The 252,945-nt window shown below is 35.7% G+C and overlaps 14 protein-coding genes and 2 long non-coding RNA genes across 22 annotated transcripts; 8 read left to right on the plus strand and 8 right to left on the minus strand.

The window, feature by feature from the left end:
- Positions 1-12,934: 12,934 nt before the first annotated feature.
- On the minus strand, positions 12,935-17,964 carry LOC110794642 (pathogen-related protein). The gene is made up of 4 exons (XM_021999612.2): positions 17,710-17,964; positions 17,453-17,585; positions 13,671-13,969; positions 12,935-13,332 (listed from the first exon to the last, which is right to left on the minus strand). The coding sequence occupies exons 1-4, from the start codon at positions 17,860-17,862 to the stop codon at positions 13,216-13,218; spliced, it is 702 nt and encodes a 233-aa protein (XP_021855304.1). The 5' UTR covers positions 17,863-17,964; the 3' UTR covers positions 12,935-13,215.
- Positions 17,965-18,711: 747 nt separating this feature from the next.
- LOC110794643 (uncharacterized) lies at positions 18,712-28,834 on the minus strand. Of its 3 annotated transcripts, none has more exons than XM_021999614.2 (8): positions 28,567-28,834; positions 26,436-26,572; positions 22,407-22,600; positions 22,193-22,298; positions 21,952-22,099; positions 21,687-21,811; positions 19,406-19,572; positions 18,712-19,334 (listed from the first exon to the last, which is right to left on the minus strand). In XM_021999614.2, exons 2-8 carry the CDS (start codon positions 26,518-26,520, stop codon positions 19,041-19,043), a joined length of 1,119 nt encoding a protein of 372 aa, XP_021855306.1. In that variant the 5' UTR covers positions 26,521-26,572; positions 28,567-28,834; the 3' UTR covers positions 18,712-19,040. The 3 variants fall into 3 exon arrangements, with proteins under 3 accessions (XP_021855306.1, XP_021855305.1, XP_056684003.1); XM_021999613.2 differs by having other exon boundaries at positions 26,436-26,552; positions 28,567-28,832; XM_056828025.1 differs by lacking the exon at positions 28,567-28,834 and adding an exon at positions 23,309-23,395 and having other exon boundaries at positions 26,436-26,558.
- A 4,862-nt stretch (positions 28,835-33,696) lies between these two features.
- Positions 33,697-50,330, minus strand: LOC110794644 (uncharacterized). Its single transcript, XM_021999615.2, has 4 exons — positions 49,302-50,330; positions 42,200-42,388; positions 42,017-42,094; positions 33,697-34,188 (listed from the first exon to the last, which is right to left on the minus strand). The coding sequence occupies exons 1-3, from the start codon at positions 50,238-50,240 to the stop codon at positions 42,065-42,067; spliced, it is 1,158 nt and encodes a 385-aa protein (XP_021855307.1). The 5' UTR covers positions 50,241-50,330; the 3' UTR covers positions 33,697-34,188; positions 42,017-42,064.
- A 1,916-nt stretch (positions 50,331-52,246) lies between these two features.
- LOC110794645 (F-box/FBD/LRR-repeat protein At1g13570) lies at positions 52,247-59,338 on the plus strand. Its single transcript, XM_021999616.2, has 6 exons — positions 52,247-52,418; positions 53,674-53,771; positions 53,843-53,967; positions 57,589-58,424; positions 58,556-58,714; positions 58,802-59,338. The coding sequence occupies exons 4-6, from the start codon at positions 57,600-57,602 to the stop codon at positions 59,105-59,107; spliced, it is 1,290 nt and encodes a 429-aa protein (XP_021855308.1). The 5' UTR covers positions 52,247-52,418; positions 53,674-53,771; positions 53,843-53,967; positions 57,589-57,599; the 3' UTR covers positions 59,108-59,338.
- Positions 59,339-61,065: 1,727 nt separating this feature from the next.
- Positions 61,066-61,395, plus strand: LOC110794660 (uncharacterized). The gene has a single exon (XM_021999627.1). It carries the CDS (start codon positions 61,066-61,068, stop codon positions 61,393-61,395), a length of 330 nt encoding a protein of 109 aa, XP_021855319.1.
- Positions 61,396-61,805: 410 nt separating this feature from the next.
- On the plus strand, positions 61,806-67,618 carry LOC130461189 (uncharacterized). Its single transcript, XR_008921585.1, has 10 exons — positions 61,806-62,042; positions 62,129-62,168; positions 62,766-62,925; positions 63,013-63,054; positions 63,420-63,647; positions 65,535-65,739; positions 65,845-65,909; positions 66,039-66,520; positions 66,628-67,084; positions 67,186-67,618. It is a non-coding gene; the product is annotated as an uncharacterized lncRNA (long non-coding RNA).
- Positions 67,619-71,561: 3,943 nt separating this feature from the next.
- LOC110794649 (phosphatase IMPL1, chloroplastic) lies at positions 71,562-80,266 on the plus strand. The gene is made up of 10 exons (XM_021999619.2): positions 71,562-72,096; positions 73,309-73,376; positions 74,958-75,091; positions 76,993-77,081; positions 77,620-77,677; positions 77,756-77,808; positions 78,139-78,237; positions 78,323-78,436; positions 79,788-79,889; positions 80,000-80,266. The coding sequence occupies exons 1-10, from the start codon at positions 71,770-71,772 to the stop codon at positions 80,096-80,098; spliced, it is 1,143 nt and encodes a 380-aa protein (XP_021855311.1). The 5' UTR covers positions 71,562-71,769; the 3' UTR covers positions 80,099-80,266.
- A 279-nt stretch (positions 80,267-80,545) lies between these two features.
- LOC110794646 (probable acyl-activating enzyme 17, peroxisomal) lies at positions 80,546-93,645 on the minus strand. Its single transcript, XM_021999617.2, has 14 exons — positions 93,250-93,645; positions 91,839-91,968; positions 91,473-91,723; positions 89,998-90,202; positions 87,752-87,792; positions 87,549-87,668; positions 85,895-85,968; positions 84,738-84,958; positions 83,565-83,659; positions 83,072-83,288; positions 82,553-82,678; positions 82,241-82,339; positions 80,948-81,160; positions 80,546-80,858 (listed from the first exon to the last, which is right to left on the minus strand). Exons 1-14 carry the CDS (start codon positions 93,501-93,503, stop codon positions 80,748-80,750), a joined length of 2,157 nt encoding a protein of 718 aa, XP_021855309.1. The 5' UTR covers positions 93,504-93,645; the 3' UTR covers positions 80,546-80,747.
- A 1,941-nt stretch (positions 93,646-95,586) lies between these two features.
- Positions 95,587-99,575, minus strand: LOC110794648 (calcium sensing receptor, chloroplastic). Its single transcript, XM_021999618.2, has 6 exons — positions 99,247-99,575; positions 98,510-98,755; positions 97,235-97,427; positions 96,721-96,862; positions 96,056-96,187; positions 95,587-95,955 (listed from the first exon to the last, which is right to left on the minus strand). Exons 1-6 carry the CDS (start codon positions 99,493-99,495, stop codon positions 95,706-95,708), a joined length of 1,212 nt encoding a protein of 403 aa, XP_021855310.1. The 5' UTR covers positions 99,496-99,575; the 3' UTR covers positions 95,587-95,705.
- Positions 99,576-101,595: 2,020 nt separating this feature from the next.
- On the plus strand, positions 101,596-104,765 carry LOC110794650 (uncharacterized). The gene is made up of 2 exons (XR_002535084.2): positions 101,596-103,390; positions 103,514-104,765. It is a non-coding gene; the product is annotated as an uncharacterized lncRNA (long non-coding RNA).
- A 7,770-nt stretch (positions 104,766-112,535) lies between these two features.
- Positions 112,536-113,223, plus strand: LOC110777077 (uncharacterized). The gene has a single exon (XM_021981688.2). The coding sequence runs from the start codon at positions 112,635-112,637 to the stop codon at positions 113,082-113,084; it is 450 nt and encodes a 149-aa protein (XP_021837380.1). The 5' UTR covers positions 112,536-112,634; the 3' UTR covers positions 113,085-113,223.
- A 3,416-nt stretch (positions 113,224-116,639) lies between these two features.
- Positions 116,640-117,508, plus strand: LOC110777076 (probable calcium-binding protein CML15). The gene has a single exon (XM_021981687.2). The coding sequence runs from the start codon at positions 116,969-116,971 to the stop codon at positions 117,437-117,439; it is 471 nt and encodes a 156-aa protein (XP_021837379.1). The 5' UTR covers positions 116,640-116,968; the 3' UTR covers positions 117,440-117,508.
- Positions 117,509-129,084: 11,576 nt separating this feature from the next.
- On the minus strand, positions 129,085-137,256 carry LOC110777080 (putative phospholipid-transporting ATPase 9). 4 transcript variants are annotated; one of them, XM_021981691.2, is made up of 14 exons: positions 136,677-137,256; positions 136,450-136,541; positions 136,191-136,364; positions 135,339-135,987; positions 133,349-134,703; positions 132,895-133,005; positions 132,055-132,331; positions 131,827-131,915; positions 131,637-131,745; positions 131,263-131,472; positions 130,913-131,035; positions 130,698-130,796; positions 130,374-130,565; positions 129,085-130,274 (listed from the first exon to the last, which is right to left on the minus strand). In XM_021981691.2, the coding sequence occupies exons 4-14, from the start codon at positions 135,735-135,737 to the stop codon at positions 129,771-129,773; spliced, it is 3,468 nt and encodes a 1,155-aa protein (XP_021837383.1). In that variant the 5' UTR covers positions 135,738-135,987; positions 136,191-136,364; positions 136,450-136,541; positions 136,677-137,256; the 3' UTR covers positions 129,085-129,770. The 4 variants fall into 4 exon arrangements, with proteins under 4 accessions (XP_021837383.1, XP_021837382.1, XP_056684012.1 ...); XM_021981690.2 differs by having other exon boundaries at positions 135,339-136,002; XM_056828034.1 differs by lacking the exon at positions 136,677-137,256 and having other exon boundaries at positions 135,339-136,002; positions 136,450-136,614.
- A 155-nt stretch (positions 137,257-137,411) lies between these two features.
- Positions 137,412-160,331, minus strand: LOC110777081 (G patch domain-containing protein TGH). Its single transcript, XM_021981692.2, has 16 exons — positions 160,070-160,331; positions 159,153-159,243; positions 158,979-159,073; positions 157,829-157,932; positions 153,091-153,152; positions 152,935-153,009; positions 148,068-148,222; positions 146,809-146,884; positions 146,620-146,706; positions 146,445-146,522; positions 143,860-144,007; positions 141,985-142,477; positions 141,428-141,712; positions 141,207-141,329; positions 140,300-140,515; positions 137,412-138,259 (listed from the first exon to the last, which is right to left on the minus strand). Exons 1-16 carry the CDS (start codon positions 160,202-160,204, stop codon positions 137,663-137,665), a joined length of 2,820 nt encoding a protein of 939 aa, XP_021837384.1. The 5' UTR covers positions 160,205-160,331; the 3' UTR covers positions 137,412-137,662.
- A 22,123-nt stretch (positions 160,332-182,454) lies between these two features.
- LOC110777078 (tRNA threonylcarbamoyladenosine dehydratase) lies at positions 182,455-196,835 on the minus strand. Of its 2 annotated transcripts, none has more exons than XM_021981689.2 (11): positions 196,557-196,835; positions 195,738-195,784; positions 194,237-194,348; positions 193,108-193,255; positions 191,282-191,494; positions 190,017-190,151; positions 189,157-189,291; positions 186,724-186,939; positions 185,142-185,266; positions 183,763-183,820; positions 182,455-183,162 (listed from the first exon to the last, which is right to left on the minus strand). In XM_021981689.2, exons 1-11 carry the CDS (start codon positions 196,646-196,648, stop codon positions 183,052-183,054), a joined length of 1,392 nt encoding a protein of 463 aa, XP_021837381.1. In that variant the 5' UTR covers positions 196,649-196,835; the 3' UTR covers positions 182,455-183,051. The 2 variants fall into 2 exon arrangements, with proteins under 2 accessions (XP_021837381.1, XP_056684796.1); XM_056828818.1 differs by having other exon boundaries at positions 195,738-195,776; positions 196,557-196,834.
- Positions 196,836-242,849: 46,014 nt separating this feature from the next.
- LOC110789472 (protein MIZU-KUSSEI 1) lies at positions 242,850-244,312 on the plus strand. Its single transcript, XM_056828230.1, has 2 exons — positions 242,850-243,300; positions 243,400-244,312. The coding sequence occupies exons 1-2, from the start codon at positions 243,038-243,040 to the stop codon at positions 243,902-243,904; spliced, it is 768 nt and encodes a 255-aa protein (XP_056684208.1). The 5' UTR covers positions 242,850-243,037; the 3' UTR covers positions 243,905-244,312.
- The last annotated feature ends 8,633 nt before the right edge of the window (positions 244,313-252,945 follow it).

Here is a 252,945-nt window from a genome sequence, read left to right on the forward strand (position 1 = left end):
GCGAGGGTGGTCGTTGGTCGGGCGACAAGGCTGGTGGTTGGGCGGCACACCGCGGTGCGTCGGCGAGGGCTGGGCAAGGTGGTCGCGACGACGGTGCTGTTCGAAACAAGGCCACGATTAAAAGGAGGGCAAACAACCAAAGAAAGGAACGAAAAAGAAAAGGGAAGAGGAAAGAGGAGACTACCGTGCAAGGTGGCGAGGACGCCGGATGACGGTTACAGCAAGGTTGTTCGCGGCGGCTGCTAGAAACAGGCCACGATTAAGGAGGGAGGACTCTGTGCGAATTGAAAGAGGAAGAGAGGAAGGGAGGGCGCCGGCTGGTTAGCGGCGACGGTGCAGCCAGGGTCGTGGCTGGTTGACGGTGGTGGCTGAAACAGTAGCGGCAATGGAGAGGGTTAAGGTGTTTTTACGTGAAACTGAAGGAGGGTTTGGTTGCTTTTGTTTCACGTGAATTAGAGTAAGGGGAGGGTTTGAGCTTTGGGTTTTAATGTTGGGCTTTCCCAAGTGGGCTAGAATTAGGATTTAGCTTTTATGATTCGAATCCAAAACTGAATAGGATCGTTTTCTAAATTCAATCAATTTTCGTAATTCAAATTCTTTTCAACTTAAAATTCTAAAATTACTTTTAATTTCATAAATCGTTAAAATATTTAAAACGTAAATAAAATAAATATATGTTAATTATATATTTATTACTAAAATTCATAAATTCTATTTAAATATAAATAATATACAATAAAATATATTTAATAAAATTTATAAATTTACGGGGGATTACAAGTGCTCATTTTGAAAGTTATCCCAAGGTTCAACTGGACCTTTTGCCTAAATTTCGAGAGGAATCTTGAATCACGGTCTGAGATAATATCGGTTGGGACCCCATGCAACCTCACTACATTCTTAATGTAAGTCTTTGCAAGCTGTTTCTTTTTCCATGTCTCCTTAATCGGGATAAACACGGCTGATTTTGTTAGACGGTCCACAATTACCCAAATGGTATCATTTCCGTTCTTTGATCTAGGCAAGGCAGTAACAAAATCCATAGAAATAGAATCCCACTTCCATCCAGGCACTTCTAAAGGTTGAACCTTCCCCATGGGTCTTTTGTGGTCTATTTTGACTTTCTGACAGGTTAGGCATCTAGCCACAGTATGAATGTCTTGGTTGTGCAAGAAGGCATCAAATTTAATGACCTTGTAGAAAGGTACAATATATGTCTGAACAGTTTTCTATATCTAGCTATATCTATACTAATAATTTATGACCTTGTTGTAACACCCCCGATTTACTAACTAGAAATAAATAAGAATAATATATACTTTATAAAAATTTGCGGAAGCTTACACCTAAATCGGAGGTATCACCGCCACACTTGATCACATTGTCAAGTGCTAAGGCTTAGAAAACTCAAACTATTACAACTCGATTACTAGGTGGTCTATTTAAACTAAAAGTATTAAACGGTCATACAAGACTAAACGATAATATTGAGCTCCTTCAACTTGTAATTGCATCTTTCACGATCGATTTGCTCTAGTCAATCTTGACTGCTCACCATAGTGGACAAATTCCAAAAGGATCGTCGCAGGGCCACCATAAGAAAAAGACATGGCCGCAAACACACATAACAAATAAACACACACGTCAGCAAAAGCTGAGTAATCATCGCTTATTGAATAACCAGACATATAATAATAATAATAATAATAATAATAATAATAATAGTAATAATAATAATAATAAAAATAATAATAATCATAATAATAATTTAACAAACACATAAGTACAAATTGATAAACAATTCTTATAAAACTAGTACATATAACCATAAGTAACAAGGGTTTATTTTTAATTTTTTTTATAAGTTCACCATTTGAGTAATGTGGATCGAGTCCACCACCCAATAGTATATATTGAACTATTGGATGTAACCACCTGAGAGACGTGGATCGCGTCCACCACCCATTAGTATACATTAAACTATTGGATGTAACCACCAGAAAAATGTGAATCTAGTCCACCACCCAATAGTATTGGACTATTGGATGTAACCACCAAACAGGTCTTAGTCTTTAAGTGTGCACACCCCCCAGTGAGTGTTTTTAACTCAAAGGAGTAGAATAAGCCTAGGTCGTGCTAGTTAGCTCCGACAAAATATTAAGACACGTTGTGTCGTACCACCAATGTGTTCATCACCTTAGGGGATCCTGCCTAAGATGTCTTACCAACCAAGTGTATTACATTTTAGTGACTCTATTTTATTAGAGCGTTGACTTGAGCACACAATACTTACTAAATCACTATCCATATCATATAGCAGTTGTATAACCGTACATAATGACATTATTGTTGTCTCACTTATCTTAAATTGTCGGCTAGTGCTACATGAGACTCGCCATGAATTATACGAAAATCAAGAAAATTAGGACCTACTAAACATTATATTACTGCCAAACAAATCCACATGCACCGTGAGTAATTTCGTGAGATGGAAATTCTCTACTGCATGCATCTACTCAATAAAACTCAAAAAGTGTAAGTCAATGCCCATAATTACAGATTATAACAATAGTATGGGTCATCATGAACACTAGTGTTCCACCAATTTATTCAGGGACTATTTCGAGATTTATAGCTATTGTCATATTACTGAAAATATACTATACTTATTCATTTAGCTAACATCACATAGAACATTTGTTACATGTATACACATATTACACATTGTCACATCCAAATCATATTTTATAGGGTTTAGCAAAAAGGTGAACATAGTAACTTACCTCATTAAGCTAATCTCACAACTGCACACACGAGCACTAGAAGGTCTCCCGATCTACGTACTCTATAAACAACGTAAAATAGTCGATGCAATATACGTACTAGGTAGGTCAAAGGCTATATTAATAATTAATTATAGTTAGTGTATGCGAAAGAATCGTATAGGTTACGATCGAAGGGGTCATAGGAACAATGCAAGAAAACTCATATCACCACTTACGTACCATGGGTGGATATAATCACAATATCACTTCTTAGATCTTAGGTGGAGTAAATATGAGAAGTTTAATTAATGAATTTGGTATCTTCTTCAAGTGGGTTTTCAAAGTAGTGGAATAATCTTTAAAAAAATAGGGTGAAAGCTATTAAAAAGGGCATCAATCTGCTACACCAGAATAGAAGGAAAACGGAAGAACAAGGTCAACATCAAGAGGGCATATTACCTCTGTTTATGGACGGTTTTCAGAGTTGTCAAACCGAATAAAAAGAGGGTACTGCGGACTATGAGACGGTGTTGTTCGCGATGGTTTCGAGAGTGGTTTGATGGTGTTTCGGTGAAGCCGAATGTGGCTAGAAATCAATTTCGGCGATCGAGGTTTTTTTTTTCCTTGCGGAGCTTTCTGGTGGTATTTTGAGAGTATAATTAGGGTTTTTGTTTTGCAAAACTAGTGTATTAGGGTTTCTGACTATTATTTATAGGGAGAGGTTCAAGAGATAGAAATTACGATTTAGCGGTAGATAAGCATTATCTGATCTAGCTTATCAGTTTGTTACGGAGTCAAATAAGGTTTGATGTAATTCAAATCTCCAATTTGGATAGGAATGCACGCAGTTAGCTTCAAAATAGGAATTAGTTTTAAAGATATGCTTAGGGAGTTCTAGTGTAGATAGAGGTCTAAGAATCTACGATAAAACAATGACGGCTAATCACTACTGTATTAGAAATAATTAGGGTTTAAATCGTAATTATAGTGGTTCGTAAATAAGGGTCTTATTAAATATTAAAATAGGTTTTATAACTTAATAACAAATAGAAATACATCATTTAGTTTAGAAAACTCACGTAATAAATAATTATAACCTTATTCTAGCTATAAACATATTTTATAAAATCATAAAATATAAGGGTATTACAATCTACCCTCTTTAAAAGAAGTTTCGTCCCGAAACTTAAAGTTATAAAAATATTATACCAAACTTTACTACATAATCGGGATATTACATTCTATCCCCCTTAAAAAGGAGTTCGTCCCCGAACTCAAAACTAGTCACACAATTACATCACAAGTAACACATAACTAACACATAGAAAGAGATACTATGCTCTCTTAAATTAAACGGCATGTCCTATAATTTTAAGCTTAACTCTTGATTAGTCATTTCAATCCTAAAACTCAAACCAGACACTGGGATATGAAGATCCCTGTGTAAATTCAAGACCGAATAGGCTCTGATACCATTTTGTAACACCCCCGATTTACTAACTAGAAATAAATAAGAATAATATATACTTTATAAAAATTTGCGGAAGCTTACACCTAAATCGGAGGTATCACCGCCACACTTGATCACATTGTCAAGTGCTAAGGCTTAGAAAACTCAAACTATTACAACTCGATTACTAGGTGGTCTATTTAAACTAAAAGTATTAAACGGTCATACAAGACTAAACGATAATATTGAGCTCCTTCAACTTGTAATTGCATCTTTCACGATCGATTTGCTCTAGTCAATCTTGACTGCTCACCATAGTGGACAAATTCCAAAAGGATCGTCGCAGGGCCACCATAAGAAAAAGACATGGCCGCAAACACACATAACAAATAAACACACACGTCAGCAAAAGCTGAGTAATCATCGCTTATTGAATAACCAGACATATAATAATAATAATAATAATAATAATAATAATAGTAATAATAATAATAATAAAAATAATAATAATCATAATAATAATTTAACAAACACATAAGTACAAATTGATAAACAATTCTTATAAAACTAGTACATATAACCATAAGTAACAAGGGTTTATTTTTAATTTTTTTTTATAAGTTCACCATTTGAGTAATGTGGATCGAGTCCACCACCCAATAGTATATATTGAACTATTGGATGTAACCACCTGAGAGACGTGGATCGCGTCCACCACCCATTAGTATACATTAAACTATTGGATGTAACCACCAGAAAAATGTGAATCTAGTCCACCACCCAATAGTATTGGACTATTGGATGTAACCACCAAACAGGTCTTAGTCTTTAAGTGTGCACACCCCCCAGTGAGTGTTTTTAACTCAAAGGAGTAGAATAAGCCTAGGTCGTGCTAGTTAGCTCCGACAAAATATTAAGACACGTTGTGTCGTACCACCAATGTGTTCATCACCTTAGGGGATCCTGCCTAAGATGTCTTACCAACCAAGTGTATTACATTTTAGTGACTCTATTTTATTAGAGCGTTGACTTGAGCACACAATACTTACTAAATCACTATCCATATCATATAGCAGTTGTATAACCGTACATAATGACATTATTGTTGTCTCACTTATCTTAAATTGTCGGCTAGTGCTACATGAGACTCGCCATGAATTATACGAAAATCAAGAAAATTAGGACCTACTAAACATTATATTACTGCCAAACAAATCCACATGCACCGTGAGTAATTTCGTGAGATGGAAATTCTCTACTGCATGCATCTACTCAATAAAACTCAAAAAGTGTAAGTCAATGCCCATAATTACAGATTATAACAATAGTATGGGTCATCATGAACACTAGTGTTCCACCAATTTATTCAGGGACTATTTCGAGATTTATAGCTATTGTCATATTACTGAAAATATACTATACTTATTCATTTAGCTAACATCACATAGAACATTTGTTACATGTATACACATATTACACATTGTCACATCCAAATCATATTTTATAGGGTTTAGCAAAAAGGTGAACATAGTAACTTACCTCATTAAGCTAATCTCACAACTGCACACACGAGCACTAGAAGGTCTCCCGATCTACGTACTCTATAAACAACGTAAAATAGTCGATGCAATATACGTACTAGGTAGGTCAAAGGCTATATTAATAATTAATTATAGTTAGTGTATGCGAAAGAATCGTATAGGTTACGATCGAAGGGGTCATAGGAACAATGCAAGAAAACTCATATCACCACTTACGTACCATGGGTGGATATAATCACAATATCACTTCTTAGATCTTAGGTGGAGTAAATATGAGAAGTTTAATTAATGAATTTGGTATCTTCTTCAAGTGGGTTTTCAAAGTAGTGGAATAATCTTTAAAAAAATAGGGTGAAAGCTATTAAAAAGGGCATCAATCTGCTACACCAGAATAGAAGGAAAACGGAAGAACAAGGTCAACATCAAGAGGGCATATTACCTCTGTTTATGGACGGTTTTCAGAGTTGTCAAACCGAATAAAAAGAGGGTACTGCGGACTATGAGACGGTGTTGTTCGCGATGGTTTCGAGAGTGGTTTGATGGTGTTTCGGTGAAGCCGAATGTGGCTAGAAATCAATTTCGGCGATCGAGGTTTTTTTTTCCTTGCGGAGCTTTCTGGTGGTATTTTGAGAGTATAATTAGGGTTTTTGTTTTGCAAAACTAGTGTATTAGGGTTTCTGACTATTATTTATAGGGAGAGGTTCAAGAGATAGAAATTACGATTTAGCGGTAGATAAGCATTATCTGATCTAGCTTATCAGTTTGTTACGGAGTCAAATAAGGTTTGATGTAATTCAAATCTCCAATTTGGATAGGAATGCACGCAGTTAGCTTCAAAATAGGAATTAGTTTTAAAGATATGCTTAGGGAGTTCTAGTGTAGATAGAGGTCTAAGAATCTACGATAAAACAATGACGGCTAATCACTACTGTATTAGAAATAATTAGGGTTTAAATCGTAATTATAGTGGTTCGTAAATAAGGGTCTTATTAAATATTAAAATAGGTTTTATAACTTAATAACAAATAGAAATACATCATTTAGTTTAGAAAACTCACGTAATAAATAATTATAACCTTATTCTAGCTATAAACATATTTTATAAAATCATAAAATATAAGGGTATTACAATCTACCCTCTTTAAAAGAAGTTTCGTCCCGAAACTTAAAGTTATAAAAATATTATACCAAACTTTACTACATAATCGGGATATTACACTTGTAGAAAGGTACAATATATGTCTGAACAGTTTTCTATATCTAGCTATATCTATACTAATAATTTAGGTACAATATATTGTTATGGTGAGCAGTCATAACAGGGTGTCAAGTTGTACCGTTTAGTGATTTCTGTAATGCAAGTGAGGGAATTTATGAATAGGGAGTGTGAACGATTTCTCTGTAGTGTGTTAGAGGTAAGTGAAGAAGTTGGAGTGAAAATCAAGTATGTTGCCATTGTGAGTGGATTCATTGTTGGGTTTCCAAGTGAAATTGCAAGTATGTTACCTGTTAGAGCCCTTGAGTTCACTATAGAGTTAAATCCTGAAACGACACCTATAACTAAAGCACCATATAGAATGACACCTCCTGAAATGAATCAATTAATAATTTTAAATCTATTAAATCTATTACGTGTTCTATACTAATAATTTTAAATCTATTAAATCTATTACCTGTTAAATCTATTACGTGTTCTATACTAATAATTTAATAACCTTTAAATTATTTTAAATGCTTTAAATTATTTTAATTTAATAGAATAATTTAAAGGTCATTAAAATAATTTAAAAGTCAAAATAATTTAAATGTTGAAGAACGAATTCGAGAACGAAAATCTGCAAAAAAAAACAAAAAAAAACAAAAATCTAGTTCTGTATTCTCTTTTAATTGCTGCGCTACCCTCTATGCTCTCTACTCTATCAATTTTTGTTCTCCGTCCTTCGAATCCAACCCCCAAATTCGCAAAAAAAATCAGCCCAGAAAATAGGGGCAACATGAAATCTGAATTCAGCATCTTCAATTTCAATAGAAATATGAATTCATGTCCTGCTGTCTTCATCATCACCTTACCCTAACTGAATTCATGTTCATGGGCACGTGCCTAACCCACATATCCACAATTTCATCTTCAATTTCATCTTTGTTCATAATATTCATCATCACCATACCTAACAGAAACCTCCCCTTCTTCATCAAACTTCAATTCACGATTTCAATTCACTAGAAAATTTGGGTTCGATTATTTGGGGATTTGAGTTAGCAATTGATGTTTGATTGATGTTTGATGAAGATGGTTTGAACAAGAAAAAATTGTGGTTGGGTTCACGATTTTGATACCCAGGAAAAAGAGATGTGAGATTGAGAGGAGAGAGGAGGGTGAGGGGAGAGAGGGGATTTAGAGTTAATTAGGGTTCATTAGGTGTTAATTAGGATTGACATTAATTCACCTCAAATTACCCAGAAATACAAGCTCGGTAGTTCGGCGAATCCACCATTTCCGTCATTTCCGCCGACGAAGGTTGAAGGTTGGCGGCGAGAGGAGAGGACTAAGCGCGGTAGCAGCGAAGGAAGGAGAAGACGGTGGCGAGAGAAGAGAAACGATGAAGAAGAAGAAGAGGGGCGAGTATTTAAGAAGAACAGAGGAGATGAGATGAGAGAGAAGACATTAGATTTTTTTTTAAAAGTTAAAATGTAGAATATTGGGTGAATAAGGGCATAAACGTAAATTAACGCTAACGGAGTACTAACGGCCGTTAAATCCAAGGATATTTGGTGCACTTTAAGTTTAAATAGGGGTATTCTATGAATTTTGAAACGCGCAGGGGTATTTGGTGCATTATTGCAAACCTCAGGGGCATTTCATGAAAAAACCGTTCTATATATTTATGAGATTATAAGTTTACAAGTATATAACTATGTATGACAGTAATTATATAACTATGTGAATATATAAATAACTTTATGAGACTATAGACCCGTTTACATCTATTTAATTGTACAAGACTATAACTATACAGTTAGGGGTGCTAACGAGCCAGTACGGCTCGCAAACTATTCGGATTTGGCTTGGTCAAAGCTTGGCTCGGAGGGGGTTGATTCGGTTTGTAATCCAACTTGGGCCTTAAATAATACTCCACTATACACTAAAGTCGATCCCACATTGGTTAAGAAAACAAGCACCAATCTTATTTTCTTTATAAATAGCTACTACTCCTCCCCTCAGCTTAGAGTTTGATTTTGTACCACATTCGTTGGAAAAAAAACCTTGTACTCTATTTTCTTCACAAAAGGAATGAAGTATATTTTAAAATATTTGATTATTCTTGAATTAAACTAATTAATTATTTATTATTTAAATGCACTTAGAGTCTTGTTGTTATAATAATATTTCCTTGTAACTTCAGTGAAGTTAAGAGTGAAACCAAGTTATATAAGAATATGTAGGGTGAATTTTTCTCTTAAACAAACATGGAGTCCCACATCGAAATTTTAGTCAATGCTAAGAGGGAAACCAAGTTATAAAAACATACGAAGTATGTAGGATGACTTAAACAAAACATGGAGTCCCACATTGAAAACATAGCAATGCTAAGAGAGAAACCAAATTATAAAAGCATATGGTGGGTAGCTTTAGTTTTTGACTTGAGCCTAAGCCCAACTTTTTCAAACTAATTTTCGAGCCGGGACTCAAGCCGAGTCCAAATATTGGAGGCTTGTCGTGCTTGACATCCACTAGTTTCGAGCCGAGCCGTGCCTTAGCATGTTCGGTGTTGGTTTGGCTTGTTAACATCCCTACCATACAGTAATATATCCTATTGGAAATATATGTTCAGTTACTCGTTTGATTAACAACCGTTCAAACAAAATCTAATAATTTTATTATAACACGTGAAAGAAACAAAATCTAATAATTTTATTATAACACGTAAAAGAAATTTGTAAACTGTAATCTTTTAATTCCAATCATCATAATTTTATTTTATTCTTGATTTTTAATTTAGTTGTTTTTATTAATATAATTATCTCGCATTAGGAATTAAGACATAAATATTCATTCCAAGTGCAGCAACACAATAAAGAGCTTGCAAGTTGGTGACAAAACTCGTAATTAGGACTTCATAATACAGAGTAATTGGCTGATGAATTCGTTTAATTCATTTGATATCTTAGCATTTCGGCTCTGTTTGGTATGGCGGAAAACATTTCAAGTTAAAACTTATTTTCGAGGCAGGTTATAAACGGTTTGAATAAACGGGTAGTAAACGGGTTACGGGTTGTAAACGGTTCGGGTTGAAACAGTTCAGGTTGTAAACGGTTCGGGTTGAAATAGTTCGGGTTGTAAACGGTTCGGGTTGATACAGTTCGAGTTGTGAACGGGTTTTTCCCGGGTCGAAACGGTTCGGGTTGAAACAAAACGGGTCATTAACGGTTTTTGGGTCCATTCGGTTCGGGTAGGAACGGTTCGGGTTGACGCGTGGCGGTTTGTTATCGGGTATCGGGTCTTAATCGGGTTAATTTTTTCGAGACGGTTCGGGTTGAATATTATCGGTTCGGTTTAGTTTCGGGTTCCAATTAACGGGTTATTAACGGTTCGGGTTCTTAACGATACGGATTAACCCAGCGGGTTCAACGGTTCGGGTTGAGAATTGACAGCCCTAATTGTAATCTTTTGTTTAGTATAGGAAGTGGGCCCGAGTGGCGATTACGGTGCGGGACTGTACGAGTCTACCAGAGCCCGTCATTCCGTTGATCAATCAAGTTAGGCTTTGCTGGTTGGAAATGATTTCAAGTTTAGTTTCCATACCCACACTAAATAAAAAACACTATCTTAACCATCCCCACGTTCACTTTCTTTTGTACTTTTCATTAAACAATCATTTACTTTCTCTCATTCCTTATAAAAATATATAACAATGATTTTTTTTCTTACACGCATACACAATTTCTTAATACTGTTCTTTTCATATAACAAAAAACATTTTGTTGAACAGAGAGAATAAAAATTTGACGTCTCAAAGGACAATTAGAGCCGAGAGATGTTGGATGTGGCTTCTCCTTAGAAACTATAATGGTAGGTTGTTCCCCTTATAGCTTATCCTGAATTGCCAAAAGGAAAGTGGGAGAATAACCAAAAGAATTTATTGAAAATACAAAAGACATGACTAATGGTTCCATTGTTTTGTCAAGAGAAAGTTAATGCACCCGGCTATCGAGTGGTTTTTAACTCATTGCGGATAAAACTCAACATTAGAACCTATAACGACTGGTGTTCCAGTTATAGCTTACCCTAATTATTAGACCAACCAACCAACAAATGTTATGCTTCTTGTAAATGTGTTCAAGGTGGGAGTAAGGATGAGTAAGAAAAATGATGGTGAGCTAATTCAGAAAGAGGAGATTGAAAGATGCACGTATTATGGAGGTGACCACGTGACCAGTGGCTTTAGCTATGAAGGAACGCACTATTTGTGGGAAGAGGTAGCTAAGAAACCTACATTAAGTGGTGCTCTTCTAATATGAATTATTGGCAGTTACAAACCAGTCAAAAACCTTTTCTCTTCTCTAAGGAAAAAACCCTTCAAACACTTCAAACCCTAGCGGCGACCACCTGCTTACTGGTGGCCGAAAGCTTAACGGCAGCCAGATATCTTGCGTGCCACCGCCGTAGTTATAGTTAATTAGTTGTTTCACCGGCGACGAAGAAGAAGAGGTGAACAAGTTCTCGTCTTCGGAAATTTCAACTCCTCTTAGTATGGTTCTCTCTCGCCGGTAGTTGTAAGAGTAGTTGGTGGTTCATCGGGTCCATATCTACCATACTCAATTTCGCCATCATCGTTTTGGGAGTTACTTTGGCCAGATTTTCAACTCTAGGCGCCTATCTGACCACTTCCCCAAACGTCGCCACCAAAATCGAGTGGTAAAGGTAAAATTTTAGGGGTTCAGGTTTCGTTTGGGTTAGGAATCGTCTTCTTTGAGTTGTGATCGGGTTAGTGTTTGGCCTATTTAATCCCAAAGCTCTTTAGAACGCCGATGCCGCCTCGTATTGTCGAACCACCTCGATCTTGACGTTAAAGGTAAAGGTAAAGTTCTAATTGAGGGTCTCAATTTTGGGTTTTTTAATTAGGCCATTTGTCTGTTGTGATTTTAGTTTTTGAATCCCGTAGTTTTTCTCTTGGTGTTGGTTTTGAGTTTTGGCTTGATTTTGTGATTATGTTGTGTTTTTATAGGCTAATGTGGGTAGTAAGTTTCTGGTTTCTCTTCAAGTTTGTTGGTAAGTTTCCTTTTGTGATTATTGGTTGTGGTTGTCAAATGTGGTTCATAATTGTTGTTCGAAGGTGGTTTAAAGGTGATGAATATTTGGATTTTGGTTACATGTTTGCTAAGGTAAAGCTCGATGGTGTCATCTCCTCTTCCGAGGTTGGGAGTTTAACTGTTGGAGGTTATGTTGTGATGTATGGTTTGGAGGGCTTCGTCTTATGTACCTGTAGTGTTGGAGGTTTTTGAGTTAGTTTGGATGAGGAAAGCAGAAGTTGGTATTAGGATGGGTCATTGTGCTATGGTCTTGGGTTTTAATTGGTTATGGAGGTTAACCGTTGTTAGTCTTCTTTTTAGGTTAGCGTTAAGATTTAGTCTAGACGCTTTCAAAATCCAAAATTTGAACGCTGCTCCTTATTTTTTGGGGCCTCATAGCATGCTACTCAAGTCATATTTTGTGACTCTAGACGTCTGTGTGCAATTCACAAGGTCTATTAATCAAGTCCATAGCTTTGTCTCGCTTTATTTGCTTTTTTTTATCTCCCAATTTCTGCAGATTTGTAAGAGAGCATCTTAGTGGTAAGCAACCCAATGTTACCACCATCTTCTATAAGGGAATCTCAACCACAAAGGGTCTTGGCACGATAACGCCACAATGGTGGTGTAAACAAGGTAGTTGCAACAATCATGGGCCGACAAAGGAAGAGCCAACTACTTACCTGCCTATAAGGATTATAACCGTAGTAGTTTGTTTTGTAATGTGTGAAATGGTCTATAAAGACCTAGTACTTTAGTTTGTAGTTTGTAAACTTTTATTTGGTGGCTTTTGTGACATAATTTTTAACCCGTCACTATTGGGTTGTCGTTCATAATACAAATTTTTATAGTATCACATTAGTGCATGAATTCTCTAGAAATTAATGTACTTTCAAGGAATAATTGATTGATACTTTTAAAGACAAATACATACATTGCTAACAAACTAAACAAATAAAACACACTATTGTGCTACAGTTTAGATTTATCTTCGATGACTATGTGTATAACATTTTCTTGTAGTACTTGACTACACTTAAATCCATCAAAAGCATATTTGGAATTTGATAAAAGTAAACCAAAATATGATGATTATTATGTGGCACAACTTGCTATTATTTAGAAACAATTTCTTATTTATAGGGAATTCAAACAATAACAAGTTCAATTAATGTCCCAAAGGACAACCAGAACCAAGAGATGCTTCTCCTTTCAAAAGCCCTCCAAATAATTCAGCTGGATCATAATAGATCTCCACATCCTCTACACGTAGAGATTCATCTACCTACGTACACATCATAAATACATAATCATATATCAATAATGACCAAAATTAATACGAGTAATTGAATATATAAAAAAAAATTAAGATTGATTTCAGTGTAATTCATACAACGAAATTATACATGCCACTAGTGTTTGATCATGGACGTACAAATGCATGGAAATTGTTTTTTTTAAGTATCACTTATAAAATTTGTGTATATATAATTGTATAATTACATAGTATATTGCTTAATTTTTTCTACCGGCCCCCCTCGTGAAAGTGTTCAAGATCCGCCCATGATTAAGAGTACTCTATAAAGATTGAAAGAACGATAGACCGGAGAGTAATATTGATACCTTAAGAATGGCAAGACCATAAAACTGGAGCATATGACCGGTAGGAGCATGAGCTTTGAAAGGGCCTTCAAAGAAACCCCAATGCCTGAACTTGAAAGCAATACTTGGTGGTCCTGAATAAACACATATAACCTCCCATGCAAAACCACGGGGAAATGCCGACCGGAATACTTGATGAGATGATTCAAAGCTTTCTTCATCAGCTTTGTAGTATTGGAAGTTGTTAGGTAATGAAGTCTTTAGCAATGCATTATAGCTTCCTATCTTAAGGGCTTCCTCTCCAGATAAACCTTCCCTACCTACGTAACGTAACGTAACGTAGTATATTCACAAGTTTATTTATAGCTTTAGCTTTACAATATCATTCCTTCAATTATAAATAAATGATAAATAACCTTAAATTAGACAAATAGAGTCAAAAAATAAGCAATAATAATTAATGTCGAATTAATTAGTAGCTCTGGCCTATTTGTAAAATAAGACAACCAATAAATGTTATCAATTGACAAAACAAAACAAAAAATATATTTACTAGTTTTTGGTCGCAAACAAATAGAGGGAAAGTGTGCATATATATAATCCTTACATGATTAGTTGTTGTTTTTTTTGGTTCTACTATATTACGGGGAGTTCCCGGTTTCCACCGTATTCGGCGAGTGCACTAATTTTTTGCGGGAGTTTTCATGGATATTTCGATGGGCAGTATTTCAGTTGAGATTTTTTCCATACCCAAGGCTCGAAATCGAGACCTTGGTTAAGGAGCAAGAGGCCCTTAACTTGGTTATGATTAGTTGTTTGATTGTAATGAAATGGGGTGGTTAATGAATTTCACACTTAGGAATTGAAGTTCCTCTTGAACATGAGAAGTGACTTAACTTACAATTAACCCTCTCTTATAATAGTAAGTCACAATTTTCATATCAAGTCTCGTAAAATACCAACGTTTGAGTGTCAACCAAACACTATCAAACTACTACCTCCGTTTCAAAATGATATTTACAATTTCCGTTTTAGTATGTTTCATAATGTTTTTTACACTTTGCCTTATTCTATTTTGGACATGAAAATTTACTATCATACCCTTCCCATCCCACAAGATTTACAATTTCTCACCCACTTTCTCTCACTTCATTCATTTTTTTTTACACGCACTCACATTTTTGCACATTTCTCTTACTTTATCCATATTCTATTATATTCAACCAGCTTTTTCACTTTTGCCTTAGTCCCTCTGTATTTTATTAGGAGACACACTTACCATTTCCAGCTGTATTTTATTAGAGGCCACACTTCCATTTTTAGTACTCCCTCCGTCACAGATTAGTTGTTACACTTACCTTTGCACAAAGTTTAAGGTGATAAGTGTTGTTTGGTTATCAATTGTTATTTTATTGAAAAAGTAGATGTGATAGGAGTTAATGGGTATTTTTTTAATTGAATGAGAGATGGTGTGGGGACAAAAATAAATTTAGTGGGAAGAGAGAGACAATATAATAATTGTTGGGTCATTCCTTATTTAGAAGTGTAACAACTAATTTGGGACGGACAAAAAAGGAAAGTGTAACAACTAATCTGGGACAGAGGGAGTATTTTTTTCTACCCCGCCATCTAATTAAATAATATATCTAATTTACCTTATGATACACCACCCCATTAAACAATTAATTTCAAAACCGCCCATCCCTCTAAAATTTAATAGTCCCCGCTTGTTTTACTTGATTAAAATATTCACCTCTACCCCACTTGCTTTATTATTTTATTTCATTCAACTATTCTTCCTTAATATCCGTGCCCGGCCATATATGACTCCTATTTAAATACAGATGGAGTAATACGTGTGCACGTAATAATCGTAAAGATCTTTTTGAAACAGAGGTAGTATTTTCTTTAAAAGGTAATTATTTTTACATAAAATATAACTTTCAATTGCAAGTTAATATCCATTTGCACCAATCAAGCATGCACTTAAATTATTTAATTTTCTACATCTTATTATAGACATTTGATCGCCTCGTCTCACCCTAAAAACCAACTATTCTGTTTCAAAATGATTTTTACGGTTACTATTTGCACAAATATTAAGATAAAATAAACTATTTAGTTCAGCTATATTCAGTTATAAAGAATGGGATCATCATTTTTTCATATATATTTCTATTCTTGATATTGAAATTATTATCATTATCTAAACTATATATTAAAAGGAGTCTATATTCGTTCCAACATGGTTCGAGTAAGGTTTGAACCTATGGCCTTGAGTTTAAACAATAAAGTTTTTACCACTAAACTATTACGTGTTTTATGTAACGGAGAAAAAGTAATACTTCAACCGTTCCTGAAATATAGCACCATTTATTTTTTACAATCTTTACACTATGACTTTGGCCATTTTTCGTGATTCTTATATAAGGAAATTTTAGTCATATGGGGTCATGTTAGATCATATCGACATATATTTTCTAAATATTAATTTTTTATAATTTTTACTTGCATACGATTTGAGATATTAAGAGTCAAAGTAATTGTTAGAGGAGTAAAAGTCAATCATGGTGCGATATTTTCGGAACGGATGAAGTATAAGTAAATGTGAATGTTGTTAATGTAGTAATTCGGGGCATCACCCAGGCCCAAAAAGCTAGTTATTACTTATAAGGGGTATATTACTACTATTTCTTTCTTTCTTTCTTTATTTATTTATTATTATTCTGTTAAGTACAACCAATTAAAATTCAGAATAACATCGCCTTACTGAGTAAGGATATGTAATGACATAGACAATATTAGTGGACAACCTACAAGGCTACAATCCACATGACAACCTAGCTAACATGATGCAACATTTTATGGGATTCATTTTAAGGTTGTTGGAGATGACATTTTAATTAATACTAATAGTTTAATACAGTACGGTACTATGATTATTTCCACAGTTTTTTTTTTAAGGAATCATGTGCTTAAGATATTAAGCTGTCGGTAACTCCGTAAGACTTTAATTTGATATTGCTGTTTCAATTTAATTAGTGATCTATGCATATTTATTTGACAGATTCACGTACGACTCGCTTGCTAGCCGATTATAAATGGTATTAATAAAAATGAATTTATATGATGTATGCAAAATTTAAGAGAAAGTGGGTGAAAAATTATGTGCAAAAAAGGTGAGTAAGTGCAAAATAAATAAATAAATTAAGAGAAAGTGGGTGAAAAATTATAAATATTATGGGGTAAGAAAAGTAAGTGGTAAATTTTCATGTCAAAAAATAAATAAAGCAATTATAATATTATTTTTTTTGGTATTAATTAGCACCTGATTCACCCTTAGGGCTAATTCGGATTCGGGGCAAGGTCTGGGTGGATAGGTTCCAGTCCCCTCCCAATTGTTATTACGGGATATCAAACACAGGTTCTCCCTACCAAGTTCAGCCTCAATCACCACTAAACCAACATGCAATTATAAAGTATTATAAAACGGAATAAAAAAAAAATGTAAAAGTCATTTTAAAACGGAAATAGGCCTAAATATAATTTTACATCCAGTAATTATTAGACGGTCCGCTAAAAAAGCTAGTTGATACATATATAGTTCGTACTACGTATTATATTTCATAACAAAAATGATAAAAAAAAAAAAAAAAAAGTAGGAAAAGAGTCAAAAAGGGCCATCTTATAGTGAAATTACTTATATTTTACAATTAAAAAAAAAAATTCCTTATGTCACAACGAAAATGAAAGGATCACTTGAGTCAAATGCAATAATGATAATATAAAATAATAATAATTACCATTAACAAAGAGCTTGAACTTTTGAGGATTTATGGTGTGAAAATCTTGCAAACGAGGTTTGTGAGAAAGCTCCATCTCCCATGACTTGATTGCATTTTGAACCGTCTCTTCTAATGACCCTTTTGCCCATTCCTGTCTCACATACAAATATACAATTAATCTCTTTGATTAATTAACAAAACCATATAATTAACAAATTATTAAATATATATACAACCTCTACTAGTTAATTTGTAGGGTAATAAAAAGGGCTAACCTTTGTCCTGCCTTGTTCAAAGAGTTTGTTGACATCATCATACGTTGGTGGAGCACCATGCCTCCAAACTATATTATCGTTCTTTGCATCTTCATGCAAGAAAGACCTATACTTATCTATCTTCACCGTTTGATTCATATCTTTTGATTCCATGCTTTTTAGCTTTTCTGATATTTTGTGTGCTTTCTGTAAGTTGTGAATTGTGATTGATGGTTTTAATTTATAGACGGCAATAACGTCACTGGTTTGGGATAAACATTAGACATTATAATCATATGGCTGGTCTAAATATCACGCAAGATATTATTATACTCCCTCCGTCCCGGAATATTTGAATCGATTTAAAGTGACGTATAGTGTAATGCAACGTATTCGTATTATTTAATCAGATGGTAGTTGATAGTGTGATTTTTTAATGTAGATAGTGAGAAATATGTCAACTCTTTAAAGGGGTAGTGTAAAATAACTCACTTTTTAATGTGTTTTTTTAGGTAGTAGGGATATAGGTGTGTCCATGGATAAATATAATATTAATAAAAGTTTATCATTTATAGAAACGATGTGTGTAATCTGGGAAGAATTTATATGGAAAACAGTGCGAGTATTCCGTGACACATTTTCCCGTCAAAAAATGTTGGTGCATTTAAAGAATGTCAATTGGCAAGCTTTGTTAGTAACATTATGAGGATGGTACTCCTGATTCAATATCCTTATCTAATTTACATTATTTACCCTTTGTGACTCTCTTTACACATTAAAAAACATATACTTCATCCGTTCCGAAAATAAAGCACCATTTGTTTTTACATTACGACTTTGATCATTTTTTATGATTTGTACGTAAGAAAATTTTACTCACATAAAGTCATGTTAGATTCGTATTGGTATATTTTCTAAATATTAATTTTTTATAATTTTTACTTGCACATGATTTGAGGTATTAAGAGTCAAAGTATCGCTTGGAGGAGTAAAAGTCAACCATGGTGCAATATTTCCGAAACGGATATAAATATATGGCTTCTCATATATAACCAGACTGTCAAACTGATACACAAAAAACAGTAATGAACACGATTAAGTTGTCATACTTCATAAGCCCATTCGTTATTTACGAAACCTTATACTAAGTTCGAATCAAACTAGATCAAATTAAACCAGACTTTCCCCTTAAAAAAAAAAAATTAAGGCAGACTAGAGATTTTCGGCTAGACTAAACTGGAAGAGGGTCGAACAAATTGGGAGAAGAGGCAGTCTACAAGATCATGCGCATAGAATCTACCCGTGAAGGCGTGAATGTTGGTTACAAGATCAACCAAAGTTTTAAGATATTTTCAATCACGTTTTCCTCTGGCAACACCAAGAACGTACCGGTTCAGTTGCTGACCAAAAACCTTGGTAGAAAACGATTCTACGACATGCTGACGGGCTTCCACACCCATACTTTCTGCTAATTTAGGATCTTGAATGAGTTTACTCATAGCCAAGGAGAACTCCTCTGGAGTAGGCTCACAAAGAAATCCTGTGACTTGGTGCTTAATAGTCTCTGTTGGTCCTCCGCTGTTACACGCAATGACTGGTTTGTAGGCTGCCATCGCCTCCAAAGGTACAATGCCAAAGTGCTCATCCTAAATTTATTTATTTACACATTAGGCTGAAATTGAGCAAATCTCCAATTCATTTGGTAAAGCAAACATACCTGTGGAGTATAAAGGACACAGTGACATTGGGAAAGAAGTGTGTTTCTTTCGCTAGTGGAGCAAGATGTCACAAAATCAACTCGATCTGCCACTCCTTCCCTTTGCGCTAAGAATTTGAGTTCCTCCAAGTATTCCACATTTTCCCTCAGCCTTTTATCGTAACCCCCTGAAACAAAACAAATGTATAAACCTCACTGTCACATGCAATCATAAAACAAATAATCCAAGTACAACCAGTGGTCTTCTGATGCAGAGAAATTAAATAAATTGTATTTGTATAACAAATTAACAAAAGTGTAATTTAACGGGAGCAGGAGCGCGATGAAAGGCTGACAAGATTGGTATAAAAATAGGCACAAACCAAAATAACTGAACATGTATAAATGATACATCCACAAAAAGAAACTACCTCGAGTAGCCAATAACATGTGCCATAAGAAATCCGGAACCATAAAATCCTAAATCAAATCCATCAAGACCGAAAACAGAGAAGTAGATAACTTGTAAAGCAGTACTATTAATCATACGAAAGTTAGTCCTAAATGAATCTTCCTCCATTAGAACTCCCCAGCCAGTCCAAAGTCCCTAATCAAATTGATAAGGAAACACGAAAAATAGCTGCTCCAAAAGACTGCATTGGCAAAACCTCCCCCTATATTGCTTTCCCCCAACCCAGAAAGAAGACATATTGCCCTCCTCCCAGAAGAATCGGTTCTAAAGAAATAGGGAGTTCAGCAGAGAATGTAACATTGTAACGGCATCGGGAAACTAAGGCTCAGCTAGGAATCCCACTCCATAAAGATTGAACATCTTAAAATGTTTGTTAATCATCGCAAAAATTTCCACTAATCTGCTTGTGAATTCTTCTGATTTCAGAACTTTTGATGGCTTGTGCCATATTATTGAGTCAAGTTGTCCTCAAGAGTCGAAGTTTTGGTCTCAATAATAAATTAAACTTATTCAAGACTCCTCGGTCCACGTTGAACTACAAGGTCCTGCCTTTAGCCTGTGCAAAGCTGAAGATCAACAGTATACCCAACTTCACTTGTGAGCTGTGACATAAGGTTTCTGCCCAAACAATACCTCATTGCCAACTGTCAAGCACTACTAGATACTGGAAAGCAACCGAGCATATCAGAGCCTCACAAATCATAATATTGAAATTTAGGTCAGGACTTGGCCACAAAAGTACAAAACCATAAATTCACTCAGAAGCAACAAAATATCACAATAAATAATGCAATAATCTCTTCTCCTTGTGTGCTCAGGGCCAACATACTTGCTCTTTAAGAGTTCCAACCCTTAAAATGGGGTAAACCGTAAACAGCAAATACACTTCTTACCCCCAAACAATCTCCTTCAGTTAGGCAAAAACATCATATGCCTATTGTGAGGAACTAATGTCAGACATGGGTGCGTGTCCAAGATTCCAAGTTTCAGAGTCAGCTTATTTTATGTAAAAACTTCATATTTTTGGTCAAATATGAAGTGTCCATAGTCCAAAACCAAACTAAGGTGAAGAGCCTGAGTAACATAGGTCCAGGTAATTTTAAGCTTCAAGGGAGCCATGTACTTCTAAACAATGAACCAGGAAAGAGAAGGATATTGATGGGGGGGGGGGGGGGGTCAGGTTTAGAAATATTTTATGCCAAATTGTTGAAGCTAATCTGCATCTCCAAATTTATTGAAAGAATGTACAGAGAAATCAAAAGTAAACATGAGTGCAACTTCCACGAAAATGACTCAGCAACATAAAAGGCTCAAAGATAGAAACTTACCAAAGAAACAACCCCCCCACCCCCCCCCCCCCCCCCCCCCCCCCCACCCGCTGTTTCGTTTCAGGTATTCTCCCAAAAATACACAACTTATCTCGACTCCTATGATCAAAGACAAGAAAAGAACTAATCCATGGGAACAATTTCCATAGGGCAAGCATGAAAAGCAATGCTCCAATATCATCACAAAGAACCCACCTCCGATTTGCTTATTCCATTTAAGTAGACTTCAATTCATCATAAGAAGAGCCAAGCAAATAGAATTAATCACTGACAAGTGTTGACAAAAGGCAAAAAGGTATAAAAGGAAACCTAACAATTTAGGGTAAATTTGAAAAAAACAACAAAACACATTCTGATTCGTAATACATCTACAAGGTACATCAAGAACCAACTCCAAAAACACCTACCAATCCACAGTAATCCTAGCCAATTAACTACTGCACAGAGTTAATAAAAATGTGAGCAAGGGGGGAAAGATAAAATTAAGGTTCAATGACAATACCTGCAATAGTCAGGGTTACATCATTTGCATTATTGCCGTCAAGGGCGAGAAGCCTGGCAAATGCTGAAATTGCCAAACCAATATTCTTCTTTCGCTCGAAGCGGTTGATTGACAGAAAGTTCATTCTACACAGCAGTAAAATGACAAGTCAGATATAAACCTAGGTCCAGAACTGAGATATAAAGCCAAGAAAAATCCTAGACAAAGCTATTTAAGATATGCCTAGAACTAGAAAATACCAAGTGTGTGCAAGCATGTTCGTTACTTAGATGCATGTGGTTGACCAAACTGGTCGAGATTAACTGCTGGGTACAGAACTGAAGGTTGAACTCCACCAGCTTCTAGATGCTTAAAAGTCCTCGCAAAAGTTGATGCAGTAAACTTACTGTTTACCAAGACAAGATCCGCCATCCCTGTAAATATAAAGAAGAGAGATATTAGCGAGAAGTTGAGAACAGTTAAAAAACCGTGAGAATAATGAAATAAAGAAAAATGCAAAGACTTACCAGTTGTCCTTTCTTCAATAAAATCTATAGGCATTCGGTATATTTTCCTAAGTAAAGTAGTATGTTTAGCCAGAAGAAGATCCGGAAAATGACAATAAAAGACAACCTGCATAAACAGCAAGAAAATTGAAATGTTAAAAGAGTATAATCCGCAAAACATCGAAACAGAACAAGAACACACTATCTTTATCATAAAGGAGGTGCGAGCATTTACCTTTATTGATTTTTTAAGCTTCAATACTGGAATCACAATGGAGACTTGGTCGGCCAATATAACATCAAATGATGGCCACATGAGCAGAACACAAAGTGCAACAAAAAGACATCGGAGATAAGCGCAGACAGCATGGAGCCGATAAAAAATATGCCGTGGTAAGAAATCTCCATACACAGTGACGGGAAAGACACCTGGATAGATTATGGAATAGAAAGACATCAAAAATCATTCACTGAGTGAGTATATCATGGAGTGAAAAAACCATCAATATTCAGCAACAAACTCTACTTCATGAATGTCACTATTTTCCATGCCATTTGAAAACATTTTTTGTTATTTTTTTGTTGTTCCGTTGCAATTGTTGAAGTTCATCTCATCAACGATCAACCAGAACTAGCAAAAGATGCATGTGTAAACCCACGAGAAAATGACAATAAACAGCAGATAGTGTTAAAGTCCTCTTTGTTTGAGAATACTCAAGTAATTATGACTACTTCAAAGCTTGAAATCTCACAGTGGTGATATCGATTCGACTGCAAAACGGTTTCCAGCTTAACGCGGGACAGTTGTTTAAGAGACATAACGGGCGAGTACTTTGTGCTAAACAGCAGATAGTATTAAAGTCCTCTTTGTTTGAGAATACTCAAGTAATTATGACTACTTCAAAGCTTGAAATCTCACGGTGGTGATATAGATTTGACTGCAAAACGGTTTCCAACTTAACGCGGGGCAGTTGTTTAAGAGACATAACGGACGAGTACTTTGTGCTACTTTAAAATGTTTATGTTTATGCACCACCAGTCATTTAGATAAGGGATTCTTATCCAAACATAAAAACTAAACAATAACCGCACAAGCTAATCTATAAATGCATTAAAACAGAAGATGAGTGCACCCACAGTAATACATCGTCCCCACAAGTCCAATGAGAATTTGTGACCTCCTTAGTCCCAATAGAGGAATATAACTCCTTGTCTCCTTTCATTCTGAAAACTCGAAACACACAAATTTCAGAAGATGTAGCGAAGCACTTATGCAAAGGACTTAATCTTCTCAAGGACATTAGGTTTCTCAAAGTAACTGCAAATAAAGAAAAAAGTGACGTGCTAATTTTGCAAGTGATGAAATACCCCCTACTAGAGAAAATATCAGTTGGAGTCCCTTCCCACAAACACAAGTACCGATTGCCCGAATATGAATTAATCTCCAAATATTTAATAAACTCATAAGCATATCAAAATCCTGCCTAAGGCATTCTCCTAAAACGGAATTCCAAGACAATGCAGCACCTTCATCCATCTTTATAAAGAACTCCAACATGGAAGCACTATTATGTAAAGCAAAAAAGTGGAAGTTGGTGAAGGGAAAGGAATAAACCAAGCTGCTAAAAACAATGATCTTATTTTCGATTGGAAATTTGTATCTGACTAAGAAAAGATGTAAGAAAGGGAGGGACATATATTTGCAAAGATAAGAGTAGGAGGCTTGTACATCACAAACTCCCTCATTGTAAGGCCTATTAACCATGCCCCACACAACAAAGAGAGACTTCCTAATTCCCATCTTTTCCGTACCTTGTAAGCCTATCATAGTGTCGAACCACGCCGTGAAGAAAAGGAAATGAAGAAAAATGCTATACACAGACTAGATATTTAGCTTAATACTACCTCAAAAAAGTAGCTCTCTTCCACTAAATTGAATCTCCATGAAACCTTCTCAAGAAAAGGATATCAAGAAGAGAGTTTTTAAGTTATACTACCAACAAAATATTAGGATACGTCACAGGAAAGCTCTTAATCACATACTTAGCGGATGAAGCATCAGGATTGAGACACACGATAGGTCCTTAAACATTATATTAAAGTAGTTATATGTTCCTAACACACCTCGATAATCTGGAGTATACTGAATACACTAGCAAAAAACATACTATTATCAATAAAATGAAACTAACTCATCCTGCATCACCTACTAGCCTACCTAAGAACATTTTTTTTTAAAATCCAAACCTTAGCGAGTACGTCACAAGACCGCCATACGCATAAGACAGCTGATGTCATCATTAAAAATAAATATAACTATGTAATGACAAAGTGTACTATTTGATTAGAATGTATAACTATTTGATTGATAAGTATTGAACATAACTATTTGATCACAATAACTAATATCTAAAAAGAAAAATATCTAAAACTATAAAGAACCCGAAGAAGGCTTCCGGCCAAAGAAAATCTAGTCAAAATTTTCCAACACAACACCTATTTGTAGGCATAAAAGCACCCTACTACAACTTTTTGTGCCTTTTTCACCTTCTAAACATCAAATATCATCCTTGTAATGACCTAACATTGTATACGGGGAAGCCCAATGAATCCTTTATCAAATAAATAATCCCGAGGAATCAACCAAACAAACAAAGAAACAAATACAAGGATGCTCTAGAAGTTAGTAAGCTCCCCCAACTCCTGCTGATGAGGGTTCCTCCTATTATGGAACTTCCAAGTACCCCACAATGACGAAATAGGAGTATGATAAACAGCGAACAAACTTATAAAGAGAGGGGAAAAAGATATTATAAGTCTACTCCCCTGCCCAAGAGATTCTCCAATAAAGAACAGTGATGAAACATTTGAAAATGAACAAAGCCTGGTAAAGATTTAAACTGTCAACAACTCAACATCTCATGAGGCAAAATTTACAAGTCTTGTAATCTGGTCTTACAACAAATGCAAAAGAGAAAACTCATAGACCAAAATTTTCTAGCATTCAGAGACTGCTGCTTAGAAGTAACAGGTAAAAAAAAAAAAAAAAATAGTTCAAACATTTAAAAACAACTCCATGTTCAAACCTCGTGAAACATTATAAAGAAAATCTTTCTCCACCATATCCCACCACTACAAATAAAAGATAGAATCATAGAAATAAGCCCATCAGGGACTTACCATCCTCCCTGCTAAAAGGATAATTACGGATCTACTCTTCCTCAAAGAGCCTCGCTAACAGAGCACTATCTTGCCTAAAATGTGACCCCTCAATACCATCCAAAAATTAGTCCCTCCTCAATGTTCTCACTAGAGATATCTTCATTGACCTCTACAATAATGGCATACTGGTTGCCATTTTGCCTCCTGTAAATCACGCTACTGAAAAGCGTAGACTACCCATCCTTGGCCAATTTCACCCTCACCTTTAATGTCACACTCTTCACTTTCAAACGGTTCTCTAAAGAATTCTCATACAGTCATATGTAAACATTTCTTCTCGATCTTCTATATCTAATCTAAAGAAACTTTGTAGTCTGTACACCATACCCAAAAGACCAAGATCTGTAATCTCCCCGAAGTCTCCGCTCTCTTCGCCCCCCCCCCCCCCCCGAATGTTCTGTCTTGCACCAACTCTTGATCAAGTTACCTTTTTCTTAGAATTTTGGTGATTGTAACAATGTTAAGAGGAACTTGGGTTTGTCTGCATAGTAGGAAACTATTTAAGTACATATCTACCGGTCTTCTGTGGAAGAAGCACGGAAATAATATGATGTATAATACTCTCTACTATGCATAGCTATAGCTAGAATTTCTTAAAGGAAGCTTTTACTATATAATTATTTTTTATTGAGTAATTTATCAACCGTCGCTCCCAGTATTCACAGTCAATATATTTGCAAGCCATTCTTGTTATAAATTACTTTCTTCTGGGAAGGGGGGTCATTAAGGGTGAATTCTGGCACATGGCTATCAGATTTTGACTCTTGATTCACCTGCCATAATCTGACAATTCACATGAGCATGTGTCCTAGAACAGGATCTTGCAAATATAATATTTGTATAAAACCTGAAAAAGGAACTAACACCCATCTCATATACTGTATAAGTCCTACTACCATAGATATGTGTTTATTGATACATGATTAATCCTAAACATTCTCTAGAAACCAGTACTAAGCAAATAAACCTTGGAATCATATTTTTTATTGCACATTGGAGAAATGCTTTAAATATGACCAAAAAAAATAGTGGATGTCCTCACCGCTAACAGTCTCTTCAAAACATCGGTTCTTGTCATGATGTGATGTGAAAATATGCACACTGTGCCCGATGGATGCTAGTTCCATTGCAGCATCAACAATCAATCTCTCCGCACCCCCTGCAAAATACAAGAAGTTTCTGCTATCTACCGTAAGTAAAGCATGTTTACAAAAGCAGCTACTTTCATAATGCAGCATAAATAAAGTGTGTCATGGAAACAATGCCAAGAAAGGGAACCAACAAAAGGATGACAAAAAATTAATTCAAGTGATTTTGAGATAAGGTAAAGTTATCATGTTATGGAGAAATTCTCTGCTACTCTCACCATCATATGTGTTTCAACTCCATTCCATAGCTTGAATACATATATTGGGAGGTGGGTGCAACCGTGCAACTCAGTCAATATTGATCACTCTTACAACGCTATCAATCTAGAAAGTAGTGGTACCCCAACAAAACAAGTGAAGATACAGATAAACATATAAAGCTTCTTGCTTAAAAATAAAACCTTCATTTCCCAACTAAAGCTGCAATTTGAGTTTTCTATTCCTTTGCAATAATACCTCATATAGGGATGACGACGAGCAAAGTTAAACAAAACAGGCCCGTTTCACTTCACAGGTTATATATCTATTTACATAATTAACACCAAATTTTAGACAAGTTTAGTCCCTAACAGGCTTGGATACAAAGGCAACTGGAATGGCACGAGAAAGCATAGCAACTACCATCCTCAAAGAAACAGTAAACGATAAGTTTCAGGAAACCTTGCAACCACTAGCAATTAAAACAACAAAATAGAACTTAATCTGGCATTACTGCCACTGTCCCACAACTTTATTATCCTGAAAAGCTTCAAACATTCCTACGTCATCTTTAATAAAACCCAAAGTATAAAAAAGATCAAGGCCCCCTAAGGAGGTCTTGCTGCGCCTGCACTTATGCATGACTTGGGTACGCCTCGGTTTAAGTGAGGCGTACTTCAAAAAAAAATTAATTAATTGGTGTAAAAAACAATTGTCTGCCTTGGATTCCCCTTAGCGCATCATTTCGATATCGCCCAGCCTAGTCCAATAAAAGCCCTTGGCCCTTGGAGCCTGTAAGCACCGTTATACACAATGATAAAACCTTGATTTGAGCATTGCCAGCTGTAGTACGATGTTAGTTTAAGGAAATACAAAATGCTCCAAGGCATAAAACATTGCTGCTGCCAAGGCATGAGGTGGAAAGCAAAGGCGCACACATCATGGAAATGAGGCGCATCATTTTGCAAAAGGCCTTTGTGTTGTTTCTAAGAAGCCGAGAATTTTGAAGTGGGAGCAAGGGAATTAGGAAAGAACTAGACACCAGAGGAGGGGGTAGGAGGTGCCTTAAGTGCATCTCACTGCCCTTGCTACCCCAAGCTATGCTTGAGGCGATGAGGCTAGTGCCTTGCACATACACACACACCCAAGGAACAATTTTTAAACTCTAAACATACTATATTAGGGGTCACTTAGTGGAAGCCCAAAGTCGACAACATTAGACGAGTACCTTAAATTGAATTCTACATCAAAATTTCTCTCTACGGATTATTAGTACGTAATTGATAAACAACATGTTATTTAGGATACATCTAACAGTATTTTTATGTCTTCCATAAAATCATTATTAAACTCAGTGTGCGAACACATAAGATTTCTTGTATGCTTTATGCTCCTGTCTGGTGAGTATAAAATCACACACAAAACCACTTGCCAAAAGCCTTGGAAAGATCACTTAATTCAACTACAAAACACTACGGAGTAGCTTGCATTCTCCCTCCAAAAAAAAAAATTATAATTCGAAAGGTCTAACTCAGATGAAATACAGGATCTGGATTAAGTGGCTTCAATTTTACCATCTAATTCAAAAAGATACTCGCTTTAATCAAAATACACAAAATTCAGGTAAAAATTTATACTTTTTCCCATAAATTAAAACTATACAAAAAAAACAGACTTTATTTCACCATAATTTCATTGAAATTCAATGAATTATAAAATCATTCCAAAAAAACTCATTAAATTGACATATCATCCATGGTTTAAAAAAAAATACAACCAAAACTAATATTGGAAAAGAAAAATTAAGAAAAACAATTGGTAAATTACCTATTCCGAGATCTGGATGTATGATTGCTATCTTCAACTTAGAGCTTTCCTTCTTCGCCATTGTCGTCGTCGATCACAGAACTCAGGAGCCGAAAAAGGGTAGAGAAAGTGAGCGATTTTTTTCAATTAGGGATAAGATTAGTCCATAAAGTATTTCTTATTATAAATCGACAAGGGGTATTTTCGTCATTTTTGGCGCAACATAAACAACACGAAGTGTGTCTTCTTTTTTCTTAAACCCAACAATTCAGAAACCTCCTCCATAACAGACAGATTTGATTTGAAGAAGAGAAGAGAAGAGAGAGAAAATGACTGGAGAGGAGATATGCGGACCGCCGGGGAACAAGGTCTTCCGTCTTCTATCTTTCGCCGGTGCCGGAGGTATTTATCTATTTTTCCTTTGAGCCTTATATAACGGTTAGCATCGCCGGATTTGTGGAAAACGAAATCACACAATTTTTTTAGATTTTCCGATCGCATTCTTAAATAAATTTGATGGTGTTTATAATGGTAATTTGCTGTGGACAGTGATATGCACATTTGCAATCAACAAGTGGAGGGAAATTGAAGGCAGAAGAGTTGAAGAAAATGAGAAACAACAGAATCAACTCACTAATGATTCCCAGTCAAATGCAGTTCTGAAAGTTGTCAAATAATGTTATTTGTCCTACAGGATTTTACGATTCGTTTTTGGAGTTTGAGATTGTAGTTTATCTGTAAAATGGATTTCTCAATTGACAACTGTTTGAAATTTGTTTGAGAATTGTTGGAATTTTTGAAGATTTGTGACTACAATTTAATTCGGTTTATGCATTGTCGGATCGGGTTTGGTTTCGGATAAGATCAATTCGGTCAAACTACTCCTGATCGGGTATGGATTTGGGTCAGGTCCATTAGAGTATTGGGTATAATTCGATTTATGTTGATCGGATAGTGTTTGGTTCGGGTCAATTTCAATTTTGGTCATATCGTGCCAATTCACATCGGATCGTTTTTTGTCGAGTTAGAAAGCGATTTATAAATGGCATACATTTAATAATACTTCCTCCGTTCCGAAAATATCGCACCATTTGTCTTTTACACTATTCATCCTACGACTTTGGCCATTTTTTTGTGACTAGTTGTTGGACCGCGCGCATGAAATAAATTGCCAAAACGAAATTAGCAAATAAGTAGAGTGCTAAGGGGAAAAAATCCCGAAAAAAGGAGCTTAGCAAAAAAAAAAAAAAAAAAGAAGCTTAAAAAAGAATGGCAGTCTGAAACATCTTTTCTATAATGCAATCCTACTACACCCACTGCTTATTACAGAGTATTCATAAACAATAAAACTCAATGGAACTCATCAAAGAGAATACCCAACAACAACAGCACAAAAGACCGCAATAGTGACAACATATACAATCATACAATATATAACATGTGAGCAAACACTTAACTCTATCTAGTTAACTTCACTTGTTTCTGCAACAGGCAGGATGACTCTATGTGGTTAACTTCACTTGTTTCTGCAGCAGGCATGATGCACTCACTTAACTCTATGCAGTTAACTTCATTTGTTTCGTCACCTATGGATGTAGCATAATTTTCCAATCCATTAGGAAATCCAATTCGAACATTTGGTGACTCTTGTTAATATCGATTTAGACCTGACACCATAAAGAAAATTTAGCAATTAACACATACAGTTCAGCATAAAATAAGAATATAGTCATAGTGCACCAAGTTTAGGGTAATGGAACGTATGTAAAATTATAATTATAGCTATCACAAAGTCACCTATTTTCGCTCATGCGTAGGTTGATTACAATTTTACGACATAGTAACTAGACTATGTTCTTTTCACCTTATTTTTATTTCGATTTTATTATACTCGAAAAATCAAACCATATTAGACCAAACCTGACCAGAAGTTCACGTGGTTGCACTCGTGCTCCCTTGTGATCTTAATTTGCTGCCTGTTAGCTTCAAGGGCCACGATTGCTTGTGAATTGAAGAAGATGGAATCCAGTGGCCACGATTTGAAGATGAACTGTGATGTTGGAGGGGTTGAGACTTTTTGGGGATTTTCGAACTTTATGCTTTGCTTTTATTTTATTTATTAGTTGTCTTTCTCCCCCTTTAAACCCTTTTTACTTCTTTTATTTTTTCTTCCCTTTTATTTGTCTCCTTTATTACATAATTAGAATAATTTTAGGGTTAGTCTCTATAGTTCTAGAGGGGGCAAGTGAGAAAAATTAAAGAAAAACATAGGATTTTGGATAAATATTAAAGGGTAAAAACTTGATTGAAGGTTTCAACCATTAATTTATGAACAATTTCTTAGTCTATCTTTTCTTTTTATTTCGTTAATTTACTTGTTTTGTTAGATTATGTTTTGTGCTTAATTTATCTTCATGCTTTAATTAGTTAGTTTAATATTTAGACTAGTTATCGTTTATGTTTAGTATCATATTTTAGTCAATCGCTAATTTCATTACATTTCTTGGGTTTATTAGGTTAGGGTTTGGGTGAAGGCCGACTTTGATTGATCGTTGTGCAAAATTTATCTCCACATTGAATCCGATCTTCCTTTATAGAACCATCACATTGTTAACATATGTATCTAATTAATATTCTCAACACCAGCAGTTCTGTAGAGCATCATCTGTGGGTTCTGATTTACTTGTAAATGTATGCTTTAATTTTAAACTAACCAGAGTATTAGAGGTTAAACATGTCCAATCCAAGGAATCGATAAAGACATATTTATTCTCCTCCAGCTTCATAAACCTACACACAAACGTAATTAAAATACCTAACTAACTAACTAAGCCTTGTCTAAGCAAAACATAGTATATTTTCTTGGAATTAATGTTTCCTTGAGAATCTTCAAATTAATTCGAAGACTCCTGCCTTAGTTGAATCTGGTTCCACAAGTTATTGCATCCTCGATTGAAGTGATATCGTTAAAGCTTTTGGTGTTAGGGATGCCCAAACAACGCATACCATGTTGATGATGCCCTTGACAAAAGTGCTTCTCGAAATCCCTTCGACAATAATAGGTGTAATTCCCACGTACATTTGAATTCTTGTTCAAGGGCGTGCAGCTTGTATAACCAATAAGGTATGGGTTTTCCGTCCAGACATTTTCACGAAGGCTCTAGGCAAGAGTCAGTTTGATTTTTGTTGTCCAAGTTGGGCATTTTCGATCCTCGGCATGCTCCAACTTGAAGGGGTGTTACGAATATAATTGTTAAGAGTTAGAGATTAAGTGCGATTAATATGTTAGAATTTAAGTCATTGTATTTGATTGTGTTTTGGAATATACGTGTCCTATCTCTATTCTCTAATTGGGTTAGTAGAGTAGCTCATTTTAGTCTCGTATATGCTGCACATTGTAATATATATATTTAGGTTTTCAGTCTCATAATATATTTTACGATCTTGTGTTTGTGTGAATTATGAATAATCAGTGCCCGATGAAGAACAATCTTGTGTCAGCAAGAGTTAGAAACAACTCCTCACACCTTTGTATGTAGTTTCTCCAGAGAGATAAGAATTGGCCAAAATGGGAGGCAGGTGGCATTCAATGAAGAGATCAGATGGGCTTCGAAGAAGTCTGACAAGGTCTTCAATATAGCTTTCACTGAGACAGTCTATAATATTTGGCTTCAGAGAAATCAGAAATAGGGTTGATACTTGTAATACCATAGTTAGCAAGATTTTGTTTAATTTTACTTGTACATAGAACTATAGAAGTGGTGATCAAATGAGATCTCATAGTATAGTCGGGCTTGTTTTCTTCCTAGCTTTGTTTGTTAGGGAGTTTTCTTCAAGCTTTAGGGGTTTTATTGCCTTTGGTTTCTGTAACAATCCTATTTTGGTAATAATAATTCCTCCGATTTTTAATACTTGCAACGTTGGTAACTTTTACACATGCCTATACAAAACTTTGATCATTAATATATTTGATTCTCTTTAAGCAAGAATTAGAAAAAGTTAATATTTTAAAAATACAAATTGAGACGAATCCAACAAGATCCTACATGATCATGTTTTATCTTACGCATAAATCACCAACAAAAGTCAAAATAGAATATGTGAATAGTGTAAAATACACAAAAGTTGCGAGTATTAAAAATCGGAGGAAGTATATTTTATTTGCCCCCCCCAAAAAAAAAAAGCAAAGATACTACATTACTGGAAAGATACAGTAAAAGTTAGGATAGTCTTCTCTCAAGACTATATCCTAACTTATCTAACGATATAAAATAAGAACATTTACTATCTATGTATGGATCAATTTCTAGATGCGTCTGTATGCGATGACCTAAGACGGCAACATAATCAGCTGCACGATTAGCTTCCCTGTAAACGTGGCGGGAATAAATATTGTCGAAATGATTCAGTAGTTGTTTGACATCATTCATTAATACCTGTATCTTCCACGGGCATTGCGTTTGTCCCTGCAAAATATTTATGATTAATAAATTATCCCCCTCAATGAAAATATGTCAAGAGCTATTGCTTCATCAAGAAGTGGAGAGGAGGTTCCAAGATTGTAGGTTCGACTAACAACATTATTTCCTATGTGGTCTCTAATTACTACACCAGTTGTTCCAGAGTTGTTACGAACTGACCCATCAAAGTTAATTTTCATAATACCAGGGACCGGAGGTGTCCAAGCAACTCGCGTGATACAAGGAGATTTCGAAAGTGAATTATTATTCATGTTAACATCCAATGAATCAAGATGTGTACGCATATTCCATTCTGTAAAGATCCTAAAATCTCGACTGTATTCCTGCCGGTGAGACAGGAGATTGTCTGAAAATGTGAGCATTACGTGTTTTCCAAATACTCCAAATAGAAGTAATAACCTTTTTAGCTGGTAAAGTTACATTGTTACGGAGTTCACGGATATACAAGCTGAGTGCCAAGCCATCGAACTGAGGTGTTTGCATCCCAATAATTTCTAACAACCTGACAATGTAAAAATAAATGGTCTTGCGTTTCTGTAGAATTAACACAGAACGGGAAACTATTATGAATATTTATATGACAATAGGATAAATTATCCTGGGTAGGGAGGGCGTTATGTAATAATTGCCAAACAAACATTTTTAATTTTGGAGCAACATCTAGCTTCCATATCCAAGAAAATTCCCAATTTGTGGGAGAATAAAAATTATGTGCTAGCCATGTGGCAGATTTAATTGTAAAATCACCATTACTACTTGATTCGATAAGTTACTGCATATTTGCTGGAAGGATCACATACATATCTCAATGGTTTTTCATCACATTGCTAGCAGATGGAAGCTTAATTAACTGGGTGGGGGTGGGGGTGGGGGTGGGTGCAGCACAGACGGGGCGAAAGACGTACTGCGTAAAAGAAGAAAGCTAATTTCGCCCTATTGGATCAGGGTGCTCTGACTCAGTTTCGCTAGAACACCTACAAATTATATACAATGGAGCCCAGATAATGTACCAGAGAATTATCTAAGCCTATTAGAGTGGGAATCCCTACATCAAACACAAACTCATCAGATTTTCTTATCTTTTGTTTATATTCTTCTCTTCTCTTCCGACTTATGAGGCTTGCTCAAATACAAGTGATCATTATCCCAATACTTACGAGGCCTGCAAATAGAAACAAAGACCATATTAGATATGAGAGTAAAAATTAAGCGTATACATGCAGACATTCTAACCAACGCCAACTACCAGATCAAACACGCAATCATCTATCGCCCCATAGCATGCCATAAACCCACATTAACACAGACATCCTATCAAGAGTACCATCACACATGGGAAGGGGTACAACAGGTAGATCCAATTGGAGGGAACATGAAATTTTCTCTGTTATTTCCACAATAAAAAATGAAACGGCCATGAGGCCTCAGGGCAACAAAATAAAGAAACTATTAGATTTTACCGATGGCAAACCGTCAAGTTTGAAAGCCAGATTGCCAAACGGGTCACACTTAAATATAACCCACCACCCCACTCATTGTCATATATTTCAAGGTTTCAAGTGATCCGGCACAAAAGTCAGTTCTACTTATCTGAAAATTCCCGATCTCCTTAAATGCTATGCTGATGCCGCTTATGTTAATAGTTGCTAAACAAATATACCACTGAGAAATCCTAACACTTATAAAGCCTTGAACATTGATTATTATTCACCAAATAGTTAGAATAATGAAATACCCCTAAAATCCTTCATGTTTTTTTTTTGTCTTTTCCTTAACAATAGAGTATTTACGTTTCAACCCTCTCCCTCTTTCTCCCTTCGGAAGTTTTATTTGCCATTTCATTCTCCTTTCATCAGCGTGGAAACCTCCACGAACCTCTGCCGCTCCTCTCCCATGGCGTTACTCCTACATTACTTCTCCGTTTTCAACCTTCTGATTTATTTCAATCGTCTTCAACCCTCTGATTTTGTTCATCGTCAATGTCGCCTGTAACTGAATCTCACACTTGGTACTCTATTCTTCTTTCTCCATTTTTTTTTTGCTAAGCTCAATATTTCAGATGGATTTTCTTTTCTTTATTGGGAAAGTAAAGGTATAAACCAGTTGAAGAACTCAAAATTGCGATTGAAGGTTCATCCGATATTACTAAAGATGATCGTTGCAACTCTTGCAAGGTTAATACTCACATTTTTCTTTTGAATTTCATAATTTGATATATTTTTTAATTATAGGGTTTGTAGTTTCAGTTTCTAATTGGGGATAAATTGTGTATACTCGGCGAATTGGATAGCGGTTCATCTGTTAATAATGGCAATTAACGATGTTAATGGGATGCTCGCTTCTTTAGATTCTGAGTATTATGACATTCTCATGAAGTATGTTACCTTCATTTTGATATCCAATTTCAAACTGCATTATTTTCTTTCCCGTTTGTTGATATTTTTTATCATTTATTTGATTTGGTGAATGTATGCATTGTGAGTTTGAAATTGTTGGTCAATTATGCAATTTTTTTGGCTTAATACCATAATGTAGTTTTCGAAGCAGAGAAATGGGTTGCAGTATTGTTTCCAGGAATCTGTGCTTTTATATTGCTCCCATAATACAATAGTCGATGCACTTTACACCATAATACTGCACAACAAATAAAAGTGAAATATTTATTCTCTGAAGAAGGGATGTTGCATACTTGAATTTCATTGATGTTATTATTAGTGTTTTAGATGTAATTAGATTGAAATTTGGACATTCGGTGAGTCCTTGATCTATTTTGGATATAGTGATTGGAGGAAATTCGAGTTGGAGGACATGATGTGAACTCATGTTAGTTTGAGTAGTTCTTATGGTTTTTGATTGAGAAGGTATTATGGAGTTTTGGTGGGGAAGTAAGACGTAAGTCAAAGAGATGAACTTTGATTACAATCTGATTGGTATGAGCTTTAATTACCCTAGAGATTTACAAAGTACACGGAAATCAAAGAGATGCATACCAATCCTTCCGACGATTATCAAAGTCTCTCTTTCTATCTCCTCTTTTTTCTCTTCGTGAATTGTAATTTTCTTCTCAATTACAGAAGTTTCTTGATATTTTAGGGTTGATGTTGTGTTATGTAATCTGTTTGTGGATCTTTTGAGCTTGAATTTGATCTCAGTTGCGTTTTTTAGGGTTTCTACTGCCTTATTCTCCTTGGTTTTTCTCTACTCGATCAAGCTCAAAGAGGCGGCCATTGCCATGCCTTACTCGAGTCTCTCACTGGTGTTGTCAAGTCTTTTTTTCCTCAATTTCTTGACCCTGATTCGATTTTTCGTCATCTGTTGTTGTTGCTTCTGATAAACTTCATCCTCATGGCGCTGCGAATTCGCTCAAGGTCTTTACTTTTTATGGTTCTAGATGTGCTGATTTTGATTGAGACATTGAGTTAGCTGTTTTTTGTGATCTGGTATGTCTGTTTTTCGCTAATCTGCTCCAAAATATTCGCTAAGAATTTTTGGTAAAGCTACCAGTATTCTACCAGATTTTTATTCCGTAAGAAAACTGGTTCTACCATTATTTAATTTGGATTCTAACGAATGAGAATATTCAAACAACCTCAACGAATTTAGTCTGCTCGAGGTCTTTAATTTTTATGGTTCTAGACTTGTTGATTACTTGATTTTGATTGAGTTAGCTGTTTTTTTGTAATCTGTTTGTCGGTTTTCCTATTTTATTAGCGGGTATTGATTTTTTGGATATGGGTTTGTTTTTATTGATTTAGATTTAGATTTTTTGTAGATAAAATTTACTCTAATCAATAATATTTTCATTTTTGGGTTTTGGTTATTTGATAATTATGCCCTGGAATTTTATTTTTGAACAAACTATTTGGTCGGTTTTGCTGTAGGAGTGTAGGAGTTGTACGTAGATCCAGAACCTTTTTTCCAGCCATGTTACCAATGCAAAATTGGATTAAAGTGTGAAGAAGTTGGATTAAGGGTTGAGGGATCTCACCAATTGTTTTGATGCTTCTAATGAAGAATTTAGGGCAGATCAAACTTGTATTTATGATAACTTTTACTGTAGACTTTAAAAATTCAGGAACCTAGCAATTAAGCCACTAGAAGTGATTCCTATGAAGCTCAGGGGCCTAAAGGAAATTTTGTTAGTAAATTTTGTTAGAAAATGCCATTTAAGAAGAGTGGTTCAAGCTCCAATCTTTATTATTCTTTTGAAGCTGCAGGGGTGCATGTTCTCATGCTTGGTTCATATACAGATTGTGATGAATACTCTGACCAATATGGTTGGCTAAAGGTTAGCCTTTTTTCTCATTCTTAATCTTTTTGTTAGACGTTTGTGATTGGTTTGCTTGAAGTTGATATCTTCGTTAGTTAGTGCTGACTTCTGCACCCGTCTTAACTGGTTGGAGATAAGGCTTCACTGCACTCATCTTGACCCTTTTATCACTAACAAGATGCTTACTGAATCATTGTTTGTCATGGCTTTGTGCCAAATTTTTCTTGAAAATTACTCAATTAAAGTCACAAGGTTTGACACGTAAAGTCATCCCAGTAGAAACTGGAGATTTAATTTAATTGACAATTTTTATTTGCATTTCTATTTTTTATGTCGAGATGTATTTAGAAACTGGACATTGTTACTGTCATGGCTTTGTGCCAAATGTATGTATGTCATGTTCGGATGAGATACGAAAGATAGTAATCCAGGGTCTGCCATGACATTTGCAATGTTATATTTGAACAACTATTTCTTCATTGGTGGAAGTTCCTTTGAAGAAGGAGGATGGAAGTACTCATCATTTATTTTTAATTTTTTGTTCTTTTGGGTTCACATCAATTCTCCACTACAGTGAGAAAGAGATTATGTTATTATTTTAATTTATAACTCTCGTGTTTTTGTATTATCTTCATTTGATAGTTTTTATTTTTCACCAAGTAGGAAGTTTCGTTGACTGATTATATATGCATTTCTGTATGCAGGTCAGGAGGTCATAGGTTGGTCTATGTGGTTCTCAGAGTATCTTTTTTTTTCCTAGAGAGAAGCTGGGCCAAGGATGAAAGCACATTAAAGGTATTCCGTGCGAGTTTGTCAGATGCATATGCATGTATACCTTGAACTCAGCAAGAACACTTTTCTCACTTGAATCTTGTGGGTTGTTTGCAGCTAGGTATTCAACAGCTAAAGGACTACCCTCTGCCTTTCTGGTTGGCTCTGTTTGTCGAGGGCACTCGATTACACAAGCTAAACTTCTAGCTGCTCAAGAATATGCAGCTTGTACAGGACTCCCAGTTCCTAGAAATGTCTTGTTCCCACGTACAAAGGTTTAAGTTCGTTGCTAGATCTATTATTGTTAATTCCAGTTTTGTTCTTTCTTGGACTAAGATTTTCAGGGATCCAATTTTATAGACCGCTCTCCCTCTCCCCGACCTGATAAAGGTTAATGACTTAATGGTGCATACATAGTGCTGGCACACATGATTTGTGGACAAATATGGAGGGGCAAGGAAACTGGATGTTTATAATTTTGGTTGGGGAAGGGTAAAAGGAACCAATTTTTGCCTATAATATTGTGTCATATTTTATTTGTAGTGATATTGATTGGCCTCTTTGTGCTTCAATGTGTGTGGCCTCTTTAGGTGAATTACTTTTATTATTAGATCCATGTAGTGTTTCTGTATGATTCCAATGATATGGTAGTGATATGATTACGTAGTTTAGTTCAAAATTATTTCCTTTATCTATATGGGAAAGTGCCCCCCGCCACTGCGTTAACCTTATTCCTAAGGTTCTGGTCATGGGACAAGGATTGAAGGATCCAATAAATTTTTAAGGAAAGGCATATAAAGTTATTTGCCTTGTCTTGTAATTGTTAATGTGGTTGTGCGTCTCACTTTCTTCTGTCGTAGCAACTATGCTTCGTGTGTAGAGCCAACCTTGCTGATCTTATTTTAACGCTATACATGCAGGGGTTTGTTACAGTAGTACGCCATATGCGTCCGATTGTCCCGACAGCATCCCAAAAAATTCACGTCCACCTACAATGCTGAGGCTATTCAAAGGACAATCCTCTGTGGTAAGCAAAAATATATTCATTGTGATGTCATGTATCTGCTTATTTGATTATGTGATGCCATATCCTCGCGTCCTTCTGTCCATTATTATCCAAATTCAATTGTATGTCGAGCTTAAGGTTTTCCAGCCTGGAGACACAATGTTGCAGGTGTTTTGTATGCACGTGAAGAGGTTGAGAGCCCTAGAACCTATTGTTATCCCTGGTCATTTATGAGGCAGCCACCATGTGAACTTGGAAACTCTATTTTGCAGTTATATCAATTGATTTGGATAGTTTGTGTTTAGCATTGCGATTATGGCTTATATTTGTACCTTAGTTTTAAAAAGCGCGAAGCGCAAAAGGGCCGTGGAGCTTAAGCGCACCCGGAAAGAAATAATAAAATTTCAGAAAAGATGAAAATATGGAAAGAAAAGATGAAAAAAAAAAAAAAAAAATCAAAACGATGAAAGAAAAATTCAGAATCCGACGGGAGAAATCCGGCGAGAAGGCCAGAGGAATCCGGCTACGGGAGAAAATTGCACTAAGGTTTTAAAAAATTCCCCAAATATTCGTCTTTTTAGAAAAAGAAATCACGTGATACTTTAGAAAAGAAGATTAGAGTCATGTAGCTTTATTTTTTATAAAAAAAGAAGGGTCTAATGTGCCCAGACTACAGGAAGCGCAAAAGCGCTAGGAAGCGCAGAAGCACCGAAGCGCTAGGAAGCACGCGCTTCCTGTATGTCGCTAGGCTTCGGCTGACAGAAGCGTTCTGTTGTGAGCTTCCGAGCTTCCAGGGCTTTGAGCGCAAAAAAGCGCGCTTTTTAAAACTAAGATTTGTACCAAGTCTTCTCACACACGCAGCGACCATTGATAATATGATTCGTGTGGTGAATTATTACTAACACAAATTAGGAAACAACCTACAATATAATGGGGACCCAGAGGGGGGAGACATAATGGTGAAGATGGGAGATAGAGAGACAAAGATATGGGGATGCTCGGCATAGAGAAGGGTGAGAGAGAGAGAGAGAGAGAGAGAGAGAGAGAGAGAGAGAGAGAGAGAGAGAGGGAGAGAGGGAGAGGGGGGGGTGAGGGAGGGGGGAAGAAAAGAGTGAAGATGAGAGATAGAGAGAGGAAATGCGGGGGAAAGAGGGGGGGGGGGGGACGAAGAAACGAACAACACATTAGGAAACCATTTGCGAAATGTAAATTTTGGTTCTCGTTTTCTGCTGAATTTGCTAATTACATTTTGGTTTTAAGCTAAATTATTTAGTTTTGTTTACTTCTAATTTTGGTTGTAACCTGTTTTTGGCTTTTGTTTTATTTTGTTAATTAGACATTTGATAAATTGTGCAATGGTGTCGTTTTGGTTGGTCCAGATTATAATTTGTTGGAGGATGTGAAAAGGGTAGTTGATTCTTCCTAGAGAATGCGTGTAAAACTATGTGGGTATCATCCTCAATTTAGGCTCCCTTTCCATCTGCGGCGAGGAAAGAAACTAAGCTTTTGTTACTTCTTGCTGGGATGGCTAAGAGGGATAATAATCAAACTAGATAAAATCAAAGGTAATTTATTCATTCTGTGAAACACTGCCTGAAGATTTGGTATTCAGTTTTGGAGAAATTGATAGTCCATTGATTTGAAATAGATTCGAAATTCAAGTTGTTGGAAGGGTAAGGCTGAATGACTTGGTTTCCCGCTATTGGCTTTGCTTTTACCTGCATTTTGTCGAGGGAGGAGGGGGTAGAGACATGGTGTATGTAGATTTTGAGTTATTTCAGAAATTGGTTAATTTCAAGCATGATATGAAGGCACTCAGACAGAACAACAAGTACACTTTCGCTACGGTTTTAGGAGAATTATCTTAAAAACATCAATCCTAACACCTTAAAGCCACACACTTCATTCACTATTCTCGCATTAGCGGAGACCTCTTTAGCAAAATATTGTCTTGATACTTCTGTCCTACACTTCAAGTCTATCTGATCCATTGGCATCATATTTCATTCAATTTTGGTAAATTTCGTCATGAAAAAGGGGAAAATTTAAACATGCTCGAGATGTCTTGTTGGAAACTAATCAGACACTTACGGAGATATAACTTTATCTTTAACTTAGACAGTTAGCCACCAGAGAGTACCAAACTTCTCACGTAAATTGTTTGAACAACATTCTTGGCGGAAAACTATTTTTTCTGATGTTAGCTTAAAACAAGACTTGGAAACTAAGCCAATTTCATGTCTGACTTACCTCTTGATCTTCTTTGACTTAACAGAAAAAAATGGGCGTGTTGTGTACATGGCCAGATGTGCACTCTTAATGAGATGCGTTCTTCTCAGAGGACATGATATGGAAGGTGATGTTTGGCTGAGATCCAACCCCATCACATTTCACCAAAGATGTAAGAGTTGTGAACTTGTGATAGGGTGCTTCCTGGAACAACACCATGTTTTTGCTCATTTTTTGTGCTGTTGAATGAGTTAGTTCGGAAGGAATATGAAAAGAAGACTCTTATATTGAATTTATATCATTATATGTATTATATTGTGTATTTCATTATTAAGAAAACCAAAAGTTTTCCTTTCTTTACTCTAACCTTTGGTTTGTGTATCAGTGAAGTATTATTGGTTTCACCCTATCGATTTTACTCTATGCATTGCTTGCCTTGTATTGTTCTGTAGTAAGGTACCTTTGTCTCTCTATTTCTCTCAAATCCTCCTATGCACTGAAAATGAGCTAATTATTTTTGCTATTCATAATTTCTATATGAGCATTTACATAAATTTTGCAAGTGTTCGTGTTTAACTTTACATTTTTACAACATAATTTTGTATATTTTGGGGAATAAAAAGATAACACTTTGAGTTGGCCTTTTCTTCCTCCCAGAATAGACAAACATAAAGTGGAATAAGATAACACTTACTTGACAAGTGAGCAACTTACCCTGTTGTTAGCTATACACTTTCGAATCAGAAACTCTCCTTCCAATCCTTACTTGATAGTATCTCCCGTTAATGATAACTTCAATTCAAGAAATGAGCAGGAAAGGAACAATTAGATGCTATCTAAGCTTCTAACTCAAATACAGCACAAAAGCCAAGTTGTCATTTTATGAACAAAACTCACCTCATAATCAACTGATTCGCCGCCAACACCAGAGCCTTCTGCTCTTAGTTCATTAGCAACCTCTTGCGCAGAATCAGACGTATTATTTTGCTCCAACTGAACATGCTCAGAATTACAACAAATTCCTTCCCTTTTCAAACTTCCATGACCATCTGCCTCACATGCATCGGCAGTGACCTTACTCTCACTCTATCATATACATAGAAACAAATTAATTTGATCGTAAAATAACAAGAGTACATGAATTGAAAATAGCACCACCTACAGGTAGCAATGGAATAGGACTATAAGGGACCAATGATCACTAATCAATCAACTCAAAGTAAAACACAAACAAAGCAGAATGTACAGAGGTTAAAATCAAACAGAAGACTGACTCTCAAAAGAAAATGCACACACAGTGAGGGAATCGTCCTGCATTAATTCACCCAACACCCTCCCCCCCCCCCCCCCCCCCCCCACACACACACACACACAAACACAATTTTTTTTTAAATTGAACTCATAAGAAATTCATAATGCATGACAATAATAAACCAAAAACAATGCTTCCAGAACATAGAACAATGCTGTCGGAAATAAGAGGCATTCAAGGACCGTACAATATGTTTCATGTGCTTCGTTGAATAAATTTCTTACCATTTATCCAAAAAGGGTAAAAAAAAAACTTTGAAAATAAGAAATATCTTAATTCGCAATGTCAATATTAAAACATAAAGGTGTTGAACAAAATATTCTTAAAGGAAACAAAATAGAGGAGATAAGCCCTTGCGCAGATGCGTCATAGTACATCATAAATCAAAAAGATCTTAGGCGTAGACTTCTACGATGTGGATATATTCGAGTGAGTGTGAGTCAGTGACAGGTTAAGCAGAAGGAAAGTAGATTAACATAAAGTGATATAACCACCTGCTTTATATGTAATAGATCAACTTATCCAAACAACAAAATAACGCTACAAATTCACAAAACCGTGAACCTCTCTGACTGGGCCAACACAAGAACCATCTACAACCCACCCTTAGCATAAAAGATAATAGCCAAAATGATAATAGTACATATAAGCATTGTAAGATACATTATACGATACATGCTACAAGCTTATCTGGAAATCAACAGAGATCTGAGATAAATTTATTTCACTTTTGTAATTAACCACACTTTGAATCAGTTCACTGGAAAAACATCCTGCATCAGTAGTGCTATCATTCTCCATCTCAATAGTATTAGGTTTATCTATTGGGTCTGCTTCACTATTATTGGCGTTTGCAAAGTCTCCTTTCCTACCAACAACAGTGGGACTGTCCTTCCAACCACCAGCATGTTTGTTGGCCTCACCCTACAGTGTATTTTCAACTAAATTTATCACACTACAATACTTATTAATAACCTCTCACATTTTTAACCCCAACTAATCAGCGCTCACAGGCTGGTTGCAACCTGTTTAAAAAAGTGAGTGCGCTTCCAACTGGTTTAGTCTGTTCATATAGATTCAAAGTCTTTTCTCGTGATATACGTATTGAAATAAAAGACTAGAAAAGTAAATATGCAGCTAGCTATGAGGTCTTGAGTTCACATTGGAAAACATATTCAGTGCATTCCACAACTCCGTTTGAATTAACAATGAATATATAATATTGCCTTCAAGATTCTAAACATTAAAGGAGAGTGAACACACGGCACACTGCTATTATTAACCTCTTACGTCTTGAACTTAGGGGAAACCTAAAACTATTCAATAGATTGTCAGAAACTATGTTACTCAGACTCGGGTACGAGTGTCGGATACGGGTACGTGTCCAAGTGTCCGAGTCCGACACGACTAAATTGTGGAAATTTTCCTTAATTTTAGACCAAAATGAAATGTCGGAGTGTCATACCCATGTCCAAGTGTCGAGGATCCGACACGGGTACTTGAGGTAAAACGAAGAGTCCGAGTAACATAGGTCAGAAATAGTACCACATTTTCATCTTGATTCAGAACTTCGATCAAAGACAAAACTCTAGCCTTATTTAGTTTTTGCATCCCTTCTCCGATCAATTACTGTCACTTGTCACTTTTGACTCAATATCTAGAATTTCAATACACCAAGTTCAAAGAGTTTCCCAATTTTTTGGGTTGTTCCATGTGATGCATTGACAAATCTTCGTTATTTGGGATTGTCATGGACTTCTCTGTTTTTCAATTCATCTCTCGGTTAAAAGACCAAGATAATCTAAATCTAGCAATACATAAAGAAGTTTAGCATGTACTCTTTTGCACCTTACAATGAATACTTCGAATATGTCTTATGTGAGTCGCTAAAGGTAGATCACAAGCTCAGTTGACCAATAAAAAAATCAGGGGGCGTTTGTTTCGGGGATTTCAAGAAAAAGAAAGATAACCAACTACCATTATTCCTTTTTATGGTGTTTGTTAGACCATTTTAACCATTCCCTTTACCCCAACAATTCCCCCACTTTCCTCTACCATGAGCCCCCCCCCCCCCCCCCAAGGGAATTTGGTGACCATTTTAACCTCTACCATTTCTACCATTCCCTTTACTCCAAACTCCTCTCACCCAAAAGGTGACCAACTTCATAACACCCAACCACCAACACCACCCAGCTACCTACACTATCCACCCTGAAACCATTTAGTAAGCCACCCGAAACCACCTACCCAGCCACCCGAAACCACCTCCAGCCAGTGACCACCGGAACCACCTTGTCAGCCACCGAAGTCACCCTCCCAGCCACACGAGTCACCCTCCCAGCCACATGAAACCTATCAAAGCCACCCGAAGTCACCCTCCCAGCCACATGAAACCTATCACAGATTCACAGCCACCCGAAACAACACCACCAACCCGAAATCACCCCTCCCAGCCACCTAAAACGACCTTCCACCCTGAAAGTAGTCCCACCACCTTTAAAACCCACCCCCACACACTTAAAAAATGCCAATAACCACCCAAAACCCCATAACCCTAAAAATTCAAGTAAAAATTAACAAAATACATTATTTTTATCATCAATTATGGTTAGATGGTCAAATGCGATTATCAAAACTCTAAATTTGAAGCTTTCATGTTCGAATCTGACCTAAACCTCAAATCTAACCTTTTAAGGTGATGGTGAAACAAAAAAAGAAGGGAGAGGCGGCAGCAACAAGGGGGGAGGCGCAGAAACAACATCAACATAGAGGGAGGTAGTGCCGGAAACGAGAGGAAGTGAAATCACAATGAGAGTGAGAGAGAATGTGGTGGAGCAATGGTGACTCCGGGTGGCTGTGATAGTTTTCATATGCCAAAATAAACCAATTGGTGTGGCAAAATCAAAATAAAAAATGATAGGTTTCATGTGCCAAACTAACCAAGATGCATGTGCCAAAATAAACCAATTGGTCTGGCAAAATCACTTCCCCTTTATATCCACTTATTGACCTTAAGACACCAAACAACATCTTACATCAAAGGATATTAGTTTCCTTTCCCTCTCTGTCTCTTCCTTAATTTCATTCCCTTTACCCGAGCAAACCAAACACCCCCTTGAGGTTTATGATTCTAGTTTAAGGGATACTGACAGGATTGTCTCCATGTCAGTATGTCACCTTATCCTACTCCACAGTTTTAAAACTTAAACAAGATTTTACAATAATACTGTTGTGATAAGTGTATCCCTCCTAACATTTCTTCCTCGGAATGTCATGAAATCCACACGAAAATCGTACTCCCACCGGATTATTTTTTATGTACTCAACTATTGTAGACTCGTGTTTCTACGAGAGGAGAGTGAGTGTAAAAAAAAAAGGTGAAAGAGAGTAAGAGCGAGGCAGCAAAAGGGTGGGTCGGGTAAGAAAATTGTAGGCGAAGTAGAAGAGAGAGTTAAAAGGTGTAAATATTGTGCCGAAAATAAGTAAGATGGTAAAAGATGTTTGCCAAAAATAGATTAAAGTAGAAGTGGGTAGAACCAAAAAATATCATTTGTGGAAAGTGGGTACACAAAAAGTAAAAATAAAACAAAGGATATTCCTTATTGTTTTAGGAAATAGATTTCAATGTAACATCTCAAAAGTATGTACAAGTACTAAGACTATGTTTATTACTATCTATTACTATATACTATTTCCTGGTGAAAAATTTTCCCGCCAAAAACTCTTTCCTAAAAAGACATATTTATTTTATTCTTTTTTTATTTTCTCTCCTTTTGTATAAATGTTTATATATGGAAAAAAATATAGGATTATGGAATATGTCATTATTAAAATTTTGGTAAAATTTTAGTCAAACTGTCATGTCAATAATATAAAATATTCTTACTCGATATTTGGTCAAATTAGCATATTAAATATATCAAATATTTTAGTCATATCATCATATTAAACATATAAAATATATAATACGTAGTAAGTTAAAATATGATAAAATGAGTACATTCGAGTTTATTTATTACGCAATAGATTTAAGGGATAAATAATTCAATTAAAAATTTTATAAAAAAGATGGTCAAATAATAATTTTTAAATATCCGTAATATCCATGCGTGCACGGGACCTAATCTAGTTTTTTGTTAAATTGGAACTTATTATTTGCAAAACTGAAGTTGTTTTTTTGAACTAAACTTATTTTCATTTCAAAGATATTTTTTCAAGTAGCAAGACATACAACAATTACTCAAATATCATGTCAGACTCTCACACCCAAGGTTAAACTCACTTAAGAGCATGAGCACCGGCAAGCAACAACCTTTGTTGCTTTGCTTTGGCACATCAATTCGTCAAACCAAAGTATAACCTATCACAATGGTAAGCCACAACATTTTGGCTTTGGTGGATCCCATATGTCAATTCTTACTCTCACAATGAAATTGTTTGGGACCACTTGGAATTTACAAAGCATGTAGCTCTAGGGAGCCAATTGGCTCTATAAACTACAAATTATATTTTGCCACAATGGTGAAGCAACTAGCTCCAACTTTTATTTAACTGCAAGTTAGTCCTTTTATATCACCACTGCTCATGCTCTAAAGATACGTGGTTACTCACAGTCTCACACACAGTATTTTCTAAGACACGATAACATACCAGATTTTAGAGCAAGTAGCCACTCTTGAATTCCTTTAACTCAGACCATTGTAATTTCTCTATAATACAAAAGGAAGATTGTTTATACATAGGTAAAGTCCAAAGAAAACAAAGAAGCAATCATTAGAAAATTACGAGTCCGGCGATAGACAATATCTAAAAGTAAGCTTTGCCTTTAACAACTAATATGCCTGCTACTACTAATTGCTCCAACATGCATCCATCAAGTACATTTATCCCCCAAAAATGTTCTTTTTCCTCTCTATTTTTGTACTTCTAGCTTATAAAAAAAAGTCCCTCTTTAAAGCATAATTAATTAGGCGGTCAAGGACCCGTACTATCTTGTTCTTCAACATAAGACTTGATCACCCTTGTTTGAACTTTTAAAACAAAACAGTTTCAGCAAGCAAACTGCTCCCCTTCTTGAGCTGGTTGGTTGCTTGTCTCCTGCAGGTTTGCAACTGTAATCCAACTATTTCTAAGACTACCTTCTTGATCATAACCGGTGGATTTAGGGGTAGGCCTACTCGAGCATTGGCTCGCCCCAAAACTACAAAAGCTATATATTGAATTACAGACATGAAATGATGTGTATAATAAACCCTTTGTTGAGAGCTTAGTTTTAAAAAGCGCGAAGCGCACTGAAGAGCAAAAGGGCCCTGGAGCTTAAGCGCAAAGCACAAAGCAAAAGCGCACGCTCAGGGCCGGCTTAAGGGCGGTCCAATCGGACCTACAGCACCGGGCCACATAATTTTTGGGGCCCAAACGAATTTGCGCTGGTTAAACTCCCAAACGCTTTTGAGATATAAATAATTGCTGCTCTATTGAACAATGTATGATACTTGTCCCAGTTGGCAAGGGGTAGTAAGTGTGGGAGAGACAACCAGGGTTCGATTCCCGACTCTTGCTGTTTTGTTTTGTTTTTTTCATGGCTGTCAAACCTTTATCACTCATTTCTAAAATTAACCCACATAAAACGTTAAACCATATTTATTATTTTGACTCTATAGTTTGTATAAATAAAATAATATTAATATAATAATTATGTGTTTCACATTAAATAATTGTCCGTAAAAATTTATAGGGGCCAATATCTGTATTTAGCACAAGGCCTCAAAATTGTCGGAGACGGCCCTGCGCACGCTTTTCGTAGGCGAAGCGCACCCGGAAAGAAATGATAAATTTTCAAAAGTTCAGAAAAGATGGAGATACAGTCATAGATAACTATTTGCTGTTTGAATTGGCTAAAGAGTTTGACTGAGATATTAATCACCCTAAGGCCCCTAACGGCAAGATACTTGCAGCTGGGCTTTTGACTTTCTACACAGGAGCAGCAATTTAGAAGACAAATACTGCATGACATGGTTAAAGTGATAGTTTCTAATGTTGCATGTCTTGATCCAGTATGTTTTTGGTCCTTTGTCAGAGTTTATATTTCTTCCGCAAAAGACTTATCTTGGGGTATTAAAGTGACCGGCTATAAGAGAACCTCACGGATAGGAACATCATCAGATTAACCCAACTATTCGTAATAGCCAAATTCTTATAAGACAGTAAACACATCCATAGCACTAAAAGCAGCCTAAGAAAAAAACAATAATTCAACAAGAACAAGGGAATAAAGACGGGATAAGTAATGTGATTGTTATACTTAGGTAAGGCACTAAACACCCATGATCAATAGAATTGAAGTGCAGATGTCACGGGAAACCCGTTTCTTTGCAGCACTCACACCAAGCTTAAGCACTTCCTTTGTACAGTCTACAGTATATAATTGGGTATGCATCACATCTCAGAATTTAAAAGACACATAGGTGTTGGTCTTTGGAACATATGGTACAGGTTTAAGTTGAATACATCATTACTTTATGCTACTCTATATCTAATTGTCTATCCATTTCAGCTCCTCCAAGATCCCTCAACACCCAATCCACGGCTATATATACTTGAGTATAAGGACAACATTTTTCATCATGCTACATTACTCTAAAAGTGTAAATAACAAAACTTGAAAGTGCTCCATTAGGAAAAGCTTACCGGGAATACACAGGTTTTATCCAAGGACTGACCACTAGCATCCCCAACTGCAGACGGCAACGCCGGAAGCCGATGAACATCCCATCCGAGAACCTTACAAATGGCATGCCCATAAGCTCTGTGAGCATTCTTTTTCTTGGTTTTGGAAATAGTAACCGAGTGCTGAACAAGAGCAACACAATTCTTATATTTCCTCCCAAGTTTATTAGCTAAAACCCCACAAACCAAACAATAAAACTCCCCATTCTCACAATTCTTCTTATAATAACCCCTCAATTCCTCCCCCTCTTCAAACACCTTCATAAAAAACTCATACTCCTCTGCATCATCACCATCATCATCATCATCATCACCACCATCATCACTATCTCCCTCTTTATTGAACAACCCAGAGCAAAAATCCAAACCCTTCAACTGAATCTTCAACCCCAACACCCTCTCCTTCTCCTCACCCGTCGCGGGGCGAGTAACCGGGGCCGAATCCGGCTTAAACCTTGGCCAAATCGACCCAGATGGAGATGGCGAAGATGGGCATTTGGGTATTGATTCAACGGGCCATTCCTTATCAGAAATGAGATGGGGTTGAATGGTTTTAGGGATTTTTTGGGTATTTTTGAAGATTGTTGGAATTGAGGGTTTAAGAAAGTGGGGTGTTCGAGAATAAGGGTTTAAGGGAGAAGAAGGAGGGCCTCTATGCCATAAAGAATGAAGGTAAATAACTTCATCTCTTAAGATTCTTTCATATTCTGGGGAAAAGGGGTAACTTGGAGGAGGAAGATGGTTAATAGGGAGGTTTGTTGGTGGATTTTGAGGGATCTGAGGAGGTAATTGATGAATTTGATGTGTTTGGTAGGGATTTTGAGGGATTTGACGGGGTAATTGATGAATTTGGTGGCTTTGGTAGGGATTTATACGGGGATTATAGTTGCCCCTCTGCATTTTGAGTGGAAGAGAAGAGTGAGATTTTTCTTCGATGGTGTTTGAGCAAATGTGCAGTTCAGTTTCTGCTTCAAGAAAGTGAAGCAGGAAGTTATTGCACCGGAGTCACATGACGTGTTCTTTTTTATTTTTTATTCAGACGAGGATTACAACGAAAGGTCTTGCGTGCATAAGGTGTACAATAAATTTGTTGTACACCAAGATAATTTTTATGCAGTTTTTCATAACTTTAACCTATTTTTCTGTAACTTTTATATTATAAAATAAAAAAGTTGATAGATAAACAATTTTAAAGGGTTAAATGATTAATTTATACATTATTAGTGATTTTGAAGAAATAATATTTATTCAAATGAAAAAATTTATCATTAAAAAATACTTCCTCCATTTTTTTATTATTGCACCATTTGGGTTGGACACAAGATTTAAGAATGGGGGTTAAAAGGTGATAAATGACAAATATACCCATGTGATCTAAGTACAAATGTGATTTAACAAATGATGATAAGGATACAAATGTCATTTTATGTGGATAAACTTACCAAAAAAGGAAATGGTGCAATTAATATGCAACTTCCGAAAAAGGAAAACGGTGCAATTATAAAAAAATGGAGGAAGTAGATAACTTTTACATATATAAATGTAACTTTTAAGCATTTTGAGTCAACTTTTACTCGGGTGTCCAATATTTATTGTACACCCATTATAAACAAGAATTTGTGGGATCACAATCTACAAAAAGAAAATAAGAGAAATAAAAAAACACAAACAACTATTATTAGTAAGGCTTTATTTGGTTGGGAGGAATTGGAAAGAAAAGAAAAGAAAGGAAAGGTAAAATAATGTTTCTTGTATTTGGTACAAATAATTATATGGGAAGTGGAAGGAAAGGAAGGGAATTGGAAGGAAAGTTCCTTTATAAAATTTTCACTTTCCTTTTCTCCCAAAATTGGAGGAATTCGGAAGGAAAGAGAAAATTAAAAAGCTGTCATTTATATTTCTTTTCTCTTCCCTTCATTTCTTTCCCTTAAACCAAACACGGAAAAATAAAATCTCTTTCCCTTCCCTTCTTTTCCTTTCTTTTCCCTTCATTTCTTTTCTCTTCCTTTCCTTTACTAATAATGAACCAAATGGGGCCTAAGGGAAAGGAAGAGAAAAGAAAGGAAGGGAAAAGAAAGGAAAGAGATTTTATTTTCCTGTGTTTGGTTTAAGGGAAAGAAACGAAAGGAAAAGAAAGAAAATATAAATGACAGCTTTTTAATTTTCTATTTCCTTCCGAATTCCTCCAATTTTGGGAGGAAAGGAAAGTGAAAATTTTATAAAGGAGATTTCCTTCCAATTCCTTTCATTTCCTTCCACTTCCCATATAATTATTTGTACCAAATACAGGAAACATTATTTTACCTTTCCTTTCTTTTCTTTTCCTTCCAATTCCTCCCAACCAAATAAAGCCAAAATTGTTCACCCCTGTAGTTTTCCTCTTCCTTTTCCTTGTTGTTGATGTCTTCCTCTTCCCGTTAGTGGGCGTCATTAAAATACAACAGAGTAAGATAAAGCAGAGCCAAAACGGAATAAAAACAGTGAAAAAATGTAGAAATTTTAACCAACAATGGAAAAAGATCATCAATTTAAGTAGTTGAAGAAAGTGACGTTTGACATTGATGACTTATAACATTCAATGGATATTCATTTATATTTGAGCTTCATTGATGGCGAGAACTTCAAAGGTCTTCTCATGATGTTTTTTTTAGGTTTTAAGCGACTGCCTTTTATACGGGAGTGAAAAAGGTATACATAAGGAAAAACGCCTGGGAAGTCAAGGTCGGAAAACTTTTATCAACCCCTAGAAACCCAAATAGATTGTGCCTCGCAAACTTTTGCGAAAAAAAAATTAAAAGATTATTTCTCACAAAAAAGCTGGTTTTAAAAAATTATTTTCGGCAAATTTACCAATGTCAAAATAAAATAAAATAAAATAAAATACATTGCTTATTTGCTTGCCGTAGCCCGTAGCTCATAATCTAATAGAGTAAATTACTATCTCCAAATTTCGGCAGTAAATTACTCGTTCAAAATGTAGCCAAAGGAAGAATATTGAACGAAATGTGTAATGCTACTCGAATCAAATACTGGTTTCCATGGTTTCACTGTTCCCTCACCAAGCCGACCTATTCTCCGGTAACATTTCTGTTATTTTCCCTTTATTGCTATATTGTTCAGATTGATGAGAGAAATTAGCAATGTTTGTGTCAATTTTGTTGATAATGATTGGAATTAGCTATTAATATTAGTGATTATATCTTAAATTTAAGTTTTGTCAAATTATGTAATTAGTTTTTTTTTTTTTGAGGGAAAATTATGTAATTAGTTTTGATTGACATGGTTTTTTTTTGGTTTGTTTCTTTGAATTTCTATATATGATGGGTCTTGATGCTAAATTTGGTGATGGGGTTCTAGCTGTTCTGATTCCTGACAAAATGTTAGTTTCTCGAAAATTTTGAAGTCTGTACTAGTAATTGTCTAATTGCTAGTATAAGTTTTCTCTTGATGGATTGGTTTTATTTGAAGATTTCGATCAATGAATGTTGCTTACTTCAACATAAAATTTGATACAAAACAAGAAGTTTTATTTCACTCTACTCATTATGAATAAGGTATCATATAGCACTAGCAATCCTCAAATCTAGAGTTATTGGTTAGATATGTTCGATAGGAAGTCAGTATAACCCGGCCAATAATGTCGGGGTTAACAATTTTCTATAGCTTCATTTTCAGTTGTGTTTTGGTTTCCCAAAGATCATAGGTGAGGTGAGTCAAATTACAAATAATTCTCCAGTATTCTTATGTATAAGTAAAGACTTAGCAGTTGTCGTCATTTGATGGTGTTCATATCTGTATTTGATAGTGAAACCGAGACGATTGATTGAACTTAATTAGCCAAGAAGCTAGACTTTAATCAGTTGTGAGACGAGAACATATTTGAGTGTTGAAGATTGTGACTTTTAGGATATTATGTTCTTAATTGGGAATATATGTCAGCATTTTCTTATGATATATACTGAGTAGTAATGTATATGACCTTCCAAGAGGGGAGCCCTAGATTGCGATTTGGTGGGGGGTTCTAAGTTCTAACGCAGTAACGTCACGTTATGTACTGTTGTCAGAATACGTGTATGATATGTACTGCAGTCGACAGGTTTTTTCAGAATATTTGTATATGCTACATAATGCATTTCTGTTTGAATCAATATAGGCTTACTCTAGTTCTTCGCAAAACAAGGACCTGAAGCTGTACTAGTCTCGTTTTAAATTTCTTTAATTTATACTTTTTTCTCTTTAATTTTCTTTCAAGAAAAACTCCCAACTACATAGTCCACAGGATCCATGTGCGCTATTGCCAATTAATATTACCGCTGATTGGTGAACTTTACAGCTTGAAGAATAAGTTTCGAGGAAAGCTTGGTTAACTCGGAAGGCACCATGGATTTCTTCTGTATTTTTTCAGTCATCCCAAGTTCTGAAGCATTTTTGGTGAGTTTTCTCAGTACACATGTTTATGTTAATATTGGCTTAAGTCTAACCATTGATATCCAATGCCCTAGGTGTGCAATTTATGTAAAAACGGATGTTTCCAAGAGATTCTGGATGGAGAGTTGTCAGGATGCTGGTTTTTTACTTGTCTGGGAGTTAAAATGACGACACTTGCATTTTTTCAATCATTGAAATGGTAACATATCTTACGCTGTTGTTTCTAATTTTTGTTACAATCATTTATGATACCTCTGTACCTATCCAACTGTCTAATATAGTTATAGCAGAGAATTGGGGGCTAGGGTTCAGGCAACCTAATGTGAAACCTATGATAGATTTACGCCATTGGGGTAGTCACCATCTTACATTCTTAGTTTCTTACCTGCTGAAAATAGAAAAAACGTTTTATTAAACATGCCATATTGTCTGATATAGTTTTTCTATCAGGGAACTTGAAAAGGGGTTCAAATCCTTTATTTTTAATCCTTCTCTTGGAATATCCTGTATAGTTTGTAGCAAGACTTATCCTAGTCCATTTTGGTATTGTGTCATCATCTCTGCATGACATATTTTATGGTTCAAAGTTACAATTACTTTTCCTTTCATGTTAAAAAGAACAACCAAAACCAAACAAATAGAAATTTCAAGAGAATTTCGTTTTGCGAAGTGTCAAATTATAACACTAGGAGCGAACATTAGACCTTAGGCGGAAAAACTTAGTAATGCTTCAATGACAACTATTTGAGATTTTAGCCAACTAGGTGGAGAGTTTTAAAGTTAATTAGCCAAATGGTCTGTGCTTTCTTGGAAAATCTTCTGTAAAAGGAAACCAGATTCTTTTCCTTGTAGCTATTCACTCATAATTGAATTTTTTTTCCAAATCTGTGTTAAATGTATTATTATTTATTCAGGTCACAATCTCCTTTAAACCTCTCCTATTTTATGTTGTTGAGAAATTTCAACTTTTATCTCTCTGGAATACTTCTTGCTGCAGTTTTTGGTGGTGATACTGACAAAGATTATCAATGGTATATCTTTTCTTTTGCTGAAATGATTTTTCATACCGAATTTAAATTGTGGATTTTAGCATGATTTATACTTATAGTCAGTTATAGATGTGGTGGTGCTTTTTTATTTATCATAGGTCATGGGCATGTTAAGAATCATAATAACCTAACAGATCTAGAAATGATGCTCCTGATGTCAATGGTTGAGATAACTGTCACTCTTTTGTCTATAAGTTCCCTTTAACCAGTTAAAATGTTTGTCTGTTTCACAGTTCTTGAACTTTATTTGGATTTAACAGTTGGTTGCATGAACTCAAAGAAGTAATATTGTCCGCTTTGGCTCTTTCTTGAATACAGATTATTTAATTTGCTAAATATATTATTTATTTCTCTTGTGATGAACGTGAGAGAGAAACCTTTGTTATTATTGTGGCTTCAGATCTTAAAACAAAGGAAGATTCTTTCTACTTCCATCAACTGTGTTATGCTGTTTATTTACAAATCTATAGGCACTCTTAAGATATATCACGAATATGCGTGTTCCAGTTCCATAATGGTATATATTTTTCACATTTATCTATAATCTTTTGAAACATAGAATTAGAGTTGAGTGTTGTTTCAATGTTTGTCACTTAAGTGTAACCAGTCACAGTTAAATCTTCATGCTTCACAATTTAATTTGCCAAACTGAGCTCTTCAAATAGGGTTAACTATGATATTAGCTTTAATGAAGTTTCATAGACATAAGATCTAGACGATGTTGAGTTGAATTTCTGTGTCCTATAGCATCGTTAAGGTGCCTAGTCAGTAACATAGCCCTACTATGAATCTATGATACTCCAAAATTGATATCCTCATGTATATCACGGCTTCTTTGAATAATGTAGCTGAGGTACGTTTGAGACGTATTTACAGACTGGAAAATTCTGTGACATAATCCTGACTTTGATGTCAACCATTTTCTTTCAGTCCTCAACATTCTCAACTACCATTCAAAATCTTGACCTGTTTAACTTGAAGTTCATCAATTTAAAGTGCGATTTCTAGAGGTTAACTTAGAGTTGACAGTCTTGACACTCTCTGTATTCTGTACTTTTGTCCATCATGACTCCATGGGAATATAATTCCCTGTATTATCTCCTTTCTCATCTATAACCAAAGAGATATGAGTTCCAAAAGTTCTGTCTTTCCTGCTGGTTGTGAACTATGGAGCTGGAGCTTGTGGGTCAAGATGTAGGAAGGTTCAAAGGGATGCTCATGACCAAAGTAATAATAATTGTAACTTGCACACCTGGGTTTCATCCGTAAAGTAATAATTACATAGCAGTTGTTTCCTAATTGAAGTCTGGTAGAGATAGGCTTTATTAGGATGTTATTTCTGATTTTAATTTGTGTGAGACAAAAAATAATAGGACATTGATTAGCGCTCTTGTGTTTAGAGGATTGGTGATCGTTATAATGATCTGTAATTGCCAAAGTCCTAGTGCGTCATTGTTGTGGATTTCTCCCATTTCTCAGGTTTCCATGTATATATGTGTTCCTTTTATGTTATTTTTAGTGTTTTGTGTAGTGTTGTTATTAGGTTATTTACAATCAATGCAGCACCTATCCCCACATAACCCGGTTTCGTCGACAGGTCTCACTTGAATTAAATGTTTTTAATAACTCAATTAAGACTGTTCTTATAGGACTTCTGTTCAAACTTCAAATAACTAGTTTAGAATCCTTGCAAGTTGCAACCTACCTTCTATAGATTGACATAAACCATTAGAGGATTTTCTCATTCTTAGAGATCTGCATCATTATTAAACATCAATAACTCTTGGCATTAAACAAATTGGTTCTTAAAATTATCCCTTTTCCATTTGTTATCTCCTTGGAAACCATTTTAATAACATCATAATCCAGATAATTAATATTTTGTGCAAGAGTCTCATACTCTCATGAGCCTCCATTTCTCTGAGCATTAGAATTACACTACGGTAGGTTCCTAGGGAGTTTCTTTCCCTCTTTAGGTGATCATCTGGTTTAATATATCATCTCTCACTCTTCATTTTTGTAATGGATGATCTGGTGGGTTCCATGGCCTTTTACCTTACCTTTTCTGCAAGTCTAGAAACTGAATTTAGTTTCCCTATGATGCCCCACATTTTCCGTAAGGTAATCGATGTTTCCATTCTCATTAAAGATCTTATAGGAACAATAATCTATATTTATCCATCTTCTATGCACCTCAAATTATAGTCCCTTGTTCTCCTTTCTCTCCCTCTGCCAGCTTACACTCATATTTTTTTCCTTTGTTTTTCTGCCTAGTACTCATGTTTCTGTAGCTTAAGATTGTTTTCAGAGCATAAACTAACTTGTAGGCTGCTTATGAAACATCTCCATGCCGGAAAATCTTCTGTCATTTGGAGCCAACTTTTCAGAAGCAAGCATAAGCATGTCTGTTCTACGTTTCCACCTGTCCCTATTTGTGATTATTCATTAATCAACCATTTGAACTTTTTAACGGCATGATATTTCTGTGAATGTGTAAAGAAATGCTATTATTAAGAGGCATGTCTTTGTTACACCTATAATATGTTCTTTTATTTGTTTCACACTGTGAAAAGAATATGTCATTTACGATCTGACTATTTCCTTTTCTTTGTTTCACCTTCTCGTGTGGAACTTTAAGAAACTTCTGATTTGTAGCATTGAATCACCTATTCACTTTGCAAATTTTTGCTCCTGTAATTATTGAAACAGAACCTTGAGTATCTATTGCTGACTAATGTAGTAGACTTGACCAATTTATGTTGTATTCCCAGTGAGCAAGAACATGGCAAACATGATTTGCCTTTCGAGTTTGGGAGAACAGGATCCATCAGAGTTGACCGTGGATAGGATAAGTGGTCTTCCGTGGATAATCCTAGACATTATTCTCGGGAAGTTGTCAATAAATGATGCTGCCAGGACGAGTATTTTGGCGAAGGATTGGCGATATAAATGGCTATCCATTTCCAAGTTTGTTCTAAATACTGAGGGTCTTAATTGGGATACTGTTTCTAGTATAATTAACAGATTTCTGCTTCAGCATACCTGCTCAATCAAGATATTTTCTCTACGTACTGTTTCTGGCGCATTTCATTATCCTGATTTGTATCATTGGATAAAGTATCTATCAAGACAACATGTTGAGGAAATATCACTTACAGAGGTTGGCATTCGACGCTTTGCTATCCCCTCATCTATGTTCTCTTTCGTGAAGCTAAAGTCATTGATCCTCAAAGGTTGTGCCGTACGCGTTCCAGCTTCTTTCAAAAGGTTCAACTTTCTGTGTGAAATCACTCTAGACAGTGTTTCAATTGATGAAAATAGTTTTGATCGTCTCATCCTTGGGTGCCCTCGCCTGCGGTTGTTACACTTGGAGAGGGTGGTTGGGATACAGCATTTGAGAATCCGTTCACCAAGTCTGCGTGTGTTAAATGTAGATTCTGGATTTTATCAGTACATAGTTATTGAAGATTCTCCATGTTTGGCTACAATTGCTATTGAAGCTAGTTTTCTGCATCAAGAAGGAGCTATTCTTAACTGGAGCATTATTCGTTCCTTGTCTGCTCTGAACTCCCTTCGAAATTTGTGTTTATCAGGACAGTTTGTCAAGGTAATTTCATTTTCCACCTCTCATTTAAATAACTTTTGAGATTAGAAAAAAGGTTTCCACATTTTACTTGTATTTACTGCTGACTTGAATTATGTCTTTTTTTGTTTCAACGTTACCGGGAACATTTTTAGCTCTTGGCTGCTTATAATGTAGTTGAATATATTCCTTTGAGGAATAATACTATGAGGCATCTTTTCCTTTATTCGGTGAGATTTGAGGATATCAAAGTATTCAGGGTTTGCCTTTCACTACTAAGCTCCTCCCCAAACATCAATCATTTCAGATTTGCGGTATGTCACTTTCCTTTTACACTTCCATCTTATGACTAGTTTCTTTGGATGTAATGGTTTCTGCCTTTCTGGTCTTCTATGCTGTAGATTGAATCAGCCAAAGGTCCAAGACTGATCACAGCATTTTTAAAAGAAAACCGAGGACGGTTCTCCTTTCCGAAGCTTGAATCAATGAAAGTGGGATGTCCTGTTGTCAATGGCATGGGATGTACCGTGAACTTCATCGAATTCCTCTGCGCTCATTCCCCAAACCTCAAGTTCTTAAGCATTGAAAAGATAGGAGGACGGACGATGAATGTTACCCGTGTTTCCAAGATGCTCTCTCGGTTCAGGAAATCTTGTCCTCGTGCTACGGTTGTGTATTCGTTTAATGGGCGACAATCATCTCTGTGATCGTCAACAACTGGTGTTTTTGCACCATTATCTCTTTGCAAGCTATCTAGTAGTAAGAAAGACTTTTGTTTTTTGAACTTCAGGACAATTGTTTGATTGCTTTACTAATTTTAAGAATAAAGTTGTGTAATTTGATGTTCTGTTTTTTTGGTGGAAGACATTGTAATGGTGACTATGAATTTTATAGCAGGCTAAGAGTTCTGCATCCAGTAGAGCAGTAATTGTTGTTTCCTCCAGGTTTTTACATGTCCACCAGTCTTTAAATGTAATCCTACATCCTAGTACTAGTACGTACTGCAGGTTGATAGCTCTTGGTTAAAACACTCAAATCAAGCTTGGATTTTGGTTACATGTACTCTCTCCATTCTCTTTTATTTGCTCCATTTGTCTTTTTGTTCTGTCCCAAAATATTGCTCATTTAAAAATGGTAAATTTGCCAAATACAACCTATTAAAGTTCACTATTTGCCAATTACAACCTCAAATTTCTAATTTTGTCAATTACAACCTTAAACTTGTACATCTATTTTAAATTACAACCCGAAATTAGTTTCCGGCAAAAATCACCGGAAGATGATGTCATAACGTTATTAAAAAAAACTTACGAAGTACATAATATCTATAAAAAAAACAATTATTTTAATTTTTTTTGTTTTAATTCTTATTTATCATTTTAATTTTTTTTATAGAAATTATGTATTTTTTTTTAATAACATTATGACATCATTTTTCGGTGATTTTTGCCGGAAAATAAATTCCGGTTGTAATCTAAAATGGATGTATAAGTTTAAGGTTGTAATTGGCAAAAGTAAAAACTTAAGGTTGTAATTGACAAATAGAGAACTTTATGAGGTTGTATTTGGCAAATTTTCCTTTAAAAATACTCTTGGGACAACAACTTTGGCTCTTACATAAGTTACATTAGTCTGTGCCCGTACATTAACACGTGTTTTTTATAAAATAAATAGAGCATTAATTTTAGTTTCCTTCTTTATTCATATTATTATTTAAATTGACTTTTGTTTGTTTATTTCCCTCTTGTTGATATTTAAAATTTCATGCTTTGGTAGTTTCCTATTTGGTTTATCTTTAATTTAAGGGAATTAAGGGTGATGACGTGGAGTAGTTGTGATTTGACAATTGGGGTTTTGGAGCCCTCACGTTAACCACCACTCCGCTTTAATAATATAGATTTGGTTCCACAATTTTTGTCTCTTCTCAAGTCCACCCACTCAACTTTCAACAAAGCATATTCGAACTTCGAAGCATGCGGCAAAAAATTAAGGGCGGAGGAAGTACCGAAGTACCAGCCTACCATGTACGCCCACCTATCTAATAAATATGGTGTCGGAGTGCCATGTTTGGTTTCAAAAAGATTGTGCGACTCATCCATTCACTATGGTTCAAACTCACCCTTTAGCCAAATGAAACCGTTTCAAACTAAAATCGATTAACCCGACCCCAAAACCGAACCGTCAACACGAATTGACACCTGTAGGCTGTAGTACTGCATTGCGTTTGTTACACTTGGATTACTATTTAAAAATGGCAAAATTGTTAAAAAGTACCTTGTTTTTGTCTCAATTAGGAAAATAGTACCTTAACTTTCTTATTTTGTCAAATAGTACCTTGAATTAAAATACTTTATTAAAAATGGGACCTTACTCCAACATTCCGGGCAAAATCAACCTTTTCCGGCCAATTTTTCAATTTTCCCTCCAAACTATTGTGCGTGTGCAACAAACAAGCCAAAAAATCACGCGCCTTTGCTTACCTCTTATAAGAACAACAACAACAACAACAACACCTAGACAAGACTTAAAGATCTACAACCGTTTATTTTGGAGGGAAGCAACAAGTTTATTGGGGGAAACCAACTGAATTCAAGATCCAAAGGTATTATTTTCTTCTTGTTGCAATAAACTGAAATTGATTGCTTGTAATTGATTCCCATTACAGATGTCTTCCCATTCTCATTCATCTCTTCGAAGATTTCGCACTACATGTGACTGTGGAATTCCTTATGATGGGCCATTAAAGGCGTGGACAATGGAAAACCCAGGAAGAGAGTTCATAACCTGCAAGTTCTATGACTATGCAACTGGAAGAAGGGGATGCAAGTTTTTTGAGTGGGTGGACGAAGGTATCCTTTACTGGCAGAAGGATATTACCAACCAATTGCTACTTGAAAAGAAAATTTTCCAATCCCAAATTGATTTACTCAAGAGGGAAATCAGTAGGCATGAGGAAGATGGTGTGGTTGAGGTTTTAATGTTGACTGCAATGTGAAGCAGAAATGCAGAGGAGTAAATGAGAAGAAGTGAAGAGGAAAGGACGTTTGAATGTGGTTTGTTGTTTAGAGCGTGTCCTCACGCGTTTATTTCCCTCCCAAGTTGTGCCAATGAACGGAATGAATGGCCGGTAAATTGAAAAATTGGCCGGAATATGGCAGTAAGGTCCCATTTTTAATAAAGTATTTTAATTCAAGGTACTATTTGACAAAATAAGAAAGTTAAGGTACTATTTTACTAATCCTAACCCTTTTAAAAGCAAGAGATGGCTCCCAATTTTCCTTAAGAATAGTGTAATTACGAGCCTGCCCTTGAATTCCTTCCTGAATTACCACCTCACCCTGATCACTCTGTCTGGAAAAAGATACTCTGTAAATGCTTACTTCTTTCTTCGTGCTTCTGCTTTCCTCTCTCCCCTCACATGCCTTTGGTACCTCCACCCTCTTCTCTCCCATGCCGTTGGTAATTATCTTTCTCTTATCTTTCTCTGGGTTTGATTTCATTTTTATTTGCACAAATCGATTTCCCAAATACTCTAATTTGCTGATTCAAATGGCTTTGAGAGAGCTTGAGGCGAAAGATTAGGGTTTCAAAATGAGATGGATCGGGGCTCGCATTCATTTGACTTGGACGATGTTGAGGAAGGTCCGTGTTTCTCATTCAAGATTTGGTTTGTTTTTCTTTTTCAACCGTTTGTATCTTCTCATTGATTTTGTTTCTTCATTTTTTAGGGTTTATCAGTTTGAGCATCAATGGAACCTACTGCTAAAGGTATTTCTTCCATTTTTCACTTGAATGTATTAATTTAATTTGAAGTTTTGGTAATTGCAGTAATTGTATCTCTCAATTTCAAAAGCTTAGCCCAAAACCATCTTTGGCACTGCAAAAGCTCTGGAACTCAACTTTTAGACTCTTTGTAAATCTTGCGCAATGTAAATAATATGCAAAAAGAAGTGAGAAAATAGGTGGTGATTGCCGTTAAGCTGTAATATAACAAGGCTGCTGGAATTTTTCTTCAAAAAAAAAAAAAAAAGAAGGTTGTTGCAACTAATCTGTAAGACATAGCATCCAGCAATTTAAAACTGTTGGAACTAAATCAACTATCTGAATTTTGGCAAACAAATTTGGACCATTATGGAAGGAATCCGAAGAGTATAAAACAGCTATTTTCTCATAAAACCTTAATATGGGACTATTTAGTTTTATTTACTGCTCCAATACTCTAAACTTCAAACAATATGGCTTTTTATCTACCCAACAAAAATCTAATACTCAGATTCTCAGCCAAAAATAAAAACTCTAAACTTCAAACAATATGGCTTGTATTGTACAGTGATTAACTTGTTTGAGCTTCTCGGTTCATTTTAGCAAGGAGGCAGTCAGGCAGGACATGTCGAGGAGTGAAAATTGAGAGTGGTCTCTCTGTCCCCACCCCAACCACTGTCACCAGTTCCTGAAGGCGGTTCTCCTAGGGGCTTTGTTTCCGACAATGGGCATTTTAGTGCTTCGACTTTCTGAGTCTGCCGTTGTATGCACTTTCTCGTCTTATCTCTACTTGTTTATTTAATTATTATTATTATTGCTTCTGATCATGGGGCTTCACTTCTAATTGCAGGGGTCAAGATTATTTCCTGAATCTAATGAAAAATCTACAGAGGTGATTCATTTTAGCCATTTTCATCGACCTGACATTATGTTCCATGTGTATGATGTACTATACTGAGGATAATATCAGTACAAATTTCTCTAGGAAGTGTTTGATAGGTTCTTGTAGAAGAGTTAGGGATAACCATGTATTACTGTGCTAGCATTATGGGTAATTTTCCATGTGATTCATTTTACTCGTGCTCCCTGATGAGAGGAGGTACATCGAAACTGAGATACTTCCTCTGCTTTACTTTAGTTAGTATAAATTTCCATGTTTGTTTGAAACACAATGTAATCCTTAGTAACATAGCTTTTGTCGGATACAAAGGAACTCCATTTGTAAATTAGCTTATCCAAACTGTAAACTGTGTGCAGATTTCTTGGAGCTGGCACTGCAGTATGGAAAAATTGGGCTGTGGAATCCTGTTGGTATTACTCAGATGGTGAAGTGTGTCATACAAATCAAGACCGAGTTAGTTGTCAACTAACTCGTTTTGCATCTGAAATTGAAGGGCTTGGTGCAAGGTTATTTCTCTAGATCTTTCCGAGCTGCAAAATTTATCTATTTCCGAGCTGCCCTTCCCAGAAAATCACATTATGGAGGTATCAGTTTTGTTTTATCTATTTCTAATCCAATAAATACTGCGTATACTATTCAGATTTGCATTGAGTCAAGACTGATACTTTTTTTCCCTGTAACATATTTTGGGTTGTCCATCTAAAATTCTGTACCATTCACCAGATAGTATGTTGTACTAAAGAAAGATAGAGCGAGTTAAGAGATTAGCCTTCTATATATGCATAAATCATAATCATGCAACTGATCCCAAACTGAAACAAAACATTGAATTAGCCTTTTTCATTTGTATCTTGTCCTGCACCCACCATCTCTTCCTTGACTTCTTTATCTCCTCCTTCCTTCTCATTCCTTTTCCCTGAAACTTGATGCCATGTTGCTATCGAAATTAGACCTTGAAAATGTCGCTAAGCAGCCTACTATGCTCGAGGTACTTGCATTCGTTATATGATGTATCTATGGTTTTCGGCTGGTGTATCTATGGGATTTAGTTGATGTATTTATGGTTCTTAGTTGATGTATCTTCCATACTTGATGTAACCATGATTTATGAGGATCGGGAAGAGAAATATGAAGCATCAACCATTTTAGACTTAAAATTTGAACACTTGATAAAATTCCGATCAAAATTTACCTACAAATAGGATTAAATTAATTGTGCATATTCAGAGCCTTATTTTGGTTCATTCTCTTATCTTCCCTCAAACCCTGAACTTTTTCAAACTTTATAGGTCTTTTTATTTAAATTTCAATTTTTTTGGGGTTTGAGGCTTCAAATTGGGGTTTATATTTTCGATCATGTAATATCGATATTTTTGAGGGTTTTTATGCTTCAGATTAGGGTTTATGTTTCCTATCATGTAAATATTTCAATTTGTGAATTGGAGAGAAGGATCACTAACTATCGTGATTTTTGTATCAGAATTGATTTAGTATATTTTCCCTGTTTTAGATGATTATCAGCTTCACAGCTTGTCATGTTTAGCTCCCTTGTATTAACTTCTGTAGCCTCTAAAATTTTTCCGAATCAGCCTGTGACTAGGGCTTGTGCTCTCTTTGGTTTCTGGTTTGTTTTCTTTCCGTTGCAGATCATTTGCAAAGGAATATTTTAAGTCATTGGCTGACCAAAACCGCATATGTGGTATTTAGGGAAAAAACATGACTGGAAGCTGCAGAATGAAACATGTGCTTTGGTGAAATTCATGAACGGAAATATGTGTGAAGGTTTGTGGTTATTCTGTGAGAATTATGAGAAATAACCTGGCACCCGTGTAGATCAAGGCCAAGGGATAAAGTCCCAATGTTGGCTATAGTATGGGGTTCATGGGATTTTCCCAAAGTGAATTTCCATAGACATGGGGTCCTGCTCCCTTTACGTTGGTGCATTAACTGCTTGAAATCACCGCCTTTGTCATTGAGACAATACATTCCCGTTACTCAAAGATTCCTGTGAATTGTGTACTCCCCTACTCAAAACTTGAACCCATCTCCGAAGAAGTTACTAAGTGCAGACTGCAGAGTGAGTAAACAAAGTACATCTTTATATTAATCCTTGAAATGTTGTTCTGTCATCGGTTGAGGTGAGAATCCCATGAGGGAGTGTATTGTCTCTTCATGAAAAAGGCGGTGATTTCAGTTGTCTAAAATGACTGTCTCTCGAACGTTCTATCTTAAGGCTTGAGTTGTAGTTGCCAACAGAATCTCCCGTTTGGCAGATATCCACGTTTACTTTAAACTTTACATGTTCTTGTAAATAGATAGTTTACAGAAGAAACTCTGAGTGACGGTATTTTCATCAGAATACTATATATATGCTGGTGTATGGTTGCAAGACTGTTTTATTCGACGTCCTGCAAAGGAGAGGAAATGTACTTATTTCATAGAATTCTCTTAATTGCAATGTTTATTTGCAGGCTATTGTTGAGTTGCTTGAGGAAGAAAATGTCCACATTCCTTCATGGATCTGCTTTAGCTCTGTCGATGGCAAGCACGCCTCATTGGGAGAATTCGAAGAATCTCTTAATATTATCAATAAGAGTACAAAGGTTACGATTAATTGTAGGAATAAACTGTGCACCACCACTCTATGTTGATGGTCTAATTCCCAAATTTAAGAAGGTAAACACTGCACCCAATGTAATTAAAATCTATTGAAAAGCCTGCTTGAGTTACAAGTTTTCCATGGGATTTTAATTGGCTTCCTTTTCCTATTACGGTTGACAGACAAGTTGATAGCAGTTTATCCGAACAATGGCGAGATATGGGATGGCAAAGCAAAGAGATGGTTGGTGAGACACTTGCTTGAGCTTCCTCTAATTTTATACATGTTTTTTTGTTTAATGATGACATTAACTGACATTTGTATCTCAAAGACGATCATAATGATTTCCATTGTGCTGTTTGTTTCAACATTGCAGCCACCCCAACGTAACCTACCCTGTTGACCTATAATATAAAGATCTTCTGATGCTGGTTGCTTTGGAACGTTGGATAGGAAAAGAAGGACTTGTAACATACTAATCAAAAGGGAATTTCGGTATGGGGTTGGATCATCAGTCCATGTGATGACTCCCCTTACTAGTAAAGGGATGCTATGGGTACTGCTCTCGTTATCATCGGCGGATATGTCTCTTTTCTTTGTGTGGCTCTTTCTCTACTGTTATAGAATTGGCTCTTTTCTTAATTAATGAATTCTTAATGGGAGAGAACACCAGGCTAGGGATGTCTCATATGTCAGTAGCAGTGAACATGACAGCAAGGCCAGGTGGGCGAACATTCTTCTTGCCTGGTCTTTTTTATTTATAGGTATGTTAATGTTCCGAAGGACGGTGATTTTGGATTATTAGCTTTAAGATGGTCAAGAGATTGGCTATTCGTCACTCCACTCCTTTTCTTCCATGTTAGTAAGTTTATGTTTGAGTTTATTCGTAATGTTCAAAAATGGTTGTATCTGGCTCAAGAAGTAATACCCTAATGTACTAATGTGTTTTTGTGGTGTTGGTGAAGGCTATGAAAAACCCAAGAAGTAGCTGCTGATGCTGCTGATTTATTCGTTGCGTATCGTGGCTGCTACTGATTTATCTGTCGATGTTGCTGATTTATTCATTGCGTATTCCGATCAGCTGATGCAACCTGATTTCTCAGTTTGTTTTAACAATAATATAGGTCTCCCCTTTCTTTAATCTTATTTCTCAACCTTAGTTTTTAATTTTTCTATTTGTGTTTTTCTTTTCAAAATAGGTGTCAAATAGCTTGTATTCATTCACATGTGATCAGGTTGTAAATAGAGAAAGGAAAATGTTGTAAATGGGAGACCTACATTGTTGTTAAAAATGATTTGACTACTTTTAATACCCTATACATGGGTTTCAGAGGGAAGAAAGGAGAGTCCCGAAGGTCCATGACAATGCAGATACTATAAGGAAGGCTTTAAATCTCGGAGTTAGTGTGAAAATTATTACTGGTATGTCCACCTCAACGGTAAGAACAATATTTATGGATTGTATACACTATAAGGTAATGAAAATGAATTTCCTTTGCTACAATGGTTGAAATTTTTATCAGGTGGTCAACTAGCAGTAGGAAAAGAAACTGGTCGTCGCTTGGGCATGGGTACCAACATGTGACATTTTAATATAATCCAGAGCATAAATATGAAATTGTCAAGTGATTGCAAGCTCAGAAATATATTTGTGGAATGACTGGTGATGAAGTGGATGATGCCCCAACTCTTAAGAAGGCTGTCATTGGGGTAGTTGTTGCTGATGCAGCAGATGTTGCCGTAGTGCTTCAGATATTGTGGTCTCTGCCTTTTCATTAGTGTTGTATTCACAAGTAGAGCAATCTTACAGAGAAAGAAAAATCACACTATATGTTTTATCTTAGAAACATAACCCAATTTAATTTCTTTCTTCAAATCTTATAGTCCTCTTTGTACGAAGTATATATTTTGCAAGATACTCCATTTCACAACCAATCAAAGGTTTACATGACAGACATAGGCAACATTTATTTAAATAACACTTTAAGCTTCTATGACTTTACCTTATAAGGTTTTTGCTATTTTTCTGCCTGGCCTGCAGATTTATGTTGTTTCTATCACTATTCATATTGTATAAATTACTTTCTGTCTTTTGAGATGTTGATTTTATCAGTCGTGAAGTCCTTGTGTGCTGGTATTATTTATTTCGTAGTTGTTTCCTTACACTTTTCCTTTCTAAATGACAGCTTGGCTCTCATATGGAAATTTGATTTCTCACCCTTCATTGGTTCTAATCATTGCCATTCTCAATGATGGTATAAAATAATAGTTTGTAGGCATCTTCGGCTCTAATGAACATTATTGGAGAGATTGGTCGCGTTTTGCGAATTCGAGGTACTTTAGAACACTTTTTTGTGAATTTACGCATGTCCATTGATTAAAAACGATTATGCGGAGTACATTTTTTTTTTTTAGTTTTATCCGTATTTTTTTCTCTGTTTTCATGTAATACTTTTTGACGACAAAGTAATACTCGAAGATCCAATTGAGAGGTACATATCACACATTTTCTGGTAGAATCCAGTAATATTCTGAAAAATGAGACTATATTATTAAGTTGTTTGATTTTAGGTTAGTTTTCTATGCGTTTTTTGCTTTTGATTGAATTTCTTTTTCCTTTTGAGGGTAAAGAATAGAAAAGGGGGAATATTGACGGTGGCGGATATTTTTTTGTTAGTTGTAGTTACTCTGTTTAAGGTTTAGGGTTGCTACACTCATAGGGTTTCGGGTTTATGCTTATGAATTGGGAAAGTTAGATTTTCCCTATACACCCGACTCTTCTTTCTCTCCCTCCTTTTGTTTGTTTTCTCTATGTGGGTTGTATGCGAAAAAGGTTCAGCCTTTTGGTTCTGTACAATTTTAGTAAAAGTTGTCTACTTGACTATCCAGGAAAAGGATTTTGCCTATGCAAATCTTCAGTAGAACTTTGGCACTTTATTTAGGATATAGTTGTAACTGTTGTGTATACCATGTTCAAACCCGATGTTAGTCACAATATATATGATCTTGTGCAGAAGAAAAATCATGAAGTGAAATTGTGTCAGTTTTCATCTCTATTGATCTTGAAAGAGACATCATTGAACAAGTCTTTGAGTATGTATAAGGTACTGACTAGAGTCTTCTGCCTTTTTCTAAACCAATGCCCTTTTTAGTGTGAAGGAAAGATAAATGATGTGAAAAAAGGCTTCTTCTGAGCCAACTATTCCATTCTAAGGGTGTTCTTTAGTTTATTGATAAATGATGCATGTGGATACTTGAGGCATGAAATTTCTACAGCTTTTCTTGGTGATGCCCTTCTTTTATGTGTTGGTCGCATTATCTTCTCATAATTCTTAGTATGGTATTGCTTATTAAAATATACACGCAAGATAGTCTCAAATCTCACTTTCTTTGCTTCAGCTAAATGCAGAGTTCCACCCAAATTAAATTGATTGGATTAACTGGTGTTCCAGAAGAGATACGAAAAATTACTCGTGCATACAGAGTGTATAACAAGAAGACAACAGAGGAAGGATCAGTTTATCTTGTTGGCCACTCTATAGTCATGTATGTGCAAATTCAGTACCTTATTGCTTCTCTAGGCTCACTTTTACTTTTTGATTGATTCATCATTGGACTGTCGAGCTAGGCGTTTCCCATTTTCATTTTCCTGTTGTTATATACTCTGTATTTGAAAAGAAGATTATTGGTTATGACCCCTGAATCCCTGATTAGTGTCCTTGCTATTTTCTGTTTGAAGTCAATGTAAGACATGATGATGTTCCTCTTATCACTTGATCCTATTTCTGTTGTCTCCAAGAGAAGATGACCATGTTATAAATGAGCTTTGCTACAAGTATGCAAGTGTCGGGCATGAGCTCTGTGAATTCTGTTGTGTGTTTATGACCTAAATTAAAAGTAACTTTAGAGACCATATCCATGTCAGTGTCAGTTATTCGACATGGATACATAAGGTGAACTGGAAGTCCCTGGTAGCAGTAGCGTAACTAATATATGGAGTACTTGATTGAAGAGGATAAGATTTTCTTTCTGTCTGCCTAAGTTTCTTGTGAATTGATGCCTATTCCAAGGATGTTATGCTAGGTTTGGATTTTTAGTGTATTTTGAAGAGTACAATTGGTTTTGATGGTGAATGTTGGGTGGTTATGATGAAGGCTCATAGGGATAAAGTAGTCTTTGAAATTGGTCATGAGTACTCTATAATGATATTTTGAGTCGTGCGTATTCATCGTTGTTAGATTATACGGAGTATGTAGAACAAGTAATGCCACTAATATTCTTAAATAGTTTAGTAGTACAGATTATGTAGAACAAGTAATGTCCTGCACTAAAAAAGGGCCGAAGATATTCTTATAATTTAGTAGTATAGATTATTTTTGTGTTGGACTCTGAAATTAGTTTGAATAATAAAAATCTTTATGAAACAATGTGTTTCAGTGATCATATGGTGAGCACTACTGGTAGCTTTAACACCAAGTCAATCTTAGTGGTGTGCCATTGTGCGTCTTTTTCTACTTAATGTGCTTGCGTCTCTTCGAAAACCCAATTCAAGTATGTTTTTAAAGCGAACCGGCCTTAATATGGGGGATATGTCATGTATGTCGGCCAATTATCCGTTTTCATATTTGTTCCTCTTCCTCTCTCCCATTATCATTCCTAATCCTCTCCCTCTCTCCCATTATCCCCCCCCCCCATGTAAGGAAGAGTCATGTGAGCTAATTGAGTCTACAAAACACGTATGGAGGGAGTTAATATTCACAAGGTAGCTTCTTGCTTGATGAGTTAAGAAGAACAAGGAGATGACCTTTGCATCCACTGCGAATCCCTCAGTTCCTGTAAAAGTTTACAAAATACATACATGAAACAACGAATAACGTCCAACAACCTTCAAATTGAATTTTTTCCTATCTTGTACTCCTGACTCCCCAATTATGAGTTTTATCATTGACGATAACAGGGCCTAAGTATCATTTGTATGTGTATTTATTCCTAAATCCAAATCAAATCTTCACAATACGTTTGCATTATCCATAAGTATTTTGCACAGATCTTTTACGTAAACCTATTTACATCATAGATTTTTATATCTTGGGGGACCGTGCGCGCTAGCGCACGGGTCAACAACTAGTTGAAGAAAAAAAAAAGGTATTTTTTTTGACAAATTTGCCTTTAAAAATAGCACTAGTTTAAACCCCATTACAAACCGAGGAAGTCTTGGCCTCAAGTGACTTGTGTCCATATGGACACAAGTGGCTTGTAATTGGTACCCGGCTACCCGCTAATTTGGTATTGGCACTAAGACTAGTATGATATTGGTATACCAATACATTGCTAAGAAGTACCAATACAAATTATTTGTGTTATTAGTACTGACATATGCTGTGTTGGTACTAAAAATAATTGTGTTTGAGTCACTTGTGTCCATATGGACACAAGCCACTCCAATGGCGAGGAAGTCTTTGTCACAAGTGACTTGTGTCCATATTGGACACAAGTGAGTACCAATACAGAATTTGGAGTACCAATACAGAATATGTTAGTACCAATACAAATTATGTGAATACCAATAATAACACATATGACTTATATTGGTGGTATTTCTAAGCAATTTTGCATTTTGGTACTGACATATTATGTGTTGGTACTCAAGATGATTGTATTTGGATCACTTGTGTCCATGTGGACACAAGTCACTTGAGGTTTAGAAACCCTCCTCCAATGGCTAAGACCTTATTTGGTTGGGAGGAATTGAAAGGAAAAGAAAAGAAAGGAAAGGTCAAATAAAGTTTCCTGTATTTGGTACAAATAATTATACGGGAAGTGGAAGGAAAGGAAGGAAATTGAAAGGAAAGCTTTTTTATAAAATTTCCCTTCGCTTCTTTCCCTTAAACCAAACACAGAAAAATAAAATCTATTTCCCTTCCTTTCCTTTCTTTTCCTTTCTTTTCCCTTTCTTTCTTTTCTCTTCCTTTCCTTTATTAATAATGAACCGGCCTAAGATTACAACTTCCAAATGAATGGCCAACATGAAGGTAACGGAAACTGTGTTTCATCATCGATAATCAAAACAGTGCAGATAATCTTGTGTCACTGATCATCCAAAAAAGATGGGGAGATGCTTAATCTCATCTTCTGTAACCCCCTCAAAATTCCGTCAACTACCCACTTCAATTCGAACATTCAATCACCAAACCCATCAACTATCGGCATTCTCTTGTTGTTATCTGGGAAATTCAAAACCCCTAAAACATGGAAATTTCAGCAGGCAAATTTCAACGAAAACAATACATATATCTTCATCAAGATATAATTTTTGCACAAAAGCTGTTTTATCTGGGACCCAATACCCTAAAGTGGGTGCTCAATCAATTGGTCCAATTCCCGGCAATCAACTTCTTGGGGTTGTTGAAAAAGCTGCCAAAACTGGTGCTGAGGTCCTCACTCTTGAACCCTAAACTTTCTGAATTGCTTATGATTTTATGATTGTTTATGTTGCTTAATGAGTTCATTTATGTTTTTAGTAAATTTTGAACATTTTGTGGTTTACCTCCCATTTGCGTTTACAAGGTATCCAATGTGGAATAGATGGATGTCACTGTTTTTTTGGAGTTTCAATGGGAAGTTTGTTTATCCGTTAGTTAGCACCTCCGTCCCTGAATAATATGTCACATTTGATTTGGCCATTCGGATTGAATTTAATGAGTTGAATTTAGTAACCGAAACTATGCTCCGCTAGCTAATAGTTCACATTTGATTTGGGACTGAATTTAAGCATATCTTGTCTAGATGGAACTAGCTCAATTTTTTTCCACACCTCTTCTCTATGAGTCCCGAGAAGTGTTCTTGGGGTCCAGAGTGTTGTACCTTAACTGATCAGCACTATACTTAAAGTTTGTGGTTAAAGTTATTGTAATTCTTAGTTGTTCGAGGCTTATGGAAATTGTGATAGCCGAAACTCATGTGTTCTGCAATGCGACGAGCCTTTGGTGTTGGTGATGGTGTTCTTTGTATACTTCTTATATCACAAATTCACAACAATAACAAAATTCAAATTGGATGTTTTAGAATGTTGTGAAATTAGCAAATGCTGCTTACATAAAATCGCGTACTCTTCAAGCTGAGTATAAATTCCTAATTCAATTGATAGTGGTATTTAAGCTAGAATTTCTTTTCTGACACAAAATATTATAGGTTTAGTTAGGTTCATGAACTCTCATGATCCTGAACCGATCTTACATGTGATCGCAAATCCCAAGTTTGTCTATGAATAGCGAATCGAATTGTAAAAATGCACATGTAGTAAGCTAATGACTGATTCTCTGCCTAAGATTAGGGAAATTACCTTCTTACTTGTCATCAACCCTTGCCTTTCCCTCAAAAGGGAAAAAAAATAAAAAACAACCCTTGCCTTTCCCTTGAGCTAATTTACTCCATACAGGACAGGGTTACATATGGAAACCCAATAAAAACTGAGTATTCCATATCTAGTTTTTTCTTTGGAGCCATGCCGCATCTTTGTTTCTTTACATGCTTGTGTTTACAGCTTTTCTGCATACATAATGTATATAGATTCGTTTTAGCTTTTCTTTGGTGTATCATGCTTACAAGCTGCTAACTTAATCTTGGTTATTTTTTTTCTCTTTCAGGTAGTCATGGAAGCTGTTAACAAGCCTCGGAAAATTTCCTATAAAGGACTTACTGACCTGGTGACTGAGTAATGGGTCCCTAATTATCAATTACTTCTTTATGATGATATGTACTTGCTAACAGAATTCGTCAATTTGTCATCCATTCTTTTTCATGTGTAAATATGTAAAAATAATTCTACTAATGGAAACCTTACAGATTTATCATGTGGTAACTTATCGCCGCTGACACATGCTATGTAGATAGTATAGGCTAAACAGAAATATATTGAAAGTTTTTGGAACCAACAGAAGATTAGCTATTTTCCCTCATATATTTATCTTCCTGTTCTACAGGGGGTAATCGTGCCCCCTTCTAAGTTTTAACACCTACCGTTTAACACTACCCATGAAATAGAGCACTGGGCGGGAGGTTTAGATTTTAGAATCACCTCACAGGGTTCACCCTCGGCTAATTACACAACCATGTCATGTTTCTTGTCCTACCCACCCATGGGCCATGATCAATTATGATGAATTTCTTGAATATGTAGGCATCGGATCTATCTTGACTTGGCCACAAGAGGAAAAAATAAACAATTGATATTGACTAACCATTCCTTTATCTCCTCTGGACCTTTATTAAGGGTGTCTTATTTTTAAACTAAAGGACTTACTAACCTGGTGACTTAGTGTTGGATCTATCAATAACTTCTATATGAATTCGTCATTTCGGCAGCTTTCTTTTCATGTGTTAATATGTAAACACCTTTCTACTAGTGGAGACCTTATAGATTTCTCTTGTGGTAACTTGTTGCCGATAACAGATGTTATATAGACAGGGGAGTACAGATTATACAGGAAAATATAGGCATTGACTGATATTCAAATTTTTGGACACAGAAGATAGGCTATATTTTCTATTTCTATATTTTCTTCTTCTGTTTGTTAGGGGGTAATCTCCTCCTTCTCACCCTTACTTTTAAACAATTAATATCACCCATGAAACAAACACCGGGGATGGGGGGGGGGGGGGGTTGTTGTTCCCCGTCCTTAGCTAACTACACAACCGTGTCATGTTTCTTGTCCCACCCATGATCATCTTTGACCATTAATGAACCTGGGTTGTTGTTCCCCTTCCTCAGCTAATTACACAACCATGCCATGTTTCTTGTCCCACCCATGATCATCTTTGTACATTAATTTCCTGAGTATATGGAATCTAATCTATCTCATTGACCTTCATGTACACCTGTCTTGTTTATAATTTTTTTTTCTTCTTAGTTATGATTAATTCAGTTTCATGAGCTAGGTTCAGTTTAGGAAAATTTAGTATAGTTCATTACATAATTCAGAATACTTAAAAATCAATTTAGTTGAGCAATATTCAATTTTGTTCAGTTCAATTCAGAAAATTTTGATTGGAAAGAGGACACCATTATAGAGATGATCTCCAAAGTTTAAACAGCACCATAAATAACTTTGCTAAACCATTGATCCTTCATCTTGTGCCTTAAGTCTTTAATGTATTACTTCCTGTTCTTGAGAACCTTGACTATATGTTCATAAGTTCATTTAAATTCTGAAACTTCTTGGCACTCTATTTACTTTTACCTCCTTTCGATAATTTGAAGGACTAGAAATTTATTATCATATGATTTTCTGTACAGAACAGACAAAATGAGTGAGGCTGCTATTCTGGAAGTTGTGAAGGCAAACTTCAAGGACCACCTTATTCTTGGTGAAGAGGGAGGAATTATTGGAGATGCTTCTTCTGATTACCTTTGGTGCATTGATCCTCTAGGTCCTTTTTGTCTTTTTTGTTATTACACTTGATGTTCATGTCCTGTGGCTGTCTTTTCTGTTTTCCCCTGCACACTTGGTCTTGGGCTTCTCTCTCAGTTGCATAGATGATTGTGTTATTTTATTGCGACTTGGTTATTCAGACAACTGCTACCGGTCAAAGAAGCAGTTTTTCTTTGCTTCCTACTCCGTGGTGCTAAAAGAATGTCCATAAACTTGTCCCTGTCCCTTTAATTTTCCATGTTTTTTCATCTCTACATTAAGCACTACTGTACAGTGTACACTTCAATGTTGGTCTGCAAGGAGGTTTTTCTTTGTTCTCTATTTGATTATGCAAGTTGTCAAGCACCTTTTCTGCCACTTCCAGGCCTCATACATAACATGTGGTATTTTCCTCTAGTCCAGTGCTCTAATCCCTGTAACTTTCGGATCCCATTTATACTATACTTGGAACGAATGAAAAAAGTAGGGGCAAAAAGTATATTTGCCAACATGGAGGTCAGATGTAGTGTAAAATAATTCGGGAGGATATTAATGTAAAAAAATCCCTCTTGTATAGGGAAAATAGATTTACCAACCTCCTCGTACAGTATATTTTTACTCCATAAAAAGCGGTTATATGTTCCTCCATCAGTCTTGACAATCATCAACCACCTCTCCCATCCACCACTCCCAATACTAATAGTAATTGATTCCTATTACCCTCCTATCCCTTTCATTTAATTTCAAGCAAGGCATTATAGTTTGTTTGGATAGCAAGACAGAAGGGAAAGGATTCTAAAGGAAGGGAGAAGGTGGAGCTTCCCCCTTCCCCTTTCCCTTCCCCTTCCCCTTCCTCCCCTCAACCCTTTTCTTTCCTTCCCTTCCCTCCCTTTGCTTCATTTCCTCTTATCCGAACAAAGTGTTCGTGTTATCACTATGTATAAAGGAGAGACTGAGAGTCATTTAGGTAGTTAATGCATTCTAATTAGGTAGTTAATGGCAATTGTTTAAGTTTTAGGCTAGGGAAATGTGCAGCAAAAAAAATGTAGTTGGGCTATTGGGCTAGGGTGTCATGTTTGCATCGATGATTGTAGATGGCCTAAAATTTGTGTTATTTGAGGCAATTACCCGTTACCGAGTATTTTGGTTGCAGAAGATGTATTGGATGAGGTTCAAATAAGTTGGTTTTTACCACCATTGGATAGCTATTAGTAAACGGGATTTCAGGATGTTGATCAATTCACGGAGTCCAATGTTTGAGCCTTGTTTAGCTTCTCTTTGTTTATCCTTTTAGTTCTTTTTTTTTTGGTTCCTTTTTTTGTTCTTTTTTTTTCGTTTGAGTTGTGTTTAGAACTTTGGATTTCAGGATGCTGGTTTGTGGTATATTAAGTTAGTTGAAAGTTTGAAACTGTATGGAACGTACTATAATGTGGCTGTTCTAACTAGCCCCACCAGTATTGGTTCGATGTACGGCATGTACCATCAGTACCACATTCCAGATAATAGTTCAGGACTTCAGGGTAGAGGGATGGGGATGACTAAATCTGGTGACTGTTTTAGAGAAATTTCGTGCCTATTATTTGTTACGTCATGTCTTAAGACCATTACAGTTCCTTGTCAAAAAAAGAAGAAGAAAGCAATTGCAGTTTCTTTAATCGTTAGTTGGATGAGGTAGCATTATTTGCATTTCTTCTGATTTTTATGGGAATTAAAGTTTTGGTATCAATGGTACATTAGATAATTATTTGGTCCTGAAATGCAATTAATGATCCACTCAAAGCTTGCCTCTTATATGTGTATCTGTCTTGTTTGATTGTATAAAGCTTATTCGACTGTATGTCTGCCTCCAAGTCTTGATTAAACAATGTCCACAGCCGCCCCTATCATTTGTTACTCATATAAATTCAACCTTATCTGCAGACGGAACCACAAATTTTGCTCATGGTTATCCTAGCTTTGCAGTTTCTGTGGGTGTTCTGTTCCGAGGGAAACCAGTAGCTGCTGCTGTGGTAAATTCATCCTTTTTTCACAATAAAAAATCCCATTTTTTGACTAGTTTAAGCTTGATTGTCTTGTGCATATAATTGTGAACAGCTAAAGATTAATCTTTAGAGAAATTGATAGTAGTAGTAGTAGTAGCAGCAGTAGTAGTAGTAAAATTAAAATTATCCTCTTGAGTTTTAGGGGGAAAGGGGTTTCCAATCTGAGCCATAGATGCATATGCTTCATTCCACACTTTTGTTTATCTGAGGTGGGGAGTGTCTGATGACTCTTAAGGCACTCCTTTTGTTGTTTAAAAAAATAAGAATAAGATGAGAAAAATATTCATGATTTCTATTGGACTAGGTTTTTTACTGATGTCCAGTTCTTTGTTGTAATAAAAACAAACTTATTTTTATTTTTATCAAGAGTTCATAAAGAAAAAAATAATTTTTTTTTGATCAACCTATATTGTATGAGGAGTTATTGTTAGGTAGAAGAATTTGATGTTTTATTTGGCATTTTACCCGTGTGATTAATTGTCTAATCATTAGTTTTGCTTTTTAGGTTGAATTTGTTGGTGGAGCTTTTTGTTGGAATACTCGTACATTTACAGCAGTTGCTGGTCAGAAGTTTTACTGAATGGATTTCCTACAGCTCCTTTCTATTTGCATGATTACCACATCTGTAATTTATCTGCTAGGTGGGGGAGCATTTTGCAATGGCCAACGAATTCAAGTTAGTGCAACTGATCTGGTAAGTATTGATGCATTGTTGGATTTCTGTTATGAAAATTGTATTTTGTTAGCGGGAGTGTAAAATTTGCAACGCCATTTCAATACATACTGAAATCAATAAAGCTGAATTAATGGGACTAGGGATTACATGGAAAAACTTGTCAATTTATTGTGCATTTATGTGTTATTTGGCTGAGATAGTTTTAGACACGAGTGTCGGGGCTGTATACCGAACTGAACAGTTCACAACTTTGTTTCCTCTTCTTGGATAGGACCATATCTTTTGTATCTGAAATTAAGAATTTCATCATTCCCTTTTGAGCTCACCTTGGTGCTTGCAACTGTTTAGGTGGAGCGATCTCTTCTTGTGACGGGCTTTGGCTATGAGCATGATGATGCATGGATTACGAATATCAATTTATTCAAGGAATTTACAGACATTAGTCGGGTATGATAACTTTTTTGTTTTTGTGATGATAAACTTGTATTCTTTGAAATGAACTATGACTGAGAGGTTTCACTTTAATGGTTAGGGTGTGAGGAGGCTTGGTGCTGCAGCAGTGGACATGTGCCATGTAGCTATAGGAGTTGCTGATTCATATTGGGAGTACCGTTTAAAGCCATGGGATATGGCTGCTGGTGTTTTGGTAAGATAGCTCTACTTTTTTATCCTCTTTTTATTTCTCTCAAAAGCTACTGTATACCGTAAAAAATAAACATTTTTCCTTTTGATCCTTGTATAAAGCTGCAAGTCTTGGCGGGGCAGTAAAAATCAAATCTTTTTTATTGTTATTATTATTTTTACTTTGGTATGAACTATGATGCCTGAATTTCTAGTAGATCCATATTTTTTGAATCGCTGATGATGCTTAAATCTTAAAGTGCCTGGTAGTCCCAAGATAGGCGTAAAGAAACTCATGCATCCATAAGTTCCAAGAAATGTAAGAGACTTAGGATGCGGGTTATGCAAGAAGCATTCCCAGTAGGAAAATTTTAGTGAATCAATATTCATATGTTTTCAGATTGGTCACACATATTTTATCATGACCTTGTTCAGTGGAAATAGCTTAAGAAAGGTCTTTGCACAAAAACCATGGTTCTGGCGCAGTTGTTGTGCTTGCCTATAATATGACCATTTTATTCTATGCTGTTCTGCTTGAATTGCAAATAGGTCAGTGGCTCAGAATTTCAGTTCTAGTTCCGTGTGATTGTGATGGAGAGCATAGAGAAATGTAATGAATCAAGAACTGGTTTGCCTTATGCTGCTCATATGACTTTGAAGAATTATGTAATTGCTTCATCACTCTTGTTGTCCTGTTAGATGATAGAAGACATGGGGTTTGATATGTCTACTATTATGTCAAATCCAAGTTGCAAAGGTCATTATAATGGGCTTTCTTTGCAGATCCCGAGATTAGAGTTTTCAAAATCCCTCCTGTCCAAAACAGGTTTCTCAGAACTCTGGGAAGACTCTTAAACAGTTCTATTCTTCTTTGCTGATAATGAGCTTACCAGGAGCTAACTTCAATATAAATTGTCGTTAACGCTTGCGCTATTGAGTAACCAGCTTATATCTGAACGTTTTTCGAATTTAAATTAGGATTATGACGATGTAAACGGATGGCCTTTGTTCAGGAGTAGGAGTGAAGGGTCTTCAGTAGAAAATGGTAAATAGTAAACATTTTAAAAGGCGACCTAGTTACGATTTCAAGAAAATTATGTCTGTTCTAATTTCAAACCTTGCATGTGTGTGTATGCCATTTGTGCGTATGTGTATAATTTAAATTAAATCATAGAGATTACTGAGTTAATTTGCAACAAAGAAATGGCACTATTGGATTATCTTACTTGCCTCTGGTTACGTATCCTTTGAATCGCCTCAATTTTGATCCATCTTAAATCTGATCTACTGGTTTAGAAAGTCAGTATACTGATACATGAGGTTGTGGTCTTCAAGAATCTGGAATTATATATCATCCTAGACTTTTCTGTCTACAGATTGTTGAAGAAGCTGGTGGGGCTGTAACGTGCATGGATGGGGGGAAATTTTGTGTATTTGATAGATCTGTTATCGTTTCCAATGGCTTGCTACATTCAAAGGTTGGTTATCTATTGTAGTACAACAAAGTTGTGCCCTGAATGATTTGATCTTTTCCTGAGGCACGTTATCGTCATACATATTGATTACTTGCATGTTTTTGTAAATGCAGCTTTTGGAGAGGATTGGTCCAGCAACCGAGACACTAAAAGAGAAAGGCATAGACTTCTCCTGGTGGTATAAGCCTGAAAACTACAACACAGATCTTTGAAGTTCGGCGTACTTGTAATATGGTTTCCTTCTCATTTTGAATAGCTTACACATTTTGATGTTCCTTTTGTGCTGTAATTGTTCTTCTGTTTCAACACATTTGAGCTAATTGGACATATACTATAATACTAATGCATGTTATTAAGTTGAGTTTTCTGTTTTCCCGGTATTTTCTGTGTAAAATTGAGCTAAGCTTAAATTCATGTTCTCAGCTGTTCTGTTTTCCCGGTATTATGATATTTTGCCTACAATTCGGGCAGCTATCAACTTCTGCAGGGTTCTCAACTTATTACATCAGAAGGTACAGTAAAATATATTGACAGGAAAAAAGTTGGTGATTATTGGATCTACAAACACCAATTTTAGTTTAACCCGTTTGATATCGTTTTTTGTTTCCAGTTCTCTGTTTTTTACAAAACTGAAAACCAAAATATAAAAACCACAAAAGTAGTTTCCAAATTGCTCTCTGCTTCATTCAGTGCAAAGAACTAACCTAATACAGTACTAGCTGATGTAGACTCCTTGTTATTTTGAAATGGTAACATTTTACAGTACAAACTATACTTGTATGATTTTGTGTATGAATTCAAATTAATTTTCAGGTCATAAGTCATAAGTCATAAGTCATAAGTCACAAGTTGATTCACAAATCACAACTTGGAAGGTGTGGCAGACTGTGTGAACTCCTGCCGGAGTACCCTCCGCATAACCTTGTTAGTAGCTGTCCTAGGAAGAGAGGGTAGAGAAACCACCTGAGAGGCCTGTAAATTGTCGAAAATAAGTCATGTAAAATAGAAATGTGGCCAGATGAGTGAAAAAAAACACTGAAGAGGACAGGAAGATAGTTCACCCTAAACAAAGGATTCAGCTGTTTCTGGAGTGCGGAATTGAAAGAGATCTTCAAATGGCTTAAATCGGACATGGATTTACTTGAATCTTTGAAAACAACCGCAATTACAAGCTGTTCAGGTCCTCCTTCCGAAGGTGGGACACCAATCGCAGCTGTCTCAAGGATGCTGCTATCAACCCCATTACAAATACGCTCGATTTCTATGGAACTTACCTGATGATTTTAGGAATTAATTAAAAGAAAATCCCGCGTGTTCAAAACAACTTAAAAGCAACCATGCAGATTGGAACTCTCTTCTCAAGGCCATGATATAATTGATAATTCATTAGTTCTGCATCTGATGTTCTATCCACAGATTTCTGTGAATGCTGACCAAAATTGTGGCACGTAATTAGTAGGTGCTTGCACCATCTTTGTAACATGCATCAATGTTCAATCCACAGATTTTCTGTGACAAGTATGATGACATACGAATATTGTTCCCACTCACAGTCCCACTTCCCAGCAAAATGAAAATGGCACATACATAACAATATCCTCTTGAACCTGCTAACAATATCTTCCAACTACGGCTTTGTTATCCTCACCTTATTTTCACTTGTTTAAGGTCTAACAAGTTCATATAATATAATTTCAGGGCTTATAAGTTCAGAATCTTCAAATAACATAAGTTCACGACTAATAGGGCTAATAAGTTCAGAAAAGATCAGTCAGGGTATAAGATCATGCGTAGTACTCCGTCCCTTAATACTCGATCTGTTTTGACCGGATACGTTTGCCAATGCATAATTTTGACCATCAATTTCTTTAACTACATATTATAAAAACTTATAAAAATATTAGTATTTGAAAATATATATTAAGATGAAGCCAACAATATATTATATACTAACATTTGTTTTCATATACTAGGAATAAAATAGGGTCAAAGTGAATTATGTGAATAGTGCAAAAAGTCAAAACAGGTCGAGTATTAAGGGACGGAGGGAATATAATATAAATTCATGAGAAATAAGTTCAGAGAGCTCTATTTCTCCTCACCTTATTATCACTTATTTCAGGGCTAATAAGTTCAGGGCCAAGATAAGTTTAGGTCTAATACGTTCAGATAAGATAAGTTCAGCACTAATAAGTTCAAGGTTAATAGGTTCAGTTACGATAAGTTAATTGAAACTCAGGTGACCAAAACACTACCTAAGAATGCATTTTCACAAGATTCATCCAATTTACCAGTAAGACAAATTCGGGAATAAAGGGAATTTCAGAAATTTTAGAGGGACAAAGTATCCAGACCTTGATACCACCTAGATTCATGGTATCATCAGCACGGCCATGAGCTCGGTAATACCCAGTAGAAGTACGCTCAAATACATCTCCGTGCCTCCGCAAAGCCTGAGTGGAAAAAACAAATTACAATTTCAATAATATGTAACGGAAGATTATCCACTCTGTAAATTTTGCGAGTCCAAATCTTGACCGAGGAAATATGGACGTTTTCCTTTCATATCGACAGTTTCGATTTTGATTTTACTTTGAATAAGAATGAAATCTGTGGGTGTAATAGAGTGACAGCAGAGTATGAAGTTATCAAAAAAATTATATGACCTTTCCTTTGCATGTTGGCATTCCTTCAAAGTAGACTTTGTAATGGTCACCATTAAGGAGTGTATGTGAAGCTCCAAACATCAAAGGACCAAGAGCCAACTCTCCAAAGCCTGGCATGTTTTGTGGCTGCAGATAAAAAAGAAAGAAAGCAAGAGCTCTTCATAATAAAATCAACTGCTTAGACAAAAATTTCCTATGCTTTTTCATGAACTCAGTAAAACAGCAAATTGAGTAAATAGCAATATTTCATTTGGATCTTTATGAAGTCAGGGAGAAAGTAAAATAGCAGTATGGGAAACTGACTAAAGAAAACTAATATGGAGTATACTATGTCAGAACAGATAAGATATATAAATATAACCCAATTCATCTACTGTTTGCATTTCAAAATATTGTTCATCTACTGTTTGCATTTCTAATACACAGAATAATGAGCATTCATAACTATTGTAAAGCGTGAACTGCATTTCAAAGAAAAAAGAAAAATTGCAGTAGAGATGCAAAGTCAACTGTGCTTACAATGGGAATTCCATTATTGTCAAGTAAAAAGAGGCTGCATCCCATAGCTGGTGTACTAAAAGCAGCTAATACTTGAGGCTGCAATAACGATCCAGTTATAAACCCACCCCCAATTTCTGTACCGCCACAATACTCAATCACAGGCTTGTAACATGCTCTTCCCATAAGCCACAAATATTCATCTACACTTGACGCTTCCCCCGTAGAGCCAAAGCAGCTAGAAGGAACAAAAATGTCAAAAAGTTTAAAAAGTACCTTCAACCTTCAGATAATCTACTCGTCTGCTAACCCAACATTCATTCCCCCCTCTAAAAAATAAAAAATAAAGACCTTGAGATGATTACACATTATATTACTTTTGATAAAACACGGCCTAAGCATCCAGTGGCAGAAACATAAACATATGGAACTGTGGCACACAAGGATGTGTAAGAGCACAGAAATCAAACTGCAAAGTTCAATGACATTTCACATCATACGTTTGGTCACTTACCGGATGGCTGACCAATCATACCCAGCAGTGCAATTTGTACTTCTCCAAGCCCGCACAATGCTCGGAACTACTCCAAGCATTGTTACATTAGCATCCTGTGGGAAAACATGGAAAGTAAAAACTATATTTTATGTCTACTAGCAAGAACACACTTCAATGAAAATATTAAAGCTTCAAGATTTTGGAAGCGAAAATTTAACAAAATAACAGTCCTTGGGTTATGGAAACTCCTCTGCAGTGACTTCCTCTCATTCCTTAAGCTTTCCCCCTTTAAAACTTTCCCCACTGGATACAAATGCCTCGACTTTGGGGCAATCATAGATCTCAGCAAATCAGAGCCAAGCAAACTTCATAAGCTTTTACAAACATTAGGTACTATGTAATAGCAGAAATTGCTGGCACTTAAATGCTGTAGTATAAAAGAGCTTAGCCAAGAAAGAAATTCACTGAGCACTGAGTTTTCTTTAAGCATACGTAAAAATTCTTGCACCTTTTTGATGAGTGATAATATGTCCCAGCGCTAAGTACGTGACGTGAGTAAGCAAAATTGTAATGTAATTTTTTTAAAATAATAATAAATAATAAAAAAGAAAGTGGATCGAAAAAAAATAGTTAGAAAACGTGTTGGAATGGAGAGAGAAAAAAATTAATGTGATATAGAGACTAAAACTTAAATTAAAGAAAATGGGAAGATTATTTAGGACACCCTAAGATTGATACAACGAAGATAACTATGGAAAAGGAGTATATAAAAATATCAACAGGTATGGATCTTGAATCAGAGAATCAATGAATCATGACATCATCCTGAAACCATCCACACCTCACTACAAACTTATATCACCAGTAATTCAGTAAACATGGACCAACGAAACATAAACGGAGCTCACATAAACGAATTCTACGCAATATGATAGCCTTCCAAATTTGCAGTAGTGACAGAAACAAACACATATATAAAAAGAAAGAACAGGATTGTCAAATATTTTAGTTTTGGATCCGCAAATCATTATTGCCAGTGGTTAAGTACTACCTGTCTCCCTATCATTTAGTTTTAGCCAGTATAGAAAAAGAGATGAAGAAATGATACAAAAGAGAAACCAATATCCTACTATCCTAGGCATATAGAACAAGCATATTTAAATACTAACCTTACTAACACAAAACTCTCACCTGCACAAACTTTGAAAATCCGGAACTGAGAGGAGATCCGTTATACAAAGCAATGGAAGCATTATTAAGCAGTGACGCATAAACTAGCCAAGGACCCATCATCCAACCAAGATTAGTAGGCCATGCAACAACGTCACCTTTACGAATATCCATATGACACCATGCATCCGCAGCAGCCTTGAGAGGAGTTGCGTGGGTCCATGGGATAGCCTTTGGTTCCCCTGCACAAGAAAAGAACCTAGTGAACTCCATCTTGTGTCTTGGAAAACTTTAAGCAAAAAATACTTCAGCAGTTACAATACATGGTTAGATGTCGTTGAATTATTTGAGTTTGCTCCATAATCATAATTTCACACATCCTCTCTCCCCTTGGGTTCTTTCTAAAAAGGTTCTTTGGTACTACCTGGCATGCAAAGTGAAAAGGCTGGATGGGTGGAGGGCTTTCACATTGATAATGATTAACGAAAATCTACTCATCGAAGACCATTGGGAAAAGTGAAGGGGGCAAAACTATGTCATTCTGTTTTTAAACTAGTGCCCACTCTTGCCCTTCTTATTATTTAACCATGTCAAACATGCTTTTTGAGGATAATGAAGAAGCATTACAGTAAGGAAGTTAACAGAAAACAATATTTGAGAGACATCACAAGCAAGTAAGTCCAGCACTGTCGAAAGCTTCACAAGGAAAGGTTTTCTTTCTTTTCAGCTTTCACCAATACCACTTCATAATTAAGTGAAACTAGCAGACCAATATATTCTATCCTCCATTACATTGAAGTCTTAATTGAGCTTAGAAAGCCTTGACAAAAGTTGGCTTTATATAGTTCAGGTTTCTTTCTTTTCATAACAGGAGATACATCCTCGCCTTCGAAGTAAAGAATATTAAAATTCAATCAGATTCCACACAAGCCTTTGAGGCTAAGAACTACAATTCTGAGGACTTGTTGCTAACAAATGTGTCCTTGTATCTCAGTGTACGTTCTTGTAGGAAAACTTCAAGAGTTTACAGTAAGTACACGAGTTCAGGATGATTAGTCGAACATCCAGACAGAAATCTACAATCTTGTGACATCAAACTCAAACAGAAGCATAAACGCAGATTGCAGAAACAAGTCTGCGTACCAATAGAAACAGAAGTCATATCTTATTGTGAGTACCTGTCGTTCCAGATGAGAAAAGAATGTTTGTGAATGCTTGGACTGGTTGGTCCACAGCTTTATATTCCTCAACCCTGCAAATTCGATGTCTCAGTTCTATGCAGCTCAGATATATGGCAATTAAAAATGAAGCCTTTGATTTTGAAATTACTATCAGTATGATAACATCAATATACAGAAACCTGTAAATTTATGATAGGCTTATCCCATTTTCAGTTTACAAAAAGAGCAGCTAATAAAGTGAGTATAGCTGGAGCGAGTACAAGAAAATACAGGCGTAAGATTTGCATCATCTCCATCATGCAATTCTATTCTATCAAGAGAAAGTTTGATGTCAATTGATGCATGACAGCAAGAGCTAATGATACAGGTCCAGACATCTGAGTCTGACTACGAAAAAAGCTACTATTCGAAGTTAGAGAGAGTTACAAGAAAATAACCCTAGTAGTAAGACTTACAAAGAAAGCTATACTAAAAGGAAATATAAGCCAACTATCAAGAATAGAAAAATTCAAAATCTATTATTCGATGCAAAAGACAAAATATGCAATGGTCAAGTAAGAGAGATATACAAGCATATGGACATATGAGGATTCCCAACAAGTAATAACTTGTCCGCCAAATGACTAATATGAATTATATCAAGCTTGAAAAGCTTGGGGTTTATGGTTACTCATCTCCGCTAACAAATACTAGCTCTGTACCTTAGTGTTGGTTAAACTTAGTGTAGACAAGAAGAATAGGAGAGAGTGTAAAAAGTGGAGTGTGTGTAAGAAAAAGTAGGAAGAGAGTGTAGCTGAGTAGTAAGTGGGGTTTTGTAAGGAAAAAAATAAGAAAGATAACGTGACAAGTGGGGTTTGTGTCTGAAAATGTTTGCCAAAATAGGAATAAAGCAAAAGTTTAACCAACAAAAAGGAACGGACAAAACAGAAAGCGTAACCATCAAAAAGGAATTGAGGTTGTACTTTTTTATCATATTTTCTTCACGACACGGACCAAACCTTTTAAATAATAATAGGTGATTAAAACCAAAGAAGAAAAGAACATGCTTGATTGAGCTATGCATCTACATCATAAATACAACATTCCATGTATCGACTATGACATTACAATGTGAAAAAGGATCAAATTTCATTATAAATTAAACCTGGTCAACAACCCGGGGGTTTGAGGGAAGTGTGTCTCAGATAAGGGGTCCAAGGAGGGGGAGTACAATATATACAAGTAGCTTAGGTTTACTTTTAGATTTATTTATCCTATTCAGTTGTTTCTGGAAGTAGTACATAATCCCCCTTTCCACGAACACCTAAGTCATTCTGTAAGTGATCAGAAAACCTGCTAAATAATAAAATTCTTTCCTCTACCCTGTGGTAGTTAACACATTGTTAGTGAACCACGTAAACACCTTAAGTCAACTTCTTTGTCAATGACAATATCATTCTCAAGACTACCATAACAGATTAATCCATGGATGTCTAAGACATAACTCGGTAACATAGAAATAAACATAGACCCAGAATCTAGGATTACGACAATGATGAGCTTAAGCTCCCACCCCCAAACTCCAACTTGCAGTCGCTACGGTAGAAAAGAGGGAAGGAAAGAAGTTTGGAGAGAACACATTATTAAAATGAGGAAAGCCTTAGGAACATACTTCTTTGCACCTTCTCGGAAATCATGCCAGGACATGTCACCACTGCGTAAGTTCATGCTAAAACGGGATCCTCTTGTAGGAATAATTATTGCCATCGGAGATTTTGCTTCAATAACTCTCCTGCAGAAGTAAATGTACACGATGACAAAAGAAATAAAAAGGAGCAAGAGAAACGAGTTTCCAAAATCTATTGGAAACCACACCTGTACAGGGGTATACTTTTACCACCACGGACAATAATATCCTGAAAAATTGTTGAGAAGAAAACTTAGTGGTAGCCATAATCCAGATTAAAGGTCAAGTATATCTAGTTTTTAGGATGAGATCTGAAATTGAGTTAAGAAATAAATAACAGGTCACATCAAATCTATGTACTGAAGTCAGTTAGTAAACTGAAAGAAGGAACAAGAACGTCTATCAAGATGGGTACATATTAAGTACCAAACAAACAGGGATAGATGCATGCTTAGCTAAACAGTTTGGTGCACTACACTGTAATATTACATAAAGTAGAGTGCGGCTAAATTGCATCCATGAGTAATCATTAACACTAATAACAATGAAAATATCAAGACGCTCGTTCAGATAAAATTTTATTACGTTACTCCTTACATATTTTCCTTTCTCAATAATCAATTTGAAGCTCATCCCTAAGAGCTTCAGCTGGTTCATTTTTGGCAGTAATTGTACAGAGTCGGACTGGTTTAGTAATTAATAAAAGGCTCTAACTTAGGGGAAGGGGGGGGGGGGAGTGGAAAGATTATGGTGGTTCTTCAGTTAACGTTTGAGAGAAATATAGCCAGATCGTCTCATTTGGGTTTTCAGGGGGGAAAAAAAGGTGCTATTGAGATAATGGACCCCTTTGCTATCTCATACGAAGTACTAATTTGAAAATTGGCTAAGAGGAAAAGTTACCTTCATAGTGGATTTTTTATGTGTTTTAATCTGATTAATTAATTGAAATTTAAAACATTTTCCCAAGGGTTTAATTGAATAACAATCAAACTTCTGCAACCAGTTCTCACCCTTTTAAATATACCAGTGCTTCTAACTTCTCCTCAGCATTTATGGATCATTGGACCTTAACACCTTTAGAATGGCACCCTCTACAGAGCACATTACATTCAGTACCATACTTAGTAAGCCTTCTCCTGATCTTAGAGGCGTTCAAGGCGTTTAGAACTCTCAAATACGCCATCCTTACCCCCGATCCCCTCCTCCAAGTTACTTGAGCAGAAGACTCTACACCTCTCACAAGTCACACCTAATGTGACAGACAGACAATAAAAGGAAGAGCCGTAGAGGTGTCCTCAATGATCGATGAGATACTGGCCTCCAAAGGTTTCTCCTAAGCCCATAAAAGAACTTGCAAAACAACTGAAGGACCTTAAGAGAGTTAAAGCTAATGAAGTGCTGGAAAGTGAAAACCATCACCACCACCCCCACGCAAACTCAAAATGAGAGACGGAGATCCTACTCACACCCACCCTTGATAGAGAACCTTAACAACTTACCCCCCCCCCCCCCCCCCCCAAACCAGCAGACACACACACGCAAAGATGCTTCAAACAAGACCAACCTGCTTCAATCTCTAGCCCTAAACCATTTCCTAGGATTCCCATTAACTAAGACAAAGAAAATCGATAACATATCATCACTAATCCACATCCACTTGCCCACTTGGTCCCAGAACATTTACACTCCATCACGTAACCCAGAAAGATCCTAGTAGACATGGAAATTTTGACCTGGACCTGATAACCCAACCCAAACTCTACTCGAAGTCACTAGACCCAATTTTGAACCAAGTGGAACTTGACCAACCAGCAATCAATGTGTCTGAAAGTACTTTTTTTCAACCCAACTCGGTCCTAAAACGAACCTGAACTTGATCCGAACAACCCAATTGACATCTTTACCTTCTAATCTCTCCATTGCAAGCTTTCTTAGAAACATGATTAACAAATTATGATCTTCTACCTATTCCTCCCAGTATCATCAACAATTTTTACATGGTATGGGTGCCCGGATGCAAAGAAATTCACTGACAATCTCTTCACTTTGTCTTATTTCTTCCACGAATATCCCTTTTCTTTTCTGCTTTTCCTTGTTCACCTTGTTTTTCTTTCAGATTTGGTATAAAAGTAATAGCTTTCTGGTGCTCATTTTAGAAGTATGATTCCAAAAAATTCATAATGTTTTTTGAATTTTCATTAGCGAAAGCGACTTTTGGATGAACTAATAGTATCTTCTACATCAATTTAACCTTAGGACCTGATATACATGCATAAACTTCAACAAACCAATATACATAAGTTTAATATTCTATATTTTTTTTAAAAAGAGTCTACTACTCTACAACCACCTATGGGGGGAAATGAGAAGCATCATCCATACTAGGTTGGAATTGGAAATTCTCACGGGCTACATAACAAGGGGACAGAAATACCTGTGTAAATATGGCTTTTGCATTTGCTATTCTTAGCCTTGTTGCTATTTCACTTGGTGCAAAACTATCAGCAATGGAGACAACTACGTTGCCTGTTAGAACAATAGCAAGATAGATAATCACAGAATCAACATTCATTGGCATATCTATAGCTATTGCTGATCCTTGTGGAAGACCCAGTGCATCAAGTGCATGTGCAACGAACCTGCGGAATTCAGGAATAAACAACATTCAGATAATGAAGTAATGAGAAAAGGATTAGATTATTACAAGAAAATGTTAATGTCCTTGTCTATATGGATGAGGTTCATAAAGTTAATGTCCTTGTCTATATGGCTGAGGTTCATAAAGTTAATGTCCTTGTCTATATGGCTGAGGTTCATAAAGTTAATGTCCTTGTCTATAGGCTGAGGTTCATAAAAGAGGAAGAAAAACCCAGCAGTAAATTTGAGAACCCATTTCTGAAAGTTTTCAGTAATTGAGAAGGCCAATCAGCTGAGAACGACATAATGTCCATCTGTATTCACAATCGTCCCATTACCCATTTAAAGGCACGAGCATAAGTAGATCAATAAACTACTTCATTACATGATTGTTTACTGTATATGTTCATGGATCTCTAGGTTAGAAGACTATCTAATATAAGTTTTCATGGATGTCTATTTCCTCCAGAAAGAAGTGAAGTTATCAAAAGTGTTAAGGAACCATAGCTTCAACATGCATTTGCAAGAGGGCTTTTAGAGGTCATGAGTGTACTGATACTGTAGAAGTCATCACATTCACAATCGCACGTGCATCATGGAATATACCAGACTACCTTCTCTAGATATCAGAATAAGGTACAAATATAGTAAAAATCATGGTCAATGTTGTGATGGCAGTAATGACTCGCAGAAGACAGTAGCAGAGATGGTATCAAACTGATCTCACACCAACACTTCCCCCTCCAAATCTCCAATACAAGAGTACCACAAGTAAAATTTGATGATTAGTTTATTACAAAATTTAACTTCGGGATAAGCAGCAATGCATAATTTAATAGTTAGATAAAGAATAAAGTAGTTTTATTATCATTCTGATGGCAACGATAAACCAACAGGAGATCAGTATTACACAAAAACCTTTTTTACAAACTTTAAACGATTAACATCAGTATAATGTCAAATGAACATCTATTGGCATAACTAATATTTCCAATACGGAGTATAATATTTTCTTTGTAGTGCATTTTTTATTGTACTAGTTTTTTCTCTTTCTTTCTATCAAAAAAAAAAGTTTTTTCTCTTTCTTGCATGGCAGCAAAGACAGGTCCATGAATAAAACAGATATTTCTAATATATTCTTTCTTACAGTACCCCAAGCCTCTTGGATATTCTTTTCCAAATCTTCATAAACTATCAAATGAAATTAAACAAAATTATTTTCAAGTTTGTGAGAATAGCAAGTTTAATAACACATAAAACAAGGCGACATACCACACCTCTCTGCGCAACTCCTGAAGTGTCATTTTCTGTACAGGCCCATTGTCCTCTCCTTCATCACGCCACGCAACAGCAATATCATCTAAATTCCTCTTAGCATTCACCCTCAAACAAATTTCTGCTGGATTTAGAGAACATCCTGGAAGCCATTGGCCACCTGGGTAAGATGAGTTCTCATACAAAATACAGTGAGGAGGTTTGGTAAACGATATACCCATCTCTTCCAATATACAACTCCAGTAAACCTGAGAAATAAATGGTTGTGATACAATTACAAAAAAGATGTTGGCACTGATTGACATAAAAATTTGGAACTCTTTATAATCCACTAGAACAATAATGATAGAAAATATGGCATACCTCAGGGTTTAAGACAGAGAACTCCTGAAAGTCAGAGAAGCTAGACATAGGATCCTCATATTTCGGACCTAAAAATTCTTTTCCTCTTCTTTCCAGAAGCTGGCCAATATTAGTTAGCCTTACACTTTCCCTGTAAAGATGCAAAAGGGCTTGAGTAGTTGAATGTTCAACCTCTTCAAGAAAAATGGGTCTTGCATATGTAAAAAAGAGCTACTAGGTGGTCTAGGTCTGTCAAAATATCTATAAAATCAACATAACAAATACTGCTAGAGTTGAAACCTGAAACAAAATTCGCAAATGTTTATTGCCTCACATAAGTAATGACTACTCTTTGCAGCGGCATGCTGAAGGTCTATATTTTCAGATTTCAACATCAGATTAATAATTTAACATCAACTACATAAGCACATACTAGTTACTACTTGTTACAGTCGGCTTCTAATAATATGCCTAAAGTCCTAAACCATTCCGAGTAAAGTACAATTGTGAACTGATCAAGCAGGCATCACATAACTATTCAACCCCTGCATATTGAAAAGATAGTTTTGCCAGCTTACTTTCCATTAATTGAAAATAAGCACTACAAGGATATCACTCTACATTGGCGAGTCATTTGATAGGGGACAATGGTAATAAGTACAGATATAATATTGTAAGTGAAGTCTCACATCAATTTCAATGCCAATGTCAATGGTAATGCAACTCCGTACCTACAGATGTTCTTCTTCATGAATATCCATTACCACTTGCCAGGTGGTACCGAATGGTAATGAAAATTATTGAAGAAAAGATATACTTGGGGATGGACAAGCATTCCATGGACATTGACATGAAACCTTCTTACAAAATTTTGTTTAAACCATTTGGAAATCTTCCAATTTGCTTAATTGCTCATTACTTAGCTCTAGGTACACCCAAGACTACCTTTTATTCATTGGAAGCTCCTTAAATATGCTTAATTGCTCATTTGGAACTCTTCCTATTTGCTTAATTGCTCATTTGGAACTCTTTCAATTTTGCTCATTTGAAACTCTTCCAATTTGCTTAATTGCTCATTACTTAAGCTCTAGGCACACCCAAGACTACTTTTTGCTCATGGGAAACTCCTCCAATTTGCTTGATTGCTCATTTGGGACTCTTCCTATTTGCTTTATTGCTCATTTGGAACTCTTACCCAAGACTATTTTTTGCTCATTTGGAACTTTTCCAATTTGCTTTAATTTCTCATTTTGAGCTCTCCAAATGAGAAAAAAATAGCCTTAGGCGAACCTGCTAGCCGTAAGTAGAAATTGCACGAAAATTTTCAACAAAATAATCTAAATATTCAGTAAACAAAATTAGCAAAACCCAGTAAAAAAATTCGAATTAATAAAATGGGGAGAGAGGGAGAAAGAAGGGTTAGGTGGCTCACATATGGGGCAACCAAGCAGGAGGGTCAGAACCGTAATTTTTGTAGCAGCCATAATACATGATCTGATGAAATGAGAAGGGAAATTGAGGATTAAGAAGTTGATTTGTGATTTTCTGCCATGTTTGTGGGGATGAAGCTCCATAATCTCGGATGATTTGGGTGAGTTTTTGGTGAATTTGTGCTGCAATTTCAGAAGGTATGCCATGAGATTCAATATCAGAGATTGTGATAGAATCAAGGGTTTTGTATGACATCTTCTCTTTGATTATGAATAAAGATTACCAAGTGTATTAGAGTGGGAAGGTGATGATATTTGAAATGATGATCAAGATGAGTACGCAGTTGTTTTATTACTTGATGACGATTGACGAGGGAGTGACTGTGACGAGGATAAACAGGAAAATCGAAAATCAATAAGTGTAATTTGCAATTAAATCGGTAAGACAAAATAAAAAGGACGGATATAAAAGGGAAATATAATAAAATTTGGGATTAAATGAATAAAACCTGAGCTTATAAATGAATAAAAGTTGAGTTTAAATAAATATGTTGAAATTTTATTTATTTACAATTATGATATGTGATTTGTAAGAGGGATGGTAGCTCATTTGGTTAGAGCTTTTATCCCGATTCTACCTGATCCTGGGATCAATTCTTATATTCATATTCTAAATATAAAACGTGCGTTAATAAACGTGAAAAATAGAAACAAGAACATCATTAGTATGGAACGGAAATGACTAACCTAGTTGACCTCCACAACTCTTTAGAATATCATTTATAAATACAATTAGTTTTGGTAAAACTAGTCATTAAATATTTTTATAAAGTTTTAACAAGTTCATGATTAATTGTCAATGTTTTCGGAAGTTTAAATACAAGGTAGCAAGTAAATGGGGTATACACCTTCAACTAATTCCATGATCTACTTAAAGTTTGGGAAAATTCCCACTAGTACACGTGTATTATTACGATGAACTTTTCCATTAGATAAGTAAATTGCGGTTAACTATTGGTTAAAAATAATAAAATATTAAAGAAAAAAAACATAACACTTTGATTTGAACGCAAAACTCTAAAAAGATTGTCTTCGTGTTTTCTTCCTTTCTTCTTCCTCTGTCATCTAAAAATATAAACAAAACTATACACAATCTACGCATTACTCGGAAATTCTTAACATTAACCGCAAAATTGTTGGGAATATATTCAACTTGACCTCAATTATTGGGCAATTTTGCCGCCACTTTGGTCGAGTATAAGTGAAGCGATCAATAACAGGTAGGATGAGGTACCTACGTAATGTTCTCAGGACGTTCAAGACCGGTTTCAGATAAGGTACTCAAGCAGCTCCAAGGAAGCACGCCACATATGCCTCTTAATTATGGAGTCACTGAAATTTTGTTGGGCTGACATTTTTATCTTCAGAGTGTTGTAGTTTTCCGTTAGAGTGTGGGATAGTCAATTTTTGATAATTTGTTGGAGAACTGCATAATTTGTATTAGGAATGAAACGTTCACAGTTCTGGGAAGTTCGGTTGTTTAGCTAAATGGCATGATACCACAAACTAAAGTATTAGCCTCATGTCTTTTGTTCAAGATATATTTTTGGATTGAGTCCCGTTTACGTATTGATGTCCAAGGATAGTTTTGTGTGATAGTTTTGACCTTTTTATTTTTAACCTAGCTAACCACAGTTAAATATTTAATGGAATAACCGAATAAGTCATGGTACTAAGGAAGTCAATACCTTAAGTGTACAATTGCCAATATAATTAAAAATAAGTGTATCATTGACAGAAGCCAATAGTACAAGTATATTAATGGGAATTTCCCTAAAGCTTGTGATAAATACAGTTTAATTATGATAACAGGTTGGAAACCACCCAAATTTTTGTGTACTCCCTTTGATCAGATTACAAAAATGCTTGATTGACAGACTGGTACACCAACATAGAGTTGACTCAAGTGGTAAGCAGCTTGATGCCGTTTAAGGGAGGTCTCGGATTCGAGCCTCGCCGTATGCAGAAATTCTTGTTGGGAGACTCACCCACCATAAGCAAGGTGTGCGACCCGGGTCAGATCCAGATGTAATCGGAGCTAAGCTCCGGTGAACTGGGTGTGCTATGCGTAAAAAAAAAAAGACAGACTGGTACATCAAGAGAGTTGGAACTTTTAGAAGTGAGTATAGTATAGACGTATAGTATAACCCTGACTCAGGACCTCGGCTCCAGTAGAACGTGACGCGAATTCTACAAACATCAAATGTCCCATACATATTGTGATCACTGATCAGTGGCACAAACATCACAATCAATACGAAAAAAATGAAGTTAACATATAACAAAATCGGCTATGCATTTTTCAATAATTTTAACTTTTTACAAAGGGCTCAAAATCGAAGTACACAAACTACAACCATCTGCATTACATTACATTACATATACTACACAGATAGAGTTAATTTGAGCCTGGAAGCATTTTTCTACCAATTTGAACAGTAGAGCTTGTTGTACCAAAACGCCCTGTACCACCGGAAATAATACGTGATGGCGAAAATATCTCACCAAAAGATAGATTGTATGACTCAGTACCCAAACGGCTTTGCAACCAACCCTTGCCTCCAGAGAAACCATCTGTCAGGATCCAACTGTTTTTGAATCCCAAACCTGTCAAACTCTTTGCAACTGTTTTTGCTGAGTCTGAGTACCTGTTTTCCATAATAACAGAAAACCCATCAGTTCAAAAATGCCATTAATGAAACGCGACAAAGGCTGCTGCAGTTATACTAATGAGCTGTGAAGGCTTACGAGTCCATGATCACGATGTTGGTGCTCTTTGATAGTTTCTTGAGATAAGATACCTTTAATGCAACTATTTCTGCTTCTACTTTCTTTGAGTTCCTAACAAGGTTTCTTACCTTGCTCGGTAATTCTTCTAGCCTACAAGTCAAATGGATACGTCAGAATTACACAACTTCCTAACACAATAGAATTTTAACTAAGCCAAACATCACTACTCAACTTCAGCAAACAAAAAAGTCAGCAATGAAAATAAAACTGTCCAGTGTTACTGGATTTTGCTTCAACATTCAGTCAGAAGCGTGAACACAACCCAGACAAGAGAAATCATTTGCCCTACAAAACTGTGTACATAAATTTCTATGCATTTACCCAATTGCTACCATTGCTGTAAAAAGAAACCATTGCTGTAAAAAGAAACCATTACTAGCAGCGTTGGTCATCCTTAATTGGCTCTGGGAGTTATTATCTAATTAGTAATACATACGGGATTTCTAAAACATAGGAGGAATATCCCATTATTTATATAGTCATACACTCTTGTGCTGGAAGCATTTTTGAGAGATATATCAAACACCAAACTATAATTAAACTGGCCCCGATCCATGCAAACAAACTGACCAATATCTCTCGCTCTCTTTTTCTTTTTTGATGACAACGATAATGATACTTACGGAATTGCAATCATCCGACTTTTGGCACTTGAGGGGAGCTGGGGAATACCAGCCTTGTTCTTGTCCTTCTCTGATCTCATGTCAATCAAGTAATAGTTCTGAGTGCACAACATTTCCAAGGTTTGAGCAGGAGTAAGTCCACCTGAAGGGTGAGTTTGTGACAATGTATAAATAAGCAGTGAGAAACCGATTCTGGATACCAGATAGTTGGAAAAGAAAATTTAAGTTTTTAGCCTAGCTCCAGTTCTAATGTTATTTAGTACTTGCTGTTTTGACTGTTTCTTTTTTCTTCTTTGGGGTGTCAATCAATTATCGCCCCATGAACATTGAAATGACTCACTAGTTACAATGTAAAAATGTCAAATTTGATAAGATATGTCGCCTTCACCACACAAAAAAAGGAATACAGGAGTTAGAACATAAATATCAACTAGTAGTCTAGTACTCTACCAAAGTAGTACTTTTCTGCTTTGTAAAAGTATACTAAGAGATCTTGCTTAGAAACATCATTTACCTTTGTATCCGCGAAGGTTAAAGGAGACAATTGACCAGACTCGAGGAAAGAGGAGGTATGCAAGAAACAACGCAGCAGCACCTTCTGCTAATAGAGCGGGGTCTGAGTTTGAGATGGTTTCGAATGTCGACGATGCTAAGGGCTTAGCATCTTCAAACGCTTTTGTTGTCTGTTCTGCAGCACTTGTTACAGTCTGTCAAAGCAAATGCCAACTTCTCATTTTAGATCAGATCCAACTCAAACAGCCAAAGGATCAAAGCATATTTTATGGAGTACTATACTATATCATAGAATTTGTCTAGATGATATTGATAGAATTGATGATTAAACCCCAAAAAATGTCCTGTTATAGGCAGTATTACCAATATTTAGTAGACCAAAGGTTACAAATGATGAGAAATATTTGTAAGTTGTAACTTGTGACTCTCCACATCTAAAGGATTTGTCTTTAGCCATTAACTCTACCTTAGGGTTTAGGGATTGCCTAACCGTTCACAATAAGCACCAAACCGTTCACAAGTTCGAGATTACCTGAATAACTCTACCTTAGTAAAAGGTGCAAGATCAACAGACAATAAGCAGTTTCTGATGTCAATTTCAGACTCAAATTTACAGACTACTTTATCTATTGAACTGGCATCAAGATCAATAACAAAGAAATGCAGCTGTCTTCACTGGCATGCTCTCAGAAATCTAAGTATCTAACTATAGGGCGTGTTTGGTTGAGGAGTTTCATGGAAGGGAAAAGGAAAGGATACATCTGATTCCCTTAACCGCACATCGTCTAGCCAAATCTAATTCTCTCTCGATACGTTGTTTTGTCGCTCCTTTCTAACTTGATTCCCTAACTCCCCCTTGGGACTTGGCGATTCTCCCATTGCCCCTACTATACGTAAAAAGCACACTCCTCGTTTACCAACACTTTCCACGACTAAATAGAAAAATGCTAGAATGCACTTAAACCCCATGATGCAGTCATCTAGTTCATCAAAAAGTTCACCGTACTAGTCCATCTTCATTCGAAGCATTTCATCATAATTTATTACATAACCCCCCCCCCCCCCCCCCCCTCCTCCTCCCCCTATACTTTCATCCAAAACCTTGTTTTGATGTTTGCAAGTGTCTGTTATTTATCTCTCGAGGCATTATAGACTATTTCACTAAGACTATTCCAATTGGGTTAAGTACAAGAAAAAATGTGTAAAAGAATCAAAGTTTGGAGCTGAAAGTATCATCCATTAGATACACCTAACGCAGCAGAAGAAGGTATGAAACCTGAGTGGCAGTGGTCATTGATTCAGAACTAATCCCAGAGTTTTGCATTGCTTCCTGAGCTTTCTTGGAAGCCTCAGAAATCAATGGAGAAGCGGCTTTAAATGCCTCTTGTCCAGCCTGCTGCACAATCGGCGTGGCAGCATCAATGCCAGGCTTCAAAGCCTCGGCCACAACCTGGAAAACCTTTTGTGCAGAATCGAAAACACTCGAACCCACTTCCTGAACTTGATCAATTGTTTGCTCCACCTGAAAAATACACCAAATTCCACACAATTTTTTTAAAGATGGTACCCATCAATTTTCAAAATTAGCAAGTGGGTATCACTCAATTTCAAAAATCACCAATTGAGTCAATCAAGGTTACACATTTTATCAAGTGGGTATGGATGAAATTCAAAATTTTCATGAGATAGGCACCTATCAAAATCCAAAATTAGTAAGTAGATATCACTCAATTTCCACAATGAACTAGTGGGCATCAATCAAATCCACAAATCGGCAAATGGGTCAATCAAATTTCCAACATACATGAAGTCAATATTAATCAAATTCCACAAATTATCTGCAAAGTTTCTAACTGTGGTGTAACAATTTCCTATCAAAATAAAAAAAATAGCAAGTGGGTATCAATCAAATTCAAAAATCAACAAAGGGTCAATCAAATAATTCAAATTCCACAATTAATTCCACTAAAAATAAAAAGATTGGGAAGGTTAAGATAATGTGAAGTTGCTTACTTGAGTGAGAGAAGTGACTAATTGCTCTTTGGGGAGGGAAACAGCTTTAGCGTCAAAGGGAGTGGTGAACAAAGTCAAAAGAGAGAGAGAAGTTGAGGTGGGAAAGAAGAGATTTTGAGCTTGTTTTAGCTGAAGTTTTGAACTTTGTTTTAAAAGCTGGGATTTTTGAGAGGAAGAAGATGAAGAAGAAGGAGAAATGGTAGGTTTAGCTGAGGCAGAAACTCTGAGAGCCATCATCTCCATTGCCATCTCTCTCAATTCTTACAACAAAGAAGAGAGAGAGAGTGGGAATTGAGAAGTGTACAATGTTGTTGATTTGAGAATAGTGAAGCATATTTTACCGATTAAATTTGAATGGTTCCAATTTAAAAAGCAAATTCAGGCACTGGTTGATATAGTGCCATGTGGCATATAGGATTTCATTGTGGGCCACTATTCACAACTTGGTTTTTGTTTCGTGTATGTTTTGACAGTTTGAGGGGAAAAAGAAATTAGGGCTGGGCCAAAGAGTCGAAAAATCGAAATCATAACCCAGAGTTAACAAAATCGGATCGAAAATATGGTTAACCGAATCGAAATAATAGGCTTGGGTCTGATGTTTTTAAAAAGAAATTGAAAACCCGAATAAATAATGTGGATAATCAAATCGGCCGAATAATCGAATATCACAACTAGATAGAATTATAAATGAGTCAATTTTTCCCTGTGTAATTGTTAAGCGAATGTCCAAATTAAATAACTATTGCCCGACATGACCGAACCATAAAAAACAAAAAAATAAAAAAACAGGTCTGAATATGCGGGTACAAAAATTTACGGATACGGTTTAGAGTTGAACAAAGTGCGACACGAAATAAAGCCTTTACGGGTACAGAAACTGTATTTGCTCACCCCTAAAGTCAATAGTGTCGTTAAATTATCAAGCATGACTTGGCTCATTCGGTAATTGTTTGACCTCATATCTTATTTAGGATTCAATTCTATAAAGTGAGGAGGGCGGAGAGGCCCATCTCAGAGATGTATTTAGCAAATACATCTCACCCTATAAAACGACGAAATAGGGAAAAGACAAGCATTAAAACAAATGCTATTTTTCAAAAACATATGTCATTTTTCAAAAAATTTGATTTTGTCCTTTAATGTTTGTCTTTATCCTATTTTGTCTTTTGTTGGCTGATATGTTTTTGTAAAAACATATCTGACATGGAATATACTTCGTCATAAAATGAGGGTGTTTGAAAATAGGTTTTCTCTTTTGTTCTAATTTGGAGTAGAAAATTTCACCTCCCACCTACTTGGCTACTCTCAAACGTTGACCTGCATAAATAAGATGACGGTTGTAAGAGTCTATTTCTTTACCATTCAGATAGAAAAAAAATATAGTGTCAATCAATCATAGCTTGCTTGGTAATCATACGAAAAACATCATCTATCAATTTGAAAAATTAGAGTTTCAATTCTTAACACATTCCTTTTTCTTTTCTTTTTATATCATTGTTTTGGTTTGTTGTTAAGTACAGTAGAATAAATTATTTTTTTTAAAGATACGTTAGATTTTCTAAAAAGTTAAAAGAAAAAAAATTCCCTTACCCCCTAAGCGCGCGTATATATTGTACACTCCGCGACGCAAAATTACTAGCAATAATACAAACAATCAACTAAGCAATACTCCCCTTTCCTTTCTACATGGTTTACAAAAATAAGGACTTCTTTAAAGAAATTTGGCTAGCCAATATCAACTACTCCCTCCTTCCCTTAATACTCGACCTGTTTTGACCGGACACGCTTGTCAATGCACAACTTTGACCACCAATTTCTTTAACTACATATTATAAAAACTTATAAAAATATTAATATCTTGAAAATATATATTAAGATGAAGCCAACAATATATTATATACTAACATTTGTTTTCATATACTATAAATAAAATAGGGTCAAAGTGAATTATGTGAATAGTGCAAAAAGTCAAAACAGGTCGAGTATTAAGAGACAGAGGGAGTAATTAATGTGTCAAAATTATTTCGCGTATATTATACACAAACTCAATAGGAGTACAACTCAAAATTTACACAAAACAAAAGACCTCCCGTCCAAATAAGAGGGCAACAACGGTAAGTTGGTAACGTGGAAGTTACCTTGAAATGGTATGTACCTGCCCTAATGATCCACCTCAGTTCCTGCCCCTCCTCCCTTGTCAAAGGGCATCTTTTTGTTTTGAAAGATGAGAAAAAAAAAAAAAAAAAAAACGTCAAAAAACGAAAAAGAAAACGCCCTTCCCACCTTGAAGATTCATTCTTTTGTTTATTCCAAACTCCCCTCCTATAAATATTCATATGCAAGATAAGACCCTTTCTCCCACTCATTAAATTTATCATTTTTGTCATTGTAATTATTATTGACATTATTTTTTATGTTTACCTTGATCTATTAATTTTATTTAGCTTAATTCTCTTCAATAATCTTTTGCATTTTCTTCATTAATTCTTCCTCTTTCTCATTAATTTTGGATTATGAGATCTGGGTTTATTTTGATGATATTTGTTGATTGATTATTTCTTTTTGTATTGGGTTTTAATTTATGTTGTTTTTGGTTAATTTATGAAACTTATGATAAAATTGGGTTGAGAGCACTGGAGGCAGCGGTTCATCGATCTGTTCCTGAATTGGGTATTCGTTAAATTCATTGCAGTAATCGATCGATAAACCTCTGCATCCAGCGCTTTATAACTATTTTAATTTATTCTAAGATGCATTCTCTTTGTGGGTTTTGATTAATTAGGAATTTGATTATGTTCTCTAGACTAAACATATATACTTTATTTTGGTGTGTAATCTTGATTTTAATTGTTGTGGTTTCAATCAATGATGCTTATATTAGCTTTGATCAGCTGAAAATTACTCCGTAACATACTATTCACCTGCTCAGGGTGAATTTTCATGTGTTTTTTTTATTGTCATTTGTCAAGAACTAATGGTAAAATCTTGATGTTGGAGTAGCCTAGACTAGAAAACAACCACCTAGCATGGTTACCTTGAACCAGTTGATGCTAAAGTGATATTTGAAAGATCCATAGGGGGTGGCCAAATGGGGGAATGAAGGCTGATAGGTTCTTGAGATCGAATTAGGAATCATGTTTAGGGATTCTGATCGTTTTTTTTGCTGGTTAGTTGCTGTCTAGGGAGTGTATGCTAAACCTAGTTTGATTTTGATCTGTTTTTGTGTACACAGTTGAGCAAGGTCCTATTTTTTGGTTCCGAATGGGCCACAAGGACAATACAAATTACAGCTGAGAGAGGGGGGATTCGAACCTGTGGCCTCGTACATAGGCCCTCAGTGTTAACCACTAGACTAAGACATCATGGGTCCTTTATGATATTCGACAATTTTCATTTAGCCTACTCTATGAACTTTATGCCATTAACACATGTAGTTGATGATCAATGAGCATAATATAGGAATTATGTTTTATGCAGCTATAATAAGCTTATCTCTTCTTCATTAAAACCATATGGATTCGATTTTGGTGGAATGGCTAGGCTTTCTGAACCATATGCTTTCAGATTTTCTCTTGAAATTTGATCAATGGAGAATGTAAAAGTGGAGAATAGATGAACAGAATGAACCAACTACATCGGTTGCATGACTCATGTTCTTTTTAAATCAAGCTGAATGAAATTGTTATATTGTTGTATTTCGAGTTGTGTTACTGTGTTAGTTACTCACTGGAAAATCTAATAACAGCCGAATACCCGATGATAAGAGAAATGGTTGAACTCTAGATGCTGCAGCCTGCAGTCATATTGTTACGTATTTTCTTGTTTACGACTTTGTATAGGATTTAGTGTTTTTTGGCTGCTCAGGTTCTTGAATATAGTTGAGCTGTGCAAGTTTGCAGTAACAGTTAAGTTCAGGCATTTGTAAAACAGCGAGCAAGGGAGATTGCATAGTATTACTTCATAGCATTCAATATATACTGGTAGAGTGGTAGATGGTGTTCTCAGGTGTGCCAAGAAAGTTGATCCCTGCTTGGCAGTTGGCACGTGCACGACATGTACACGTGGAGGGGCGTGTGTGGCTCATGGCGCATGAGAGACACTAACACACACCGCTCCATGTGCCTGCCGGGAATCACAATTATAGGTACTCCTGAGTGCATAAAATAAAACGCGGTAGTTTGTAGACCTTTACAAAAAGATAACCAAACAAGCTGTCATTTATCGGGGTTTCATACATTGCAAATTTGCATCTTAATGTCCTTCTCAGGTTGTTCAGGTGCCAAAACTAGCTTCAGGAGGAAGTCCGGGAAACTTTCAGGTGAAATTGCTCCCATGAGAGTCAAGTGAAAACTACAGTTTGTCAACAGAGAATCTTTGTTGCTATCATAGTGTAGACTTTGAGACCATCATTTATAGTTATAGCAGTATCTATTAATGGCAGTCTTATAATTTGAGATTCTGTCTTCTTTCTTGGATAAAGTTTCTCACTAGGAATTGGGAAATTCTGATTCTACGGCTGGTGCTGGTTGGAGTTATTTGCGGTTGTCCTTATTTGAGTATTTCCTCCGTCCCTTTTTATTTGCCAAATTTTCTGTTTTTGGTCCGTTCCTGAAAAGCTAAAAGATTTCCCCATGAAACCGTAACTTTATTCTAACATAAAATACATTTGTTCCTACCGCTTTTGTTTCTTCTTAATTTCCGAAGTAAAAAATGGCTTGGGGGTAATTAGGGAAGGAGGAAATGTATTTGAATCATTCAACAGTTGCCAAGTGGAAGAATCAGCAAGGTTGACATTCTTACAAAGTCTCAAGGAGTTGCTTATTTCTGAGGAAAAATTAACATCCAACTATGGGCGACCTTCTTTAAAAGGTCTAACCTTTTGAATAACTAAAGACACTTCTATTTCTAAACGTAATCTTTTATCTTTTTTACTCCGTAAAAGTTGGATACTTGGATAGCTTGAGTTAATTCTACGGGTTTGTTAGTTTCAAGAATGATGTTTATCCGTTTTCGAAAATAGTTAAATCTATTTTGATTCGTTAACTTTCAAACCCGATTCGATCTGACATGTTAGTCAAATGAATCTGTTCTAACCTAATTTGTTTTTACCTCGATGAACCGAAAAAATCTGATCTGTTGATGACACCCCTAATTCAACATCATCAGAGTACACATTCTAATCGGAGGGTGTTGGTGTACACACTCATGATCTCACTGCTGGTATGATCAACTCAACCTTACAGCAATGCAGCAAGCAACATTCGTGCACAAGCTCACCTCAAGCAACAACAGCTAACTGCGTCTGCATCACAACCTTCTAGAATATTCAGTGTAACTGAATTCTGTTAGAGTAGTTGTTAGCTTTTATTTCTGTAATAAAGAGTGTTAGTTAGAGCTTGCTGATGTGTCAGTTTGGAGCACGTTGATTGGCTCCAACACGTCACCTAATCATTGTATATAAGGCCAATCATGCTGTAATCATTATTCATTCATTCAATAAGAAAATTATCTCTCTCTCCCTCTTTCTTTCTCTCTTTCTGCATTTTCTGTTAAGAACTTTCAGTTTGTGATCAACCAAGAAGGTGATCACTAACATGGTATCAGAGTAGTGATTAAATCAGATCCTGCTAGAATTCGCATCTTCTTTGTATAATCAATCAGCAAAAACACTCAAAAAGATCAATAAAAAATGCCTGATCAGACAGATCAATCTCAAAATCCTAGTTCTGCTTACTACCTGAGCAACAGTGATCTAAATGCTACAAAATTGGTGAATATTGAATTTGAGGGACAATTTTTCAATGATTGGAAACGATCTATTATGATAGCTTTATCTGCAAGAAACAAATTGTGTTTTGTTGATGGAACACTAAATCAGCCAGCAATCAATTCTGCAAATTACAGATTGTGGTGCAGATGCAATGATTTGGTGATTTCTTGGATGTTAGCTTCACTTGAACCTAAAATAGCAAGAAGTGTCTTGTATCTCAAGACAGCAAGAGCAATTTGGCTTGAATTAGCTGACAGATTTTGTAGAGAATCTGGTCCTCAATTGTTTTCTGTACAACATCAGTTGAGTGAATTAATACAAGAAGAGGATGAAGGAATTGCTAGTTTTTTCACTAAAATCAAGCTATTTTGGGACCAACTAGATGGCTTAGAACCTCTACCTACGTGTGTTTGCACTAGTTGTAGTTGTAATCTCACACAACAACTTCTGAAAACTCAGCAGAATCAGAGATTGATACAATTCTTGATGAAATTAAACCAGAAATATGAGCATCCTAAAAGTGCAATTCTCATGATGAATCCCCTACCTACAATATCTAAAGCTTATGGACTCTTACTCCAAGAAGAGCAGCAGAAAGAGTTGCATACTGTCAGAAATCAACTGCAAACAACAGAATCTGCTGCATTCAGTGTCAAAAGGTTTGACAACAAGTTCTACAAGCCTCAATATAGCTCTAATTCTGGCTCTCAGACTACATCCAACACAAATCAGTTCAGAACCTCAACCAGGAATAATCTCTTTTGTGATCATTGCAAAATGAGAAATCACACTGTTGACAAGTGCTGGAAGCTACATGGCTATCCAAAAGATTTCAAAAACAAAGGAAAGAGAATTGCAGCAGCAGCACAGCTTGATGAAAGCTTCAACAAAGAGAATCAGAATGAAACAGATTCAGGAATGGTTCATGCTACCTTCACTGAAGAACAATACAGTCACTTGATGCAATACCTCAACAATAATCAGGTTGCTAATCAAGTTGAGAATTCCAGCTCTCACTCACTTGGATTAGCAACAACTTCTCAGCACAAAGGTACTTTCTGTTTATTTTCCAATCTCAAGAAAAAATGGATTTTAGACAGTGGTGCTAGTGATCATATGTGTTCAGATCTGTCATTATTCAGTTCTTTTGAATCTGTGAATGATGCTCAGCATACTATTACTATTCCTGATGGTTCAGAATTGACAGTTAAGCACAAAGGTGTTATTTATTTAGGTGGAAATATTACACTTAAAGATGTGCTGCATATTCCTGAGTTTCAGTTCAATTTGATATCAGTATCCAAGCTTTGTTGTGATGATGGTTATTCTGTTTCATTCACAACTAATGAATGTTTACTTCAGGACCTTTCCAAGAACAAGCTTATTCTGCTTGGTAGATTGGAGAAGGGATTGTACAGTTTAAGTGAAGATTTACTGGTATCTAGCAAGAATAAGTATGCTCTCTCTACTGTTGGATCAGCTGATGTCCAAGAAGCCAAACTCTGGCATCTTAGGTTAGGACATATGTCATTTGGCAAAATAAAGGGATTACAAGGTGTTGATGTACCAGGATGCTTAGCTGAATCTTTCTGTCAGATATGCCCTTTAGCTAAGCAGACCAGGTTTCCTTTCTCTAATAGTAGCATCAAAACAACTAGGCCTTTTGAATTAATACACATTGATGTATGGGGCCCTTACTCTATTCCTGATTCTTCTCATTGTAATCAGTTTCTTACAATTGTAGATGATTACACAAGGATGACTTGGACTCATCTTATGAGAAATAAAACAGATTCTTTGAAAATCATGACTCAATTTCTTATTTATGTTGAAAATCAGTTTAGCTTAAAGGTTAAACATGTTAGATCAGATAATGCACCTGATTTGACAGAAGGTAGCATGAAAGAGTTGTTTCAATCAAAGGGTATTCTAAACCAGAAAAGTTGCAGCTATACACCTCACCAAAATGGGGTTGTTGAGAGAAAACACAAACACTTACTTGAAACAGCTAGAGCCCTCTCATTTCAATCAAATCTCCCTGATAAATACTGGAGTGAATGTATTCTTGTTGCTACCTATCTCATCAACAGAATGCCCTTGAAAAGTATCAGTTTCTGCACTCCTTATGAAAAGCTATTTGGTACAAAACCAGACTTGTCTCATTTAAGGGTGTTTGGATGTCTTTGCTACATCACTACTGCAAAGACACAGAGATCAAAATTTGATCCCAGGGCTGATCCATGTGTATTCATAGGATATCCTTGTGACCAGAAAGCCTATAAGGTCCTTAACCTTGCTACTCATAAGCTTGTTACATCCAGGGATGTTGTTTTTCATGAAAAACACTTTCCATATCATTTTTCATCTTCCCCCTATTCCACTTACAAAACCAAATTCTTTCTTCCAATTGTTACTGATATTTCAGATTCCTCTTCTCTTTCTATTGCTCAAAATGAAGAATCTCATATCTCTTCTCATATCTACTCCTTTAACTTCTTCACCTCCTGCTCATACTTCTCCTTCTTCCATACCATCTCATTCTCCCCCAGAAACTATTCACACTTCTTCAGATCTCACTCAATCTTGTGCTCCCCCTCCAAGAAGGTCCACTAGAGTACCAAAACAACCCTCTCACTATCAAGACTTTGTTTGTTCAAAACCAGTTAGGCACTGGTGCAACCTTGTTGCTTTTGACCAGTTACCTGACAAACAAAAAGTCCTAATTGCAGCAAATATGGACTTGATTGAGCCCACCTCTTATTCTGAAGCTGCTGGTGATCATAACTGGGTTACAGCCATGGAAAAGGAGATTACAGCTCTCAACAATAATCACACATGGGATTTTGTGGTTCTTCCTAAAGGCAAGAAAGCAATTGGCTGCAAATGGGTTTACAGAATTAAGAAAAATGCTGATGGTTATATTGAAAGGTACAAAGCCAGATTAGTGGCTAAGGGTTTTACTCAAAAATATGGTATTGATTACCATGATACATTCTCCCCAGTTGTGAAAATGTCCACAGTCAGGTGTCTGATTTCTATTGCTGCAAGCAGAAACTGGAAATTGTTCCAACTGGATATTAACAATGCCTTTTTACATGGCAATCTTGATGAGGAAGTTTACATGAAAGTTCCTGAAGGTGTCAATGCTCCTGTTGGACATGTGTGCAAGCTTACTAAGTCACTTTATGGTCTCAAACAAGCATCTAGGCAGTGGTTTGCCAGACTTTTAGCTGAGTTGAAATCTCAAGGGTTTACACAGTCAAAAAATGACTATTCTCTTTTCATCAAACATGATCTTGCTGACATTACAGTGGTGGCTGTTTATGTTGATGATATTATCATCACAGGATCAAATGAATCTATTATTACTGCACTAAAGACTCATTTACATCAGACATTTAGCATCAAAGACTTGGGTTTGCTTAACTTCTTCCTAGGGATTGAAATCTGTCACACAACAGAAGGTTACATCCTCACTCAGAAGAAGTATACTAAGGAAATGCTCCATGATTGTGAACTGGATATTTCTAAACCAGCAGTCACTCCTTTCCCTTTGAATCTAAAGCTTTCTCCTGAGGGTGATCTTTATGCAAATCCTGACTTGTATAGATGCTATGTAGGCAAGCTAAATTTCCTCACCAACACAAGACCTGACTTGGCTTTTGCTGTTCAATCACTTAGCCAATTCATGCATTCACCCAGGATTGATCACATTGCCGCTCTCACTCATACCTTGAGGTATGTTAATCACACTGCTGGTCAAGGGATTTTGCTTAGAGCTACTGATAAACTCACACTCCAAGCCTTTTCTGATTCTGATTGGGCTGCTTGCCCTTCAACTAGAAGATCGGTAACTGGATACATTCTCTTGCTAGGCAATTCTCCTATTAGCTGGAAATCCAAGAAGCAAACAACTATCTCTAAAAACTCTTCAGAAGCTGAGTATAGAGCTATGTCACAAGCAGCTAGTGAAGTCTCTTGGATTGTGAGACTTCTAGAGGAATTGGGGGTCACTGGTTTACAACCTGTTCAACTTAATTGTGACAATCAATCTGCTCTTCACATTGCTACTAACCCTATTTTCCATGAAAGAACCAAACATATTGAAGTTGATTGCCACTTTACACGAGACAAAGTTCTTGAAGGTTTGTTACAACTCAGCTATCTCCCTACTCAGCACCAGTTAGCTGACATATTCACTAAGATTCTCCCTAGTCATCAGCACATAACTCTTTCTTCCAAATTTGGTATGACTCATGTTTCACCCATCCCAAGTTTGAGGGGGGGGGGGGGTGTTGGTGTACACACTCATGATCTCACTGCTGGTATGATCAACTCAACCTTACAGCAATGCAGCAAGCAACATTCGTGCACAAGCTCACCTCAAGCAACAACAGCTAACTGCGTCTGCATCACAACCTTCTAGAATATTCAGTGTAACTGAATTCTGTTAGAGTAGTTGTTAGCTTTTATTTCTGTAATAAAGAGTGTTAGTTAGAGCTTGCTGATGTGTCAGTTTGGAGCACATTGATTGGCTCCAACACGTCACCTAATCATTGTATATAAGGCCAATCATGCTGTAATCATTATTCATTCATTCAATAAGAAAATTATCTCTCTCTCTCTTTCTTTCTCTCTTTCTGCATTTTCTGTTAGGGTGACGATAAAGGTCGCAAGTTGCGACAACATTTAGTTGTCGCAATCTTACGTGTCATAGTTTAATTGGTACATATAGGCGCCACGTAGGATATGCGTCAGCGGAATATTTTTACTATCAATGCAATATTTTTACTATGGAAATTTGTAAATAAGGTAATCGATATAAAGAAAGAAACAAATTAAAATATTAAGATTTTTTCTACCTTTTTATTAACATATATAATAGATTATATAAGTAAAATATTTTAGTTTCCAATTTAAATCAAGACACATAAGCATGCCATGTCATCATTGTGACACGGCTTAAAGGTCGCATGTTGCGACCTTTATCATTTTCGTTTCTGTTAAGTTGTTTAACAACTTTCAGTTTGTGATCAACCAAGAAGGTGATCACTAACAGAGGGCATACAAGTTTTGAAAATGTGAGCAAATAACCTTTGTAAAATTTGATGGAAAATGAGATAACGGGATTTCAGCATACCAAAAAGTTGATTTTCACACACCACTGCGAGCCACAGTTTTCCATGCTCTATTCAGTGTGCCGCAACCTAGTAACGGGGATCACTCAAAATCTCCAATAATGAATGATAGTAATGCAATAAAAACATCAGCAACTCCATGCAACGTTTATTTGGTTTATACAAAAAGGGTGATTATAAATTTTGAGACTACAATTATTCTTTTTCTGAAATACTCCCTTCTTTTCGAAATAATAGGGACACTTTGATTTTTGACACTATTCACAAATTTTAATTTTGACTATCATTTATGATTTTATGGGTAATGAAAAATATAGTGGTGGGAGATCTTGTTTGATTCGTCTCGGTATGTAATCAATATTTTATAATTTTTACGAATACAAAATAGAGATATTAATATTCAAATATTTACATTGACAAAAATAAAAAGGTAAATTGTTTCCATTATTTCGAAACGGAGGAGGTACGGAAGTGATTGTATACTTTAACTTCTTGCTTGACGTGATCATAAACTCTCGTGTTAGAGAACATCCATTTCACATTCAGATGCATATATATATATATATACTTCCTCCGTTTTATTTACTTGTGCTATTTCCCTTTTACAGAAATTGCATATTAGTTGCACAATTTCCTTATATAAAATGTTTTCACGTGATTTTTGGTTTGTTCATACAATCAATATCCACTTTACACTAATTCTCATTTGCCATTATTACCTAATATTTTCCCTCTCTTTTGTTTGCTATTACTCCCTCCGTATTTTTGTAAGAGATACACTTGTCTTTTCCGGCCGTATTTTTTTAAGAGATACACTTGCCATTTTTGGTAACTTATCAACCCCACCATCTAATTAAATAATATATCTACTACACTTTATGACCCACCATCCAATTAAAAAATAATTTTACAACTACACCCACCCCACCCCCACCTCCAATTGTTCAAAAGGACATGGTCCCCAATGTACTTATTTATTAAAATATCTACCCCAACCCCACTTCTTTTATTCTTCTTAAGACCCGTGCCCAACCAAATGTATCTCTTAGAAAAATACGGAGGGAGTATATGAGCAATTTCCGTATTTTCAATTTTTCTTAATCCTTATTCCCAACCCATGTAATGCAAGTAAAAAGAAAAAAAAAATTGTTTGATAGCTGATTGATTGAATGAATTGTTTGGTACACTTTAAATGATCGTGGGAATAACTTTCACGGTATAACATCAATTGGTAGAAGGTACACTCGATTATATGTAGAACTACATGTAACCATTTCATTTAATATTAACCCCTTGAAAAGCAATTTTTTTTTAGTTTAAAAGCACATATTTACAAATTAAAAACACTTTTTACAGCTTTAAAGCACATTTTTACAGTTGAAAAGCAAAGTGTTCCAAGTAAAAGAAACGGAAGATATATAAGTAAGTGCTTTTAAATCGGTAATGTGATTTTAAATTGTTAAAATGTTCTTTTATATAGGTAAAATGTACTTTTAAGCCGTAAAAAATGTGATTTTCATTACCGGTTACATGTAAAACTACTACAACCGGGTGCGCCTTCTAATTTGTTGTATGACAGAGACTAACCATTAAAATAATTAAAAAATAAATTAAAACTTAGAAAGGATATTATCATGTAGTTAAATCGTGATGGCTAAGTAAAGGCAGCATGTTCTTGATTTTCTCTAGCTTTACACGTCCTAGACATTTCTTTTCATTAAGAAAATGCCAAATACTTAATTTTAAGTTGCTACTCACATGATAAAACTACACAAGAAGAGTGTTAAAAAGGTTGACATGCATGGCAATAAAAAGAGGTGAAGAAAGTATTAAGTCTATATATCTATTTATTTGTTTATTCTATCAGCATCTGAACTACGAATCTGCTGGTTAATTGTTTCATAATTCACTATTTCCTTATTCCAAGCTAAAAAAGTTTATATAAGATACATTTAGAGATAAAAAATAAATCAGGGGAATGAGGCGGGTCTAACAAGGTCTGGGCCGAGTCCTAGACACATGCGGCCATGCCCATCCCTACCGAACAACTAAATAATAATGTACGCGACTATTAATTTGAGACGGAAGGAGTATATAAAAGATTGAACATACTTGGTGAGAGTTGATCACATGGTCCGGTTGATTTCCACCTCACTAAACAAAATTGGAATATTCTCTTCATTTTTCTTGTCTTTCCAAGTTAAAAGCAGAGGAATTCCATGAGACTAATTGGCTACCAAAAGCAAAAAGAAATGTGGATAAAGATAGTTTGATACTTAGCCATATAACTCCATGACTCAATAATGCATGTGGTGTTCCATTCCTCTCATAAAGAAAAAAGATTCACAAATAATAAATAAAGTCTGTTTTTGCCACTTTTTATTACAATAAAATTCACCTTTTCTTGAACTTTTTCATATAAATAGACAAATAAAATTCTCAATATACTGTAAAATGCAACAATATTGAGCTACACAAAAATGGCATCAACAACAACATCCTTATTACCCAACCAACAACAACAACAACAACCACAACAACAACAACAACAGCCCCAAGAGGAAGTGCCATACACACAAGTTGTACCAAACAACAACAACAACAACAATGCATGGCATAACAACATTAACAACAACAACAACAACAACAACAACAACAACAACAACAACAACAAAGGATCAATTGGTCCATTTTTTGCTGTAATATCAGTGTTGGCTGTTCTTGCAATAATTTCATGTCTTGTGGGTAGGTTTTGGCTTGGGAAGGAAGAGACTCCTCTTGAGAGTATCAAGTACAGGGGTTCGTGTTTCGGGTGGTTGAGACGACGGTGGTGGCGCCGACCTTTTGCTAGGGGTGTTGATGTTGGTGGAGTTAGAGGTGGGAAAGTGGCTGCTGTTGCTCCTCCTCTTGCTGATGAGAATGGTAATTAGGTGGGAACTGGGAAACTAACTACATATTTTTTTAGTTTTGTTTTAGAACTTAGTTTTTGTTACATATTTTCTTTCTTTGATAATGTATTGTTATGTGCTAAAGGATGATTCAACATATATGGGAACTTTTTATTTCTAAGATGTTGCAATTGATCGTTCTTGGTTTAGAGTTATTGAGTTTTTCTTTTTCTTTTGAATGTTAAGATGAAGGATAAAAATTGATCCAACGGAGGGCCTGTGTATTTTCCGTCTCCATTTGTAATTTGCATTGCCCTTATGACTTATTCGCACAAAAAAAGAGGAAAGAGATCCTACCCTTCATTAAGAGAATGATCAAGGTTTCGAACCTGTACTTCAAAGTCATAACTCTGGAAGTTAAGAAAGAAGTCCACGAGACCAAGTATATTAAGCATGTTGTATACCCTGTACTTGCTTGATCTAGCGCTGCGTTTGTGCAAGTTTCTGCATTTTAATGTTATCCAATTAAGATTGTGACAATTTTTGCTGTTATTGTTGTTGTTGTAAGAGATGGCCAGTGGGTCGGTTTGACCCAGCCTACCCTGATACAGCTCATAATGGATTACATGGGTCGGCACACTTATGATCCATGACACACCTAACCCAACTCGGATATTTTTTTGATGTGTTGTATGTCGGATTTTTTCAACACAACCCATTTCGACCCACCCAATCGGACCCTACACAACCCGCCACGGCACACCCGAGCCACCCAACCCAACACACGAACCCAACCCGCCAAACTCTTCATAATTTAAACAATTTTGTATGTTTAAAATGCTAATACATTATAATTTTACTGTGTAAATATACATTAACCACATTTATGTGAGTAAGTGAATAACATAAAAATTAATTAATTTAAGTTCATACAAATTTTATAACTTTTTGTTGCTAAAACTCATGTAAACCCACCAAACCCACCTGACCCACCGGAATCACATCTGGCGTAACCCACCAAACCCATCAGAGGCACCCGACCCGCATAACCCACCTTGACCCACGACCCATCATGTACTTTGTCCATTTTTTCTGACTCAACCCACCCTATTTTAACTGAGACGGGTTGTGTGTCAATTATCCCTAGCCTACGACCCACCAAACCCACCCAACCCGCCACGTTTGACTTTTGTGTTGTTGACAAAGGGGATTATAATGAATTTGAATATAGATGCGGGTTTGTTTGAATATACGGAGTAAATGGGTGTATAATCAATGCTGTTACTAGGTGGAGTTCATTACAGATTGTATTATTTCAATCTCACTTTCTTCAGAATTACAGATCAATCATGTTAACAAGAAGCACCTGACGTATGTCCAAATTTTGATTAGGTACATGTTGGAGCATTATTGTTTGCACCACTCATTTATTTATAATTTTATACTCCGTATGTATTTAAAAGTTAAATTTATACTTTAAAATGTTAAATATAATTTACCAATTGTTTTTTTGAGGTAAGATGATAGGTCATACTGAATCTAAATATTTTTCGGTTTAGCTTGAACTGTGACCCTGTCGGATCAGACGCTTTCTCGGATAAGTCCGGTCCACAACAAACCCATTGAGAAAATGATCCCCTTAACCCCTCCCCCTAAAGTACTTCTAATTAATGGTCGGGATTGAACTTCCAACCACAAGGTTGAAAGGTAAAGTCTACTCCAATAGACCATGTGCATCATTGACCTTCGGTCAAATGGAAAATAATTTATCTCTCATCTTTCTCCTTCTTCCACCTCATATTCCACTAACTTGACATACCACTTACTTAAATCTCTCCTTTTACTTCTACAATCTTGACTCAAGGTCATTAATTTCTCTTACCTATTTTTTTACTTTTACATATACTTCACTTTAAAGTCACCTTCAAACACAATTATTAATATTAACAAACGAATAGATATGAAATTAAATTAACATTACATATAAATAAAAAAAATGTAACGTATAATCTTAAAAATACATATATAGCACAATGAAGTAAAATTGATACGTAACTGACTATAAATTTTTTTGGGGGCAGGTTAAAAAATAATTTTTAAAAAAATTAATTGCTGTCAGTTTCACATGACCCCAACATTGTTGCATGCATACAAATGAAGGTACATTTGCATTTTATATTTCCATGCAAACACCCAAAAAAATACTGCAAGTGGAGCAATGCGGTATATTGCAAGTGGAGCAATGCGGTATTGCGGTCCCACGCCAATTTTTTTGCATTAGACATTGGGTCACATATGTGACCCGGGTCAAGGAAATTTTTTTTTGACCCTTGTACACTGTCAACATTGTGGTCATTTTGTCCTGTCAATTATCACTTGACCCAAGCTACATGTCAAGATTGTATGTGCTCTTGGCCAAGCTTCACTTGGTTTTCTAACGAAGGTTTAGGGTTCATGAACGTTGATTAATTTGGATTAACAAAATCGACACAGTATACTTTCATGTGTTATTGTTAGTTTGTTACTCCATAGCATTACTTTATTTTAAAAAAAACACAATACTTGATTAATTATTATAGATTTCTTTCAATTTGTGGACGAAGCCGCCATTAAAATTTAGCAAGTGGCTATTGAGTATTGACACTTGTTAGACAAACCGATAGTTATACGTACCATCAAAATGTTGCCGTAAAGAAAACAGATAAGAGTAGTTGCTAAAATTGAAGGGAGTATCGTCCTTACTTCCTACAAGTTCCTTTCGGCTAAAGATACATGTTCATAATTCATATCAATAATTCAATATCATGCACACTTCCTAGTCCTACTAAACCCAACCTACCACAAATATTTAACATTATGACTTCTTCCAAGGAACTTGCCCAATTTGTCCAATTGCCCATCTACTTGTGCACATAACTACAAAGTGATCATTACTCTCAACAACTCAACACCCAAAAGTTTAAATTAGGATCCGTTCGGTACAATTGTCAGTTTTTAATTTTTGTTTTTGCAATTTTCAAAGTCATACTCAGTACGATATAAAATTAAATTATTAAATAAATATTTTGTATCTTTGTAATACTCATGTTTATTTTGTAAACTGACAATAAAAAACAAGAAACAACTTTGTGTGGAATTCATATTTTTATTTTTAGTTTTTCAAAAAAATAAAAAACTAAAAACAAAAAACGATACATACTTCCTCAGTCCCTTAATACTCGCACCGATTTGAATTGACTTATTAATTTAGTAGGTGTTACTCCAGTTGATAGTGGAGTATTTTTTTTTAATATAGTTGGTGGAAAATGTGTAAGGGGTAGGGAGTGGTGGGTGAAAATTTTAAATGATTTTTTGTATGGAGTAGAGGTGTAGGTGGGTTAGTAGGTAAGTGTGATAAATAATATAATATTGATAAAGGTTTCCATTTATAGAAGCGGTGCAAGTATTAAGAAACGAACCGAAAAAAAAAGCGGTGCGAGTATTAAAGAACAGATGAGTAACTGACAATAAAAATAAAAAAAAAGAACAACCCATAAAAACCACCGACGCGCTTTTATGCTATACTTTATCCAAACAACTATTATTACATTATTTACACTCAGTCAAACACACCCTTCCGACAAAAAAAAAAAAAAACACACCCTTACATCCACCATAACAACAGATAAAACCACCTCCTTGGCTCCTTATATCTCATTTGCTCCTCTCTTTTTGGGCCAATTCTCTATCTCTTCTTTTCCTCTTCCACCCATCCTCCCCACCACTACCGCCACCACGGCACGACACCACCCTCGCCATTCTCGATATCATCACACATCAACCACCGTACAATCCGATACATATTCATCATATATACTAGGTGGTGGTTGTTGCTGTTGTTGTTGTTGTACATCATCGAACAACATATATACACAATCAACAACATCATGGTTGATCAAATAAAACAACTAAGAGAAATATTTACGCGATTCGACATGGACTCAGACGGCAGCATAACAATCCTAGAGCTAGCAGCATTGCTAAGGTCCCTAGGCCTTAAACCATCAGGAGACCAGCTAGAAGTAATGCTAGCCTCCATGGACTCTAACGGTAACGGTTCCATCGAGTTTGACGAGTTATTAAGCGCAATCTTGCCTGATATGAAAGAAGAGATATTTATAAATCAAGGGCAGTTGTTAGAAGTGTTCAGTATATTCGACCGCGACGGTAATGGTGTCATTACAGCTGCAGAGCTAGCAGGAGCTATGGCTAAGATGGGTCAGCCTTTGACATACAGAGAGTTGACAGAGATGATCAACGAGGCCGATGCTAATGGAGATGGTGTTATTAGTTTTCATGAGTTTGCTTCTATTATGGCTAAATCTGCTGCTACTTTTCTTGGCCTTCCTATCTCATAATTTAGAGATTTATCAGTCAGATTTATGTAAACTAATTGGTTTGTTGATTAACTGATACGTTTTTTTTAATCTTTGCATTTACATTTTTCATAATAACAACAATAATATATCAGCTGGATTTCAGGTAAAAAAAATATTATTGACATTTATATTTTGTCATTTTCATATGTTTATGTTCTTAGATTTGGCAGATCTAAAAACTTAGAAATCAGGGGAATTTGACTTTTTTTAAAAAATAAAAATAAATTAAATTGTTTGAAAAATTCTGTGTACATTTGTACAAGTTCTTTAAATTATTTTTGACTCTTGAGAATTTTAAAAAAAGGAAAAGAATAGATAGGTTCAATGCACGTAATATCATGTTCATAATTATGATGATGAATTTTCTACCTAAATTAAAAAATCAAGGAAAAAGAGGGTAGGACATGTTCATGCACATGCTATTCAATAATTACAATTGTAGGGGTAAGGTTGCGTACATCCGATCCCCTCTTACCCCTTCTTGCGGGAGCCTCTTTGAAGCAATGGGGAAATGATAATGATGATGATTTAATTACTGTACGAAAATGATAAAGGTCGCAACATGCGACCTTTAAGCCGTGTCACAATGATGACATGGCATGCTTATGTGTCATGATTTAAATTGGAAACTAAAATATTTAACTTATATAATATATTATACATGTTTCAAAAAAGGTAGAAAAATCTTAATATTCTAATTTGTTTCCTTATTTATATCGTCTACCTTATTTATATATTTTCATAGTAAAAATATTGAATTGATAGTAAAAATATTCTGATGACACATAGCCTACGTGGCGCATGTATGTACCAATTAAACTGCGACACGTAAGATTGTGACAACTAAATGTTATCGCAACTTGCGACCTTTATCATCACCCATTACTGTAATCACCTTAGCAATAATAACTAATATCTTATGTTAACATTAATCACTTCTGCTGTGATCATGTTCCTAACTAAATGGTGCACTAAAATATACTCACCTTTGTTCACCACCAAAACATGATAAGCCATTCATTACCAAAAAGGACACCAACCAAATACGCCAATGTCAAATTACCAAAGCAAACAGCCATGGAGGCAGAACATAGGCATCTTCCTAATCTAAACCATAAGCTCTAACTCAATGTCTATGACAAGTAGTTTACAGTAATACAATATGTTACAGTTATTACCTTTTGTATTCTTCAAGATAAATCATACTCCCTCTGTATTTATTTAAGGGATACACTTATCTTTTCCGGCCGTATTTATTTAAGAGATACACTTGCCATTTTTAGTAACTTATCAACCCCACCATCTAATTAAATAATTTATCTACACCCGACCACCACTCCCCACCCCCTAAAACGACACAGTCCCCACTTGTTTTACTTATTAAAATATCTACCAAACCCCACTTGTTTTATTACTTTATTTCATTCAATTATTCTTCTTAATACTCGTGTCCGACCAAGTGTATCTCTTAAATAAATACGGATACTATTTCTTATTTCTTTGTCAATATTTTCATTTTCAACTAAATCACGTATTGTTATCAGTATCTGGTTAGAGTGTTAGACATATTATTGGCTAGCTGTGTGTCTAATTAAAAGTAACATATCCTTCGTATAACAACAACATTATTGGGAGCTAGGTTTCGCTTAATCATCTATGACCAAAGTATTTCCCCTGTTCTTTTTTAAATGACACGATTATTTAGACACGTTTGCTAATGCACGATTTCAAACACTAATATCTTTAATTATAGATCGGAAAAATTTATAAAAAAATGATATTTAAAAAATATTTATTGAGACAAATCTAATAAGACCCCACACGACTATATTTTTTCTTAAGTATAGATCATAAAATTAAGTCAAAAGAATTTGCATGAATAGTGTCATAACCAAATTGTGTCAGGTAAATAAGAACAGAGGAAGTATTAGACTAGAAAAATAAATGAGTTTCGAGTGTTAGGAGTTAGGACTAGTTTCATACAGATTATCTCTATCACCACATTTATGTTAAAAGGCAATACATTCTAATACTAATACTCCCTCCGTATTTTAAAAAGCGATACACTTTCCATAAACAGCCGTATTTTAAAAAGAGATACACTTTCTGTTTTTGACATATTTTGGTCCCAACTTCTAATTACATTAATAATTCTCTCTTTCTTTGGTTCCACACTCACATCCTCTTTTTACTATAATAAATAATTCACCTACTACCCCACTTTCATTTTATTTTAATAAATTCAACTCACTCTCCTAAAACTACGTGCAGATCAAAATGTATTTCTTTTTAAAAATACGGAGGGAGTAATATGTAAAACTAAGCCGAAGCTGACAATAGAAGACAGTGATCAAACCTCATGGTTTTCCTCTAAGATGGGCTTGATTATTCCAAATAAGGTGAAATAAAACTCTCCACATAACCTGCTGCACCCCGAACGTTTACTTCACAGTGATAATCAGCATCCCCTTGGCTTTCTTCTTCAGTATCCCGACTTGGGTTAACTAACTCGAACTTTTCTTTCATGTATTGCCATACCAAAAACTTTCCAGTGGGAGTGATGTTATAAACAATTGTGGATGGAAGATGAACAGATATCAATTTCTCCCAAGAACTCCAATCACCATACTGTTTCAACGCCCAGACATCAACAACAGAATCGAGTGGGCGTTGGCATTGTAAAGACAAGTAACCATTCATGACCAAAAAAATTGCACTGGTGTATGAACTTAGCCAATCCATCAATGGAAATTCTTTAAATTGTGCAGTAACAAAATCAAATCCAAGAATGTGCTTGGGCTTAACCAAATTACGTTCAAGATTCCGAAGAGACAAATACAAAGTATCATTAATCACCTTCGTCTCGTGGCTTAATGTCTCACAACCACTAAAACGCTCATCAATAATATCAGATAGTATCATTTTGCATTCACCAGTTCTTAATGAAAACACATTGAAATTTACGGAACCCACAATTGATACTGATAGAGTAACAATCTTGTAGTCATTACAGGAAAAGGCTAGGGATACACTTGGTGTGCAAAGGTATCTTGCACACCACCAATTACACAATGCCATCTCACAAATCCCACTAAAAAAAGAGAGGGAAAAGCTTTCTGAAATATATTTTTTGGGCGGCAAATATTTTCAGCCATTTGCGCCATTCTGTTCTTTGAGCGGGATTTAATTGCCCCAAAATACCCATTTTTCATATTTGCGCCAAACACCTCTTCACCTCAAATTTTCATCTTTCCCACTAATAATAAGAGAACTGCAAAGAGCCATTTTTCTGGTTTATATTGCTAAAGCAATTGCAAAGTATGTGATTCATTTTTCCCACCCTCTGAATTTCTATTTCTCATTCTATTTTCTGCCATTTTCGAATGCATTAACTATCTAAATGAGTTATAATTTTTTTCGAGGCATATAAAAGTCTGCCATTAAAAGAACTTCCATGGATTTAGTGAGGTGCATATAACCTGTTTGATGAAATTACTAAGAGATTTTCAATCATATTTATTATAGTGTTTCAGTTGAGATGTACTGGAAATGATGAATTGAAAGTGACAAAAGCTGGACCTATTGCAATGGCTGGAAAAAATAGTTAATATTGCAATGGATGTAACTATTATTCGTCTTCTACGAATCTGGAGATGATGAATTGGAAGTGACAATGTTGAACCTTTTGTATAGCAATAAACCTGTTTGATTAAGTTATGATTTTGATTCTAGAAATTGTATAGACGATACTCCTAAATATGTTTTGGTTGTAGAATTTGTATAAAAAATACTCATTAAAATAAATAAAAAATGAATAGGGAAAAAATATATTATTTTTCAACAACCACATAGGTTCAAACACGGGTTTAGCTAGTGTAAGGGTAATCAAGTAACCAATTTAACGGGGGGTATCAGCACATCATAGTGGGCTACCTAAAATTTTATACAAGATACGATAGCTAATGAAGTTCATAAACAGTATGTATTCCGATTTCAGTATACATGTAACGATCCCACAAATTAAAACACGATCTCTAACATTTATTAACAAGATATTTCACAATTAAAACACTCCGTCAAAAAATAAACTCGTGTTTGTTGAACTTATTCATCAAAAAATAAAAATAAAAATAAAACAAATTTATCTGAATTACCCTTTGTGCATCAGGAATAAACTTGGGTTCATAATTCGACGTGGTGAAGACTCTCGTGATGAAATTAATTCATTTGTCAAGTGAAAGCTTTCACGACTTAATTCATTCGTGATGAAGTTATTTTCTTATTTTATTGTATTATACGAAGAGGTGATTTGTTAATTGATACCATCAGAATTTAAAAAATATATATATGATTAAAAGAACTAAAATCATACTCCCTCCATATAGATAAAAATGTTTTGTATTGCAAATGTTAACGTGCTGATACCCCTTTGTCATCATGGACTTATGGTCATTGCTTTACCGCTTGAACTTCAATATATTTGCGATCAACATGCCTTCCAATCCTGGCTCTAGCAAAAACAATGTTTTTAAAAGATGACATCTTTTTATGGGATCATTGATTTTTATAAGTCGTATAAATTGGTATTGCAATTGTAGACGTGCTGATACCCCTTGTCATAGTGGTGGTAACTTCAACGCTTTTGCCTAACATTCACCCGTGTTCGAATCTTAACAATAGGTTAGGATTTTATTTTTTAAAAATCCCACGTTTCTTTCAATTGATAAACCAAAATCATTATGAATTTTATTTGTTGTGTTCAAAAGTAATTATAGTTGATCCTTTAAAAACAAAACATATTCTATGTACTATAAACCCTTCTCTGAAACTAAATCATGTTATATGTAAAAAGTTGATTGTTTTGATCATTTACACAAAAGAGATTATATGTAAAACAAACCCCTCCTAAAATTAACACCATGTTAATTGTATTTGTTGTGTTCAAAACTAAATATTTTGTGATCCTATTAAAAAAAATAGATTTACGTAAAATATACCACTCCCAAAAATTCGGAAAACTTTGATCAAAATAAATAATTGTTTAGAAATCATCTCAATCTAAATCCTATATAAAAAAATAAAAAATAATAAAAATTATGTTACAAATGTTAACAAATCATTTATGGGATCATTTTAATAAACTATAAATCATAGTTATAGAATTAAGAATATATTTTGGGTAACTCGTTACTTTTATGGAAATGATTAGATTTAGTGTAAAAATCGTCAATGTATAATTATAAGTATCATTGAACTATATATAGTATCATTATGAATAATATGAGTTATTTTTAACCGCCTATACTTCGTGATATGTGTAGCCGTAAAGTTTGTTTATGGGGACTAACACAAAATTTATTATCCCCATTGTTTATCAACATTGGTTGTAACAATTAATTAATATGAATATTACATTTAAAAAAAATATAAGTCATGATCTTAAGAAAACCCAAAATGATAGTAAAGAATAATATTGAATAATACGCGAAAAATATCCATACGACAATAATTTGTGTCAAGTTATATATATATTTTATTTATGATAACCTAATTTTATAATGGTACACAAACAAATAAATAATTATTTAGAAATCATCTCAATTTTTTTAAAGTTATATACTCCGTATATTTTATTTACATTAACCTAATTGTATAACGTTACACAAATATTATAATTTGAATGAAAAATAAATAATTGTTTAGAAATAATTTCAATCTAAGTCCTATATATAAAAAAATAAAAAAAATAAAAATTATGTTGCAAATATTAACAAATCAATTATGGGATCATTTTAATAAAAAAATCATATTTATAGAATTGGAATGTTATTTGGGTAACTCATTACTTTTATGGAAATTATTAAATTTAGTGTAAAAATCGTCAACATATAATTATAAGTATCATTTAACTATATATAGTATGAGTTATTTTTTCACGCCTATATTTCATGTTATGTGCAGCCGTAAAGTTTTTTTATGGGGACTAACACAACATTTATTATCCATATTGTTTATCAACATTGGTTATAACAAATAATTAATATAAATATTAAATTTAAAAAAAATATATATAAGTCATGATCTTAAGAAAACCCAAATTGATAGTAAAAAATACGGATTTTTCATGAAATGCCCATGAGGTTTGACTTAATGCACCAAATACCCCTAAACTTTCCAGAATGCACCAAATACCCCCGAGGTTTGAAAAAATAACACAAAATACCCTTAATGAGCATTTCCCGTCCATTCCGTTATGTCTCCGTTAACATTAAATTTTAACCATTAATTAAAGCAATTAACCCCCCCAAAAAAAAATCAATTAACCCCAAAATAAATCAATTATCCCCAAAAAAATAAAATCAATTAACCCTTCTTCTTCCCTTCTATTCGCCACCTTCACAATTCCAACACCCGCAATTCGCCAAGAAACTCAACTTCTACTCCCCTCCAAAAATGAATGATTAGTGGAGAAGTATATAATTAATCCAACACCCAAAACCTACATAAGTTCATATGGAAAATTGGACCCATTAATGGAGGTGTACCTTTCTATTTTGTTGTTCAAACACCTGCCGACTTCCCAGATATTAAGCGTTAATTTCTCGAATTTGGAAGTTTTCGTCGCTAATTGACGGAAATGTATACGATCTGTTTGTTTCTTTGACAAAATTCGTGCTTGCTTTATCGATTTTGTGTGATTGTTGATAATTTTGTGTGTTTTTTGGATTTTTGGGTCTTAATCTGGGTGAATTTTTTCTGGGTTTTGGGAGAAAGAGGAGAGACAAGGAAGGGCAATGGCGTTGTTTTGGTAGCTGGGCGGCGATTTCCATGGCAGAGGGAAGAAGGAACATGGACGGTGGTAGCTGGGTGCTCTTTTCTCTCTCCTCCCAGGCTCCCAGCCAAGCTCCACCGCCACTACCCTCTCTCCTCTCAGCCATGTTTTTCGTCGTACGTATGCAGTCCACCCATAGCCACCACCGCCCAACAATCCCGGTGGCTATGGGTGGATTGTGTCCCGGTGGTGCACCAAGGAAGGAGATCGAGAGGTGGGCTTCGTTCCAGGCAGAAAGGGGGGAGCAATGTTGGCTTCCAAATCATCATCTTAGCCTACAACGAAGCAATTAATGGTGGCGGAAGAGAAGAAAAAGAAGATGATAATGATGATGAATTGATGATTGATGGCGTGAAAGAAGAGAGTAGTATAACTGAAAGAAAGCCCAAAGTTTTGATTTTTTAAAAAAATAATAGTTAATTAAATTTTTTTAGTTTTAATTGATATAATTAAGTGTTAATATTAGGATTAGTAGAGAAAATGGTTGAGAAAGGGCAAAAAAGTAAATTCACGCTAACGGAGACTTAACGGAATGGACGGAAAATGCTCATTAAGGGTATTTTGTGTTATTTTTTAAAACCTCGGGGGTATTTGGTGCATTCTGGAAAGTTTAGGGGTATTTGGTGCATTAAGGCAAACCTCGGGGGCATTTCATGAAAAATCCGTAAAAAATAATATTTAATAATACGCGAAAATGTTCGTATGACAATAATTTGTATCAAGTTATATATATTTTATTTATGTTAACCTAATTTTATAACGGTACACACATATTTAAATAATTGTTTAGAAATCACCTCGATTTGTTTTAAGCTATATATATATATATTTTATTTATGCTAACCTAATTGTATAACGGTACACAAATGTTATAATTGAATGAAAAATCAATAATTGTTGTGAAATCATCTGAATCTAAATAGATAAAAATTAAAATGTCATCAGATTATAATAGGGTTTAGGGATCATTTTAGTGAGTGATAAAGACTTGTTGCTTGCGACCATGATTATTTACAAGGAAATAACATATTATTTGAATTTGTCACAGATCATTTACGAGATCATTTTAGTGATAAAGAAATCAGAGAACTGAGCTAATTTTGTTCTACTCCGTACAATTTTTTGGTAACTTGTTACTTTTATCGGGAGTACGCGAATATTTAATGTCCCTATTATCAAAGAGGTATATTGGAAATATAACATTGGATTTATATTTACTCTAGAAAATTATTTTAAAAACTTTACTCTTAGGATCGGAAGTTCAATAAATAGTTCCTTGTACATAATTTTTGTTTATCATACTCGGCGTGTAGTCCAATGAATAGTTCTTTGATTTTCTCTAAGATAAAATGATCCCGTATAACTATCTATTCAGATTAAATAAAATGTTGTGTTATGCATTTACAAGGATTCGAACACAGGGCCTCTATAAGATAATGTATTGCGGTGACCAATATGGCAAGGGGGTATCAGCACATCTACAACAATATCATAAATATATTTATTGTATTTATTTTAATAAGTTATTTCAGTTTCGCTTTTGATTTTCTCTAAGATAAAATGATCCTGTATAATTATCTATTCAGATTAAAAAAAATATTGTGTTACGCAGTTGCAAGGATTCGAACACGGGTGCAGGGTACATAATCAAGGTGCGTCTTGGTGACCATCTTGGCAAGGGGTATCAGCACCTGAATATTTACAATACAAAGCATACAACAAGAATGATTATAGATTTTATGATAAGATTTCAATTACATCCTACTGTGTTAGATGGCAATAAAATGATCCTCTAAATACATTATATATTTTATTGAGCATGAACAAAGGAAATCTGATTCTGCGTTTCCATGATTAATCTGAACTTCAATTGCAATTATGGATTTTATGTTGCAGTATAAATTGTTAATTTATTAAATCTGATTTTATTTAATCAGGGATTTGTTGCAAATTCATAAATTTGGGACATTCCAATTGCAAATTCGTTAATTTGGGATTTATCAATTGCAAGTAACCACCATGAATCCGCCCAAAAAATAGCACCACCACAATTTTCTATTGTCTGTGGAGGAGGAAAATGAAGGTGGCGATCATCGAAGAGAGAAATTTGTTTATGGGCATCGGCGCGATGAAATTCTGGGGATGGAATTTAGTTAATGAACCCTAAAGCCGCCGCTAAAAGTCACGGTTCACCCGCCGCCAAAAAACTCAAGTAAAATAGATGTGTAACTCCTAACATTTTCATAAACATCTACCCAGTAAGTTGTTTACTTCTTGTTATAATACAAAATTATGACCCACCACCAAGATTAGAAAAGATAGATAGAACAAATGAATGTGTTATAATATTATCTACGATTATAAATGATCATTTCACCTTTACATAAATCATATGTAGAATTCTCAAACTCGGTAAAATTAGATGTCTTATAATATTATCTACGATTATAAAATGTGTTATAATATTATCTACGATTATAAAGGATCATTTCACCTTTACATAAATCATATGTAGAATTCTCAAACTCGGTAAAATTAGATTAAAAGATTTACGTTTGCAATGACTTACGTGCTGATACCCCTTGCTACAATGGTCACTACTAAGTTGTTACAACATCTACTCTATCTGCGCAAACCCGTGTTCGATTCTTCTCAAGAGGATAAATAACCAATTTTTTTTAATTGCGGATCAAAACTATTTTACGGGATCATTTTAGTCATGAAAAGATCAAAATATTAGATGATTTTTTGGTTACTCGTTTCCTTTATGGGGAATGCACTCATTGCATTTATGGGGAATTAAAGATAATTAATTGCTGATTGTTGAGAACTTAAAACAAATTTGAAATTCAAAATTAAAATTTCAAAACACATTTCAAATTTCAGTTTGAAATCTCAAAATGGAGGAATCTTTTAAAATTGAGGTGGCATATTATAAGTGATGGTGTGCAAGAGACACCTTGTGTACTTCTATCATCATCCGTCATTACAAGATGGTACACAACCAAACCAATTTTTGGGGATTATAAATTTTGAATTACCAAGTTTAATTTTACGGCATTGACGAATAGCAGGATTGCAAACATAGAAGGAAGTGGAACGATGAGCATAATAGCAAACCAGGCCATTACTAGAACTCACAAATTGTATTTGTCGAAGACATGAATCAACAGGGACAGCCAATTCAACAGGTATTTTGAGACTATTGAACACGTCATTGAACGGCAATAGCATGAACTTGAATGGACGACCAGTGAAAAAGATAAATTGATGTAGGGATAATTTCAGGTGGGTTTTTGCGAATTCCGACGAAGAAATTATAGAAATCCAGAATTTGGCAACACATTTGAAACGAATTAGGGATTTTACCGGTAATCTTCGGAGAATGTGCTCCACAATCAAGTGATCCGGAAGAGTTAGGGTTTCTGGGAAATTGATGTCGTTGTTGTTCTTCCTGCACTTTTTAATAGCATTGTTCTTCAAATTCGCCATGTTGTTAGGGGTAGAGGAGACGGTGTCGATGCAGAGAAATTCGGTGGTGGGTGGAAGGGCCGACGTTGCTGCGGTGGTGGATGGAAATGGTATGGAAAATGAATATGGTATCTAATCTAGATAACTACCGGGAAAACTGTTCTACAAAATAAACTAACCACGACTGCTGCCACTCGCCCACTCCTGATTTTGTACCAAGACAACCAACAATTCTATGTTTCTACATAAACAACTTATATTTAATGTTACCAATGATGTCTTGGCCTAGTGGTTAAGAATGAGGGCCTGTGTATAATAGGTCTCAGGTTCGAATCTCCCCGTCCCCATTTGTAATTTATATTGCCCTTGTGGCTCATTCGCACCAAAAAAAAAAAAAAAATATATTTGATGTTACTACTCCCTCCATCCCTTAATATTCTGACACTTACCTATTACCCCACTTACACCCCTACTCCCTATAAAAAATCATTTAAAAATCCAAATCCCTCACTCACCACTCCCCACCCCTTACACATTTTCCACTAATTATATAAAATTTAGAACATGAGTTTGAAATTTAGAACATTTTTGAATAATTTTAGAGCATGGTTAACAAAATTTAGAACATGCTTGAATAAATCTAGAACATTGAGAGTGTGTAAGTGTTCTTACCGTGAGAAATGTTCTTACCTATTTGCTGAAATATTAAAGCGCCACCTAGGATTACTATTGGTTTCGGCCATTGAAAAATAAGATTTCTAATTTATTTTTGAATTAAAAAAATCAAGTGCCACGCAGATAATTAATTAGGTGCCACGTTAATATTTTAATTAATTAATTACTTATAATAATTAAAAAATAAATCTAAAATAAAATTCATCCAAAATCAAACACTAATCTAAAATAAAATTTATCCAAAATCAAACACAAATCTAAAATAAAATTCAATTTAAAATCAAACACTAATCCAATATTAGAGCGCAACATAGGAAATCTAATGGTTTCGGCCAATGAAAAATATTTTTTTTTATTTTTGAATTAAAAAAGTCGAGTGCCACGTAGATAAATAATTAGGCACCACGTAGATATTTTTATTAATTAATTATTAATATTTTTTTTAGACAGAAACAAAACCACGGTCGTACCAACCCTCGAACCCATGACCTTAGGGTTATAATTTGTAAGCATTCCCACTAGGCCATGGAGAGTTGGTAATTAATTATTAATATTACGCATATAGAATTTTAATCCAAAATCAAACACTCTAATAATTAAAAAAATAAATCTAAAATTAAATTCAATCCAAAATAAAAAAATAATCTAATCTAATATATAAATACTTTATTTTAACTTAACAATTTAATAAAATTCGTGCATCACACAGGCTAAAATCTAATATAAGTATATGACACATTAATATTGCTCATTGAGTCATTGACTCCATTGGTCATTGCATTGATTATTATTCCGTAAATATCAAAATCAAAAGCATTCCAAAACTGACCGGCAATTGGAACTTGTAAGTAGTGGTATACGGAGTAGGAACTAGGAAGTGCAGGAACGGTTAATGATAAACAGAGTACCCAATTGTGGTATTAAAAAAAATAAAAAAAAAATAAATGGCACTAGCCAACCATCTAAGTAAAAATTGTACATCATTTTGGCTCCAGAAAGAATGCCCTTTACCAAACAGGATAACGGGAAAAAGTAGCTGTTATCACAGGTGCAAGAATGTAGGGTTCACCAAAGTCGAGTTTGGAGCTCTAAACTTCATAACAGCAGTTTGAACTTTACTCTGACCTTCGTCTTTCAACTGTTACGAGTTCTGGGCTCCTTTACGTCCATTTAATGCAACGAAATCTTGATTATCAGAATCAGACAAAAAAAAACAATGATACTGAACTGTGACTTATTCTTGCACAGAAACATTATAACTTCAGAAATGCTGCCCTTTGTTTCTTCTAAATGCACTGTACAGCCTACTATTCTTAACAATGTTGATTTGCTTTAAATTCTCAGTTTAGCCAGTAACATCTGGTGATAATGTGGGAGAAATTCCTTACTCAGAGCAGCATATATGAAGTACGGAAGCAATGCAAACACGGAAGCAAGAAGTGTGACAGCCCAAAAAGAGGGAGACGGTGCACATGCTTCAGCAAAGACTTTATAGGCAGTCGTAGATATATAAGGATCAATGGCTCCGTATACCAACAGAAATATGTACCAAAGTAGAATGCTGCCCCATATGATTAAGTGTTGGATGAATGTGAAATAGTTCATGGAAAGAGCCATTTGTGCATTCACCACCCATACCACACAAGTGTAGATTGTAGCTCCGAGAATTTCATATCCTGCCACTTCACCCTCTCTACGGAAGGCCTGATTTTCCAATGCAAAAATACAAAGATAGAAGATTGTGGTTGCACTAACTATCCCATTCAGTAACCAACCAAGTATTCTTTTCCAGCTAAATAGGATGTTTTGTACCCCTTCTTGGTACAATTCAGGGTGCTGAAAAGTAATTAACAAGATCAGTTGCAGAGGGTAGGAGAGTCATATTACACTCACTTGTCATAAGAAGAGAGTTTAGACTAATTAGTAATTATATACCTTGAGACATGACTCTGCAGGAATATCCTGGTCAAGAACTCCTAGGGCAATTACAGGGAGAGATGTAAAGAGCATATTGTAGCCGATCAGACACCAGTCGTTGTATGCAGGCTCACCAGAGAATGACGTGTGTGCGTCGTAGAAGAAGAGTGTGAAGCCATACAATATGTTCTTGTAGAAAAAATAACATATCTAAAAAAACAGGAAAAAATGATAAAATGTCAACTGCAAAAATCTGCAAGAAAAAGCAGTTCAAGTGCTTAACTTGGATTAATACCATTGACGAAGGGGCTAAAAGGAAGAAGGAAACAGGTGAAATAATACCATTGATGAGATTCTTCTGTAAGACCAATGCCCATGAACAAGCACCAAGCGCTCCAAAAAGCGGAACTGAGCTATTGCGATATCACTTGCCATGACCGCCTATTATTCAAACAACCCAAATCTCAGAGGTTACAGAAAACAAAGGAGTTGATTATTTTGTGGATTTTATTTATTTTCATAATTTAACGCGGTGAGCATGAAGGAGCTGCATGTACCTGCATTCCCTCGAAGCCACTAATACCAATCCCAATATCGGCTTCTTGGAGCATGCCAACATCATTTCCACCATCACCAATCGCTAATGTTGTTCCTCTTCTAGTTTTGACTAGTCTAGTGACCTGCAGGATATTAACAAGTCTATCACTTATTAGAAGTTCCTGATTTTCTATTTATTCACATTCTGTGCTTTCTATTTATGTTCTTATTCTATTTTCTTCCTTTGCCTTAGATAGGAAAACAAAGAAGGAAAATTTATCCTCGTAATATGTAGCCAAATGTTCTGAAAGGATACAAGAATACAAGATGATAGATTGAAGAATGAAAAATGCAAATTTCCATAACCTACTAGTGCTTTCTGTTTAGGAGATGAACGGCAGCAGATGACTGATGCACAACCAAGAGCAAGTTCTAGAAATATGTGTTTGACATCATCCTCCAATGCATAATTGAGTGACTTTCCATCAATAATAAGAGCCAGTGACTCTGAGCCTCCTCTTGATAAAGATAGGAGTTCCTTTGCCTCTGTTATATCTTGGAGAACCCTTGTTTTTAAGACCTAAACAATTTGAATTTTAGCAACAGTGTTGTACATGAATATACTCATCCCCAAAAAATAAAAGAACAGTATTTATAAAATAGGATAATTGGAAAAACAAACACTACAAATACACAGCACAACAATATGACACACTACCACTTGGAAGAGGCCTATGAGCTTACTTTGTGTATGGAAGACTTATTTAACACCTTCTCTGATGCGTTTGCTATATTTGATTCGGAGTTGATTACTATCTTCCTCATCCCTTCTCTCAGCAAACTGCAGGCATAACTGTAATATGAACAAAAAGTCAGCACAGAAAAAGGCGCACAATTTTATAAGGAAATCAGTACATTCAGGCATTAAGCATACCTAACATTAATGGCTGTTTCCATTTTATCCCCAGTCAATACCCATAACTTAATTCCAGCTTGTGCTAATTTTTCAATGCATTCAGGAACCTGTTAAGTGTTAAAGAATAAGAGGACGAATTGCAAACTTGTGAAAAAACCTTTCTTGTACATAATTAGTTAATTACAATGGCTTGTGCACAATATGAATGACGAAGTCCACACATATTATTCTTAGAAGACAACTTACCCCGTCTTGGAGTTTATCTTCTACGGCTGTAGCTCCAAGAAGAATCAAATTCTTCTCAAAGTCTTCTGCTACTTCTTCAACTAATTTGTCACGTTCCGCACTGACTGAGGTTTTGGCAATTGTCAATGCCTCATTGAATGTCACATATTCATCCTCGTTGACTTCTCGATATGCAAGTATAAGAGTTCTTAAACCAGCTTCAGCATACCTCATAACATGTTCTCTAGTCTGCGTTTCAAACTCCCTTCCATTGTATGCAAGCCTTTCAAACATGACACTGTTCCAGGATATATAGTCAAAGGAACATGTATCACTGATCTCATTTAAGCAGAAACATAGAAAACACAGAGTACTTAAACCAAATGACAGCTGAAAGTAGAGATTCAATTCATGTGTATGGAAAGGCATGGACCCACAATTCATGTGTATCAGAAAATTGATCCAGGAGAACAAGATGGTAGATATTCGACCAAATTCAGAAGAATTTAGATTAAAGAGACCTTGTTCATTTTTCTATCTGGAAAATTTAGATTAAAGAGAGAAATGGCAGGATACAACTTCCTAAAAAATGTCACTTGAAGTTCTTATATATGCTTGGAAGAAGTTAAACTTTCATCTCTTTTCACTCCGAATTGTTTGTTCTCTCTATCCTCCTAATTCCTCCCATCCTCTAATGGTTATACCCAACAGAATTCAAAAGGATCAAATCATGTTACATAACCTGAGAAATGGACAAGCAAAGAGGAAAGTAAACTTAGGGATTAACCACAAAACTAATCTAACAACATACTATGTCAATATATCATGATACTAGAGCTCTTAGGTGTTTTTCTTACGAACCTGTCAGCACCTTTACAAAGCAGTAGAAGTTTTCCTTCCTCGTTTTTTATAATAACTGACATTCTCTTTCTTGCGCTGCTGAACTCTATGATATTCAGAAGTTCAAGAGTCCTGCACAAAACATCAAAGCTTAAAATTGCCTCATAGCACACACAAGCAAGGTAATATCTAAAGTCAAGTATCTCTGCAGCAGCCTGCTGGTACATTCTAGTAGCTAAAAAGGGCTAACTAAAAATTAAGGATTATCTACTTCTTAATTCAATTCTCTTTGCGCAAGCTAAGCTTTTCAGGAAAGCATAATAGTTTTTTTTCCTTACCTATACACCAACCGGAATATCTAGTCCTTGCTTTCCATTTATTTTATCCAGTACCCTCCTCTCCAAAACCCAACCAAGAACTGAATAAAGAGCTAAATGACAGAAAATCTAATTTATTTTTTGAGTAAGATTGTTACCTTTCAACCTTTGCCCCAGACAAAGGATCAAACTCTCTCAGAGAGATGTTCGCTTGAGTCCTCTCATAAAACTCAAACCCAATTTCCCTTGCTGCAATGACAAGTGCTGCTTCATCTGGAGATTCTGCTTCATATGATATACTACCTGTTTCTTCATCCAACATAGGTATAACAGTTTGGCAGATTGCCATAACTTGAAAGAACTTCTGTATGATATCTGACCTTTCTTCATTTACCCAGTTCCCGTTTGTGATTCTATCATCTACAAAATTGTAGCCTCTAACATCCGACTGATCTACAGTATCATCATCCTCTCTCTCTCCACTTTTCACCTTGCTAGTCAAAGGTACCCTCTTTCTCTTAGCTATAGCCTGTTCAACCGTTGTGATCACTTGGCCATATGCAGTTCCAGCAATAGAACACTTAACAAACTCCATCAAATTGCATGTTAAAGTTCCTGTTTTATCCGAAAGTATCACATCAACTTGACCAAGTTCCTCGTTCAAATTTGAGGTACGGGTCTGTGCCGGCTTGTTACCTTCTTCATAATACATATGTATATCTTTGTTAATAAACTCAGTCTGCAGAACTTTAACCATCTCTATTGATACATACAATGAGATGGGAATGAGGTAACCATACAGCATGACAGCTCTCAAAAAATGCAGTAGAGAGGCAAGTGAAGTATTTCTAGGATCATTGTAGATTGTGGTGTCATCAGGTCTTAAATACCATCTGGTCATTGTGGTACCATCATCTAGAAGATCCTTATTTATGACTATCCCAAAGCAAATTGATCCGATTGTACCAAGAAAAAATAACAAGAAAAACAAGAAGAAAACTATTATATCTGTTCTCCTCTCAATTTTGCTTCTCTTTGAAGGGGGTTCAACTGAATTTTGGATGACTTTAGTATCATGACCAGTGAAGATTGAAACACCATAAATATGATCAGTATTCCTCAATTTGGATTCTCTTAGAAGAAGCTGTGGAGACGAAAGAGGGTGTTGGTGACCTCTAAGATCCAAACTACCAATGAAAGAATATAAATTAGCATTTGGGTCTTCACATCTAATGATGCCTCTGAAATTATGAAACATCGAGTCCTCATTTAAGCCCGCAGTTAATTCCAGTGCTTGCTTTAGTTTCAGATTAGTTTCCCCGTCAAGGTTAGTTGTTTCAACATAGCATATAGCCTCATCATAGCTTGAGGAAATAAGGATAAGATCAGCAGGGAAAAATTCATCCTTTTCCACCTTCACTATATCTCCAATTTTTATGTCCATCCATTTTGTGTCTTCAAAATTGCCATTGCCGCGATGAACCTTAGTCTTTCTATTATTCACCTCGATATCCTGACATTATCAACTTTGGGAATTATTGTCCAAACTCCAAATCAATACATCAACACATTGTTAAGGAGAATTCTATGTAATATGATCACAACCGAGAAGAAACAGGAGTTTATCAGATGAAGCACTGATACAGCTACAATTCATTATCCTCTATAAAATACAGGACTCCACTTAACATACTATAGGTCTATGAGCTCAAATCTTCCAAGAAAAAACCAGCACTTCTAGTATGTGATATCATTCTTTCCCCTGTCGTACATTTTAGACTTCTATCTTTCAAGGATGTTGATCAACATTTATTTCTTTAATCACCAATAACTACAAAATTTTCTTTTATTTCGCAACTTTTAGTTTCGAATAGTTAGATCAAGAATGCAAACTTAGGCAGAACCTACCCCCTATAATGACACATAAATCATAGTAGGAGATACAATATGCAATGCCAGCACTATTTGATAAGCTTTTTAACTAGTCTAGACCATGTAGTCAGAATAAGTATATGAATGAAATAACACAGACTAACTAGGAACAGTAACATTGAGTAATTTATTCAAGCTAACACTCAATAAAAAAAGAACAAGTAAAACACTAAACTAGTCGAATAGCACAAGACTGCAAAGTAAAACTTTCATTACCTGCTTCCTGCGTTTCCAATCTTCAACCAATTCCTTCACCATTGTCACAGACACCACTGCCACAAGAGGGAGAACGCTACTGACAGGTGGATTTGGAGAAATAGGAGTGAACGACAAGAATGCACACAAGAGGAAATAAAAATTGGCAATCCTCCTAAACTGCTCAAACAATGATTTGGGGAGGAATGAAACAAGAGTATACTTTGTAGTTGTAACATAATTGTCACAATATCTAAGTTGTTCAGCCTCAGGACATTCAGGATCGTTGCAATAGACTATCCTCGAGAATCCAGGTCTCCCAATCAAAGACTTGTCACTTGGACTCTTAGACAACAGTTTCTCTAATGACAAGGGATCAATTTTACCATAATGCCGCTGCTTTTTCTTAACTCGAGCCATTTTGAACAAGCAGCAATACTATTCTGTTTCCCCTGCCTTGAAGACAATACTATACCATACTATTCAAGGAACCTCAGTTTGCAGAAAAAACTGTTATGCATTGCCTCAATACTTTAAACTTCCAACTTCAACTCTCCAAATATCCCAGAAACTAAGTAAAAGTCGAACGTCCAATCAAAACCGACAAACATAGATCAACTTCTTTTACCATCAGACAGTATATCCAAATTCTTCAATAACAAAAGGGTACCTGTCGAAAAGTTAGCTGCAAATAAGAAGATTACAGAAAGATTACACAGTTTGACTATATTCAACACAAAAGGAAATACTTCATAAGAAAAATATGATCAATATTCAAATGTTATTTCCTGTATAAATCTTCATTATGTACAGGAAAGAAGGTACAAAATTAGCAAACAAACATAACACAAACTAAGGTGAAAAGGTGATTACCTCCTATTTTGACTTGGTAGTTGAGAACTGAGAATTAGTGCACAAGTTTCACATGCCAACTCTTATAATTGCAACTGCCAGCCAACTGGGGGACAGAACCACTAACTCTTCATGAAACCTTGAATTTATTTGAACTACAGAACTCTGTGGCCAACTTTGGTTTTTGGTATTTCTCTACTTGCAAAAGTCGAATTTCAAGATTAAATAACTGAATTAAAATCTAATCGCCGTAAATCAGAAGAAAGTTAGAAGGTCAAACCAAGAATCTGGAGCTCCTTTATTCCAAAAAAAAAAAGAATCTGCAACTCCTCGGATCAAATCTCGTCTACATCATTGTTCTTCTAACACTACCTGTTCAACCATAAAAAAAATGACTAGCCTGTTATGAAAGTAAAAAATAAAAAATTCTGGATGATTGAACGAGTAAATAAATGAAGAGAAACATGCATAAAGACGAAGTAAATGATAAGGAGAAGGTTTCCCTACCATTGTGTGGATGAAGGCCCGCCAGAGATTGTGATATCTCCATAGATGCGATAAGTAACCCATTCAACTTTATTCATCCAGGCATATACACGTGAAATTGCTATAATAATTTCCATCTTATTTGTGTTGAAGATGAATTGTCAAGTGCAAATTTTGCGGACTTATAATTATTTTAAATGATTTTTGACTTTGGAATACGAACTAGACTTGATTTGATGGGGTATGTTTGAAAGAGAACAGAAAGAACGGAGAGGAATATCCTTAATTCCTTCTAAGCATTCTTTTGATTAGTTTATACGAGGTAAGTGTTACGGACTTACGGGTTAATGATTACTTAAGTCATGAGGATTACCCAAAAAAAATAGGTGGGAGTTGTAGGGGTGCAAACTCAAATGAAAACTTACACAAAAAATTCTAGGATGTTTACTGAAAATTTACATGCAAATCCTGCCCAAGGAACCTCAAGCCTTGATGAAACGCTTTGAACGAGGAGGGAAAACACCAGTCATCAGTAAGCTACAGTTCAGGAGAGCAACCCCGGACGCCTGCATTTGATTCTCTTTTCTTTTTCTCATATTATTAGAACTGTTTTCTGGAGAGGAGGTAGGCCGCAGGTGAGGCAGAGTGTTGGGAGAAACTCCAAATTTATCACTACGCTGTATTTCACATCCAAAAATATCCTATCCAAGACCCAGAAAATTTAAGTTACAAATTACGAGGGCGAGGCGACGAAGATCACAGGTAAAGCATGATAAATATCAATGTTACAAAATAATATACAACTATATCTCCAAATCCCAAGGAATAACTGAAACTTGAAGAGGCACATGAAATAAACTTTCTTTATGCTGCAATGGTAGTCTCAAATTGTTTCTGGCCCGATTTGCTGGCCTCAATCATCTACTATAATAGATTTCAGATCTCCCCTGTACTTAGTTTCTTTTTCTATGGAGGTGTGCACTATCTACCAAGGAAAGATCCTACACTCACTTATGCCTCGAGTGCTTTCTCTTTCGATGCTTCTTCCGAGAAGACCGCTTTTTGTCATCTCTCGACCTAGAACTATACCGACCTCTAGAATCATCAGAAGAATCATCATCTGAACTGCTGTGTCTACGACGATGCTTCCTTGAGCGTTTTCTACTCCTTTCATCTTCTGAGGACGAACTCCTCAACTCATGTTTCTTCTTTTTGTCCCCTCGACCTACCCTCTCCAGTTTTGTATTATTGTCTACATTCTGCGAACTAGGAGTCATAAGTAATACTTCTTGCGCTCTGTCCCTGTCATCAACCACCCGATTCAAGTTTTTGCTGTCACAGACTGCAGAACCACCCAATCCAGCAGATGACGGAAAATCCTGAGTAACATCTTCATGAGGTAACAAGGTCCCAGCTTTAGAAGTTGCAGGAGGGAGATCTGGCGGAACCTCTAGACCAAGCTCTTTACCCAAAGACTCCAAAAAGTCCCCAGCTACTATGCGACTGAACGCAGCACTAGCAGCTTCTGTCTTCTTATGTGGATCTTCCATTTGATGTAAAACAGAATTGTCCTCTTCACCATCAGAGTCATCGGAGAATATAGCCTGCACATAAAACAGATGGAAGGAAAGGTGAAAACTAAAGCCAGGCCTTTGTCTAAATCAGAGACAGCATCAAATCTTATTGTAAAAGCCCGCCCATAAAATTTAGCTATTCTGCCCGTGTAATAAAATAATATTTTAAAAAGAAATTCCGCTATCTTTTACTCTAGATGTCGAAACCTTTGCTTGCACTTTAGAGTTGAGGTGTCAAAATAGAACCAATCACTGGTAGACATTAAATTTTGTAAATGCAAAATACTAAACAAAGTACAGAAATAACAAGTGAAACTTGCCAGGCATAACAAATTTGCAATTGATCACTTACTACAAAAATACAGAGTACCATTCTGCATACATGTCACAATGACACAGATACACAAAAAACAATTAATGAAAGTTTAGTTACAACCAAAAATACATATGCACACATCTGGAGAATATATACCCATGCCAGGTCTTATATAAACCATATAATTAACATTGATCTGTCACAATTGACGAAACTATGGTCCGACACTTACACTCTGAGGAAATAAAAAATCGTGGATAAAGATGGAGATGAAGTGTAAAAAGGTGGCAGAATGGTGCTAGTAAAAGTTTAAAATAGTTAGCAACACCACACTATGAGATAATTGAATCGATTCCAGGAAACTAAGTTCCCCTAACTTTTTACGAATAAGGCTGCTTGAGCAAATGACGGTCACAACAAAGAACCTAACAGAAGAACCAAAGATAAGAGAATCATGAGGGTGGATTGGGGGGCAGGGGGGGGGGGGGGGGGGGGGGAGGGGTTAAGAAAAGTTCCTGTGACAAAAGTAACTTCTTCTGAGTCCTTAAAATCCTCCCTTTCCCTATCAAACTTTATATTCTGGTTAAAATGAGATGATAATTTAAATACTTCGTATGAGCATCCAAAGCAATCCTCACTACCAAAGTATCACCCTGAACATCTAAGTACCAAACTTTCTAACCATTCCACTGAAGGCTATTCTTCTGACAAATCTTAACAGTGAAGGGTCAAGGTCCAAGAGAAACCACCATGACAGTCTCTCACCAGGCTATGTCCTTCAACACCATGACAGTCTCCCATGGGGGTATGTCTCCCACCGGGGTATGTCCTCCAAGAGAAACCAACATTCTAATCGTGGAAGATCCTGTGCTCTATTTAGAAACACTATGATACTAAGAATCTTAATTTCAAATCAAATACTCAATGGTTTGACATGGATATGGATTCTTGACACTTTATTTTAGACCAAATACATGCAATGCATAAGTATCTTGACATCAACACACAAGTAGCCATATATGAGGAGTGTAGCAGATAAGAGCAGAATTCAGAAATATGTATTCGGTTGAACTCAGATTCCCGGGAATTAACTCCCAATTGGGTTAGCGACCAATTGGGCTCCTCTTACACATGTGGAGACCTCTAAATATTTTTATTTCCTACTGATTGTGAATCCGAAGGATAAAGACAATTTATAAAATTCTACGTAGTACAACGCGAAAAATGGATCAAGAGATTTTTAAATCATAACCAAGGGTAAGCTAATCGATTTTTTTGCAAATCCTGCTTCCATATGCATGCCTGTCAGAAACTTTTCGCAGACTGTATCCAGCTCATTGGCCAACGGTGAACAAAAAGCACAAAAAGAGAAAAACATATACTTAACGACGAGAGAATTAAATCAAGATTATAAATCCAGCACAGCAAGCGAGAAAACAGAATCAACACCATGCCTTGTCATGCAAAAAAAAGGTGCAAAAGTTCCAGATAATTGTACGACTTACACTTACTATGCCCAAAATGAATCTGAATCAGTATTAGCTAATGAAACCAACTTTACTAACATTTTAACCATCAGGTGGGAAGGATAGGAATAAAACAGTATTATACGTGACCAGGGAAAGACCATTAAAGTGAATACTATGAGTGACAATGCTTCAAGTAGCGAAATGAATCAGTCACTAAGACGGGACACTTCAGCAGATAAAACTAGCAATCAAGCTGCCCTAAGAGAAAAGGTGTAGCAGAAAAACCTTGTAAAGATCCACCGGTCGCTCAACATTTTCAACTTCCACAGCAACTTCAGCTTCTTTGATACTCATGTCCATGGACAGCTCACCATTACTTTTCCAAAGAGTTGGAGATTGGTCACTAGACATATTCACATCCTCTGTCCTCGTAATTTTTGCAGTATCTGGGGCAAAAATAAGAGAATCCAGCTTGCCTCTCATCCTTGGAGCAGGGGGCGGCTGGCAAAGTAATAAATAATTAAACAAGTTAGAGAAACTACTTAAACAAATACAGGGAAATGAAATAACTACAATCATAGAGTAAAAATTACTAAATAATTTTCAATTCATAAACACAGACGATCATAAAGAAATATAGATGACAATAAATGAAAAAATATTCAGGGGGACTACAGAACAAAAAAAGTACTAAATATTTTTTCATTTGTACATGCAAAGAATCATAAAAAAAATATAGATGACAAAATAGTGAGTAATATTGAGATATAACACAGATCTATAGGTGAAATGTTAGCAGGCACATGCAAAGCCAAAAGATGATACACTCCCTACTCCATTGGGGCATGAGGCAGACAAGGGGAGTTAAAATAGATACAAACGGATTTACCAGCTGCAACAAAATCAATGGCATTAAAAATCACAAAAAATGAACTCAAATCCACCTTGATCAAGCACAAGAAGCGTTATCCTTAAAGATATCCAGTGAGAGACCAATAATTAAGATCAGCCATTCGGACACGTTAGTGGGTTAAGATCAGTCAATCGGACACGACATAGCCCTGTAGGCTTCTCAATGAATGACTGATCTTAACCCACTAACCTATATGGACTAATTTGCATGTACAAATACGGTGTAGCTAATGTGTTGTAGATGTAAAATACAAGCAAAAGGAAATAAAAAAAATCTCACTTTTCCCATAAAAGGATCAACAATGTCAAACCGCTTGCACAATAAAGGGGCAGGTCGCCATTGGAACTCTTCACGCTTCGGAAACATATTCTTTGATATCAATTCTTCAGTTGAGTTCCCAAGCTGTGGAAAGGATGGAGTATTAACCACCGGTTTTTGCACTAAGTTATAAATGCTCTTGGAACTAACCAGAACTCCGCCAGAAGTAACCTGAAACTAACCTGAACTCCACCAGAAGTAAACTGCATTCCAGTTGCCATAGTGAAATCACTTAACTGCTCACCAGAGAGCTTGCTTTGGTTGGCAGATTTGGTTTTCTGTATTGCCTCGGCAGCCGCCTCAAAATCCAATCTCTCACGAGCTCTAGCAGCTTCTGACATATAAGTTGCTTTACCTGAATCTGTTGCACGAAGTCCTCCCTGATATTTGTCTTTCAGGAACTGCTCAAATCTTGCTTGCTTTGCTGGATCATCTTTGTAAGGCTTTGCAGTTTCAAGGAGTTCTTTCTGATGAAGATCACGAGTAAGTATATATATAAATATATATAAATATATGAACATCCCGATATTATTGACCCTTGTCCCCGTCATGCTATATAATTGTTAAAGACCAAGCAAGCACATCATGACAATGTCCACAATATTAATTTTAGTTTATTTTATTTGTATGTTATAATTTCTGTTGGTGTTGCTGGAAAATGTTTGTTGGGTGTTACCAAGCACTTAATGGTTTTATCATGCACAAGTTGAAAACAGTAGCTATAATAAACAGTACTTACAAACACTTCAGGTTTGGTAAATGTATCCGACAGATTGGACTGAACATGAATATCATCATCAGCTGCTGCAGCAGCAGAACATGAATCCTTTAATGTCCTCTCAAGTGGCCTTTCCCCTAAGATATTCCCACGACTCTCAGCAGTCATTTTCTGCACAGTGGACTGTAACTTTTCATCTGGCCGCATTCTAATTTGATTAGTACACTTCTGTTGTGCTTCCCATAACTTCCTTGCATAATAATCATGGCCACTTCCGCCATTAAGGAAATTGAACAGTGGATTCGATTGATTCTTCTCTCTAGAGATATCCTCAAATAATTTACCACAACGAGCAACCAGAGCTGCAACTCCCTCAATCAAGACTTTATGGATATTATCAACAGGAGGAGGAACCTCTGGTGGAGGTAGATCACTTGTCCGGTTGTTAGTTTCAAGAGGAGCAGGAAACTTGTGTTGTGGTGCAAAATCCTTCGGAACAATAGGAGGATCAAATCTGGACACAGAATAACAGAAATTTTTTTGAATAAGTACAAGCTAGTATTTCATGAATGTGAACATTGTGAAGATAATCAATCATCTTTATCAATTATGACTTTACAGTGGCCAGACTAGGAAATGAGTCTAAAGACTAATAAATTGAGATTTATATTGATTGGAGTATTCAGAAGTGACATAGATGTTCTTGGAAAGGTCTTGCCAGTTGTGTTGTGGGCCTTGGCACAAAATCCTTCAAAACAACTGGGGTGCAGCTCTTTTCTATAATCTTTAGCCAGTTGTCTATCTCAGTATCTTCTCCCATCTTGCTTTTAGAACATTCTTTTGTAGAGTTAATTTATCAAGCCTAGTTTTATTTGTGCCCTGCCTTTTTGGATGGCCTTCCAGATGTGCCTTCTACTAAAGCATAGAGACAATGGCAATGTTAGGTCAAGTCCTAGTGTGAATAGTTAGACACTAAAGGGAAAGAATGGTCTTCGTCGGTGATGTACTGATGTGGTATCGGAACTTGGGGACCCTGCCAATCAAGTCCTCAAGAGTTGGTGGAGGTTCTCATAAAGCACCATATTGATATAGCATATATTCAAGAGACCAAATGAATAGGGGTTAAGGCTATGGAAACCAATAGCTACAAGCTTTGGCATTTGGAAATTAGAGAAAGACATGGTGCCGGACTGCCGGAATCTTGGTTGATAAGGAGCGCTTGTAACACACTGTGGAGGTGAAAAGAATAAAGCGATGTGACCATGCTATTCAGAATACTATGAGAGGAAACATTTGATATCAAGTGTATTCATGCTCAGCAAGTCGAGCTGGAAGAGCAGGTAAGAAATGACTTTCCAAAGATTAAGATAAGCTACTGTTCATGACACCTCAAAAAGAGAATTTGTTACAGGAAGAGAGTTCATTGGGCACATAGAGGTGAAAGCAGAAAGTTATGACAGTGCGCGTGGAGGCTCTGGTTTTAAGCAAGAGAAATAAGGGTCCGTCCTGGATTTTATTACCACATTTGATTTTGTCATAAAAGAACTATCGATTAAACACAAGAGCAGACCACCTTGTTAAATTGAAGATTGAGTGGCCAAGAATCAAATTGATTATTTCCTCTTAAGACGAGGAAACAAAGTCCTTTCTAGAAAGTCTCTTTCCATGAACAAAAGCAGCTGGTTATGGATGTCATAGTTAAGAGTTGGAGGCAATAGATTAATTTGATAAATCAAAACCACGCAAAAAATTCAGCAAATTTTGAAAAAAGAGTATAAGCAAGCAAAACAGGTTGGAGGGAGAACGAACCAATGTGGAAGCAAGCATTGATTACAAAAAAGATGATATGTAACAGGCAACATCCATATAATGCACACTGCTACCGCTGGAAAGTACCTTTGCAGTTGATACTCAGACTTAGATGCAATTCTGAATCTAGGAACAGCACCTTGGTCCACACGAGCTGCTTGTTGCCCATCATCTATTGCCAGTCTTGAGAGCTCATCATCATCATTTGGAAGATAAGTCTCAACATAATCATGTCCTATACAGTAGACACCAAGGATAGTGAGCAAAATCAGCATGGAAACTATAAGGTCGACAAACAACCTCAAGCAAAGATGTGATCAGCAATAGAAAAACAGCTACAAACACTGACTGGATTGCAGCGTGTCTCAAGTAGAACACCACGAACATTAACAGAACAACACATTGAGCATCCGCAAGACAAGCAATAATAAAATTCCAATATAAGAGATTCTATTCTTGGGTTTCCGCGCTAAAATCTATTTTTGCAGCCACCCAGAGAAAACTAAGCATAACGAACACCTTAAAGGAATACAGGAAGCTTTCGGTTTTTGTTTAAAAAGAGCTAAAAAAGAGTACTCTATAAGCAATAAGTGATAAGATTGAAAGATATCAAAAGTTAACAAAACAACGAAGACGGAGAATAACAATTGGGACACTTTAGACAAAAAAAGAAAATTCACAAATTTGCGGAAAAAAATTCCAATTCAAGGAGGAGCAGGTACCCAACAAAGTCAAAGACAATAAAAAGCCAAAACAATTATCATACTTATCCAGTAAGTAAGATAAAGAGCTAAAAAATCCTAAGGCGTGACATTGACACTGGTTACACACTTACACTTTAAATACAAAACAAAAAAACGGAAATGTGAAATTAATGCTTTCTCTACCAAATTAAATACTCAAACGCACAATACTGATGCATTATTCCAACTTCCAAATCAATTTTTAACAATTTCCCTGGACAGCTAAAACACATTGTAAACTCTTTATGGACAAAGGGAGCAACAGAAACTTACAAAAACCCGTTTTGATTGCCTAATTTTCATAAAATCTCAGATTTGTTTTGAAAGTCATTAACTCGTTATAATTTACATTTCAAAGGTTTTAATTTAATCGGTTATAATTTTTCCTCTCGGACCCCGAAAAGAAAAAAAAGTTCTTTGTTACATCTTATTTGAGATAAAATATACGGAGTATATGTTTACAGTGAATAGAGAGATTACAAATCACAATCTTCAATTTTACTTACATCACATGACCCAGACTAATCATTATAAAAATGACTTAATTCAGCTATAGGCTATAGCATATATCAAATATAAAACTAAGAGAAGCATAATATATTTTTATTTTTTTGGGGGGGTTGACAAGGTGAATGCCCCCAAGCTGGACCTGAGCCCCAGGTCCTCAACCCAACCTTAGTGGGCCATGCACTTGGAAAGAGGGGGGAAGAATAAGGGAATCACCACTCCCTAAGCACCTGCAGGCTGCAGCAGGCAAAGTCGACCCTGTGACCTTGAGGTTACATGGTGGAAGCCTTGTCAGCTACCCCAAGCAAGTTTGAAAAGATGTAGCATAGAATAAATTTTAAATTCTTTATTAAAATAAACTGACGTACAAAATGTCTGTACATTTGATAGACAGAGAGCTTAGATGATTGACGAGTTTAATAGCGTAAACATACAGCCTATTTAGAATCAAAAATTGATATTAGAAAAGTGGTAGGCCCTTTCAAATTTTAGAGAAAACAATAAACAACTACGCTCTTTCATGAAGGAAAGGTGAGGGGACCCAAGTACCATTAATAGGCAACAGCAGACAATTAAGAAATAAATCCAATAGGCAGTTTGATTTCTTGATATCGAGAAGAGGCAAGGTGTGCAATTTAAGAAACCCTTCCCAAGAATAGGAAAAAACTTACTAGAGAGATGGCGTTGCTCGTAAAAAAATAAAAACTAATCAACAAAAGTGAAACTGTCCACTAGCTGTACTTCACAAATTAGAAGGTGCACCCACATTTTTACGGGTTAAAAGCACACTTTTACGGTACACATTTTTACAGTTTATAAGCACATATTAGAGTTTTAAAGCACATATATTATTTGTTCTTTTAAAGCAGATACACTTTTTGTGTAAAAATGTGCTTTTAACGGTAAATATGTGCTTTCAAACAATAAAAATGTGTTTTTTTAAAGGAGTAAAAATAAAAAACCGACTCGGTTGCATGTAGCTCTACATGCAACCGTGTGTACTTTCTACCGATTGAGCTATACTTGGTGTTAATTACTTCACTCCAAATCAGATCCAGAAGAAAGAAATTATCCTCCTTTTCCAGCATCAAATATCCCTTAATGCATACCTTAATTGCAAGAACATTACACTACATCGCTACATTTGTCAGCAAAAACAACAAAATACAGTAAAAGAAGCAAACATATACTTCACCAAAATACTTCAAGCACAAAGAGCAAATGATCCAGCTGTTACTATGAGTTGTTTCCACGGTTCCACCGCTCTAGAATTTGTAATTTTGTAAATGTAATGTTACCTACTGTTGAAGTATTCTTACATAGCCGACACCATCACACAAGGCCATAAAACAGATATTTTGAGCAACACATAGATCTTAAGCACAAATCCCAAGTATTGATCATCTTTAACATAAGACTAACCAGATGAGTAGATATCCTCGTCCTCGACACCATATTCCTCCAAGGCACCAATACCAAAACCAGAAGCAAGTTTTCCTGCTGTAAGTAAGGAACAGAAGTTAGCAACTCTACTTTCTTGATGTTTAACAAGATTTAGAGCCAAAAGAAAAAGTCTTCCATTGAAAATAAATATTACACTTGGCAGTTGCAAGTTCTTGTCTTGATGAGAAAGGTTTTCTAAAGTCAATCTCTTTATTCCCTGATAAGCGTGATCGCTTCATTTCTGAAAATAAATCCAAATACTTCAGATATCTCATACCAAGGCGAAAAACAAAAATCAAGACTTGGGTAAAAGTCAAAGACCAAGAGAAATCACGTCAAATACCTCGAAATTCTGGAGCATGCTTGTATGGATCATAACCTAAACCATACAAGTCCTGCTTTGGCTGTCGTACATATACCTGAAACGAGCAGACATTACTTCCCTTGACTGAAACAAAGCCAGAATAGATTCTACAGTACTTTAACTACTGAATCCATTAGGTCCTTTGATTTGTGTAGAAAATGAAACAGAACACAAGATAGCATCTATGGTTATGAATTATGATTTCAAAAACAAATACTTCCTCTGTTTTTTTTTTACTTGCACCATTATCCTTGTATGGAAGTTGCATATTACGTAGTAGTTGCACCATTTCCTTTTATGGTATGTTTTCACATGCTTTTTGGTGTGTTCACACACTAAATACACATTTTACCCTTACTTACATTTCACATTTCACATTTACCATTGTTACCCAACATTTTCCTTCTCTTTTGCTTGGATCATATGGACAATTTTGATATTTACAATTTTTCTTAATCTTTGTGCCCAACTCAAATGGTGCAAGTAAAAAGAACTAGGAAGTATAGGCCAATGGCCCTCATCACTATCGTACATAATTTTTATTGGGTTCTTGTATGGTAGGCCCTATGCTTTTCAAAAATCTATACTGTATCCTCACCTTTGTAAGGCGTCCACAGTACCCCCAGAGGTTTTAAGAGTGTCTCAGCGATGCCCCTGCTAATTCTCTCCATTGATAACTTTTGCTAAACAGATAATTCCACGCGTTCTAATTTAATTCGGGGCTTTAAACATATTTAATTAGCTTAAGCATGTTATAGGATTGGAGAAAAATGACATAAACCCCTTTCCCAGTAACTTTTAACAAGTGGGAGAAAGTGCAATTAGAACGTATAAAATATCTTATCAACAAAATTTATCAAGGGAAAATATCGGACAGATCATCGTTAATACCCTTTTAAAACAATAGGGTTACTAGGAAACTTCGAAAAACATGAGGGTACAACTTAGATTTTCGAAAAATTTATGGGCACCGGCCGCACAGCATAAAAACTTATTTATTTTAAACAGGTTATTTTTCTCAAATTCCAATTTTTGTTAAAAAGAATTACCATATAGAATAGACAAACATCAAGGTTAACATTTTTTTTCTATAAGATTAATATTAATATTTTATTGAACCATAGAGAGAAATACAGCAAGAAGCTAGGTGTCCTAAGAGTGAATCACAAAAGATATTGACAAGTTTCCTAATTCCTTTGAGGTGGCAATTCAAATTATACTGCCAAATACAAACTTACAGGTGTAGTCCCCCCGGTAGACTGAACATCATCAGTAGCAAGATCCTCCATGAGGGCATCAGAACTATTCTTATAGGGCTCAGAGCCACCCCCATCAGCAGTTTTATCCACAGAGGAAAGTGCCATAAATGCTTTTCTTGCTTCTCGGCGGGCCTCTAAATAATAAATATAAACAAACATGATGTAAGGAAACAACCTCCTCCTTCCCCCTCACGAAAAAGATCAAATAAAAAAAAATAAAAAAAGGAAAGTAACATAAAGAGGATAACAAACTTAATACTCCGTAAAAAACCTACTGATTGATTCAGTTTGTCGACTTCTAAATAGCCATTCAGACGACAACCCCTTAGTTGTGAGTCTGTAACTATTTGTACTAGACAAGGAAACAACAATCAATAGGATTTCCAAAGTTCCAAAAGCTTAGGTAGGAATTTCCAATGCCAGTTTATATATCTGAACAATGTATTTTAAGATCAAACTTGATCTTCATAAACCCCTTCCAAAGAGAGTAAGATTTAGGGAATCTCCAAAACCACAAAGAGATTCTTAAACAGAGCATCACCAAAACCTATTCCTCTTTCGACAACAGAAACCTAAGCAACAAGATGATCCCCCTTATCGCCACCAACCTCCAAAAGATGAAGACTAGCACCTTAAAAAAGAAAAGGTAATTAAGAGCAATATTCGATAGAGAAGACCTAATCAAAGATATTCTACCCCCATAGGAGTAAAAAGTAAGACCAATCTATACACTAGCATGACATGATTCCATTCATACACCCAACAACTGGAAACATGGGAGATACAAGTCGAGCTAAAAATTACTCTAGCACTCTTTTTTTATATATCCTTCGTTACTTATCGAATCAATGCAACACCAATTGCATTTAAATGTAGATTGAAAAATAAATTGAATGGGTAAATTGTAGCCTCAAACTGGACATAAAGTGATCGCTTGTCGAAGTTGAATTTTGCATGCAGGGGAGACACCTCAGAGTTGACTCAGACTAGTAACGTGGGCGGTGCAAACAAAGGTAATACCTACTTGTGCGCTGAGGTGGACCTTCAACAGTGGGGCCAATGAATATTCTCATGGATTTCCAGACTTATTTCCATCGATTCTTCATATTATTATCATCATTACACCATTGTCTTCAAATAGGCTCCCGCAACAAACGGGGTAAAAAATAACCACTATTACATCCTCCGTATATTTTACTTGCAAAATACCTCCATGGCACGCAGTTTAAAGAAGAGATTAGAGAATGTTAACCCAATTCCTACAGGTATTTAAGTTGTTTTGATGAAGTTGTATATTTACCTTCTCTAATCTCTTCCTTAAAGTGCGTCTCATGACTCATGAGGGTATGTTCCAAGTACACAAAACAGAGAAATTACTTTTAAAGTTCAAATTGTGTCCTTGGAGTCCTTGATTTCAAAAATTCCATGTGATAACATGAGCAAAATCTTAATCTTCATTTCTGTATTCAACTTCAAATTCCAGATTATGGTTAGTGAGAAAGTACCTATCATCAGTCACATTTGGTTTCATACTCAAATTCTGCCCCAAAAAGCCTACAAGCACAATTTTCTACACTAGCCTCCCGAAATAAGTAGCATAGTCATAGACAACCCAAAATCAATCACCTCCCGGAATTCTGAACCTCTGATGCTCTAAAAAACTAAACCCCCTAACTCATCCTAAGGTTTCCTCAAATACGATTTAAAAATCACACCTTCCCCATCTCTCCCACTCATGTTTGTTGCCACTTTGGTCCACTTCACCAACAATCTGCTAAAGTAATTTGCATCGAACAAAGTATACTAGGAAGCACAACGAACTAGCCAACACTTCACTCAAAATCTTATACACACTAATAATAAACTTATCCCTCGCATTCTTAGATCAATACTTTAGAGGAAGCAAAGTAATAAAATTGGAGTTCACTCTTGCTCATGCAGCCAACATAGCAGACTCACTGAAAACCCTGAGATCACTTTTAATAGTAACCAATATGCCTTATTAAAACACGGCAGTAAAGCAGGGATTTCTCATTTTCCATGCAAAAAGTTCCTCTCTAATCTCATGTTTCTCAAAAGGGCATAGCAACAAAATATTGACCACATAATAAACAAGACTACATTTTAACCAGCATCAAGCAATCAATCATGATCTCTATAATTAAGTCCTTAACAATATTTGTTCGAAGAACAATAACCTCATGATCCAAGACCTCAACGTCTCAGGCTAAGAAAATGCCTAGTTATCATGATCTTAGGAATGAAAGGCTTAAATCACACAATTTATATCTCTAATACATAAATAATAAATAGAAAGGAAGCCTTGTGACCTTGACTCCCAAAGCGGGGTGGTCACGAGAGCTGTAGTACTAGTTTAGTCAGAATCCCCCTCCCCCTCATCCAGCTAGCTTAATAGCTGAAATGGAGTTCTCGAGGTGATGTAGTAGCTAAAGCTATGCTTTTGGATTAGTCTTCTTTTCTACTCAAGTGGGTTTGAGTCTTCTATACCAATCAAGGGCACAAAGAGGTTCCACCTCTCGGGGGTGAATTGAATTATTCGACCATCAGTTGGTAGTATGAGAACCCTAAAGTAATTCTAAATGATTTCACCAAGGACTCCCATTAGTTAGTAAACTGGACCGTTAGGCCTTGAATCAAGGGAAGGCAACAAGGTATGACGCTAAAACTTTTAGTAACGGAACAGCCTTAAGATACGAATGATAGCCCGCAAGCTTTCCAAAATCTTCACTTTAGCAACTTCAAAAGCGGAGCTTAAGCAACTTTGTTCCTTAATGTAAGCACTAAGTGTGTAAACAAAATCTTCATTTTAGCGACTTCATATCCTGGTCTTGTGCTCTTAGGAAAGTTACAGTCCTCTTGAACAACCTATAATGATATATTTCCTCTTTGATTAAAAGGCTTTTAAAATTCAATTCCCCTTAATAAAGAATTCAATAGCATTTGACTAACTCGGGTTTCGTAAAGCAGTACTGATCCCCGGAGGCAAAGATTCCTTCCGTTCCTTTCCTTCCAAGGAAATGGAAATGAAACTATATGTCGTAATTTAGCCCACTTACTTTTCTTGTTTTCCATAAAAAATCAAACCCTTTGATGTCTTGCACAAAATATCATACTCCTCCAATAGATCTACCACAATAACCAACCTATCTCAAAGCTCAATCTTCTAAAGAGTCTCTCCTTCCTCCCCAACCCCCCCCCCCCCCCCCCCCCCCCTAACATCACCAATATCTTCAACACTCCCACCATGAACTTCTCTTTGACACACTTTCACTTCCTCAATAAATGGTATTTTATATATGAAACTTCCTACAATTTAACCCGTCCCAAGTCCCAACTCTAAATTTCACACATAGCCCACCACTCTTGACCCATCTCTAAAGTCTAAAATCATGTTGAGAACTTGAGATGCCCACATATTTTCAAAACTAAATGGAGTAGGGACCCAAAAGATTTGAATTGCCTCGTAAATAATAGGAAACGAGTTGTAATAAATCTAGGGCCGATACCTTGAACCAAATCAGACTAATCCTCTTTTTACTCTAAAAGACACCTACAACCTAGAAACCTGCAAGACAGTTCTTTTTCCTATGGATGAGTAGGTAACACCTTCACTTTTCTAGATGACCCGAATACGTTTCTCATTTATTAGGGTCTTGAAAAAGAACTTACAACCAAAAGAACCCATAAGTAGTGGGTCTAAACGGGATTGGTGTCCTCCCATTTGGGTTAATGAACAAAAAAGTATGACAAGAATTTTTGAAAAATTGACAAAAGTGAGAAGTGATAAATGGGGAAAAGGAAAGGAAAAAGAAAAACTATCTTTTCATTACTCCTTTATCCTTTTCTCGTATATCTCTTCCTAACTCAATGAAGGATATTGCTCCACATCTACCCTCATGTGCCGAACTTTTGAAGTTATGATAAAAGGTTGTGCTCGCCAATATATGATAATTGATTATCTTCCGTACCAACCCGATCGGAGCCAACCGAAGGCGACCTATTTTTGACAAGAAACATGGCACTTTGTCTATGGCCTGATTTACTAGGCTTGGCTCAAACTATGGCTAACTTAATGGGCCCCCTTACAACCAAGTTGTGTTTGGCCCATGTGGAGTGCAACTGGTCTTTTCCATCAAGTATAACTGTCTAACTGTTACTTGTTACTGGTGGATATTATTAATCAACATTTGAAAAAATATAAGATGGAAAGTAACTTTTTACAATTGGAAGGGAAACAATTAATAAATAAAATGATTTAAACAGGTTGGTTGACACAAACCCTAAATTTTGGGTTAAGATTGAGTATTTTTTGACCCATAAGTCTATAACCCAAACTGACCCTAACAGAGATAACCCGTGACTCCGAGACGAACCCCAAACCCCGACATGACCGTTTTAGTAACACCTCTTGGTGTAATTTAAAATTATGGAAGCTTATCTAAAAATAAATGTGTAAAACAATAACTATAGTAATATTGGATTTCCTCAAAGCCCATGGGTAATATATTTGGTTGTATTCAAAGACACCTACAAGCGACTTCAAAAGAATTTTCCCTTATTCTAGCAAATATAGATTCAATGCTATTCAATAATATAACACAGGAACCTTTGTATCTTCGGATTTGGTCTTTTTTTTTTGAAACATATTCGGATTTGGTTTCTAAACGTTAGTAAATGCCAGGTGGATAATATATAAGCCCGTTTGAAGTCGTTGCGAGCCGGAAAGCGTTTTCAATTGACTGCGACAAATTGACAATGTAGACAACTACGCAAACAAATATGACAAAGAGGTCTTCAAAGAGCCCTCCAGACTTAAAGAACATACCATGGTGCGAATTGATAGATGAATCCTTTATTGATCGACCATGGCGCCATCCCATCTTCAACAACAACTTTACACCTAAGAAACGACACCAGGTAAGCTTTAAGTGACCATAAAAGGTTTGCTTTGAAATAAAATTTCTAGAATCAGTAGACAAACCAATAGATTCTGTAGCAGGAATAACTAATTCATCAGGAACAGGACCCGGGATAACTGATGGCCTGCAGCAAAACAATTTGTTATTACATAAGATATTTTTATAATGTGTCTCTTACATAAATACATATACAAGAAAACTACTACTACATTATTTTAATTGCTATATGTGTGTTGTTCTTAATAATGGCTTAATTCCTGTTGACCAATTTCATAAACTATAGTAATATAGCAATTATATTAACTATGGTGGCAGTAGAGATTATAATAAAATTAATACTCTCTCCATTCTCGTGAATTCAACCCGTGGTAAAGGCGGTTAAAAAACTTTGACCACAAATTGTGATCTATAAGGAAAAACACTATCATGTGGGATCTTGTTAGATTTGTCTCAAAGTTCACTTTTAAGGATACCAACTTCTCATAATTTTATTAATGCGTAATCAAATATATTAATGGACCAAGATGTGCCTCGAGAACTATGTAAAAACAAATGGCTAGAACTTAGAATGGAGGGAGTAATAAATTTGAAACAGAATGGTTTTCTTGTTTGATGTTTGGCCGGCAATGGTAATGACTCCCTTTCTCCCATTTCAAGTTAAAACAAAGTTTCAAACTAATTGACTTCGGAAATCAGGTAAACAAAATAGCAAAAGGTTATAATATATATTATTAAAAATAAAAATAAAAATAAAAAATCCAACCTTAATTGTCGAGGTCCCACATCAGGCCACCCTTCAATTTCGGCCACAACTCTATCTACCACCCAACTAAAGCCTAAAAAGGTTCGATTTGAGGAAACCTTTTTTTTTTCAGAAGCTGAAATCTCTTTTCCTCGCATCTTTATGAAGTTGACCAAGGCGCTAACTCCCAAGCCTTGTCGAACGTAGTGGCCTACTTTGCCAGAAGTGATTTTCATGGTGCCTGGATCCGTCCTTCACCTAGACGCGCCTAAGGCACACTTTGAACACTATGCTAGTACTCCAAAAACATAATAATTTTAACCCTGAGATTGGATCGGTTCTTATCGGAGTAGTTTTCTAGTATCAAGCATGGATGAACAACGTAATTATATTTATAACTTTTGGTAAGAACAAATATCTTTTCCTTTTCAGTGACCAGAATCCTAATTCTGGGACGACTAACAAACTCCCAATAGCATTTTGTAAACACTTTCAAAACAGAATGCCAACGAGGATTTGAACTTGTTCAAAATGCTTAAGGGCCCTCAAAACAATAAGAATGTTGAAAATGCTAATTGCCATTTACGGCACACAAAAGCCTACAAGGGCAAAAACAAGAATCTAAATTCCATAAGTAAAAAGTCTCATCCCTAAAAATATGTTCATCCAGTTCCTCACATAAACAACTGAATCATCAAAAGACGCTTCCTTATTACATCAACCATTATTTTCAGCTTTTTTCCTGAAACAGCCAAATTTCAAATGCCTCATCAGGCTGAATTCAGAAATTTCAAAACAAGATATACTCAAGATGCTGCAGTGCTGCACAGTGCACAGAGACCCCTTAAGATAAAGAACTAGAAACAGATCAACTAATTCTTCAACTTCTCCACGAAACTCCACTCACTTACAAGAATTTGTTCTCTTCTTTTGAACATATCTCATGGCTAAGTTTAACTGAAAGGAGGGAAATAGCAATAAAATAGTAGCTGCGAGTTATCAACCGGACCCTTTCAATAATGTGAGAGAATTTCCTCAATATTATCTTTTATAGCAAAAAAAAAAAGCACTCCCTTTGTACGACATGGCAAGGGCATCCACCAAAAGCTGGTTACTATCCTTTTACTATTCACACCAAAAATCATAAATCAAACATTAATATATTTTAGGGTATGGTGCACGGAAAAGAATATTCAGTTCCATAGTGACGAAAGGGTGATTCATACAACATTAATAGCAGAATTACCCTAATGCCCCTAAAGACACATGATTATTAACTGAAAATCCATATCCTCATAGACATTGATGTCATCATTTCCTCTTTAAAGAAAATGATCATTTTCATAACAAAGAAGGTAGAAGAAAAGAGGGAGGACAAAAACTCCTCGATTTAAGAAGCAACTGGAAAAGAAAGAGGAAGCTCCAACCACTTTCTACACCCAACGAAGCCCCCCCCGGATGTTGTGCCTAGTGAGAAGCTAAGAAGAGTAATAACACTACTTTAAAGACAACAGAGACCTAGGTCTAGTGGTCAACAGCTTGATTTTGAGATACCATTATTTTTCAGCCATAATACCCACCAAATAGCAAAGGTGTGGTAGCATACAAAACGCAAACTTGCAAAAGGAATCTGCAACTGTAAGTTCTCCAAGATAGTAACCATGGGGAAAATATGATCGAGATATTCCTTACATATCTCTCATGAGAAACCTACAACAGCACGTGCGCAAAGATAGTAACCATGCAAATAACATGGTCAACACATCCCTTAACCATCCTCTCATTTAAGGAGATTGGAAATTTGATGCGCAAAGAAACATAGCCATGACAAGGAGATAATGGAGAAAAGTAGCTTCCAGATATACATACCTAACCAGGAAAGACAAAAAGCTGCCCAATTAAAACTACGGATTTTTCATGAAATGCCCCCGAGGTTTGCTTTAATGCACCAAATACCCCTAAACTTTTCAGAATGCACCAAATACCCCCGAGGTTTTAAAAAATAACACAAAATGCCCTTAATGAGCATTTTCCGTCCATTCCGTTAAGTATCCGTTAATATTTTTATTTTTTTTGTTTTCCTTTTTTTTCTTTCTCTTTCCGTTTCTTTGTTCTGTCTCCTTCTTCTTCCTTCTTCCTTCTTCCCAGGGAGTCTGCAAACCAATCCTCCAAACTTCATCATCTCTGCTCCTTTCTCTCTCCCTCTGCTAGTCCTCCAAATCCATCATCTTTGCTCTTTTCTCTCTCCTCCTTCCAAATCTGTGAACTCCATCGCCACCCACAACCACCGAGGAACCCTTCATCTTCTCTTCTCCTTTTCTTTCTTAAATCCAGAAAATCAACCTTTACATCCCAGAAAAATCAGCAAAAAATCAACGATTATATCACCAAAAACATTTGCAACAAGATCTCAAAAAAAACCCTCTAATTCAAAGCTAAACCCCGAAAAAATCGTAGCAATCTCGTCCACGGATTCTAGGCGTTTGTGGTGGTTCTGGGAGCCATTTGGGTCTCCTCACCATAGTCTTTCTCTCTCTCCAAATTTGATTTATTTTGATGGTTTTGATGCTTTGTGATTTATCTGGATTTTCAATTTGTTTGCGGTTTGCAACAATTTAGATTTTCTTGCAATAATTTGGGTTTGAAATAATCTGGGTTTGCAATAGATTGTAGAGATGATGGTGGTGGTGGAAGAAGAAAAAGACTGATTTTGGTTGGTTTTAATGGTTGGGTTTTGTGATGATAATGATGGTGAAGAACATGAGAGAGAAATTGGGCGAGAATGAGAAGGAAAAAGGGCGGGGTAAAATGACGTGGTGAAGACGAATTTGCAGAACCAAGCACCACCATCAAAGCAATATCTGAATTTGCAGGAAGTTTTTTGGGAGATGATGGTGGCGTGGTGAAGACGAATGAAGAAGCAAGCAACTTCATATTTTTGGGTCAATTTGTTTTTGTTTTTTTTGTTTTTTTAATAGTTAATTAGATTTTTAGGGGCTTAATTTTTTTAGATAATAGTTACTTAATTTTTTAGGGGTTTAATTGATTTAATTAGGTGCTAATATTAGGATTAGTAGAGAAAATTGTTGAGGAAGGGTAAAAAAGTAAATTCACGCTAACGGAGACTTAACGGAATGGACGGAAAATGCTCATTAAGGGGATTTTGTGTTATTTTTTAAAACCTCGGGGGTATTTGGTGCATTCTGGAAAGTTTAGGGGTATTTGGTGCATTAAAGCAAACCTCGAGGGTATTTCATGAAAAATCCGTTAAAACTAACAAGGGTTTAAGCATCTATGTAAACATATTAATTCTTTGTGAGCCTTGTGATTCTTTGGAGATCTTCGCGCACCTTCACCCCTACCTAGGTGGCAGCCTCTTTGGTAACATTAGAGTAGCACTGAAGTTGATATCACCACCATCATTATAAATAAACCATAGAGTGGGATAAAAGAATACTAGGGGACAACAATTAATCATCACCAAAGAAAGTGTGTGCAACTTTCAAAAGTTGCTGCCTCTGCAGCTTGTACAATTTTAAAAAGTAAGACCTTCATTGAACATTACACAGTTAATTAGTCAAATCATCCTACTTTTACATTTGTCTCTTAAACAAACTCCTGGGTAGCTAAGGGGACGTTCTATTTCTCAAACCCAAAAGAGACTAAAACCAATCAAGAAAAGTTGGATCCAACAGAAAAATGTAAACACTGACAAATATATATAAGAGCAATGATCAAATTGTGTTTAACTTCTTCGAGACATCAATGAGAAGACAACAAAAGGTGTCTTTAGCTTCTACCAAGACCAACACCATATCCTCCCGTCCCAACCAAAATGGCTCGTAATGACCACGTATTAGAAAACTTCAGAGCATGTTATCGAGTTTAGCCAATATTTTATTGCCATAGTTCTTTCAAGCACATATCTTCGTTCTTACTTAAGAAGTAAGTGTACGACGCTAATTGATGAATGAAACAGACTAAAGAACAAAAATATACCAGTAACTTCATAAACAACCCACAAATATGAAACAATAAGGGAACGAAGGAAAATTCACCTCTGCTTCTGCTCCTTCTCAGCTTGTTTGCGAGCAAGCTCTGCAGCTGTAAATCCAAACGTATCAAACTGTGATGATGTTCCCAAAATTTGACCACCCATTTCCTAGCAAGTTATAAGAGGAATATCATTCATTAAGTCCTAGTAATGGAAGAACATTGCATAAAAATTGCATTCAGTCCAGACAAATGGAAGAACGTTGCATAAAAATTTCAAAGACACCTGAACCGAAGTCTTCAATTCAAAGAATAACAAGACTAAACTGAAGTAATAAATTCCCCACTTTCTATTCCAAAGACTTCCTTCTCACATCTTCCACCAATTTTTCTTACATGTATACTCTCTCCCTAATTTCCCTCCTCTCCAGTCCAAATCTCTAACAATACTCAACTCCCCCTGTAGAACTTTCTACTTGTGTTCTCCCTCTTCCCTATTTCTCTTCTTCCTTAAATTCGTTCCCTCTTCTCTTATACTTGCATCGTTTTCCTCCTTTGTCTCATGTTATTTCCCATATAGTTTAGGCTGCATGCATGCATGTACTTATTACTGCAAAATATTAATATACTTTTGAACAAGAGAATCAGACCTTGATGAAAACAAATCATTAGTTAACAATAACAATGGACAAATTATAGCAATGTTGATTCGTATTGTCTTTGACAAAAAGAGACTCAAAGCGAACAAAAAGTATATATGCAAAATTATATTGCCGGCTTAGCTATAAGAATCAAAGGAAATCTGCTAGGAACAACCATTACCAATGGGTATGTTATTTACGGGGCTTTCTGACTTTCAGCCTTCAAGAGAATCAATTTGTGCATAACTTGAGAAATTTATGTTATAACATCATGTTTATTGTTCAGTAAACACTAATATGCTAAATAGTACACTTCATTGGTAAGTTATGCATCTACTCCCATACAAATGTGATTTGGGTCAGGGAATCCATTGTCCCTTCAGTATTTGTATTTAATAACTTTAACATTCGAATGCCATTACCATGCAGAAGATAGACATGCAAAATCTATTGTAAATTTGTAATCAATAGACACATACTCAACCAAAGATCAACGAAGAAGGATTTCCAGCAATTAATACGTAAAAGTGACATTGATATTACTTATTAGAAAGTATACAAAGATATCACATACATCTTTTTCATCATCATCCAGGAAGTCCAAAACATTCTGCTTTTTCGCTTCAGCTCTGTTCTTCCGGGAAGATGTGAATGACTGTGGAGCCCAACCTGCACAGAAGCTCACATTAAAAGGACCAAATCAATCTGCAACAAAAAAAAATAGTTGATACAGATTATCAATGCATACCCTCCTTTGAACCAACTGTATTGTAAAACCCCGCAGAAAACCCTCCGGTGAATGCTCCGTGAAATCTTCTCCTTCCTTCTTCATCTGTGACCTAATCAACATAATCACTTCTCAACAACTAACTAGAAGAAAACACTAGCAGTTGTTAACCACAATTCCTACCTTAATCATCTAAACACCTATACTATTTTATTCATATATATGGATAACTAGATTGCCATATTTCAGGTGAACTGAACGGGACATAGACTAAGCATTCGCGAAGATAAAGTGGTTTGGAATGAGGAATTTGATTAACATAGGACATAAGAAATTGTAAATCAGAAATCTTCACCGTGTTATACAAACTGATTGTGTGCCTACTATCGACACACTAATGCTCCCAGTCTCCAGAAATTATTAATGCAAGTAGCTTCCTCAGACTCCATAGAAATGAAGAGGAAGCTTACTACAATAACACGAAAATATTTGTATAAAGGCTATTCTACTCATATTGATGCGAAAGTTTTCGCTTTTTGCTATTCCATTTGGAAACATCCAATAACTATCAACCTTCGCCAATGCTTCCTCCGCTAACCACAACAACAGATTAACGCAGCAAATTACGTGCCGCTAACACTGTAAAATTCACACAAACTACCTACAGAAATCAACGCGTTGGACAATGCTACACAGATAATTATAGAATTGAAGGTTAATTGATCAATTTAACACATTTTGACAATAATAACTCAAAAACCACTTCAAATTGAAAGTACGTGTATATATAAGGTAAACTTTCAGACATTTAATCAATAAAATGTGAAATTGAAAAACGTTGAGCTCGGAAAATTGATTGGAAGGGTTATAGAAGTAGAAAATTACGAACAGAAGATCAAAAATTGAAAAAAAGGAAAAAGGTAAAAGGCAAAAGGAACCTCTTGCTTCCAAGAAGGAAGGGTACGGAGTTGAGAAGAAGCAACAGCAAGGGCCTTCTTCTTGCGACTGGTGAGGTCTTCTTCTCTCTCAATAGGAGTTCCGAAGAACACCAAGTCTTCTTCGTCGGAATCCATCGCTCTCACTTTCTCTCTCCTCTTTGCTCAATTAGAATGTAAACTCAGAAGCGCAGTGCGGTGCGGTGCGGTGCAGAGGCGCGGTGTTACACCCCTGGCTTCGGTGTTTTCTAACTTCTTGTCATTTGATTATTCGACGCTTGAAGGACTACTAAATAACATAAGATCCAGTCCGTTAAATTTGACCATGAGATCTGAACTGTCCAAATTAAAATATAAAAAATAAAAAAAATGTGAGAAAAATCTTTTAAAGTCCAAAAATTGACAAATGGCCTTTTTTAAAAAAAAAATGTGAAAAAGGGACCAATTCAATTTTTTTGTTGTGGATAAGGACCAAATGCCATTTTTCGGTGGTCAACGTTAATTTTCCGTCGGTCAACTGTGATGTGTTAGCAAATACTCCCTCTGTCCCTTAATACTCGCACTGTTTTGACTTTTTGCACTATTCACATAATTCACTTTGACCCTATTTTATTCATAGTATATGAAAACAATTAGTATATATATATTGTTGGCTTCATCTCAATATATATATTTTCAAAATATTAATATTTTTATAAGTTAAATATTAATATATAGTTAAAGATATTGGTGGTCAAAGTTGTGCATTGGCAAGCGTGTCCAGTCAAAACAGTTCCAGTATTAAGGGACAAAGGGGGTACCAAAAGAGGTAAACGAAATAGTACTGAAATGGTATTTTTTTTTTTAATAAATGGTATTTCTTTTTAAAGAAATGATATTCTTTTTGAAGAAATGATCATTTTTTATGAAATGGTACTCTCTTTTTTGGATAAATGGTATTCTTTTTAACAAAATGGTATTTTTTTAATGAAATGGTATTCTTTTTAATGAAATGGTACTATTTTTAACGAAATTGTAATGAAAAGGTACTTTTATCTATTTTTGTCTATTTTTCATTTAGTGAATGTTACGTGTTTTGCTTTAAAAAAAATTGTTAAAAAATGAATAACGTGCAAGCCACGTGCCAGTGTGTAGGTTTAGATCTAATAGCGGAATTGCATAAGACACTTTTCTCACATCTAACAGGATCGCAAGCATACATTAATATGAATCATAATATAGGAGTTAAATATACCTTTGATGTGTGATTCCCGAGTATACGACAAGGACCAATTCGGAGACAGAATCCCAAGCGTGATTCCTCTACTTAGTCCACACGAGCACATATCAAGATCTCCTTGCGTCATTTGCTAGAATGGATGGAGAAGATAGAAATCTCTCTCTCACTTTCGCAAGGAAGGGACCGGATTTGGAGTATTGAATAAGGTTAATGATTTATTCAACTTGTAATTAATCATATGTTCATCACGTCTATTTATAATAACTTGATAACCAATCCTACTAGAACTAGAGAGCCTAGTATCCTAGCTAGTAAACCTTAACTACTCCAAAATCTTATATAACACCAAAACCTATCATGGGCCTCGGGTTATATTGATCATAACCAATACTCTATTGTGTGTGACCTTATAGGACCCGGTTATATTAGCAGTAGCCCAATATTAATTAGCACACAGATCATAATTGGTTTCTAGCAAAACATTATGACCACCTAAATAACCGGATTATTAATCTCCATTATTAATCTTAATCTATATTTAGTGATTGGCATCTTGATTAAAGGACATATTCCTTCAATCTCCCACTTGTCCTTAAACAAGTGTGCAATATTAAATTCCTTTGGCACTTAATGTCTAATTTGATAATATGATGACATCTTATGTAATCCATATTAATACTCAAATTATTTCTTGAACTTCGAGCTCGAACTGTCAAAATAAATGTTTAAATTTAATCCATTTGAGCAAGGCCATGCATTCTGTACTTACTATTTAAGAGGCCTAAGACATCATTCCTATTGACGTTGGAGGACTTCTTCATTCTTGTATAGCTAAAATTCCCACTCAATTTTTAGCAATCCCGAGCACTGTCTTTATAACCTCCTTTTACAGCAAGGCATTTGACAATGTCAAAGACATACTAATCACTAAGTGTGAAAATACCATACTCATGTCTGAGGAATCCACTAAAATAGTTTAACCACAAAATTCCATAACAGATTTGAAGAATTTTTAGGTAGGTCGATCAGTCCAACATATATTCATAATATATATCCATGTAAATGATTAGACATCCTTATGTCCCTATAACCCATGAAACTAGTCGTTATCAATCAACTTACAAATCAGTCTTTCAGTTAGTCGTTTATGTCCAATTTTAACGACTTAATTAGACTAGGGACAATTCATAATTTATAATCTCAATTCACTTAATAGGGTTTCATTCACCAAAACTTTTATGATTATCCTATTTGATAATTATAAATTATTTGGACATTTTATTTAATTCTAAACCATAATTAAATAATAATGAAACTTCATTTCATATCAACAAAACATGATAAAGAGTTTTACACTTATGAAAACAATATTCATAATCTAAAACAAAACAATCTCAAAGCCATTCTCCAATGTGTTTGATTCCCTTGGCCCTAGTGTGATTGTCATGCTTGGGCTTAGGTAAGGGATTAGTCAACGGATATGCTATGTTGTCATCCGTATGAACTTTGCAAAGCTTCACATCTCCTCTTTCGACATAATCTCGAATGACATGGAATTTTCCAAGTACATGTTTGGATCTAGGTTTTGAGCGTGGTTCCTTTGATTGAGCTATTGCACCATTGTTGTCACAATAGATGTCAATTTCTTTAGCACAATTAGGAACAACACCAAGTTCAATAATGAATTTCTTAATCCAAATTGCCCCCTTTGCAGCCTCAACTACGGCAATGTACTCAGCTTCTGTTGTAGAATCAACCACCGTGCTTTTCTTTGAACTCTTCCAGCTCACTGCTCCTCCATTTAGGATGAAGACATATCCCGACTGGGATCTGAAGTCATCTCTATCCGTTTGGAAGCTCGAATCAGTATAGCCTTCAACAATCAACTCATCATCTCCTCCATACACTAAGAAATCATCTCTTGTCCTTCTCAAATACCTTAAGATGTTCTTAGCTGCATTCCAGTGTGCTTCTCCTGGATTAGATTGGAATCCGCTGCACATACTCAAGGCATATGCAACATCTGGGCGAGTACAGATCATGAATACATGATGGATCCTATTGCAGATGCGTAAGGAATCCTACTCATTATATCTAGCTCAACTTGTGTAACTAGACACTTTGTCTTGCTAATATGTACGCCATGTTGCATGGGTAGGAATCCTTTCTCTGATTCCTTCATATTGGACCTGCCAAGAATCCTATCCACATAAGTTCCTTGAGTTAGTCCAATAAGCTTTTTAGATCTATCTCTATGGATCTTTATACCCAAAATGTACTCTGCCTCTCCTAAGTCTTTCATTGAAAAAAAAATTCCCCATTCTCCTTTTCAACAAACAATCCCATTTCGAACTAGCTTATATTATCATTTCTAGCTACGTAACTCGCAATTCTCTGTGGATATCGACCCTTGCTTGCCACTCTACTTGTTTCTAGTGGTTACTTTAGGTATTTAGATTGATTTAGGTGTAAGATTGACAACAACCTAGTTTTTCCCTCCATCAATTATTAATATTGTTTATCATCCTGGATTGTTGTTCTTGGTGAACCTAAGCCCTAGGCATTTTTAATATCTGATTATTATCGTTGTAGTTTTATCATTCAAACCAAATCAATATCTTGTTACCAATAGTCTAGACCATTCGATTTTAGTAATAGAAAGAACGTCATTTCCCTGTGGATTTGATCCTGACTTCCCTTGCTACCTGGTTAGTGGAATTAGGTTTATCTTTGATTAGGTAATACGACTTTAGCATGTCAGTGCCCCAAGCCAGCCTCGCCCGTGTCGTTCGTACGCTAACCCCAGCGCGCCCAACGCTCTATCCTCAATTTAGCTCACATGCCCAGCTGCTTCTCCTCTCCCACGCGCGTCGCCAGCACATAAGCAGACAACATCAGCAACGAGCGACCGTGTCGCACTGTTGTGCTCCTCTTCCCCTTCCGTTCGTTCGCCGCTCGTGCAACACAATCACCCGCCCTCGCCATGCTCCTTTATTGTGGCCATCTGATGTGTTTTCGTTCCTCTTATCTCTCCTCTATTTAAATTATTTTTATTTTAATTAACTATTTTGGGATTGTTTATAATGATTAAAAAAAAATCAGATTTTTGGATGGTGATGATTGATAATTTAAAGTTTGATTGGAGAGTAATTTTCAGATTAGTTTTAATTATTAAAGCTTGGATTTTATTGAGTTTTAATAGTTTTAATTATGTTTTACGGTTAGGGTTTGAATTAAAAATATATGGTTGATTGATTAGCATAATTAGATGTCAATTTTAATTATGATAATCATTTATAATTTTCAGAATGTTAAGAATTAATTAAGATTGGAATAAGCATCGAATGTTCGATGCTTATTCCAATCGTAATCAATTTGTAAAGTCAATGGTCGTGTCAAGTGTTGTCATATTGATGTTGAAATATTTATGGATGTGGCTTTTGCATGTGAAGTTAGTTATTTATTTTGGAGTGAAGCATCATTAGTTTAGGATTTGCTTTAGCTTGTAAGTAATCAGCTTTTGATGATTACGTGCGCTTATGTGTTTTGGTCATGGCCTATTCCATAACAACCCTATGATGATCCATCAATTGCATTGCGTTGTTGGTGAGTAGTATTTCTTAAGCATGACTATTAGAGGTGACTTGCAAGTGAGGTCAACATTCGGGATGGGGATGTTTAGAGCGTTTTATTTTTGCATATGTTTTAAACTCTATTTTAATAATTAAATGTCTAGACAATGCTTAGTTAATGGATATTTTTGTTTTAAAGTTGGACTTTGGTTTGGGCCTTTATGGTTCCAAGTTGTAATGGAGGCCATTAATTATATTTAATATGTTTTGAAAGTTAGTTAGTCCGCTGCGTAATTCTGGTAATTTAATCATTATCACGGTGGCAGTAATATTCCAGTCATTCCTTCATTTAAGCAAGCAAAAAGTTTTATAAAAACAAGGAATTATTAGGGTGTTACAGTACTAGATCAGCTCGTCTCAGTGGGCGCACTACGACCCATGTTAACTAGTCTCCAGCAAGAAATGAACACATCATTCTAGACACAAATGCAACAGACTCTTCAGGAAGAGCTTAGAAAAGGCATGGAAATATACAGTGTTGGCACCGAGGTTAGACGTCATGTCAAACTACCGCTTAGATCTTACTTTTGGAGGGCTGGAGGAGATCAACCGACAACAAAATGCGAGGCGGAATATCTCAGTATAGCTAATCACATATGACGTAACAAATTACCACCCTAGAATACGTAAAATATCATACATTCATATTGACACAGGAATATCTCAGTATACAAAGTTAACAAAGGCCAAACAAAAGGGGGCATAAAAGAAGTGACAATTAGATCTCAATCAAACAAATGTTTATGTAATCCTTGTGACCTTGGGCACAATGTCATATGACCATCTAGTTTGGTAATTTTGATACAACATATACAAAGAGTTAAGGTCTATGGTCGGTCTAAATTAAAGGTCCTTTAGTTACAGATTTTTTTCAAATAAGGATAAACAAAAATAAAACATATATTTATTCAATTCAACATTCAACTAATACTAGTCTAAGAAATTCTTCGTACCTTATTATTCGTTTCAAAGTGAAGGGTACACAATCAAATTTAAAAGAGAAAAATAAAACATGTACTAAAAGAATGAAGCAAAAATACTCATACAAAAAAAAAATTCATTTAATGCAGGATATCGGCATACTTACATAACACAATTCAAAAAAAAGTCCCAACAGTAGATCTTCAATAAGGTTATAATTAACCTCAGCTTGAACTCCGCAGATAGAAATTATCAACAACTTTTCTAATGAAAAGAAGGGAGAGATTCAGAACGTTTATTATTGTCACTATATTCAAAAGGTTACCTAAGGGTATAACAAAATTAACATGCTTACGAATAGATGCAATTACAAAATACGAATCACAAATCTGTCTAGTTTTAAAATCTGAGAGCAAAAGAAACCAAATGAGAGGAGAAAAAATGACGCAATTAAATCATAAAGAGCTTCTGAACACACTCCGTATTAGATCATTATAATATTATAGGTTCAACTTTGTTGAGACAAGAGAAGTCGGCAATGTCATTTATTTCAAGACTTGTAAAGGAAATCATAACTATGATGAATATCATATTCCCAAACCTTTGATGACGAATGAAGGGTTAATCAATGAAGTTGTACAAAACAAGAAAATGTAGAGTAAGCATGAAACGTCGAAAATAAGAAAAGAAGCAAAAAAGTACCTACAAAATCGAACAAAGCAGAATGTTGCAGATAAAGTAGACCTAAAATCAAATCAAAACAGACAAACTGAATACATATTTGGTCATAATCCAATGGAAAAACTAGAGGATATAGAAAGAGAAAGGTTACCATATTTGCGGAAGATTTAGTGACGAATTTCTTGTGCATAGCATCCAAAACGTTTTCTTATGAGCTTTTGTGTATAGAAAAATCATCGTATCCGCTAATAAACAATCAACAACATGCAACAGAAATAGGTTAAAGCTCAGTAAGAAGCAACTGATCAATAGTCGAATGTAAACCAAATGACGACATTTTCACCCAAATTCCTCAAAATCCTTCAATAAAGGGGAAATTTCTCTGAGTTCCCAAGAGCCAAAATCAAAAAATTATCCTACAAAAATCTTAATAACAATAGATTAAAGTTTTACATAAACAATCTAACCTACACAACTTCAATAGACACAAAATTCATAGAACCCTAACAAACTAGGAACCTCAATTAAACAATGGACAAATAAAACAACAAAATTATAACAGTATAATCAAATAAAAACACATCAATTAATGATAAAATATTATACCTTGATAGAAAAGTATCGATGCGAAAGAGCTAGAGCTTTTCAATTTTATCGGGATGCATAACAACAACTGCTGTCTATTTGTCATTATTGACGGCTTCATGAATGATTAACAGATTAATGAAGAGACTTCTTACACTCCAGAATCGTTGTAATGTAGACTATGTACCTTAACTATCAAAAATTTTCAACAAAATACTAAATTTTCAGTTAAAATTCAATTCAAATCGAAAATGAAGGAGATAGAATTAAAGAGGACGATGGAGAATGGAAAAATGCAGAAATCATAAACAAAAGAGTGATAGATAGGGAAAGAGGAAAGCAAGTGTACATCCGAGTTGGGGATTTCCAAAAAGTGGAATTTTAATTTTTTTATTAAATTAGAAATATTTGTAAAACACTGATAAATCAAAATATACTATTGAAACAAATCATGCGCAGATAAAAATCCTTATCCTAAATATCAAAATCAAAAAAATGAAAACAAAAACTAAGAAATCACACCTCTTGATCAAGTTGTGCGAGAAGAAACCCTAAGACGGTCAGCGAGAAGATGGGCAACATTGAATTGGCAAACAACAACCTTCAAAACCTCGCTATCAATGGAAGGAAGAACCTTTATCATACTCCAACCTTGGAGTCTGAAAAATGTGAAAGGTATTTGATGTGCTTGTAATTATCACATCTTTAGAAATCAATTAGAATCTCTTTTGTGTACAAATTAGTGTAGTTTAGTTGCATTAATTAGAGCTATTCCTATTGCCTTTCTTTTTTTGATTTCTAGGGAGAGCTCTTGTCTCCCTATTTTCAGGCCAAACTAAAGCGTCGCACAAAGTATGGATGTCCCGCTAATCCAAAAGAGAGATTCGCCACACCAATGGGGTTCGAGTTCAAGATTCGCGACATCCTCGTTATCCCACCTCATCACTATCATTGAAGGCTCCCATAAGAGAAGGAGAAGTATGGGTGGAAAGCTTCCACCAAGTCAAGAGTATACACTTGATGTAGCAAGATATACATAGAACGGGAGAAGTAAAGAAGAGAAAAAGGGAAGCTAAGGGAATCATCCATACGTAGGTGATTTACATTCCATTGAGAAGGGAAAACGCAATAGGAAGTAGTCAAGCACGAGTCGTGCACGATTCGAATTTAGTCGTGCAGGTTCTGGTTCACAACCCTGGCATGGTTCGTGAACAATTGTCATGGGTCGTGCAGCACCTGCTACCCAAACCCATCGCGAGGTCGTGCACGATTGGCATGGGTCATGCAGAGCTGAAGAGATATGTGTAGAGTTTGACGATAACCCTACTTTTTGGGCACACATTCCCCTTAGTTTAAATAGAAGTCTACCCTTAAGTGTAAGGTGCGGAGTGTCTCTTTAGGTTTATTTTCAGTCATTTAGTTATCTCTTATTGTGACACACTCTCACCATCTTTATTGCTTTCTGAATTTTTGGAGCAAGATCTTCACTTTCCAGCCCAGTAGTTGTTTTACTTTTCATCCCTTATTTCTTTATAGCTTTTATGCGTTCATTAGTTTCAAATTCTGATTTTGAGTGCATGATTTGTGGTTGAGTTTCTTTACCCAAAGTATTATGTTCTTGGTGTTCATCCTCAAGTTCATATCTTAGATTGAGTTTCTTTACCTGAAATAGTAAGTCATGTTTTCATGTGTAGTTGACAGGCGATTTTCGCGTCGTTATACGAAAACCACCTAGTCAAACAATATTTATAAGAACACCTAACTAACCAACTATATTGATTATAGCGGTAAGTTCGGGATCGTCCCAAGAGAACGGATATGTTTGACTTTTCAATCTAATATGTTCAAAAGCTAATTCGAATGGAAAATAAGTTTTTGTATTAATCTAATGAAAGCAAGAATATGAAATATGAACAAGTAAAGAGAATCTAGAGAGTTCGGGAATCGGCAATGGGAATCGAATCAAAGAGAAGAACAAGGTCAAAACGATCATGATGATGCAAAGACTTGATGCAAAGGGGAATAGAAACTAATGACGTGCTCGCCACCTCTCGGATAGAGCACGCGAAGCATCTAATCTATGGAAAAGCTTTCGCATAGTCCTCAACTAGACCACTTGCATATAAGACCTACTATTCACTTGCATAAAAGAGGTTCACAATGTCTTGCCAAACCTAAACTATGCATTCCAATCAATTCTAATCAATTAGCATTTGCAACTACTAACTAATTAGTCATGGAAAATCCTATCATCAACTCACATTTAATCACAACATCAATCATGAATTTCCCTATGATTTCCCCAAATTCAATCCCAAAGCTTCAACCCTAACCTCTAGACTAAAACTACTCAATTAACATGATTAAAACTAAGATTAAACTAAAGCGAATCCTAATCATGAAACTAGTTAAGGAAATCAAACTAATTCTATCAACTAAAATCAAACATGAAAATTCAAAGTAAAATCCAACAAATTCAACCAAAAAAGATTCAAAATTAAAATCACATAACAAAGCATAAACTAATTAAACAATAAGAACAAAGATAATTAAAGAGACAATTAAAACAAAAGAGAGAGAATTATACCTTGAATTGAGTTGAATGCATTCGAAAATTGAGGAACACAAAACTAAAATGAAGAACAAAAAGGCTAAAATGAAGAACACAAAACTGAAATTGAAATTCGAAAAATGGAGAACGAAATTCAGATTCTAAGCTACGAATTTGTGTTTCTAATTAATCTAATCTATCCTACACTACTCCTAAATCGCTGCTCTCTAATCGCAGCCAAGAGCTCGACCTAAAAACACCAAGCTCTCCCTCGTCAATTCGCTGCGCTGCTGCTTAAATAGAACAGACACGGTGGCCGGTGCGGGCGCACCGCCAGCGGTGCGGGCGCACCGGAAGGGAACTCCAAATATTCAGTCCAAGGCAGAATGTTTTCGAGTGCAAGATTGGTGAGTGTGAGGGCGCACCCATTTGGTGCGGGCGCACCGCTGTGCGCTGCTAGATTATGCTCGTGGCCTGCATTGTTGCTGCGATGATCTTGTTGTGCTGCGTTGGTGCAATACGATGATGCTGCTACGATGGGTTACGATTGCTTGGTGCTGCGATGGTGCAGTGATAGGCAGCAGTGGATGCGTGGTTGCTGCTACTATGGGCATTGCTTGGCTCGTGTGCACGTTGCTTGGCTGCCGATGCTCATCGTCTAGCACGAGCTTGGTTCGTCGCTGCACGTTACATGGCTGCCGCTGCCCATCGTCTAGCACGAGCTTGGCTCGTCGCTGCACAATGAACAAAATCGTATAGCATATCAACAAAATCGTAAAATATATTCTAAGATGGTCTAGCACCCTAGAAAATCGTATAGCACATTATTAAAATCGGAAAACGCATTATTAAACCGGAAAATCACATATTTAATTCGTTTAACATTTTTGCAAATCGTAAAGTCATTTAAATCATCGTCTAAACCAAAAATCACATTATTTAGCACGTTAACACTCCAAATAACCATATGCTATGAAATTGAGCATAAAAGACACATTTAGAGCGAAAACGGCTAGAATACACGCAAGACGAGAGAATGATACGATTAATGCAAAAACGCGACAAACGAACTAAAAACGATAAAACTAAGTAAAAATAATAATAAAATCCTAATAAAATGAAATGAAATCCTAGGCTAAGAGCGACATAAATGTCGCTCATCAAACTCCCCCAAGCTAAACCTTTGCTTGTCCCCAAGCAAAGCTAGAACGGAAAACGGGGAGGAGAATGAGCCTAATTATTCGAAATCTAAAATACGAAAATAAGAACTACAAGAATGCACACTAACTCACTTTCGTAGGAATCACGGTTGCATTTAAGCACATGCAACAAGCTCTTTGAACCCCACAATCGCTCATGAGGGCGAGTGGGATCTCGCAAGGGTTTCCAAAGAGAACACCCATAACTCTTCCAAAATTTTGAATCAAGGCAAGGGTAAAAGAAAAAGATGGAAAACAAAGTAAAACAAAAATAAATGTAAGGAATTGGGCTTTTATTATGGAAACGAGAAAAAGCGAATGCAATTATTTCTAAGTCAATAAACGAATGCATGTTAATGGATGTCACAAGGTTGGGTGAAAGATTAACATGTAAAGCATAGCGAACTCAAGAGTTTACACTCTTCTATTCCCTCACAACCGATCTTACCGCGTCTCCCCTCTAGTTTCAAATTCACCATCAAGAATGACTTCTCGTGACACCACGAAGGTGCCTGATAGGTTGTCGTACACCCGTCAAAAATAAAATCCTAACGAAACCTCCTAACAATGTAGTAGGGTAAGCAGGGTCGAATCCACAGAGAGATGGCTATTTAAATCTAGCTTTCAAGGTATGGCGAAACTAACAATGTCACGAAATTTAGGATTCAATGTTTAAACTAAAATAAATAGAAAAATAAACTAAAATATCTAGGGCAACGGTTCACCATATTCATAGTTCAGAATCAATCAAAACTTCATCAACAACTCAAATATTCAAATTATCTAGAGCACAAGTTAATCCTACGGTCGGGTCTTAACACTCTCAATTCAACATATGCAGTACGATCGCTAACATAATCAGAATTGCTAGTTGTAGGTAAGCCTCTAAAATTCGATCTTTCGATTCTAAATCCTATTAGCATGATTTAATCAAACAATTGATCAGATTGCAAAGATTAACAATATAAACCTAATCAACTAGAAATATCAATGAATAATCAAACCATCAACAATAATAATAAGGATTCATAATATAAACATGGATTCCCAAACCCTAGAAAAGAAACTACTCAATCATGAAACGAACAATGAAAATCAAATCTAAGAATGAAAACATAATTAAAAGCAATAAATAAAATAAAAACGAAAATCAATAATACCTCAAAGAATTACATTAATGGAGTTTGTAGAAAAACTATGGTTCATGAAAAAGAAAAGAGAGAAAAAAAACGTGAGAGAGGAGTTCCAAGAGAATTAAAACCTAAAGGAAATAAAAGCATAAGGGATAAAAGCATTCCCTTGAAGTATTTATATGCTTCTCAAATTCTAAACAAAATAGGAAAAAATAACAATTACATAAGCTAAGATTTAATTGGACGATCACGAAGACGAAAGCATGAACCCGCGTGTGGAAGTAGTTGGGCGGAGAAACCAGCGGGCCCGCTGGTGGGTCGCTGGTTTTCGCGCCCAAGGGGAAGATTGGGCCATCGTTTTGGGCTTCGGGCGAATCGGATAGTCGAGCCGTCTTGTTTATGTCATAACTCTTGTTCTACAATGCCTATAAGGACGTGTGACCTGTCGTTGGAAAGCTCTTGAAGTCTACTTTCTAGGCCAATAAAAATCGCCTCATTCCGACATGTAGAACTTGAGATATCATCAAAAGAGTGAACGCTTGTCCGTTTTGATGCTTAGAAAAATAGCGTTTAGCTTCGTTATTGACTCAAAATTATCCCTAGAGATATGCAATGATCCTCGAGTCAACATTCCATCCGTTCATCATCCAAATCAACTCATAACACTCCGAAAGCATCCAAATGACCGTAAAATCACCTGAAACATTAAGAAAACACAAACGGGGCGTAATAGAGTACGACAACGATAACTTATGCAAATGTGATCCTAAATGCAACTAAAATGATATAAATGCCTAATAATGCAACCTAAATGCGCCTAAAATACCCTATACAAATATGACTCATCAAATTCCCCCAAGCTAGACTGTTGCTTGTCCCCAAGCAACACTAAACCAAAGATAGAGAAACGAGACGCACATGACTTTCATAAAACCATGGTAAGACCAACCTAACTCTCGAGCAAACAATCAAACAGAGTTATTGAGACGGAAATCTAGCTCAGATACAAATAGAACCACAAAGCATCGTGATCCACAATCGAAACAACCAAGCTTAGCCACAAACTATTCTCAATCAAGCTAGTCGTCGCCGCATACCTTGTAGAATATAAATATATGATGCAACATGGGGTAAGATGACAATAGCAAGAAACGATTTTCATTCAATCACAAAACAAACATGCCGATCAAGAGGTCTTTATAATAAGCTTGTAATGGGGCTAGGTGAAAAGGAAGGGTAGGGTATAATTTGGAAAAAGTGAGAGTAAGGTCCAACTTGGGGAGCAAATGTGAACTATATGCGTCGGCGTGATAATGCCGCAAATCCAACTCCATCGAACCATGAAACCCGAACAATCAACCAAGTTACAACCAAGGGAAAACATAATATAATGTCAATGGTCTTTCTTCATTCCCCTTTCCTTGCTTTCAAATTACATACAAAAACGAAAAACATATATTTTTTTTTTTTTTTTTCTTTGATTTTTCGCCTTTTTTTTTTTTTTTTTTTTTTTTTTTTTGGTATGAAAATGAAACTAGATAATGAAATCGAAAGTACATAAATAAATCTAATGCTAACTGTTACAAGCTTGGGTGCCAACAATAATATACACCATTTCCGAACCACAAATCCAAACATAGCCTCGAACCACGAACTATTGGCTTAGTGTGCCAATCAATCAACATCAATGAAACCATTACGAACACCGAAGCTCCCCCAAGCTAGACTCGGGACAAGTAACCAACGGGGCTAATAGGGCTCAATTTTGTGGAGTTAAAACAATAAACGGACAAGGCTACAACATGGGTATGAAAGGCAGGAACTGATGTTTCTATGTTCGTCTGAAGGCTTCCTAAGAGAATGGCCTCTGTCATACGCGGCATGCGTGAGTTGCAACTAAACTACTAATGAATCTCAAGCCAAAATCATACGATAACAAGTCACATCAATCACACAAACACATAGTAAGGTGACCTACAAGATAATTGGCTAGCTATTCTTGACACGAGACCAACATCTTACCGCATACCATTCAATTGGCTCACACAATGCCAAGCAGTTATCAATGTATAGCATGACCGACTGAATTTCAGAATCATAACTACGTTCAAAAGAAGCTCAAGAGAGTCAAATAAAGCCCGAACAAAGTTTGAAAGTCAATTGCATAATGCAGGGTATAAAGACATGCAAATGCAAGTAAAAATGCAACTAAATTGAACAATAACACTAGGAAAGCAGTACATTTTTTTTCGTTGCACGTAAACTCCCACCCCTAATGGATGGTACAAAGCGTACAACACCTAAACAAAACAATAAAACTATACTAGAAAGCAACAAAGATAGATATCCCTCCCCCAAGCTAAGCAAAACACAGTGCCCTCACTGTGAAAATAGCAACAATATAACTCAAACAAGGGAGAGGGATGGAAAGTGCTCACTCGTGATGAGGCTCGTCTGCCGAGGATGACTCGGTAGAACTGTCGACAATAGAAGCAGTGTGGCCAGAAGCTTCAAACTGACGACGCAAAGAGCCATTATCCATAGATGTGGTGGATTTGGGTGATAGCTAGTTGGTTTAGTTGTTTTCATGATACAACAACCACGATTTAAAATACTCCAATCAACCAAGATGGTGCATAATTCAAGATTCCACGATCAATCCCAACAAGCAATCCAAGCAATGACAATATTCGCCCAATGCTAATAATTCAAACTCAACAACCAACAAACGTTAACCAATCTCAACAAATAATTCATATAATATGCACAACAACGACAACCATTTGAATTCAACAACCAATATTGTCATTAAAATTCCAATTTTCTTTTCAAAATATGATTCGAGTGAATAAACTTTAGAAATTTTGAAATTTTAATATCTTTTATGCATCGCAAAGACCATAATTTAGTTGCGAACTCACGTGAATTCCGCAAACGAGCCACAATACTACACAATTTGTCAATGCCCACAAAGAATCAAAAACCCCCAAATTGATTTCAAAAGTTAGGGTTTAAAATTCAAAAACAAAATAATGGTGAATATGGGAGATTGGAGAGGATTAGAGGAGGAGGGAAGGTGGCAGATGCGGGCTGGTGGTGCGGCGCGCCGACCACCGAATTGCAGGCGGCCGGCGGCGGTGGTCTGGTGTGGCTGGAAAGAAGGTGGTTCGCGAAGGGAAGGTGGGTGAGGAAGGAGAATGCGCGAGTGGAGGTGAATGGCTGGGCATGCGCGAGTGAGGGAGAAGTGGTGGCGCTGTCCGCCGGTGGTGAAGGTGGAGAGCCGGCGTAACTGCTGGTTGGTGAAGACGGGGATGGTGGCAGGAGGGAGTTTGGCGGTGGGGTGCTGTCGGTGCGGCGGATGGGCGAGGAGAGAAGGCGAGGGCGTCGTGGGTGATGGAAGGTGGTTGGCTGGTGCTTCTCCGACCACCGGTGCAGCGCCGCCGGCAGTTCGCTGATGGTGGGGAGAAGTTGACGGCGAGTAATGGTGGTGCGGTTCACTGATGTTGGAGAAGGCTGAGGGAGGTAGTAGGTGATGAAAGACTGAGTTTTTTTTTTTTTTTTTTTTTTTTGAATTTGGTTGGGAGGGAAATCCAGCTAGGGCGCTGGTCCGCCAGCGGGTGTGGCAGTAAGTGCAAGTTTTGGGTGCTAACAAGCCAGCGGGCCCGCTGCCTACGCGCTGGAAAACGCGCACACGAGCAGCGACTGAGCCAACGAGGGGGCTGGTTAGCGCGTGTGTTGGGGCGAGTTGCTAAGGCTTGTCGATGCATCAAAATTCTAGGAATTAACTTGATCGTGCACCTACACATCCTAAAAAAAATCAAGCACCACTAAACTCAAAAATTAGAATTGTTAATAAAAATTAAACACACAAAAATAAATAAATTAATACGATTAAAGAAAAATTAATCTAAAAATGAAATAAAAATATGAATTCAAGCGAACTCAAAGGAAAAAAATCGTTAGTAAAATTAAACGCAAAATAAATAAATAAATACGATTAACGAAAACTAATCTAAAAAGGAAATTATGAATTCAAGTGAACTCAAAGGAAAATATTTTTGTGCTTTTGTTGTTTTTTTTTTTAGATTAGTTTTTGGCTTTTTTCTTTATTTTTGATGCAAAACATTTGCTTTTATTCAACGAAATATTCACAATGACTTCCAATCTTTCCATAGAAATTCACCATTCTTTTCTTTTCTCAAGATTTCATGAAAATTCAAAATTCAAACCCCAATACCACTAAGCTTCACTATCACTTCTAAGGGTGAAAATAAAACAAGGGCATTCGGCTTGTAATGAGCTAGTAAGAAATGAAGGGCAAGGCTCAAATGGCTAGCAAGATTGGGCAAATGCAAACAAAAGTACAAGAAAAATAAGAAAAATGATATCATAAAACTAAAAAGAAAAGATAGTCACCGAAGGAAATGCCTTTATCGTCCCCTAAAGTAGCTCGGTCGCGATCTCGGGTTAGGAGTTAGCCAAATTCTAGATAAGAGAAAGTCAATGCCAAGGATCCATGCCGCTCATGCAAATGTTTTTGAGAGATTGGCTAGCAAAACAAACATCCTCACACATGGGTTATGCAATTACCATTCTTTCCGGCTTCAAATCACTAGAGGAAACGACTCCGTCTTACCACAAACAAAGGTTGAAGAGTCATGCTCTCCCAAGTTCTAACCAACTACCTTTACACGGGAATCCTAGACACGACCCTAGACATCCAAGACCATGCATACCTCTACCAACTAGGAATAAAAGCATTCAAATTCGCAAGCTCCAACTTTATTATGCCCAAAACATAGAACAAAACCTAAAAAGCTAGAAAACTTGCCTTGACAAAAGGAAAGAAAAAGAAATGAAAAAGATAATAAAAAGAAAAAGAGAATAAAGAAAATCAATGAAACTAAACAAGAACTATGCATAAAATCACATAATATTCACAAAATCAAGCAATCCATCACATGGAGATCAAAGTAGCAATCCAAACAACAAAATCTCCCCCCAAGCTTGAATTAGGCCATGTCCTCAAGGCCTAAAACGAAACTAGGGGGGCACAACTACCCATCCAACCAATGCCCCACAAGAATAATGCCCGATCCCAAAGAATGCATGTGAGTTAGAAGGATATTACCGGAAATGACGTGGGAGCAAGTCCCGCAAATAACCGTAATAAAGAACGAACTCACCAATAAGAATAACCGGACATGGCAAGGATGGATGCAAAGACTCCCACATCAAGAAAGCTTGAGGCACAAAAACTCAAAAATCATGAAAAATTAGTATACGTGGGCCAAATGGCCAAAACCCACGGGTTGCCTCACGAGAAGCGCTCTTTTTACGTCATTAGCTTGACGACTTTTACCTCTAGTAAGTACCCCGACAATGATCGCAATAGTTTGTCATATGCAATGGAAAACATATCCAAGAATAACAAGTAGGCAAGAGTCAAGTGAGAAGCATGCACAAAGTAAAAAGCAACTCTATGCCTACGGGGGGTGGGGTGCCAAGAGGAAGAAAAATCAAAAGGAAAAGTAAGAAAATAAGAAGAAGAATCAAAAGGGGAAAGAGAAAAAGGATAAAGAGAAGACTCATGCTCCTCGACGAACTCTTTTTGTGTGGCAAGCGAACTTATTTCCTCAAGATTGTTCAAATGGGGAACATGGGGATGAATGGATGGTGGAGAATTATCAAGTGGTGGGGCTCGGAGAAAATAAGGAAGTGAGATAGGAAAGTAAGGATAAATCTCGAGTTTCTTGATTCGAAAAGGGGTATGAGGGAAGGGAATGGGAACAAAAGTTTCACAAACAACTTCACTCACATCACAAGGAGCACAAGAAATCTCAACAAAAGAACCTTCAATCAAAATCACCTCATCAACTTCATTAATATTCCCGGATTCATCAAAAGCCACCAAATTAGGTACTTCACACTCAATGACATCCTCAGTAGAACTATCACACCCCAAGTGAACCAAATCGTTCTCAAGATCCAATGGGCAATCATCAATGGGGTGAGAGTCACTTTCGCTCAAGGGAGGGGAGGTGGGAGAAAAAGGAACAACCTCTAAGTTCAATACCTCACCCTTTTCAACATCATTCCCTTCACTAACTCGATCTTCAACCTTAGCATAATATGAATTATAATCATCATCATCATCAATAACATTGCAAAACATAAATTGATTAATGGTTCGGTCAATGTCATCGATTTGAGCATTAGGAGATTTCGGACAAGATTTTGAAAATTCACAATGCAAGGAGTTTTGAAAATCGACATGGGGGAAGCGGTTGTCATCAACCTTATGAGCATTAACATTAGAAACATGAGAATAATCATTGACATTCATGCAAGGATGCGAAAAATCATGAGAGTAAGCATGAGTGTCAAAATATTGAACTCTAGCAAACCACGAAAAGAAAGGCATATCATCTCTCCAATGCATGTTTTCAAGCTCTCCATTACAATTGGATTGAAGAATCTCAAATGTTTCCCTATTTACACCATTATATATGACATTACAAGTGTCCCAAGCCGTTAAACCATTAAGAGTTCCATGGGTGCGACGATATTCAATCACCGCATTTACTCTATTAAAATACATCCAAAATGGTTCATGAACACCTTGAGGAAATGAGAAAACTCTTGACATTTTTTTTTTTTGATTTTATATGAAAACGAAAAGAAAAGAAAAAGAACTAGACTAGTGAACTAGAATGAAAAATCAAACAATGATGCCATTCCCCGGCAACGGCGCCATTTTGACAGGCGATTTTCGCGTCGTTATACGAAAACCACCTAGTCAAACAATATTTATAAGAACACCTAACTAACCAACTATATTGATTATAGCGGTAAGTTCGGGATCGTCCCAAGAGAACGGATATGTTTGACTTTTCAATCTAATATGTTCAAAAACTAATTCGAATGGAAAATAAGTTTTTGTATTAATCTAATGAAAGCAAGAATATGAAATATGAACAAGTAAAGAGAATCTAGAGAGTTCGGGAATCGGCAATGGGAATCGAATCAAAGAGAAGAACAAGGTCAAAACGATCATGATGATGCAAAGACTTGATGCAAAGGGGAATAGAAACTAATGACGTGCTCGCCACCTCTCGGATAGAGCACGCGAAGCATCTAATCTATGGAAAAGCTTTCGCATAGTCCTCAACTAGACCACTTGCATATAAGACCTACTATTCACTTGCATAAAAGAGGTTCACAATGTCTTGCCAAACCTAAACTATGCATTCCAATCAATTCTAATCAATTAGCATTTGCAACTACTAACTAATTAGTCATGGAAAATCCTATCATCAACTCACATTTAATCACAACATCAATCATGAATTTCCCTATGATTTCCCCAAATTCAATCCCAAAGCTTCAACCCTAACCTCTAGACTAAAACTACTCAATTAACATGATTAAAACTAAGATTAAACTAAAGCGAATCCTAGTCATGAAACTAGTTAAGGAAATCAAACTAATTCTATCAACTAAAATCAAACATGAAAATTCAAAGTAAAATCCAACAAATTCAACCAAAAAAGATTCAAAATTAAAATCACATAACAAAGCATAAACTAATTAAACAATAAGAACAAAGATAATTAAAGAGACAATTAAAACAAAAGAGAGAGAATTATACCTTGAATTGAGTTGAATGCATTCGAAAATTGAGGAACACAAAACTAAAATGAAGAACAAAAAGGCTAAAATGAAGAACACAAAACTGAAATTGAAATTCGAAAAATGGAGAACGAAATTCAGATTCTAAGCTACGAATTTGTGTTTCTAATTAATCTAATCTATCCTACACTACTCCTAAATCGCTGCTCTCTAATCGCAGCCAAGAGCTCGACCTAAAAACACCAAGCTCCCCCTCGTCAATTCGCTGCGCTGCTGCTTAAATAGAACAGACACGGTGGCCGGTGCGGGCGCACCGCCAGCGGTGCGGGCGCACCGGAAGGGAACTCCAAATATTCAGTCCAAGGCAGAATGTTTTCGAGTGCAAGATTGGTGAGTGTGAGGGCGCACCCATTTGGTGCGGGCGCACCGCTGTGCGCTGCTAGATTATGCTCGTGGCCTGCATTGTTGCTGCGATGATCTTGTTGTGCTGCGTTGGTGCAATACGATGATGCTGCTACGATGGGTTACGATTGCTTGGTGCTGCGATGGTGCAGTGATAGGCAGCAGTGGATGCGTGGTTGCTGCTACTATGGGCATTGCTTGGCTCGTGTGCACGTTGCTTGGCTGCCGATGCTCATCGTCTAGCACGAGCTTGGTTCGTCGCTGCACGTTACATGGCTGCCGCTGCCCATCGTCTAGCACGAGCTTGGCTCGTCGCTGCACAATGAACAAAATCGTATAGCATATCAACAAAATCGTAAAATATATTCTAAGATCGTCTAGCACCCTAGAAAATCGTATAGCACATTATTAAAATCGGAAAACGCATTATTAAACCGGAAAATCACATATTTAATTCGTTTAACATTTTTGCAAATCGTAAAGTCATTTAAATCATCGTCTAAACCAAAAATCACATTATTTAGCACGTTAACACTCCAAATAACCATATGCTATGAAATTGAGCATAAAAGACACATTTAGAGCGAAAACGGCTAGAATACACGCAAGACGAGAGAATGATACGATTAATGCAAAAACGCGACAAACGAACTAAAAACGATAAAACTAAGTAAAAATAATAATAAAATCCTAATAAAATGAAATGAAATCCTAGGCTAAGAGCGACATAAATGTCGCTCATCAGTAGTTTGTTTAGGTCTACTAGATTTAAGTGTAGCTATGTGTGAGTAGTTCACTTAAGCATAGGGGTTGGGTGACCCATAGTAGAATTATGGCACGATTTCTCTTTCTCTAAACTTGTGTTTGTAACTTTGGTGTTTGTTGGGCTTTTCTAGTTGTTGTGTGATTATGTCCTTGCTTGAAATGAGTGTATGAGCATTTTAGGTACCCTAGGTTGACCCTTGCTTTCTAGATACCTTAGGTTGATCCTTCCTTGCATGATAGATACCTTAAGACTGACCCTTGCTTTCTTGTTGCCTTGTTCCAAACCCCAAGGAAAAGAGCGATTCATGTGCTATAACTGTTCCAAGCATTGAGCGCGAAGCCGTTGACACCGGAATCGCTCCCTATAACACGGGAAAGCGCCCTTTTTTTTGTATCGACACTAGGAGAGTAGTGTGTATTGAGCCTCAATTACCTAGTTGTCACCGTGACCATCAGGAACCTAGGTAGGAAATCGAAAACACAACGCTAGACTCTTAAACCACACCATGACCATCGGGTGGAAATGGTTTGTAGTAGTGTACAATGCTCCTTAATTAGACTAACTTGTAATTCGCTAAATGTCCATGCTTGAGTAGAGTAGATAGACCTTGATTTGCCATAGCTATACTAGGAGGATCCTTCTTCCCTAGTCTTATCCCTTTGTATTGATTACCTCTCGTTTGTAAAAGTAGTGACAAGTTGTGCAAACAACTCAACATTGATTGTTGTGTTAAAGCAAAGTTGTCTAGTGAGTGCATGTCCCTTGCTGGTGTAGGAAACACTTGATTCCCGAGAGTTCGACCCCTTACTTACCCCTTTGCTACTATACATTGTGTAGTGCCATAGGATTGAGTCAGGTGGAAATAAATTGTATCACTTGTGTGTACTCCCATGATTAACGACTAGTGGGAGTGCATCAATATTATTGGAATACCTTGATATAAACGAAGATGGATGAGTTGTCTGATTGGGTCAAATGGAGCACATACCAAACCAGTCAAATTGGAGAGGTCGATGTTGGCTTGAGCACGATGAAGAGATATGTCCCCCTGTTGAGTGCGGTGAAGTAGAGAGATCGAAAAAGAAAATTTGTCGCCATTAGAGATCGAAGAAGTTGGGTTGAGAAGGGATCATAGGAAGTGAAGAGGGAGAATAGATTGGAACAAGGTTGGGTGAGTGAGATGGCAGAAATGTAATTGCATGGTTTATTAAGGTAATTGGTCAACACACTATTCTTGAGAGAATTCTGAATTTTTTGAAGAAGGATTGTAAGGTGTTGTGGACATTATTATAATTGTTAAAAGGCAAGATCTTTTTTGTAAAAGGGTAAGGATTATAGTTGTGTTTGCATGATGCCGACTCATGTAGTAGCATTACAAATGTTTACTAAGTCCAAATATATTGTGTAACTAATTAACCACTATACAACAAGGCTTGAAACAACAATTTCAATTTACATATTAATGTTTAAGAAAGAAATTTGTAGTTAATCGTACACCAACAGGATGATTACATAAAATAATTATTCACATATTTCATAAATACTTTTTTTTACTTCAAGATACCATGCGCAGTCTAGCGACATTAGTTATTATTAAAAGTAAATAAAAAACTAGTAAAAGTAATGAAATTGTTCAAAGAGTAAATGAAATTTCTTTAAAAGTAATGAATACGGGAACCAATTTTAAAAGTTTCATAATTACGAAAATGCCATTCATGACACTGGAATCACTTGGACCATTCGATTTCGATGATCTAAGGGCCCATATTGTTTCTTAGTTCTGTTTGGTTCTCAACGGGATATAATTATGATATGAAATATGCAGCCCATGTAATTAAAAAGAATTTTGTGACAATCATAATCAGCTGAATAAAAAAAACATCTAAAGACAAATGAAGATAAGGTAAGAAGGCAACAAAACAATGTGAATTTTGTGTATACAGCTCCCTGTCATTATTTCTATGAGATTTGGGCTACCAGAGTATCAAGCACCTTAGCATCACAAGAGCATCAATCATCTTTTTATGCGCCTCAGTTGAGGAGTGAACCCCTTGTCTACCTTCAGGTTTCCATTAGACTTTAGGACTGTGTATCAACTTGCAACAGCTGATAAAAGAGTGTCCCATATTTCATAATTTCATTTGGATATTTATCTTCGCAAGATTTGTCGAATTGCCTCGATTGAACATATGCACTGACTGACCCTCCTTCATACAACAGGAAATGAATGACCTGAATTGAAAGATGGAGGACATGAAACGCGGTTATAGGTTGAAGTCCAAACTAGCTCGCTTTAGAACAGTCGATACACGTTGGTAAAATTCTGGTTCGTTTTCTTTAATGTCATCAAGTGTCATTGATTCGTGTTCATCCACCTGAAAAAAGACAATATTAAGCTCGGAAATCAGCGAACTTTAAGGGGGATGGAGGGTGGAAAGGTTTTAACATGGATGACCAAAGATGATCAGGTGGCAGGTAATTACCAGCGCCAGCTTCAGCATTAACAGTAAATTCGCATTTGCATGTAATGCTTTAAAAATACTTTCTAGTTCTATAATAAATGATATTTACTCCATTCGGTTTTCTACCTTGAAACCTAGTAAAATAATCTTGTTCCCAGGAGAAGACATGCAATAAAGGTTTTCCCCTCTATTTGAGATTTTAAATTTTCGGATGAAGTGCAAAAACTGGAAAGAAGATTGTCAAAGGAGTAACAAGAAAATTGGCAGTTGGCACAGAACAGAAGTACCTCTTTCAATAACAAAGAGAAAGGGCATTAAACAGAAAGTATGTTATATGTAAGCGCAGCTGCTGAGTCAAACTTCTCTGCACCTTGTAGAAAATATTCTGACGAACATTTATGTATAACTTCTAAAGGTGCATTTCCCATCAGTCCATGCATCTTTTCTGTCTGATATTTTTTCAGTTAATTCATGCTGTAAAACTAAAAGAAATAGTGCTTGTATAATACATACCTCATCGAACTTCAAAAGAATCAAGTTCGAAACTGATGCAGGCTTTGTTTGATCCCACCTATATAAGGACAACGACGAAGGCATGTCATGAAAAATTAATAATCAGCTATGTTAACAAGGAAACAGTCAACAAATCACTAGTATGCATATTTAATATGTGTAACATTTATTTTTAATATAGTTTATCAATATACTTCAAGAGAAAGTGATTGTAGAAGTTCGACTATGAAAAGTGTGGGTGCCTTATATTATGCAACCAGAGTCGGAGGACAAGAGTAAAAGAGGACCCCTAAGGTACCTCCAGTGTATGTGTCGAGAAGTATCTTAGAATGACTTACTTATTCAGAGCATGAATTTCACTACCATCAGGGTGAGTTTTATGGGGTGACTATTACTCAATCATGAAGTAGATTTTTGTACATCTTATAGAATGCTAAACTTTGTGTTTATAAATGAATCTTCTGTTTTTGTGACAGGAAAGTAGGAAACCATAAGGAGACATGTTACTGCCTCCTCTTAAGGAAAGCTGTTACGAGGTTTTCCTTTTGGGGATGCAGATTCATTATGCTATTATTGGTGCAATTAGCTAAATTAGTCCAGCTGCTAACAAAGAGCACCAATCCTACAGCCTTTTTCTGTTTCCATCCTTAAATGCAAGCCGAAGATTTTGATACAAGTGAAAGCTTTTGCAAGGCATTGGTACCTACAGTGTACAGAGTCTTTAAGGCATTGGTACCTAAATACCTAATGTATAATTTGGTGCTCAGACAGTTAAAGGGTCGGGATGCAAACACCTGTTTTTGCATTGTAAACTAGCATCCTTTTATGAGAGCCAAATCAGTGCGATAGGGGTGTGTTAGCTGTTTACTAATCCTACCACGACAAATGTTTTACACAAGATTTATGAGAATAAGGGCTAAGAAATTCCGTAGCGGTCTGCTTTCCATCCTGTGAGTAATTTGGTGGGAAAAGAACAATGGATCTTCTATTATCAAGCCTATTAACAATTCTCTGAAGGAGAGAGTAGCATATGTGTACTCCGTCTGTTGGTCTTTTCTTTCTTTGTTTCTTAACAATTTTGTTTTGGATAAGATTGCTTCAGCATTACCAGCAACAATATTAACTTGAAAAACCTACTACAGTTGTCGTATTCCCCCTTATTAATAAAAAACAAAGAAAGAAAAGAAAATTCCTTTCACCTTCCTGAGGAACATGATTATTCATCAATCATCTCCATAACTCATCACCATATGAAGCATATAGTTCATAATGAATAAGTATGAAACAAGAGACAGAAAATGCAAACAGAGAAATTAAAAAAGGTCTTTTGAGTTTTGATTGCTTGGGCTTTTATGCAATGAAATAAGTAGGATACATACCTAACAAGCATCAATTCATTAACCGATCGCCACATTGCACGTCCCACGCCTTTGAAAGACCCATCCTTAGCACTTCGTCCATGCCACAACTCTTTTACAACATACCTCACTTCTTCAACATCTACCTTAATAAGGAACAAAGAGTCAAAGTCAATAATTAAATAAACACGACATACGCAGCACTACAAAAGGCTGAAGTGAGTAATTGGTGATGGAGCACCTGTATTCTCCACACTATATACACCCAAGGTTGAGGGATTAAAGCTCAAGCCACCAAAGTTAATGTCTCACCCGTCTCAGGGGGTCAGTATTACTTTTTTTATCGAAAAGAAAGTATTGGCAGAACTATTAAAAAAGCTTGTAAACAGTTGGAGCACTTCTTTTCCCCCTACCGTCTGAAAGAATCTATTCAAAATCACCATCTTTTATCACATGTTTTCTTGTTAATTAGCACTTTTAAGTAAAAAAAACCTAACCAGGTTTGTCCATTACTTGATCACCCTTTTGACAACCATGGTGATGATTAGTGATTGCTGAGACAATTGGTAAATTTAAAACTGAATGGTGATCAACTAAGGCCTTAAGGATCTAGTAAGTTCTTTTTTTTTTTTTTGGTTCTAAAGTACTGATTTAGAATTAATGTTATCATAAAGATAGCATTTTAAGAGAAGAAAAGCTAGTAAACATGCAAGCGAACATCCAAATAATCATCTCATTTGCTATTCCACCTATTTGTGTATTTTGTACGTTTTGTGTAGGCCACAACAATCACAGTTGACAAAAGGGCAACACTCCAAGATTTTTAACTTATATCCCTAAATCAACTTTGAATTTTAAGGTTCTAGAACAGGTTCTTAAATCAAAAAATTTAGGAACTTTACATCCTTATTGAGAAAATGGTGTTAGAAACTCACCACATTCATCCTCCTAGCATCAAGTCATCAACAAACTATTAATCACCTTCGTACACAGTCAAAACTTCCACACTTGCATGTTCTCTACACTCTTGCATTAACATATTCTCAGTACCACACCAACATATAACTCTCACATTAACATATTTTCAGTACCACACCAACATATAACTCTCACCAAGTACATGAACAGAAAAATCCATAGCAGCAAAGCCTTATATCCTCAGCTCATAATCTCTCTTCCAAACTCTCATGTAATTGTGGCTTCCTGACATTCAGGGCACATATTCTCAAATTTCAATGAAATCATCTCTCTCGCAAGCCACAAAATGTGATGTAACATTTCCTATCCGACTATGTATTTAAAAATCGCACAAGTATGGCACATGAGAAAACCATACCAAAGTACATACTTTCCTTGCAAAATCTAACTTTTAGTCGTCCCTCAACTAATTTTAAGGTTTTGTCACATCAAACTGAAAAGAATCCTTTCAAGTGTTCTGTTTCTGCACTATGCCCCTTTTCCTCCCTCAGGATAAAGCCTTTACCATTTTCTTTATTTGGGTTGAAGGGGAGGGGGGGGGGGGGGGGGAGGGAGAAGGGACAAAAACTGAGAATTTCTTAAGGAAATACAAACATATGAAAATATTCCTAGGAAATTATCACACCTGTACTTCACTAGCAGTACCATAAACTAGTTCTTCGTGCTCAATCAACCGTTGATGAAGGACTTGATAGTGCTCCACATCAAAATTAACTATTGGCTCATTTTCAATTTGCAGTCCTGCTAGCTTTGTGATAACATACGAGGCCATAATCTGGCCAAAAATTGCAGGCACAGAGCCTAGAACAGGAATAATTCGGACCCTAAACCCTGGTACAACCTGGTGGAAAGAGTTCAAGGTCAGAACATTAACAACAATAACTAAAAAACATTACCAATCACTAAACGATCAATCCCTCAAGGTAAGACATTTGATGTTAGCTAGGGTTACCTTGGAGTATATAAGATCTTCTCTAAGATTCACTACAAAGTGCATTCCTATTGTTAATATGAATAAATCACCTGCATCTTACTATCTAATTCAGATTTGAGAAAGTAACTTATTCTCGTTTGGAACACGTAAAAAAAATTCAAGACATAGTAAAAATTAAAGTAAAAGGTTTCCAGAGGTAAGAGATGTATATATATGCTTCCTAATTTCCGGGAAGACTTTGGTTGAAACTGAGTATAACGGCCTTGGAGAAAAAGGAGGACTAACCTAAGGAATAAAGTATATTATGGTACAAAGTACAATTGAATCAACTCAGGTAGCTATATGCCTATACAATGAAGCAGTTGGTTGAACTAATAAGTTTATAATAAACTCTCATACCACCAATATTTGCGTCCTTTTCCAAAGAAAAATCTCGATCTCTTCTTCTAAAGTAGCGATTTTGATTGAGATTGAACCAAAGTACCTGGTTAGTATAAGTTATTAATCCCATCATCCATTTTTTGCACAAAGTGTTTTGAAGACTTTGAACATTAATTCAAGTAATAAATAAAGGATTTGGAACCGAACTCCGCCCAATCAATCTCCATGACTGGCGAGTGAAACATATCCAGGGGTATTTTCGTAAATAAATTGTCAAAATATATAATCTACATATTTAAATATACAATCTCTTTTTATATTAAAATTATTTTCTTTTATTTTTATTTTTTTTAAATATCAAAAATATTGTACATCGCAATTTTTAGATTGTATATTTTTTCATTATAATTACGAGAATGCCACTTGATATGCCAATCAAGGGGATTGTTTTGAAATTTCTCTTTTGGAACCCAGATTTAAATGAATAGATTAGAACTCATATAAAGATTGTTATCTTGACAAATAATTTCATCATGTCATAATGCCACAGTTTTAAATCTAAACATTTCTTTTTCAACTCCAGACGCCTTGCCATGTGAAGTTTTGACATTATGACATTATGTTAAAGGTCATCAATATGTGACGTACATACAGAGTTGAAGACTAATCCGAAAAATACTATCATTATCAGGTCTGCAAATAATTTTAGAAGATGAATGGCAATCACGCCTCTTCAGTAGATCATCAATTATAGTAATATGATAGTTATCTTATAATTAATCCATTGTCATTGTTTCCGAACACAAATCTCTGGGCTACAAAAGGGAAACAAGTCATAGTTTTAAACAGGGGGGGCGGGGGTACATCTGGTTAAATCTCCAAAAGAGGTGTCTATCAATCTTGCAAATGTTGGGTTGGGTATAACAGGTATTATCATAGCTATATATAGATTATTTGGTTCATTGGAAAAGGATATCCCAAGTTCAACATGAATCCCAACGAATGGTAAAGTAGCCTTGGACGGAGTTGAAAAAAATCCAAGCATACAGTATGCATCACCATACAAATAAACAAAATTATTCGCGTGCTATGTTGATTGTTGTTTTTCCTTTTTCTTTTTTCCATTTTATCCCCGAACGTATGTTCCATATTTCTTGCACGGTCTTGTACACCTCTTTAAGAGTCTCCACTACGAGTTATGCTCTTTATATTTCTTCCCTGATCATTGTCCTAATGCAAAACGACAAGTGCTTTCACAATCTCTTTTCTTTCTCTCTCTATGGTCTATCCCTCAAATGTTAGAGGGAAGGTTCAATAGGAAACCAACAATAATGGCAAACTGTAATCAATGATCTCTAAGTTGGATTTCATATGCAACTAGATAGAGGCGCTCCTTGACACTAACAGGTACTACCTCCGCTCCTTCTTGTTGGTTACACTTTCTACTTCCTTCGGTTCCTTTTTGCCGGGTTACACTTTTGCAGTTTGCTTTTCTCCTATTTTGGCAAACTTTACCCAACCCCACTTCCAACACTCTTTTATTTTCTTTTTCTTACATAAACCTCACTAACAACACAATTTCTCCTACTTTTTCATGCACATACCACACCTTTTATACCCTCTCTTACCCTCCTTGGTCCCTGTTGCTAGTAAAACAGAGGTAATACAAGGTAATTGCTTCATACAAAGATGCAAATCAACATTTACAAGATAATGTAAGAAATGGAGCTACAATTTTCTTACTTGGTACTCAGAAGGATTTTCCTCTTCTCCAGTAAGACCCTTGAATGGAAGCAGTTTCACTTTGGGTTTTTCCAGGGAGAAAACCACAGGGATTCCACCTTCAATGCCATGGTCTCTCTTCAGCCTCTGTCGAACCTGGAGAATATAAACTGATGGAATGGTTAGAAGACGCAAGACTTTAGAGAGCATTTCAAATCAAGCAGACAGCTATACTGCAGTATATTCCCTTGATCCAGCAGAAGTTTTATTTAATTTTCGAATTCCAGTTCCAAGCAACACAGCAACAGAGAACTCTTGGTACTGTATTATTGTACAATACTCCACCACATGAAATTTTCTTTATCTAAAAGTTGACATTAACAATCAATGATACAATGTACGGAGTACCAAACATACTAGAACTGAAACAGGGAAGATATGTAATCTTCTCTAGTTCACTCTGGTAATTCACTGTACAAAGCATATAAGAGCATCTTTAATGGTTAGCTAATATCATTGTAGCTTGGTATGCCACATCAATTTTTCAAGCAACAACATTTTCTAGCAACAACATGCTCCAATGGTTAGCAAGTAGCTTGAATTTGTTTTAACTTCTTTTTTTAATTTTTTATTCTATTCTTACGTTTACTTTCCTAATAATTAGAAGAAAAAAAAGGTTATTTTTTTCCCAAGCTAATTAGCTTGGTAGAGCTAATTTGCTTTGTCTAGCTAATTTAACAAAATTGCTCCAATGGTTAAGCCACTTGCTTGAAAGTTTTGGAAATTGCAAGCAAGTCCCTAAATGCAACCATTGGAGTTGCTCTAAGCAAATTATATGATTAACCAAAAAAAGATTTGAAAAGGCGAGGATAAAGCAATACAGATCGAGAAAGGGGGTCATTTGTCGATTCTCTCAAATCAGCCACACGAATTCGAGTTGGATCAGCTCTAGCGCCTGCTCCTGTTGCAGATAGAACCTTCAATCCTCTACGCACGCAAGCAGCAAGCAATGCAACCTGAAATATTGATATTAACTTATAAGAAGAGAGCAAAATGCAACATATATGACATGAATTCTAGATGTCTAACATTTGAGGCTGTGGAAAAACTATGTTGGAAGACTAGCTGTATCGTATTATAGCTATTTGTACATAACTACATACCAACTTGCTAAAAACTTTAGCAGATAGAAAATTCACCTGCATTGTTGTACACTAATGAGGAAAAAACATTTTTTAAGCACAGCATGACTACTTGCGTAGTTAGAACTTTCCATGTCAAACAAAATCAATTCATCCCTAATATGCCAAAAATTTCAGGTTCACTAAATGAGTACTTCAGAGTTCAATTTACCTTAGATTTACACCTATACTAAACGTCTAAACATTGCCGCAGCCCAGCATGATACCCCCCCCCCCCTCCCCTAGTTACTAGTTTCATTTAGAAGGCAAACGTTGCTCCCAAGGACATAACTTTATCATTGACACTAGCTTTGAAAAACATCAATACAAATGATATGCTTCACAAAAGAAAGCTAACCATGTGACAGAGAAATCACTAGCCAAATAAGGTACTGTTGCAATTTAGAGCGGAAAAGCTATATTTTTCTTTTGTCAATGCATATATTGGGTGAAAGTGTGCTTCTGTAAGAATGTACATAGGTCTGTGCTCTTTTTCTTATCCAATAAGTTGGACTATTTGTCTAATTGTGCAAAGCGAAATTTGGACAGTCGATGTACAATGTTAGACAAATAGTTTACAAGATCTGGTCAATTTAAATATAAAAAAAAGGAGTCAGCCAGAACAATCACAAAAATTGAATGAGACTGCGACATTTAGATGAGAAACAAATGAAGTACACCAAATTAAGGAAAATGTTGAGGAACGGAAACCCACTGGGAATAAAAAAAACTGAATAGTAAAGGGAAATTTAAGCAATCATAAAACTGAAATACACAAATCAAAACAAGCAATCATAAAACTGAAATACAATAATCTGATAAAGTATCATAAATTCTACAAAATTGAACACGTAAAAGGTAAAAGTAATTTGAACACCCCTGGAGTATATAGGATAGGATATGGCTGAGTAGCTGTTAGCATAGAAAGTGAGTAATTTGATTACTCATTGCTGCATGGAAATTACCTTTGTATCTATGTTGTCAATGCAATCCAAAACAAAATCCGGGTTGCCTGACAAAATCTCTTCCTCTGAGGACGCGTCATACAAAACCACTTGTGCATCAACTTGGCACTCCGGAAAAATGTTTGAGAAGTGCTTCTTAAGGCATAGAGCTTTTGGCATACCAACATCTTCTCGCGTAGCAACGGCGTGTCTGTTGAGTGACGAAAGTGAAACCTTGCAAAACCATGCAACTAATATTAGTAGAGATAGACATTTATGCCCTAAAACCAAAATAATTCACTCTCTCTATTATGACTCTTTGTTGTCCCAAAAGAAATTTCATGTTTCCAAATCAGCAGCATTTCCTTTTTCAATTTTTGGGAGAAGTCATACAGAAACATATCAATGAAGACAGCATGGTGGCCTTACCATTAACAAAGGAATCGGAAAAAAAACTACCTTCATGATCATGTATAATTTATGCACAAAAAACAAACAACAATAAATGTCTTAGCAAATGCAACAATACACCAAGTTTTCCAGTGTACAATAAAAGAATTTGGAATCTTAACAAAAGGGAGCCTTTCACTTAATTTGACATGTTCTAATGCTTTTTTCCAAAAAGTCATTTTCCCCTCAAAAACATAGTTTAAAAAAAAAATTAAAAAACCTTATTACTCTGTTACATTGTGTTTGGATAGCAAGATAGAAGGAAAGGAAGGGGGAGGAAAGAGGAGCTCTATTTTTCCTCCCTCCCCTTCCTTCTCCAACCCCTATCCAAACAAGGGAACTTTGTTCCCTTCCTTTCTCTCCATTTTTTCTTATCCACACAAAGTGTTGGAGAAAATAAGACGGTTAACTAGTAGAGGAATAGAAAGTACATACCATAGCATTTTGGATGAAATGATACCATTAGGAGCTAGTTAGCTCAAGAAAGCAACTCAAAAACCATTAATTGGTAATATAAATCTTAAAATAAATTAAAGAAATTAAAAAACTGCGACCTTGAAACTGGAATAGCACTGCCCCACTCCATATAGTTTCATCCGGCTAAATAATAAATCTCTAAAAACAACAAAACAGCATCCACACGCAGGACAGACTCTTAGAATTTGTCAACAGTAGACGATTATGATAGAAGGATGGGAATTAGACTGCCAACAAAAGGAAGCTGGACATGGAAAACTACAAACCAGATGCCAAACAGGTGAGAAAGAAACGAGTCTGTAAAACTAAAAAATGTACTATAGGTTTGCAATGTTGATGGTATAAACCCTATAAAGTATAGACCCCCTTTCTTTTTCTCTTTTACTTATTTTTAAAAATCTCAGATTTTTCTTATTTAAAAGGATGCATAAAGACAGACGAACACAGAGAGAACCAAGAGAGAGCGTCCTAGATTGGTATAACATATGAACGTAATGGCTCTATTGAAATGTGCTTAAAAATACATCATAATTAACTGCATAAGTGGCATTTTGACTACAGAAACACACATGCCTGCAATGATGCACACATGGAGACAAACCCAAAAGAGATAGAAAAAGCTTAAGAGAAACTATAAAATGATCATTGTAAAACTAAAAGAAAATGCACAGCTGCAAAGTACTTCGACGGATATTATCAGCATCTTTGTTGGTATTTTGACAATAAAACTAAATGTATATCGATATAAGTTACTACATCGCCTTTTTGCTCCTCTAAGAAATGCTAAATTATGATCTAAGGCCTAACAATCTAAATTTTATAGAACCAAGAGATGGCTGGATTAATCCTAAAATGGAGCTCTCATTCTCCGATGCACACTGACAGGAAAGGATAAATAGAAAGCAGATAAAGCTGCAAACCTGGTCAAAATCCACAAGCAGTAACCTCCCAACTCCAGATCTCAAAAGCATAGATGCAGCATGACTCCCAACGCCTCCGAGGCCAATCACCACTACGAATGATTCTGTTACTTTCCGCTGGCTATCTAGACCAAAGAATTGAATGTTCCTATAAAAGTGGGCCGATGAATTAATGTGCAGACTAACCAAAGGCTCCTATAGCATAAGAGTCGAACAGATAAGCTGATAAGGTTATCAGTCAAAGAAAAATGAAATTTGAATCAATATGGACTAAGTATATACGTGGAAATTTAACACTTCCTCCATTTTTTCTTTATGCAACACTTGGACTTTGACATTATTCATTCAATAACTTAGACCATTGCTAATATACAAAAAAAACAAATAATATAATGTTTTTTTTATTATTAGTGCTAGTACCAATGTATATTTTCAAAAAAAAAATGATATAATTTTTACAAATATATAATTGAAGATATTAATCGTTGTTGGAAAACATGAAAGTCAAAGCGTGCATCTAATAAACGGAGGAAATAAATATCATTATCATCATTATGAAAATGATTGTGACGAACACACTCATCTTTACTACAACACTCGTTAACTCTTTTCTAATTGTTCGTCTCAAGCCAAACAGCCAAATTTTCCCAACAGAGCAGATTGCCAAAGAACCTTGTAGATTACGCTATGCTTGCAACTACATATAAGATATAACCCATTGTTGAGTAGTGTTAGGACAAGTCTAGACTTGCCCACATTTTAAAATGCGGTCAACCATTATAAAACAGTAGAACCCAGGCAATGCCAAAACAGATGTATCTTTCCACTCTTGCAATGAAAAATGCACATATGAGGTGATATTGATTTATTTGATTTGCAGTGTATTGGTGATTTATTAATTAATCTTGTAACCATCCCGTTTCAGATTAGATGAGGAAATACATAAACAGCAAATTACGCTTTCCACATTATATAGCTTACAACAGATCACTAGTCACTAAATCACCAAGAAGGCAAAAGAATAGTTTATAATTTGAACACAGAAAGAAAAACAAGAGCAGACCCATTTTTTAAAGCAAGAAATATTTCTAGCAACCCCTCGTGGTCTCATTTAGAGAAGACAACGTACCTGGTCAGTTGCTCAGAGACTATCTCATCTTGTAAAAGATCTGGAGCTCCTTCCTTTTCCATCCTATGCATAAAACATCTGTTCTGGTCTGCCTCAAGGATCGATTGTTTGTCTGTTTAGTACACTAAAGCTTCAGTAACCCAACCACAATAAAAAGTAATCATATAGCAGGGCATAAATAGCACAAGTTTTCAGACTAGAAACAACAGTTATTTGGACAGCAAATTAGGCTTGTAAGAATGAAAATCAAAGGTCAAGACTGGACATTCCATATTATTTTAGTTGACTATCATCAATGTAAATAAAGTCTGAAAAACTTGAAGTTTCATATCTTGGTTTAGTAGACATACAGGTCAAAAGGTCTTTGGCAGTTCAGAAGCTATGGTTATATTGTGGCTTCTATAAAGGAAAAGACAAGAGTTTCAAAGTAGAGTTAAGTATCTCATTAAGCTTGCACCATAAGATTTTGGGACCCTAATTAGGTTAAGGTCGTCCTTGATTCATATATCATTATTCGAACTCTCTTGCAATCTGTAAGGGATCCTGAACCTTTTCGTGGTAAACTTCTTACCTAAATTAATGAAAATTTTCTTATCTCAAAACTTAGAATGTACAAACTCTGAGCCTAGTAACAAGGTACGACTTCAGAGGACCACAGGCCTCATCCAAAAGTCACAAATCTGATTATATCAAACAGAAAAGAATTCTCACCCCCTTCCAAAAGAAAAACCTGAAAATCTAAAATAGAAGGCAGTAGTCTTATAAAAATAAAAATAAAGGCTAAAAAGAACCGCTTATTCGGGGGAAAAAAAACCAAATCAATCTCCTTACACACTAAAACTTGATTTTTCAAACAAAACTCAAATTATGGCAAGAGAAGCACCAATGTTACATCTTTCCCTCATTTTTTCCTGCTAAAGTCGTAATTCACTTGGAAAAGTTCCACTATCCAACCACAAAAAAGGTAATTACCCATTAACAGTTTCTCTCTCTAGAACTAGTCAGGCACAATAACTTAGAAAAGCATGTCCTTCTTCATAATGTTTGTAAACAATTGTAAGGAGAATAACATGTCCTTCATAATGTTTGTAAACAACTGTAAGGAGAATAACAAACCAACAGTAAGACAGCTACCCTTGATAGAGTTGGTACTTGGTAGAGCTACTACTTTCACTATATTCTTGCACAGTTTTTCATTTAAAGCTGTGGTGATCGTAATTAGTTCCTATTCCTCTAAATATGGCCACATTCCATAGACCTAGAGTCCCAGACCCATGGAGCCAAGAAAAATGCTCTTGTTAAAAACAGAAAAATAGCATAAAGATTAGCAAGATCCAAGAATATCGCGGTTGACCATCCTTCTCCATCTACACTACTTAACATCTTTCCATAACATTTTCTTTAGGTACAAAGCATAAACAGAACATCTAGGACTGGCATATGTGTTGCATGTGAGGCAAAATAACTTTGAGCTAGCTAGGGAGAAAAAATACTTCCTTACCATCAAATTTTATCGTCTGTAGATTGCAGCCTCTTTCTTCTGCACTTCTGCAAAAAAAGTAGGTTACTTCCTTACCATTTAATAACCTAAATTTCATCTCTAAAAGCAACCAACCGCAGAAAAAAGGATACAGCAAAAAAAAATTACAAAAAACTACCCAGGGTCAAACACATTTGATTCAGAAATACACAGTATAAAGTTGAACAACAAAATACGAACTACAGAGGTTTATCCAACATGTACTGATCCGAGGCCTATATACGAGTTACTTCATCCAGTCCATAACAATGTACAGTTAGACAAGTTTCATTTGAATGCTAGTAAATTGCTAGTCTTCCTATCTGGGAATAACAATGTATTATAACAGACGCATATTTCTAGAAATTTCAAGAAATATTTTTTTGCCAATACATTTTTCTCAACAAGAATCACATTGGCAACAAATGCAAATTAACATTCGCAATATATCTAAGAGAGTTGAAACTCATTAACCCATATCACTTCAAAACCAAGCCCGCAAATCTTAATTTCGAATTCCATACACACCCATCAAATATACAAATCATATAACCTAATAGAAATTACATTTATGAAGTACTGATTATACTACTTCATACGGACAATTCAATCTCTACTTTATAATTCTTTCCCCGAAACCCAACAAACCCACCAAACAAAACAAATTTCAGTATTGGGTTCATTCAAATTCAAAGCATAATCAACAAGAAACATAAAACAATTGCTATTACAAAAAATTCAGAAAAAATTACAATAATAAAAAAGGTTGAAAATTGTTGAAGGGAGGAAGCGAAAGAACACCTGTTGAGAAGCTTGAGAAGAGTGTAAGTAGATAGAGAACCTATGAATGCACCTGCACCAATTAGCGCCACCAACTTCATTCGTTCCTCCATTTATTGTAAATGAAACTCTTTGAAAGTTGAGATTATGGAGAAGTATTTTGGCTTTGCTCAAAAAATGAAGCAATTGTTGAGTGCAGTGCTGTGCCACCTTGTTCGGCCTACGAACGCAAAGCTTTTTCCGTTTTCTCGGATGCAACCGCCGTCTCCTTGTGCTTACAAGAAGTTCTACTTCAAAAAGGTTCTACTTACTGAAAATATAGTACATTTTTGCTCCTCTAACCATTACTTTGAATCTTAATATATCTTAAATCGTGTGCAATTAAAAATTATAAAAAATTAATATTTAAAAAATATATATCGACACTAATCTAACATGACCCCACATAACTAAAATTTCCTTACGTACGAATCACAAAAAATAGTCAGCGTCGTAGTGTGAATAGAGTAAAAAACAAATGGTGCGATATTTCCGGAACGGAGGAACTACTTTAATTTTTAAGAGCATGTTCTATACAACTTAAATTAAGGTTTGTTTTTATGAACTTTATTTGGCTAATTAAACTGAAGACTGGACTGGATAGAGTTGAACTGAATTGAATGAAATGGAGCTGAACTGCATGAATGGTAAATAATAAATAATAAATAATAAATAACAATAATAATAATTTTAATAGTAAATAAAGATGAACATTACAATATAATTAATATTCATATTTAACATAATAATAATAAAATAAGATCATTAAAAAATAAAATGAACATAATGTCGTTCTTTTAAGTTGAACTGAATGGAGCTGAATTAAACTGAACTGAACTGAATGGAACTGTAATTAAGTCCAAAAGAACAGGGTACTGAACTTATTTATCTGAACTTATCTAAATTTATTAGAACTTATCTGAACTTATAAGACCTTATTTAACTTATAGGAGCTTATAAGATCTTATTTAACTTATATGAACTTATAAGACCTTATAGAGCTTTATACTACTTCCGTTTTATAAAGATCTTTACAGCTACTTTTTGCACAAATATTAAGGAAAAAGTAGAAAAGTTGGTTGAATATAATAAAATATGAATAAAGCAAGATAAATAGGTAAAACGATGAGTGAGTTTAAGAAAAAGAAAAGCATAAAGTAAGAGAAAGTGAGTGGGAAATTGTAAATATTGCGGGGGTAAGAAGGGTAAGTTAGTAAATTTTCATGTCTAAAAATAGAATAAAGCAAAGTGTAAAGAACATTATGAAACAGATTAAAATGGAAAGTGTAAAGATCATTTTGAAACGGAGGTAGTAGGACCTTATATAACCTTAGAAAGCCTATTTAACCTTATAAAACCTTATTTAAAGTTTATTAGATTATTACTAAACTTTTAACCATTAGAATATTGATAATAGTTGATTGTAAATATTAATAAATATAAATTAATATAGCAATTATTATTTAGTTCTTATATTAATAATTATGTTTTTATGTTATTTAATAATATAATTTAGTACCCTGTAATAATTATCCAAAATTTTTAGAATCCAAGTATGAATTCGACCAATTTGTAAAAAAATATTTGTAACTAACTCTTTAATAAAAATATGTATACTTTGTAATGTAACTAACTCTTTAATAAAAATATGTATACTCTGTAATGTAACGAGAATATGTCTCTCCAAGATTGGATTCTCAACTATATCCAGCTTTTTACTAGCTTGGATGGCAAGTTAAGTTATAGGGTAATCACTTTTATTGCAACTTTGTGGCTTTATGGGTTACGCGGAATGCAAGAGTTTATCGCTCGAAATCTGCAGTTATTGACGGTTCAAGTACACCTCAAACTAGATTTGGAGAAGTACACAACCTTCACCGGGAAAAGTAATGGAAATTTAGGTTTCCTTCATCCTCCAGAATATGCTCCCAATTACCCTCCGGGTTTCTACTTTGCACATATAGATTTGGAAATTTCGACTATGCCTAGGACGGTTATTCATATAGATGGAGCATGGAACAAGGTTACTTCAAGAGCTGGTATGGGTTGGGTTCTTCAACAACCAGTTATGTCAGGGACTGGAATTAGAGGGGGTTGTGACTATGGTTTAGGGCATTCAGCATTATAGGTTCCTCGTTTGATGACATTTTTCTGTATACTGATTCAGCTACCTTAGTCTCTTACTTGCAAAGACAAGTTGTTCCAAACATCCATCTCACATGGACGGTGAAAGATATTCTAGAGATAGGTAAGAGTTTCATATTAGATCCAACAGGCGCATGATCTAGCGGAAAGAGCGGCGAAAGAAGGATTGCATTTTGTCTCGCCATTTGATGTTAGGCCAGATTGTAACACCCTAATAATTCCTTGCTTTTATAAAACCATTTTCCAACTTAAAATAAAGGAATTACTAAAGTATTACCGCCACCGTGATAACGGTAAAGGCTATTACCAGAATTACGCAGCGGAATTAAATGTCAACTAACTTTTAAAAACCATAATTAATGAAATATTGAGGCCTCCTACAATTTGGAACCATAATGGCCCAAAACCCAAAATATAAATAATTCAAACATTTCAAACATAATTAAAATATTAAATAAAATAGGTTCAAAGAACGAAAGCATGCAACTCTCTCAATCATCCCAAGCCACATGATTTCGATCGTACTTGATCTACCAACCTGCTATATTATTCTACTCCCCAACAATGCAAGTGCAAATGATGGATCATCATAGGGTCATTAAGGCAAAGGCCATGACCAGAAACACACAAAGCACGTAGTCAGCAAAAGCTGAGTACTTACAAGCATAGAGTAAATGAAACTAAAACCTGCATCACTCACTAAGTACTAATCAACATGCAAAAGCCATATAATACTTAACAAACAATCATGAGACACAAGACTCGACTCTTGACTCGACTCTTGACTCACAATTTAATTAGAATAAGCTTCGAACGGGCCAAAAGAATAATCCACAAAGGGAAAAGGTGATGGGAGCCAACCATACACCAAATATAATAATAATAAAATCGGGCCATACCGAGTGTCGGGCCATACCGACGGAATTCCTGCGCATAATATAAATGAAACAACGTCTTGTATCATTAGTAGGAGTATGAGCTTTCCGGCAAGACTCCCCCCATTGTTCATACTCAAGGTATATACGTTCCAAGAGTTTTGAAGCTTGTTCCGGTTGCACTTTACGTTTATTAATATTTTAATAAAGGCGAACTCAAGACTCGACAACATGCATACATACCATTAATAAACAACAACCAAAACAATCTTATTTTAATGCTTTAAGACTTGTGATCAACCAAGCAAGACACTTGTGATATTACTACCATGTTCCTCCTCACCAAAGTGAGACTCCACATCATGCATATTAACATGAGGGTTGTGCCATTGCACGACAAATCCTAATTCATTTCATACATAATATTCCCAACTGAACCCTACATGTGCGGTGGCTTACGTGAGCTAACCCTTCACATGCGGTAAAATAAATAGTACGACGAGGTACAAATAAATGGCTCAAAGTATGCTAGACATCCCGTACAATAGCATACAAATAAATAATCCATCCCTTGCATGTGAAATAAACCATACATGCATAAATATTGAACAACATGATTGACAATGAAATCCATACTCATAGTAATTTCAACATGCTTGTTCAACAATTAATCCAATAAATCCAACATCACAAAACACATGCTCGTTCACCAAAATAAACATTATTCCACATAATGTAATTCACATCATCAACAATCATGTAATGTCATTGACAAAAAGGTGTGGTCGCCCTAGACTTGTACGTACCTTGAATACCTAAGTGTAGGGGCCACTTTGCAATAACGAGCACTCAACTAGAAATCACCTCCTATCATCAAAATAATGAAACTTAAATTATTTCCATGTTCATTAAATTTCCAGCAACTTTATAAAAATTAAAACCTCCTTTAGACTTTAGAATTCAATCGTTTTTCAATAATAAAATCGTCTCAATTTGCAAAATCAATCCCTAGTACGAAAACATACTTTTTCCGCCTTTAAAATCAATAAAAATCGACACTTTAAACCTTTATTCAAATCTGAAAATATAATTGATTATCATAATTAAAATCATCACCTAATTATTCTAATCAATTGACTCATTAGGTCTAGGTTAAAACCCTAACTTGAAAATTCCAATAAAACTAGTTTAATATCATAAAAATCAATGCTTTATTAAATAAACAAATCTGAAAATTCATCCTTTAATAATTAAAACAAACCTAATGAATCACAACACACAAATCCTCAAACCACGGTATTCATAACCGGTTCCCAGCATTTTAATTACTCAAAACAATATTAATATAATAATTTAAAATACGGAATTTAAATGGAATAGGTAAGGAAGAAGAGAATTATACCAATCCGGCCTATAGCACGGAACAACCACGAATTAATGTGATTGGGCGAAAAAGAAATCGAATTACGAGCACGAACAACACACACACACGCACGCGTGTGTGCGCGCAGGGGCGAAGGGCGCAGCAGGGCTTGCGCGCGGGACAGGGCACACGGCACGCTGGGGCGCGCGCGCGAGAGAGCAGGGAACAGCGCGCGCTGGCGCGAGCGAGGGAAGGCGGGTGTGGCGCGCGAGGGGCGAGAGAGGGAGTGTGGGTGTGGCTGGCGCAAGCAACGCACACAGCAACAACAACAACGGCACAGCAGCAGCGCAAGGGGCGCGCTGGCTGGGCTCGAGAAAGAGGGTGGGCGAGAACGTGGGGCGAGCAACAAGGGCACGAGCAGCACACGAGGCACTACAGTGCTTGTGTTGTGCGTGCGGGTGAACCGGACCAAAGAGGAGAGAGAAAGAGGAGTGTTGGGCAAGAAAGAGAGAAAAGGGTTTATGATAAAATAGGGGGTCAATTAATGATGAGGAGTCCTATTTATAGGCTCCTTATTGTTAATGGGCTAGGCTTAGGAAATTAGAATTGGGCTTAGGGAATTAAATGATTGGGCTAGCTTAGGACTTGAATTAAATACTTTTGATTGGGCTCGTTTAATAAAACGAATTGGACTTTTCATTTAAAACCCGAAGCCTTTAAAAATCATTTGCAACTCATTTAATTTCCCGACTCAAGAATTAAATTCGTTTCGTAATTAATTAAAATAATAAATATTCTAATTAATTAAAATACATTAAATAAAATGCATTTAAATATTATTTAAACGATAATAAATCGTAAAATCCTTTATAAATATAATAAAATATATTTATAAATATTATAAAAATACGAGGTATTACAGTCTACCCTCCTTAAAAGAAGTTTCGTCCCGAAACTTGGGTTCGGAAATCAAAATTCAACTCAAAACTTGAGACTTTCTGAGACTTTCAATACGTTCATTTACAAAAGTTTTAAGTTGTTGTACTCTTTACATGATTAAACAGGACAATAATAAGTGCAAATTCAATAGAAAGCACTAAATTGAGCATAAAATAGGGAAAAACAAGGTAAAAAGCGCGAAATTCTACCGCACTCTACCCCCCTTAAAAGACACGAGTTACGACCCCGTAACTCAACTAACCTCGGGAAAAAGCTTGGGATATTTCTTTCTCATTTCGTCCTCCGCTTCCCAAGTGGCTTCCTCAAATTCTTGATTAGACCACAACACTTTGACCTCAAATTCTGATTTGGTTCATGGTGTCCTCTATCATTTGAGGTCCCAACACTACGGTTTCACTAATATCGTTCCAACAAAGTGGACTTCTACACTTTCGTCCATACAAAGCCTCAAATGGTGCCATTCCAATGCTAGCATGATAGCTATTGTTATAGGAAAACTCAATCAGATCTAGGCTATCTTCCCAACTTCCTGGGAAATCAATGTAACACCCCGACCATTCTCTCTTTTCTAAAACAATCTTTTAATATAAAACGTAGAGAATTATCAAGGCATTATCGCCCGTGTGAAAACGTAACGGCTTATTCAGAATTTTGCAGCGGAAAACATAAAACTAACTGTAGGTTTTTAAATAATCGATTACAGGTTTAGTCCCAAAAATCATCCAACGAAAATAAGGAAATATAAATAGTACGACAAGTTTAAAGTCCCAATTAACAAACCCAAGTCAACTTAGCAAAACAAAACTAAATACAAGCTCTCTATTCCCGATCCCAATGATGCAACATCTTCAAACCTGCAGATGGACAATGCTTATCGATCCTTAGAGACTGCTCACCAAAGATTGGGTCATCACAGGATCAATAAGGCATAGCCATGATCAACATGCACAAGCAAAGCACGTAATCAGCAAAGCTGAGTACTACATACTGAATCAATAATAATCCTAACATGATTCTATTAAACGAACAATCCTAACATGGTACTAAATAAAACATAAGCAAGGATAATCAAGATATTTTGACTTGAAAACTATATTTGACTGAACTAGACCTTTGTATCATTAACATTATTTTAATTGAAATAGTCAATGGACTGAGTTGTCTACTAGAAACTTCTTCTTCTTCACTAAGGAAGACGAGGTACGGGCGCGACTCCGTAAACCCCAATGACCTGCGATATCGAGGGACTTTTAAATAAAAATAGAACCGGTGATCAATCCGGCCCCAGAAAAAGCCATAGGCTACCCATGACCCCAACTCCTGATTGTCCGTCACTTTAGACGTGCACAGTCTAAAGCTATTGCTACTCATTTACACTTTACATGACTTAACTTTTAATACTTGGTTATGACTCATCAAACATAAATATTATATTCAACAAGTAAACACAACTTCTTTTATCTTTGAATTAAACCAGTGATCACAACATTCAACCAAGAGCCAATTCCAACTATTTTAATCCTTCCTTTATCCATATTTAAAAACCTTTATTAGGTATAAGGTTCAACTACCAAACAAGGTCCTCGGCCCTTATAAAGTAGTGAAAATCTAAAGAGGAACAACGATCAATAAAGATCTAAACCAATATTAAATAATATAAAGTTCCACAAAACCAACATGCTTGCATCAATATTCCATGCTAACATGATTCAATTCCTATAAATAGAGTTCTATGCTCAACGCATTAATTCAACGACATTGAACATGAAATTCCAACATAAACAAGTTCATAAATATATTCATCATATTCTCAATACAACACACATCCAAGCACACGGTATGTACGTACCTTGTGTAAACAAACTGATAGGCCACTTTAACGAATTCAAAAGTCGCCCACAAAGAATTCTCCGCCTAAAAACAACCAATAAAATTCCCCAATCAATTTCTAATAATTTACAGCAACACTAACGTACTCTAAAAACATCCTAAACATATTTAGAACCATCCCAAATATCGAAACTTAACTAAATAACCTCCAAGCATAATAACTATTAAACTAATGATCCCAAAACGTTCTAAACTCCAATAAAACATCCCTTTTTAAAATTTCCAGCAATATAAAATAATTTCAAACTAATCTAAAATATATCCAACATACTTAAAATCATAAAAATAATAACTTTAATAACTTATAATCATTCTATCATGATTTTAGAATATTAAAACCTTAAAAATCCATGCTTTAATAATTAAATTCCTTATTTCAATTCAATTACATAATCTAAAAATTAAATTTATTATTTAAACATAATATATAATCTGAAAATATAATTTAATCATGCTAACTTATAATTTACGTTCAATAAACATGAATTAAATAAATAAAACTTCATTAAAACCCTAACTTAAACGTAGTTAATAAATCTGAAAATAATTAAATTAATTTCAACAACATATAATCTGAAATTTCATAACTTAATCATAGAAATCATAAATTTAATTCAAGAAACATAAATTCAAATTAATTAAATTAATTAAAAACATTTAAATAACTTAGGGTTTAAGAAAATCAACCAAATAGGGAGGAGAGAGAGAGCGGCCGGCGGTCAGAGGCACGGCGGCGCGGCAGCGACGCTGCAGGTGGGCGGTGCAGCGAAGGGGAACGACGAGTTGATGGCGGTGCTCGGTGGTGTTTTGCGTGGCTGCGCAAAAACAGAAATAGGTGAGGAGGAGAGCAAGAAAACGAAGGAGAAGAAAGAAGAAATAGAGGGGAGAGAAGAGTTACCGGCGGCGGCTAGAGAATCCGGTGGCGTGCAGGTGGAAGGGTGGTCGTGGATGGCCGCGGCGGCGGCTGTTGATGGTGGTTGACGCAGGCAGAGAGGAGGGCTGCAAGGAGGAGAGGGAGGAGGAGTAATGTCGTGGGAGAGAAGAAGGAATGAGAGGATTGGTTTACTGGCGGCAGAGGACAACGGTGGGGACGGCGGTGGTCCGACGGTGGTCCGACTGGCGGCTGAGAGCAAGGAGAGAAGCAAGGTTTTGGGTTTTGCTGGTTCACATGAAGGAGAAGGACTAAGGAGGGTTTGGGATTTGATTTTTACGTGAAGTAAAAACAAGGAGAGGGTTATGGGTTTACTTGGTAGTTTATTTAACTTGGGCTTTACTACTTGGGCTAGGATTAAGATTTAGTTTGTTGAATCCAAAATGGTTAGGATTGCTTCCTAATTTCAATCGAATGGAATTTCGTAATTCGAATTCGTTTTAACTTAAAATTCTAAAATCATTTTCAATATCGTAAATCGTTGAAAATATTAAAATGTAATAAATAAATATACGTTAATTATATGTTTATTACTAAAATTCATAAATTCTATTTAAATATAAATAATATACGTTAAAATATATTAACAAAATTTATAAATTTACGGGGGATTACAATCAATAATGCATGCCCGAAGCATGTCCTCCAGGGTTTGGATAGTCCTTTCAGTTTGTCCATCCGTGGCTGGGTGGAAGGTTGTACTCATTTTCAATGTCGTACCAAAGCTCTTCTGCACACTTTTCCAGAAATTCGAAAGAAACCTTGAATCCCTATCTGATACGATATCCTTAGGAACTCCATGTAACCTCACAACATTCTTAATGTAGGCTTTAGCAAGTTGTTCCATTTTTCAGGTTTCCTTCATTGGTATAAACACTGCTGACTTGGTCAACCTATCTACCACAACCCAAATTGTATCATTCCCAGTATTTGACTTAGGTAAACAAGTGACAAAGTCCATAGAAATACAGTCCCATTTCCAGCTTGGAATCACTAAAGGTTGGACCTTCCCTTGAGGTCTCCGATGCTCAATTTTAACCTTCTGACAAGTCAAACATCTAGCCACAAATTCAGCCACTTCGTTCATCATCCTTGGCCACCAGTAGTGTTAGGTTATGATACATATGACATATACATAGATCATGCGGAAACAACCATTAACCCAGGAAACATATTATTTACACATAATCATATAGCATAATTAGATGCATACTCTTTGTTGCGTGCCTTCCCTAGCTGCGCCCGAACCGAACAAGAACAAGTCTTTTAGGACTCCAAGTGTCGTCCCTCCGTAGAAAGTCCACAGCACGTCCGGATCCGCCTTAAGATTGACCAACTAGAATCGCCCTTAAGGTACTCAGAAAATTCGGCACTTTTGAGCAAGATGTGTGTTTGATTTTCTCTCAAAAACTCACTTTTGAATACTTGAAAACTTTGTATATAAATTATGACCCCTAGGCCTTTATTTATAGAGTTATGGAAAAGGAATCGTAATCCTAGTAGGATGCGAATTAATTGGAATTAGAATTCTACATGAATTCTACTTAATCAATTTATCCAATAGGAATAGACATTTAATCATACACTGACTCTTGCAGATTCAGGAATCTTGCATGAGCTCAAACTCACACACACACGGCAGCCACAAGGGCTGCCCATGCGTGCGAGCTGCAGCCCACGCAGCAAGGCCCACGCATCCGTGGCCTTGGCGCGTGCTGGGCTTGTGGCGTGCGTGCTTGCTGGGCGATGGCCTGGCTTCGTGCTGGGCCTTCGTCCGGCAGGCCTCGTCCGATGCTAATTCGTACGATACGCTTCCGATTAAATTTCCATTTCCGGAATCTATTTCCGATACGAACAATATTTAATATTTCCGATTCCGGAATTAATTTCCGTTTCGAACAAATATTTAATATTTCCGTTTCCGGAATTATTTTCCGATTCCGGTAATATTTCCGATTCTGACAATATTTCCGTTTCCGGCAATATTTCCGATTCTGGTAATATTTCCATTTCCAATAATATTTTCCGATACGTACCATGTTTCCGTTTCCGGCAACATCTACGACTTGGATAATATTCATATTTCCGATGCGATCCATATTTCCGTTTCCGGCAATATCATCGTTTCCGGAGTATTCATTTCTTGCCTGTGACGATCTTAGCTCCCACTGAAACCAAGATCCGTCGGTTCCGAATATTCATAGATGGAGTATTTAATGCCATTAAATACTTGATCCGTTTACGTACTATTTGTGTGACCCTACGGGTTCAGTCAAGAGTAAGCTGTGGATTAATATCATTAATTCCACTTGAACTGAAGCGGCCTCTAGCTAGGCATTCAGCTCACTTGATCTCACTGAATTATTAACTTGTTAATTAATACTGAACCGCATTTATTAGACTTAACATAGAATGCATACTTGGACCAAGGGCATTATTTCCTTCAGTCTCCCACTTGTCCTTAGGGACAAGTGTGCATTTCCTAATTCCTTTGTCGCTCGATGCTTGCTCTTGAACATAAGGTAAGAGTTGTCATCCTTATTATGTCCAGAGGTGTTCCTCGGTTTCAGAGTTCAACTGATCAAATAAACAGATAATCATAGCCTATGATTCATCCGAGCACGGCCATGCATTTCACAGTTTCTAGCTCTCCGAGTGGCCTTGTACAACTTTTAAGCATCTCATCCCGATTTATGGGAGGACAATCCCAATCTTGCGATCTTGAGATTAGACTTCGTTTGATAGGTGATTACCTGAGCGTTGCCTTTATAGCCTCCTTTTACGGTGCGACGGTTGGTCAACGTCAAAGCAACCAGTTCTCAAACAAGTAATCTCAAATCACTCAGGTATTGAGGATTTAGTGTCTAATAATTTAATGAAATTTACTTATGACAGACTTTCATCTCTTACAGTAAAGTTTCATAGGTCTTGTCCGATACTAGTCTTCCCAAAGTAAGTATCTATGCAAATGATTATGACATTGCCATGTCCACATAGTTCAAGAAACAGAACTACTAGTCATCTTGCATTCTAATCGTCTAACGTTTTCTATGCGTCCAATTTTATAGAAAGCTCCGATTAGGGACCATTTTCAACCTTTGACATTCAAGTTCACTTGATAGACATTTCTTAGTCACAGGACTGGTCCTGACAGTCTATCTTGAATATATCGTCAAGTTGAAGGGACTCATCATTTAATAAACCACAAATTAAATGGAAAAATGAATTCCTTTCATTTATTGTGAATGATTAACCAATAATGTTTTACAAAGATTTAAACTCTAAAACTTTAAAACATTAAACAGAGACATCAAAGCCATTCTCCAATATGCTTGATTCCCATAGCTGCAGTGTGCGAGTTGTGCTTCGCTTGCGGCAGAGGTTTAGTTAATGGATCTGATATGTTGTCATCAGTTCCAATTTTGCTTATCTCGACTTCTTTTCTTTCAACGAACTCTCGTAGAAGGTGAAATCTACGAAGTACATGCTTGACTCTCTGGTGGTGTCTAGGCTCTTTTGCCTGTGCAATAGCTCCGTTATTATCACAATATAGGGCTATTGGTCCTTTAATGGAGGGGACTACACCAAGTTCTCCTATGAACTTCCTTAGCCATATAGCTTCCTTTGCTGCTTCATGTGCAGCAATGTACTCCGCTTCAGTTGTAGAATCCGCAATGGTGCTTTGCTTAGCACTTTTCCAGCTTACTGCTCCTCCGTTGAGGCAGAAGACAAACCCAGACTGTGATCTGAAATCATCTTTGTCGGTTTGGAAACTTGCGTCCGTATAGCCTTTAACAATTAATTCATCATCTCCACCATAGACCAGGAAGTCATCTTTGTGCCTTTTCAGGTACTTCAGAATATTCTTGGCAGCAGTCCAATGCGCCTCTCCTGGGTCTGACTGGTATCTGCTCGTAGCACTGAGTGCGTACGCAACATCCGGGCGTGTACATATCATAGCATACATTATTGAACCAATCAATGATGCATATGGAATCCCATTCATTCGTCTACGCTCATCAAGTGTTTTTGGGCACTGAGTCTTGCTTAGAGTCATTCCATGAGACATGGGTAGGTAGCCTCGCTTGGAGTCCGCCATCTTGAACCTATCAAGCACTTTATTGATATAAGTGCTTTGACTAAGTCCAATCATCTTTTTAGATCTATCTCTGTAAATCTTGATGCCCAATATGTACTGTGCTTCTCCTAGATCCTTCATCGAAAAACATTTCCCAAGCCAAATCTTGACAGAGTTCAACATAGGAATGTCATTTCCGATAAGCAATATGTCGTCGACATATAATACTAGGAAAGCAATTTTGCTCCCACTGACCTTCTTGTATACACAAGATTCGTCTGCGTTCTTGATGAAACCAAAGTCACTGACCGCTTCATCAAAACGTATATTCCAGCTCCTGGATGCCTGCTTCAATCCGTAGATTGATTTCTTTAGCTTGCATACCTTTTTAGCATTCTTTGGATCCTCAAAACCTTCAGGCTGTGTCATAAACACAGTTTCTGTTAAAACGGCGTTTAAGAAAGCAGTTTTGACATCCATCTGCCATATTTCGTAATCGTAATATGCAGCGATTGCTAACATTATTCGAATAGACTTTAGCATTGCAACTGGTGAAAAGGTTTCATCGTAATCCACACCGTGGACTTGCCTGTAACCTTTTGCAACCAATCTAGCTTTGAAAACTTCAAGTTTCCCATCCTTGTCCTTTTTCAGTTTGAAAACCCATTTGCTTCCAATGGCTTGGTAGCCATCTGGCAAATCGACCAAATCCCATACTTGGTTTTCAGACATGGAGTCTAATTCAGATTGCATGGCTTCTTGCCACTGCTTGGAGCTAGGGCTCGTCATAGCTTGCTTGTAAGTCGCAGGTTCATCACTTTCAAGTAATAGAACATCATAGCTCTCGTTCGTCAAAATACCTAAGTACCTTTCCGGTTGAGATCTATATCTTTGCGATCTACGCGGGGTAACATTTCTAGATTGACCATGATTCTCACCAGATTCTTCTAAAGATCTCTGAGTTTCATCCTGAATGTCATCTTGAGCATTCTCTAGAGTTTGTTGTTCGACTCGAATTTCTTCGAGGTCTACTTTTCTCCCACTTGTCATTTTGGAAATGTGATCTTTCTCCAAAAAGACACCATCTCGAGCAACAAACACTTTGTTCTCAGATGTATTGTAGAAGTAATACCCCTTTGTTTCCTTTGGATAGCCCACAAGGATACATTTGTCAGACTTTGGATGAAGTTTGTCTGAAATTAATCGTTTGACGTATACTTCACATCCCCAAATCTTAAGAAAAGACACATTTGGAGGCTTTCCAAACCATAATTCGTATGGAGTCTTTTCGACAGCTTTAGACGGAGCTCTATTTATAGTGAGTGCAGCTGTATTTAGTGCATGTCCCCAAAATTCTAATGGAAGTTCGGCCTGACCCATCATTGACCTGACCATGTCTAGCAAGGTTCTGTTCCTCCGTTCTGACACACCGTTCCATTGTGGTGTTCCAGGAGGAGTCAATTCTGATAGAATTCCACATTCTTTCAGATGGTCATCAAATTCATAGCTCAGATATTCACCGCCTCTATCAGACCGCAGTGCCTTAATCTTCTTGCCTAATTGATTCTCTACTTCACTCTGAAATTCCTTGAATTTGTCAAAGGATTCAGACTTATGCTTCATTAGGTAGACATAACCATACCTACTGAAGTCATCAGTGAAAGTGATAAAGTAGCTAAAACCACCTCTAGCATTTGTACTCATTGGTCCACATACATCTGTATGGATTAAACCCAATAGTTCATTTGCTCTTTCTCCAACTTTAGAGAAAGGTTGCTTTGTCATTTTGCCAAGTAAACATGATTCGCATTTACCATAATCCTCTAAGTCAAATGGTTCTAGAATTCCTTCCCTTTGAAGTCTTTCTAAGCGTTTCAAGTTTATATGGCCTAATCGACAATGCCACAGATAGGTGAGATCTGAATCATCCTTTTTGGCCTTTTTGGTATTTATGTTATATACTTGTTTGTCGTGATCTAATAAATAAAGTCCATTGACTAATCTAGCAGATCCATAAAACATCTCTTTAAAATAAAACGAACAACTATTGTCTTTTATTATAAAGGAAAATCCCTTAGCATCTAAGCAAGAAACTGAAATGATGTTTTTAGTAAGACTTGGAACATGGAAACATTCTTCCAGTTCCAAAACTAGCCCGGAGGGCAACGACAAATAGTAAGTTCCTACAGCTAATGCAGCAATCCGTGCTCCATTTCCCACTCGTAGGTCGACTTCTCCCTTGCTTAACTTTCTACTTCTTCTTAGTCCCTGTGGATTGGAACATAAGTGTGAGCCACAACCAGTATCTAATACCCAAGAAGTTGAATTAGCAAGTATACAGTCTATAACGAAAATACCTGAAGATGGAACGACTGTTCCGTTCTTCTGATCTTCCTTTAGCTTTGGACATTCTCTTTTGTAATGGCCTATTCCATCACAATAAAGACAGCTTGATGTGGACTTGTCCTGCTTTGATTTAGCATTGCCCTTGGACTTTCCACCTTTCTTGAATGGTCTCTTTCTAGCCTTGAGTAAATCTTTGGCTTCACAGCCCAGTACTATTTCAGCCTTTCTGACAAGGTGAATAAATTCTGCAACTGTTTCTTCTCTTGGTTCACTTAGGTATTGTTGCTTGAAGCGACCAAACCCACTGTGTAGTGAATTGAGCAAGACAGAGACTGCCATCCTTTCGCTTATTGGTGTTCCTAGTAGACTTAGGCGATCAAAATATGAACACATAAGATCCACATGGAACCTCAGTGGGACGCCTACCCTCTGTTTAGTGCGAAGGAGCTGAACATGTGTTTCTTGGACCTCCATCCTATAACACCTGTTGGGAGAACTAACCTTTAGCCCAGACATTGATTCAATCAACTCATGGACGTTCAGGTCCCTGTCCTCCGTACTTCCACGACAGATATCCCTCAGATTCTTGATGAGCGTAAAAGGTTCATATGCTACAAACCTTCTAGCCCAATCATCAGGGATATTGTTCAGCATGAGACTCATAACCTTTTTGAGATCCGCATCCCAGGCGTAAAATCTCTCAGGGGTCATGTCTCTGGCATAGTAGCTTGGCATGGGATGTGATAGTACATACTCAAGTCCATTGAGTTTGACTATTTCAACTAGCTTAGCTTCCCATTCAAGAAAATTTGTCAGGTTCAGCTTGACCATAAGCTCAGAACCCATGATGATGTTTTGATTGTTGTTTGCCATATTAAAAACTACAATTGAAAAGAATAAACAAATAAATAACCATTCACAGTTTCTCTTAATAAACTTAAATTCTAGCATTCATGCATAATTCAATGTTTATTAAGCATTTTATTCAAGTTATGTGTTCCGGCAGGTGTGAATAAAATGATTCCAAGATCCTAAAATCATTGAAGAACTAAGCACAGTTTGTCGACTTAATCCTAGAACATCTTAGGTAAGCAAAAGCCTTTTGCTAATAGTCTAGAAACTATTCTTGGTTGATAGGTACGTCTAAGAACTTATTAGGTAAACCTATCGAATTTGCCACGACATAAAAGGACTCCTTACTTATATCGTTGAGTTTCACCAAAACTAACATGTACTCACAATTATTTGTGTACCTTGCCCCTTTAGGACCAATAAGTAACACCTCGCTGAGCGAAAACTATTACTAGATTGATGTAAAGGATATCCAAGCAAGTGTATATTTTGGCATGGCACCTTTTAACTCAATTTTTTTTAAGTTTGGAACTTAAGGCTCTTACTATGTTGGTTAGATTTTAAGTGAACTAAAATCCTTAATCATGCAACATAATCAAGCTTTTGATCTCATGCATTTTAAGACATATTTAAAGCAATAAATAACTTAAAACATGCATAAGATATTTGTGATCTAGTATGGCCCGACTTCATCTTGAAGCTTTGACTTCAAAGTCCGTCTTGAAAAATCTCCGTGGGAGGCACCATTTTCTTCAAATAGGATAAGTTATAACTAATTACAACTATTTGATGGTACGCAGACCATATTTGAATTGAAAAACAATTTTGGTACTTTAGACCAATTACATTCAAATTAATGGTACGCAGACCATATTTTCTATCCTATTTGGGCCATACTAGTCACTTCATAACCTGCAAAACAGTACATATACAATATATACCATTCACCCATTCATTATCATGAATGGCCCACATAGCTGGTTAGTAAAACACATTATGCATCACGTAAACATTTGCAGCAATTAATCAAGGGCACCAATAATCTACCAATTATTCAGTCCTTATTAATTCTAATCGAGTTGTTTTAACCTTAAGGATTTGTAGACCTAATCAAGAGTATATGACTAAAAAGTGCTCCCACTCAAACCAATAAATTCATATGCTTTACTAATTTTAAACATAAAATTGTATTTCTAGTCTAACCGGAAACATACAAATTTAATTAAAATTTAAAGCTCATATAAATTTATAATTGAATCCAAAATTTAATTTAATTTCAGTCGCATTTAAATTAATTCATGATTTTAATTTTAGTAAAATAATTAGAATAAATTCCATTTATTATAATTATAATATTCAAAATTAAAATCCAAGAAATTAATTCAAATTATTAATTTTAAAATTAATTAAAATTACGTGAACTGAAATTTTCAAATTAAACATTCAAAACGATCTAATCGTAACGCAAAACACCCTACGCGTTGCACGCCCATGGGCTGTACGCACACAGCCATTGCTGGCCATGTGCGCGCAGCCCATGCGCTCGTTGCATAGCTGCTGCTGTCCCATACGCAAGCCTCCGCACAGCGCCCACCGCACGCGAGCTATCGCTCGCAGCGCGCGCGCGTTACCGCGCTCGCTGGTGCGCGAGATCGCTCGCTGGTGCGCGCGAGCCATCGCTCGCTGGGGCGCTGCATCGCTCGCTGGTGCGCGCGAGCCATCGCTCGCTGGCGCGCGAGATCGCGCGCTGGTGCGCGCGAGCCATCGCTCGCTGGCGCGCGAGATTGCTCGCTGGTGCGCGCGAGTGATGCTGTGCGCAGCGCTCGTGGCACGCGAGCTTGCGCTCGCTGCGCACGAGGCTGCGCGCTGTTGTGCGAGGCAGCGCGCGCTGTGGCGCAGCTCGCTTGCTGCCCACACGCGACTGCCTTGGCTCGCCCCTCGCCCATGCCCATCCGTTCATTGCTCGTGGCACACGACACAAGGCAGGGCTGCTGCCTTGCGCTCGTGCACTACGCCCTTGCTCATTGCATTCGTGCCGCACGGGCGACGAGCTCCCTTGCTCGTCGTCGCATGCCCGCATTATACAACACCCCTTAAGGGTAACACGAAGCGTCCATTGCTTCGTGCGTGCAAGTTATTTGAACGAATCGCATAAAAATTTAAAATTTATATTTAAAATTAATGACAAATTAATAAATATTATTAATTTCATAATTTTAGGGCGAAAAAATCGAAAATTTATTATCCAATTGATTTCCGATTGTTATGGATTCAAGTCTAGGTCATAAAAATTTAAAATTTGTCGTAAATTTACAATTTTTATGGTGGTTTTTAATCATAGGTTTCTAATTAAATTACAATTAATTATGAAAATCAAATTAATTCTAAATTATTCTAATTTTCAACAAATTAATCATAATTACAAATTAGATTGCATAATTAACAAGACTAGGCATTCAAACTTGTTAAACATATGCAGTAGGTCAATCAAAAATTCAAGATTTATCAACAGGAATCGCAAATATTTAATTTAACATCTTAAATTTACGAAATTTTGCATCCGAAAAACTAAAACCTTCGAAAAGGTCATAGTTAGGCTTCGAATTTGAGAATTCTGGGTTCGGCAGAAAAATACTATTTTTGTCAAAATTTTAGAATGCCTTTTACATGCGGAATTGACACAAAAATCACTCAATTCGGATGAGTAATGAAGAAACTGCCGAAAAACTGCGTACATATATTTAAATAAACGCAATTTGCAATTAATTAACAATTACGAAAATTAATCACCCCTTTTAATTCTTGCAAATTTGTAATATTTAACCATGTTCATGCAATTTAGATTATGAAAATAATAAGGGGCTCGTGATACCACTGTTAGGTTATGATACATATGACATATACATAGATCATGCGGAAACAACCATTAACCCAGGAAACATATTATTTACACATAATCATATAGCATAATTAGATGCATACTCTTTGTTGCGTGCCTTCCCTAGCTGCGCCCGAACCGAACAAGAACAAGTCTTTTAGGACTCCAAGTGTCGTCCCTCCGTAGAAAGTCCACAGCACGTCCGGATCCGCCTTAAGATTGACCAACTAGAATCGCCCTTAAGGTACTCAGAAAATTCGGCACTTTTGAGCAAGATGTGTGTTTGATTTTCTCTCAAAAACTCACTTTTGAATACTTGAAAACTTTGTATATAAATTATGACCCCTAGGCCTTTATTTATAGAGTTATGGAAAAGGAATCGTAATCCTAGTAGGATGCGAATTAATTGGAATTAGAATTCTACATGAATTCTACTTAATCAATTTATCCAATAGGAATAGACATTTAATCATACACTGACTCTTGCAGATTCAGGAATCTTGCATGAGCTCAAACTCACACACACACGGCAGCCACAAGGGCTGCCCATGCGTGCGAGCTGCAGCCCACGCAGCAAGGCCCACGCATCCGTGGCCTTGGCGCGTGCTGGGCTTGTGGCGTGCGTGCTTGCTGGGCGATGGCCTGGCTTCGTGCTGGGCCTTCGTCCGGCAGGCCTCGTCCGATGCTAATTCGTACGATACGCTTCCGATTAAATTTCCATTTCCGGAATCTATTTCCGATACGAACAATATTTAATATTTCCGATTCCGGAATTAATTTCCGTTTCGAACAAATATTTAATATTTCCGTTTCCGGAATTATTTTCCGATTCCGGTAATATTTCCGATTCTGACAATATTTCCGTTTCCGGCAATATTTCCGATTCTGGTAATATTTCCATTTCCAATAATATTTTCCGATACGTACCATGTTTCCGTTTCCGGCAACATCTACGACTTGGATAATATTCATATTTCCGATGCGATCCATATTTCCGTTTCCGGCAATATCATCGTTTCCGGAGTATTCATTTCTTGCCTGTGACGATCTTAGCTCCCACTGAAACCAAGATCCGTCGGTTCCGAATATTCATAGATGGAGTATTTAATGCCATTAAATACTTGATCCGTTTACGTACTATTTGTGTGACCCTACGGGTTCAGTCAAGAGTAAGCTGTGGATTAATATCATTAATTCCACTTGAACTGAAGCGGCCTCTAGCTAGGCATTCAGCTCACTTGATCTCACTGAATTATTAACTTGTTAATTAATACTGAACCGCATTTATTAGACTTAACATAGAATGCATACTTGGACCAAGGGCATTATTTCCTTCAAGTAGACCTTTTTCAAGTCCTTATACAACTTGTCACCCCCTGGGTGCACAGAATATGGCGTATTATGCCCTTCTTTCATCAATCTCTCTTTCAGTTCTCCACACCTTTGAGGCACGCACCACCTGCCTTTGTACCTCAAACTTCCATCATCATGGATTCGGAAATCTAACTCCTTACCTTGCGAAATCTTTTCCTTGATTCGCTCCAACTTTACATCACCAGCTTGATTCTCTCTAATCTCATCAAATATTGACGGTTGGATGGTTAAGGCATTCATTATTCCCACAAGGCTTTCACCACTTACTATTTCAAGGTTCAAACGCTGCATGTCCTTACACAGCTCGTTAGCAACTACTAACGCATTAACACTATGACTTGATTTCCTACTCAAGGCATCCGCAACTACATTGGCTTTTCCCTCATGGTACTGGATATCCAAATCATAGTCCTTAATTAACTCCAACCACCTTCGTTGGCGCATATTCAAATCCTTCTGTGTGAAGATGTACTTCAAACTCTTGTGGTCCGTAAATATCCTACACTTCACACCAAACAGATAGTGTCTCCATATCTTCAATGCGAATACTATAGCTGCTAGCTCTAAATCATGGGTAGGGTAATTGGATTCATATGGCTTCAATTGCCTTGACGCATACGCAATAACCTTCCCGTTTTGCATCAATACACACCCTAAACCATTCTTAGAGGCATCACTATACACCTCGTATGCACCACTCTCATCTGGTAAGGTTAACACTGGCGCGGTTGTCAATTGCGTCTTTAAGGCTTGGAATGCTTCCTCACACTGGTCACTCCATTCAAACTTGGTTTCCTTCTTCATCAAGGTAGTCATGGGCTTGGCTATCCTAGAGAAGTCTTGCACAAATCGTCTATAGTAGCGAGCTAATCCCATAAAACTACGAATGTCAGTCACACTCTTGGGTGTAGGCCATTCACTAACAGCTTTGATCTTAGCAGGGTCAACTGCCACTCCTTCTTTTGACACAAAATGTCCCAAAAATGCAACTCTTTCCAACCAAAACTCACACTTTGAGAACTTGGCATACAACTGGTTATCTCTCAAGGTACTCAACACCGATCTCAAGTGTTCCGCGTGATCTTCTTCACTCTTTGAATACACTAGGATGTCATCTATGAAAACCACTACAAACTTGTCCAAATAGGCATGGAATACACGGTTCATTAAGTCCATAAATATTGCAGGGGCATTGGTTAACCCAAAAGGCATAACAGTGAACTCATAATGTCCGTATCTAGTCCTGAATGCAGTCTTTGGTATGTCATGGTCAGCGATTCTCAATTGATGATAACCCGAACGCAAATCGATCTTTGAAAAGATTCCTGCTCCTTTTTGTTGGTCAAATAGGTCTTCTATCCTAGGTAATGGATATTTGTTCTTGATTGTGACCTTATTGAGCTCCCTGTAGTCTATATAGAGCCTCATATTTCCATCCTTTTTCTTTACAAACAACACTGGTGCTCCCAAAGGCGATGCACTTGGCCTAATATAACCTTTCTCCAATAGATCCTCTAGTTGGCTTTTTAATTCATTCATTTCTGCTGGAGCCATTCGATAAGGTGCTTTTGAAATAGGGGCGGTTCCAGGCACTAAATCTATGGTAAAGTCAATAGGTCGATTGGGAGGCATCCCCGAGATCTCTTCTGGAAATACATCAAGGAATTCATTGACTACTGCAATATCCTCATGCTGATCCTTGATCACATGCTCTAAGTTCCTCACATTACATAAGAAGGCTGCGTTCCCTTTACTGACTAGCTTCACGAGTTCCATTGCCGTGATTTAGAAAGATTTAGATTCCTAACCGATAGAAAGATTTAGATTCCTAACTGAATATATGTTGAGATCATGTGTTATTAACTTTAAGGGTAATTGGGAAGACCATCTAGATTTGATTGAATTTTCGTGCATCAATAGTTACCATGCGAGCATTACGATGTGACATGTTGAGGCATTGTGTGGAAAAGTGTAGAAGTCCAATTGTTGAAATGATTTGAGTGAAAATATAGTATTGAGAGGCAGAATTCGTTGAAGGAAATATATCCAGAGTTATTTTCTGAGGTGAGTTACGAGGGCGTAACTCGTTTTCTTTAAGAGGGGTAGAATGCGATAGAAATTCGCGCTTTTTACGTATTTATTTGGCAATTTTATACATTTTAGGCTTATGTTTTAGCATCATATACATGTTGATGCAAGTAAATAGATTCTTCGCATAAGGAAAAGGTGTTCATGAGTAACATAAACAACTTTAAGTTGGCAAAAGAGTGCACAAGAGTGGCACAAGTATTTCTCTAGTAAGAATGAATTAAAGACTTTCGGAAAAAAAAATGTATGAGTTCTTGTGTCAAGTTTCGGGACGAAACTTCTTTTAAGAGGGGTAGATTGTAATCCCCCGTATATTTATAAAGCTTATTAATATAGTTTTACGAATAATTAATAATATTTAAATTATATTGGTGAATTTTAGTAATATATATACATATTTAATGTATATTTACTTATTGAAATGCATTTTAAATATTTTAAGAATTTTTGAAATCAAAAATAATTTTAGAATTTTATTTTGAAAAGAAATCGAATTACGAAAACGGATTGAATTTATAAAACGATCCTATTTAGTTTTGAATTCGAATCATAAAAACCAATTCTACTCCTAGCCCAATTGGGAAAAGCCCAAACCAATAAACCCAACAAATACTCCTTTCTCTCCTCTACTCTTACGTGAAACCAAAAGGAAAAAACAAAAAAAGAGAAACCCTCCTACTGCAATTCACGCACAACTCAGCCATCTCTCCCGCCTTCACTACTCGCCGTCGTCCCAGCCGCCGACCACCACGCACGGTAATCTCAGTCCTCTCCCTCCTCTTTCGATTCTCCTTCCTCCTCTGCTTTCGTTCCTCCCCTTCCCCTCTGTTTTTCGTGCTTCCCTTAATCCTTTGCGTGTTCGCAGCAACCCCGTTCGCGCAGCAGCCACCGCACGCAACCACCGTGCCCAGCTCCTTGTCGCGCCGCCTTGCTGCACGTACGTCAACCACCACTGCCGCCCTACCGGCCAGCGCTCTTCCTCTCCTCTTTTCTTGGATTCCCATTTGCGCACCACCATTACAAACACGCGCAGCCACCGTTGCTGCCACCGCCGGCCACCTTGCGTCAACCGACTATCTGCCTTGCTGCCGCCGTCCCGACCGCCGGCCAGCCTCCCTCTCTCTCACTTTTGGTTATTTCCTTAAACCCTAAACTAATTAATGAATTTAATTACGTTTTAATAGTTTAATTATGTTTCTTGAATTTAAATTATAAGTTTTATGATTTGATTATGAATTTCAAGAATTATATGTTTGCATAATTAAATTATTAATTTTAGATTATATAAATGCATTGAAATATTGATTTTTAATTATTTAAAGTATGAATTTTAAGGTTTTTAATGATTTTAAATCATGGTAGGATGGTTAGGAATTATTAAAGTTATTGTTTTTATGCTTTCAAACATGTTAATTATGTTTTGGAGTAGTTTGAAAGTAGTTATATTGCTGGAAATTTAAAGTATGATGCTTTGAAGAGTTTTCAACGAATTTCACTAATTAATATAATAATTACGATGCTAGGAGATTAAATATTCAAGTTTCGATATTGGGAAATGTTCTAATTATGTTTAGGAAGGGTTTGAAGCTCCCTAATGTTGCTGAAAATTCAATATGAATTGATATGAGTCTATATTGGTTGTTGTTAGGTGGTGAATTCTCCGTAGGCGACTTTTGAATTATTAAAGTGGTCTTGCAGTTTGTTTACACAAGGTACGTACATACCTGTGTGCTTGGAATGTGTTCTAATTGTTGAAACCATGTTGAATTGTTGATGAACTTGGTTATGTTGATATCGTTGATGAACTTAGTCAGGTTGAAATTGCATGTTTAATACTGTTGGATGGACATATTGAACCTATATTGCACTTTGAGAATTATAACATGTTAGTATGGATGATTGATGCAAACATGTTTGATTGGGAACACTAGATTAATTTGTATATGTTGATTCAGATCAGTTGATTGTTGTTCCCTTTTAGCTTTTCACTACTTTATGAGGGCCTAGGACCTTGTTTAGTAAGTTGAAACCTTATACCCATATAGAGGGGTTGATCAATATTAAAGGAAAGGTTGGATTTAATTGGAATGAGTCTTGTTTGATACCTTTGTGATCACTTAATTCCAAGATAAAAACAGTTGTGAATAAATGTGGATTGTATGCCTTATGTGATTGTGGAGTCATAACAGGTTGTCAACTTGTAAATCATGTAAAGTGAAACTAAGTAGCAATAGCTTTAGACTGTGCACGTCTAAAGTGACGGACAAACAGGAGTTGGGGTTCATGGTGATAGCCCATGGCCTTTATCTCGGACCGGATTGATCACCGTGTCCTATTTTTATTCAAACGTTCCTCGATATCGCAGGTCACTAAGGTTACGGAGTCGCGCCCGTACCTCGTCTTCCTTAGTGAAGCCTCTAGCTAGAAAACTCGGTCCATTGCCTATTTCAATTAAAATAATATTATTGTTATAAAAGTCTAGTCCATTCTATCCTAGTCTAGTTAAGTATGGTCGTCAAATTATCATGTTTGTCTGCCCTTATTTATGTTCATTAGTATCATGTTAGGATGGTTCGTTTGATAGTATCATGTTAGGATTATTATTGCTTTTAGTATGTAGTACTCAGCTTTGCTGATTACGTGCTTTGTTTGTGTGTCTTGATCATGGCTATGCCTTATTGATCCTGTGATGACCCATCTTTGGTGAGCAGTCTCTAAGGATCAATAAGCGTTGCCCATCTACAGGTTTGAAGATGATGCATCATTGGGATCGGGATTAGAGAGCTTGTAGTTAGATTTGTTTTGTTAAGTGATTTGGTTTGTTAATTTGGATTTGAAATTTGTCATACTATTCGTATTTCCTTATTTCCGTTAATTGGTTTTGGACTTAATATGTAATCGATTATTTATAAACCTAAAAGTTAGTTTTATGTTTTCCGCTGCAAAATTCTGAATAAGCCGTTACGTTTTCACACGGGCGATAATGCCTTGATAATTCTCTATAGTTATATTTATAAAAGGTTATTTTAGAAAAAGGGAATTGTCGGGGTGTTACAAAGTGGTATCTAGAAGCTTATGGTTTTACTTCAATGATTTTTAGGTGCCTAAACTAGCTAGTTTCCTAAAACGAATTTCCTAGAATTGAGCCTCTACTTATTATATCATTAAAAATGCGTACTTTTTTTTGGGGGACCAAATTCTTTTTATTTTGTTTAAAAAGTATATTAATATTTCTTATTTAAGTTTGATTTATTTATTCGAAACTTTACGTTTATGTGAATTAAGTACGTTCTTCTTTTCGAATTTAAATTAAATATATTCAAAAAAAAAAACAAAAACAAGACCTTATTCTATTTATTCGTTATTATTTATTCGTTTAATAAAAATTTCTTTCTTATGAATCATTCTTGTTTTATTTTAAGCGTTTCAATGTTTACTTATTTTGATTTATTACTAGAGATGGGTAGTATAAGAAGGGCATATAAGATAGAATTACATGTGCATTAGTAGCTAGTTAATGCTAGCATAAGAAATTAATTGTTATGTACGTGCAAGTGTTTATTGTTTAAATGTTGTAATTATATGTGCATAATAGAAATTGTTTGCTTCCACCAAACTCATTGTGTTATCGAATTTTGATTATGATTTGGTTGGGAAGTCATTAGTGAGACCTGAAATTGTTTATTTCAGAAATAAAATATTTCTTTCTAAGTATACCAACATAGGATCTCTCGAGAAGGATCGATATAGTGATCACTGATATTTTTGTGAAGAAAGTGTTGTTTAGATGTGAATATCTTGCTAGGATTCAATAGCAACCCAATTGTACTAAGTGATCATGAGAATGAAATGGATTATGAGTTTGACATTAATAGTTACACCAGCTTTGAACGCACTATGCATCATATATTAAGAACAGGAGAGCCTGATAGTGATGAGGAAACCCTTCGTGAGTTTGAATCGTGCTAGAGGGCATACCAGAGTTGATACATATAATGTTGTTTTAAGGCCTGATAGTGATACTGAGCCAAAGGAGGGTGATCCTCGATTTTAAAGACTGCGAAAATCCACAAGGACAAGAAAACAATCTTATTATTTTAATATTGAGGAAGATGATGAATTTAATACGAGATCTGTACTCTAGGATGCTATAAGGAATCAAAGGACAAGACCGATAATGTTCCCTCTAAGATTGTTTCATTATTTATTTATGTTGGGAATAATGTGGGATAAGTCGCCAAACGGTAGTTTAAATTTATTGCATAGCGCTTTTATTTCATTTTGGGGACAAGTACGTCATTGTGGTTTGGAAATTGTTATTAACATTCTTTTGAGGAATAAAAGTTTATTTTGAGGAATAGAAGTTTATTTCGAGGAACAGAAGTTTATTTTGAGGAATAAAAGTTTCTTTTGAAGAATTAAAGTTAAGTATTTAATTATCCAAGTGGTCAATCATTTAGTTTGGGCACGCGAAGAGGAATAATTTCTTTTATTATTATTCTTTGTGATGATTGCATTTGATTTGTTTCCCTCGATCGGATGTCCTTTATGTGAATGTCGATCGCGAATGATCGAGGAGAATTATTTTGCAATGATTGTTGCACCTTCGTAAATGATTTTATGTGAATATTGTTTATTGAGGCGATCTCTATGGTCAAATCAAATATTGCTTGATATAGAATGGCATGTAAGTGATGTTTAGAACCTAAGATAGAGTATATTAATTTCAGGTCGTGTTATAGAATGACCAACAATAATGATTTAGTTGTTGCTATTCGCCACTTGGCGGAAAAGCTGATCCAAGAGAGAACTGAGCGTCCCGATTCTGCTGGGGACATGTTGGAGAGACTAGCAAAAGTTAAGTCACCATACTTTAAGGGGGAAACTGATCTTACTTTTTAGAGAACTAGTTTAGAGTTTGAGAAATTGTTTGAGGTTGTGAACTGTCCTTAGAATATGAGAGTGGGTCAAGTTGCCATGTATTTGAAAGATGGAGCTGATTTATGGTGGAGAGAGAATAGAGTTAGGCTTAGCACTGCTGAGAGATTCAATCAGGATTCAATTGTTACTGCCTTAAGGGAAAGTTTTACCCTACCTTTTATGAGAAAACAAAAAGTTTAGGAATTCATAAACCTTAGTATGGGGAGCATGACCATTGCCGATTACTATAGCAAATTTATAGCACTGTCGTGGTTTGCACCAGAGGTTGTAGCCACAGAGGAGCTAAAGGCTCTGAGGTTTAAGCAAGGTTTGACTGAGGAGATCAAATTAGGATTAGGTGGGGAAACCTACACATCTTTGGATATTGTGTATGAGAAAGCTGTTCATATTTATGGTTTGCAGTCTAGAAGGGACAAGAAAAATATTGTTCTTGGGGAGAAAAGAAAAGAGTTTAATGCTGGGGAAAACCAAGGGAATTTCAAGAGGAATATGAATGAAAATGGGAATGGGAATGGATATGGATATGGAAACTTTCAAGGAAGGAACAAACAGAGGCACAACAATAGGAACCAATCTGAGAGAGTGTATCAGTGTAAGATGTGCAATAACAACCATCCTGGTAGGAATTGTAAGGGAGAATTAATGAACTGTAACTATTGTCAGAAAAAGGGGCATAGGGAGTATGAGTTCTTTACTAAGCAGAAAAAGGAACAAAATGGTAATGAGAGTGGTAACCAGGTGAAGTCGGAATTTAACCAGTCAAGAAATTAGAGTTCGAAGCCTATAGGGTCGCAAGACAGCCAAGGAAACCTCCATAAGTCTGCTAATTAGAATAACAACCATAACAAGGCCCCGGGTAAACTGTATGTGATAAGTCGAAATGAAGCTGAACGACCTGTTGACTTAGTTTCTGTTACTTTCCTATTAACTCCGTGCTAGTTAGAAAGTTATTTGGTTCAGGGAAAGCTTATTCTTTTGTTTCGTCACCTCTTATTAAGAGTCCGAAGTTAGTAGATTTTGAGGTGATTGATTTACCCATTAGTATTCCTACTGTTGTAACCATAAGGTGTACCAAATTGTTTAAGAACTTGCCTTGTGAACTATTTTTCGGTTGTGTGAGCTAGATGTGAGTTAAGAAGTCGGAATGAAGATCGAGGATGTTCCAATTGTGAATGAATTCATGGATGTGTTTCCTAGTGAGATTGCAGGTATGCCACTTGCTAAGAGCCGTTGAGTCCCCTATAGACTTAGTTCCTAGAATGACGCATATATCTAGAACACCATATAGAATGACACCTCCTGAAATGAGCTAATTAAGACAAAGTTGCAAGAGTTGTTTGGTCAAGGAATATATATTAGGCCTAGTGCATCACCGTGGGGAGCTCCTGTGTTGTTTATTAAGGAGAAAGATAAGAGTATGGAATTATGCATCGAATTTAGGGAACTAAACACCATCAAGAACAAGTACCATTTGCCTAGGACAGATGACATGTTGGATTAATTGAATTAGGCGAGTGTGTTCTCGAAGACTGATTTGTGTTTGAAGTACCACCAATTAAGAATAGCTGATAAGGGCCTAAGACCTCATTAGGATTCGTATTGTCATTATGGGTTTAGAGAAATGCCTTTAGGGTTAACCAATGCACCTGCCATAGTATGGATTTGATGAATAAGATTTTCCACGAATTTCGAATTAATTAAGTTCGTTATTATGTTATTGATGATATCCTGATTTATTCAAGGAATGAGAAAGAGCATGACAAACACTTAAGGATTATTTGGAGACGCTTAGAAAGAATCTAGTTTTATTAAATGAAGTATACAAATCTTGAAGTCATGTGTGTATAAGTGGCACCGACGGAAAAGTGAAGGACTAAATTGATTGAAAACTATGTTACGTGAGGGAATAAATTTAAGAGAAGATTCGAGTGGTCCAGGATCGTTAGATATCATTTGGCGTCTTAAAAAGATGAAAAGAAATATATGAATTGGTGAAAGAGCTAGGAGTTGTGCCCAAAAGTTATACATCCATGAAAGGCATAATGAGGTTTGGTAAAAAAAGAAAAGGTTGACCAGAAGGAGTCTCTGTAGATCCTGCTAAGATTAGAGCTGTGAGTGAGTGACCTACTCCAAAGAACGCGTCTGATATCTGAAGTTTTCTAGGCCTATTATCCATTATAGGAGGTTGTGAAAGACTTTTGGAAGAAAGCAAAACCAATGACCAACTTGTTGAACAAGGAATCGAAATTCAATTGAAGTAAGAAATGTAAGGAAGCTTTCCAGATTGTAAAAGAGCGTTTGACCTCCGCACCTGTTGTCGCGTCAATTGAAACCTTATGAAACTAATTACCCTACCCACGAAAGTTAGTTGTTATTGTGTTCACTTTGAATGATTCAGAGACATTATCTTTATGGGGCACATTTGAGATCCTTACCGACCATAAAAGTTTGAATTTTTTTTGGCAAAAAGGTCTAGTGAATCTTGGGAATGACATTGAAAAGAGTTTTTCTTTCCACCCCGCAACCGATAGAAAGATTTAGATTCCTAACTGAATATATGTTGAGATCATGTGTTATTAACTTTAAGGGTAATTGGGAAGACCATCTAGATTTGATTGAATTTTCGTGCATCAATAGTTACCATGCGAGCATTACGATGTGTCATGTTGAGGCATTGTGTGGAAAAGTGTAGAAGTCCAATTGTTGAAATGATTTGAGTGAAAATATAGTATTGAGAGGCAGAATTCGTTGAAGGAAATATATCCAGAGTTATTTTCTGAGGTGAGTTACGAGGGCGTAACTCGTTTTCTTTAAGAGGGGTAGAATGCGATAGAAATTCGCGCTTTTTACGTATTTATTTGGCAATTTTATACATTTTAGGCTTATGTTTTAGCATCATATACATGTTGATGCAAGTAAATAGATTCTTCGCATAAGGAAAAGGTGTTCATGAGTAACATAAACAACTTTAAGTTGGCAAAAGAGTGCACAAGAGTGGCACAAGTATTTCTCTAGTAAGAATGAATTAAAGACTTTCGGGAAAAAAAAAATGTATGAGTTCTTGTGTCAAGTTTCGGGACGAAACTTCTTTTAAGAGGGGTAGATTGTAATCCCCCGTATATTTATAAAGCTTATTAATATAGTTTTACGAATAATTAATAATATTTAAATTATATTGGTGAATTTTAGTAATATATATACATATTTAATGTATATTTACTTATTGAAATGCATTTTAAATATTTTAAGAATTTTTGAAATCAAAAATAATTTTAGAATTTTATTTTGAAAAGAAATCGAATTACGAAAACGGATTGAATTTATAAAACGATCCTATTTAGTTATGAATTCGAATCATAAAAACCAATTCTACTCGTAGCCCAATTGGGAAAAGCCCAAACCAATAAACCCAACAAATACTCCTTTCTCTCCTCTACTCTTACGTGAAACCAAAAGGAAAAAACAAAAAAAGAGAAACCCTCCTACTGCAATTCACGCACAACTCAGCCATCTCTCCCGCCTTCACTACTCGCCGTCGTCCCAGCCGCCGACCACCACGCACGGTAATCTCAGTCCTCTCCCTCCTCTTTCGATTCTCCTTCCTCCTCTGCTTTCGTTCCTCCCCTTCCCCTCTGTTTTTCGTGCTTCCCTTAATCCTTTGCGTGTTCGCAGCAACCCCGTTCGCGCAGCAGCCACCGCATGCAACCACCGTGCCCAGCTCCTTGTCGCGCCGCCTTGCTGCACGTACGTCAACCACCACTGCCGCCCTACCGGCCAGCGCTCTTCCTCTCCTCTTTTCTTGGATTCCCATTTGCGCACCACCATTACAAACACGCGCAGCCACCGTTGCTGCCACCGCCAGCCACCTTGCGTCAGCCGACTATCTGCCTTGCTGCCGCCGTCCCGACCGCCGGCCAGCCTCCCTCTCTCTCACTTTTGGTTATTTCCTTAAACCCTAAACTAATTAATGAATTTAATTACGTTTTAATAGTTTAATTATGTTTCTTGAATTTAAATTATAAGTTTTATGATTTGATTATGAATTTCAAGAATTATATGTTTGCATAATTAAATTATTAATTTTAGATTATATAAATGCATTGAAATATTGATTTTTAATTATTTAAAGTATGAATTTTAAGGTTTTTAATGATTTTAAATCATGGTAGGATGGTTAGGAATTATTAAAGTTATTGTTTTTATGCTTTCAAACATGTTAATTATGTCTTGGAGTAGTTTGAAAGTAGTTATATTGCTGGAAATTTAAAGTATGATGCTTTGAAGAGTTTTCAACGAATTTCACTAATTAATATAATAATTACGATGCTAGGAGATTAAATATTCAAGTTTCGATATTGGGAAATGTTCTAATTATGTTTAGGAAGGGTTTGAAGCTCCCTAATGTTGCTGAAAATTCAATATGAATTGATATGAGTCTATATTGGTTGTTGTTAGGTGGAGAATTCTCCGTAGGCGACTTTTGAATTATTAAAGTGGTCTTGCAGTTTGTTTACACAAGGTACGTACATACCTGTGTGCTTGGAATGTGTGCTAATTGTTGAAACCATATTGAATTGTTGATGAACTTGGTTATGTTGATATCGTTGATGAACTTAGTCAGGTTTAAATTGCATGTTTAATACTGTTGGATGGACATATTGAACCTATATTGCACTTTGAGAATTATAACATGTTAGTATGGATGATTGATGCAAACATGTTTGATTGGGAACACTAGATTAATTTGTATATGTTGATTCAGATCAGTTGATTGTTGTTCCCTTTTAGCTTTTCACTACTTTATGAGGGCCGAGGACCTTGTTTAGTAAGTTGAAACCTTATACCCATATAGAGGGGTTGATCAGTATTAAAGGAAAGGTTGGATTTAATTGGAATGAGTCTTGTTTGATACCTTTGTGATCACTTAATTCCAAGATAAAAACAGTTGTGAATAAATGTGGATTGTATGCCTTATGTGATTGTGGAGTCATAACAGGTTGTCAACTTGTAAATCATGTAAAGTGAAACTAAGTAGCAATAGCTTTAGACTGTGCACGTCTAAAGTGACGGACAAACAGGAGTTGGGGTTCATGGTGGTAGCCCATGGCCTTTATCTCGGACCGGATTGATCACCGTGTCCTATTTTTATTCAAACGTTCCTCGATATCGCAGGTCACTAAGGTTACGGAGTCGCGCCCGTACCTCGTCTTCCTTAGTGAAGCCTCTAGCTAGAAAACTCGGTCCATTGCCTATTTCAATTAAAATAATATTATTGTTATAAAAGTCTAGTCCATTCTATCCTAGTCTAGTTAAGTATGGTCGTCAAATTATCATGTTTGTCTGCCCTTATTTATGTTCATTAGTATCATGTTAGGATGGTTCGTTTGATAGTATCATGTTAGGATTATTATTGCTTTTAGTATGTAGTACTCAGCTTTGCTGATTACGTGCTTTGTTTGTGTGTCTTGATCATGGATATGCCTTATTGATCCTGTGATGACCCATCTTTGGTGAGCAGTCTCTAAGGATCAATAAGCGTTGCCCATCTACAGGTTTGAAGATGATGCATCATTGGGATCGGGATTAGAGAGCTTGTAGTTAGATTTGTTTTGTTAAGTGATTTGGTTTGTTAATTTGGATTTGAAATTTGTCATACTATTCGTATTTCCTTATTTCCGTTAATTGGTTTTGGACTTAATATGTAATCGATTATTTATAAACCTAAAAGTTAGTTTTATGTTTTCCGCTGCAAAATTCTGAATAAGCCGTTACGTTTTCACACGGGCGATAATGCCTTGATAATTCTCTATAGTTATATTTATAAAAGGTTATTTTAGAAAAAGGGAATTGTCGGGGTGTTACAACCTTGGTTGTTGCGATTACCACCATTGTTAGCCCTAAACTGGAAATTCCCGTTTCCTTTGTGCTTCTTAAAATTCCCCTGATTCTGATGGTTATTTCCTTGATTCGAGCTTCCACCATCCTTTCTCTTTTCAGCACTACCATTCTTCCTTTGCTCTAACCCATACAGGTGAGCAGCTTTTCCGTACAGGGTGTCTAATGAGGTACAGGTCTCTCCAGACAACAACAACTGTAAGTCCATGGTCAAACCATTCTCAAATCTTTGAGCCCTGAGCTCTTCCGTTGCCACCACTCCAGGTGCAAACCTAGACAGCTCTATAAACTTAGAATAGTATTCCGTCACAGATAGACCTCCCATTTTGAGTTCAATGAACTCCTGCGCCTTTTGCTTCTTCAGGTAGGGTGGGTAAAACTTGTTCCTTAGTGCAGTTTTGAATGCTTCCCATCCAAATTTAGGTGTGGCTCTAAGGGTATTTTCACATCGTTGCCACCATAAATCAGCTTCACCTCTCAGGTAGTACACGGCACTATTCACCCTAAGGTTTTCGGGGCAATTCACAGCTACAATGAGTTTATCAAACTCTCTCAACCAGTTATCCAACACACTTGGTTCAAGCTCTCCGCTATAGAGTGGAGGCTTTCTTTGAGCTATTTTCTTAAACATTTCCCCAGCCGGGTCATGCATTGGGTTTGCCCTGGTTTGAGCTAGGTCACGAACTACCTCAACTAGTTGTCTAACCACTTCAGAAATCTCTTGGCTAGCCATATCCCTTCTCCTGAATAAATAAAAAGGCTAACTTTAATATTGGTTGGACACGACATTACTAAGGCACTAGTTCGACAACAAACCTACTCACAACAAGAACACATTTAGGCGCAACCTAGGGGAAGAGTTGGCGCCACTTTTGGGCCTTCTCACCCCACTATTCGATGCAAGTAAATTTAGATGGTTGCTACTAAACCACCTTGCACATAAAATTTCATTGAAGAAATAACAAATAATCCCTTTGCGATACCCACAAGACTTAGGATTGAGAATTAAACTTAAAGGATAACGAAAAAGGAAATTCTATTCTTTTATTAAAACTCCAATGAATAAGTCTTACATCCACTAATGTCATAACATTTATTCTCCAACTATAATAAACTAAAACCATAAATAGTAGCTTTGCCACTTTATTAATCAACGAAAAATAAAACTAAGGATTACATTTCTCTAGAGACTAACGTCATCACGACGATCATTTCTTTCCTTGTATTGCTCTGGAGTAAAGTCTTTATCATTAGGATCATCCAAGTCTTCTTCCGGATCCGAGTCTTCATCCATAGCCTCATCATTTTGCTGTGGCTCACTATCAACCACATTATTCTCTTCAAGCTCATCTTCAGACCCACTGGATATCTCAATGGTTGGTTCAGGAACTATAGGGTTAGGATTCTCAATCTCTACCACATCATTATCACTATCCTCCTCAACATCACTAGCTTGCTCATCATGGATCATGCCATCCTCACCATCACTTTCTATTCCTCCATAGCCCATACCTAGACCCGCAGAATACTTTCTATCCTCATAGCTATTTTCCGCAACCTCTAGGATAGTAGCAAGAACCTCAGAATCATACTTCCACCTACCATCACTAGTCCCATATTTGTACCAATTAGGGGTACCATCACCATAATGCATGTCACTAAACCTATTCTTGAGGTCTATGTAAGGGTTCTTATGGGGTAGACAATGTATAATCATACTAGCCATCATATCTTTGTGCCTAAGGTGGGGCATATTCTTGGTCGAAGCCAAATAGTCACAAGCAAACACGATCTTCTGAACATACGTGTGAGGAGTCTCATTATCCATCTTCTCTAAGTATCCTAGACTGGTGAACTTAGAAGGTAGCATCCTTAATTCCTGAAAATTCACAACTCAAAATTCTTACTAACGCGTTTCCATAGAAATTCCAACCCCAAAAGGATACAATAAATAGTTCGTGGAGCCATACAATTTCAATGCACAAATATATGCTCAACATGAAATATGATGCAATTAATCACATGAAGCAAGATAAAACATGGTTAGAACATATACATGGCACTTAATAATCACATTGTCACATAATATGCATTCTTAGACTAATATGCCCTTCTTAGTCTACCCATTTCTCACTTGAAAATAATATTAATTTTCGAAATTAATTAAGAAATAACTCCTAACTTTGTTGAAATTATTCAAATTAAAATCGAAAATTAATAAGAATTATTGATTAATTAAATAAATAAATAAATAAATTTCAGATAAAATAAAAAGAAATCCGAAAAATTAAAATATAAATTCGAAAAAAGATATTCGAATAAATAATAAATAATTAAATAATTAAATAAAATAAATAATTCGGATATTTTAAGAAAATCCGAAAATTATAAGATTTTTTTTTTTCGAATTTAGTTCAAAATTTTCGAGTGAAATAAATAAATAAATAAGAAAAATATTCGGAAATTTTAATTAAATTAAATAATAACCCAACTTTTCAACTCATTTCAAACGACCCAAAATAATTGATATGTGACCTTTAAAATATTGAGTACTCAAAATAATACGTTTTGACTTTAGGAAAATAATTTTCGAAAATCCTAAAGTTCCGCAATCGTAGTTTAAGGATTTACCACTTTGCACTATTAGTTAATGCAAAGCAGCTCTCAAACTAGAGCTCTGCAAATACCACTTTGTAACACCCTAATAATTCCTTGCTTTTATAAAACCATTTTCCAACTTAAAATAAAGGAATTACTAAAGTATTACCGCCACCGTGATAACGGTTAAGGCTATTACCAGAATTACGCAGCGGAATTAAATGTCAACTAACTTTTAAAAACCATAATTAATGAAATATTGAGGCCTCCTACAATTTGGAACCATAATAGCCCAAAACCCAAAATATAAATAATTCAAACATTTCAAACATAATTAAAATATTAAATAAAATAGTTTCAAAGAACGAAAGCATGCAACTCTCTCAATCATCCCAAGCCACATGATTTCGATCGTACTTGATCTACCAACCTGCTATATTATTCTACTCCCCAACAATGCAAGTGCAAATGATGGATCATCAAAGGGTCATTAAGGCAAAGGCCATGACCAGAAACACACAAAGCACGTAGTCAGCAAAAGCTGAGTACTTACAAGCATAGAGTAAATGAAACTAAAACATGCATCACTCACTAAGTACTAATCAACATGCAAAAGCCATATAATACTTAACAAACAATCATGAGACACAAGACTCGACTCTTGACTCGACTCTTGACTCACAATTTAATTAGAATAAGCTTCGAACGGGCCAAAAGAATAATCCACAAAGGGAAAAGGTGATAGGAGCCAACTATACACCAAATATAATAATAATAAAATCGGGCCATACCGAGTGTCGGGCCATACCGACGGAATTCCCGCGCATAATATAAATGAAACAACGTCTTGTATCATTAGTAGGAGTACGAGCTTTCCGGCAAGACTCCCCCCATTGTTCATACTCAAGGTATATACGTTCCAAGAGTTTTGAAGCTTGTTCCGGTTGCACTTTACGTTTATTAATATTTTAATAAAGGCGAACTCAAGACTCGACAACATGCATACATACCATTAATAAACAACAACCAAAACAATCTTATTTTAATGCTTTAAGACTTGTGATCAACCAAGCAAGACACTTGTGATATTACTACCATGTTCCTCCTCACCAAAGTGAGACTCCACATCATGCATATTAACATGAGGGTTGTGCCATTGCACGACAAATCCTAATTCATTTCATACATAATATTCCCAACTGAACCCTACATGTGCGGTGGCTTACGTGAGCTAACCCTTCACATGTGGTAAAATAAATAGTACGACGAGGTACAAATAAATGGCTCAAAGTATGCTAGACATCCCGTACAATAGCATACAAATAAATAATCCATCCCTTGCATGTGAAATAAACCATACATGCATAAATATTGAACAACATGATTGACAATGAAATCCATACTCATAGTAATTTCAACATGCTTGTTCAACAATTAATCCAATAAATCCAACATCACAAAACACATGCTCGTTCACCAAAATAAACATGATTCCACATAATGTAATTCACATCATCAACAATCATGTAATGTCATTGACAAAAAGGTGTGGTCGCCCTAGACTTGTACGTACCTTGAATACCTAAGTGTAGGGGCCACTTTGCAATAACGAGCACTCAACTAGAAATCACCTCCTATCATCAAAATAATGAAACTTAAATTATTTCCATGTTCATTAAATTTCCAGCAACTTTATAAAAATTAAAACCTCCTTTAGACTTTAGAATTCAATCGTTTTTCAATAATAAAATCGTCTCAATTTGCAAAATCAATCCCTAGTACGAAAACATACTTTTTCCGCCTTTAAAATCAATAAAAATCGACACTTTAAACCTTTATTCAAATCTGAAAATATAATTGATTATCATAATTAAAATCATCACCTAATTATTCTAATCAATTGACTCATTAGGTCTAGGTTAAAACCCTAACTTGAAAATTCCAATAAAACTAGTTTAATATCATAAAAATCAATGCTTTATTAAATAAACAAATCTGAAAATTCATCCTTTAATAATTAAAACAAACCTAATGAATCACAACACACAAATCCTCAAACCACGGTATTCATAACCGGTTCCCAGCATTTTAATTACTCAAAACAATATTAATATAATAATTTAAAATACGGAATTTAAATGGAATAGGTAAGGAAGAAGAGAATTATACCAATCCGGCCTATAGCACGGAACAACCACGAATTAATGTGATTGGGCGAAAAAGAAATCGAATTACGAGCACGAACAACACACACACACGCACGCGTGTGTGCGTGCAGGGGCGAAGGGTGCAGCAGGGCATGCGCGCGGGACAGGGCACACGGCACGCTGGGGCGCGCGCGCGAGAGAAGGGGCGAGAGAGCAGGGCACAGCGCGCGCTGGCGCGAGCGAGGGAGTGCGGGTGTGGCGCGCGAGGGGCGAGAGAGGGAGTGTGGGTGTGGCTGGCGCAAGCAACGCACACAGCAACAACAACAACGGCACAGCAGCAACGCAAGGGGCGCGCTGGTTGGGCTCGAGCAAGAGGGTGGGCGAGAACGTGGGGCGAGCAACAAGGGCACGAGCAGCACCCGAGGCACGACAATGCTTGTGCTGTGCGTGCGGGTGAACCGGACCAAAGAGGAGAGAGAAAGAGGAGTGTTGGGCAAGAAAGAGAGAAAAGGGTTTATGATAAAATAGGGGGTCAATTAATGATGAGGAGTCCTATTTATAGGCTCCTTATTGTTAATGGGCTAGGCTTAGGAAATTAGAATTGGGCTTAGAGAATTAAATGATTGGGCTAGCTTAGGACTTGAATTAAATACTTTTGGTTGGGCTCGTTTAATAAAACGAATTGGACTTTTCATTTAAAACCCGAAGCCTTTAAAAATCATTTGCAACTCATTTAATTTCCCGACTCAAGAATTAAATTCGTTTCGTAATTAATTAAAATAATAAATATTCTAATTAATTAAAATACATTAAATAAAATGCATTTAAATATTATTTAAACGATAATAAATCGTAAAATGCTTTATAAATATAATAAAATATATTTATAAATATTATAAAAATACGAGGTATTACACAGATGGTTAATTTTTGCTTGTTTTATTTCTTGTTTCTTTACCCTATGGAAAAAAAAACCCATAAAAAATAAACATGAAATATATCAAAGAGATAAAAGAGCAAGAAATTATACTAAAGTTCCTTGGTAGATGTGCTTTTGATCGAAGCCTCCTCTCCTTGGAGTTGAAATTTTTTGAAGCTTAAAGTGCTTGCAATTCAAACTAGAACATCTAATTAAACTAAAGAGTGTTTAACTAGCTAAAAGCTTAAAGTTGTAAATGAAAGCTAGCAAAATCTGAAAATTGAAGTCTTCCGAACAAGAGTTGAACTGGGTCTGCGTATCACGTAACATAGGAGGGGACACAGTTGTGTGAGATTTCACGCAGTCGTCGTATCAGTGACAATAGATTGCATATATACTCACACCGTCACACGGAAGCGGACGATAGATTGGTAAATAAACTTGATTCTAATGCACGAAGGGAAATAAGCAACTTAACTTTTTTATAATCATTATATTTGAAAGTAGGTTCCGTAAGTTCAAACCTAAACAAAAATATTCTTTTCTTTTTCTCCACATCGACGTTCTGAGTGAACAACACCGTTGGATACTCTGTCGATGTCCTTTATGGGTGCTTTCTCTTGATATATAAGCATATCAAAATGGCCGACCCTAATAAAACAAGAAAATGTTGTGCAGGGCATGGACGAACTCGATCTTGCTTTATTTCTCTTGATGGAATATATCAATGCCGTTCATATCACATTTCCTCCATCACGGAAGTGGAACGATCGGGCGAAAGTGAGAGAAAGAACCGAACAAATAATATTTTCGCCGGGAAGCAAAATGCTCTGTAATTGAAGCTGAAGATAAAAAATCAATCTCGGCTCCTTTTAACATAAAAGCGTTCAGAATTCGAACACGCCACTAAAACCGATATGTTCGTGCGAATGGGTTTCAGCTCATTACTCATTACTCATTAGTCATTACTCACAGGTCACAACAAAATGTAATATGGATCTCTTACTACGTACAAATTTTATTGTTTTTAGGGTATTATATATTCAAATTGTTACTCGTACTAGAATAATAAGGTGGTCACTAGAATTTGGCTGAGAGAATTAAAGTGGGACCAGAAGATCAAAGGAGAGGTGAAGCATAATGATAGAAAAGATGTCCTACGAGCAAATGATATGTCAATTTTGGCATGTTTTTGATTGAATCCAATCCAACCCAGGAGGATGTTCCCTACCCTCAACACCCCCCATTCGCTCTCTGCTGAATTCCAGAATGTTTTTCTCTTTAGTCTTGCAGAAATGACGTCATATATATAAAGCTAAAAAAAATGAAACAGAACCGCAACTTTTATTGTTTGAACTTGGAACTGTTATTTTTCTGGTCGGTATGTAATCGGGCCCGACTCGTGATTAAGGTAGAATTATAATTTATAACTTAAATTATTTATTTTTACAAAAATCAGTTGGATGATTTTGAAAACTAGCTTAAAAAATTGATAAGTATTTTTCTTGGTCTCCCTATCGAATTGATTACGTGATAATTGTATATTACTCCCTTCGTTTCTTTTTGTTATTTACGTTTTTCTTTTTGGGTGTTTCAAAATATTATGTACACTTCATTTTATATTATCACATAAATGCTTTAATATTCTATCAAAATTTGTGTCCAATAATTAATTTAACTAATTAAATTCATTGGGTCATTTAATCTTTCACACTTTTCCATTGGGACTTTTCTCAATATCAGAATTTTGATAAAAGTGAAAACATTATAAATACACGTAATTTTCATTTTTTTAGTCGTTAATAAACGTTTAAAAAACCAAACGTAAAGAACAAAAAGAAATGGAGAGCGTACTAAGTTTTAAATATGTTTTCGACAAAAGTACTAGTATTATTCTGTCTTTATTTCACATCTCCAAAATACAAGTACAAACGTTGACAATGAATATTTTTAATTACGTATTATAAAATGAAATATGAAAATTATATTTTTGTGATAAATTTCAAAACAAATCTAACTTTGAATTCATATTAGTATATTATTAACCTCTTACCAATATGTGTACGCAATTTAGAAGGTGGATCATGGTGCACATAGAGCATGGTGCACCTTAAGAACATTAGTATATAATTAAAAGAACATCTGGTTACGTAAAAAGAACATCGACATATTTTTTTTTTTTATTTTTAATAAATTGTGATTTTTTATAACAAAAAAGTAAAACATTATATTGCATGTTCTTTTGTCGTAGTGTCATGTTCTTTTATTTATGCACATGTGTTCTTTTGGTGCACATGGTGCACCATGCTCTATGTGCACCATGGTCCATAGTCCACGGATTAATATGTGTATAAATGGTCAAAGTTTTCTTATTTATTTTGACTTTATAAATATGTGTACAAATACGGGAAAAAAATGAAGCAGAGAGTATTGGAGTTTGTAACAAACTAACAATGTCATACAAAGTACCTCTTAATGTACTTTAAGTTGGTTGGTTTTTTTTATTAGGAAATAAAATCAGTCAATGTTTACGTAAATGATATACAAAATTCGAACTAACTTAAAAAAGAAAAGAGAGCACTCTAAAACCTAACCTAATTTTGCCATAGTAATACACACCTTTCCAACCAAAAACACCTACATATATTCGTCACGAGTGGCAAAGCAAACTACTGCAAGATGCTAACTATTATAAATTTGTTGATAGTTGATACGTAGTACTGCTTAATATGTCACATTCTAGTTTTAAGCTTCAAACATACTTAAATAAAGAAAAGATGGCACGTTGAAAGTCTAGTATTAGAGCATGTTTATCGATCAACCACCAATATTTTAATTTTCAACCTAATAAAATATAATATTTTACCTTTTATCTCTTCCCAATATCAAACCAAACATTAATAATATTAGTAACATTTATCAAACACAAAAAACATGGTCGTTTACAGGGAGGTCTAATAGGACCTCCAACACAGGGCCCCAAATTTTGGGGAGCCCAAAAAAATTGGTGGTAACTTACATAGCCCAATTATTGATTATATAGTAAATCGTGTAAATAGAAGATATTTTCTCCCTCCGTCCCAGATTAGTTGTTATACTTTCTTTTTTCGTCCGTCTCATATTAGTTGTTACACTTCCAAATTAGGAATGACCCCACAATTATTATATTGTATCTCTCTTCCCACTACTTTTTTTGGTCCTCACACCTTCTCTCATTCAATTAAAAAGCAAAAGGTCTTGCGTGCACAAGGTGTACAATAAATTTATTGTACACCAAGATAACTTTTACCCATTTTTTTCGTAACTTTAACCTAGTTTTGATTAACTTTTATATTAGTAAAAAAAGTTGATAGAAATGATTATATGATTAATTTTATACATTATTAGTAGTTTTGAATAAATATGTTTTTACTTAAATGAAAAAATTTATCACTAAAAAATAGATAACTTTTACACATATAAGCTTAACTTTTAAACATTTTGAGTAAACTTTTACTTCGGTGTACAATATTTATTGTACACCCTTTGTAAATAAGAATTTGTGATTACCAAGTTACCCCACTAAATCTTATACATCTACTTTTTCAATAAAATAACAATTGATAACCAAACAACCGCTTATCACCTAAAAGTGTAACAACTAAATTGGGACGGGGGGAGTAATTGATTTGTGGATCAATGGTACACCCTTCTTTTTTTAGTGTTACTAATCATTTTATTAAGAAAAGGGTCTCCACATTATAATAAAATAAAATACGAACAGGGGCTCTGAATTCCCATAGACGGGTCTGACCAAAAATATCATCTCTCCCCTACATCATCCATGCCCACCTATATTTATATAGCATAACAAATTTAGGTCATTGAAATCATTTGCAATTAAAAAAAAGATAATCAATATTTTTGGTTCTCATATATCACATATCAAACTCTCCTTACAAGAGATTGGTTTTCCATTTGGTGTTCATGATTCATGAACACCAATTTTTTTAATTTGGTTTTATTCTCAGCTCTCTCTTTCTTTCTCACTCATCTCTCTACTTATTTTATTATTTTTTATTCACTTTTCTCTCCTAAACATCAAAGTAAGGTGTTTGATAAACTAAATAAACTCTCCTACTTAGTCTAATCCTTTACAATAAGCAAGACAAATTACACTGCAAGATGACAAATATTACCCCGTACTCCATATAAATTGTTTGGCTAGTGCTTAATATACTGTGATTTTAGGATTTGTTTATTTCAACTTGTTTAATTAAGGAAAAAATAGTTTAAAACAAGCTCTAATAAAATAAATTAAGATAAGTTTAGTAAGAGTAAGTTTTTTTCCACACAATATATAATTTATTCAGACAAAATAAGTTTAGAAAAGTAAATCTAATAATTAAATAAATTTAAATTAATCAGGTGAACCAAATGTAACTTTGCGGCATGTATCATGTTTCTTTTTCGTTTTTGTTTTGAAGTGCATGTATTGTAGGTTGAAAGATGACAGAAGTGTACAAACGAGCGTGGTAAGGGTTTTTGCCTGTACTAGTATGAACAGTGACGTAGTGCTTTGGTCATCGTCCTTAACTTTACTGCCCTTTTTTCTTTTCTGTTTTTTTTTCTTTAATATATAAAAATTTCAAGTCAAAAGTGAGGTAGTCAAGGCAGTGCCTTTGCTTTTCTACCCCACCGGAAAATGAAGTTTCACTCTCCTTTGTCTCTCCCTTTTGATTCCATGAGGTATTTTTTTGGTGCTTGCTTTTCTTAATTTTCACTCATTTTATACTCTTATGGTAAATAAAATGTACGGAGTACTTCGTAATTTCTCTGTTTTTTTAGACGATATAATTTGATTTTTAACACTATTTATATAATATATTTTGACTATTAATTGTGATTTAAGCAAAAAATATAGTTATGTGGGGTCTTGTTATAATCGTCTCATATTATAGATTTATAATATTAACTTTTATAGTTTTTACCCATTTATAATTAAAGATATTAATTATTGAAATATTGCATGACAAACGTGATAAAAAAAATTGCGTGTCATCTAAAAAAGAATAGAGGAGGTACAGAGGAGTAGAACGTAAAATTATGTACGTAGTGAAAATCTATCGTGTTATCTGACACAAGTCATACACTATGTAGTAGTTATTACAGAGTAGTTAGGTGAATTTATGGTTTTTTTTTCAAAAGGTCTTGCACGCAGAAGGTGGACAATAAATTTATTGTAAATCATGATAATTTATTTCCAATTTTTTGTAACTTTTACCCAGTCTTTTGAAAATTTTAATATGTTTTGATTAACTTTTATATTATAAAAAAATCATAGATAAAAATTTTGAAGGGTTAAATGATTAATTTTCTACATTATTAGTCATTTTGAAGATTTTTTTTAATTAAAATGAAATTTTTTATCACTAAAAATAGATAAGTTTTACATATATAGGGATAACTTTTAAAAATTTTGAGTTAAGTATTTATTGTACACCACTTGTAAATAAGAATTTGTGTTTTTTTAAAGCTTATCTATTTAGTTTTGTTCGTCTACTGTACTCCCTCCGTTTCGATATAAAGGAGACAGTTCACCTTTCAAGCTTGCCGATTTAAATGTTTGGACATTAAAATCTTTAATTTTGTATTCGTAAAAATTATAAAAAGTTGATATTCCGAAAGTACATATCGAAAGGAATCAAACAAGCCCCCACACGACTATATTTTTTCTTACCCATAAATCACAAATGATAGTGAAATTGAAATTTGTGAATAGTGTCAAAAGTCAAAGTGTCTCTATTATTTCGAAACGGAGGTAGTATGTAAGATGGAGGTGCTTAATAAAGTAATAACTTGTGAGTTTACTCTTTTTCCTAATGACTAACATGTTCTTTTTAATATAACCATTCTATGTTGGTGGAGTTGGTGGAGTCACCTTGTCACCTGTAGATCACAAGATCGAGTTCCATCAATTACGTTATATTTATGAGTGACTTAAGTATTAACTTGCATAGCTGAGCCTATCTGTTAATTCAATAGGTTTTTTTTTTTTAAACCTAACAAACAAAACTAGTTTATTGAAGAATGATGATAAAGTGAAGAGTAGGAATATAATTATTCATTATTTTCCAAATAGGATAAAGGTGGCGTTTGGTAAAGACTAAAGCGTAGATTGTAGCACAAAAGAACATATTTAGCCTCTAACGGTATATTTGATGGGTTTCGAGCTAATCGGACGGATCGTATATCAAATTAGCAAATTTTTTTTGGGGGCAAATGAAATTAGCAGTAAGTAGATAACATGATATTCATTATGCATACACATGATGTTTATTTAGAGCTTGTTCATAATGAGATAAAAAAAAAGTCTAGAGTTTAAGATATATACGAGGGTATAATAAAAATGTGGCATAATTCTTGATAACATAGTTAGTCTTAACTGACACTTTTGATCATTTTATGTTAGGCAATAATAAATTGTGGAAACGGAAACGGAAATAAGTAAAATTTGCAAAAAAAAAATAAAAAAAATAAGTATCATTCTTATTTATTGATTTTTAAAAGCAACTCAGCCTCAAAGGCTCAAACGGTCCAGCGCGTCTTCTGTGAGACCAGTCACACCATCAACTTGATGGTGTGACTAACGCGAAACCAATAGCGTACCTCCCCTAAAACTATATAAAAAAAAGTAACAGATCTAAACTATAGAAGTAACATACCTAAACTAAAAAAGTACCTCCTCTAAAATTATATATAAAAAAAGCAATATGTCTAAACTATAGAAGTAACATACCTAAACTAGAAAGGTACCTCCCCTAAAACTATTCCGTATAAAAAAAAGTAACATGTCTAAACTATAAAAGTAATATACCTAAACTAAAAAAATACCTCATCTAAAATTAATCCGTATAAAAAAAAGTAACATGTCTAAACTATAGAAGTAACATACCTAAACTAAAAGGTACCTCCCCTAAAACTATTCCGTATAAAAAAAAGTAACATGTCTAAACTATAGAAGTAACATACCTAAACTAAAAAAAATACCTCCTCTAAAATTATTAAAAAAAAAAAAAAGTAACATGTCTAAACTATAGAATTAACATACCTAAACTAAGAAGGTATATCCCCTAAAACTACTCCGTATAAAAAAAGTAACATGTATAAACTATAGAAATAACATACCTAAACTAAAAAAAGTACTTCCTCTAAAATTAAAAAAAAAAAGTAACATGTCTAAACTATAGAAGTAACATACCTAAACTAAGAAGGTATTTCCCCTAAAATTACTCCGTATAAAAAAAGTAACATGTATAAACTATAGAAATAACATACCTAAACTAAAAAAGTACCTCCTCTAAAATTATAAAAAAAAGTAACATGTCTAAACTATAGAACTAACATAACTAAATTCGCAAGTGTGAACTGGTCTCACCATTAGTTGATGGTGAAGACATTCTCATATAAGAATTTGGACAAACGGTCAAACGACTTAAACTGGTGTTTTTCTTCACACATTTTCTTTACTTTTCAATATCATCTCTGAGTGCTAATACAAATTTATAAAAGTTTATGAAACAGAAACACTTGGAGTGGAGTAGCATTACCATACGGTCATAAACATTCGAGCATATAATTCTAGATTTACAATTAAATTTATTTTCATTCCAAATTTCCAATCACTTATCACCATTTATTTAAAAGGTGGTTTATATCATTCAAAAATACATGTTTATATAAGTATAAAAAATAAGACTCAATGACAAAAACGCATTTCATCTTACATAGTGATTTAAGGTAAGCAATGATTAAAAACACAAATTGGATCATTAGCATAATATTTTATAGTAAATCAGCTACACATTATGCTCATCTTATGATTAGTATATAGTACAACCATGATTCAATTGAGTAGTTGTTGATCCTTACAAATTCTCAAACTAGGCATTCTTTTAAGTGGGCCAAACTTATAGAATTTGCTTTATGCTTTTTGCACCACAAAAAGACCAAAGGTGACTCACTCACTCACACTCTCTCATCACTCTTCTCAAGTATCATATATTCATATCATCAAAGGAGTAGTAAATGAAACTCCATTCTCCCCACCACCCCTAAAACTTAAATTCTCTCATTAAACATTTTCCAAACTTGTATCTTCCACATTTTCTCTCTCTTAAAATCTACACTAAAAGAGATCCCAAATGAAAGCAACACAAACACCCCTCAAGATGTCCAAAGCCAACTTCCCTTGGTCATCATCAAGGAAAGTGCAAAATGATGAGACTTTGGATCATCAAACTAGCCTTAAAACAGAGGAAAACAGGGGAAAACAGGGGAAACCAGAGGAAAACAGGGGAAAACAGGACACTAATCATCAACTTAATGACATAATTAGTGATGATAATCACAAGAGTTTAACAAGGAGGAGGAGGAAGTTACAAAGTATTGCAGTTTCAAGGATAAGGTCAGTTCTTACTGCCCTTAACATCAATAAATCATCACCTTCAAACTTCCCTCATTTAGGGTCATGCCCTAAAGTTATAGGTACACTTTTTGGGTATAGGAAAGGGCATGTTCATTTTGTGTTCCAAAGGGAGCATAACTCAACCCCAGTGTTTTTCATTGAGTTAGCTACTCAGATTACTCATCTTGTTAAAGAAATGGCTTCGGGTTTGGTTCGGATCGCGCTCGAGTGTGACAAACAAGAAGAGCAAGAACAAGAACAACAACAACAAGGTGAGAAGAAGAAGAAGAAAGCAAGGAGGAAGAGATTGTTGGAGGAACAAGTATGGAGGACATATTGTAATGGGAAGAAATGTGGTTTTGCTAATAAAAGAGAGATTGGGCCTAATGAGGCTAAGATTTTGAAGGCTGTTGAGCCCATTTCAATGGGGGCTGGTGTTCTTCCTGGGTTTAATGGGTCTGGGTCGGGTACAGAAGGTGAGCTTATGTATATGAGGGCCCACTTTGAGAGGGTTGTTGGGTCTAGAGATTCTGAAGCTTTCTATATGATGAATCCTGATTTTCATGGTGCTCCTGAGCTTAGCCTCTACTTGCTTAGAGTCTAAGTGTATTCGGCTGTATAATGAACACTCTTGACAAATCTTCCGCCTCAGCAACAAAAAGAATTATGTGAAAAAGTTGTATTTTGTAAGTTGTAGTTTCTTCTAATTAAATTTGTTAGGTTATGTTAAGAGCCTGTTAATAGGGTGGGAATTAGTAGAAGTACTCTAGTTGACAAGGTGTTTTTTTTGTTTTTTTTTTGGGTATAAATTAAAATTGGAGAAGTGGGTTTTTATTGTAATTTGTTAGGTTTTTGGGGGTGGAATGTAATGGTATACTAGCAAAACAAAAAGAATGGAATTGGTATAATTTGGGCATGGTGGTCATATCAACTCAATGTAAGATCTTTCATGCAATGCAACTCTCCAATTGGTATATTAATAAAATTCTACGTAGTAGATCTTACTAAATAAGTTCCGAGGCAATTACAATTACTCATTTACTCTAGTATTCCGTAAAGTGATACTATAGTATATACATATTCAAATTTGGATAGAGACGGTGTACAAAATTACGAATGTGCAGTATCATATTTTGAACAATAAATTCAAGTATTAACCTCTTAAATTGAAAATACTCCGTATTAGCTTATGAAATTTTAATTTTAATTTTTAATGTAAAATTATTAGAATTTTAATACTTCGTATAGAATCTTAGAAATGTGAGAATGTCACTACACATGACTGAATAGTGTTTTGATGGTTGTTGCTATTTTGGTGTTAGATTTGGCTAAACAAATAATAAAAAAAAGATAGCAACATTGTTTTTTTTTTTGACATAGGCTAAATTTGCATAAAAATAAAAGTTTACAAACTACAAACTAAAGTACTAGGTCTAGCAACATTGTTGTTAGATCAAGGTATCTCTACTAGTTTTAGAATCATCTATTATTATGTTACCTAATGATTGGTACGGACTATCATGATCAACCCATAGGTATATTGTTGTTCAAGAGACCATGTCAAGAATCATGCAAGAGTTGCTAAGTTTGGTAAGTTCTAAGTTACAAGTATCCTTTTAAATTACCCTCTCCATCGAAATCTAATAGTCAGATTATCGCAACCCTTCATAACAAATAATTTATAGTACTCGTTGTGAAAACGAGCAACTATATTACAAGTAGTTATGTTTGGACGTTTGGTTAGCGTTTATGTTGAAGTTCTATCATTTGTACGAATCCAATATTCACACTATCAAAACCTTTCATTATAATGATTTACAATATTTGTCTTCACTCCCCTCCGCCTTGGAAACCTAAGCATAAATCCGGATTTAATCTATTTCTATTTCAGAAAACACGACAATTTTTTCAAACTAAATTAACTAGTACGGACTATATGTGACTGTTAATTCTGAACCGATTTCGACAAAACAGACTTAAAAAGTCTAAAATGCAGACAAATTAAGACCCAAACCTTTTGTAATAACATACTGGATCCTCCATCATTAGTTAATTAAGAGGACGGTATACACCTTTAAGTTGAAGACTTAAATATGGGGTTTTGGATCCAAAGATAATAAGTGTTTCCAACTTTCAATAATTGTTTTCAGTATTTTTTTTGTAGAAAGCTAAGCAATTACAGAAATATTTTCCAAATCATGCTGGATTTTGTGCATTTTATTTTATCTTTTTAAAAAGTTATTATACTAGACTTACTTTTGTAAAGACTCGTAATAAGGCAATACTTGGTAGAACAAATGAGCATCTACCTATATTACTTTGTTTTTCTTGTGTTGGCCCAAGAAAATAATTATAAATAGAAAGATCTCTAATGCTTTTCTTTTTCTTTAATTTATGTGTTTCTTTTTTTGTTATTTTTCAGTGTACAATCATACATGGATCCACAATGATGATCATTTAGACAAACTCATGAATATCTACTAGTTTAGTTGATTAGATTTTCAGGGTAATAATCATCACGACACGAGTCGCATGACCTGAGATCAAATCTCTTTTACCGTGTACATCATTTCTGGTTTCTTTGCATCGAAAAATGTAGAAGACATTGAATTTCACGTTAGAAGTTATGGATGTCAACTACTCGACATATTTGAGTGTGTTCCATTTACCCGAGTTTCACTTATCTACACTTCGTGGAACTTATATGCAGTCAATCGAACTTATAAGAACTAGTTAGAAACGATCATGACTATTAATTATCAGCTATAAGTTGTACTACATACGTACTTGAGTAGCTTTAGTTTTTCCTCAACTTATCTTATCTAAACTTAATTTTCTAATATTACTCCAAATAAGGTGAACATAACACGACTAGTGTTTTGAGAATGCTATCCAAAATTGAGATTAAATTTCGTCTACACCATTATTCCTCGTGATCTATTTACACTATAGAAATATGGACGAAATTCGACATCAAGATATTCAGTATCAGATTGTGCAAATAGTGTAATATAGTCCCGAGAGACAGATAAAATAGTAGTACCAGTAGTAGTAGGAATTAAAGTGTAATGATGAAAGTTTAAGAAAAGCAATTAGTAGCAGTTTAGGCAGCACAAAGAGGAAAGGGTAAAATATCAATCTTGATAATTGTAGGGCAACACGAATATTATGCTTTCCCATTTTTTACTGCCATTTTCATATTACTTTAACGCCACAATGGGGGTAGCATCTGTCCCAAGATGTTTCTATTGGAAATTTAAAAGCTTCCAACTTACTTAGGAGCTTAATCAATTTCCCAAACAAAAGTGGTTTAACTCAATTTCAGCACTTAATTATGCTTTTTGCTCCTAAGTTTAACTAAGGCCCTATTTAGTTCACCTTATTTCTCCTGATCTGATCTGGTCTGATTTGATTTGATCTGATCTGATCTGAACTTTATTTTTCTGATCTGAACTTTATTTTTCTGATCTGATCTAGTCTAATCTGATCTGATCTGATCTTATCTGGTCTGATATGATCTGTTTCTTCAGAATTAAGTTTAAACAAAAATCTACATTTATTAATATTAAACGACTTACATGTAAAATAAATGTTACACAAATTTATAATATTGTTATTATTTACTTGACTTTGCTCATACTATTCCTTATATTAGATAGACCTATACATGATCTAGATAGATTGGTTATGATCTAGACATATAAGTTCTGATCTGGATATGATATATACATATCGGTTTTGATCTAGACATGATTTGTACAGATCAGTTATAATCTGGACATGATCAGTTCTGATCTGGACATGATCTGTAAAGATTAGTTCTGATCTAGACTTGATATGTACAATTCAGTTATGATCTAGACATGATCTGGACATGATCTGTGCAGATCAGTTCTTATCTAGACATGATATGTACAGTTCAGTTCTGATCTAGACATGATCTAAACATGATATGTACAGATCAGTTCTGATCTGGCGTGATCTGTACAGATCAGTTCTGATCTAGACATGATATGTACAGATCGGTTCTGATCTGGACATGATATGTACAGTTCAGTTCTGATCTAGACATGATCTGGACATGATCTGTATATACCAGTTTTGATTTGGACATGATCTGTACAGATCAGTTCTGATATGGTCATGATCTGTACAAACTAGTTCTGATATGGACATGATCTTTGCAGATCAATTCTGATTTGAACATATTCTGTACAGAGTCGATATCTAGACCAGTTATAATTTGGACATATCGATTCTGATTTGGACATGATCTGTACAAATCGATTTTGATCCGAACATAGTGGTTCTGTAAGGATCGGTTCTAATGTAGACAAGATCTTTGCAGATTTGAACATGATCTGTACATATTAGTTATGATCTGGATATTATCTGATCCTATCAGTTCTAGTCTGGATATATAATGGTTCTGATTTATAAAAATCAGTTCTGATATGGAAATGACCTGATCATATCGTTTCTGATCTGGATTTAATGGTTTTAATTTGGACATTGATCAATTTGAATGTTTTGTTAATGTTTTTTTATGCCTTAAATAATAGTTTTTAATCTCACCGACAACAACATTATTTTATATAAAAGCAATAATAGTAATAAAATATTAAATATAATAACAATGATATAAACATATACCAATAATAATAATAATAATAATAATAATAATAATAATAATAATAATAATAATAATAATAATAATAATAATAATAATAATAATAATAATAATAATGTTGTGGCGGGTTGCAGCGCAGCGAAAGCAGGATAAGTATGCGGCGCGTTGTAGGGCTTTGGGTTACGGTTTCTTTCCTTTTTCCTTCTCTTCCTTTGGGGAATTAGAGAAAGGGGCTGTTTCGTTGTTGAAGCGGGTCCAGGCGTACTCCAGGGCTCAGGACATTGGGGCACGGGCAGCTGCCCACATTTTTCAGCAGGATCGGGTTCGCCATAGCTAGAGGAGTGGGGGCCCAGATTGTATCTCGGCTCCCCTCCAACTTCTTGTAGTTCACTTGATCTTTGTAGCTTGTTAAGCTTGTAACGTTTTGGTGTTTTCCCATAATAATAATAATAATAATAATAATAATAATAATAATAATAATAATAATCTAGTATGATCTGATCTGATCTGGTCTGATCTGATCTGAACTTATTTTTCTGATCTGATCTGAACTTATTTTTTCTGATCTGATCTGATCTGATCTGATCTTATCTGATATGGTCTGGTCTGATCTGATATGGTCTGGTCTGATCTGATATGATTGATCTGAAATAAATAACAAGGTCCTGAAATAAGGTGAACTAAACATGGCCTAACTACTTGCCAAACTCTAGTGGTACACGTCTTGTCCCAATTTTATTTATTTTTTCTTGTTTCAGGGGTATGATCTTAGTCGGTTTTTATTTAGTTCTAGTTTGTAGGTGTATTGTGTAAGTTCTTTCTATTTATACAAATTTTATTCGATGTATAAGAATATAAATTACAATTTACTAAATTACTAATCTCAAGAACAAGGTTTGCGAAGTTGAATTCTTCTACATATATCGTGAAATATGGGCATGGTCACACCCGTCATCAAAAGAGAGAGTCCGCAGAGTTGATCTATTTAACAAGATTGAAGGAGATTCCACCTTAAAATCATATGACAATAAATGGAGTAGCCTGTAGCCCCTTAGCCTTATTAAGTGATTAATCATGTCATATTTCATTAATGTGAGACATTCAAATGTGTTATTTGGGAAGACTTACATCAACATATATTTACATTTATGTACATACAATCTTTGAGAATAAATATCTCGAATGCTATTCTCAAATGCCCGATTTGTAAAAAGTAAGAAAATATGTGATTCATATAAATAAAAGGACCTTGGTAAAAAATATCAGCTAAGTGATTGTCCTTATGAACGTAGGAAGTCACGATATTACTAGTCTAGACTTCATCCTAAATTACTAGTTGTGTGGTCTATTAGTAATTACGGGGTGACACAAGATTAGCGGCCAATTAACAACATTCCCAAGCTGAAACCCCACATGCGAAAATCAAAATAAAGTCGGATCCCTTTCTTTGTCATTAGTTGATTAATTACTCTGAAAATTATTAGTGCACCGTGCACCTAAGGGAATTTTGATACCCATTGATGGTCTCTATCACATTTTCTCACATTTTCTCCTCACCTGTAAGGAGAAAACGTGAAAGGGTGCACGATGCACCTGAGTGCATGTATATTGTTCTATAACTACTCAACCACCGTCAATGTTTCTCCTCTTACTCGTTATTACATTATTTTACCCAGAGCTTTTTTGTTTTTGAGGCTTAATGTTTTGTCAAAATTTGTGCCCAAGGATTATTTTAACCAATTAAATTCATTGGGGCATTTAATCTTTCATACTTTTCCATTGGCGCGTTAAATCTTTCCCAGCACCCCAACGTCGGTAGGGCCTAGAGAGTTGCCTCTAATGTCAGATTTTTTTATAAAAGTGAAAACATTATATATATATACTTCCTCCGATTATATTCACAACGTTTTTCACTTTCACGTATGTCAATGCACAATTTTGATCCTTAATATCTTTAATTCTATTTAAGCAAAAAAAAAAAAAAATTGATATTTTGGAAATACGCATTGAGACGAATCTAACAAGATCTTACATGACTATATTTTATCTTACTTATAAATAACCAATAATAGTCAAAGTAGAATATGCGAATAGTGTAAAAAGTCCAAACGTTGCGAGTATTAGAAATCGAAGGAAGTATGTAATTTGCTTTGTTTAAATAAAAAAATAGAGGAATCTCAATGCATTAATTAGTCGTTAAATCGTGTACATAATACCAAACGTAAAGAAAAAAAACGGAGTACTGCGTAGTTTGGTTGATATAAGAAAATAAACGGGATAAGCTCAAACACTTAATTAGCAAGTTGTTGTTATCCTTAAATCCTCATTTCAAGGCTTTTAAGTACTAATTGTAAATACCATTTCTCTCTGGAGTAGGGTTTCTCAAGGCTAAATTTAAACAAAACAAAAACAAAGGCATGTAGGTAAAAGTAAAAGAGAAGAGTATTCATCTATTCAATGTTTTGGAGAAAAAGTAATCGAAAGTGATCAAACTTACACACAAATCGAGGATGTTCTGAAATTCTGATGATGATCTTCTCATCATCATTCTTCCAAGATGATCAAAAGTAAGTTTGTTTATTGGTCCCTTCATAAAACAAATGCTTGGCTGCCCGCTGTCTCCGACCATTATTGTTGTAATCAATTCTTAACTCTTATTCATTATTCATAAAGTTAAACACCCACCTAAACTAATGACTTATTACAAATGACTAACATGTTTTTTTAGTTAATAATGACCGATTAAGTTTAATATCTGTATTTTTAAGTAATTATAAATATAATTTCTAATTACTTAAAGCATGTTTATGAAATTATATTTATTAAGCATGTTTATGAAATTTATAAGTTGAAGTTGCATTTAAATAATTATTTAAATATATTTTTTATTAATTAAAAGTATTTTATTACTTTAATTGGAGAGAAAATGATTTTTATTTCAAGTTGTGTAATTTTAATTGTGTTTTAGAAAAGAAAACGAATTTTAAAACATTCTAGCCCATTTCAATTCCAAGTTCAAGTCCAAACAATTAACCAAGTCCAGTTTATTTCTACTGGAATCCCGAAATTGGTTTCCTAAGCCTAGCCCATTAATAAAATCTGAAACCTATAAATACTACCCATAAACCTCACAAAACCCCACACAAAGTTATTAAACTCTAAACTAATTATTCCTCTCCCTCTTATTTCTCTCTCCTCCCTCACGGCACCCACACTAGTTCTCTCTTCTTGTGCGCGGCGCCCGCAAGCATCAGCTAGCACGCGAGCCCAACTATATATCCCGTGCACCAATAACCCTGCCTTACTCTCTCTCCCTTCCGCGTCGCCGTGCAGCTGCACCAACATCGAGCTCGCAGCAGCAGCCGCCCGCAGCACTTCCACGCTGCTTCTTCTCCTCTTTCTCGTCCGTTTGCTGTAGCGAACCACCACCACCACCACCATTCGTCGTCGTGCTCCTTTAGTGTAGCCGACGGGTGTGTTTCCTCTTCTTCCTAATCTCTCCTCTATTGAAATTAATGTTTTAAATTATGATTATTATGCTGATTATTTTGATAATTGATAATTAATTTTGAGATTGAGATTATGCATGATTAAATTGTGGATTTTATTGATTGAATGTTGGAATTATTTATAGGAGTTATAATTTTCAAATTAGTCTAATCAATAAAGCATGGCTTTTAAAGTATGTTAAAGGATTTTAATTATGCTTATTAATTAGGGTTTTCAATTAATAATTATGGTTGATTGATTTACATAATTAGACGTTAATTTCTAATTATGATAATCATTTATAATTTTCAGAATATTTATGAACGTAAAGTTATCGATTTTAATGGTTTTATGCATGAAATAAATTAATTTCATGTTAGGGTTTTAAGTAATTAATTAGAAATATTATTTAAGTTAAAAACAATTAATTTCTAATTAATTAAGCGATTTCAAATCTAAATATATTGCTGGAAATTTAATGAGCATGGTGATTAATTAAGAATATTTATTTTATGATAGGAGGAGGTTTCTAATTAAGTTGAATTGAATAAAAAAAAGCGACCCCACTACTTATGTACTCAATGTACGTACAAGTTTAGGGCAATCCAACTTATGCATATGATGTTGTGATTCATGATTACTTGGATTATTGGTTCATGTTTGATTATATAAACATGTTAGTATGGTTTATGTTTGTTTAATTTAAATAGCAAACATGTTGTCCAAGTATGATTTATGCATGTATGGTTTATGCGCATGCAAGGAGTTTATTTATGCTTTGTACGTAAGGTCAAACACATTATGAGAAGTTTATTTATGCTTTGTATGTATGGTTTATGTTTGTTGAATTTAAATAGCAAACATGTTGTTCAAGTATGATTTATGCATGTATGGTTTATGCGCATGCAAGAAGTTTATTTATGCTTTGTACGTAAGGTCACGCATATTATGAGAAATTTATTTATTGCTAAGTACGTAATGTCTAGCATTGAAGGAACTTAAGTTTATTTATGCCTCGTAGCACAACCCCATGTACATTTGGTCATCTAGGGGACACACATGTAGAATCATGTGAGTAGGAGAAAGAATTAGTATTTATTCGTGCCCATTGCACAACCCTCACGGTAACATGAATGTTGTGGACTCATATGTAGAATCATGTTGAGAAGGAACACAGTAGTAATTAATTGAGAGTCGTGTTTTGATCACAAGTTCTAAAGGATTTTAAAAGAAGATAAGTTTGATTATTTAATTGATGTTTTATTTGATTGTGTCTTGCGTCGGCTTTTGAATAAAAGTGTAATCGAATAAGCTTCAAACTCTTAGAGCGTATGCACCTAGCTTGAGTATGAACAATGGAGGTAGTACTAGGCCGGAGAGCCATTGCTTCTAACGGTAATACAAGACGTTGTATTACTATTCTATGCATAGGGGAATTCCGTCACAGAGGTGACACATGTTACTATTATATTTTTAGTGTTCGGATGGCTCCCAACACTGGTCCAGTTGGACCTTCAGAGAAAGAA

The sequence above is a fragment of the Spinacia oleracea genome, chromosome 5, assembly GCF_020520425.1.
Source record: "Spinacia oleracea cultivar Varoflay chromosome 5, BTI_SOV_V1, whole genome shotgun sequence".
Taxonomy (NCBI): domain Eukaryota; kingdom Viridiplantae; phylum Streptophyta; class Magnoliopsida; order Caryophyllales; family Amaranthaceae; genus Spinacia; species Spinacia oleracea.

What these genes read in the sequence shown, in the direction of transcription:
- LOC110794642 (XM_021999612.2), bottom strand. Translation starts at nt 17,862, where the DNA reads ATGGAATCAAAAGATATGAATCAAACGGTGAAGATAGATAAGTATAGG. An exon ending in TTGAACAAGGCAGGACAAAG is followed by an intron (nt 17,586 to 17,709) that starts GTTAGCCCTTTT and finishes TATGTGAGACAG; the next exon opens with GAATGGGCAAAAGGGTCATT. An exon ending in ATGGTCTTGCCATTCTTAAG is followed by an intron (nt 13,333 to 13,670) that starts GTATCAATATTA and finishes ATGTGTACGTAG; the next exon opens with GTAGATGAATCTCTACGTGT.
- LOC110794643 (XM_021999613.2), bottom strand. Translation starts at nt 28,627, where the DNA reads ATGGCGAAGAAGGAAAGCTCTAAGTTGAAGATAGCAATCATACATCCA. An exon ending in GGTCAACCACATGCATCTAA is followed by an intron (nt 21,812 to 21,951) that starts GTAACGAACATG and finishes ACTGCTGTGTAG; the next exon opens with AATGAACTTTCTGTCAATCA. An exon ending in GTGTCCTTTATACTCCACAG is followed by an intron (nt 19,335 to 19,405) that starts GTATGTTTGCTT and finishes AAATAAATTTAG; the next exon opens with GATGAGCACTTTGGCATTGT.
- LOC110794644 (XM_021999615.2), bottom strand. Translation starts at nt 50,240, where the DNA reads ATGCAGAGGGGCAACTATAATCCCCGTATAAATCCCTACCAAAGCCAC. An exon ending in ATAAAACCTGTGTATTCCCG is followed by an intron (nt 42,389 to 49,301) that starts GTAAGCTTTTCC and finishes TGTATATGATAG; the next exon opens with AGTGAGAGTAAGGTCACTGC. An exon ending in GCGAATCAGTTGATTATGAG is followed by an intron (nt 42,095 to 42,199) that starts GTGAGTTTTGTT and finishes CTTGAATTGAAG; the next exon opens with TTATCATTAACGGGAGATAC.
- LOC110794645 (XM_021999616.2), top strand. Translation starts at nt 57,600, where the DNA reads ATGGCAAACATGATTTGCCTTTCGAGTTTGGGAGAACAGGATCCATCA. An exon ending in TATCAGGACAGTTTGTCAAG is followed by an intron (nt 58,425 to 58,555) that starts GTAATTTCATTT and finishes GAACATTTTTAG; the next exon opens with CTCTTGGCTGCTTATAATGT. An exon ending in TCAATCATTTCAGATTTGCG is followed by an intron (nt 58,715 to 58,801) that starts GTATGTCACTTT and finishes TCTATGCTGTAG; the next exon opens with ATTGAATCAGCCAAAGGTCC.
- LOC110794660 (XM_021999627.1), top strand. Translation starts at nt 61,066, where the DNA reads ATGTCTTCCCATTCTCATTCATCTCTTCGAAGATTTCGCACTACATGT.
- LOC110794649 (XM_021999619.2), top strand. Translation starts at nt 71,770, where the DNA reads ATGGGGAGATGCTTAATCTCATCTTCTGTAACCCCCTCAAAATTCCGT. An exon ending in TACATTTACAGCAGTTGCTG is followed by an intron (nt 77,678 to 77,755) that starts GTCAGAAGTTTT and finishes TTTATCTGCTAG; the next exon opens with GTGGGGGAGCATTTTGCAAT. An exon ending in AAGTTAGTGCAACTGATCTG is followed by an intron (nt 77,809 to 78,138) that starts GTAAGTATTGAT and finishes GCAACTGTTTAG; the next exon opens with GTGGAGCGATCTCTTCTTGT.
- LOC110794646 (XM_021999617.2), bottom strand. Translation starts at nt 93,503, where the DNA reads ATGTCATACAAAACCCTTGATTCTATCACAATCTCTGATATTGAATCT. An exon ending in CCTGCTTGGTTGCCCCATAT is followed by an intron (nt 91,969 to 93,249) that starts GTGAGCCACCTA and finishes GCATCTTTACAG; the next exon opens with GGAAAGTGTAAGGCTAACTA. An exon ending in TGAATCTAGGTGGTATCAAG is followed by an intron (nt 81,161 to 82,240) that starts GTCTGGATACTT and finishes TAAAATCATCAG; the next exon opens with GTAAGTTCCATAGAAATCGA.
- LOC110794648 (XM_021999618.2), bottom strand. Translation starts at nt 99,495, where the DNA reads ATGGCAATGGAGATGATGGCTCTCAGAGTTTCTGCCTCAGCTAAACCT. An exon ending in TAACCTTCGCGGATACAAAG is followed by an intron (nt 96,863 to 97,234) that starts GTAAATGATGTT and finishes CTCACCCTTCAG; the next exon opens with GTGGACTTACTCCTGCTCAA. An exon ending in AACATCGTGATCATGGACTC is followed by an intron (nt 95,956 to 96,055) that starts GTAAGCCTTCAC and finishes TATGGAAAACAG; the next exon opens with GTACTCAGACTCAGCAAAAA.
- LOC110777077 (XM_021981688.2), top strand. Translation starts at nt 112,635, where the DNA reads ATGGCATCAACAACAACATCCTTATTACCCAACCAACAACAACAACAA.
- LOC110777076 (XM_021981687.2), top strand. Translation starts at nt 116,969, where the DNA reads ATGGTTGATCAAATAAAACAACTAAGAGAAATATTTACGCGATTCGAC.
- LOC110777080 (XM_021981691.2), bottom strand. Translation starts at nt 135,737, where the DNA reads ATGGCTCGAGTTAAGAAAAAGCAGCGGCATTATGGTAAAATTGATCCC. An exon ending in CTTTGTAAAGGTGCTGACAG is followed by an intron (nt 132,332 to 132,894) that starts GTTCGTAAGAAA and finishes ATCCTGGAACAG; the next exon opens with TGTCATGTTTGAAAGGCTTG. An exon ending in GAAACAGCCATTAATGTTAG is followed by an intron (nt 131,746 to 131,826) that starts GTATGCTTAATG and finishes TTCATATTACAG; the next exon opens with TTATGCCTGCAGTTTGCTGA.
- LOC110777081 (XM_021981692.2), bottom strand. Translation starts at nt 160,204, where the DNA reads ATGGATTCCGACGAAGAAGACTTGGTGTTCTTCGGAACTCCTATTGAG. An exon ending in TACAGTTGGTTCAAAGGAGG is followed by an intron (nt 159,074 to 159,152) that starts GTATGCATTGAT and finishes GCTTCTGTGCAG; the next exon opens with GTTGGGCTCCACAGTCATTC. An exon ending in AGAACTTGCAACTGCCAAGT is followed by an intron (nt 146,523 to 146,619) that starts GTAATATTTATT and finishes CCTTACTTACAG; the next exon opens with CAGGAAAACTTGCTTCTGGT.
- LOC110777078 (XM_021981689.2), bottom strand. Translation starts at nt 196,648, where the DNA reads ATGGAGGAACGAATGAAGTTGGTGGCGCTAATTGGTGCAGGTGCATTC. An exon ending in CTTCTCAAGCTTCTCAACAG is followed by an intron (nt 195,785 to 196,556) that starts GTGTTCTTTCGC and finishes CTTTTTTTGCAG; the next exon opens with AAGTGCAGAAGAAAGAGGCT. An exon ending in AATGAATTGATGCTTGTTAG is followed by an intron (nt 183,821 to 185,141) that starts GTATGTATCCTA and finishes GTCCTTATATAG; the next exon opens with GTGGGATCAAACAAAGCCTG.
- LOC110789472 (XM_056828230.1), top strand. Translation starts at nt 243,038, where the DNA reads ATGAAAGCAACACAAACACCCCTCAAGATGTCCAAAGCCAACTTCCCT. An exon ending in ATTGCAGTTTCAAGGATAAG is followed by an intron (nt 243,301 to 243,399) that starts GTCAGTTCTTAC and finishes TTTTGGGTATAG; the next exon opens with GAAAGGGCATGTTCATTTTG.